The 288,358-nt window shown below is 36.8% G+C and overlaps 2 protein-coding genes and 3 pseudogenes across 12 annotated transcripts in view; 2 read left to right on the forward strand and 3 right to left on the reverse strand.

The window, feature by feature from the left end:
* Window positions 1-4,072: 4,072 nt before the first annotated feature.
* LOC118611014 lies at window positions 4,073-4,191 on the reverse strand (annotated as a pseudogene).
* A 26,178-nt stretch (window positions 4,192-30,369) lies between these two features.
* Window positions 30,370-155,885, forward strand: CTTNBP2 (cortactin binding protein 2). Of its 10 annotated transcripts, none has more exons than XM_036230990.1 (23): window positions 30,371-30,560; window positions 41,996-42,103; window positions 78,972-79,196; window positions 90,488-92,144; window positions 97,908-98,111; window positions 99,469-99,568; window positions 101,552-101,702; window positions 105,692-105,946; window positions 114,295-114,412; window positions 117,540-117,815; window positions 119,522-119,617; window positions 120,784-120,863; window positions 127,143-127,229; window positions 127,311-127,410; window positions 133,719-133,871; window positions 134,053-134,240; window positions 137,560-137,738; window positions 141,081-141,286; window positions 141,617-141,802; window positions 144,745-144,805; window positions 148,961-149,093; window positions 150,208-150,309; window positions 154,741-155,885. In XM_036230990.1, the coding sequence occupies exons 1-23, from the start codon at window positions 30,471-30,473 to the stop codon at window positions 154,984-154,986; spliced, it is 5,001 nt and encodes a 1,666-aa protein (XP_036086883.1). In that variant the 5' UTR covers window positions 30,371-30,470; the 3' UTR covers window positions 154,987-155,885. The 10 variants fall into 10 exon arrangements, 9 of the variants coding, with proteins under 9 accessions (XP_036086887.1, XP_036086888.1, XP_036086886.1 ...); XM_016163266.2 differs by having other exon boundaries at window positions 30,371-30,551; XM_036230997.1 differs by having other exon boundaries at window positions 30,445-30,551; window positions 90,488-91,981.
* On the reverse strand, window positions 109,530-109,646 carry LOC118611127 (annotated as a pseudogene).
* Window positions 155,886-176,048: 20,163 nt separating the features above from the next.
* Window positions 176,049-176,167, forward strand: LOC118611143 (annotated as a pseudogene).
* A 24,843-nt stretch (window positions 176,168-201,010) lies between these two features.
* The window catches only part of CFTR (CF transmembrane conductance regulator), a 150,655-nt gene continuing 63,307 nt past the window's right edge, over window positions 201,011-288,358 (reverse strand). For both annotated transcript variants that reach the window (XM_036230999.1, XM_036230998.1), the window contains exons 12-27: window positions 274,868-274,962; window positions 272,411-272,497; window positions 270,217-270,940; window positions 268,114-268,242; window positions 259,195-259,232; window positions 258,483-258,733; window positions 254,942-255,021; window positions 250,050-250,200; window positions 248,907-249,134; window positions 246,075-246,175; window positions 234,048-234,290; window positions 222,360-222,515; window positions 212,903-212,992; window positions 204,672-204,844; window positions 203,960-204,065; window positions 201,011-202,703 (exon numbers count right to left, since the gene is read on the reverse strand). In XM_036230999.1, coding sequence (XP_036086892.1) covers window positions 202,503-202,703; window positions 203,960-204,065; window positions 204,672-204,844; window positions 212,903-212,992; window positions 222,360-222,515; window positions 234,048-234,290; window positions 246,075-246,175; window positions 248,907-249,134; window positions 250,050-250,200; window positions 254,942-255,021; window positions 258,483-258,733; window positions 259,195-259,232; window positions 268,114-268,242; window positions 270,217-270,940; window positions 272,411-272,497; window positions 274,868-274,962 — 2,853 coding nt within the window. In that variant the 3' untranslated portion in view covers window positions 201,011-202,502. The remainder of the gene's footprint in view (window positions 202,704-203,959; window positions 204,066-204,671; window positions 204,845-212,902; window positions 212,993-222,359; window positions 222,516-234,047; window positions 234,291-246,074; window positions 246,176-248,906; window positions 249,135-250,049; window positions 250,201-254,941; window positions 255,022-258,482; window positions 258,734-259,194; window positions 259,233-268,113; window positions 268,243-270,216; window positions 270,941-272,410; window positions 272,498-274,867; window positions 274,963-288,358) is intronic.

Below are 288,358 nucleotides of genomic sequence, written 5' to 3' on the forward strand. Positions count from 1 at the left end.
GTAGAAAAGTTTTCTCTCTATGCTCTTCATTTTCTCTGGGGCATTTAACCCCTCTGATTTTGTTATCACATCTCATAAACGAATCAGCACCACTAGCTGTAAGCCTACCTACTTTATAAAGTACACGTGAAAGGTGTACTTTATAAACATAATGGGATATATACAATTCTTATTAAGCAGAGTGTGAGGTGGTTTAAAAGGAGCTAGAATAATTTTCCATCTCACAAATTTTAACAATTCTTTGAAAGAGATGGGCCACAATGAGTCACAGGCAAAGGTTTTGAATCAGATCTGAGTTTGAGCCTCGGCCTCGTCAATTACAAACTATGTTACTTGTCCTCTCTGCCTGCATCAGTTTTCTCCTTTGTTACATGGAGAGAATAATAATAGTATCCATCTCATTGGATTGTTAAGAGAATTAAATTCAGTTAAAATGACTGTGCTTAGCTTAGTGTGGGCACATAGTAAGTCATCACATCCTTCCATTGGCAACTTAAGAATGGAATTAAAGAGACAAGGAGGAAATGAATGAAGAAGAGAAGAAAGACAGCATTAAAAACCACCAAAAGAATGAGGGCACGTTCCTGATTTATTACCTTACACTTCAATTTCTAGAGTTAAGAAATAATTCTCTACTTAGAGATAAAAATGCTTCAAATATGATGTATCTTCATATCTCAGATTAGTTTGGAACTTAAAGGTTTGCTTCTTAATTTGAGCAAATGGAATCTGTAGAACCTACAGATGTCTTTCTCACACTCAGGGCTCATTTCAAACTTCACAGATCCTGAATGAGATGTGAGCTCATTCTCAGTGCATGTGTACACATAAGCAATAGCTGATTTCATAAGCTCAGGGAGCATATTTACTTTCAGCAAGAAATGAGCTCTTGCTTGGAAAATTGGTCTGAAAACCCATTACTGCAGTGGATTCATTTTCATTTATTTCCCAACAGGTAATGGCGTTTATTTGGAGTATTGAGAGATAGCGCCTTTCTGAAACTGAGTGTTATCTCATTTACATGCAAATATTTTTATCGTCATCTTAGATAGAACTATAATCATGGTCTATCAGGCTTGCCATGCACCCAGAATTTAATTAATGATATGTCTGCACAGAATCAAGATAAAAAGCTGAAACAGAAAAAAATTTGGCATCATAGAGCTTTCAAGCTCATAGACGTTTTAGTAATTTCACTAATTTATTCACTCAGTTATTCATTGCTTTGACAAATATTTATTGAGTTCCTACTATGTGCTAAACACTTGCATGTGATACAAATATATAAATGGAAACACATAACCTTGACTTCAAGAATGTCACATTTTAAGAGAGAGACAGAGGCCAACAAAGATGATTCTTCAGGTTACGATGAAATCAGGCCTAAGTACAATGGAAGCATGTGTGTCCAGGGAAGAAAAGGTAAGCTTTGCATGAAAAATGTAGCTCTCTGAGCCTCGACAAATAAGCTGACAGATGTGGAAAGTGTGCCATGCAAGAAACAGCTCCAAGTCCAGCAGTATGCAGACCGTGAAATGTTTGGAGAAACTAGAAGTGGCTCAATACTCCTAGAATGTAAGGTGTTAAGTGGTAAGGGGGGCTGAAGGTACGAGGCAGGTGGAAGTGGAGGTTGGACAGGGTCTTGATTGTGGAAAGCTTTGTCAAGCAAAACACTCCAGGTTTTATATGAAGGCAATCAGAAGTCACTGCATAATTTTAGCAATAGAGGGAGGAATCATATTTTCACACTAGAAATGTCACTTCAGTAGCTCTGAAGAATAGTGGGGCAATCACAAAGTGGTCTCTTATGACAAATAGGCAAGTGATGCCTGGGTCATGAACCGTAAGGGTGACTATGGTAACGGAGGTGGGGTACCAAAATGAGAATTATTTAGGAGGCAGGATCAAGGGAACACAGGGATTGACAAGAGGTGGGTTTTAAAGGAGAAATAGTGTTCTAAGATGGGCAGCTAGGTTAATAAAGTGTCATTTAAAAAATTCAGGAGAGGGTTCATGGGAGCAAGGTATAGGATAATTATAGATTGTATAAACAATCTACACCAAGAAAATATATCTAAAATTTTAAATACCATTTCATTTATTTGCTCAATATAGATGTTATACAGACAACCCAACAAAAACACAGATTGTCATATTAAATAAAGGACTGTATGTAGTTTAAAATATTCTTTCTGAGCTTAATATTTCTGTTAATACTTTTCTGCATTAACTGATGCCTTCTAATAGTCATTTTAAAAATAATTCACCATAAATAATGAAATCTGCTTTTATTTAAATCAAGATTAATAAATAATTTCTATTAAAATCCCTTTATATTTATGTTATTTATAGGAAAGTCAATAAAGATTAAGAAGGAGTCCCAAATTGCAAACTACTTGCTATTATATTTCCTGGCAGGAGCAAAAAAGTAAAATATCAGTAAAAGTGAAGATTCTACTATGATTCTTTGTAAGGCTGATAGAATTCCATTTTTAAAAAAATTGAATTTAAGGATATGATGAGAATATGAAATATCCTTTGATATTAAGGCTAGATCCCAAGCCATATATGAATCAAATTTATATGCTAGTTCTATATTTTTGGAGGACAGATAGCATATCTTATTTCAGGAACTAGAAATTCAGAAACAACTTAAATGGCAACTGAAGTTTCATAGTCCTAGGAAAAGTAATTTGAATTGTTCATATCTCTTTTTCTGAAAGCTTGGACATAGAAACAGAAAAATGTATAAAAGGGTCTTTGCTATCTACTTCTGAACATTCTGTGCTGCCTCAATAAATCATATCATTAAGACATTTCTCTTATTCAGATTCTGACACTTTGTGCATGTGGAGAAAATCACTCTAATTAATGGGAAAATTCAGAAAGTCACAATAATATTAAGGGTAAAGATGTAGGTTATGTACGCTTCTGTCTTCTCACAGATTTATCAGACTAAGAAGACAAAGTGAAAAATATTCAATTAGAGCTATGTGTAGCATTTTAATTCTCATCAAAGGTCACTCAACCAGTTTACAACAGCAGCATGTCTTGTCTGCTAGATAGCCAGGCGTATTTCTAGTATGTTAAATGGCCTTCCTGTCCTTTCTTGTTCAATTCAGAGTGTATTGAATGGATAACTTCACGTGCCTCATTTTTCCGTAACATGGATGTTTGCTCTTTTCCCAAACATGCCTGTATGCTCCCTTCCCTCTACAGCTTGTGGACTGTATATTGTAGGCCCATCATTAGAAAATCTCCCTTATCAGACATCAGTATTTCAAGAGCAAGGGGTTCAACCAGAGTACATTGGTTTGATGTGATACACTGACTGAAGCCACCTATCTGATTAAATGTGACCAACTGTAAGTTTTTCTCGGTCTTTAAAAGACTAAGGCTTGAATTTTTAAAAAGGGAGAGAGGGAAGAATAGTAAAAAAGAAAGAAAAAAATGGGAATGAGAGAAAAAATAAAGACAAAAGGAAGGCCACGTGCACAGAGTGTCAATGCTCAAAAGTATTGAACTTGACTTTATAGCATGCACACCTGCAGGCACTATTGTGCACAGCATACATTTTGAATTAGCATATTACTCGTGCCATGTGCAATATTTTGTGCTACATTTAAATTATTTTTAGTAGAAAATTACACAGTTGTCATGGTGTAAGAGAAATGGGCTTCCATATGAATAATCCTGCCCTTTTATAGACAGACATGCCTAATTTGGACTGTGATAGGAAGACCTCGGTTCACCTTGACCAAACCTTTCCCTTGGTCAGCTGTCCAAAATAGCCCCAAATTTTGAAATCGTACATATTTTGCAATTACTTCAAGTAGGTTCATTTTTTTTCATTATACCTAATGTAATTCTGCAATATTACATTAATAACAGTCAGTTGAAAATAATATTAACAATGAGTTAGTTTCTAATGATATCAATTGTTGACAAGATATCTAAAACATCTTTTGAACAAAAAAGTTACCACATTTAAATAGAACAAAAAAGTGGGATGAATACAAATCCGGTGCAGTAATTTTGTTTTTTTTTTTTCATTAATGTCTTTTTGTGTGTGTGCCTACGGCACCTGGTCTTCCTAGGTGGTTTCCCATCCAAGTACTAACTAGGCCTGCCACTGCTTAGCTTCCAAGATCAGACGAGATCAGGCACATTCAGGGTAGCATGGCCATAGAGTGGTTTTTCCCATTAGTGATATTGATAAATTACATTTTTGTAGCTTTTCACAGCTTACAAAGTAATCTCCCATACATAACATCATTTGTGCCTCACAGCAACCCAGTAAGAGAAACATTATGCCCATTTTTCTTATGTATAAATTGAGGTTCAGAAGGATATGCAAGCAGCCCAAGTTCACAGAATTAGTAAGTAAAAAAAACCTAAGCTCAAATCTTCTGCTTACCAATTCCATCCCCAGCCTTTCCTCTTTTCCTTCCCTCCTTCCTTCCTTCCTTCCTTCCTTCCTTCCTTCCTTCCTTCCTTCCTTCCTTCCTTCCCTCCTTTCTTCCCTCCTTCCTGCTTCATTCCCTCCTTCCAGCAGAGCTGGCTCCACTGAATGCTGAAGCCAGACAAATAGGCAGGATTTGGCATGGGTCACATAAGTCCTTGGAGTCACAGGACCATGTTTTGCTTACTTCAGGGACCCTCAGTGTCTAAAAATTGAGACATTGTACTTACAATAACTGTGTCATTCAATATCTTTAAATGTGGAGAGTCCACACCTGGATATCTCTCCACTTTCACAAAAGGTCATTTTTCTCTGGGTCCCTCATTGTGGTATTCTCCTGCTCCATTGTGCAAGTTTACCACAAAGCCGTGGGGCAAAATTTCCCCTTTGGGACACTTCTAGGACCTCACTTGGACTTGACCCGGTTGTTCAAGCCTGTTGTTCTTTGTTGGAAGCTCTGCAGTTTAGAAAACACTCACCTGGGGCAGGATGGGGTCAGGTAAAGAGAGACATTGGAGGTGGATTGTCACAATGCAGCAGCTTGGACCTTCTCCAGAGCTACTGACCTGTGAAGGAATATGAGGAGCGTGGGGGTGGCAGGAGTGTGTGGGAAGCACCGTGTGGAGGAGCAGGGAGCTGCCTACCATACGGATCACATGAAGGGAGCTGCTTTATGATTCCTAACACTCTGTACCATGTGCTGTTTCTGTAAGCTCAGGGCTACACGAACAATGCAGGTCCCTCTAGGATCCCTGACTCCTGACACAATGACAAAAGCACAAACAGCCAGAGCGGCCCATTCTGTCTTAATGCATGTCATTTAACTTTTGCAATTTGACTATCGTAAGTAGATGCCATAAAGGAATTTCGAAGCCATGAGTGGGAGCTGTGAATACTGGAAACTAAAGAATCGACTGACATGCTTAACAATTCTATTCTAAACAACCAAGAAAGTGTTTGAAAAGGAACACATAGCTCTGCTTTTAAATTGCCCAGTTTTCCATAAACATATAATTTTATTAATCGTCCACGTGGCTGGACTATTCTAACAACAATGCCAACCACATGAGGCCTGACTCTGCCCCCTAAATGCACTGTACTCATAGGCACAGAACTTAAAGGAGAAAAAAAAGACTTCTTTGTGACTAAGAACCCTCCAGAAGCTTTATACCCTTTCCAGGAGCCTCTTAGGGACACAGCCTGCAAAATCATCCCAAGACTCCTCGTCTTTTATCAGACAGTATAGCAAAAACTCTGAGCTGGAGGAAAAGAACTAATATATGCAATGCAAAATGAAGGCACTGTTGGTAATCAGTGCTTTTCTAAAAAAACATCAATCAAATATCATATAAAATGAGAAAGAGCGAGACAGAGAGAGAGAGAGAGAGAGAGAGAGAGTGAGCGAGAGAGAGAGAGTGAGCATGCATGTGTTTGTGTACATGCACCAGAAAAATTTAATATTAGAGAGGAAGCTTTGGATAATCTTTTGTTAATACAATGTGTCTTCTCATGGCACATTGGTCTCTTCTGAAAGTTCATATTAATCTGAATCTCTTATTTTTTAGTAGCAAGGTATATTTGCAGTTCTGTATTATCATTTTACAGATAGTAAACCGGAAGGACGAAAAGGTTACTTGGCTTAATTTTAGTTACGTACTAGCAACCTCAGCCCTTAATTTTGATGTCACATGGGGAATTGGTTGGAGGATAGCTGTTTGAGGCTTGCTCCTGTACTTTCTTTCTCATTGGTATGACTTCTGAGTCACAGTTGAAGTAGTGACTCAGAGGCCATGGATATTTTCTCCACATTGGTGAATCTTCTTACTCCTTTAAACCAGGATTGTCACCTCCAGTTCAATTCTGGCTCTATCTTCAAATTTCACAACATGATGAGGCAGCGTGGTGGAGGGGTCATGGGGGAAAGCTCTGGAATTGTGTAGTCCAGGGAAAAAACACCCGGAAGCCACACTCAGCTTCATATCAGTCCTAAAGCCTGCCAAGTCCACTTGCCTTGCAGGACCTTTGAATTTGCTGCTCCCAGTGCCTGGAACTTTCATCCCCTGATGTCTATATGGCTCATCTTCAACTCTTTCTAGGGTCACTGCTCAAATGCTACCTCATCAGAGAATCCTACTGTGGTAGGTAGAATAATGCCTCCACCACCACCACCAAAGACGTTGACATCCTATTCTTTGGAAGCTGTGAATATGTTACATTATATGGCAAAATAGACTTTACAAATGTGATTAAGTTATGGATGTTGTGATGGGGAGAGTATCCTGGACTATCTAGATGGGCCCAAAACAATCACAGGGTTCTTATAAGAAGGAACAGTGAGTAAGAGAGGAGGGAGAAGTTATGCTGATGGTTTTGAATATGGAGGAATGGACCACAGGCCAAGGAATGCAGGAAGCCCCTAGGAGCTGAGAAATGAAAGGAAATGGATCTCCCCCAGAGCAGCTAGAAGGCATGCAGTCCTGCTGATCCATTTTAGACTTCTGACCTCCAGTATTGAAAGATAGTAAATCTGTGTTATTTTACACCACTAAGTTTGTGCTAATTTGTTACAGCAGCAATAGGAAACAAATAGATTTCTATTCAAATTCCCTCTCTCTACATTGAATCACTCACATTTCTGCTTACCCTGTGGGATTTACTTTTGCAGCACTTGATCATCTGACATAGGTTTATTTGTGTTTTCTGTCTCACCGTACTAGAACGTAGCCTTCATGAGACAGGGGTCTTTGTTTCATTCATTGTTTTGCCCTTTAACCTGAGAAGTACCTGGCCCATAGTAGATGCTCAATAATTTTTTTTTTTGTCTGAATAAAGAACATAGCATGGAGTAATCCATCCATGATTGTTGGAAATTGATAACACTTTTGTCAGTGCAGAACCGCTAAGCAGGCTAATGCTACTTCTCAAAGGAGTTCCAGGTGTGCCTGGCATGCTGCTTTCCTGGGCCCTCAAGTCAGCAGGTACAGCAGCCATTTGTATTTGTCCAAGTGTGCCATGTAAGTAATATGGTGTTTTATATGTGGCATAATGGACAAAGATTTTATAAGGTGTGTTTGAGGACATCAACAATGACTACCCTGCAAAATCAAGGCTTCTTTTTTGAGGGCGAGGAATTGCAGAACATAGTTGTAGACTGAACATAAAGCAGTTTTTAGTTTGAAGGTGATGCCAACAGATAGCTTACTTTTAATGTGGAATCCATTTTTAGGTTATGAGTGACTTCCTAGAGTAGAATGCCTACTACTGATAGTAAACATGAACTCAAGAGATAGGACCTCACCCATGGCTTCCACTGGGCTTTCGGGGATCTCTCTGTACCTTTGTACTGGACTTTCTTACCTCTGTCTCCTCACTGTCCACCATATTTCTTGGCTTTCAAGACCCTCTCTTTCACCTATTTTGACCAACTATTTTAAAAAGGTTCCTATTCACTGATATATGAAATTTTCTTCTTTGATTTTTTTTCTTATTACCTCAAGGTTGCAGGATTATCACTCATTAGCCATTTCATTTGTTCTAGTCTTGCTACTGTCACAGGAAGAGCTGACTGCCCTAATAATCAGGGCTGTTCAATCCTGGAATTTGCTGAACCACACATCTATGCTGATGGTGAGCATGCTGTTGGAGAAACAGGGCTCATGACATTTAGTGCTGGCCTTCTATTTTGATTCTATCATCATTCATTGATCTATTAATTCAATAAATAGTTATTAAGAATATACTACATGCTGGGCCCAGGGGATAAATAGAAAACAAAATAAACACTATCCCAGCCATAATGAATGTCACAGCCTACAAAATGAGTTAGACTGACAATGAATGACAAGTATGTTGAGTCTACAAAAGAGAAAATCAGGATTCCAGATGAACAGAAAGCAATTCAATATTCAACAGTTGTTTAATGAGTGGCTACTGTGTATGAAGTATATTTTTTAGGTGCTGGGGATTCTATAGTGAATAAGACCAGCAAAGTCCCTGATCTGATGGGATTTATAGTCTGATAGAGAAAGAGAAACAATAAATAAACAGATAAATAACATAATGTTGAGGAATGATAAATGCTATGAAATAAGAGAGAAGGATGAAGAAAATAAGAAGTCGGTAGTTGTAGAGAACCATTCTGAGAAGATGACATCTGAATTGGCCTCTTATGTAATCACCTCATCTTATTTATCAGGCTTCATGGGAAGCAGCCTTCAGAGTAGGAGGAACATTCAGAGATGTCCCCAGATTTTCTGGTTGACTCGCAGTGCCAGTGCTATCATCGGTTTAAGACAAGTCTGCTTCACAACTTGGAAATACTATTCATGTTCCCATTAGTACTCTCTGGGAGCTTGTGGAGCCCTTTTATGCCCAAACTACTGCAAAGAGCTATGCGACAAGTTTTTAAAAATCAACAGCTATCAAACAAGGGTAGGGAAGTCAATTCACAGGAATAAAATAAGAATTAAATCTAGATATATGGAGGGCTTAAATGAGATACAAAATGTTCAACTATTGGTAACCTTCTAGCCAAAGCAAATTTTTCTCATGCCCATGTGAGGATAATATTGAATGTGTATAATTATAGTAAGAGACGACTATGATAAAGAAGCAGTGGGTTTAAGGCTGACCAAAGAATAGGTATTTATTGAACATCTACTATGTGCACAGCTATAGGTTAGACCACTAGAAACTGGAACCAGGAGGCTTTTTTCCTGTTACTTTTCCCCACTTGAAATGTACTTTTATACCTTGTACCTCTGGCTAGCTCTATTTATGCTTCGAACTCCAAGACAGATATCATCTCTTACATACGCCCTTATTTGAGCAATGACCCTCAGCCAAAATCAGATTCATTACTCTCTCCTACATGGTATATTCTAGGCTTCTATCCACCTGTATTTTTGCTCTTACCAGCATGGATTGTAATTATTTAATTTTGTGTCTTCTTGAGGGAGGGGCTGTGTCTTATTCACTTCTGTATCCTTTGTGTCTTACCCAGTTTTTCCCAAAGTTCTCTGATGATAAGAATTACCTGGGGATACTTGTTTAATTATCTGAATTATGTGACCTCTCCCCAGAAATTCTGATTCACTAGTTCTGGATTAAGACCTACAAATCTATTGGTCTAACAAGCATTCCAGGTGATTCTTATCATCAGGCAAGATTGGGAAATACTAACCCAGGAGGATGTAGTTAACACTAACAAAATGTAATTGAGTGAATTAAAACTGATGTATGAAATTTTCAACTACAGGTGAACAGAACTTTCTCTCCTTTAGATCAGATATAATTATCACATTAATATAGTATTCCAAAAATATTTCTCAGGTTTGGCTCCTAGTGATGCTGAAATTAGGAAAAAGCATAATGAATTGTTTTACCTCCTTGCATATGAGTAGGAAAAATTAAGAAATAAATAATGAAATTGACAGTTGCTGCTGATGACATAGCTATGTATCATTCATTCATACTTGGTACATTAAAAAGTGCTTCTTAACTGGGTAATCTTGCTTCTCCCCCCAGGGAATAAATGTCTGGAGACGTTCAGTTGTCACAACTGAAGAGGTGCTACCAACATCTGGAGGGGAGAGGCTGGGAATACTGCTAAACATTTTATAATGCAGGGGTCCCCAATCTTTGGGCTGTGGACCTATACGGTCTGTGGCCTGTTAGGAACCAGGCCGCACAGCAGGAGGTGAGCGGCAGGCAAGTGCAGAAAGCTTCATTGTTTTTGCAGCTGCTCCCCAGCACTAGCATCACTGCCCAGCTCCACCTCAGCTCATCAGGCATTAGATCATAGGACCACCAGTCCCTAGTGCCAAAAGGTTTAGGGATGCTACTATAATGCACAGGACAGCCCTACTTAACAAGGAATTATTTGTCCCCAAAGTGTCGAGGTTGAGAAACCCTGAGTGAGACTTACCTGGAAGCTTTAAAAAGTCCAGATTCCAAGGCTACTTTCCAGAACTGTCACCTCTGAATTTCTGAAGGTGGGACAGAGGCATCAGCTCTTTTTTCAGCTCTTCCAGGGACCTCAATGTGCAACCAAAGCTGAGAACCATTTCAGAATGTACAGGATACTAGAAAGAGAAGTGGACTCAGAAACCTGGTTTTAAGTCTGTGGTATGCCACATATTAACTGGAAAATTAGGTACAGAACCTCTCAGTTTCTGTTTCTTCATCCATAAAATAACAATAACACCTACATCAGAGGGTTATTATAGGGATTAAAGAGACAATGCAAATGGCAGTGCCCTGTAACTAAATACACAAATGTAAGGTATCATTACTACTCTCTGTTTGGCACTGGTCCAATGGCAGAACTGGGTAAATTACTCGTTTAACACCACAAATACATTCTTGAATGCAAATTCATTCTTGTATTTCTGCCTAAAGTATGTTCTACATATGCCAAAGAAGTCATAAAACTCATGTGCTTAGGTGAGTTTTTTTATGTAATAAACAGACTTTCCCCACTCTCTCTACTTATGCCATTTCATAGTTTGAATTTATATAAGGTTTTAATAAAGCTAGCCCTATGTTTGAAAATAGTACAGTTGAACCCACCTACATCTAGTGACAGACCACAGCTGTAAAGGTCACCATCAATCTTGCAAAGCTAAGGCTGGGGCTTAGAGCTGTAGAAGTTCAGAGACCCCATCTGTGTAAGGAGGATGACGGTCACAGCACTGCTTTGAAGAACAGGTCAAGATTGATGAGTTAAGGCTAAGAGTCCTCATACAGCGGCCCCCAACCTTTTTGGCATCAGGGACCAATGACCCTGTGAAGATCTAATGCCTGATGATCTGAGGTAGAGCTGAGGCGGTGATACTGGCGCTGGATACTGGCTGCAAATGCATGCTGCCCACCTCCTGCTGTGTGGCCTGATTTCTAACAGGCCACGGAATGATACCCTTCTGGGGCCTGGGGCTTAGGGACCCCTGCTCTAGTATGATGTTACTTCCTGGTGTGGTCCATAGACCAGCAGCAACCACAACAACTGGGAGATGGTTAGAAATACAGTCTCGGGACCGATAAAGATGTATTGAATCAATATCTGTATTTTCATTAAGTTCCCCAGGTAATTTGTAGGTACATTATGGTTACAGAAGCATTACTCTAGAAAATTCTGCATAGGAAATTGGACAACTCGGTTCTCCCAAACAACAAGCATGCAGTCATCCTCTGTGAATCCATGTTTATTCTGGTCCCTTGTACTTCTCACGTGTATTCAGAATGCTGCCCAGAGCATACATAGGAATGCTCTCTACTTATTAATTGTTATACCCTTGGCCACCTCCTGGGTTTTTAGCAACAATTTTAAGTTATTTGGTAATGACTTTAGAGTTTCCAGCAAAAGTTTAGCCAGAAGATAATCACTATATATTTTTGCCATCCAATCATTTGAAATATGTTATTTCTTTGTTTTTATTATCCTGAAAAATTGTTTACCTGGCAACAGAGGGTCAATACATGAGCTGCAAAACTGGTTTCTTTTGTGCTCGAGAAAGCTGGCTGGTTCATCCTTCTTGCTGAGAGAGGAGGCTGTTAATCAGTGTATAAAGGCCCGTGACTGATGTGGCGTAACTTCAAAAGGTACATGGTTTATTTCTCAATGTCAGAGACTACTCCCTAAGAAGCAGGCCAAGAGTGTGGCTCCATGAAGGCCACATTGTCTAATCTCTTCTATGGCCTGCCTGGTTCTTTTAATGCCAGATCATCTGTACCTTATAGTCCTACAGCTCCTCTTCACATTCTCAGTGTCCTCTTTAGAGTATGTTTGTGCTGGTGGGCAGTGTGTGCTAAGATGAAGTTGATACCCATTCCAGGCAGATCTTGGAGACACCACAGGTTCAGTTCCAGACCCCCACAAGCGAGTCGTAATCTTTGTGCCGGTGGAAGGTTTTGCCTCATTTTGTAAAAAATGCAACATCTGTCAAGTGCAATAAAGTGAAGCACAATAAAACAAGGTATACCAGTACTTAGACTCACTTTAAATCAGCTAGGAATCCTCTCTATTAATTCCTACTTTACCTTTTTTCCCACAGGTATCCTCAAATTTATAATCATGTGAGTTATTATAAATTCTATGCAGTCATTCAAATCTCTACCTAAGAAATTAAATCAATGTGAAGGAAAGGCATATATTTCACATGAAAAAGCAAATCTAAAAATACTTCATTCAGAAAGGAAAACACAAAGCTTTAAAGAAAAGTGAGGAGAAAAATAAGATTACCTTCTGAGAAATTAGGTGTCAAAACACAGACGAGAGTTTTTTAAAAGTTGCTTAGGGGAACTGGAAAAGGGTTTTTAAATTTGTCCAACCTCTTGAGTTACTTAAGAACCCAAACCCCTGCTTAAATTCCACCTTTTTAGAAAGTTTCGGTAAAGTGGCCTTCTAAGTAATATAGGTGAATTAGAGTTCACATTCACAGTCATATAGGCAAAATAATCAATCATCTTTGTAACAGCCAAAAATTATTTTTTATGATGTAAAAATACATAAAATTTTAAAGTCAATATCTTTATCTTATTAACAATGTTAAATGTACCAATATGTATAAGATATAACCCTAAAGTTGCACTTGTGTTCGATCTAAAAGCTCAGTCTCATTACTGTATAGTCAAAATTCATGTAATAGCATTGAAAAACAATCATTAGTAAAGTCTATGAGGTCCTTTGAAATGTAACCACTAAATAATTCAACAAAGAGTGTATTTTTTTATAGACCATCTACTTTTACCTAAAAGAGACTATCTTTTGTAGGACAGTGGTCCCCAACCTTTTTGGCACCAGGGACCTGCGCTCCTGTGATCTAATTAATGCCTGGTGATCTGAGGTGGAGCTGTGGCAGTGATGCTAGTGCTGGGGACCAGCTGCAAATACAGATGAAACTTCATGTGCTTGCCCGTCACTCACTCCCTACTGTGTGGCCCAGTTTCTAACAGGCCACAGGCCAGTACTGGTCCATGGCCCAGGAGTGGGGGACCCCTATTGTAGGAGATACTGAAGAGAAGATATTGAAGAAAGTCTTGACATCAAGAACTTAAGTATCCTATTAGGAGGAAAACAAGGAACACATGTGACATATGTAGAGCATAGTTTGGTTTTTTAATCCACTTTCTGTTTAGGAAAAAATACTGTAGCTCACTACCAATGTTAGTTTAATTTTACATAAACACACTCTTTGAAGCTGAAGCAAATCTGACTGGTTTTCAGTGTGAAATAAAATATAAAAACTGTTCTTGGAGTTATTTCTAAAGAGAACTTGTCTCTAATCCGAATGTAACAGAAATGTATACATAAATCGGAACCGTCAAATGAATCTCCGGCTAATAACTGTGCAAGAATGATGTTAACATCACGTGTAGGAATACTATGTTTTCTAGAATTTGACATTTTTAGCGATCGAGAATTACTATAATTTGTAAATGGAAATACCACTACTAAAAACAGAAAGCTATAAATAGAATGATGTCATTTGTTTCCAAAGACTATCGCTACACCAGAGCAATGTGAAATAATAAAAGCGAGCTATTTCATGGAAAACTTTGGGGATAAGTTTAGGACCATAATCCACAAGTTATCTTGGAGTAAATGCTACAGCCACAAGTGCCACCAGAGAATATTCTCAGGGCAAATAGGAAATGAATTAAAAACTGAGAGTTTTATGTTTTTGTATATCAAAAACATGTTCAGAGAAAGAAGAGATCTTGCTGGCTGGAAGTTTCAGGGTATACCTAAGGAAGGAGATAGAATGTACAGCTGGACATTGTAAAAGAAAGAAGAGTAGGTTTGGAAAAAGCAGAGATGGAGGGAGCGTTTTTCACAGGGGAAGAACATGGACAAGAACACAGAAGCAGAAATGAGCTTAATGTGTGCACAGCAGACCCTGTTGGATTGCTTCCCCAACACATTTTTTGAGCTCCTGTGTCCTTGTCTGCCTTTACTGATGATCCAGAAAAGCTAAATACTTCCCCAGCTTTCACAGCCATGGATGGTCATATGATCATAAGACTTGGTTCTGGATAATGTCATATGAATAAAATTCTGCTTGGGGTTTCTGGGAGCTTTTGCTTTCTTGATAAAAGGGGCAGCTATGGTTTACATTAACCTTTCCCCCTTTCTCTTTTCTTTCTGCCTTAAATATGAATATGATGACTGATACTGCAGTAGCCACTTTGTGACCATAAGGGAAAGCCTAAAGAATTCAAGAAATACAAGTCATGAATTATTGAATTGCTAGGTGAACATGAGTAGATACTCATCTCCTCATTTCTTAGTGTAAGAGAGGAAAATAACCCTTATTTGCTTTAGCCATTATAGTCAAATTTTCTGTCATTTATAGGTAAATGCTATTCTCCCTGATATGAGGAAAGGAGTAAAAAAAAAAAAAAATGTACCTAAATGACACAAAAAGAATGTTAAGGAGTGGTAGTAAATAAGATTATCTTGAAGAGTCTAGTTAGGTTATGGAGAGAAGAGTCTATTTGATACCATGGGCATTAGAAAGCCATTGAATGTTATAAAAGCAGAGACAATATACAAAAGCTATTTATTGGAAATCTTACCAATAAATAGATTATTCTGACAATAATATATAAGATAATTTGGAAGAAGAATTAAAAGTAACACAACCATATATTGAATATGAATTACACACATGGTAAATTTAAATTACTTTTTACTCTTCTCAGGCAGAATTTGAGATAACCAGACCAGGTGTTGTTATTTCACAACCTGTACATACATCTTAGTTCAGGCTCCTATAACAAAGTACCAAATACTAGGTGACATATAAACCATAGACATTTATTTCTCACATTTCTAGAGGCTGGAGGCCCCAGATCAGGGAGCCAGCATGGCTGGGTTCTTCCTGAGTGCCCTCTTTTTGGTTTACTGATGGCTATCTTCTCTCTGCATCCTCACATGGCAGAAAGAGAGCTAGCTAGCTCTCTGGCCTCTTCTGTTAAGAGATAAGGGTCTCAACCTGAATTTGGGATGGGAAGACATAAACATTCAGTGCATCGCAGCACAATATAAGTACTAAAGACAGTACGTTAAGATGAAATTGCATATAGTTAAAAACACCATAGACAAGGCTCTAAGATCCAAAGGACAAAATTTTTTGAGTTTGTTTTTGCATTTTCGCTGTGGTCTTCCTTTCCCTAGTGTACTGCTCAGCAAACTTTTTCAATAAAGGGCTAGAGAGTAAAGACGTTAGGCTTTGCAGACCATACAATCTCCATCACAACTACTTGATTCAGCTATTAGAGAGCAAAAGCAGCCATAGACTGTATATAAACTAATGACCGTGGCTACGTTCCAGTGAAAGTTCATTTACAAAGAAAGGCAGCAGGCTGGATTTAAGCCGCAAGTCAGTTTGACAGTGCCTGGCCTAGAGTGTTGGAAACCAGACTTTAAAGTGGAGAAGAGCCATGACGTAAACAGGGTGGAGGCTGTATAGCTTAATCTGCATAATATAGGTGTACATGAAAAATCACTCTACTTTTTACAATAAAGACTTTTATGTATTTTCTGTAATTTTTAGGGTCTTACTGATTCATAAAAAGAAATTCTACCTAGGATCAGTAACTTTTTAAACCCAAAGGCATTAAATCTTAAAGATTTACTAAATCGTCTTCAAATCTCTAAAAATGTATTGTTTGTATAATTTTTTAATACAACACTAGGTTGTGATTTTTCATTAATATAGTTCATTACCCCTACCCAGGTAATAAATATCAAAAAATGTCACAAAATTGTATTCCTCTTAAATTATTTTCTAAATCAAACTTTTAATTGTATCTTATTTTTATAACTTTTCCCAATAGTTTAAAGATCAAATTAGTTATTTTCTTTTTTTTTTTTTTTTTTCAATTTTCTTATTTGTCAGGATAAGCTAGAAGATGCTGCGGTAATAAATCACTGCCCACACCTCAGTGGCGTGACACAATGAGCATTGTTTCTCACACCCAGCGGAGGCACCTCTGAGGCCCCTCTCCTCTCATCCAGCTGGTGACTCAGGAACACTACTTTGAAGCTTTGCCATGCGGAACGGATGACTTCTAGATCACTGAGCAAGGGAAAAGAGATCACAGCTGTTCTCTATACTTTGGCCTGGAAGTTATATGTGTCACTTCTGTTTATAGACAAGTTACCAGAACTAGTTACTTGACCCCCAATAGAACTACCTGGTCTACTGAGAAATGCCATCTTCCTGTGTAACCGAATGGGACTTAGTGAACACACAGCCTTGCCTCTGCCACACTTTTATTCTATTGTATAAAAGGTCATAAAAGAACCAATTTATAGTGAGTTGGTTGAGGTTAAAATTTAGGCTAAATATCTAGCAAGCATAACGTATAACAGCACATGGAGACATAATATAAACCCTGTAAAAGACTGAAGGGTATTACCCAGTTTTATTTCCCAGTATAAGTATGTTATAATACCTGGATGAATCATCAAAAGAATTACTTTAGAATTAGGGAATATATAGTGTAGAATGAGAATTCTGTTCAGACGTCATTTTACTTGACAATCACAAATAAAATGTAGCAGGGTACTGATATTTATTCCAGTTCATTCTTTGTAAGGATTTAATGATCATCCTTAGCCAGGCGCAGCTAAGAGAATACCCTTTGTGCTAGGCCATCTATTTGTTTTACCCCTCAATCTCCTTAATCCATCTGGGAGTCTCACACCATTATTGTTTTCACTGATCTTCACTGCAGTGCTGTTTGTTTAGATGAGAGCCTATATTGCTATTTGCTGGATATCCTAAGTCATTGATTACGTGCATGCTCTGAAGTAACTTTAAGCAGCAAATCTTTGTCAGTAGGGAAGCTAAAGATGCTTTACTTCCCTCTAATGAACTATGTGAAATTGGATGTCTGCTTCGTGTACAACTCCAGAAATAACAGAATGTTACCATAATCTGTCCTCTTATCTGAGCTTTGTCACTCTATAAGTGTACCCTGGGTTTTGTACCAAGGTTTGAGCTATATTCAGTACTTTTAGGCACAGTGATTCTCACAGGGAGGCCTAGATTTCTGGGTTTGGAGGTGGAAATTAGAATCTCTGGAGGTATGGGCTGTGTGCGGAGTAAGAAAAAAGCATATTCAGCATAACAATGCAATTCTGTATTTTGTAAAACAATTGTTTTTATGATTCAAACTCCCGAAAGTAAAATTTAACCATCTTCTTGGCTGCTGGAAACATACAAACTAGGTGACTTTCAGCAAGGTTGGGAGGATTCATTTCTGAATCAGCAGGGAATCGGAATTTTACGTTTATTAAAAGGTACATTGGGTTTAAAATGTGGAAAATTTTTTTTGATGATAGAGAAAAGCTAAAATTAGATCCTCCACTGCACAGAAGCAAAAAATATGACATGATTGGATGATCTGAGGGCAAGTGGGTTGAAAGGTAAGTATTCAGAGCAGCAAGGAAGGGACTAGCATAGGGGACTAAAAATACCTCTAAGAAATCCTTAGAAATAAAAAGAAGGGCACTGGACACACCAGGGTTATGTGGCATGACAGCTCACATTATTTGATTCAGATGTTAACAGAAGGCTGATAAAATTGTGATAACTAGAATTGCATTTTTGTTTGAGGCATAACAAGTGACCTCCTGTACGACCTCCTGTATGGCCAAAATCACATGCCCATCTGGGCCTTGGTTTCATCTATAAAGTTAGAGGATAGATCACCACCAAGGTCTCTTCCATTAAAAAATTCTGTCACTTTCTGGGATCCCCCCCACCCCACCCTGCTCCACCCATGAACACACACACAAAATTGAACAATTAGCCAACAGTCAACAAGCAAGCATTCATCAAGGCCATATAATGATCAAAATATTATAGGCCAAAATCCATAGGTGTTGGAAAATAAGATATAGATTTTCCTATCTACAAGGAACTTACAATCTATGTGGGAAGATAGATTTAATTGTAAATAATGCAGAAAGTATGTAAGTTTCTACTAGAACAGGGGTAAGCAAAATATGGCTTGTGAGATAAATCTGGCCCAACACCTACAGCTGCTCTTACATGGCAGAGTTGAGTTGCTGTGACAAACTATATGGCCCACACACCTAAAATATTTACTCCCTGGCATTTTATAGAAAAACTTTGCCAATACTGATATTAAGTAATCAAATAAAGTCACAAGGCAATATAGGATTGATTCCAAGTGGCTAACAGAGAGGACAGAGCTATTGAAATTGAGATAGGAAGCCCAACCTATGAAAGTTTCAGGGGGCTTGGCAGCCTGATCCTTGAGAAGAGAGGAGAGCATCGAGACTCCAGGTAGTTTCTATAAAAAAAAAAAAAAAAATGGTGAAAATGGGGGATCCTTACAATTAGTAGGAAAATGCTCATGTAATTAATTGCACATGGTTTTTATTATATCTTTTTCTTATTTTTTTTACTATGCTAGCCCTCAAAATAATTTAGAGAAACCTAAATCTTTTAAATATTCTTCACAATGTTGTTTAAATATTAACATTAATTAAAAATTCACCACCCCTCTCCTGAGAAGCAGGAACTATTGCTGCATAGATACTTTTAATAATTGAAACTTTGTGATTCCATTTGAAGATAATTAGAGGAATAGATAAATGAATTTCAAGGGAAATTAAGACAGGAAAATTTGGAGTTTCAAATAAAAAATCAATAGTTATTGTATTTTGATTTAGAAGCATCTATTAATATCTGTCCTTAATTCAGAGATCTATTTTATTAACTACCATAATTTTGACAAATAAAAATTCCCAAAGATAAATGTTGATTGCTAAAGATTCAGAGCCTAATTATTTTCCATTGCGTCAAACTTTGCTATTGTGGAAAAATAGTTAAGCTTATTTTGATGGCTTTAAACGTTTCTCAATGTCTCCAAGACATTTAAGTGTTGTGGGGTCATACACTCACCCAGATCTATCCTCCCCAAACAATGCCCTGTTCCAGAATTTGTCTTGCTCTTCTCTCCTGCCCCAATCCAAATTTATTTTCCTATATTTTCTCAGTATCTTATATCTTGGGGGCCTTGCTAACTACTTGAAGACAATTAGATGAAAATGAGTTAATACGGCTTTTGGTAAACATCTACCAGTGTTATGATACAGCACAAGGATATGAAAGAATTTATTCACTTCTAAAACCTGCTGTGCTTGGTAACGTGCCGGGCCTAAGGGAAACAAGGATGGCTATGAGCTTCTGAGTAGCCTGGTACCGCCAACAATGTGCCCCCAAATGTGGCTCCACGGTTATCTCCAGATGCATTTCCCAGCTGCTTATTAAAATATGCCACTGTTTAGGCTGCAAAAGAGGCTTATTCAGTGGTGATACCTGGGGAGGCCACTCAGAATTCACATTTTTAGCATGCTGCCATTTTTCTGTACTTTAAGACCAGGGGGTGGTGATTCGTAGATTCAGGTGAGAACACTGGCAGCCATGGTGAGATTTGACTTACAGATATGTTTTAAAAATTGAAAAATATCATATAGACATTTAATTTCTTCCTTCTCTTGAAAAATTAGAAGTTCTGACATTACTGGATTTATATCCCTTGATTCAATTCAAGAAGTTTTTTCCCTTTTAGTTGGACAGAGCCTGTGCATTCCTCATGACTCAGGTCCCTTTCATGCTCTATGTCTTACACACCTGGCCACCCTTGTTCAGATATCCTACATACTCAGTCCTTGTAATCATTTGACTTCATAACCTATGTTCTAGATTCAAATGGATAATTACATGGTTTAAAAAGTAACTCTGTTAATGTTAACTCAGTTTATCTGTTTCCCAGGTAACATTAGCCAAGGGCTTAATTCTATGTACAATCACTGAAAGACCTTAGAAAGCGGGAGTTTTAGGTTCCAGAGCAGAGAGTGGTCAAGATGTTGGGGGGCAGGTGGTCACTTTCAGTCATCTGACTGACATCGGTTTGGTTTAGGCTGTTGAACATGGGCAGCAGGAAACAATTGAAATCACCTCTTTTCTTTCTGAATCCAGAATTTCTATAGCAATAGTCACCATGGTATCTTGATGTATTCCGACAGGGGAAATTTCACGTATAAAAAAACATGGTAACGAGGGCAAGAGAAACTCCTTCTATGCTTTTACCCTGAAGTCATTTATTTAATGAAGAGTTCAGAATATGTGAGTGTTTAGGACAGCAAGTCCACTATGTTCTGTCCTAACCATGGGCTAGTGGTGTTTCTTACTTATGAGGCTACAGAAGTCCAGCTGCAAGAATCCTTGCTCTCTCAAGGGCCAAGACCAAAGGTCATTAACACTCCTTGTGTAGCTGTTCTCAGCATTCAAGGCGCTTGTGTATGTAGATCTTATTTAATCCTCACAATGACCTTGTGAGGTAAGTACTGAAATGATCATTACAATTTTACAGTGATGAAAAGAGTCACTGAAGATCAGCCACTTACTTCAGGAAAAACAGGTCTAATACCAAACCCCTTGTACTTTAAAGTACAGCTAGTGTATTCAAATCTTATTCGGCCTTCGCAGGCTTCTGTGGAGCATGGGGCTGCCATTTACATAGACTACCAGATGAGTGGAGCCCCCTGAAGTTGTGCAGTATGGGCGGTTCTAAATCCTGGTACATTAATGGAAAAGGTTTGCTTATACACTGCAGTGATAAGTAAAACATATGACAAGCTTTATGCAATTCATAGTGGGCTGGCTGTAAATCTTTCTCAGATTCATTATAGCACATTCAAAATTAATATTCAAAATTAATGAATGAGATGATATAAAAGTGACTTGAGTCTGATCTCATTTTAAGAACCACACACACAAAAGCAAACTTTAATATACCTAATATTAGCAACAAATTGCTTGTGGCAAACTCTGGGATTGCATGTAATAAGCCCATATGTCTAAACACTTGCACTGAGAAGTGACAAGGCACCCCACACTGCCTCAAATCTGTCTATAACTTCTTACCCTAGAGATGTAAAAGTCACTCATGAGAGAGCAGAGAAAGAATCAGTTTATTTAAAACAGATGCTACCTTGTTCGCTAAGGCCGCCATAACAAAGTACCACAGTCTAGGTAGCTCAAACAATAGAAATTCATTTTCTCACAATTTTGGAGGCTAGAAATTCAAGATCAAGGTGTCAGCAGGTTGGCTTCTTCTGAAGTGTCTTTACTTTGTATATGGCTACCTTCTCTTCTCACAGATGGTCCTCCCTCTGTGTGTCCTTAAACTCTTTTCATAAGGACACCAGTCATACTGGATTAGAGACCCCACCTTGATGACCTCATTTTACCTCAACTATCTTTGTAAAGACTCTGTCTCTAAATAGTCACATTCTGAAGTACTGTGGCTTAGGACTTCAAACGTGAATTTCGAGAGGGGCACAATTCAGCTTATAATAGAGGCATATATTGACCTTTTTCAGAGGACTTATGAATTGCCAGCATGCATTTTGATACTTGGAAAGATACCTGACACTTGATAATGGCAAGATATTTGCATCACTAGGACTTAGACATGTTTTAAGTGTAAGTTTCTTTTACTTTTTCTTATTGAAATGAATAAGATGCACTAAACTTTATTGGAATCACATAAACTATAACGTTTTGTATTAAGGATTATGAATTAAAACCCTAAGGAAGACAAACAAGTAATGTATTATGGGAAACACAAAAGTAAAGTAAAATAAAACAGAACAGATGGAAATTCCAGCCAGTAGGAGAGGGCATGCCTCAGCCTCAAAGGGACTCAAGGCAAAGTCAGTAGTATCACCCTTTAAACTTTTGAGAGGTTGGAAAATTGAATTTTTATATGAAATTCCTCGAATTTTAAATGTTGGGAATTTAGTATTCCTTTCTTTAAAAAGAAAACATTGTGAGTCAAATCATGCCTGTATACTTGATTTAGTGCATTGCTTTGAATTAGGCTAGACTTCCATCTAATAACCTGAGCTAGGTCAGAGTTTGTGACCCCAGTCTATATTACCCCTAGTTTTTGAATGAATACTATCTACTATTTAATTAAAATGTATTTCCTCATTTGACAAAAAGAGGTGTGCCCTAAAATTGGCAGCCATCATTTCGATTGAAACTTCTATGACCCATTTCATGTTCTCTATGATTATTGCAAGCACTTACAGACAGTCTTTACGACTTACTCTAAAATCTTAGAATATTTGTTTAAAATAAAAAAAATTATGTAGAACTTTGTTAAGACTTGTGCTGTGTATTGTAGAATAATTTTTATTAAATTCAATAAATTATTTTTCTGAAATTCCATGTATATTAGGGTGACTGTTCATTTTTTAATGGGTGTGTACAGAGCAGAAAAATAGTAGTGATGAGTCAAAATTCATGAGGAATTTACTGAAGGCGAGACACCTGTTTTAAGTGCTTAAAATGAAATAATCGATTTAATCCTCCCTCCAACCTTGTAGAGGCAAGAGCTGTTATGATGGCCACTTAACTGATGAGATAACTGAGAGAAGCACTTTCCCAAGGTCATACTAGCTAGAAAGAGAATCTTAATCATGTAACTCTCTACTTAATCATTACTCTATAGAACGTGACCTGGCCTGTTTCGTTTGGGAGTGAAGAGGAGGCTACATTTGAGAATCTTTAGTTTCTATCTGCATATAGCACATGGCCTATCACATCTAAATTTCAATTCCCCCTCCAAAAATAAATATATATATTTATATATACACATATTTTATGTAAATATATAAAAATATACTATATATTACATATAATTTATATATATTACTAAATGTCTAAAATTTTCATTTTAACAAGTATAAACTCTCCCTAATATAGAGTAAGGTTCTTAAACAATGAAGGTCATGGATAGAATTCCATAGGAAGTGCATGAAAATAAAAATAATTAATTATATTTTTATGTTCAGTAATTCTTGATAGTTAGAATTTACTTTAATTATGAATTTAGGCAACAGACAGCAGAAGATCTGGCAGTACCTGTGACTTTATCGCAATAGAAATCATGTATTTAAAAATCTCAATACAATTGTTGCAGAAACTTCATGGAAACTTCAAAATAATATCAATTATAGGGCCTGCCATTATATTATGTTACTTATTGTGGTAATAAAGAAGTACATCTATTGCTACATTACTAATATGTTTTTTTATATGCAGAATTTTGATCATTGGATTTGAATATAACTGGTTTTATGATCCCACATTTTGTTTTAGGCATTCAATTTTTCTTTTCTGAGAAGTAATCCGTAAGTTTCACTACAACATGAAAGGGGCCAAGGTCACAAAAATAGCGAATAGTAACATTTACTTCACCCATTTATTCATTTATCTTTCCCTCTATCTACCCATCGGTTCCACCGAATTAATTTGATTAAATATTTATTGACTGCTTTGTCATGCACTGGGCTCAGGGTCAGGTATTGCAGACTTGGTTGGAGTTAATGCTCTTATAGGCCCCCAACCTTCATTTGACCTTAAAATCCAGAAAATCTTCCAAAGCTTTCCAGAATGTACTAGAATCTTCACATTTGAGATGGCTTTGTTCTTTGAAAGATATCCATTTAATTATCAGTCTCTTAACTGAGGGAAACTCAAGGCCACACTCAATCTATTTTTCCTTTCCTCCTCTTCTCAACCTCTAACTTTTCTCTCATATTATAAAACCTCTGCAGGCACACCACTCCCTAGAGATAAGAGGAACATCGCTACATCTTTAAGACTGGTAAAAGAGTTTGCACATTATGGCATTATATTCTACTGCTGCAAAGTCATCCTTTATTGCCAAGATGGTTTTTCATGTCTGACTGTAGATGAGTTAGTAGATCAGTGCCTGGATTTTGTTAGTCAATGATAACTGGAGAGTCTAAGCTGGTTTGCCCCATCCCTAGGATGAGAAAACAAATAATATGGTCCTGGCTATAATCCAATTCAACAAGGGGATGTTAGGAAGGTTTGTCAGTAAGAAACACTCTAAAAGCAAGGTTTTTGGTTCTAGTCATGACAGAGTAGCTAGTATTGGGCCAATCCTCCCACTGAAAGAAACAAAATAAGTGAAAGAACATATATGAAACTACTGTTAGAAGGTATAATAAGCAAGCTGTGAACACAGGCAGGACTTGGGGAGAGGAGGGCAAGGATGAGGATGGGGGACAGCTGAGGAATAAAGATGAGTTTACTGGGCTAAGGAGATAGAAGTCAGGACCTGGGGGTTGCCAAAGTGTTTGGGATTCGAAGGACAAAGGGCCAAAGAGGAAGAAATTTATGACATAGAGTCTAAAAACTCGGTATACTATTTCCTCTCAAATTTTAGGCTGAATTCTAAGCCAGGAAGATGCAGGATGAGATTTCAAAAAAGCCAATAGAAAACAGCATCTAGGAAAGTAAGGAGATGAACAAAGACACAAAACACTAACCATACTAGAAAAAGATTGATAAATTGGATTGGATTATAAGAAGTTGTGCCCTGATTTACAGGTTCATGAAAATATTTTCCTTTTAGAGTCTTCATTGCTTTATCACTCACATTTAATTCTATAACTCCATTTTTGTCTCTATAGCTCTAAAAATGATTTCTTCCAGGAAACAGAATCATATGATACGGTATTTATAAACAAGCTGCCTTTACCCATTGCTCAAGCTCAGGAGGTCTTGACCAGATTCGGTTCAATTCCTTCTCTACCACTATCTCAGATTTTAACTTCTGAGAGTGGGGTTCTCACTACCATTCCAACGAGTATCTAAGGCCACATTGGGGGGGGGGGGGTAGGAGGTGAAAGGCTTATCCAAGCAGAAAATGTCAAGCAAAGGTGTCCAATGATCTAGATGGCATCATGGCCTTTGGATGATCCATAGCCTGGAGGTGGAGACTGAAAGTTAACTAAGCGACATCCTTCACAGACACTGAAGGGAGGAAAAAGTAGTGGTAAAATATATCACAACTGAATTGTTTCTTAACAAAGATGTCAGTGCTGAAAGTGATAAATTATGAGCATTAAGTGATGATATAATAATAAAAGGATGTTGACTCCGATAATAATGGCCAGTATGTGGCTATTTCTGTTTTACCATAAAGAAAAAATGCTGTATTGCTAGCATAAAACTATTTCAGTGGTTAAATGTTTCTTTAATTGCCAGAGTAAAACACTGCATTCCATTAAGCCTTAACGCTGATTTGTCTGAATTATTTTCCTTTATTATTCTACAAGTGACTTCGCCTTGCCTAGAATGAAAATAACACCAGTGCTTTTTTTCTCTTTTCAGTTTTTAAATCACAAATACAATTGTCTCCAAGTCTTGCCATGAAATTGTTTTATAAATATTATGAATTAAATTTTGTTTTTAATTTGTTGGTTAATTTAATAATTTCTGTATTTATTTACATTATTTCTTTCCAAATAATGACATCACATTTCCAGGTGATTTTAAATGAGCCCAACTGATATGAATCAATCAAATAAATGTCTTGGTAGACAAACAAACAAACAAACAAGTGTCATCAAGCAAGATTTTGGGTAGTTGTAAGGTAGAATTTATGTCTCAAAATTTCCGAAGATATTTGAAACTACATTAACTTGGTATATGGCTATGATTATGATGGTCTAGGAAATGTTGATGTATTGGTTTATTTCACAATTTTACACAGAAGAAGTTTGCATTTGTGACTTTTCTCCTGCTTTTTCTATCATATATAAATTGTCACTGAACCAATCATAAATGCCATCTACATATTTATTAAAATAGAAGGGTGTCATCTTTAGTTTCCTTATTAATTCTTCAAACACTACATTTCCTTTTGAACTGAACAATATAATACACATAGAGAAAAGAAAATCTCAGCTTTGGTTTATAGCTACCTCTATACTCTTAATCAGAGGAGAAAAGGGTCTGATCTCATAACCTATTTATATAGTTTTAAAACTTTCTAAGAAATATAAAGCTTGCTATAATTAATGCCTAATGCTATAAACACCCCTGCATTAGTGGTTGCCTAGTAACTGCATACTGCAGGCTTGTGGGGTTGTAAAGAGGCTGAATACACAGAAATATTCAGATCCATTTCCAATTCGGGCTGATGAGGGGTAGCAGTGGGCCAGTTTCCTTTGTTAAAATTGGTTTTCCATAATGATTTTGCCCTAAAACATCCTTCTGCACTAAAACTTACTCTTATAAATTACTTCTGCAGATAAGAGTCCAAATCAACAAGTAATGGTTTAAGATTTTAAAAACATTTAATAAAACAGAACCAGCACCGCTTTGTTGTTTTGTATCAGTCCCAGTTTCCATTCTTAGAGGCACTTAGTCTGGAGAATAATGTTCTTACTGTATCTTTAACTCTTTGATAAAATCTTATATTTGGACATTACTTTAGCATTGAATGACCAAATGCAGTTCACAGCTGGAGATGGTGTTAAAAGGAGCTGGGAGTAATTATAATTATAATGACATATTTATGTTTAGCTTTGGCTTGCTTCCTACCTAGCAGACTTAATTTCCTAATTATGTTTTGCTTTAGCTTAGGTAAAATTAGCTTGCATTCCTTTGGCACAAACCAACTGCAGTTGATAGAGGAGGCCTTCCCAAAACATAGGTTGTTGACAAGAGTGGCTAACTAAACTAGGATTAAATTTACTGAGTAAGATCTACAAAGAGCCTAACCACATGTAGATAATGTAGTTAGGTCATAATGAAAACTCGTTTCTGGCAATGTCTTGGTTTCAAAAACATGTGATAGATACAGGGCACTCAAGCTCATCAGTGCTCTCTGTTAGAGTTCCTGATGTCAAGATTTGAAGCTTGCTAAATTGGTCACCACGGTGTAGACAGGGATAAGCATGGTCTGGAATATTTAAATTGTATAACTATAGCCTTGTGGATACAGTCAGATTATTTGCTACTCAGTAATTTTGCCAATTGGCAACACTAAGACATGATAACATATGGTTTGCTCTTTGGAGTTCACATAAATTTTGTCATTTGACTGAAATAAAGAATTCCCTTATTTTAAAAGGGAAACTGTTTTATGATATTCTTTATCTTTTCATACGGGAGGAAGCATCTTGTCGCATCATTATGAATAACTCTGGGTTTTTGGTTTAGTGGGTTGGAGAATGTGGCTGGTGTGGCCAAGGCCATGGTTTAATCAGAAAACCACTTGGCTTCCCCACCGCAGTCTGCATTCCTAGCTGCAGCAACCTATTTCATTGGTCTTAAAAGAGAATCTTGAAAAGCGTGCTATAGCTCAACACAAATACTTTCATTTCAGGGGTCAGAAAATAAAGTGTCTAAATTCGTTTGTCAGGTCATCATCCACTTCATTATGTTCAAAGAAGAAGACAATGTTTTTTCTGCTTGCCATGTACTCATATCTCTCCTTTTTTTTTTTTTGCCAAAGGTAATTTACTAATTAAAAACTATTTTTCATTTTTGTTATAGGGATTTCTTTTTTTCTGTTATACTTTCATCTTCCTCATTTCCTCTGCCTTTCAGAAAATTTCCCTCTAGCTCTGGGTCGTCTTTTTTATTTATTTTTATTTTTTTAAATTTTTTTTTAGCTTTTTAATGAAGCTTCAAAAGATTTAATTTCTGGAGCCATCAAGCCACTACCCTTTCAAATCTATTTGGTTTGACTTTAATAGAGCCTGCCTTTGTTCAAAGAAAGTCTTTCAGAAAGAGTTAATTTGCAATCTCTATCTCAAAGAGGCTAAATCTCAGGAGAGAATTTAAACTAACAAGTGTCCCTAGTTAGAGAGGCAGCCAGGGGGGCCAGGCCAGTGGAGGGAGTTACCTTCCAGTGTGCAACTTCTGAGCAGTAAGGTCCAACACTCCTTTAACCCAGGGTGGGTGGGCACTGGCAGCTTTAAGGCAGAGACAAAATACTGGTTTATTTTTCTTCCCACATCCCGGATTTGGGCAGTTAAAAATGTGCCGTCCTGTGATTTCTTTTCACCTATTTTTCATTTTACAAAAAAAAAAAAAAAAAAAAAAAAGTGAGAGTAAAGAAACCAGAGTCAGATTCCTTTGTGATGTGATTCTGCTTTAATTGTATTTAAACTAATAAAAGCTATTTCTTCTCAACGATGTTCTTTTGATTGTTCTAAAATAATTGGGATTTGCTTCCCAGAAATACCGTCATGTTAAACCCTTGGTTCTTAACCCCCAAGTGAAGTTGTTTTGTTTTGTTTTCCAAAAGTGAGTCAGTTAATTTCTTGGGTAGCAATTCAACAACAGTATCAAGTATCAGAAAATTCATTGCTTTGTGATGTGTGCAAATGCATTTTGGAAAGAACAAGGAAAGCTTTTGGCTCCAACCTTAAATTTTTACTATCAGTTCAGCATCTAAGTTTTACTGTCAAATGCTTTTCTTTCATCTTATAAGGAATCTAGTTATTCTAATATTGAATAATTTCAAAGAGAATGTCGATAAAAGAAAGTGATAGTGATACAATGAACAGGGATGAAAACCATAGAGCTAAGAGAGGGAGTAGCTATCAAAGTCAAAGAAAATAAATCAGTGAGCACCTCAACTTATAGGATACCCCTGAGGCAATTTCTAAACCTGTGACCCTTAACCCCAGGGTTCCAGGTGAAAGTTCTTTCTTGATGTAGACCTCTTTTGGGAAGGAACTTTTTACAATTTATTGATCAACCCTTTCATAGCCTTTGCAGAAAAGATTTTTTTCTGCCCCGGTTTGAGTCATATTTAGATCCATTTGGAAAGTGAAGCAATTAAAGTGCCAAAACCTTTCATTAGGAGTCTGCCATTTAAAAAGAAGAAGAAAAAAAAAGCTTTGATCTGTAACCCTTGGACTGAACATTTCAGTCATTCATCCTCCAGAATTTCAAGTCCAGGATTTGGTTGTGGTTTGATTTTACTTCTTTGAGACATGGCTTGAATGCCTCCATTTGATTTTGTTGATTTGGGAAGGAGGCTTTCAACACATTTTAGGATCTGTTGATTTGGGAAGGCCTATACCATCTGGTCTCGATAAGGTGATAGATTTTCATATCCTGGGAACTGGCAGAAAAGGGTAAGAACTGAATCAGATGTGAGAAGGACAAATTAAGAATTTGGGCCTAACTCAACATGAAACATCTTCTAAGACCTATAATTCCCATGAAATAAATTTTTAGGAAAGTTTTTTTGGGGTGTGTGCGCACGTGTGTGTCTCCGCCACATGGGGGTAATTCTTTTAAGTTCTCTTAAAAGTAGAGAGCCTCCTTTTTACAAGAAATGGCACTTAACATTTCTTGGTTAGCCCTTAAGAAAATACCCTAGACTTGAGGTCACAGGGCGACCTTGCTTCATCTTTGTTGAAATAAAGATCGTATAGAAAGGTATGGCCAGGCGCAGTGTAATAAAAGGTAGCAGGTCACATTTTCATTTGGGAGTTGATGGTTTTTGGAGAAAGACGAGGCAACGACACAATAAAGCAAAGCCAGATATATACACCAACAAGGTAAAAAGGCCCTGGAAGCAGTTTTGGAAAAAACAAACTTAAGAAAAAAGAAAAGGGATGCTTTACATGTTCCTAACGGTGGGATAGAGGGGCGGGGGGCGAAGTGAAGGGTTTTCTTTATTTTACAGAGATGCAGGAGGCCTGGCAATTCCTCCGGTCGGTGTGTGCGCCGCCGGCTTGGTGGGGACCGTGCTGGGCCGACCACCTCGTGGGCTCTTTCCTTTCCTTCACCTCAGGCGCGGGCTGCGGTTCCCGCTCTGCGCGCAGCGCCATTAGCTGGGCCTGGGCGTGCGCCCATTTCCCGTACCTGCCGCGGCCGCGGACGGCCCGCAGCCCGGCGCGGGGCGGGCCCAGGCGGCGCCGTGCGCTCCGGCGCGCAGCGGGTTAAGGCGGCGGGGGCGGCGGCGAGGGGCGGAGGGAGCGCGGCTGCCGCGGCCGGGCTGCCAGCGCCCGCGTCCCCGGACCGCGGCCGGTTGAGCGCCGCCGGCGAGGAGAGGGCTGAGCCGGGAGCCGCCGCTCCGAGCTCGCATTCGGATCCGCTAGCGCAGGAAGATGGCGACGGACGGCGCGAGCTGCGAGCCCGACTTCTCCCGCGCCCCCGAGGACGCGGCGGGGGCCACGGCGGAGGCGGCGGTAACCGAGGTCCCGGCATGGGCGCGGGGAGGGTGTAGACGCGGCCGGCGTCCCAGCCGGACGAGGCTGGCGCCCCGGGGCGCTCCGCCCGCCCGGGCCCCGCGGGGTGCTCCGTCCGCGGGGCGTCCTCGTGGCCGGAGGCCAGGTCCTGGGGGGGAGGCGGCCGCCGGGGTGGGGGCCGCCCCTGTCCTTTCCGAGCTGCGCGGGCTGTGGCCGCGCGGGAACCGGCCCGGCGCGCCGGGTTTCAGGGCTCGCTGCGTGCGTCCCGTGCGCCCCGACTCCCAGCCCCTTGGCCGCGGTCCGCTTCGGCTAGGAGCGAGGGCTGGGGTGTGTTTTCAGGCGAACTTGACCCCCCATTGTTCGCCCTAGCTCGGCGCGTGGATGTGGGCGCGTGTCTCGGGGGCGCCTGGCATCTCTCAGCGGACCCGGGAAAGCAGCGAGAGGGAGGCGGGTCATCGTCGAGCAGGTGTGGGGATGCCCATTGTGTGTGTGTGTGTGTGTGTGGTGTGTGTGTGTGTGTGTGTGTGTGTGTGTGTGTGTTCGTGTGCCTGAGGCCCCTTGGGAAAGGCGCCATGCCCAGCTGTGGGCACTGCTGCCGCTGAGCGCCGGCGCTTTGAGTTCTAGCTGCCCGCGCTGCCCCATCTCCGAGGACGGCGGGGGGTTGGGGGAAGTGCCCTCGTTCTTCCCGAGGAGGCGCCGAGGCGAGGTGAAGGTTCAGCACCTGGTATCAACACATTGTTCTTCGCTGAGGTCTGGAAACCGAATGAGCGTCCACCCATCGCTGGTCCCCACTTTCACCCCCAGAATATCCTCGTGCACAGTCTCAGTGGTGGTTTCCAGCCCCTACCTTGGGGGAAGGCTGGACCCACATTTCCAGGGTTAAAACATTCTCGGGGTTTGGGAAGCAGCCTCGCAGGAGCTGCAAGGATCTGCAAAGAAAGGCAGCTCTGGGAGCGCCTCCTCCCACCTTTCGCGCTTTCCCACTCGCCAGATTCCGGGTGTGATGGAGTGAGAGGAGCATGGACGCCGTTCAGTTCTCCCCGTGACCTGAGCAGAATCGGTGCACGGGCAGCAGAGGGCAGGGCCAGGTGTAAATAGCCAGGGCTGCTTTAACTTCCTCCGTCTCAGTTTGGAGGAAGGGCTTTTCTGGAGCGGGAGAAGGGAGATGTGGAGGAAGCCACTTGGGCGGGAGAGGAGCTGAGCCTGGGAAGGAAGAGGGAGGCAGAGGGAGAGAAGGAAAAACGGAGAAGGGCTGCTGCTTTCCCCCTTGTGAAACGGGCAAGCTGTGATTTGAAACTTTCAGGAAAATTGATTTTTCATTCTTTGCCAGGAAAATAAGAACTTTCTTAAGATTTCAAATGAAACCTGCCGACTTGTGATGCAGTGAATCAGTTCTCTGAAGTACAGTAAGGAAGTGTGCTATTAATACAACAAGCCTCTCTGGGAAGTTGAAATGACTAGGTACCTATCCCCAAGAGATAGATGGTAACGGGAGGAGAGTGAGAGGAAAAAGTGTGTGTGTGTGTGTGTGTGTGTGTGTGTGTGTGTGAAAAAGAGGTAGGGTGTGTGTGTTTTGTTTCCCAGGAAGGTTGAATTTGTTTAATCTACTTAGAATAGGCTTCTTTCTACTACTCTCAATATTTTAATGACTTGACAATTCAGCCAAACAAAAACATCTGATGTATGGTCTGTAAATGACCTATAGTTTTATTTGGTTAGATTGTAAACAGAACCTTGGACGCTAGGCAGATTTTTGTGTTTGCAAGGCCGGTGTTGCCTTTCTGCTGTTGAAAATTTCCAAGAGCCTGCTTTTCATACTGCATATTAGTAGGGTTTTAATCATTTCACCCTTGTTAATGGGAATAGCCTGTGGAAATCTGCAAAAGTGAAATTCGTATTATTTTCATAGAATTCTGGCAAGGGGGAGGGGTTGCAGTAGGATTCTTAATCTAATAGTTTTTTGTTTGTTTTCAAATAACTTGACTTTTTGCTAAATTTCAGTGATGGCATCTATGCAGTAAACTGGACATTTTTTCACTTAATAAGGTGTGGTCCTCCTATGACAGCTACTTGTCCTACGGGATGATTTTTAAATTTAAGAAAAGCAGGTTGAAGAATATTTGTCGTTATAACTGCTCCTTATCTAATGATTAAAAATCAAGCATTTTTATGCATTTTGGGTTAGAGGCAACTGAGGACAATTTTGTTGTTGTTGTTAGTGGATGATTTTTTTTTTTTTCTTTTGCATTTTAGAAACTTATTTCACTTCAAATTGGTTTACATACTATGGATCTTTATGTATACATTTGGCAGTAATGAGCCAATGGAGACTCCAAAGCAGTAGGCTATTTTTGAAAGTGAGTGTTTTCACTAAGTTTTGACTATTTAGATTGTTGCTTAGAGACAAGTTTAATTTATAGTTTTTAGCTTAATATGATTTTCAGTGGAGGGTTTTAAATTTAGTTTGTGATCCTTGCTCTTAGCTGTTTAAATGCTGAAAGCATCTCAAGAGTAAAGCTGGGTAACAGCTACATTATTCAATAGGATCATGTTAATAGTTTTTGCTGTGAACCATGCCGAGAGACCTGGGTTATTTTCAGCACCTTCACCAAATGTGATGACTTTTATAGGCTATATTGCTAGTTCTACTCTGAAAATAACTCCTAATGGATAAGGCATTATGGAAAATAGAGATCTTTCTGCTTTTTATTGTCACCAAAGAATTTAAAAGTGAAAGGAAAAGGGAGATCTTTTTAGAGCTATGTTTGGGAAGTTGACCAACATTCTTGTCATTCTGGGATTTTCTGGAGCAGCTACTATGCACAAAGTAGATATAAATTTTGTTGTCACGGTGATAATGACAACGAAAAACTTCAACTATGATTTTGTTAAAAAAATATATCAGTAATGTTAAACAAATTAACAGCCGGCACCCTGAAATTTTTGTTTCCAGGTGACAGTATTGAATGTAAATGCAACGAAAAGAAATTTAGCCAATTTTGCTTTCTTAAAAAACAAAACAAAACAAAACAAGTTATAGTTATATGGCAGCTATAGAATATTGAAAGTTTCACAGCATCATTTTAAAGTAGATATTAATCTAGATTTAACACATATTACCGAATACTTCCCAAGAAGGAGTCACCATAAGTAACATCTTTGCTGTCCTCAAGTAACACGTTTCAGTGGAAGAAACTGACATATACCAAGGAATTAAATCAAAGATGATGGTGTCATGAGATGCACAAATAGTTTGCATTAGGAGTCTGGGAGGAAGAGTCCTGATGAGGATTACTAGTGTAAAGATTTGGAAATGGCATTTGAGGTGGGTCTTGACGTACAAGGAAAACTTGGACCGGGAGACCGCAGGAAGCTGTGTCTAAATGTGACTGGTTTCTAGGATCCCTTGAGATGTAACCTGGGACACCTGTGAGGGGCTTTCAGTGATGGGCATACAAGTTTCAATTTCAGTCTCACATATGTACTTTAGAAAAATAACCTAGAAGTTTAGGAAATAGAAAAAAAAATCTTTTCTCTTAAATAATAGGCTGTATATTTCTGTTTGTACCTTTTTGGACTTTATTATTGTTGTTGGTATTGTTGTATTTCTCACAGAAGCAATTTTGTTTAGAGAAACATATTTTTCCTCAGATTTAATCCATTCGTAGGCTAGATTGCCAGTTGGTTCTGTCCTATTATGTTTTATGTATAACTTTGTAAGGTGAGGAAATGTTTCATAGACTTAGTCCTTCGTCAGCCATTACATATATCTGCTGTTTATCCTTGCTGGGAGGGAGCAACCGCCTTCATTAAGAATAGCCAGGAGGGTTTTATTTGTAAAAGAAAGGGAAGGTTGCTTTGAACAGTGCCAGGCACATGGGAGGTGATTCACCAATATTTACTGAATGAAGAAAATGAACACTCACCAAGAAGCTGTGTTGTAAAACTTAACATTGATTGGCTAATTGGAAAATTTATTTTTTTGTGTTACCAGGTTGTAATGAAACTATTGGGCTGTGATTTGTAATAATTAACATAGATATCACAGATTTTGTTTCAGAAGGATGACCCTGATTCTTTCGGATTTTCATTTGTATGTTGTCACTTTCCGAGCTGCTTTTCTCAGTGACGTTTCAGATACTTTATAGATTGGAAGAAAATTAATATCCAACACTGTTAATCTTCCCTGTAGGTTTTTTCTCTTCAAAATAATGATTGAGGCTGGGAATGTGATGATGGGATGGCAACCGTACCCCTCCCATCCTGAATTCTTCTAATAATAGAGTCAAGGCCAAGTCACCCACTGGAGTGTGGAGGAGGGGATGATCCCGAGCAGGTCGAGACCAAAATATGGGAAGTTAGGGAACAGGAAAAGAGAATAAAAGATTGGACAGGAAGAAGGAGGTCAGGCAAGGCTTTGGAATTGTCTGCAAACGCCCAGAAATGTGGGACAAGAATTCAACTTTGAATGTGCCTAGAAAGGATGGAGCACTTTGTCTCCTTTCCGCCTTCACATACTTTGCCACCTAAACACATCTGAATATTGCTTTAGAAGATTTTATTTGAATGTACTTGATTGTATTCTCTATTGGAGCTCCTTTGCAAGACTTACATAACATGGAAAAGGAAACTTTTTTCTTTGACAATTAGGTAAAAAAAATAGAGAACAGTTACAAGAAATGATTATGATGGAAATGTTAATAGCAAAGAAGTTTAAATTTTTAGTTTAATCTGTTATAAATTATACAAAAATAATGAGATCATAGTATTAATGCTATGCATAATATGATGCCATCTATGTCAACATCCAGATTTTAGGGAAAAAATGCTGTCTCGGAATAAATTGTTAGTAAATAACCAAATAGGTTGAGGATAAATTTAAAAGGTTATAGTAAGTGCAGTATAACCAAGGCGATGTTGCTATGAGGAATGGATAGTTGTTTGCAAATGATTTGGTTTTGACCTTTTTATATTTCCTTGAAAAGGTAACAAGATGATTCCAAAGGCCCGATCTCTTCCACAGATGGGCTTTGTAACTGTAAGAATATCCTTTAGCCATCCAGGTCTCAGCCTCTTCATTTGAAAAATCAGCATGCCAACATTTGCCACCTACAGATAATTGAGATGATATTCTTCAGTTATATGCTTCTTATAGGACAGTTATTGGATCTGGATGCCGTCTTGCATGTGGAGATGATTTGTGCCCCACATAGGACTGATGTAAGAGTCCTGAGTTAGGATGGAAGTAGGCATTGGTTTTAGCTGAACGGTGGTCTGTTTTTCCCCAAAGAGGAAATGGAGACTGAGAAGACAACTGAAAGGAGGAAAAGGTGGTTGCTATGATTAATTATCAGAGGCTGCCAGCCCTGACTGAGACACTTTTCTGCTTTTCACTCTGGTTTTCTCATACTTAAAATTAGTTGCATCCATTACCAGGTTTCTTTCTGACATTCTTTTTACTTGTCAGTTTTACCTCCTTCCAATATACTGAGTTGCTTGTCTTTCATGAAAAATTCCAGGAAGTGTTGTTGATTTTAGATGCGTGACCTTGGAGAGCTGACCCCACGTTTTCAGTATGTTGCTTTAAAGGTACAGTTCACACCAAGTTGCCCTGTTTAGATTACTCTAAATGGTTTTTGAAACAGTGAATGGAAATGATTGAATTATCAGTTACTTAGTTGCCCCTAGAGTAGACCATATTGTTATATCTTAGTAAGATTGGTCTATTATTTACATGCTTTGTGTTTTTATACTGAGTGAAATAGGTGTTTTATACCAAAAGGAGGGGGGGGGGCATACATGTTAGGTAAAATCATGTAAACATGCAATACTCTTGCTGTCCCAACACATGTAGTAGAGGTGAGAAAATAGAAAGTTAACATAGATAAGTAAGTTTAATATAATGAGAAAATATAGAGGACAGGACATGATTAATTGTCAAATGAAGTATTGAAACAGACTCTATACTAAACCGAGAGAATAAAAGAATCTGGAGCCTGGAAAAACATACAAAAATGGGATTTAAGCTATGTCCTAAGGATGAGTTAGAGGACAAAGGAAGATTAGGAAGAATGAAATCAGAGTTATACAAACCCTGTCAGGAACACACTTTCTTCTGTGTAGAGAGAAATTAGGAGGACTGATCTCAATGTAAGACATAGCTTCAGAGATTTGAAATAGCTTTAGAGCATGAACACATACTTTTCTTCGTGAAAATGTTTATAATTGTCTAAATTCACATTTTCTTAATGTTGTAAATGATCTGTGTACCTGAAAATTGGATTTAATTTTTTCATGCTAATGATGGTCTTCAAATTCTGATTTTCTTCTTGAAATCTCAAGATGACTTTCATTGCTTTTCCCTTCTTTACAGTCATCTTCATCTCCAAAGTATAAATCTTGTGAACATGGAAAGTTCTAAATGCATTATTATTTATTAGTATGAAGTATTAAACTGGGAAGAAAATATATTTCCGTAACTTCTGAGTAAAGAGGCAAAATTAGTTTTCCTCAAATATTTCTCAAAGGTTTGAGGGAGTGACCTAAATTTCCTCGGTCCAGCAAACCTGATGGTATATGAAATCAGGACATTTGGCCACTGAAGAGTTTAAAGATTACTTAATACATTCTCATTTTACCATCGACAAACCTGAGATCCAGAGGGACAGAATAGCGTCTTTGTAGTCCATCTGCCTTCTCAGGGACTCACCTCCCTTCCACATGGTATATTCATTGATAAAAAAAAAAATTAGGCACAGCCCATCAAATCGAGAACTGGAGGAGATTCTCCTGGTGTCTTTGGAAAGAGAGGACGTGTCTAGCTTTGTGTTTGGTCACTAGTTTTTCACCATAACTGATAAGTTTGGGCAAAGAGCTGAGGGACACTCCTTCTGACACTGTGGCGCATAATATTTCCCAAAGGCTTTTTTAGCAAATATCAATGTACTCACTCCATTAATTTTTAAAGAATGCAGGTAAGGGTCTTCAAGCTCTATTGGGCTCTGACTGTTAAATTGCTGGCATAAACCCAGTACTTTTGAATTTTCGGACAGGGAGAGTGGTTGTGGAGGAAACTTGGTATTGACCTATGTTCAGTTCTGGCAATTTAAGGTGACAGTTCAACCAGGTTCTATTTTGTCTTTTCTTTTTTTCTCTTTTTCTGTCTAAGTCTCATTGAGAAAATGTAGAAGAATGCCCAACCCAGGTAATTCAGAACTGTTGAAAACTGCTATATTGAATAAATAGTAAGAGTTTGGGATTGTGTCTCCTGTATATGTATATCTGTTCATGTCCCAAAGAATACTTTCTCTCTACTTGGTGACTAGACTGTGGATTAGCTTAAACTGTCCATGCCAGATTTTTAAAATTCAGCGTTAAGAAACACTTTTCCTGGCAAATATCAAACATGACAGGCAGAAGAGTGGCCTGTGGAGCTGAAATCTACTAGTGTTTTTTTGTTGTTGTTGTTATTTGTTTCTTTTTTTTTTTTTTTTTTTTTTTTTTTAGTGCCTTGCCATTACTAATACTGAGATCTGGATTATCCTTTGTTAATTAGGACAAGCAAGTACAGTAATAAAAGTGCCGTAATGATAAAGCTTAGTCTGCAAACTCATCTATTGTGATTTGTTTTTGAAAGGGTTTGTCGTGTTTTCACAGGTATCCTGATACTGATGCTAATTTTTTATGTGAGCATGGCATTTGGATCTATCCTGACTTGGATCTTTCTTTTGAAAGTTAGGTTACCAAGTTAGTTTTTCAAAATTAAAATTTATCAAAAATAATATGGGAGGAAACTTTTGGAGGTGATGGTTTGTTTATGGCATAGAATGTGGTGATGGTTTCATGGATGGGTATATGCTTATCTCCAAACTCATCAAGTTGTGTGCATTAAAGATGTACAGCATTTTGTATGTCATTCATATGCAAATAAAGTGGTTTAAAAATATTATAAGATTTAGAACAATTATTTTGCTCTTAAACCAAGATATATTAATAATTACTTTCGCTGTATCCAAGTGCTTTTGTACCATATGTGCGTCAGATGAGATAAATGCCACTTATGAAGCAATAATATAGGTTTTTTTATTGGGATTTTTGCTTTGGGGCATCTTTATTTTTCTCAAAATACTAAAAGGCTTTGAATTTACTTGTAAAATACCTGGAATCTTAGAACCTGTGACATGTTTTCATATACTTTCTTTTACTCTGTTTTGACAGAATAGGGAATGAAAGCATCAAGCATTGGAAATGACAATTTGAAAATATTATTATAATATTTTTATTATTGAAAGCCAGGAAGTAGTTGTGTTTTTAGTGAGGAAACAGTAGTGAGAGGGCTGCAGATAGATATAGTCTTTAAAATATTTAAATATTTTTATTTAAATATTTAACACATCGCTTAATACATCGTGATGAGAGACTGTTTTTTTTTTTAACATTCTATATAACAATCTGAGGTTTAGCAAGAACCCATGAAACAGTGTTTTTTATTTTAATGAATTTCCCTTTTTTACTGATGGTGACATAGTAGAAAATAGAAGTATTGGTTGCAAGTCACGTGCTATGATGTTGATGGTGGGGGAACCAGGGCGAGCCCTCCTTACCCTAATGTGAATAAGAACCTTGGCAGTGTCTATCATAATTTATTAGACTTTAAAATGGAGTACTTTGCTTATGAAGCTTCAGGGAAACAAGGACAATAAAATATACAATTAATTAAAATCTTTAGAACAACCAGCAGCAGCATTAATAAAACATTACTCTCTAAAGCACATAAGAATTGCAGCTTATTCTCCCATCTCAGTGGGAAAAACTGGGATGAAAGAGTCCGTCTTTCATCATAGTCAATAAAGTGAGTTTATTGGACTTGGGCTGGTAGGTGTTCAAAGAGATAGGCGTATAGCCAGTATTCCACTCCATCATACATAAAACATCTAGGTGCTCTCAACTTTAATAATAAAAAATCACCCACCTTTATTGATAGCAATCAGCCACCTTTATTTAGCACTTACTTCATTTATATGTTTTTGTTTAACCCTCACAAAAACTTGGCCTGGTAGATGTTAGGTTTTCTATTATGTAGACGAGAAAACAGACTCAGAAGTTATAGAAATGCTTCTCCAAGTATAGTCCTTGGACTAACAACAGAAGCAGGAGCTTGTTAGAAAGGCAAATTCAAGGCCTTGCCTCCAATATACAGAACTAGAAACCTCAGAGGTGGAGCCTAAGCAGTCTGTGTTAACAAGGTCTCCAAGTGATTCTTATCTGTGTATGAATTTGAGAATTATTGGATTATAAGAACTACGAGACACCACTATGTAATGGGAGCCAAATTTGAGTCCTACAATGTCGGATTTTACTATTCATAAAGAATACCTCTAAGTTAACCTTCCAACCAGAACTACCCATGCTTTAAGATTACCATAGCTTTTTCTTTTCTCTTTTTTCATCCTCAGCCCCTGCCTTTCCAAATAACTGCTCTAACATATGTGTAAGAAGAGACAATTTTAAGTTGCAAATCCTTTAAACATTTTCATTTAGAAGATGAACTAGTTCCGATCTCTTTTTCTTAATACTATTATTATAATCTTCCAGAAGTTTCCTTTGAAACTGAGAATTGACCAGTTTCTGGTCACACATGAAAGCCCCTGAAATCATTTACAGGCTTGCCATGTTTACTTCTGTGCCATCACAGGGATAGCATAGGGTCTGGTACATAAGTGCTAAACTAGTTCTTATTAGCCGATTGAGAGAATGGCACTATTTTTCATCTCTAGGATGTTGGCGCTGTGACGGTAAAGTATGTAGACACGTCAAGCACTTGATCACAGTTCTGCCATTTCCTGGTCGCGTGATCTGGGCATATTATCCAACTTCGAATTGTGGTTTTCTCAACCAAAACAGAAATGATATTTTAAAGATTAGGTTTAGTTCTTGGAGAATACTTTGGAAACTGCTGGGTCATATGCGACTGTGAAGTCCTGTTCTGGAATGTCCTGAAGAAAAGCTTCTGAGGTTGGGTGTTGTGAGACATTTGGGGATGAACGTGTGTTTTCCTCCCTTTGATGGTGACTGGGTTTGTCGAACGAGTCTCTCCAAAGAAGGGCACAGCAGAGTGTGGGTCCTGGAGGGAGCTCAGGCTGTGAAGACTCACTAACCAGATTGAGCTGTGAACATGCTGATGGATCCTCTCTCAGCTTTGTTTGGAAGATGGCTGTCAAAAGACCTGTTTGTAACACTTGATGTGAGGGTAGCCGACAGAGGTAGAGACAGAAGGATTAGGAATCAGTGGTAGATCAATGATGAAATTGGAAGCAGTCACTAGGGAAGGAACATGAAGGAGAAGACAGTGGAGCCGGAAGAGTGATGGGTAAGGGTTATGACCCCTGGGGCCTGGTCCCAACGCCTTGTGGCGTAGCTGGGTCTCTGGAAGGCTCATTAGTTCCAGCCTCAGCCTACCTTTGGAATGGCAAGAAGCTACAGGGGCATTGCATGAGAAAGCGTTTGATTATATAGCAGGGGTTTCAGACTCACCTGACCATAGGCCCATATAATGAAATGTAGGTGGTGGACCAGGCCTCTTGAAAGTACATATATGTCTGCCGTGTGTGTGTGTGTGTGTGTGTGTGTGTGTGTGTGTGTGTGTCTGTGTGTAGCAAAGAAAAAAGCATTTTCCTTCTAAAGGGGCTGCTGCCGCCTGGCTCAGCAGATTATTACCCTGTGGGAATGTGAATCTAGGGTTACCCAGTCATCTTAATTTTGGAAAGAAGCCAGAGATCTGGATGTTTTGGTGACATCTTTATTTCATTTTTTTTAATGCTGGCTGAATCAAACACTTTGTGGCCCAAGTTAACTCACATCTGAGGGCCAGATTTGGCTGTAGGCAGCCAGCTAGTGGCCTCTGCTGCAGAGTGTTCTATAAACATGACCTGTTATTATTGGATGTCCTAGAATTTATAATAACCTCCCAGGAGCCTTTACATTGGGGCCCTTCTAGGAATACATTCTCGTGCTTTCTTGGCTACCCTCATAGCTTCTCACCCATATAACACTGGGGCCTATTATGACACAAACTCGAGGGACTTTTTAATTTATGTCACAATTTGAGGAGGTTCTGAATCTAGGTGTGCAGGCAGGTTGGGAAAATAGATCTTCCTAGTGGAGAGATTTATGATTTATGGTGTTATGCTTTTTAGCCCTCCTTCTCAAAGGTCAGGGCATAGATTCTCTGCTGCTGCACAGGGCCCATTGCTTTTTGGGTTTACTGAGCCATTGGAATAAAACGACCTATGGCACACCTGCCCGTGTGTGTGTCCGTACGTGTGTGTGTGGGGGGGGGGGAGCAGAATAAAGACCGTGTTTCTTCTAGAAGGGCTGCATATTTAGACTTGTATACTGTTCCTAGGAAGAGTTTTTTCATTGAGTTTTAAAAATTTGTGTTACAGAAAAGAGAGTTCGATGTGGACACCCTCAGTAAATCGGAGCTTCGGATGCTCCTCAGCGTGATGGAAGGGGAGCTGGAGGCCCGAGACCTTGTCATCGAGGCCCTGCGGGTAAGAGCCTTCTGGGACTGAGTCCTGCTGCTGTGTCATCTTTTTGCAAAGCACCGGTCACCACTTCTTTTTCTTAGTTTTTGAACCATATAGATTTGAAATGTTATATCAGGTTAAAACATGCCCCTCACCTCAAACATCAATCTATAATTTTCAAAAACTCAAAACACTGAAGTTATGGCCAACTTAAGATTTAAGCTGTGTTTGTTCCCAAATCCTTTTATGTTTCATGTATTTATTTGGTTAAAGACATAAGTTTTCAGAAAATTGGTAATTTGGTATCTCACATGTATTTGAGGTCAGTTGAGGAAAAATTAAGAGAATCGTTTATAAAAGATATTACTAATAATACAATCTTTTCCTTCCTATATAAATTACAAATGATTTCTTATTTTCAGAAACTCAAAAGAGTTAAAAACTAAATGTTTATATATGTATTTTCAAATAGTTTTATTAGTTTTCATTCAATCGCATAGTAATTTTGAATTTTTCACAATTTGTGAAGAATTAACTTTAAATACATTACTTAAATACTTCTATAAAATTTGTTGTTTTTAAAAAAATGTTAAGCTTTCTCAATGCATAATTTTTAATTGATTAGTCCCAGTTTTGCACTTGTTTTGGTATGTGAGCTAAATTTGGGGATTTTTTTTCCCTTTCTACTTATACTTTGTATGTAATCAGGTTATTTCCTGGCTTTTGGTCATTTGGTCAAAACAGATATATTTATTATGTATGAAGTATGAATGTCTTTTTTTCACCAGGGACTATTTCTTCAAATTTTGTCTTAGGGAGTTGATTTTAACATATACAAATCTATGGAAAGTCAAAAATTATTGCCTCCAATGGGCACTAATACGGTGGGGAGTAACTAGGGGCGGTCAGGCATTATGGAGAAGGTGGAGTGCTGAGAGTCCAATTGCGCGGGAAGGGGTGATATGGTTCCTGAAACAATGACTGCAGTACATTTTCACAAAATGAAAATTAATACAGTGGGGATATTGATTATTCCTCAGACTGATAACAGAATGATTGCCCCAGAATAATGGGAGTGTAGTGATACCATCTGCAAGCCAGCATTCGTTGAAGGTGTTGCGTTTTCAATAACAAGATTTGCTTAAGTAGACTTGTGAATGGTTCGATTGTGAGAGGTCTTCATCTTGTCCCACATTTGGAACATTAGCATTGCTTGCAAGTGTATATTTTTTTGAATGAACTTTGTGGGAGAAATGCTAAGACAGTTTATCACTCAAGTGTGTGACTCTCAGTTCTACTTTAGGTATTTTCTGTCCCTCTGTATCAGCCTGAAAACATCAGCACAGTGGCATTTCCCACTACTCACACAAAGGTCTAAGAGTCCAGCAGAGTGTGTTTCTGCGTATCACCTCAGCAGCCATGTCTGTTTTTCTCTTTAACTTAACTGCAGTACTTTCAAATGTAAGAGTAAGGGCTTGCTAATGATTCGGGCTTTCCAAACTGAAAGTTTTTCACAGAATCTAGGAACGTTGGAGATGCAGTGAGCTTTACATGATACTCTTGGTCAGCGGTTTGCATCCCTATCAGAGCTAGTGTTTTGTTTTCATAAAATACTTTGTATTATTTTTGTTATCCTTCAATGACATTTATAGAAAATTGTTTGAATAATTAGGTTACATTAAAAATAATCAATACGTTACCCTAATTGTGATATAAAGTAACAGGGAAGCAATTTTTAACAAAACATTGTACATTTCAATATATAAATGCTCAGGTCTGACCCTATGGGAAGTCACAATAAAGTAGGTAGCTGTTTGCACCTCTTCATAGCAGCACAATGAATGTAACCTTTGCAAAAGAATCCTGATCCAGGTGTGTTATATTGTTGACTCAGATACAGTGAGTGGTTTTGCTGTGAGGGAGGTGACTTTTCTGAAATGGCCATAACTATTGGTAAAGTTCCAAACAAAAGTACACATTTATGGGAATTGAATCCTTGGAAAATTCAGTGTTTGTTAAAATTGAAATGTGCAAAAGGGAGTTTGCTCTCTAGGCTCAGATAGTTATACTGAAGAGTTTAATGAAAGGAATGAACAGGACATTTGAGAGTTGTGGGGTACTTGGGACCTTTTTGGGGTGTGTGGCAGACCCCTACCCCTGCCCCCAAAGGGCTAATTACTGTGAAAACTATAAGTACTCTCACCTTTTTCCAAAATGCCTCCTAGGGAACTGCCCCTGTGGAGAATCAGTGGTTGGTACCAGTCTCCTTTGTTTATAGATTAAAATCAAACAAAAAAGAAGCCCCAAGAGATTATAATTTACCTCAGGTCAAAAATGTGGCATGCACAAACTGGATGTGTTTGGAGACTCAAAGCTTATCGTCATTTTTTAAATTGAGAATTGCGATTGATTTATTAGGATGGTTGTATTTTTCAGAGTAGGTAATAACACTATTTTCATATACCTGTCCTGGTCTCACTGTAGTGATTTACTGATTGACTATTCCCTTGGGGGCATTCACTGGAGCTAGTGAAACTAATGAAATATTTAGTTGGGTCCAGATGTGTCATTTAGTTGCCTTTTCCTTTAATAATAGAATATTATTTAGTGACTGGCTAATGCCCCAGAAAGAAATTAGAAGGAGAGAGAATGCAAAACTTATTTCATATTATGAGATAAATTTATTTCTAAGAGTCAAAATCTACTCCATTAGTAGTGAATATGCTGCTGTTCAGTTGGGCGAGAGAAGTGCATTTTGTTTTCTTACAAGAAGGCAAAAGTCATATTTTGCTGAATATAGTAGATATTTTTGAACTTAATATGTAAATTGCGTTTTTTTCAGATACAAAGATACCTAACTTATGCCTTGAACTTTATTAAAAGTTAGAAATGATTCTCTTGTGAGACATTCAGATTTTTTAGAATTTTAAAAAGATATTTCATAGCAAGCTATTTTACTTTTTAAATCATGCTATCTCGATACTTTTGATTTTCAAATTATAAAAAATTGCATAGATCATTGAATTAATGGCAGTTCACTTTTCAGTAAAATTCATAAATATGATTCTGGAAGGAGAGTATTGTGAAATAACAATGTATATCTTGTTACTTTTACTACTTAATATTTGCCAATAAAAGAATGTCCGCGGCTTTATAACAGGTGTAATATTTTAGACATGAATTTTATAGGGGGAATGATATTTTTAAAAGAGCAATATTGATGGAAAATCTGACTTGCATAGGACTGCTTAACTGAAATATATTTTAATTTGATTGTGTAAGAAGTACTTTGTTTCTCAGTAATTCATCCTCGTCGGCACAAAATAGAAGTAAATCTTTGAATAATATATATTGAAAAATATATATGTTCAAGTGGAGTCTAGAGAAAAGTACTGTGGAGTTTAACAGAGAATCTGCTCAAGGAGAAGCAGCTACATTTTCTGAAACCCAAGGTAGACACACAGCCTTCTGAATTAGATTTAATCGAATATTCACAATTTAAAAATACAACTTACTCAGAAATCATTTATCAATGCAGATGTTTAGTTTTTGGAATTTTCTGACCTTTACTACTTTTTCCCTCTTGCTACCAGTATTTTTTGAAACAATGACTTCCTTGGGCAGTTAGTTCTAGATTTCTTGTATCTTTTTTCCATTTAGATTGGACAATTGAGAATTAACATAATTTTAGACACGACACTCCTCCCTCCTAATCTATAGTCACTATACAGAGACTGAATAATCCAGATTTTCAAGTATTATTTGCAGTGAGCTTTTTAAAAATTATGTCAGTTTAACATTTCTTCAGATAGAATGCATTTATAGCACTTGGATTATAGGGGATAACGAATTATAGAATAGCCTTATATAAAGTGGCCACAGCAAAGACATCCACAGTATGTTAGATTAAATAAGAAGTTTTTTTCTCACCATTCTGGAGGTGAGTGATGTCTGCTGGAGTGGCAGCTCTATGCCAAGTGTTCATTCAGCAGCCCAGGTTGTTTCTATCTTACTGTTCTCCTTACAGAATTAGCCTAATCTGCATGGTTGAAGCTGGGGCAATGCCACCTCCACATCCCAAACTCTGGTAAAAGGGGCAAGAGAGGAAGTGAAGGATAAGCATCTTCTAAGCAGTGCACACATGTGCATTGGTGAGAACTTTTGTGGACACCCTAGCTGCGTAGGAGACTGGGAAGTGGCTGTGGCTGGCTGGCTGTGTGCTAGTGCGATGGAGGAAGGGAGGACTTTGGAGGACATCTGCCAAACAACCTAGCGCAGCCCTTTATCTTGGTTTCAGGTCTCTTATCAAGTGTTCTGGAGTATGGTATAAGAAGATAGGTCCCTTCTTCCTCCTGTGAAATTTTGAGTACCTACTATGTACCAGACACACACAAAAAGTTTGCTGTGAATATAAGTGGAGATTTACTATGATGCCAAAATTGTGTCCTTTTAGAAAATTGTATATTTTGACTTTATTATGTATTATATATAACGTATGTAATATTATATATTATATTTACTTCTCTCAGAATGTGACTCAGTATGTTCAGATTTTGCCTAAAATAATCTTCCTTTTTAAAAACGACCTATTCATTGGGTTCAAAACTCACTTTAAAAAAATGTTTGTAACAGTTTTGTTTTAAAGCAGGTTTTCTCAACTTTAGCACTGCCGGCTTTTGGGACCAGATATTTTTTGTCGTTGTGAGGAGGAGCTGTCTTGTGTGTAGGATACTTCCCAGTAGTCTCGTCCTCTGCCTTTATACCCAGTAGGTGCCAGGAGCTCCTCCCAGTTGTAACAGCCAAAAAGTCTCCCCATGGAGTACACAGTAGCCCCACTTGGTAAACACTGACATAAAGTAAAGCGGTCAAGGAAATGCCACTTTTAAAATTCTATTTGCTAAAATAAATGTAAGAAATGAAATATTTTCCCTCAAAGTTAATCTGAAAATACCCATTTTTACAAATTTCACGTGGTTTTCAAAACACACTACATATTATTTACAATTACATACAGCTTTTTAGGCAGAACTTACATGCTTTATTTTTCAAATTAAAAAACCTTGTGATTGTATGGCTCAGTGCTGGAATTTTTACATAGAACGAAGGATATCTATTTAAATAAAATAAAAGCATTAAGTAGAATAATATTTCCACTCCAGTTTTGAAAGCAGCTACTGGCATACTAGAGAGTATTGTGAGAGTATTCCTCATACGACACATCTGCTAAATAATGACGAAATAATATTCTGGTTTCAGCTAAGTAAAACACACAGCCTTTTGTATTTCAAAATTCTATAATTGCAATCGATTGACCAAAACATACCCTTTTTGTGTTTTTCATTTTAATAAATGAATTTGCTGAGCAGAGCTGAACTCATAAAACCATAAATCGTGTCTGTCTCTGTCTACTAAGGTGACAACTTCGTCTTGTGTCTAGAGAAAGGAAGAGGAGTGTTGGTCAGACATTGTGTTGTTTCTGCAAACAGATCAGTTTTTGTGAAATACAAATAGCTGATGATTTTTAGATAGCATTCTATTTTGTCCAGTAGGACAACCACAGGAAATAACAATTTTGATTCTTTACACTGGAGAGGTTTTCCCTGATGAACATTTTCTATTAGTGAAGGAAAAAAATAGACAACACCAGGCAAAATAGTATATTAAGAAGTGAAGGTATTACGCCATGGAAGCAAAATGTTTATCACCACCATCTAGTAAGAAACTGAAGTCACTTGAATGATATCTTCTTGCTGATTTTTATTAATAAATTATCAGGATATCCATGAGAGCAAACTAAAGATGAGGCTTTTTAGGTCAGTGCTGTACAGTTTAATCCACACTTGGTACACGATAGATTCAGGGTTAAAAATAGGATGAAACCAGGAATAGATTTTTGTACACTTTGAAGATTATCATAATTTAGGAGACCTTCAGTTCAATTAACAGTTCCTTTTTAGAGTTAGTTTCTTGTGATCTGAAAACAGGGTGTCCTTTGAGGTGTTCTGATAACATTTTACCTATTTCATCTTAAGACTCCATGGCTAAACTACAAGTCACGGGTTCTTATAAGAATTTCCTTTGTCATGTTGCTGATTAATTGCATGTCTTGATTATAAGAGGAAACAAGGATCTGAAGCAGTGCTCTCAAAAGTCTACCTTTCTTCTTTCAGTTGCAGTCATTTTAGAAAGAAAAATTAAGAGCTTTCAGCTTTCTCATGGATCTGAAAATCTAGTGGGAGAGACAAGCATGAAACTAGTAAACAAAACATCTAAGTTCAAGTTATGATAATGGAGGAAAGGAAAGAATGCTGTGAGAGAGATTAAGGGGGAGTGGTACCTGAGACTGAGCAGAAGAAAGGCTTGTCTGAGGAACTGACACCCGCTGGGAATTGAAGGAGGGATGTTGCGAACACAGTAGGAAAAAGTGCGCAAGCAAAGGGAGCAGCGTCCGCAGAGATCCCGAGAAGAAGGAGTTTGGCAAGATAGGAACTATGAGAAGTCAGAGCAAGAGAGAGAAGGGCATGAGATCAGGTGCTAAGCTAGGCTGGGGCCACACCATTCTGGAGGGCGAAGGCCGTGAGATGATTAGATTTCACCCCGCCTCAGGTGAGTATCCATTGAAGTGCATAAGCTTGAGGATATCAGTCATTTGATAAACATTTTCTAAATTACTCTCATGGTACAATTAGATTGCATTTTATTTTTTTGCATTGAAAGTTTTAATTTATTAAATGTAAATGTTTAAAATTTATCACTGTTTTCAAGGAGAAAAAAGTATAGCAATCACCCTAGCTGCACACAGAAGTTTGCAGGAGAGCCAGAGTGAAGGCAGAATGTCATAGTGATTGTCTAAGAAATGTGAATATCTCAGATGCTTATAATTATTGCCCTTTAAGAAGGCAGGAAAAATGTGCCTCCCCATCACATTGGTCTGTTAGCTGTGAACAGTGTTTTTCTTCAAACTGTTAAGATAAACTGATTATATTTTTGTAGTTAAAGTCTTATGCATCTAATATAAGATTGATAAGGCAAGTTCTCCACTTGAAATTTTTAAAAATTGTATCTTCAGTTTTATCTTTCTAATCCAATTCATCTCAGTTCAGTTTAGATTTTTAAGTTAAATGTTATTGTCAAAAGCCCTCTTATTTTACACCTTAAGATTACTAGATATTTCTAAAGGCATATCTATTTAAAATCAGTTTTTCAAAAACTTTTTTCTTATAGGGTTGGGTGACGTAGAACATTGCTTAACATAGTGCTGAAAGTGACCTGGCAAGAATGTAAAATATATGTCAACAGTGTCCGACTTCGCTCTAATACAGTCGTGTTAGCCTATTTTAAGCAGACAATTGCAGTGCTTATGTTCACATAATTACCCCCTACAAAAATAAGAATGCTAGAGCTGACAAGCTCTTCAACAGCCCTCAACCTTTTTCATGAAATTCCTCTATGGAAAACAGACCATAGATAGAGTCTGGTCTTGGTGTCAGGTGCTGTACTAGGCACCTTACGTGTATCAAAATGGATTGTAGCTCCTAAGAGCATTAGGTTTTAAAGGTTAAAACATTATAGATGGTAAACCCTTGGGAAGCTCTGAATTTATCCATAAAGTATTTGAAGCATGGTTTTGTATATTCAAGTAGTGATTTTTACGCACGGCAGAGGTTGAAACTCATCAAGTTGGGGTAAAGAACCCAGTCATGTACTCATGTCTGGGCATTGCAGCCATCCTGCCTTTACGGTAGCCTTTAAATCCATAGGTAAATGGGGCTTGGGGGATGCTTTAGTGTTTTATCTCTCTGGCCTTAATCCACAGTCATAGTTTTGTTTGAATTATAATGACTAAACAAGACCACATACTGCAGCGCCTAGCCTCGGGTCTGGTATATATTAAGTGCTTGAGAAAATATTTGCAGTTGAAACTCGGTCTGTCTTAGTAGAAAGATTTCCCCTTGAACTTTTCCCCTTCTCCTCACACTTTGAAAGTTATAGAAAGGTCTTGGTCACCTGCTTCCTGTCTCATAAAATAGGCATTGCCTCTGAGGTCGAACTCACACTCAAGTCAGAGAGTGGCAGATAAAAAGTAAGGTTGATCTCTTAATTTATCCTCACAGCAAGCCGAAGGCCAGTGGGAAAATAAGCAGTGACATAAAATCAAATGGATATTTTAGATGATCAGACCATAGAGTGGAAAGAGGTGGACTCAGCATCATTTCTGTGGGCTCACATGGCCACTTTCGGTCCTGAGTAGTTAGTTTTGAGAGGGCATTGGAGAGAGGTGACTCGTCAGGTGCTGTCCAGACAACCATGTTTTCTAAAGCAGGAGGGCTTAGGAATTATGGAAACCTCTAAAGTGTATTGGGAATAGGGTAACATATATTAATTAATTGCTTTAAAAAGTGACTTTTTAAGTGTGTAGGAATGGCATGATAAAAAATAAACCTATGAATTATTATAAACACTTATTCTCAGCTTACCAGTCTATTCTCCATGTCTCTATATTTAGGCAGCATGTTCTTTATTATGTTAAATCTTCGATTTTTGGTGACATTATTTTAAACTTTGCATGAATAATTCTGTTTACAACTACCTCTATGTGGAGCCATCAAAAAGTGAAGAGGAGGGATGTGGTTTCATCTTTTTAAATGAAAACAGTTTCTTTTCCACAACCTCCTTCCTCCACCTCATGATTGTGGGTTGGGCAGTACACAAACCAAAATCAGGAAAAGGGGCTATTCCATTTGGCCCGTGGTGCTCTGGAGTCCTGAGAATTGCTGCTGTTTTCAACAGGCTGCCATTGGAGTAGAACAGGGAGAGGGAACGGGACTTAACACTGGCGGGTTTTTATTATGTGGGTTCTCATGCAGGCCCTCCATATGCATTATCTCCTGGCATCACTAGGAAATCCTTGAGATAAGTGATAGTGCCCCACTTTAGGAATGGAGAAACAAACTCAGAATAAATAAGCCATTTCCTGTCCTACTTCCAGCCTTGGCTCTCACTATACCTCTGCATCAAAGGCTATGTTAATGAAACTAAGCTTTTTCCTAGAGCTGGAGGTTGTCATTCATAGATTTTTTTTTCGTTTTACTTTAAATGCTGTGAATTCCCAGAACATAGCCCACACACCTGTAATTAATTGTAAATATAAAAGCTGCACAGAAATTGAAGCTACACAGAAATCGTTAGACAGTCTTCTGTGTTTAATCATTCATTTGCTGTTCCCTCCCATTGTAATTACAAACAGAAGTAAATCATGAAAGACTTCTAAGATCTTACTGAAAGGCAATTATGATAATGTAGAAGAACATCATTGATTTTTTAATATTTTCTTTTCACTAATTATCATACGGAATACAGAAAAGTTTGTACTTTTCCATAATTCATTTTCTCATCTTATGGATGATAACATGTAGAAGCATGTGTGAATGCCAAATGACCCAGGATTAAGGACATGATGGAGGTTTTTTGAAACCAACAAGGATGCAATAGCTAAGGAACTGCTGTTTCTATCCTGATCATCTTCCCACATTTCAGTCATTATTAAATGTCTTTTATAGTTACATTTCATTTTTTTTTTTTTTTTGTATTTGATCAACTTGCTTTTCTGTTTTCACTTGCATCTGAAGAAATGGCAGGTGGTGAATTGAATCATTAAATAAGAATTTAGTTTGGTTCTCATGAAAGGCTGTCATATTGATTTCCTTCAGTTATATAATCCTTTGCTATTTCCAGTCAATAGAAGTTGCAGGAAATTTGTAAGGGCGGATTATGTAGTCGGGTAATGATAGGTTCACTACTAATGAAGACTTTAATATAATAATTAATACAGTGAAATGCAGATGTATCATTGGTCTTGTTAGAAAGTTTAGGTTTCCTTTCACAAAGGCTAAATCAATAGAATCTAATAGTCTTTGATTAATTTATATAAACCTCCAGATAATCCCTAAAAATTAACTTAGAGCTAACAGTGATTTTCTTGATGGTGCCCTTTCCATGAGTGATTGGGGATAAATCTTTCATAGACACTGAGAAGTGCACTGGGCTTATTTCTTGAGTGTCTTGACAAAACAATGGGACCTCAGTGGTGTAATTGAGGAGAATCCTTCCATCATAGCTCAGCTATGTCAGAATTCTATGCATGTTTGTGCTTGTTTGGGGGATAGGAATATGAGTTTAGTTTGGAGGAATGGTAGAGAGGACACTTAATGGAAGAGCTTTAGAAACCCTTAATGAGAATTGTAATATGTCAAACTATTAATGAATTTAAATTTCAAGCAGTTGACAGTTGAGATTAACTGTGGGCTCGGAGGTGGGAAGGGATATGACAAAAACAGTGTTTAAGGAAGATTATGTTAACCACTTTTGGAAGTAGATTGATAGGAAAAGGGAGAGAAGGGATCTGAGGAAGCAATTACAATTGACATTTATTAAAGTATGGGTTCTATAAAATTCTGAATTCTGGTGATGGTTCTAATTGTAGGTGATACACTATTGGGAGTATAAGGAGGATTTGAATAGATGGAGAGGACATTGTTAATAAAAATAACTCTTCCAGCATGAGTTCATTATTTTCTAACTCATGACAGCAACTAGTTATTTCTAAAACAATATCAGTGTTGGAGTATAAACCTTTTTTTTTTTTTTTTTTAATAAGGATATTGTTTTTCTGCCTCATGTGAATTCATACTGAAATACTCCAGGAATCAATTCCAGTTTTTTCAGTAGCCTTTTTTAGCTCTAGTCATTCAGCATTCACCCAACAAATATTTGTTGAATGTATTCTATTGTGCCAGGTACTAGGCCCTGGGAAGAGAGTGTAAACTAGAGAGTCCCTGTACTCATGGGACTTGTTGTCTAGGGAGAGACTAACCGTGATTAACAAGTCCCATTCGTGATGAGTGCAGCAAAGGAGGTGTCCTGGGCATTAAGAGCATGCACCATAACATAGGTTTCCAAGACCCACTGTAGAGGGCTGTTTAACAATCGGTCAGTGAGAATACGAGTAACTTAGAAAAATATTGACGCTTTTAATATTTTTAATAAAAGGACAATAATCATGTTCCTCTGGTTTAGTCCCTACCTACTATGTGCAAACCACCCTCCCCCCCCCCCCAAAAAAAAAAAAAAGTTTATTCCTTTCGTGTATCTACTGCTGTGCACTGTTCGGCTCTTTCCTTAGATGCAGATGGCGGCTTCATGATTCCTTGCTTTTCAAGATGGGTGTTAGTCTCTGTGTAGCATTCATTTGGTTACTTAACATTACAAAGCTGTACTTCTGTTTTACCACAGACTTTATACGGACTTTTTTAAAAGCTCCATTATGTTTATTGAAGCCTCAATTCCTTAGGGTTCTACCACCACTCTGGTGGGGGTTAGGTGAGATGAGGACTAAGGTGTGTTTTTCTTAGGTTATGATGAATTCTTTCCCAAGGAGTTCTGTGTTTACTCACAGAAAGGGACTCCTGGGAGGATTTTCCCTCTAGAAATGTCTGAATTATACTCTGAACACTCTTTAAGATCCTAACCTGTGTTCCTCTCTGGCAGAAGAAAGAATACAAAGATAATAACATATTCCTGCTTTGTCATCTGTTGCTATGCTACAAACCACCCCAAGACTTAATGGTTTTAAACAACAGCAATTTATTTATTTTGCTTACAACCCTGCAATTCAGGCTGGTTTGATGGGGACAGCTCACGGTCCGCACCCCATGTGGCAATGGGAGTATAGAGAGAGTTGGAGGGTCTACTGCAGGGTGGCTCCCTCACTGCTGGCTGTTTGCTGGGAGGTCAGCGGGGGCTAGGGCTGGGGCTGGGGTGTGGGCTTCCTTGTCACAAAATGGCTGAGATCTATCAATGAGTGTCCCAAGAGACAGGAAATCAAATCTGTCAGTTCTTTAGTCTGGGTCAGAAAGTCACTCTCTGTAATAGTCTATCCATAAGTAGTCATAGGGCTCAGATTCAAGGAGAAGAGAGAGAGAGAGAGACCTGTCCACCTGGAAAGAGTGTCGAAGAATTTGGGAATAACATGTATAAAACTCTAGAAAACTGCTGCTGTTACTTACTGAGCCCTATATGCCAGGAGTGCTATTTAGCACATTATGTGCATTGTCTCATTTAATCCTAGGTCTCCCTTGAAGGAGATACTATAGCTGTCTCACATTAAGGCTCATGGTTTATTAATATGTCCTGTGTCGCATAGCTGACACTTGTGGAGTCAAAACTTGGACCCAGGTCTTTCTGATTCCAAGTGCATTGTCTTAGCCACTTTCCTACATAATCTAGTGGAAAAAGCCATACCAGTTACTTCCTCAGGGAAGGCAAACTTTTGGTACTGTGGTCTACAATTTCTTTGTGCCTGTTCAAATCAGAGATGTTGGGTAATGTGGTCTGACATCGTTTTCAACGGTATCCACATAAAATGGCACAGCTGGATGTAAGGGTACTTTCGCATACCTAATCTGTGGACGTAAAGAGAGGCAATTGCTTAGCTCTGGTAGCTGGGGTGGAAGTGAAAGGGGGTAGGCTGTTGAGGGCTGGGCAAGACAGTGGGGTATTTAGATGCACACAGCTTTCTGATGTCCTGTGAACTAGGCATTCAGTAGACTCCTCTAAACAGATGGGCTCTGTGACCTTCAAACCATTTGCCAGTATGTCACATCGTTTGCTGATGTTCCTTGTTAATCACTTATGTCTGTGTTTTTCAGACTGAACAGTGTGTCATTTATATTCAAATATGATTAGACAAAGCAATAGGTATAAAAATTTGAACATGACACAAAAGCATGGAAACAGTTCTATCAATGTTTCCAAAAGAAAATGAGAATTGATTTGAATTGGCTTATAACACTTTTTCTAAGAATGTATGATGACTGCCTATAACAAATAGTTTTATGTTACAAATTAATATACTTTGCAGTTTAAATACTGTTAGTTACCATTAAACATTTTTTCTATAGCATTGTAATAATTTTGCTAAGTATTTCCTTTAATCAGCTTAGTTCAGTTTGAAAGTTCATCAGTTTAAAAGCTTACCAGTTTTCCACATGCTTGGTTTTGGACTTTTCAACTGTATTATACTTTTCATGCTTTTAAAAACAACTTGTGCCACATTTTTTCTGGCACACCCCAAATAATTTAAAAAGTTACAAGCACCTTGATAACCCTCTAACCTAAAATTTTGTTATTCAATTGTTTCTTCTGCCAGTGAATTGTATATTGATTTTTATGGGGCCCGTTGTTACTTTCACAGGTGTCTCTCACTAGATAATTTGTTTTTAAATCATAACTGGCTAAATATAATTTTTCGGTAAACATTCAGTGCCATTTTTGTTTCATAGCAAGTTAGGCTACCCCTATAAAGTGAGTATGAGTACCTGTTAAAAAAGTCACTGTGTTCAAGAGGCTAGATTTTAAATTTTGATACATTTCACAAAGTGAATATTATGAGATATCAATAATAATGGAGCAGCTTTTTAACATTTTTATTAGTAAAGATAATTATTTATGAGAATAGAAAGTTTATATCAGCTTTGTAAAATGTAACAATTTGCTCTACAGACTGTTTAAATGTCTCTTCATTAATTTTTGTTTTACCTGTATAGATAGCATTGTGTGATATTTTTAAGTTATAGTTCTTTTTTTTGATTTTGTACTTTATCTACAGGACCCCTGCGGGATTAGTCTTTCTTCATGGCTCTAGTTTCCTTACTAATAACTGAGTTTTAATCCTTCATGTATAAGAAAGTTTACTGCTTTTTCTTAATGGAAATATGTATCATTTGATTGTTAAATTACTGACTTAAAAATTCACCCATGATCTTACCACCATAAGATAGCTATAACCAGGTTATTCAACAGTTTTATATTTTCCATTTTTTATTAAGCATTTAAATTATTTTTTTGTGTGTTTCTAGTTTTCATAAATTACAGCCTTCTTGACTACATTGTATTTCATATGGTTGAATTAAAACCCAATTATTCCGCTATATTCAGTCTGCTGTTTTTCTCTTAGGTATGAACAGGGATGATGTTCAAAATATTTAACAGCAGAAACCACATAGATACCAGTGGATCAGAAAGGATGCCTAACTAACCAGTACAGGTGACATCATTACACCATCTTGATACGCACTGGCTGAACGAGAGCCTTTGCTATGGGTGTCTTTTAGAAATGTTTTAGCTTAGAGAGCCATCCAAGGAGATGCACAGTCTAATCAAATCCACTTCCATGTAGAAATCGCTATTGTCTTAATGCACGTTCGTAGCATCTATTACTGACTTTAGGAAGGCCTACTCATACAGATTAAACCTATAATTTAAGTAGCTACATCGTTTACAAGGAATTTTAACAGCAGTGCCGTTTAAAATAACATGTTTTTCTAATTATTAAAGCAATAAACGTTCTTTGTGGACTGTCCCAAAAAGGCACAAAAAGGAAATTTTCCCGTCATTCAGAAGTAATCATTTTTCTCTGCCATGAAGAATATGTATAATGTATTTCTCTCAAAACAGGGTTATGCTCTATATAGTACTTTGTGCAACCTATTCATTTTCTTAATATATCTTGAACATGTCATTAGATATTCTTCAACATTGCAATTTTTTTTTTTATCAGCGCATATCATTTTTTTAGTGAAACCTCAGTTGTCAGAAATCTGCTTCCCCGTCTTAGGTCACATGAGTTATTGTTGCACTTGCTCTCAGTTTGTCCTGTCCACTTGGCAAAACCCTGACGCTTACTGAATTCATCTCTCCACCTCCCTCGTGCCCAAAGCAATGAGGTTGCACAGGCTACAGGAAACCGTCCACCCATGCTGACTGGTCTCACTTTACATTCACAACCATAACCTCTTATTGATCCTTTGTGCTGGTTGACAATTATATCACATTTCTAATGCTTTACTCATCTTTTCCCCCTACATTTTTTTTTTTTTTACACTTTCTTTTCTCTTTTGAGACCTTCCTTCAGGGCTCCTTTCATTTGTTTTACTCATAGCTGTTTTCAGTGTCGCGGAGAGCGTAGAAGCAATATGAAAGCACTTCCGTACTCCTTCACCATCTCATTAACCAATTCGCTGGCATCTGTACCCACATCTTCACCCTTCTTCCCCTCTGTGGGCAGACTGTCTGTGTTCCCGGCTCAGGCTCAGCCGGCCACTGTGCACCAGTTCTTTGCCCTCATGTGTGTTCAGAGGTGCCTCTTCAGCAGTTATCCCCACTGTCTGTGTCATCACATTTCTTCTCAGATTGGCCCCGCCTCCCGCTGTTGCTGCATTTCCTTTTGCCTTGTTATAGCAAGATGCCATGAATAGTTGTCTACCAGCTGATGCCATTCCTCCTCTTCCATTCTCCCTTGGACCTACTCTACTCAGGCTTTTTAAAACACTGGCCCAACCAAAAGTTAATTCATTTTTGTAGTTGCCAGGGAAAAACAAAAAGCAAAATCCTTGGGTCAAGACTCACTTCCTCTTTTTCTCCCACATCTCACATCTAATCTCCAAATCTTTTTGGCTCCAACGTAAGATAAATGCACAATCTGACTCCTCAGCATCTGCACTAGCATTTCTCTATTAATTTTTCTCACAGTTCTATAGGCTGGGAAATCCAAGATCTAGATCAAGATTGTGTCTGGTGAGAGCCTACTTCCTGGTTCATGTCCTTGTATGGTGAAAGTGACAAGGTAACCTCTGGGGTCTTTTTTAAGGACACTAATCCCATTCACATGGGCGCCACCATCCTGACCTAATCACCTCCCAAAGGTGCCGCCTCTGAATGCAATCACATTAGGGATTAAGTTTCAACATATGAATTTTAGCTTATATATATATATAGATATTCAGTCTATAAGGCTGCTCCGCATCTCCTCCTTCCATTAGTCACATCTCTGACGCTTCTCTATCCCTTATAAAGACCCGTATAATTATATTCAGCTCACCCACATCATCTGGGATAATCTTTCCATCTCAAGATCATCGACTCACATCTGCAAAGCCCCTCTTGTCAGGTAAGGTAATGTATTCATAGGTTGCAGAGATCAGAGCATGGATATCTTTGGGGGCAGTTATTCTGCCCATGGAAATTTTCTTAACCAGATTGTTTTAATAGCCTCCTAACTACTCCCCCATTTCTGCAGGTACCTCGCTATAGTCTGCGTTCTCTAGAGCAGCCAGAGTGCTCCTCAGATCATGTCATCCTTTAGTTCACAACTTTTTTTGTGGACATTTCCCAGAGTAAAAGATAAAGGCCTTCCAGTGGCCCCCAGTTTGCATGATCTCCCCTCCTGTCTCTGGGATCACCTCTTAGTTCCTTCTTCTTACTCCCTTGCTGTCCGGCTGGCCCCTTTCAAGGCTTAGGGCTTTTGCATTTGTTTTCTCTACCTGGAAAGCCCTTCTGAGTGGACTTGTGGCTCCCTCCCTCACCTTTGTACATCTTTGCTGAAATGTCATCCTAGTAAGGTTTTCCTAACTATCCCGTTTGAAATTGCTACCCCTGTCCACATCAGATGCAGTCCCCATTCTACTTTCTTGCTTTGTTTAGCTCCATTACACTTATTTGCTATGTTATATATATTTACATGTTTAACATATTTACATGTTTGTTTTCATCTTCCCACTAGAACATAAGCTCCTTGAAGGCAGGTTTTTTAAAATAATTTTTTATTTTTCAGTTGTTGTCAGCATACAATATTATACTAGCTTTAGGTATACAACATAGTGATCGAGTATCTATATAGCTCACAAAGTGGTCACCCCTATAAATCTAGTGCCCCTCTGACACCATACATAGTTATTATAATATTATTAACTATATTCCTCATGCTGTACTTCCCATCTCCATGACTGTTTCGTAACTACCAGTTTGTGACTTCTTAATCCCTTCCGCCTTTTTCACCAATCTCCCAACCCCGCTTCCATCTGGTAGCCCTCAAAACGTTCTCTGTATCTATGAGTTTGTTTCTTGTTTTGTTATTTTATTCTTTAGGTTCCACATATATATGCAGTCATATGGCATTTGTCTTCCTTTATCTGACTTACTCCATATGGCATACTACCCTCTACATCCATCATGAAATATCTTTTCCCATCCCATTATGTTCAGTCTCTGTCTTTTAATCTGAAGTGAGTCTCTTATAGCCAGCATGTGTAAGGGTCTTGTTTTCTTATACATTCAGCCACCCTGTCTTTTGATTAGAGCATTTCATTCTTTTTCATTTGAAGTACTTCTTAATAGATATGTAGTGATTGCCATTCTTTATTTAGACTTTTGATACATATTTTTTTCTTTTTCTTAAAGAAGCCCCTTAAACATTTCCTGCAATGCTGGCTTGGTGCTCATTAACTCCTTTAGCTTTTTCTTGTCTGGGAAGCTTTTTATCTGTCCTTCAATTCTAAATGATAGCTTTGCCGGGTAGAGTAATCTTGGTTGTAGGTCTTGGGTTTTCATCACTTTGAATATTTTGGGCCAGTCCCTTCTGGCCTGCAAAGTTTCTGTTGAGAAATCATCTGGCAGTCTTATGAGTACTCTCTTGTATGTAACTAATTGCTTTTCTCTTCTGTTTTTAAGAGTCTCTCTTTGTATTTAACCTTTGACATTTTAATTATGATGTGTCTTGGTGTGGGCCTCTTTGGATTCTTCTTGTTTGGGACTCTCTGAACTTCCTGGGTTTGTATGTCTTATTTCCTTCACCAGGTTAAGGAAGTTTTCAGTCATTATTTGTTCGAATAAATTTTCAATTCCTTGGTCTCTCTCTCCTCCTTCTGATATCCCTATGACGTGACTGTTGTTAATGCTTGATGTTGTCCTGGAGGCTCCTTAAACTATTTAATTTTTTGTATTCTTTTTTTCTTGTTCTAATTGTGTGCTACCTTTTCTTCTGGGCCGCTGATTCAAGCCTCCATTTCATCCATTCTGTTGATTCCCTTTAATGTACTCTTAATCTCAGATATTATATTCTTTATTTCTGGCTGGCTCCCTATTATGCTGTTCATCTCAATTCTTATGTTTTTTTTTTTTTTTTTATCTCTTTGCTAAAGTTCTCACTGAATTTCTTTACTCTTTCCCTAAGTTTCTTGAGTATCCTTATAACCTATGTTTTTTACTCTGTATCTGGTAGATTGCTTGTCTCCATTTTGGTGAATTTTCTTCTGGAGCTTTGTTCTGTTCTTTCATGTGGAACATGCTTCCTTGTCTCCCCATTTTGGCTGCCTCTTTGCGCCGTCTTCTATGTAGGGCTCCTAAGTTTCCCAATCTTAGTAGAGTGGCTTTTTGTAAGAGGTATGCTGTGGTGCCCAGGGCACCATCCTGGGAGGGGTCCAGCTGCAGGCCAAGTTCACCCACAGCCTGTGCACTTCCAGGGCCATCTGGTAAGAGTCTCCAAGCAATCTGTATATGGCTGCTACCTGGGCTGGGCTTATAGATGCCTTGAGGAGGCAACTCAGAAATGGAGGCTGGTTGCCACTAGTGCGGGGCTTGGGGCTTCTCAGCAAGAGGTACAGGGTACACTGTGTCCAGATGCTGCTGCTTTGGGTTTGTGAGCTGTTTAGAGATTTTGTGAAAGTTCCAAGCAGATGCTAAGACAGCCCATTTGAATGGAATAAATCACTGGAAGCTGCTTAGGTGGACCACAAGTTGGGAGAGGTGGAGTCTCTGGAAATCAGAGGAGCAATCTGTGTCATCCAGGTTGATGGCGCCTGTGTCTACAGGCTGGGAATGGGGAGAGCTCAACAAAGGAACAATGGTTTCTGCCTGCACCTTGAGCCTGGAGCCAGCCACCCCCCAGCGCTGGCTCTGAAGCCAAATAGCTCAGTGCTTTTGCATTCGTCCCTGGTGCCCCGTGAGCAGCTGCCCCGGTGCTGGAGCTCAGAGCCAGTGAGTCCATCGGGGAGTAAGGCCAGGTGTGGCCCTTTCAGAGGAAGTTCTTCGCTTCCCTCAACCCTAGGTCTCACTCAGCAGCAACCTCTGCTGGTTTTCACAGCCAGAAGTTGTGGGGACTTCTCTTCCCAGCACTGGAACCCTGGGCTGGGGAGCCCTGTGTGCCACTGGGACCCCTCGCTCCTCAGGTGCGAGAGGTGGCTCTGCACACAAGATAGCCTCCTGATTCTCGATGGTCACAGGAAGTTGTGAGACCAGACCGTTTCGTGTCTCCGCCCCTTCTCCCATTTTGAGGTGACCTGTTATTTGAGGTGACCTAGTTGTAGGGCTTCTGTTCAGCCAGGCCTCAGGCAACTTCCAGGGGTTTTGTTTTGTTTGCTGCTCTATTGTGCTTAGCTCTATAAATATTTGTTGAGTGAGTGGATTTTGATTGACTCCAAATTTTTCCTGTTAAAAAAAGATACATCTTTATATCAAGGAGGTTAGATTAACGAATATTGTATAGACATAGACATATTGTACTGTATTCTGTTTTTACCTTTTTCATGTTATATGGAAATATCTGTTTTCCGACTTTAGATTATTGCATTTTTTTATATCTGTATTTATTCTCTCCATAGATGATAAAGAGCCAATGGGGAGGATGGTTTTTATGTACTACTTTGTTCTGTTGTGTTACTTATGTCTACATTTCTAGAGAGCCTGGAGTACTTTTCTGTACTTTATTGTGACTTCTTTTTTCTTCACTCTGTGTCATATGGAGATTAGTGGTTAGTGTGGTGCCGTGAAGCCTGGAAAAGTTCTTGAGAAACTGAGGTCCAGCCACATGTCCCTTTTCCCGTATGCTCTTCCCGACACAGGGCAACTGTTGTTTATTTTGTTTCTTCTCCGGCAGTAACATTTCTGCCATTTGCTGTCCTCGTTGTGGATTCTAATGACAACTACTTCTAGTTGTTATTCTGTTTTTTTGTGCTTTCTCTTTGTTCTTTTTTAGTAGCCCATCGTTTTTCAACCATCATGGGGAAAAAAGTGATCTTTTATCTGACCACACCAGTTCGTGTCTCTAACTTTCTGCATGTAGCGTATAATCATATATTCATCAAGCCCCACCTCCGCTTTGCGTTCTTATGCATCTGATTTTTGGTGGGAATAAGGGTTTCCACCCGAAGGCCGTAGCTTTTTATTTGAGACTTTCCTCCTTGAGTGGTGTGGGGCAGACTCAGGAGTACCATTACGTGGACCTTGGTATATGAGACTTGTTCTTTCAGCTTTCTGGCGTAAGTATGTACAGAGCGCTCTTCATTCCCCATAGCAAAACTGATGCATGTCTGAAATGTTCCAGAAGACTTAAAGGGTGGGGATGAAAGGAAAATAGAGACAGTAGTAGAGTCTAGACCAGAAGTGTCCCCAGAATCCCTAAGACCCTTCTAAGTAGCCCAGGAGGTCAAAACAATTTTCCTAATAGTAGACATTATTTTCTTTTTTAACTCTCCTTCTATCATGAGTGCACATTGGAGTTTTTCAGAGGCTGCGTGATATATGATTTTGCAGCAGATCCAGTGAAGAAGCAGATATGAGAGTCTGGCTATTTTCTACTGACCTAGGCAGTAAGGAAATTTGAAGACCTATAAAATAATGGCATTCTTCTTACTTAACTTTGGTTTGGAAAATTTAGTGATTTTTTAAATGTAAAAACGTGTTTGTGTTAACATGCAATGTGTTTATTATAATTTTAAAATAGCAGAGGATTTTACTAACCTACTAGAAGCATTACTTAAGGCAGTTCTGTGGTGCTAATCAGGGCTCTGGGGCCAAATCCAGACTTTGCCTGTATTAGCTGTGTGACTTTAGGAAAATTATTCCTGTACCTTAAATCTCAGTTTTCCATTTTGACAAATGGGGTTTAAATAGCTGTTTTAATGTGGTCATCCGGATTTAATGAGGTTGCATATGCAAACTCTAACAGTAATAGCTAACAGTTTCCTGACCCTTTTGATGTGCCAGATAGGATGATGGGAATAAACTGTGGAAAAAAGTACTAATTGTGACAAGATTAGTACTGAGAGAATAATAGGTAGGTTCTTACTTTAGATAGGGTGGATAGGGAGGCCGTAAAGTGAATTTTAATATTTTTCTCTGGGAAATGACCAAGAACCTGTGGAAATTGTTTTTTGGAGGACATTTTAAAAAGCTTCTATTTGGAACATTCATATACATTATTAAACAAAAATGTGGAAAACACTTTAAAGAAATGAAATTCTAAATAATAGGATGACACAGTGGTTCGCAGATGCTATATAAATGCTTATTATTAAAAAGATTTATAGGAGTAAGCCTAAAGAAACTATTGTAAGTCCTGAAATCTTTTTTCTAGCGCAGGTTTCTTTCAGTCTTTTATGTGCACTGTTTTCATTAACATTTTTTTAAAGGCACAATCAAAGGTGATATGTAAGAGTTGAACCCTCTAAATGAAATAGTAGATTTTGGAGAACTTCTGCCCCGAGTGGTCCACGTTGGATCACCTGTTAGATAGCTGATCATTTGTAAAAAGGACTGATTTCAGATCTGTAAGTCCTTTTAATAGGTGGGATAGTTTTCAAAGATTAGGCCTATAACAGTTGCACAGGTAATATATGTTAAGGAATTATTAAAATTCTTCTTTCTTTTCTTTGTATAATGATTAGTGCACTGTAGTTTTTCTGAGTTATGCCCCCTAAACAAGGCATCAGATACCAGTTTAGACTCTTTAATAGTGTTTGCAGTAGAGAGCATGCTCACATTTTGTGCCATGCATTCTTTATATACATAGTGCTCCATTTTTATAGTGTGAAACTGCAGCTCAGCAGGTAACTCTCCACTGGTATAAGTGGCAGAACTCTGACCTTTGGCCTCAGAGTCTAGTTTTTTTCCATTTCTCCAAGGTGGATTCTAACACCAAGGATGGGCTCCAGTGCTCAGAGCTGTTTGTAGAAAGCATTAAACTATTCAGTGCTATTGAGCATCTTGTTACATGGTACTTACCTCTGCATGGAGTTTTTGTGTCTTCCCTCAGGAGACTGTATCCCTTAGGCCAGAATTTTAGTTATCTCTTGCCATATAAACTATACCAAAATTGTTTGGATTTAAACAATTTGTTCCTGTCATGGTCTTGGTGGGTTGGGTGGACTCAGATGGGCTAGTGTGGGATAGGGTCGTTATAAGTGAGGCTGAGAAGGCAGACAAGGGTCAGATGATGAAGGACCTCGTGCACCACAGCTTCATGTAGATGCCACCTTTCTGGGGCCTCTAGGGAATTCTTTATATACAGGTAGTTGATATTTTCTTCACTCGTAGAGATTGGTTAAGGCAAATGATTGAAAGAATATAAGAGCAAAGAAGGTAGCCAGGTATACCAGGGGAGGAGAAGCAGAAATCAGAAAGACTCCCAAAAGGATGCTATCCATGAGGGTTAGTGGTGACGAAAAGGCAGTTAAAGTTTGTTAGGCTGGTGGATGTTAGCAAGTGAACATTTGTTGTTATTGGTGGTGATGGTGTTACAGACATGTGGAATTCACTATCATGTTATTGAGAAGATTTTTGGTTACCAGTGACAGAAACCAAATACCTCCCAAGAAATGTATTGGTTTATATAACTGAAAAATTGTAGGAGTAAGTCTAGCTTTCAAATGTGGCTGGACACATGGACTCAAATGATGTTAGTGAGAACTCAGTCTCACTCACCAACACTAACCCTGGTTTCTCTAAAAAGTACATTGTTAGAATTGGAGGATGAGGGTATCTTCTATGAGGGTTACATTTATTAGCCTTGTCAGTCAGTATTCTTAAAGACCACTCTTAAGTTTTATAAAGAGAAACGTGAGAGGGAAAAAAAGCATGAAATGATAAAATATTTGGCTGCACTATACACCTATTAGAATGGGCAAAGTCTAAACACCGATAGTGCCAAATACTGGTAAGGATGTGGAGCAAGGGGAATTCTCATTTATTGGTGACAAGAATGCAAAATGGTACAGCCACTTTGGAGGACAATTTGGAGGTTTCTAACAAAACTAAACATACTCTTACCATACAATCCAGCAGTTGTGCTCCTTGGTATTTACCAAAGGAGTTGAAAACTTATATCCACACAAAAACTTGCATATGGATGTTTATAGCAGCTTTTTTCATAATTGCCCAAACTTGGTTGAAACCAACATGTCCCTTAAGTAGGTAAATGGATAAATATACGGGGCTACATCCAGACAATGGAGTATTTTTCAGTGCTGAAAAGAAATGAGCTGTCAAGCCATGAGAAGACATGGAGAGCCCTTAAATGCATATTGATAAGTAAAAGAAGCGAATCTGAAAAGACTGCGTACTACATGATTCCAACTATATGACATTCTGGAAAAGCAAAACAGAGACAGTCACAAGATCAGTCGTTGAGGCAGGAGTGAGGAGCAGAACATGAATAGGTGGAACACAGAGTATTTTCAGGGCAGCAAACCTGCTCTGTGTGGCACTATAAAAATGGGTATGTCATGCATTCGTCTAAACCCATAGTATATACAAGGCCAAGAGTGAACTCTAAGGTAAACTGTGGACTTTGAGTGATGACGACGTGTCAGTGGAGGGTCATCAGTTAGGATAAATGTACTGCTCTGGTGGGGGATGTTGATAATGGGGGAGGCTCTGCATGTGTGGTCTATGGGAAGTCTCTGTACCTTCCTTTCAATTTTAGTGTGAATGTAAAACTGCCCTAAAAAATAGTCCTTAAAAATTTTAAGTAGCAATTCTGAGCTTGCTAATCCGAGAACATTGCTTGTGTTTAAAGTAGCTGGAGGAAGTAGGAACATCAGGCTTGGTAATGAAGCCGCCCATAACCTACCCTCCAGCCCAGACTTAGCCTGGATAGTTTATACATAGTGTACAAATTATCCTCTCTTACTGAGCGTGACAAAACTGAACACTTGTCATTGTGTGAGGCAATAAGTTATGCACTGTACATTAATCATCTCTTTAGGCCTTGTAACAATCCTACGACGTAGGTATTATTATCTCTATTTTACACATGAGAAACTGAGGCTTAGAGTAAGCAACTTGGCAGAGGTCAAAAAGCTAAGAAATTTTGAGCCAAAATTCAGATCAAGGCAGTTGGAAACCAGAACCTTCATTCTGGACTGAATTGTATGGTTTTGCATCTCCAGAATCCAGTCTCTTTCCAGATGCTCAGCCAGACCCTCGAGCTTTAAGCAAGATGAGCGTGTGAGTTAATGTGCCTGTATTTCATGTGGACAAGATACACTGATAACTCAGCAGACTGTCCTTGGGGCTCAGAGAGGATCGCTCTTACACACTTTACAGAGGCAACTTCAGCCATCCCCTGTGGGAAGCTTAGCAGTTAGAGCATCCATCCATGCGTGGCAGCTGGCCTACTTGGGTTCAGAATTCCACATGAACATTATAAGCTGTTTTTCCTTTTATTGATGCTGGCAATTAACTAAAGAGAGTAGGAAAATTGGAACACTGTTGTGTAACTTTGAAGCATTTCCAGGAGCTACCTCTAAATAGACAAGTAAAACCTGAATCTTTTGGTCATGTAACTTTTGAAGGGTTAGAATTATTTTGTTTTGAGAACATAAGTAAACCCAACTTAGCATCTTCCATGTGGACCAAAGAATTAGTCTGAGTATTCCTGTTCTTGTATTTAAAACAAAATAGAACCAATTATAAAAGCTCATCTCTTCTTGAAAGCAATAGGCTGAATGCACTAAATGAGATTTCTCCAAATGTTAAGATGAAGAAATTTATGATCAACACTTTAAAGAGTAATGCTTGTTTATTTTTATAAATGCTAATTTTATTGTAGTTCTATAATAAATTGACATAGGTAAATATTCTTTTCTCAAGCTATGCACTTATCTTGAATTCTTGAAATTTTAAATTGCCTTTTGTGAGGAGGAAGAGAGTTCAGTTTATTTAGATGTGTGCTTTAAATCATTTCCTAAAGAAAATGAATTATAAAAGAGTCTTAAGTAGGGAGATAAAAAGGAAATTAGCATAAGTTCCCAGTTCATAATGTGATTGTCTTTTCTGTATTTTGAAGGTATCGGTATGGTAGATTCTAAGTCTATATCACATTCTATTAGCCAAATATATGCATGAAATACATTCTAAAGTCAATATATTTGACTGACTGAGTCACCATGAAGATGTTCGTTTCTTCTTTCTTTCTGACTGACTGACTAACTGTCTGGCTATCTGTCTATCTGTCTATCTATATCAATCATCTATCTATCATCTATCAACTATCATCTCTCTATCCTCTCTATATACCTATATTTTGGATAATTTAAGTGACTGAAAGTAAGCTGTATCTAAAGTTATTACTTATCAATTTTTTTTCTTCCTGCTGGAAATTCTTAATCAGAAAGCTCTATTTCAAAGCAGCAAGGGTGGTCATTAGCACTATTCAATGCTAACACTGTTGATGTACATTTCAATTAATTTGTAAAGAATTCATTGAGTTTTTATTGTGTACTGGGCTCAGTGCTCATGGTAAACATGTGTATGGCCCAGTCTCTTTCTCATAACGTAAAGCCTGGCTTTGGAGGAGAGAGGAGAGATGGACTTTTATGCAAATAACTACATTGTGGTAGAATAGCAAACATTCAGCCAAAGCTATGTGCAAAATACAGTGATGGCGCAGTGGGAGTGTGTTTGGCAACACGGCGATAAGGCAAGACTTTACAGAGAAAAACTAGAAACTGGGTCTGATACAGTTTACTAGCTGCATATACAGAGGCTTGCAACAGCATGGTGAACTCAGGGCCTTGTAAATGGAATTGTAGTTGAAGCTTGTTTTAAGATGTATCCAGGATTTGTTTTAATCAGATGCGGTAAGGCATACAAACATGGAAATGACTGCTGCAGAGGAAGAAGTTTTTATACTCAGATCCCTAGAAGCAGGAAGTACAGCATTGCCACACAGGGCCACAAGGAGAAGCACCAAGGTCAGTCAAGAGGCTGAAGGAACAGGGGAAAAGCATAGGCACAAGACGCTTGTGGTTTTCCTGTGAAGGAATGGGTAAGGCAAGGTGAGCGGGCTTCGTACTGGCTAGTTTGAATAATTCCAGAAGTCTCCAGGACATAGGGACTGCCCCTGGTTGTCTCATGCTCAGTCCTGGGGTGATCAGGGAAGGAGGATAATAGTTTGATGTGTGAGGGTTTGATAAAGGGAAGCGTGCACTCTAGATGGGGTGGTTTGCATATGAAACTCACATTCCCTGGAGAGTCATTTACTCTCTCTAATCATCAGCTAGCTCTAGGAGGGACAGTCTCTCCCTCGTCAGGGAGGCTTCAATTGCAGAATATCAAGGAAATAAAGCTATGAAGCCTAAGGAGTAAAGAGGAGGAGGGTGGGCGGTAGTATATGAAAATGAAAGTAGAGGTAGCATGAGGGGTCAGTTTGTAGAAGACCTTGATGAGGGTTTGGACTTTTATGTTAAGTAGTAAAGAGCTCTTGGCAGATTGGAGCAGCGCAGTAATACGATAGACCTGCATTCCAGGGTAATCCTTCTTATCGGCCAAGAGGAAGAATGATTTGAGGGGTGTCAGGTCTAGAGACTGTTGCAGGCATTGGCGTGAAGGACGACAAGGGGCGAGCGGAGTAAGACAGCGATGGCCGGGATGGAGAGGAGGGGATATGTATGATCAGTGTTTAGGTCGTAGCCTTGGCTGAGTAGCTGTGGGTATGAGGGGTAAAAGCGATGTGGTGACCACTCAGGTTTCAGGTGAGTTGTAGGCTGGCAGTGCCACAGGCAAGGCAGGGAATATGTGAGGTAAAGGTGTGTGGTGGAGAAGCTGCAGACTTCAGTTTGGTACTTGTATATTTGGACTTGTGGAAACACCCAGGGTAAGTTATTTAGCAGGGAGTTGAATTTGAAGGACTGGGAGAAGTGATTTTCGTCACGAAGTTCTGTTTGTAGCAGCGTAGAGGTAAAGGAAGAGAGAGAAGGTGAGGCATAAATATAAATAATTAACTTTAGAGAGGAGCAAAGAAACAATTTCCTTTAGAAAAGATAATAAGGCAGGGAACAGAATTTTGGGAGTATTGGGGAAAAAATGATTATCAGCATGAGGCGGAAAGGTTGAGTGCTACAAGAAGAATGAGGTTGGATTAGGAGCAAAGAGGTTTGTAATGCCCGCTGTGGAACCAGGGCCATGTGGAAGGATAGGACTCCTTCCAGCCAGTATGAATTCACTGGACCTGTAAGTGTTAGCTCCTTGAGCCCAGATGAGTTTGGAGACTTCACATGAATTGGCTTTACAGTATCTTGCTATGAGCTTTAGCTCTGCTCAGCCCCTGGAGAGAGCACAGATAGCAGATTCCAGATGGACCCAAGCTTACAATATTGAGAAATCATGGTTTGAAGAAATAGAAGCATCTGGAGAAACGTGAACTCTACACTGGATGTGTAGAAAAGGTGGTCAAGTAGGAGATGCACTGGTGAGAAGGAAGGCACTGAGATCTTTGTGTAGCCATGATGAAGTCCAAGGACACAAGCATGTTGAAAGAACATTCTAGTGAAGGCGCTGTTCGAGCCAAGAGTATTAAGCAATTGTGAGCTCTGATCCTTTTGCTTATCCACTTGATTCAGGGCTCCTGGATAGTGGCAAAGTTTTCCGTGAATAATCGGGGAAACTAAAGTCTTAGATAAGCCACTTTTATGTTTTATGTGTGTCCAAGTTTTAAATAGAAAATGAAAGTACAATAACCAATAAATATACCATCTCCAGTTAGAATTATGCCTTACCTTACCTTAAGGTTCATTACTTAAAAAAACAAACAAACAAAAAACTTGTGGAACCATCATTAGATTTTTCTAGCCAATGGGATTCTTTGACCATTTGGTAATCTAGGCTATTCATCCCCAAAGGGTAGTTCAGATATAAATTCCGTTTATGACCTTGTGAAGCAAAAATAATAATTACTTTTTCAGTTAATTCAGACCGAGAGGTGTTTATTTCCTATGAGGAGCAGGAAGCCTCCAAGGTCATATAGCCAAGGAAAAGTGATGTTTGTTCTACAGACGAAGCCTTTGTAACGAAGGGAGAACAGTCCAACACTGCTGCAGAAACCTTCCACTGTTGAGTAGTGACTACGAGGACAACATCCCTCCCAGTTGTATGTTTGGATTTCTTATTCTTTACTCTGGTTTCTAAATCTTATTCCCAAGTCCTTCACACTTGAAGAGTGAGAGGAAAGAATAGGGTTACCATGCATAGGTTGTCGTGACGCATCTCTGGCCCTTTTTCGCGTAGACATGGGCTAATGGGTTTATTAACTGCAGGGTAAATTCTTAGTATATCATGGTGCTGATGACTTTCTTGACCTTAGAGGGTATCTTTGGAGTCTTTGATGTTGGCCTTTCAGTGTGGTTTTGTGACTCAACAGTATCATAGACCATTTTTAGAGGTGCATTTATTTGATTATTATCTTTTATGACATAAAGAGAACTTGATTCCCTGTTGTACACTCTACTGTGCGTGTGTTTTTTAAAAATATGTTTTTTGTTAGGGTCATTTTAACTTTGCGAAATACTAATAAAATTAAGACTAATAAAATTTAGTATTTAATAGTACTAATTTGCCTTCAAAAAGAATTATTTTGGAAATGGGCTATTGAGATTTTCCCTTCCATAATTGATTTTTTGGTCATTTTGGTAGATTCTTCTGTTGATACTGTTATTTATATGTAACAGAGTAGGAATTGTTTCTGTGGGTGCTAGGCTTAATCCCAAGTACATGTTACCCTGTACTTCTCAAACACAGCTGCAAGTATTCGTGTGCCTGGTACCAATATTTAAAAATAGACTGTACAGGCAAAATAGTCTGTGTGTTTACTGCCAAGCATGATGTTATTTTAGAGGGATCTTATAAGTGCATGGCTGTACCAAGTCAGCTCACACAACTCTCATGATGCCTCATCTGTACTCAGACAGCTCCTCTTTTTTAAATTCTGATGTGTAGTTAGGCCCATCCGTCAGTTGAAATGTGGGAATACTATGACCAGGGCTGTGGATGTAATTCCCATTTGGGGCATTTACTATAGCACAGAGGCAGTTAGATTATACCCAGGTCCTTGCCTGCTGGCTAGCTCCATGGGGAGACCGTCATTCACAGGATTGGGTAAACAGGCATGTGTGGAGGCCCTATTCCTAGTCCTGTTGCCCCTAGGGATATGTGTCCTCTGGGAATTTTCATAGCATCATCTGATCTTGTATACAAAGCAGAGGCATTCGGATGGAAAGGAGATGGATTCCTTTAATGTGAATGATAGCATTGTCAACTCTGGCTGAAGGCTTTAGTTCTATGAAACACTTCTTTGTAACCGATCAGAGTTTTAAGAACTGACATGATGCTCTTAGTCCCATCCTAACTAACTCTCACTATCCTTGTGTTCTCCAGGAATATTAACGGGAGATTAAGGATGTTAAAGGACAGAAACAGATGCCTTTAGTAGCTCGCTGTTCCAGGATAGAGGGGGTGGGAATGGCAGGGTCCTGATCTCCTTCCTGCAGCAAATTCCAGTGAGCGCTGTAATGTGCCACCTACACAGGAGACTGGTATCATCTGGCCTGAGGCCGCTGAGGCTTTTAGTGAGAAAGTGGGTGGCATAACTTGAGAGAAAACAGATTCTTACAAGAATAGACTTTAAAAATACAGTTCAGATTTACTCTTCAGAAACTGATCACAGTCAGTCATAAATCATGTTGGAGACTCAGGAAATGATTACCATTTGTCTTGGCCTAAACTCCTTTGCAGGAGACGCCACATTTCACTGTTTCATAATGTGTAGCACATGTTTACAGTATTCTATAATTTATTCTCTATTATAGACTAGTTAAGATATACTGTCCCCCTTCCCATTTGGCCCACTAGTGCCCAGCAGAGTAAAGAAGACAAGGGAGTTGGTTGCTGGAGACAAATGGTCCATGTGTAGACCTCACTTAATTCTCACAGAATGAATGATGTAATGTAAAAAGTTGAGCAGAAACACAGATAGTCGAGCATTTTTACCAATGGAACCAACACAAACAGGCCTGTGATAAATGACTGATTTTATATTAATAATACCACCCAACCTATGCATCACAGTTAATGGTTTATAAAGCATTTTCACAGCTGTTCTTGCATCAAACACAATGAAAGAAGACAAAATTGCATGATCTGAAATAGATACCTACCCTCTTCCTGCAAATAATGCTTGTTCTGATGAGATCTGCCTGTCCCTTGAACAAGATTAGCTCTTCTCTCACCTTTTGCCTGCTGGGTCCCTGTACCTCTGACGTAAGAGCAGCTAGGAGTGTCCACCCACAGTCTGCACATCTGTACCCACCCGAGGGGCACAGATCTTTATTGCAGACGTCTAGTGAAGTCTCCCTCTGAGGACCCAGCTTTCTCCCAGGGTTGCCGCCCTGTTGAAAATCTATGTAGTGATCCTTTTCTGACAGCTGCAGAAGTTTCCTGACTTGCTGTGGCAAGGAGCAGGAGGTATATATTCTTTCAAGGACTGGGAAACATTTAATGATGGTAAAATTACTGGCAGGGTTTGAATAAAGACTACTTTCAAACTGTTAACATTCCTTTTCCCTTGATTGTTGTTGATAGTGAGTCATTTCAGCTGGTAGAAGGTGAGAAAGTTAAAATCTTTCTGTTTATGTTTTCCAGATGCTCAGCAGGTCTTGGGATCGGTGAGTCACTCCTCAGTGACCAAGGGAGGTGGGAGAGGGCGCAGCAGCAAGAGCAAAACCCCTCCATCAATCTCTTTGTGTCCTGGGGCCTTTCATTTTTAACCAAGCCAGCTTAGGTTTCTTGCAGCTATAAAAGGGAGCGTATTTTAAATTTTTAATCACAACCTCTACCCACAGAAATTATCTGTTATGTCATTCCCAGTAGACACTTCCTTATTTTGTTTTTCACTTTTTAAAAACTTTGCGTGGAGAAGCTTATATTAACACTGTTCCCACACCCACTACTGTTTCCACATTTCTTTTCTCAAGTCACAAATTAGTAGATAGTTCCGGAATGATCATATAGGCGAACTACATCGTTCCTGAAATATTGAAACATTTCAAGAAAGCTACCTTGCGTTCTCTTGAGATTTGTTTGTTTGTATATAGCTGCTTGTATGTTCATCTTAGGCATGATGTTTGTTTAATGCTAGGGTGTTTTTTCTTGTTATGAGTCAAAAGTCCTAGATGATTAAAGACAAAAAATCTGTGCAGTCATGATAATGTGAATAACATGCAAGTGGGGGGAAAACTTGTTTGAGGGTTTTTAGAACAGGAATTTGGTTGAACACACTGGAAGGGAGGCGTTCCCGCAGAGTCCTTGCCCAGTGTGCTTGGTACAGGAATATTCAGTCCCCAGAAGCACTAATTGCTTCTCTGGACAATATCAGACTACTCAACAAAAGCCTTATTTTTCAAACACTTGTTTTAAAATTAATGGTCAAGGAAAATTCGGTTCCCTTTTTAATCATTAGGAACATATTTTCTTACAGATGGGCTAAGTCATCTCTTTACCAGGAACTATGAATTTTCTGTTTCACTATATGTCACAAACTTTGACAACTTTTTTGATAGGGCGATTTAACTTGTTGGAAAATTCTACCAATTTACTCAATATCTAGAAGCTTTAGAAAACTTAGCATAAAAACTATGATTTAGAACGTCAGCAAATGAATGGCTTGTGTACATTTGTTACTTTAGGGCTACAGATAGAACATTTACATGTTTATATTTAAATTTACCCTGAACGCTGAAAACCACATCCATTAATAAGGGGAGAGCTTATAAAGGTAATGGCATAACCGCGTCTCCTTTCTCCAAATGTGGTGCTTCAGAACCAGTCATTTGATTTCACGTATTAGAGTGTGGTATTGAAACAGGATTCTGTTATATTTTGTTCTAAGTCTTTGTTTTTTGCTCTGTAATCCTTTAAAAACACTCTCAAAAGAATTTATTATTTATATTTCCTCTGTTTGCGGAGCATCATATTCGTGAATGTTTCTGTAACCGTTAGATGATAATGAGTTCATTTCCATCCACTGTCATGTTGATTCTACTTCACGTGTAGCGTTTCGTGAATGCACCGCTTGGCCTGGTGCATGTACCGAGGGGGCTGTAGAACGATGGACCTTGGAAGCACAGGGCTTTTTCTTTAAAGTGTGTAATGCAATAGAAGAGAATATTTGTAAACGTGTAGACACACACAGAAAAACAATCACCCAGCTTACCATACCTTGATAAACTTCTCCTGGGAGCTTGAACTAACATGGGTATGTTGGCACTGGCATCTGACTCCAAACTTCCTCTTTCTCTAATGAGGTAACATGAAAGGTATAAAAATAGGCAAAATTTACAAGCTAAATGTCTCATTTTATTAAAATGATAGCTATCACTTAATTACATGTTCACGATTGTCTAGGCACCCAGCTAAGTGCCTTACATGCATTATTAATCCTTCAAAACAACAAAACCCTGGGTTAGGTACTCTGTCATCCTCATGGAACTGGTGAAGAGTAAGGTGATCAGCCCAAGTTTACATAACTTGGAGGTGGCAGAATCTATTCAAATCTATTTTGTCTGATCTCTGAGCCTACTCTCTCAACCGTTTTTGCTACCTGTATCCAGAAAAATAAAGGTATATCTTCTAGTTGTAATGTCCAATGACCAGATTGAGGGATAAATGAGAACTGAATTACTCCCTGAGATTCTGTGATGCGCTCTCTAACTTGAAAAGAGCCAGCCAACTCTTGCCTTCCTGGATTTGGAGAGGCAAGGGCCCACTGTGGGATAGATAGAGAGTTGTGGCGTGAAACCCCTTTTATGATTGTGAAGAAGAATCACCAGAGAGCCTGCCTGGGCATCAGGGCCACTCCCTGATACTCTACCAGGACAGAAGATGACACAGATATGTCCTCTACCTAGGGGGCAGACACGGTCGAAGAGATTCCTTGTCCTTAACACACAAGGCATCAGTGGTGGGGGTCCATTTCCTTTGCAGGAGTCCATTTCCTTTGCAAGAGCTGTGGCTCTGACTCCCTTTTGCTCCTCTCAGTGAAAGCAGCACCGTGATGTACATCTGCATCAGTCTGCCCACTGGCTTCCCATATGAGAGAAGCATATTAAGGGCAACCAGCTGATGAGTAAAGCTACTCAGGGAGACCACCTGCCTTGCTTATGGATTAACACCAGATCTGGCTTGACTACTGCTGGTCCAAAGATGGAGTAAACAGAAAAAAGAAAAAGAAAAAAAAAAAAAAGGCCCTCGAAAGACTTTGTAGCATAGAACAAGGAAGGTAATATAACATTTAAAGTGCAAAGAGAGAAACTACATCTGACAAAATTATGAGAAATAAGTAAATTTTAGAAAGTAATTTATAGATAGCATCTGCCTCGTCTCTTAAAATTCAAGAAAACAGGCTTTGGACTGAGACTGAATGGTGGCTAAGCCAGACTGTGATGAGGAAGAGACTGCAAAGCTGAGGAACAGAGCAGAGAGGGGCACAGATCCTGGAGGCAGAGTGCTGGAGTCCGTCCTCGGTCCACCACTTCTAGCTGTACAACCGTGGACAAGCCCCTTGCCCTCTCAGTGCTTCCGTTTTCTCATCTCTAATATGAGGCGAATGGTACCTACCTAGTATGGTTTGTATGAGAATTTAAAATGGACTAGGAGAATTGAAGCATATAATAGTGAAAAAAGACCCCTGTAAAAAAATTGAATCCGTGACAAATTAAAGATCTTCAGAACCAAGAGGAAAAGATTAAAGCGAGAAAGTAGAAAAGAAGATCTATGTATGTGGACAGTAAAGAATGGAGCTACACCAGGAGAGAAATTGATAGTTTTGGAAGCGACTAGGAGAAAATGGAATGAATGCTGCAACCAGAATGTAGCAGAATCTTTAGATTAAAAAGGGCTGCATGCTGGGACAGTACCAGCCAACACGAGGCATAATCTTAAATGTTATATACTGATTTAAGGTTAGAAAAATAATTGATTAAATCATGCAGAAAGGGAAAATTCTGCCTGACCTCAGGCTTGCTCCTGCATACCGAATGCTGAAAGTGATGAAACAAGGTTTCGTGGTAAAGGATACTGCCTAAGAAGACACCCAGACAAGGTGGTCCTGAAAGAAGGAAATAAAAATCGTCTTCAGATTGACAAAGATATAAAATACTCCCATCCAAAAGCTGCTTGAAAAATAAATGATGTTAAGATTTACCTAGTTAGAAGTAAAGGTAAAATAATGGTATAAAAGTGCAAAGGGAAGCAAAAAAATTTACAAGAATCTTGATAGACTTACGGATGGAACGTTGGGCCAAAGCTGAGCGTTTGCAGTTGCACAGATGATTTGGATGAGCAGCCAGGATTGAGAACTGCTGTATCAATTTTAATCAACATAAAATATGCACTGTATACAGATAATTAAGAAAGTGGGATGTTGCCAAAGATATGTGAAAAGTTATTTTTAAATGTATGCTAATTGATTTGAAAATATAAAACTTTTATAAGATAATAATGAAAAGATCATCTTTCAGTGGTAAAACAATTCTATGAAATGTCTTTCCTCAAAAATATGTGTAGAATTTATACATAATTCCCATCAAAATTATAATTACTTTTTAAGAAGTAGATAAAATAAATCTAATGTCATTCTAGAAGAATGAGCTAGTAGCAAAGAAATTTGTAGAAACTGATACTGTGAGTCCTGCCCCATCAAGTTGCTTCTTCCTTCATCTTGAGAAAAGGGCACCAGAGAGAGAGTTTAATGACTTACTAGGTTTCTCCCGAAGGTCTTGGTGGGCTCAGTGGAGGCGGGGATGAAAGCAGGCATCCTGTGGAAATGACAGCATGGTGATAACAGTGGTCATCCTGCACTCTCAGATTTTGTGTAGATGGATATTCGTGAGTGTTTCCTGTAGACTGCATTGGGCCATAGGCATCAGAGTGGGAATGAGATTGATTCAGGTCCTATTTAATAGAGAAGTCTGGAGAACATGGGACCGTAGCCCACAAACACCGGATGCTAGATGCTACATAAAGGAGCATGTGCAAGGCTAGCTTCATGGATGTACAACCTATGCATTTGCAAAGTTCCATGTGCTTAGAAGGGCCCCATGCTTGAGCCCCCATTTTTTTTTTTAACTGGTCTCCATGAATTACGGAGTCCGTCCTAAATGTATGACCTACATTGAGGAAATTATAGAGGAAGGGGCCTCAGCAGTGGGAGAGGGGTGGCCCTCTAAAGTCACCAAGCACTTTATGGGAAAAGATTAGGCTTTGAATACTTGCCACATTCAGTTGGTAAGGCCAGTCTACCAAGCGAATCAGTCAAGTAGAATGTTTCTGCTCCCCTTACCTCCATCATGTATCTCCAGTCTCTTCCATCCCAGGAAGGACCGAAACAGCTTAGGGGGAGAAGATTTGGATAAAAAGAGAGACGTTTTCATAAATACTCCGAGCTTCCCAGGTGCCACATGTTAACCTGCAGCAGGTTGTATAGCTGGGGAAAGTGGAGCTGTCATACTGCTGAGGCTGGGTATTCTGGTGGCCAAATGGAGACCGTTTTATGTCTTAAAAGTGGCTATAAGACTCGTATTCGATAAAAGTAATTAGAAAAACCATGGAGGCTTTCCCAAGGTTTTATCCAGGTGTGGGGGGATGAACTATTACCTTGAATAAAAATTAAGAGAAAAGTGAAAAATAAAATGACATCGCTTTCAAAATTGCATCTGAAGTGATACTTAATCAGTATATTGATTACATAATTGAATTTGAAGACTCTAGAAATATCAAATGTTTTATGACTCACAAACCATGTTAACTTTTAAGTTTCAAATCATGCTTTGAAAACTAGCTTAAATTTAATGGTGAAATTGGACTTTTTGTAAATTGCATTTCTTAATCTAATTTGGTAATAGGAAAAAAAATGTTACTGTTTCCCATTTGTCATTTACACTTGTGTTTAGTGATTGGCTTGCTGTCAGTGTTCTAAAAATGGAAAAGTTTAGTGCAGTTTCTTTTAAAGTGAGAAAATGTATGTAACATATCTTTAGAAAATACACTTAATATTTTGGACAATTAAGTTTGGTTTATTATAAAGCAATTCTATGGCAATGACATAAAGTAATTTTTTTTCTAGTGGCTCTTCCAAATGAGCTAAGTTATGAGTTAGGAAAATGTTGCTAGTTTTCAGTATATTTCTACTGCTCTTTCCTATTTTATGCAAAGTCTGTTTTAGGCTAATTATAGAAAATTGCATTTAGTGCCATGTGGATGTGCAATTAACTTTGATGGTGAAGGACTGACATTTAGAGTAAAATGAGGTTACATTTTTTTCCCTAGGATTCCGTGAACTATATTTTAATGTCCTTCAATGATAAGATATTTGTATCTTCTTAAATTTTCGGGAAGATTTTAGTAGTTGGTCAAACTTCATAATATGTGAATGTTGTAAAATTTTGAGTAAAAAATTTCATGAATTATTTTCTTCTTTATAAAATCTTTCTGGCTATATAAAACATGCAGGAGATTTATATTTTGTGATTAACTTGATAAGTATTATGTGAAATATAAATTCTGTCAACACAATTTTATTTTTGAACTTTTGCTGGAACTTATTTTAATTGTTGATCTTTCTGATTTTCTCTTAAATTAGAAAAGACTACACCTAAAATTCAGATCCTTGAAGGAGTGGGTATCATGGGAAAGAAATATTTGCATTATTTGTCATTTAAAAGGCAATGTTCTTAAAGAAAGCAAATTCGAAAGTAGACAGAATGGCATGCCAGGCTAATCAGGGGTTGGGGTCAGATTGCCCTCACCTCTCACCGCCTGACATCATTCATAAGCCATTACTCAACAACAGTTGTGAAGACCATTTGGAAAAGTAATCGTAAAACTTTCTAATAAATATCTTTCTGTATATTTTCATTTCTGTCTTCAGTACATTCCTCTGATTTTGTTCTAGGCTCGCAGGAAGGAGGTGTTTATCCAGGAACGATATGGAAGATTTAATTTAAACGACCCATTCTTGGCACTGCAGAGAGACTATGAAGCAGGTGCCAGTGAAAAAGAGAAGAAGCCAGTTTGTACCAATCCCCTGTCCATCCTTGAGGCAGTCATGGCCCACTGCAGAAAAATGCAAGAAAGGATGTCCACACAGCTGGCTGCTGCTGAGAGCAGACAAAAGAAGGTATTGAGACTTCAGAACAGTCATTTTTCCCGTAACACAGTGTAGAACACAGAGACCATCTCTTAGGCTGTCCTTTGTTCTTAAATATTGTATTTTCAAGAAGAGTTGGGGTAAGTACTTAGAAATGCAAAATGCCGACAGAATCTGGAGACCCTTTTCAAATGGATAACTCAAAAAAAAGACTAAACTGTAAAGAAAGTATGACAAAATAATTATGTTTCCCATAATGCTGACTTTGATGCTTTCTTTAAAATATATTTTTTTTGTTTGGACTTTCCTTTTCCGGTGATTTAAGGCGTGCTTAACTGCTACGTGGGTGATCCAGTAATGCAACCAGGACTCTGATCATATGGTGGCATCCTCAGCTTACTTTACCCAGCTTCTGTCTCAAGTACTTCTTTGAAATGAAAATTTGTTTAAATTATTTCTTTGGAAAATGAAGATAGCATGAGGAGAATAGAATGAAAGTTTGCATGGTATATGCAATCTCAGTACATGTCATCCCGAAGTCCTGGTTAGTCTCAAACTCGCCTCTGGGGTCTGATAGCTGTCTCAGCTGCAGACCTCCAGGCTCCTGCTCACATGTGTTTCATTTAAACCAACCTCGCTCCGTACTCCTAACCTCCCCTACCAACACACACATATTTATTGCACGTGAGTCCGTACTTGAAAGAGCCCTGAGTGTTAAAAGCTTACTAACATCATCCATGAGGAAATAGAAGTTTAAATTTTGTCCTTCCGATATGCTGCCAAGACTACTGATTCCCTTTTTTAGAAGAGAGTGAGAAAATCAGAGAAGCTAATGATGCCTAGTATAATTAGAATTAAGAGCAATATGTTCTTCTAATCATTATTAAAGCATAAATTAAAATGTTTCTATTTGTCCTTTCCAGGGAACTCATTATAGCTCACATGTAACACCTGCTCAGTTAACCTGAATACACTATACTATAAATATTTGTGATACTGCCTTTTAATGTGTGTGTCTTTTCTCTGTAATTATATCTTTGCATTAACATATGTATGTCAGTGTTCTGGTATGGGTTTTGAATAAAAGCAAATGTATTCATCAGTCTATCACATGGTAGAGAACTAAGCACTGGGTAAACGAGTAAGGAAGAAAAGAATAGAAAGCTTTCCATGAATGTGAGGCAGAATCAAACAGTTTTACTCTGTATATTGCATACTTGCTACAAAGCCCTGTAGACAACCACTGAGGTCTCTGGAGATTGTCAAAAATCCCCATGAACCACATAAGCAAGAGCCAGTGTATTTCAGCTGATGTCACTGAAGCTCATTTGTATTTCTTGGATGAGGCACATTTCAGTTATGTTCTTAACATGACACGTGAGTTATTTCATAATAAAGTATTTCTGCTGGGTTTTATGATGCATTATCACAAATCAAGAAAATATTTTGTTTTCATTGTAGTTTTTATTTAATATATAAAAATGCATACTTTCCTAAAATTTCCTTTAGTTTTGCATTTTATCTATCACTTCTCTTGGAGAAAAAGAAGACACTCATTTTGAGTCAAATCAAAGATTTTATTATCTAGCTGATTTTTTTAAATCAACTTACATCCTGTTTGTTTCTAAATGACTGGATCATTTCCAGCCTGGCTAGGAATGAAAGGAAATTGTTTCTGTCCTATGGGTCCTGAGAGGCTAATACGAAATGAGCTAGTGATCTGTCTCTCACGTATAACGGGCATACAGGAGTCCTTTATGGCCAAATTCTTTGGCTATGTAGTCTTAGTGAAGGGCAGCTCTGATAGGCACTGCTACCTTGTGTCCTTAAAAGTTATTCTGTTTCTGTAGATTGTAGCATGTGATAATAGTTACAGTTTGTTCCCTTATCCTGAATCTTACAAAGAAAACGTCACATCAGCTGGTAAGACCAGAAACACCAAAGTAATTTTTTTTAGCAATAAAATTAACTGTCACCTTTATTCCTGAAAGTAAATATTTTAACCAAACATCTCTAATTCCCTTACATATAGAGTAAATTGGAGTTTTTGAAATCCAAAATCAGTCAAATTAAAAAAAAAAATCCATTAATTTCAATGAGCTCTGTTCTTTAAATCTCTGCCAGAGCAAAAGTCGGGGGAAGCAAAGGCCCCATTATCTACATCCAAGTATTTATTATCTGACACCGGGCACAGCTCTAAGACATTTGGCTTGAATTCTGCTTTGGTTGGCTGCTTCAGGCAGAAGAAGAGGCTCTGTGCTCATTCATTCATTGGTTCCTGCTGAGACTACTAATAGGAGGGTTAACTGGCAGTTTGTGTGCCAGGAAAATTTGGGCATGAGTCAATTTGGCAAATGGACTGAGCCCTTCAAGCCACTTTGAATAAGCTAATGAGTAATCATCATGGGGAACTTTGCCTCCGGCAATCTACACCAGGTTTAGGGCCGGTAACGAAGGGTAGAATGAATGATATTTGGACTTTTATTACTTATCTTGTACATCATCTGTTAATAGAGTTTCTATCCTGATTTATTTTTAGTCATTTTATTCATACTTAGAAAGTATAATTTCTAACCCTGAAATAAAGACGGTCTTTTAATTTAAGCAGAGCCTTAAAAGTAAGAAACCCAGATAATAACTAGGAAATTCAGAAGGGAGCATTTTCTTCTCCCAACAGTGAAAAAACTGAAAGTAGCTCTGTGTATTGGGTATAACTTGTTCTAGGTGGCAGCTAAGCATAATGAGGTCTGTTGCATTGCAATAGACATATCAGGCAGGATTATTAGCTGTGAGGAAGTGAAGCCAGTATTCATGGAGATAAGCAGAAAAGGCATTTATTGCTTGGTTTAAAGAAGGTAGAACATGGCTGGGACAGTCAAGAGAACTAGCTCTTATTAGCCAGCATCACTGACAAATGCTCACTGTAGAAGTAGTCTGTAGTGGGTGATACTTCTGCTCATGAGAGCTGGATACGGCAGCTCGCTGACGCCAGACAGCCCCCTGTCATCGCTGCTCTGGGTCTGGAGTGGTGCCTCTCCTGTCCCTGCTTCTTTGTACCCCTCATTTCCTAGTTTAAGCCTAAGAGCAGGTGCACTTGATTGGCCAAGCTTTGGCCCCACACCCTCCCCTCAGTTACAGGGAAGACCAGGAAAGCTACTGCTGGACATATTTCTCTTCTCTAGAGGAGAACCATAAAGTTAAGTCTAACACGGAGTTTCAGGTGCTAGACAACCAAAGAAATAACAAAGATGCCAGAAAAGAACAATGAAATTTGTTTAATTTATTTCGTATGCTTTTCTATTCCTATTATAGCTAATTGTACTGTTCTGCCATTTGTTATCAGTGCTCTACATTATATGATGGTTACTTTTTAATATATAAGTATAATTTTAGCTGCTTTCTAGACTTTCAAGGATAACATGGTAGAGAACCATCTAAAATAACATTTTTAGGAAGAGTAGGACATTTTGTACACAAATGATTATTTTTAGCTCATTCCTGAGTCTTTTCGTATAATTCATTGTTACATTTCCACATGCATTTTGACTCCCCAGAAGGATTGCAGAGTGAGTGTTAAGGAGAACTGGACAGTGAGGTTTGTGCCAGAGATGTAGAACAGAGGGCAGTTTTCCTTATTCATGTCTTGATTCCCTTTCTTGAAACTCTAGATCAGGAGGAAAAGACAGATGACAACTGCAGAGCCCAAACTGGTAGCTTCAGCCTCTATAAAGAAAAAAATCTTTTAATATATTTTATTATTATCTATTTGTTTACCGGGATTGGGCATGTGGGTGGGGGTGTCCAGGTGAAGAACAAGGAAGCAGCGAGTGTTAGAAAGGGAAGCAATAATGAATATAGTTAAATGGCCTAAGAGTCGTGTGGTTGTGACAGGCATGCACTCTGCTTTCTCATTTTATAAGTGACCGTGATTACTTTTCTCTATTTTCCACATTGAATTAGAACTAATCGCCCTTGCATTGCTCCTCTGCTCCCACCTACACAGTCTTCTCTTTCATTCTGTAAAAACAGTTGTTCGTGCCTTTCCATTCATGGCTCCCAGTCTGGGTGCTATTCTTGGAGCAGCCACCCACTTTCTCAGTGAAGCTCTTCCACACAATCCACTGCTTTTTGCAAAATAGTTTGGTGATACTCTCCATGCAAAATTCTTCCTCAGCCACTACTTGGAAGTGGTTGTAAGTAAAATAAATTGGATAATAATATAAAAAGTCAACTGGAACTCAATACTCCATGTATACAAGGCTGTGATTTCTTTATAATTGTAGTATGTGGTTGAGTTGGGAGTCTTTATACCTATCTCTACCCATCAGGTCCACAGGCCCTGGATCACCGCTCAGAATTGTCCCAGATTGGGCCAGTGAGAGCCCTTTTAAGGTGGCTCTTCTTATAAGTTCTCATCATTTTTTGAGCACTTCCTTACTTTCCTGCAAGGTATGCCAGGCTCATCTTATATTTTTCCCTATACCAACTCCTGGAATTAGTTATTACTCCTAGTTTCCTTTTTAATGGAAAATGGTGCTTAGAAACAAATCTAGAGCTAGGAAATTATGTGTATTTATCATATTCATATATATTTTTATGTACACACCTATATCTATATTTTATCTGTATGTCTCTATCAAACAACAAGTTCATACTGTTTTGACACCTCTGATTCTAATCCAAAACCATAAGGTATATTCTTGTCCTCCCTCTATTTAGAAGTAACTTCTCCAACAGTGAGAAGGCTGGCTCCATTATTCTTCAGTATATTTACTGATTTACTCAGACCTAGAACATACAGAGAGTATTTTCAAACTTGCTAATCCATACCACTGTAAAAAGCAAACATACAAACCTGTAACTCACTATTGTTTATAGCTCTTTAAGAGAACATTTATATGAAGTAAAATTTACACATCTTTGTGTACAAATTGATGAGTTTTAAACAATGTATACGGTTGTGTAGTTGGTACTCCTTACAAGAACAGAAAATATGTCCATCACAGGTCTCATGGAAGGCCTCCCCAACAAATCCCTCTTCCAATTAAAACAACCACTGAACGGCCTTCTGATTTTTCGTCATGGATTAGTCTTACTCGTATACTTGAACTTCAGGTAGATGATGATTCTAGGTAAATAATAAGCCTTGCATGTAGGAGCTATAAGTCTTTCAACTGTGTTTTTCTGTAACAAAATTGTTTTGGCTATTCTAGATACTTTCAATTTTTGTAAAAATTTAAAATCAGTTTGTTGGTTTCTCCAAAAGTTGGCAGGAGTTGAAATTCTATTGACTCTGTAGACTAATTTGTTGAGAATTGACATTTAAACAAAATTGAGCCTTCCAACCCACAATCATCATATATTTATCCATTTTTCAAAGGCTTTATAATTTCTTTTAGCATGTTGTTTTCAGTGTTGTGGTTTAAATATCTTTCATTGGGTTTATTCCTCAGTGTTTTATGTTTTTGATGCAGTTGTAAATCACATCGTTTTTAAACTGCTTCCAAATGTTTGCTGTTAGTATACAGGTATTCAGTTGATTTTTGTATGTTGACATTGTGTCCTGTGATCTTGATAAATATGGTTATATTAGTTTTAGCAATTGTTTTGTATACTGTATATGATTTTGTAGGTAAACATGTTACCTGTGAATAGAGCCCATTTTACTGCTTCCTTTCCAGTTTGGCTGCCTGCCTGCCTTCTTTCCTCCCCCTCCCGCCATCATCACACTGACTGGAGCCTCCAGTACGATACCGAATAGAAGCAATGAGAGCAGACTTCAGTACCTTTGCCTTTTCTTAGGAAGAAAAGTCTATTTCACCATTAATTATGTTAGCTGTGCTTTTTTTTATTGATGCCCTTTATCTCTGAGATTTCATTCTATTTGTTGAGAAGTTCTTATGAATGGGCTTTGAATTTTGTAAAATCATTTCTATACATCTATTGATGTGGTTATGATTTGTCTCTTTTTTCTTTTAATATGATTTTAAGTGTTAAAGCAGCTTGGATTACTGAGGTAAACTTCAGTGGGTCACCTTTTATTACTCTTTATGTATTGCTGGATTCAGTTTGCCTGTATTTCGCTAAGGAATTTTGTGTCTGTGTTCTTAAGTGGTAATTTTTCTGTAAATTAAAAAAATACTTGATTGCTTTGAGTGAAGGTAATTCTAGGTTCATAAAGTAAAAGGTATGTATAAGTTTGGTGTTATTTCTTTAATGTTTGATAGAAGTCTCTCATAAAGCCATATAAGCTAGGAGTTCTCATTGAGGGAAAGTTTTTATTTGAGATTTAATTTCTTTTAGCAATATAAAGCCATTCCATTTTCTATGCCATTTTATATCAATTCTGAAAGTTATGTGTTGCAGAGGAATTTGATTTGTTGAATTTACTAGCACAAAGTTATTCATTATTGTTCTTTTTATATTCATTCTCTAGTGATAATTTGTGTTTTTCTTTATTTCTTAACTTGTTTTTTTTATAAATTTAACAATATTAATCTATTAGGTGAAAAACAATTTTTGGCTTTGTTAATTTTTCTATCATTTGTCTCTTCTATTTTGTTGACTTTTTTTTTTTTACCTTTGTTACTTCTTCTACTTACTTTGTATTTAATTTGCTTAACTTTTCCTAGCTTCATAAGGTAAAACTTAGATGATGGATTTGAGGTAACTCTTCTAATGTAAACAATTAAAGATACCAGTTTCTCTCTCCCTTCTGCTTTAGCTATCTCTAAGTACTCTTCTTTCATTGCATACCACAAATTTTGGTATTTTTTTTTTTTTTTAGTTAGCCCAAAATATATTCTAATTTCCTTTGTGATTTCTTAAACCTTTGTACTATAAAGTACATTATTTTATCTTTGAGTTTTGGGGTGTTCTTAATACTTTATTTTGATTTATTTATATTTTCTAATGTGGTCAGAGAACATATTCTATAAGATTTTAGTCTTCTGTAATTTTAATAGCTCATCAAGTGCGTCTGACAAGACTGCATCTTCTGTTGTCTTGGACTGTTCTGTTCCATAATGTCAACTAGGCCATGGGGTTTTCACAGTGTTTTTAAGATCTATGTTCTCGCTGATTTTTAACCTAGTTTTTTTTATGAGAAAGATTGTTGTTATCATAGAGTTGCATTTCTTCCTTTTTTTCTGTCAGTTTTTGCTTCCTATATTTTAGATATATATTTAGATGAGATAATAAATCAGCTATCATTTATAATGTAGTTTCTCTGTATATAACATATATATTTTTTCCTCAGGCTGTTTGCACTATTTTTTTCTTATCTTTGTTTTTAGCAGTTTTACTATGATGTGCCTCAGTATGATTTTCTTTATATTTATCCTGCTTTGGGATTGCTTAGCTTCCTGGATTTAATAAGTTTATTTTTACCAAATTTGTAAGCTTTTGGCTATTTTTTAAAATAAGTTTTCTTCCTCATTTTCTCTTTTCTATTTTTGAAACTCCACTTTCATGGAATTTAGACCACTTTATATTTACATTCTAATAGGTCACTGAGGTGCCGTTTACTTGTCAATTTTTTTTCTGTTTCTCAAATCGGATACTTCCTTTTGCTCTATTTTCAAATTCATTGTTATTTTTATTCTACTCTCTAAAATCTATTAAGCCTATGCAATGAACTTTTATTTTCATTTTAGATATCATTCTTTTTAGTTCTAGATTTTCCATTTGATTTTTTTTTTTCTAATTTTCATTTCTATGCCAGGATTCCTTTTTTGTTCAATCATTGTGACCATATTTTCTTTGAAAATGACTGCTTTAAGGTCCTTGTCTGCTAATTCCAATATGTATCATCTTGGATCTAGTTTATATTTGAGCATATTTCTCTTGACAGTGGATCACTTTTAAACTTTTTTTGTATGTTTTGTAATTTTTTATTGTATCCCAGACATTATGGATGGTATGGTACAGAGACCCTAAACTTTCATCTTCTGAATGTATTTTGTTGTAGTAAGCAGTTAACCTGGTTGGATTCCTGTTTCACACTCTGTTTCTTTAGAGTTGTCAGTAGCTTAAATATGTGCTCACTTCTCTTAGCCATTCAGCATCCACCTCTGTCATTCTGAATATGTAATTCAAGAGTCAGCCAAAGATGCTGGTGGGGTTAAGTTTGGCAGCCTTAGGTCCGTGCTGACTCCTTAAGCTAGTATAAGAGGTGCTGGATGCTTGAGTTCCCGCTGCTAGGACTTTCAGAACAGAGTTGCCCTCAGTTGAAAAGCTATGCAAGGGCAAATCTCATCCAATGCTGTTGGCTCCTTTAAAATGGCAGGGTACACTCTCTCTTATTTCTGCCACTTTTATTGTTCTGCAGAGCCTTCAAAAAAACCCTTATATTTTTAAAGGTTTACAATTATTATCTGCAGGGGAGATAATGCAATAGAAGTTATTTTATCATTACCAGTAGTGGAACTTTCTCTTACATACCTTGTAACTGTTGAATTATAACTGCTATATGTTATAAAAATAGCCATCTATATGTTTATTGTGGCCAATTCTCCAGATCCTACTTTGCCTATAAATATGTCTTCAGAGGAAAAACATTGTGAAAAAGTGACACATTTTTAAATAGCACAAATAGTTATATTATAAATTAGAAACAAACATTTTTTTTAGTGCCAGGCACAACAGTGCATGCTTTGCATGTATTGCCTCATTTAATTCTATAGAGTAATCATTATTATTGCTTTATTGTGCAGTTAAGGCATCAAACAGAAATGATCTTTAGAGAGAGAACTTACCAAAGTCACACAAGTTTAGGATCAGAACTTAGTACTACATCTCTTTTTTGAACCAGAATGTCTCTGAGCCAGAATGATCAAAGGTTTTTTTTTTTCTTTTTAATATAAAAATTATTTTTTAAAGTCTAGGAATATGTTTCTATACTGATTGGAAGGAGCTGGTAGTGAGGGGGATGTTTAATATTATGAAGAGCACTGTGATAAGTAATGGAGCAAGTCTCAGAGGTGACAGGAGAAAATGAAGTTAATTGCTAAACAAAGTCTCACCTTCAACAGATGGAAACCTTTCTCCCTTAGAGTGATGGGAAGGACATATGGACTGGTGTGGTTATAAAAAAGCTTAACACAGGAGACAGGATGTAGGAGTGAGTCTGTATTGTTAAAAGAGTCTATTAGGATAGGCTGAGGGTCGGTTGAGTGGTCACTGGGTGAAGCTTTGGGGAGAGTGGCAGAGGTTTAAATATCCTCTCAAGTAAATTGTAGAGGAAGTTAAACAAAAGTAGACTGATTGATGATCGGGGCTCAGAGCTCAATTAAAGTTGAAGCCATGTGTTTTTAAGTATATCAATTATGTGGTTTCCTCTGTGCTCTGCTATCTGTGGTGAGATTAAAACGACTCAGGTTAGTCTGAAATGGGATTTACAAAGCATGAGTGATGGAAGGACAGAGATACAATAGAATTATGGGTGCTTTTATAGTAGTACAGTTTTCTATATAAATATCTGAGATTAGTTGGGTCATTTTCCTGTTGGAAGTCTGATTCTGAAGTGTAAGATGAAAGTTATTATTTCAGAAATAAATAAAATATGATGACCCGTAGTGAAGAAATACTATGGACAGGGTGTATGATGGGGTGAGAAAAGCTTGAGACAAGGGGAACCTGAGTCTGTGTGTAGTGGAATTCTAGGCAAAGTGAACAGTGTCATGATTCTGACACTGATTAACTGGATGACATCGGGGAAATCACTGACTTGGTCTCTAGTTAGTTTTGTGAAGTGAAAGTAGCCCTTAAAAGTTCTACAAGCATCTTTTTTCTACCTTGAGAGGTAAATTATACAACTCCTGTTTTTAAAATAAACTGAAAATTGTCCTAGTTTCTGCTTTTTCCTACATTACTATAAGAATTGAGATGCTAATACAAAATATAATTAAAATTTTTTAATTTTAATTTTATGTATGCCTTCTACAGCAACCTACAATTTGATACATTTAGAAGAGTTAAATGTGCTTTAACTATTAATAAGCTAAATTTTCTGTGAGTTACTCAGATAAGTAAAATATACATGTAAATATAGTATATGAAAGCACTGTTGTTCCCCAAATCTCACCTAATCTTCTTATAAAGTCACCCCACAAATTTTCTATAGTAGAATAGAATGTATGTGGGTGAACGATTGATTCTACTTATTCTTGGGCAATTATCTGTATTCCTTTGTTGCCTTTGACTTTGCCTGTAAAGCTCCCCACAGGGAGCCTCTTAGTTTCTGCAGATGCAAAAGGGAATGTCTGTACCAGTGCCTCCTTGGTTAGACCAGGTATTGACAGGCAGGTTTCCCATGGTGACTTGATTGGCTCCTTTTTACCCACTTGTCCCACGCCCAAGTATGAAGAGAATTGAGGAAAATGGACCAAGCACTGGTCATCTACTTATAGGACCCATTGAAGTGCTATTCAACAACTTCTTGAAAGCAGGAAACACCCACGGTATGGAGAATACGCCTGACTCCTCACTGGGCAGTGAGCCATTCTCTTCTCTTGATCACTGCTTAGCACACGAACCCTACGTGAAGGTGTGTGGTGGAATTCTAGGCAGAGTGAACCGCAAGGTCAAAGACTTTGAGGCAGGACCGTGTTCAAAGAATGTTCAAAAAACTCCAGGGAGGCCAGCATAGTGGGAGCTACGTGCACAACTGGGACTGAAGTAGGAGATGAGGTCAGACTTTGGGTTATAACCAACTGACATTGGTTATAGTTCTAATAAGGTATTTCTTTGACTCTTTATAGTTTTCATAGAACTGCACATATAATTTTATGATTTCTACAGCAATCCATTATAAGAAGCTCGAAGTTAAAAAAAAAAAAAAAAAAAAGCTAAGTTATACAATTAGCAAATACAGGAACATAAAATTTAACCGAAGTCTGCTATTCACTGACACTTTCATTGTACTGTGCCTCAAAGATTACTTGATAATTTTAAAGCATTAAACCTCAAAAATATCAGTTCTTTTACAGACCTCTATTTTTACAAAAATAGAACTTTCTGAATTGTGTGCTGTGATTCGAAGCATGAGATTACTGTTCTCCTTTGCTATAGTTAACTTTAATAGATTTTAAAAAATTCTTTATTGATGTAACTTAGATGTTTTTCATAAACCATTTACATCTATTTTCTCATTTTAATGAGTCTAAAATATTATCTTCCTTATCACAACACGTTTTGGAATTTTAGCTAACCTAAACCATGTAATTGTTAGAAAATTAATTTAAAACTCTCCTAAGAAGGACTTTTTTTGGCTAAAAGAATTATTTGCATATTAATAGGGCTGTCCTCTGAATTTCTTTCAGCTGGAGATGGAAAAGCTTCAGCTACAAGCCCTGGAGCAAGAGCACAAGAAGCTGGCCTCCCGCCTGGAGGAAGAGCGTGGCAAGAACAAGCACGTGGTCCTGATGCTGGTCAAGGAGTGCAAGCAGCTCTCGGGCAAAGTCATAGAGGAGGCCCAGAAGCTAGAAGAGGTAATAGCCAAGCTGGACGAGGAAAAGAAAAAGGCGAGTGCATTAGAAGAGGAACTCTCCACCGAGAAACGAAAGAGCACGGAAATGGAAGCTCAGATGGAAAAACAGCTCTCTGAGTTTGACACTGAACGGGAACAACTCCGGGCCAAACTGCACCGAGAAGAGGCGCATACCACTGACCTCAAAGAGGAGATAGACAAGATGAGGAAAATGATCGAGCAGCTGAAAAGGGGAAGTGACAGCAAACCAAGCCTCTCTCTCCCCCGGAAGACAAAAGATAGGCGTTTGGCCTCCATATCTGTGGGAACAGAAGGACCTGCGACAAGATCTGTTGCTTGCCAGACAGACCTAGTGATGGAAAGCACTGACCATGTGAAGAAGTTGCCTTTGACTGTGCCTGTAAAGCCTTCAGCAGGGAGCCCCCTAGTTTCTGCAAATGCAAAAGGGAATGTGTGTACCAATGCCGCCTTGGTCAGACCGGGTATTGACAGGCAGGCTTCCCATGGTGACTTGATTGTCTCCTCTGTGCCTGCTGTCACACCTCCAGGTACAAACAGAATTGAGGAAAATGGACCGAGCACTGGCTCAACGCCGGATTTAACGAGTAGCACACCCCAGCTTCCCAACAACGCTGCCCCACCCGCCGTGCAGACACCAGGCATAGCTCCCCAGAGCTGCTCGCATGCTCCGCCTGTGCACAGTTTACATTCACCATGTGCCAATGCATCTCTGCATCCCAGTCTAAACCCGCGGATCCAAGCAGCCAGATTCAGATTTCAGGGCAATACTAATGACCCAGACCAAAATGGAAATACTACCCAAAGTCCTCCATCAAGAGACGTCTCTCCTACAAGTCGCGACAACCTAGTGGCCAAACAGTTAGCTCGGAATACTGTGACCCAAGCACTGTCAAGATTTACAGGCCCTCAAACGGGACCGCCCCAAAGGCCTGGAGTGTCCCCCACGGGGGACGTTGGCACCTATCCTCCGGTCGGTCGGAGCAGCTTAAAGACTCCCGGTGTAGCACGAGTTGACAGAGGAAACCCTCCTCCTATCCCTCCAAAAAAGCCAGGGCTCTCCCAGGCTCCTTCTCCGCCCCACCCCCAACTCAAGGTTATGATGGATGGCAGCAGGGCCTCCAGTGTGGGGGCCAAAGCGGATAACAAAACTGTGGCTTCACCGCCTTCCAGTTTGCCCCAAGGGAACAGGGTCATAAATGAGGAGAATCTCCCTAAATCATCCTCCCCTCAACTGCCACCAAAACCATCCATAGATTTAACTGTGGCACCGGCAGGCTGTGCCGTTTCAGCCCTGGCCACATCTCAGGTGGGTGCCTGGCCTGCTGAAACCTCTGGACTGAACCAACCTGCATGTTCAGAACGTTCCCTTGTCATTCCCACCACCATTGCCTTTTGCTCTTCCATAAACCCTGTTAGTGCCTCATCCTGTAGAACAGGTGCCTCAGACAGCCTCCTGGTAACAGCATCAGGTAAAGGGATTGTAATATTCTACCCTTTTTAAAGAATGTAGCCTGTCCTCTCACTTGCCTTAATTTTCTTCACGTTGCCTTGAAACTTTTTTTAATTTGATAATTTTTGTTTCTATTTCTTTCCTCTTTTTTTTTTTTTTTTGATATTTTTCTTTAAAGCCTCCAGGGTATGGTGATTCATCTTGCTATATGAATTGCGGTTTTGTTATGCTAAGTGCTTTCTTCTTTTAAAATAACCTGAAAATAGTGGTTTGGAGCACATAGAGACCATTAATTTAGAGAGACGAAAGCATTTCCATGGGAGGAAAGACTGTTCCTTCTTACTAAATATTCATCTCACAAGACTCCAATACCAGTTGGTCATCACCAGGCAGTGTGTGTTCAGTTTTGTCCTAAGATGACATAAAAACAATTCCTTCAAGTACCTATTAACACTACAGACTGCCTTGGATTATTAAATTGATTAGAGTTGTTCTGTAGTTGGTATGTCCTAAGTTATATTTTCAGTTTATTAACTTTTTTAACCTCAAAAATAGTGTGTAGTTTTACAGATCCACTGTTTCAAGGGTAGTTTATTTCAAAAGCAGTTTACTCTTATTTACAGCTATCGTCTTCCAACATTTGAGAGCACAGATGGATAGCACGTGGGCTGTATTAGAGAAGGTGTCCATTGCAGATGTGGTTTATGAAGTCACTGAGTCTGGGACTCTTAAACAAAGAAGGATATAAGACTGGGATTTTTCCCTTTTGTTATACAAAGCTAGAGGAAGCGTTGCTTTTTATTGACATGACTAGATTAGTTCTTCACTGAGTAAGTGAGGCTCTAAGATACAGTTATGTTGCCATAGTTCTGTTGGAACTTTGGTGAGGCCGCTCCTACCACAGGATCTTGGTTTTTAGCAGAGACTATTGGTTCTAATTAGAGGGAACTTTCAAAATTAAAGGAAGATTTGAGTAGTGTTTTATTTAAAATTTAGGGAGAGGAGTGGGAATAAGGAAAACAGGAAGCGCTCTACTCGATATCAGTTAATGAGAACAGAACATCAGGACTTATTCATCTAATTGTAAGCTTGAAATTAAGCTCTTTGAGACGCTATCTTTGTATTTTGAGAGGCAAAATCGGGAAATGGAAATAGCACAGACTTTGAAGTCAGTCAGATCTGTGTTGGAATCTAGGATCTGCCTTTTACAGCTGTCTGTTTTGGATGAATTTTCTTGAACTGAGCAAGTTTTCTCATTCTTAATGTGGAACTTATGCTACTAATGTGGGGGAGAGTGGCCGTTAGAATTTGTTATCATAACATGTGCAGAGAGCATAGAATTGAGCTTGGAGCAGAGTGAGTAATGAATAAATAGAGGTGATATTACTACTTCGATGATATTGTTGCTTAAAGCATTTGTGAAGATTCGCTTCACTGCTTTAGTATTACTTTGTGATGTCTTTCTGGGCATTCAGCATTCCATATTTTTAATCCAAAATGATATTACTGAGTTGGAGAGCCCTTCTCTTGGCCTAACATGTTGGTTGTTTCCCACAAGGGATGAAATTTTGCTACCATTCAGGAGAATGAGAAAATGTGCTGCATGGTCATAAGGCAGTCATAAACAAGTTTCAACAGTGTTTGGAGCTGTGGCGTGTTGTTGACATAAATGCACAGACTTTAAGAAAACACTTTCTGGGATATGTAAATTTCATGAGTTTTTTTAAAAAAAAATACAAAGCCATTTTCATTTTGTACCTTTAAAACCAGGATCCATGACTGAGGAACATTTGTCTGCAGGATTTTAAGTTAACCTTTAAAGACAGAGAATTCCTAGTCCACTATATAATCACCAGAATGATCTGCCTAGGGTACAGTGGAATTGTGGATAAAGGAGCCATCTGAAAAATGCCCTTGGCTTATGTCTAGAGAGCAAATATAATAACTAGTTGAACCAAAGAAATAGCAGCCATTGAAGACATATGAAACTGGTTCCTCATTTTCTGTTCTTTGATTTTATAATTTTCCCAAAATAGTCTTAGAACTGCAGGATTATTTTTGGTGGAGTAACAGGTTTCTTATGTCATTTGATTAGAAGAAGTGACTTAGTAGGGGGAAATTGAGGCAATGGAGGTCATTAGTCATTCAGCAAGCATTTATCGAGCACCCAGTCTATTCAGGAAGTGGAAATGCTACTAGTTATGTATGAGTTACAACTGGAGTGGAGGTCAACTTAAACCTTCCAAACAAGATACGGGATTTCAACTCTTTTCCATTTAGATTCGCTCTATCTTTGCTGCCATGCCCATTGCAACTAAGAAGCACCAGCGTTCTCTCCATCCTACTTTTTAACCTGTCTGTGCCTGGGTGAGCTTGTGCCTCTCCAGATTATAAGCTCATCGAGGGGTGCTAATCTAAACAGCCGCTAATGCCATTGTGGTTGATAAGTGTAGGGTATGGGGACGGAGCACCTCTGACAAATATCTGTTGGATGTCTGCCCTAGTTTCCGTGATGAGCAGAGCACTAGACTGAGTGTAAGAAGGTAGGGTTAGCCCATTCCTGCTCTTATGTGGGTAGCATCTTAAAGAGTAAATTCTCTCTGAGCCAGTAGCTTTTCTGGCTAAAAATGAAAACATTGAACCAAAAAAGTAACAATAGTTCCAAACCAAAAAGATCTATTAAACTTGTTCCTTGAATTTCTCAAACATCAGTTCACTACATCTCATTCCTTGGAGAACCACTAGATCCCATGATCTTTCAAACTCTCAAATTCTGTGTTTCTATGTCTGTTTCTATTATGATAAACAATTATCATAAAGCACCGAGAAGATTGCAGTGACAAAAGATAACATTTAAATGAATTGTGTTGTAAATTACTGCCTTTTAGCAGTTTTTATGGCCAAATGCTAAATTTTAAAATAATATTTAGAATTCTAAATAAATTAGATATTCTTGTTCCTCTTAAACTTGTCAAATAACACATTTTTATTGTTAGAAGAATTGAAGCCTAAACCAGAAATCACCCCAGGCAACTGAGTTTCCATACCCTTGGAAATTTTTTCTGATTTTTTTTTTTTTTGATACATTTTACTTAATTTGGTTCAGACTTTTTTTCTGTATTTAAACATACATTTAAAAAATTATTCTCCATGTATGATTGGCTTAAAAGCTAAATCAGAAAATGAGACTGATCTGAGCTATGACATTAACCTTCTCCACACTCTGAAGCTGATGCCGGAAGCTGTTCTCAACTCTTCCTTCTGCCATTGCATGTTCTGTCTGTTCTCTTCATCATCGCACATTCTGTGAGACGCTCACTTTTACTGTTTGCATATGACACTGCAAAGCTGAATGACCTTTTTCTAACATCATTAAAGAAGCTGTGTGACCACAGGTCTATTCCGTCATTACTTAACATTGCTTAACCAGTCAACTAAATATCATTTTTATCATTGTTGGAAATTTCAAGTGAATAATAGATTCTCATGGTAAAGTTATATTTTATTTTTTTCTGTTCTTGTAGGAGAATTTGTTAAAATAAGTTTGTGCTAGAGAAAATTGGAAATGATAGTAGAGACAAAAAATTTATTGGAACTTTAAGAATATTTGGCATTTATACAGCCTTTTTTCTTTGTAAAGATTTTAAATATATTGCAAACCTCTAAGAAAATGAGAAACTGATGTATGTTTTTCTGTAGTTTTGTGTAACAGAGAATCGTAAGAACTTTTAAGTAGCCTAAAAATTGAGAAAATTTTTTAATAAAACATTTTCTTTTAAATAGGTTTGCGTTAAAAATAGGGTTTCCCAGAAAATTATATCCATAATTGAATATTTCCATATAAAGCAGTTAAAATATATTTAAATTGTCCCTCAAACCTACAATAGTATTGAAAAAAAAGAACACCCAAAAGAAGAGCAAACCATTTTATATATACCTGTTGATATTCTTAAAAGGTTATCAATAACCAACAGCTTTTGGATGAGGTAGAGGGAAATAGAGATGAGGGCGGGGAGGGAGGGAGAGAGGGAGGAAGGAAGTTAGAACTACATTCCCTTCTGTTCCACAGAGGACCACAGTGCATCCCCTTCATGTTGCCTTTGTATTTGCTTTGCAGTCAAGGTTTCATACCTTAGTGTTTATAATTTCTGTTAATCATCCATTTCTGATAAGTACTGATTTAATTTTTGTGGGCTTGTTTTTTGTTTGTTTTTAAGAAAATACAAAAGGTAAAATGTACCAGAGAGGAGCCTTCTTGTAAGTATGAAGTAAAAAATACTACTTTTGTAAGAAGAGCTAAAGAGTATCAACGGGAAAATATCATAAAGTTTAGATAAATATTTAATTTTACAACCATTTAAATTTTGTATGTCATTGCAATCCAACAGGGTAAAAGCAATAAATTATTCATGGACCCAAATAAGTTCATTTATGAAGATATAATAGCCAGCTTTTAGTAAGCAGTTCTAGTTTAATTTGTATAAACTGCTTTCCTTTTTACAAAGAATTTTTAAAATACCGAAAATCTTTTGATATGGACCCTTTTAATACTTATTAAAATAGTTTAAGGCCAATAACTTAAGATTCAATTATAAGAATTGAATATTACATACATATTAATGTAATATCAATATACCTAGAATATTATCCTGATACTAATGTTCAGATAATGTAAAAGATCCATCGATTGTATGTTACTACAGGAAATGTTACCAGATGTATGTAGAAAGTGTACCCCGGGAAGCGATTACGTGTATACGTGCACCCCCATATGCACACTGACATTTCTTGGAGGTATTTGGGATCCCATAAGGAAGAAAATAAAATGAAGTATTTTGCAAGTTAATTGTATTTAAGACTAAAATACACAAAATACCTGTATGTCACATTAAACATTTTTGCTTTACTGTTTTTACAGCTTTTTGATCAAGGAAGAATTCAGAAAGTTTTCCATGCTATATGCAGCCGACTTCACACACTTAACAGATTCTCTTCTAAAGCTGCTAAATACTGATGAGAAAGATCTAACTATGATAACTTATGATTATATATTAAAACTATATGTAGAGCGTCATGTTTTGTTGTCTGATTAAAAGTTTCTGGAACACATGTTGTAAAGATGGCCAGATGATACAGTATTCAAAATTGTGTATTGATTATTTGTGCTGGTATATTTTAGATCCAATTATATATGTTGTGCTTCTATTAGCTCTTGATATTGAATAGTATTTGGCTCCCCCATTATTTTAATTCTCCAATAAGGGAATTCAAGGAATGTAAGCAGATTCTGTGACAGTATTTGGCCCATCTTAATGGTTTATGTAAAGTTCATAATTAAGTACCTTGGACACAATGTTAAAAAAGGAAAATCTCTATTTCTTACAATTATTTCTTATAACTAAAGATATTAGTTCACATTTTCAAATTGTTATCGAAATTGAGGAAATCTATATATAATTTTAGAATTCAAGTTGTTTTCGAAACCCTGTAGAAAAATCGGAACTTTTAAAATGAGACAGCCATCCTAGTTTCTGAAACCAACCCACACTTTAACCCTTATCTGTGCAAGACTGACGACTAAAAATAATTTGTCACCATGTATGTTAATTAGCAAATACAAGGTTAAAATAACAGTCCAGATTTGTGCTAAGTCAATATTAACAGATCAATAATGTTAGAAACTACATAATCTTCTACGTGTCTGTGCGTAATTCAGAAAGGAGTGGATAATGTCTCACTTGTCTTGCTCCTGCTCTCTAACAAGGGTCACTTTAACCCACAGGCTGGTCACCCTCCCTAACCCCTTTGCTAATGAGTGGTGGTCCTGCCCCCCTGGCTGGCAGGCCCACCCTTCTTCAGCAAGCTGCTGCCCAGGGAAATGTCACGTTATTATCAATGCTGCTTAATGAAGAAGGACTGGACATTAATTACTCCTGTGAAGATGGCCATTCTGCCTTGTATTCTGCTGCTAAGAATGGACATACAGGTAAGAATGGTGACAATCTTATCTCATAATACTCCTCTCTTGCAAAAGAATGAGTAGTCAAAAGCACTTGTAATTATCGTCATAAACTAAAGGTTCATTTTGATTTTAATTTTCCCTTACAGGCAGTAGTAGATAATGTTTAAATATGATTTAAAGATTTCATAAACATTTAAAAAATTCCAGATTGTAATAATGTAAAATCATATGACACCTGTAAAAAGTAATCATTTTATATACAATGAAATGTATATGTAGAAATTGTTGGTCTAGTAACTATAAAGCACGAATTAGAATAAAGCCCACCATCCGTAATCACTATGGTTAGGACAAAATGCCCTAATTTGTCTGTTAGAAATATCTGATGTGAGTGAAAGTCAAAGCATCTGAATTTTAGCAGGTGCGACAGAAAGGGAAAGTTTTAGTCGTTAGGAAAAGTCATAGGTCTGAAATTGTTCTGCAGTTGGAACAATTTATGGTGAATTGGAGTTTTTAAAAGAACTAAGAAGTTGTACAACTGTAAACAACATATTTGTGAAGTCTGGAATATTTTTGTTGCTTGAAATGAAAATCCTATAGTCAAATATACCAAAATATAAGGTAGTAAAGAAAGAGGTGACTTGACTACAAATGCAGAGTTAAATAGCATTGCATATGGAAGCTATATGATTGTCAATTAATTTAGATAATGTGGCTTCCTTGAAAGTCTTCAGAGCTTTGCGGTGTTCAAGTGGACTAAATATAAGATTCTAGTGAGCTAAGAAGATAGCTCATTATTTTAAAACAGAATTCTTTACTTCAAAAGCCAATTACTATAGTAATTTTCTTTACTATAGAGAAAAATCTAGTAAATAACATGAGCATAAAGTCTAGTCATCTGCCTGAGTCAGATGACTTTTTATCGGTTCTCCATTACCCTCATTCATGGAGTTAAGTGTAGGATGACAAGTATACAAAATCATTTTAAAGATTAAATAAAACATCTATTTAAATATCAAGAATGGTATTTCAATTTGGTAAATGGATTTGGTTCTCTATCCAGTAACATCTTCTAATATAATCTGGTAGAAAAATCTGATAAAGCATTTTCCGACACATGACAGTTCTTTCACTCATTAGCAACTCTTCCCAAAGCAGCAAAAGAATCATCTTAGATGGTGAATCTGGGGTACTGCAAGCTTCAGGAAAAGAGGCTGCTTTCTCTGTAAAATTGTCCGTGCAATCTCACACTCACCATGATAAAGTTGTCAGTGCATGGGAGAAGTCCTTTGGGTTTAATATCTGTCTACAGCCTGTATAGAATTTGGCTCACCGTAATTCTAAATGGAGAATTAAAATGGCTTTCTATTTAAATCCACAGACTGTGTGAGATTACTGCTGAATGCAGAAGCCCAAGTTGATGCTGCTGATAAAAATGGCTTCACACCCTTGTGTGCTGCAGCTGCTCAGGGACATTTCAAGTAAGTGATGCTCTTAATTTTTTTTTTTTTGTATGAAAAAAGCCTCTTTATATTTTGTGCACATATTTTAGTTCTGCCTGAATGTGTAAACTAGTGCTTAAAATCTACTGGCAAATAAATTCACTAAATATTTTTGAGAATTTAAACACCAAGTAAGATCCTAAATTTGCTCTCCTTAATAATCGGTAAAGAGTTGTATGTGAAGGTAGTGAAAAAGAGAAATTTGCTGTTTCCAAACCTCATTGGATGATCTTGGTTCTGAAGAAAATAATCTTTCCATAGTATGTCAACATATATGTGAGAGATAATGGACTATTTGACTTTATTATTTACTATTTTCTACTACCATAACACAAGGAAACTTTTTTACTTACGATCGCACTAAAAGTAAAGCACAGAATTATATTGCGCAACATCTTAATTTACTAGTGGCAATTTTTTTGGTAGTAAACCCCAATTATTCATCTTGTTTTAATTGAAAAATTAAAGCAGAAACTTTGTATACTGAAACTAGAGCACAAAACCAAAAGAGCCTGCCAATTAAAATAGACATACGTTAGCAATGATTTCTTCTGTACTTTACTAAGGCAGTTGAACACAGTAATGACTTTAAAATTGAGTCATATTTTACTGAAATAGAATGTAGCTAAGTTATTTTCTCTGCCTGTGCTGATAACTCAGGTTGTAGGCATTGCAAGCTGTTTTCAACTTTTATCTAACTTTCTTGATAGAAACGTTCTTTAATAAATTTCAGAATTCTTGAAATATTTGTTTTAAGGTTTACTCTAATCTTATCAATTACAAATGCAAATTTTTAAAAATTCAAATTGCATTCTTAAAGTACAGCATTACCTATTTTTTCCTGCATGTCATCTCCCTGAATTTATTATTGAGGACCATAGACAACTAGTTTTGCTATTATTTTTTGCACGTGTCCTGAGTCCTCAAAGAGGGATTTCTCTTCTGGGCTAGTCTTTTACCTGTACTGTCACCAAGCAATCTGTAGAGCCATTCGCTTGGATAGTATGGGACAGTCATAGGAATGGAGGCATAAATAGCTTTACAAAAAGGAAGAATGCTGGAGGTTGATTAATTTAAATGTATATGTGATACATGCACATATCATATGTAATGCTTTTAAAATACATATAAACAAACCACATGTTGCCAGGGAAAGCCAAGAGAAAATGTGCATCAGAAGGAAAAATGAAGATTATGTTAATTGTTTCATAATTTCATTATGCTCTAGTTCTCTTTTCTAAGTTTGTTCTCATCTAATTCTACAATTTCAAGGTGTCTAGCTAGTTACTAAGTGCTTTAAAATAGAGTTTACCTCATTTCTTTCCGTCTTGATTCTCAGGTCAAAGAGTTTCTGCTTAGCTGTGTCTTTTCCCTTGGAAACTAGAACCCCTTCAAGAGAAAGGACAGCCTCTGCTGTCTTTTCTCCCCAAGCAACCTCTTTCTCTGTCTCCCTGCTGCCTTTTATAGCGGAGGCACATGGTGCCCTGCTGTCTGCACTATTTATACTTATTTTCTCAAGTGAAGAATCTCAGAATGACTCAGCAGCCTGTTTTTTCTCAAGGTTCAAACTATTTTGAACCAGAAATAATATATATGTCAAGCACAGTTAAATCATTCATCCCAATAAGTGAAACATATCCCAAGGACTCCAGTTTTATAAGTTGGTTACAGAGAAGTGTCATAAACCAAGTTTTAGTTATTTTAACTTCATGGAAGTAATTAAATTTGTGATTAAAATATATCGTCTAGCCTTGCTAACAAACAGTACCCATATAAGACCGACAATAACTTTTTTATATATATATATTTTATATATATATAATATATATATATATATATTATATATATATATATATGATGTATATAGAGGTGCGGAATTGCTTTAAGCCTTATTTTCTGGTCAGGTGGTACTTCGGAAATCAAACTCAGTTTTTATGTAATTAATCATAATCTTGTGTTTAGGTGTGTAGAATTATTAATCGCATATAATGCTAACATTAATCACGCTGCTGATGGAGGACAGACACCTCTATACCTGGCCTGTAAAAATGGAAATAAAGAATGTATTAAAGTCTTGCTGGAAACTGGAACTGACCGAAGTGTAAAAACCAGAGTGAGTACCATTTGAGAAGTTTCGTCTTATAATTTACAATGTGTCTACAAATGCTACAGATAGAAAAATATGTTAAAAATAGAGATTGCTTCGTTTTGTTTTGCTTTTAGGATATTGGATAAGGGCAGTGTCTGTCTTCTGTTTAAGTCCTTGCTAAAAGCCTTGCCTGTTAGTCTAACCAGCTCTTTATCCTTAGAACTTCAGATTAGTCACATGTAAAATAGGAAAATGAATACCTGTATGCTGTGCTGACTCTCCAAAATTAGGAGAGATAATGGAGGTTTAAGTTTTTATTCATTCAACGAATATTTCCTGAGTACCAAAGGACTATAGAGACGTGGATCTTATATCTCATTATTGGGGTTGGGGGAGGAGGGACAGTAAACAAATAAATAAATAGCTACTAGTTAGCTCTTTGAGAGCTGGGAGTACCTGGGGCAGGGTTACTTTATAAAAATTGATCAGAAAAGTCTTCAGTAAAAGTGTGACAATTGAGTCAAGACCTGAAGGAAGCGAGGGCCCAGGTCAGGAAGAGACAAGGAGAGCAGTGTGCTAGGCCCAAGACACTGGAAGTGCAGAGGCCTCAGGTGCGGAGGGGCCGTGGTGGCACCCTTTGTGCACCTCAGCGCGGCGGAAGCCAGTATGAGGTAGTGGAGGCCAGCCGTGAAGGGCCTTGTGGGCCATGGCGAGAGCTAGGGGTAAGACGGGGTGCCTTTGGAGGGTTTTGAACAGAACAAGAATATGAAATGATTCACTTTTATAAGAGTCACTCTGGCTACAGGGGTGAAAATAAACAGTAGGTGGGGTGGAAGAGATGCAAGGAGTTCTGTCAGGAATCGTTTTTTAATCCAGAGAAGAAGTAAGAGTTCAGATCAGGGTTGAGGGGTGAGTGAGAAATGATCCAATTCTGGATGTGTTTTCAAGGTACGTTATGTATTTCATAAAAAACTGTAGAAGTAGAAACTGGTAGCAGTATCTATGATGATGATAGGAAGAAAATGTATTACGTAATGGCTGAGAGATTAGGCCCCAAAATCAGACCTGGTGGCTTGAAACTGGCCTTCGCTGTGATGTGTGACCTTGGGCAAATTATCTTATTTCCTTGTGCCTTGATTGACCCCTCTACAAAATGAGGCTTAAAATAGTAGCCACTGTTAGGAGCATTAAAAAAAATGAGCCTATATATAAAAAATAGTTGGTACGGCACCTGGGAATTATAAACAGTCAAGAAATGTTAGCTGGCAGCGTGTATCACAAAGGGAGTTTGTGTAAACAAAGGGAGTTTTCTGATGATTTGGTGCTCATTGCCAGCACTTAGAAGAGAGTGATTGATGCTCACTCTTCCACATAGGACCGATGTTTGTTATTGCTGATAGTGTATGGTACCTCACAGAGTTCAAGGTCACTGTCTAATTTGGCTCAGAACTTGAAAAACTATATGTGGAAATTCACTGTGGAACTAGACACACTGATATAGCTGTTGCCTTCACCCTGCATAGTTTTGATATTTACTGTACCAGCCGCACAGGGAAAGTCAGAGATTTAGAAACTGATGAAGTCTTGGGCCGTACTTCTTGCTTAGCCTCGTAGAAGTGCATTTGAAATAATGCACTTGGATTAACCTTTCCAAATTTGTCTTCATTGACTATTGTGATATGGTCGAAGACGAAGAAATCATCTCTGTGTACACTGACATGCATTTCTCCAATGGGGGCCCATCCTGGGGCTGGAGGAGTGAAGGGTCTTCCACCACGATCCACTCTTCACTGGGTCCCAGCATTATTTTATTTTCGTATGGCAGCTCCCAAGAATGTTAAAGTTGCAATCATAACCAACCTCCAACATATTCCTGATGAAAGACAAGTATAGATGTTTTAGTTTCTGAAGGTTATCTGTACCCGGAATCTCTTCTGTTAATAGAAAATTGACTATACTATGCATCCATTTCACAGAAATCTCCTTAAAATTTCCTATGATAAAACGATGCATTATCTATTTTACAGGTCACTCTTAGGTCCTGGGTTTTCTTAATTTACCAAAGGAGAACTGACAAAGGTGTAACCAGGGATATAATATAAGCTAGGTATAAACATTTTCCATTGAGTCCTATTGCTAGAGCTTTAAAAAACAAACAAATAAAAAAACTTCTTTCTATTTTTTTGAAATATTGAGAAATAGTCATGTTATATTTATTTGTGTTTATATATTTTATCTAAGAAATCTGTGCTGCCACACAGATTTCGTTAAGAAATTCTACCTTACATATGAAAAATTAATTCATCACCAAGGTGAATGAAAAATGGTGCAACATAAAAATTTGTCACGTCTTGTAACTCGAAGAACAGAAATTCATGCTCTCAAGTTAGTTGTTGAGCTGAACAATATCACTAGAAGTACAGAGAAAAAGTGTAATTGATAGAGAATCTTAAGGGAATATTATTACTCGTGACTTTTATTAAGAAATTAGAGGAGAATGGAAGATTCAAAGTTTTTTTTAGGAACACCTCATGACCTTTGTCATATAAATTAGGGAAGGTTAAGAGCACTATATTCTGGTGCCTATGTAAGGCTGGTACCCAAGTAAAGGTGTCAGCCCAACAAAGAACAAACCATGAAATGCTTTATGTGGCTGGAGCTCACCCAAAGACTATGTATACTCCATATGTATATTCTAGTTACTGCCCAACAATGGTCTTGTCTCAGCCAAGTCAACTTCTTTGTTATGAAGTACAGAACCAGAGAAAAAGCCACATTATCCGGGGACAGCTTTAGCAAATGATCAGACGACTCAGTCTAAATGTACATTGTTACCATTTATTGCATAGGTTTCTGCCTGTCTATCCTATTGTTTTTTTTTTAAGTGCTGAAGCTCACTGAAATATATGTAGAATAGCAATTTGAAATACCACCTGGAAGAAAAAAAAACATGCCAAAGGGAAAATAAAGGTAGGAAAATAATATGAAGTCAAAACACAAATCACCAAAATAATGCTCAGTTCTTTTATGAAAGTCTACCTAAGTGGAAGGTAGACAGACCATCTCTACCTAAAAAATGTGAGACTCTAGAGAGGACCAAGATTTTCCTAGAATAGTGCTTGTCAAACATTAGTGCACTAGGATCGCCTGCAAGGCTTGTTAAAACACAGATGCTGGGCCCCACCTATGAGTTTCTGATTCTGTAGGTCTGGAGTGAAGTTCAAGAATTTGCATTTCTAACGCATTCCCTGGTGAAGGTAAAGCTGGTGATCTGGCAACCACTCCTGAGAGCCATTGCCCTAGAAAAGAGTTGAATCTGCTTTAGCAACCAGCTAAGTGGATAATAGAGGCTTCGGGGTAACATATTATAGAGAATGGGCCCAATCATTTTAGTTGGAACATTCTCTAAGCTTGGACGTTTCATTTTCCGCCTACAGTCACAGAACACTCTGTAGAGGCTCTTGGGCGTCCCTTGAAATGACTTTATTTTTCCTGTATGTCAACCTTTTCCCTGTTACCTAGAGTCTATCCATCTGGAATCATCAGTATAAAATTTTAAGATCAGTAGGGTTAGAACTCTGCCCTATCAGTAAAACTGGCTTATAATAGCATTCATTTGGTATATTACTAAAAACACTATAGTTAGATGTACATTTTTTTTTAAAAATCTCTTTATGCTAAAGTTCATTCTCTTTTACAGTGTCAAATTGAGATTTTGTTTTCAATACATAATGCTTGGTAACTGACCTGGGCAATACCTACACACTCCAAATGGTTAACTATTAAGTGGAAATTCTTACAAAATAGTGAATGAGTCATAGTAATGGAAAATACACTAATTGACAGAGGTCAGAGAACTTGACTCAGCTCATTAGTGATATTCAGGACTGGGATGCCTGCTTTTCCCAGCTCAGTGGTCCATGCCCAAGAACATTTAGAGGTGAGCTTTAGGTAACACTGTTCTCAGTATTAAACTTGTAATCAACCATTTCCTTTGGTCATTTTATTTTCAGGATGGCTGGACACCAGTTCACGCAGCTGTGGACACTGGTAATGTAGACAGCCTCAAGCTTCTCATGTACCATAGAGCACCAGATCATAGAAGCTCTTTGCATGAAGGAGAGTCCGGGTCAGACGTCTTTGACTCGGATGGAGGAAAGGAGAGTCCTGAAGGCACAGCCAAGCCTGTCATTCCTGCAGACCTCATTAACCATGCCGACAGAGAAGGCTGGACTGCCGCCCATATTGCTGCTTCAAAGGGTTTTAAGGTGTGTCTAATAGCAGCTGACCTCAGTATGCTGTGCCAGTTCGAAGGGTAGCAAAGATGTCTGCTGTCGACTGAGTATATTTCAGTTGAATAATAGGACACTAATGATGCCATTGCAGAAGATGGTTACCTACCAATATGAACTGGCTTTTTTCTGTCCAGCAGATATTTACGGTCAAGAATATATGAGACTTATGTGGAATCTAAACAAAATAAAAGAACAAACAAAACAGAAACAGACTCATAGACAGAACAAACTGATGGTTGCCAGATAGGGGGGTTGGGAGTCTGGGTGAAAAAGGTGAAAGGATTAAGAAGTACAAATTGGAAGTTTACACAGTAGTCATGGGGATGTAAAGTACAGCATAGGGAATGTAGATCAATAATATTGTAATAACTATGTATAGTGCCAAGTGGGTACTAGTCTAATTGTTGGGGAATCACTTCATAAATTATATAAATATCTACCCACTATACTGTACACCTAAAACTAATATAAAATAATATGATTGTCAGCTGTAATTGAAAAAATATGAGACTTTTCATAAAAAATTATATTTAGAATTTGTTAACAAGAAATGTAGGAGTAATTTTGGACATTTTATCTCATCTAAAATTAGGAAAAAATGTTTGGTTTGATTTAGTCGGCTGGATTGTTTGTTTCAGTACCAAGGCCATGCACTGGTTAGAGGGAGGCCCAGGATCCAGATGCATGCCCTCCCCGGTGGACTGCCTCATGATGCCCTTCCTGCGCTGTCCTACGGGTAAAGGGAGTTTTGGAGTTCGCTTATTTGTTAGAATTGAAAAAATTCTGATTATTAAGGAAATAATACCATGGGCCATTTACTTATGCTTCTTTTTCTATTCCAATCACTTTGGAAATAATATACCTTAGCAAGCTTAGGAAGCTCCTGAGCACAGGGCACTGTGTATGCTAACATTTGCATGGATCAGTTATGCCATTAGGTAAATTCTAGTCCGGTGGCGAGGTTGTGGGGTGCAAGACAACTGGAAGATAAGAAAAGCACAAAAAAAAAAAAAATGAAAGCAAGTGTTATAGGGGTGGTTGGAACAGAATGAAAATGCACATTTTTATTTTTATGGAGAAAAAGGGAGAGAATGCACATATTTTAGAGAGCAGAGTTGGAGGGATGTTGGGCTCAGAAATGGCTCATTGTAGAGGAAATAGAAATAATGTGGTGCCTCATAGAGCGGGTTGGCTTTGCCATCATCTCTGGGAGAAAGCGCAGTTTAGAGGGAGGAAGCAGTAGAAACAGAGTGGAAGGGGCAGGTGGGTGACAGCTCCAACTGCGCCAGTGGCGAGTAGTGAGCGATAAGACGAGACTGGGAGTCTCATAGTGTGGCCTGAGCCTGCAGTGACACAGTCAGCAGTTTGGTCTTTATGTACTAGTGAGAATAAAGCCATTGAAAGGTTTGCACAAAGGAGCAGAGTAATCAGTTCTCAATTTGAATTGATTAAGTTAGCAATAACCTTTAGAAGATTTGGGGTTATGAAAAACCAGGTGTCAGGGAGAGACACTAGGTCAAAGATGATGAGAATGGTAGAAATAATAAGTGTTATTACTGATTAGAAATGTCTGAAGATGGAAGACAGATTAGATATGGGAAATGGGGGAGTTAAGCAGGATAACAGTGATGTTCCCAGATAGAGAAGAGGCGTCATTGTGATCGAGAAGATAGAATGTGGGATTAGACAGGCTGAGTTTAAGTGCTATGATGTGTTCATCCAGATGGAGACATCTGGGAATAGCTAAAAATGTGCATCTGAAGCTCCTGGTTGGGTAACTTCCTGTTATTGTCATCTAGAGCAGAAGCTGTTCATTTTGGATTTTGGTTTGAAAAAAAAAAAGTGAGACTGAGGCACAATTCAGTTTAATGTGGAGGTATTGTTTGTTAGCAATAGTATTTTCCCCCAAGTTTACCCTTTAACAACAACAACTGCAACAACAACAATAAAAAACTACAAAAATTCTGTAAATATGATATATTGTGTATTGATTCGAATGGAATGTAATAGCATTTGACGTAACATTTTTAAGGATACAAAGATGGAAAGTCTGAAAAGTTTAAATTTGAAAATACACAGTTAATCTAAGATGGTGAATCTCGTTTGATGATAGAAAGGGGCATGGAAGGGGTAGTTTTCAACCTGCCTCTACCACCTAAAGAAAGTCTCAGAATATAATGCAAGATGTTACTGACAGGAGTGGGTGCACATGTGCTCAATCTGGAGGCAGAGAGAGAGAGAGACACACACAGAGAGGGAGTGCGAGCGAGCGCAAGAAAGCAAGCGAAACCTGAGCATTACTGATCTGAATATTCAGCTCATGAAGTTCTCCTGAGAGGTAGAGAGAGGAACCTGCTCTGCTCCCCAGGGTGAGTCACCCTGCAGTGTAGGTTGCTTGTGTTGCAGCTCAGCTCCTTAATTACAAACGCCTTGTTAGTCCTGGTGCTTTTTATAATCGTGCATGGCATCTTCACAGGTTCTCAGGTCCCTGGTAAAGATGGATGCTCTCTCATCCATCTTTAAGTAAAGGGAACTGTGATCTTTTTCACATAGAATATGACTTTCCCTGTATTCTCTTACTTTAAGAAGCATGAGATGAATTTTGAGCAAGAAAAGAGTGATTTTAAAAAGTGAGCATGACTGACGATATTCATACACGGCTCAGTAAAATAATAAATTAAAACAATGTCTTTTTTTTAGCCTTGGAGTAGATACTTAATCTTCCAGCCTCACCTCTTCTTTTTATGATTATTATGATTATGAGGGCATTTAAACCCTGGAGGGATTAATGGATAGAAGTTGGGAATGAAGCCCAGGTTGCCTGATTTCATTACTCTTCAACTATACCATGCTGCCTTCCTTCCTAGTCAGAGTTATTGGAAAATGTTTTTGCATCATTTGCCTAATACAATATTTATATTCTGGCCGATATGGTTCTCCAGAGAGGGAATCCATTTACAACTAAGTTGTGAAGACCAGTTTTCTGAAAAAATAAGTGGACTTTTCAGTGTCTTCCACTAACACCTTTCATAGATCTGGGTTTTGATCCTTTCCCCTTCTTACTCTGTACTTTCTTTCTTGGATGATCTTACTGATCCCCAGAATATAATCTACCCAGATTTAAACACTTACCTCTATCCCTGCCTACCCATTTTCCAAATCCATCCAGAAATGTTCCTACAGGAGGCCCATCGCTCACAGGACATCTCTTGGTAACTAGAGGAGCAGACTTCCCAGTCCGCCCACTAAGGCCTTTGTTGATGCCTGTCAGCCCAGTGTAATTATTAACAATGCCCCCTTTTTCCTCGTAAAAAATGTCTCAGTTTAGACAATCATATGGTAACCGTGTTGATGACCGTATTCATTTTTGCTTCCACCAAACAGCTCCAAGTGGGTGCCTCCTTGGGCCCCTATGTTTATGCTTCTTAGCCACCCTGCCATATCTCTAGTTCTTCTCCGAATCCAAAACCATCACCTGGCGTTTGTGTTTACTTGCTCCATCTTCCTAATATAATGAATTAAATTGATTGATAAAACTCCCTCCCTTTGTTCCTTATGCCTACAGCACCTGGTCTTCCTATGTGGTCTCCCATAAGTACTAACCAGGCCCAACCCTGCTTAGCTTCCAAGATCAGACAGGATCAGGCTTGTTTAGGGTAGCATGGCCATAGTCATTTCATCCTTTTATAAATGAATTTTGGATATGATGCCTCCTCCACATCCCAGGAGCACTGTCCTGGGAGAGCCCTCATCATCTGTCTGAACAGGCCCCGCCAGTCTCCTCATTCATTCTCCAGCTCCTCTACCCACCATGAGGGGAGCCTTTCTAACGGGGGACTTGGTCGTGTCATTTACCTGCTTCACGTTTTTGCAAGGCTCTGTCACTTCCACACTAAGTGACTTTGTCGTGACAGACAAGTCCCTTCCCGACCTGGCCTCGGTCTGCATCCACAGGCACACTACCCGTCTTCTTCCATAATGCATTCTGTGCTCTAACCATGCACTGCTGGCTGCCGTGCAGAATCCTACGCTCGCTCTTCTCTCCCTGGCTTTCCATCTGCTGTTCCGATTACCTCAAATGGCCTCTTCTTCTATCCTGACCCTTCCCTGCCTGGAAAACATCTCCGCTTCAGTCTTGGCTTCCAGGAGTTAGATATTCCCAGGGCACCTCTTCACACTTCACTTAGAGAGTTTGTATTTTAAAACTGTAATTGTTTGCATGCCTCTCTCCCTTTCCGCCTCCAAAAAAATCGCTTTTCCATCTTTGTATATGCTGAGCCCAGCAGAGCCTCTGGCCCCAAAATTCTCAACATTTGTTGAATCAGTGAGTACATGGACTATTACCACAGTTCTTTTTAACTGGTCTCCTTCCTGTCACACCCTCTTCCTTTCCAGTACATCTTTTAGTTGCACCAGTCAGTTTTCAGAACTGAGCGTGTTCCTACTGAACATGCCCTCATGCCTGAGAAAAGTGTCCAAACTCCTCAGCTTTCAGCCCTTCAGAGCTGAATCCAGCCATCTGCATTTTTGGTCACTTACCGCTAATGCTCCCTTTTTGCTTACGCCATTATTTCCTGTTTTAACAGTCTGCATCTCGCCTGCCAGTGGGTACATCCGCACCCCAGGTTCCCAACGCCTGCACTGGATCTGACCTCCTGTGCATTCGCAGACTGCTTTCCTTTTGTTCCTTCTGCCTAATCTCAAACTCTCAGCTCTCTGCTTTGACTTTAATTTATCTCTAGGTCTTTGGTTTCTACTTAGTCCTCTTGGCACTGGGACCTTGTTTCTCAGCTCTCCTTAAAGGACCATAGTAGAGTTGGATCCCTCTTTTTGGTGGGGCCCATGACCACCCAGAATAAAGACTTACCTTCTCCATCCTCCATTGCAGTTAACTAAGGCCACCTGCCTTAGTCCTGGCAAATGGGATATGAATGGAAGTGAAAGCTGAAGCCTAAGCCACTGCTTTTTAAGTCTCTTATTACAGAAATATCTGTATGATAAGTGGGAGGACTTTGGCTTGCACTCATTCATATAGACCCTTTACTCTGTATCACTTGGATAGAACATGTGCCCCATTCAGGCCCTTTGGGAACCCACTTCCAGAAGCAGTGACTGGCACTTATTTTCTTCACACAATCCCACGCATCAAGGAGGGAGCTTAGATTCTTTCCTCCACCTCCACATAGTAGAACTTTACTGATGATTTCAACAACCCCCTTTCTGTGCACATTTTCCCCATGTCTAACTCTTCACTACATTTTGCATTTCTCTCTAAGAATCAGAACTGTTACCTTATCCATCAACAACCCTCGGCTCTAACATAGTGCCTGGTACAGAGGTGCTTTGCAGCTCTTTCGTAAAGTTGTGAGGATGGATGAGCACTAGGTACTTGTACAGTGTTGGGACTGTGCCTAGCACTTAGTATGCACTCAAATAATTGCAGCTGCTGTTGTTAAGTGTCAGTTAAAGTTTTCATCTCTCTTCCCCACTGAGCCTGGCATGGCACTGTAGAATCCACAACTGATAGCAGCATTTGGATATGCGTTATCCAGCTTTTCTTCTGACATTTCATGCTTCCTTGGAAAGCTACTGCTGATGTTATTGTCCATTGACCTACCTGAGTGTAATAAAAATTAGATATAGCATACTTTGAGGATCAGAAATTAGAGAATCTTACAGTTTTGGGTTGCATCTTTTGTCATTTCCTGGTTGTAATTTGAAGTAACATCACCTAGAATTTTATTGAGATCAGTGACATTACCACTTAACTGAATATTTAGACTGTCTTTCATTTGATTATGTTGATTATAATAACAGCAGCTAATAAACATTGAGAGTTTAGTAAGTGCCGAGAATATAAGAGCTTTTCATGCATCTTTTCATGTAACATAGATATTTGAAACATAAAGAAACCGAAGCAGAAAAATGGTAAATAATTTACCAAAAGATGTAGATAAAATCATTTATGTTGGCAGGATTGTAATCCAGGTTCGTTTTGGTTCTTCCCTGTTTTTGCTGCAAGTACCAATTAACATAATATATTGTTTTTATCTCTTATCTGGGAATTCACAAAGTTTAATACTCAGACTACATTCTACTTAATACTCTTATTAATCTCTAACTCGACATTTCTGAATTTCTCATGAACTATTTTATGCATTTACTGGTTTTATACAAATTAATAATAACAATTTGATAAGAATTGTTATTTATATATTTGACTTTGTTTTCGGTTAATTTGCTGGCTTCGTGATTTAAATCTGAATCTGAGACCCACGAAAGCCAGACTTTGATTTCAGTATTAGTGGCGACCCCTCTAACGTGAGCAGGGGCGGTGCGCAGCGGCTGTCCTGCCGACTCCCTCTGCAGGCAGGCAGATTTCCTTTCCCAAGGGTTCTCTGTTTCAGGTTCAGCTCCTCCATTGTGTGGGTCGCAAGGCCTGGTCTCCCATCCCCACAGCACCCGAAAGGAGTCTGTATCAACATTGCCCTCAAACCAGCACTGGCTTCCTGTTCAAATTTCCCTTAATCGGTGGTTTCAGCTTACTCCTTGTCTTCCTTTCTGGCCCTTAGGGATTTCCTGTATTTCCTTGTAAACCAATGGTTACATTTAAAGTATGTTTTAAGGACAATTTGAAGCTGGAACTCAGACATTCTCCTGGTGGGAGTGCAGATTGGTATAGTCTCTTTTGAAAGCCCTTTACAGTATATACTGGTAGAACATGTGCACACCCTGGGACCCAGCTGGCCAGCTCTGGTACTTGTACTCAACAAAGTGACTACACATGTACCCCAAAGGACCTGTACCAGAATGCTCGTAATGGAACCCAAATATCTATCAACAAGAGAATAGATAAATAAATTGTGGTGTATTTTACATATGGGATACCCCACAGTAATTTGAAAAAGAACAAACAAAGATGAACTGTGACTGCACCCAACACATGGATAAATTTTATAGACTTTGTGTTTAATGAAAGAAGCCAAATATAAAAGTGTACCTCTGCAGTGTGATTCCATCGATATAAAGTTCTTAAACAGGCTCACCAGTCTCTGATATTAGAAATCAGAGTAGCGCATACTTGTGGGGGAGAAGGGAGGGGTGGTGATAGAATTGGAGGCTTCCAGAGAACTCTTTGCACAACATTCTTCAAGCTGTATACTTGTTGTATACTTTTCTATGTGGATATTATTCTTCGATAAAATATTTACATAAAAAGAAAACAGTATGTTTTGCCAAACAGAAAGAGGATATTTTGTAGCAATGGTGGGGAAGGCTGTCCGACTGCCTAGTTTGCGATGTTGTGAGAAGTGGAGGTCAGCCTAAAGCCTCTGTGTGTGTCTGTGTGTGTGTGTGCGTGTGTGCGTGCGTGCATGTGTTTGTATGTCTTTGGGGAGTTGATGAACAGGACATTGCTTATTTGGATTGTTATAGTTCCTTTGGTTTCTGGTCTCTTCAGTTTTGTGTTTTTTCTTGTGAAAAATCAGTAAACAAATCCTATAGCGGTCAAAGTAGATATAACAAGAGTTCTTCAGTAAATATCCTGATATAATATCATACCGGGCAATTATTTATTAGAAAATGTTTGCCTGTATACTGTTTTATTTCTACTTTGGTTTGAAATCTTTTTGGAAAATAAGACTTTTCAGTTCATAGGTTATTACTTTTTTTTTAAGTGAAGATTTCCTTAAACAGCACAGAAGGATAAAGCTGGAAAAGAGAGAGAACGTAACTCTAATTTATTGGGAATGTTTTTCTAAAAATCAACCCCCCCACATGGTCTTTATATATTTTAAATTAAAAAAAAAAAGAAAACAGGACAGCGTACTATCTCAAGTATAAAAGTGCTTGGGACTTTTTTAACAATTCTGGGACACTATTGTTAAAATATTTTCCTGCATTTTACATGAACAGGAAAGCAGTTCATAGTCTAGAAGACAGCAAGTAACATATACTTGTACAAAAGTCTTATGCTTTATATGCCAGGTTACCATAAAAGAATACTGAAGTCAATTTCTTTCCTAATGTCTGTCACTCTGCAGACTGAGTCCTTAGTAAGCAATATTTTTCTCCTGAAACCTTGGAGGTTGTTCCGTGGAGCAGTTTTGACCCGATGATTTGCATTTAAATGAAGCCCTGTTGGCCTTTCAATTTGAAACATTGTTTAAAATAATCTGTACCTTTGAGTTTCTGGAATTGAAGTAAGATTTCTAGGTGAGAATTCCTGATTTGCTTGCTGCAGGCCACTGACTTTTCCCTTTGGGTTTTAGCTCAAAATTTATTAATTTGGAGGAGAGGTAATACAGCTCTTGTATTTACAGAACTGCCTAGAAATCTTGTGTAGACATGCAGGGCTGGAGCCTGAAAAGAGAGATAAGTGTGATCGGACTGCACATGATGTCGCCACAGACGACTGCAAGCACCTCCTGGAGAATCTGAGTGAGTCCCTTTCACAGTTTGACTGTTCATCCCTCATCTACAATGCATGGGCCTCTGAGACGATGGGGGAAAAAATTTTTTTTCATTTTCATTCTCTTCTTAGCCACCTTGGAATTCTGGCTATTACCAAAACAAAACAAAACAAAACAAACAAATAAAACAATTGATTATAAATCTAGTAATTATTTTTTCCATTTAGAATGGCTTTTTACAGAATTACTGTTCAAATAATTCAAAATCTTCCTTGTATTTTACTGACCTACGATAGCATTCTAAGTAATTATTGCTCTTTTCTTCTGACTTGGGTTGTCTCTGTGGACTTGAGAGTAGCAGGGTATAAGAAGTCACGACTGGATACTTGGCCATTAGCTGATTATAGGAACCTAGGTAGGTCGTTTTTTCCTCTCTGTCTGGTTGCCTGGCTGTCTGTGAAGATAATCAGTTCCTTCTAGTTCTAGGAATATATGCCACTCAGCACATTTTATGAAAGATTCAATTGAGGATTTATGAATATGGGGTGCTAGATTATATAAAATAGTATGACTTCTTATCTCAGGATTATCACCCAATACATTCATTCAGTCAGCCAGCTGTATCAGTAAATTCAACTTTAGTTTATATTCTAATATTGAGACAAAATGAACAATAAACATAAGAAATAATTCATTCCATGGCATGTGAGATGGTAATATGTACTATGGAAAAGACTAAGGGGGATTGGGAGTGGGAATTTTTAAAATAAGTTTAAGAGTTTCTGTTTTTAAAATGACAGACAAAGTAGCCTCACTGATAAGACATCTCAGCAAACCCTTGCCGGAGGTGAGGAGGGCAGCTATGGAGATATCTCAGGTTAGAGCTTTCCAGGCAGAACATTAAGGGGACAGAGGCCCTGAGGCAGGGGCACAGCTGGTGTGTCTGAGGACTTGCAGGGAGGGCAGGGTGACTAGGTTAATGAGTGAGGGGAGAGAAGTAGGAAAACATGTCATAGAAGTTCCAGCATGGGATGTGTAGGCGAACGATCTTGTTGGGATTTGTAGCCATTGGAGGGATTTAGGGGAGCCACGTCAGTGTTTGAGTGGAGGAGAGTGACAGGATCTGTTGTATATTTTAATAGTCTTAGTGGCTGTTTCGTTGAACATAGGCTGTAAGAAGTCACAGGTAGAAGCAGGGGATTTGTTAGGCCATTAATAGAGTAATCCAGGTAAAAGACAATAATATTGGTTGAATCTAGGATTGTAGCCAGTAAAGTAGTGAGGAGTGGTTTCATTCTGGATATAGTTGAAGGTAGAGCCATCAGAATTTCCTGATGGAATGAAAGTGAAGTGTGAAAAAGAGGGGATTCATGGATACCTCCAAGTTTTCAGCCTGAACAACAGGCAGGATGGAGTCGCTGTTATCTGTCAAGGGGAGGGCTGTGGGTAAAGCAGATTTTGCTAGTGAAGATCAGGAGTTCAGTTTTGGGTGTATGAGTTTGAGATGTCTGTTAGGACTATGTGGAGATGTCAAGTCAGCAGAAATTCTTGAGATGAATACGAGCTGCATATGTAAATCTGAGAGTCAGCAGTCTATAGATGATATTTAAAGTCATGACACTAGATGAGATCACTAAGGAAGTGAACACAGATAAAAAGAATAAGAGAAATGAGCTTTGCAACACTTTATTATTAAGAAATCTGGGGAAAATGGAGGGACCAGCAAAGGAACAGCATTGAAGAGTGACCAGTGGGGTATGAGGAAATCCAGGAGGAGTGAAGAGAGCAGAGACATGAGTTGTGCTGGATGCTGGTGATAAGTTAGACGAGGACTGACAATTGACAGGAAATAAAATAATCCACTAGTTAGTTGGGAAATGTTTGTTTAAGAAGGGGATACATAAAAGTATACATTTTTAGACATATTAAAACACAAAGTAATTCTTTCACCCACTTCTAGGTGGAAGACTTCATTTTAGTTTGGTTCTACTGATTAAAGTTCCACATACCATTCCTGTTTGAACAATCTACACCTTTAATGACTTGTGAAATCTATGATTTCTAGTGTTTCAAGATTTAAACATATTCGTGAAGCAAACTAAAGACAGTATCTGTCTAGAGATAATTTTTTCTAATTTTATGTAATAGTCTCATCAGTGCTTCATTAGCAACCCCTTTATTTAATCTCTCTAAAGTGTTCAACATAGTTTTCATAAGAATAGTAACTAATTTCATCAGTTTATAGAATATTTAATTTAATTATAGTAATGAGTTAACAGACATAGAATATTTGGGAATAACCATAAGAGACTCTTGATAAGCATATAATTCAGTTCATAAGAACAGGAGTACATGGGGATACTTCCCATCTCAGTGGGGCATCAGTCATTTGCTGTCACAGACAGGTTGGAAAGATCATTTTACAAGCTTCTACTGCACTGTTCGCCATTTATAAAATTCTTACTAGTACTTACCATGTAACAGTGTGTTAAGTCCATTCCAAACATGAGTTCACTGACTTTTCATAACAACTCGATTGAACATTCTTTCCATTTTATAGAAGAAGTTGGGGTATAGAGGGATCAGAGCAATTTAGCAAGTACTCAGAGGCCTCAGAGCCAGGTTGTGTGACTCTGATACCACTATCATGAGCACACTGACCTATACAGCTATGTGTCTGGTAACCTGCCACTGTGAGTCATGTCCACAGTGTCCTGTCCTCGGCAGCCCTGCCCAGCCCCTGTGGGCTCATGCCTAGGGTTTCTTTTCTATATGTCAAGGTTCTATAATGTGCCTTTTTGTTGACATTATCAATGAAGATGAGGAGAAAGGGCAATATGGAGAATTCAGGGTCTCAGATTTTTTAAAGAACTTGAGAATTTTACTGAAGGGAAAGAGTCAATGAAGTAGAAAAGGCCAAAGATACAAGAAAAGAAACAGTTCAAGCAACATGGTTCTAAAGAAATGTAAGGAAATATAAAGCCAAAGTTTACTGTAGTATAAGAACATTGAATTAAGGTTATTTAAAGAAATATGATAGCCGTCCTTTGAATTGTAAAATGTTCATATATGCTTATTTTATATAATAGTTTTGCTGTTTTTTCTATCAGGATTTTTTTTTTTTTACACTTGTAATTCTCTTATTCTTCCAACAGATGCTCTTAAAATACCCTTAAGGATTTCAGTGGGTGAAATTCAACAAGGCAACTATGGTTCTGATGACTTGGAATGTGAAAACACAATATGTGCTTTAAATATCCGCAAACAGACATCATGGGATGATTTTTCAAAAGCAGTGAGTCAAGCTCTGACGAATCATTTCCAAGCCATCTCTTCTGACGGATGGTGGAGTTTGGAAGATGTGACGTTTAATAACACCACGGACTCCAGCATTGGCCTTGGTGCAAGCAGCGTGCGTTCCATCACGCTAGGTATCAGCAGTCCTGCAATGAAGAGAAAACTAAATTTCTGGGGTTACATTTATGGGCTTTATAACCTGAGACTTAGTTCACTGATTAAACACATTCAAAGCTCACGTGTGGCAGCTGCCGGTTCTGAAAAACTTGCATATTCACAATGCAGTCATTGCATAATGTTGCCTTTTAGTATAAAAATGCTTTTATGCCTCAGATAATACTCAGAGAGTAAAGAACATGAAAGCCCTTGATGAGGCTTTGTGTTTGTGCTTGCTATTCTAGATAAATGCAAGAAACTAACCACACTGCAGCTGCTTGTTAATGCGCAAGTTCTGAACACAGCTCCAAATTTGTACTTGTGCTGTGTGCTTTGAATAGCACCATGTTGCAAAAGCATGGCCCCAGTTACGGAGGGGTGGGCTTTACCGTGCTATTAATATATCGGCTTATGGTAGAGAGTGTTCTCTTCTCTCACATATGCCAGTTCACTTTAAAACATATATTACCACTAGATTTTAAAGCAAATTATTCACGACACCTTAATTTTATAGATCTGTGGCATGATCATTAAAATTACCATATTTATTTTGGAAGAATTATTAGGTAATTGAATAATTTCATTAAGAAAGGAAGTCCTAAATGGCTCTCAGGATCCCATTTTGCCCAGACAATGGAGTGTGGTTCAGGGTGTGGTTCTGCCCGGGATCCGATAAATGAAGTCAGCACAGCCATGTTTTGAAGGACACTCCCCTGCACCATTAGCCCTCTTCCAGCTGGTCTGGAAACTGCCAAATACAAATGGTTATGCACTACCGTAGGCTTTACCTCTGAGGCTTGATGGTTCCAGTGTCCATGCCCATCAACGAGGGTGGGGCACCCTAGTAGCATCTCAGATCTAAAATCATTGAGTTTTTTGGGTACAGGGCTTAGTTTAGTTCCTGCGATAGCCACTTGTTAATCGATAACTATATTATAATTCATTATTACTGTTATTAATGTATGGATAACAAGTGATTTTACTGTATTGATAATCTAGATGAAAAGAACCCAGGCCAGTAGAATACAGAGTTGTAAGTGGAGTGTGCGTACTTGGTGGGGGCATGCGGAGAATAGGTATTTAGGAATTGATCTGTAGAAGGGAAAAGATGAAGATGAGTTTGTATTGCTAACCCCTCCCTAGAGAAGGCAACTTATCAAGTGGAACCCTTCTGAGTAAGAGTGAGCAGAGAGCCCAGACTGCAAAAAATTTGCCTTACCCTGAGCACCTGAAGTTATTATTTTTTTTTTTCTTTTTGTTTTTGTTTTTCTGGAATCGGAATATTTGCTGGAAAGGGAGGCAAAGACCAGATCATAAAGGGCTTGTTGTCTCATCCAAAGTGCTAGGCCTTTGTGAAGTAAGCCCTGCAGGAATCATGGAAGGTTATGATCAGCTTCGCTCTTAAAAACTTAACCTTAGAAATATTTAGTTGTATTTTTACTCTCCAGGCTTCTCTCAGCCCCACCTCAGAACAGCTTTGGAGAAGCCTGTAGTTTGAAGGTCTTCCTCTTGACCTTCAGCAAAAATAGTGAGTTCATCCTGTGTGACCCTTCACAAATTCTGTCTGTGCTTTTGACAGTTTAAGCTCCTTAGAATCTGACAGAGAAGATCATACATTGCCCCTTATAAGAAAAATTACTTTTAATCTTCTCTTGACATTTTTCATTTCATTTTTTTGAACTAGGAAATGTGCCATGGTCCGTAGGTCAGAGCTTCACCCAGTCCCCATGGGACTTTATGAAGAAGAATAAAGCAGAGCAGGTCACTGTTCTTTTGTCAGGTAAAGATATTCCAGACCGAGGTAATGTTGGCAGAGTGTTTGCTTCATGATTGTTTCGAAGTACCATTTCTTAAACCTGTGTGTTTTTGTCCTGCTTCCTCCAGCCACACATATGTGACTCCCATTACTAAATAATTAGGTGTTTGTTGGAACCTTAATTAAGGAGAAGAAATCTCTCAGAAGCTGTGTTTTTGACACCTGTGGAGATGTCTGTCTTGATTGTTGATTCCCGTGATTTTGATTGCATCTCTCATTAGGAACAAATCAGAGGCCAAACTAATGTGCTAATGAGAGAGAGACAGAAATGGTGTTAAAAGAAGTGTCTTTTGTTACTGTCAAGTGTAGTGTATGGTTAATATTGTAATGGTACAAGCTAATGTTTAGTGAGTACTACTGTGTGCTAGTCCCTGTTGTTTACAGCACATTACAAGTATAAATTTATTTAATCCTTATAACAGCCCAATGATTTATGTCATTTTATGTACAGAAAACTAAGGCTCAGGGAGTCTGATTTTTTTTTTTTTTTTTGTCATACAGCTAATTAAGTGCTATAGGAATTCTGTTTCTCAGCCCTTAACTCTAAAAGGCTACTGATTTCATCATGTATTTCCCATACTTAGGAATGGAATCTTAAAAAAAAAAAAAAAAAAATTGAGACCATCCTAGAAAATTCCTTTTGGTTCAAACAATGTATTGAAAGTATAGCAGAATTTGGGTGGATGGGGGAGTTGGGGAATGGACCTAAAGGGAGAACCCAGACCTTGATTGCATTGATGATGGCCAAGGCTAAAACTTTCTGAGGATTGGAACTATCTTCGATAATGTTTTCTTATAAACAGTAAAATGTTGAATCCAGTGACAGAGCAGATGCCAGCTACCATGTTGGAGCCGAGATCTGGAGACCTGGATGACTGACAGGATATGGGTGGGCTGCCCCAGGGAGAGAGGGGCAGCTGTGGAGCTCTTGGGAGGCCAGGAGCAGTGGCTCTTTACCAGCCAGTACAGCATATTGCAATATTTTCACTATGGTAAAGGCACACGGGGGCTTCTTGACCAAATGTCAGATCTGCCTATATAGTTCGACAAACACCTTGTATCTTTTATGATAGATACAGTTGTGTTTTGATCATTTATGTTTTTACCTTCTGTGTGTTTCTTTCCTCCAGGTCCTCAAGAAGGCTGCCTCAGTAGTGTGACTTACGCATCTATGATCCCCCTCCAGATGCTGCAGAACTACCTCAGGCTGGTAGGTGGACGCTGGGAGTGGAGTGTGACATTCCCGTCCCTGGTCCCTGGCACATCGGGCGGCCCATTGTTAGGTTGAGAGGAGCGCGAGTCTCCGCCCACCCCCTGCTCTCACCCCATTACCTTCTCCAGCAGTCTCCTCCCCTGCCCCCCTGGAAGGCTGCCGCTCACTTAGTTCTAGATTTCTGTCACTGTTATCCTGGTGTCCACTGCTTGGACCCGGAGACCACCTGTAACTTTGGAGTATTACAGTTTGGGCAAGAGGTGGTGGTCTTCTCCTAACTAGGACTTGACATCAAATAACTGATCAATATGGAGGAAAACAGCTATAAGTATTAAAATGCCTTGCTACAGAGTATTAATTCATTCAATTTAACAGAAACCAAAACATTATATCTTAAACAGCATGGAAGTTATTTTTCTCAAAAATAGAAGCCCCAGCTGGTGAGAGAGCCATGGAGGGCTACGCAGGCCGCACGGTCTCCCTCAGTGCTCCACTGTTGCCTGGGGTCTTGCTTGTGTGGGCTTGGTCCACATCCAGATTGTAGCCTGAGGGAACAGAGCGTGGAGGGCAAGCCGCTTCCTTACAGGGAAGTCACACACATCATTCTTACCACGTCCCACGGGAATATAGACGCATGTCCACCCATGGCTGGCAAGTGTGGTCTTTTGCCAGGTGACCCTACTATGCTAATACTAGGCAGTTCTGTTACTAAAAGGAAGAAGTGGGGGATATGATTATCAAGAAAAAGTAGCAAATTCTCAGTACAAAATGGATTAAAGTAATGCTTTACATTTGTCCAGTCCTTACACATGCCAGGCTATAAGCAAAGTGTTTGTGCATGTCTTATTTATTCCTCAAAATATGCCCGTAAGGTAGACAGTATCTCCTGTTTTATAAATGAGGAAACAGAGAGAAAATAGCTGCAAGCCTACATAGTTAGTGAATGATAAAGCCAGGATTGTGTATTCCCTGATACCCGTGTGTGTGTCTGTGTGTGTGAGACCTATCTAAAATTAATGCTGATGGTGTGAAATATTAAGTAAACAGTCATTTAGCTTGCTGCCTTAATTTGGATAATTTTTAAAAAAATAAATAGGTTTGACTGTGACCCTTAATGAAAGTAGTTTCCATTAACTATGAATCGATGTCTTTGTCCCTGGTGAAAGGAAGTATTGAAAAGCCTTCCCCGGGTAGTCTGCCTGGGCTCAAAGTTGGGGTTGACCTGTGTAAAGGCAGCCACAGAAGCATAGAAACATTCAAAGGCCTTACAATTTGGGAGAGATGGTATCTTCTAAATTTGATACTTTTTTTTTTTTTCTTTGCTCTTTGCTCTTTTTTCTTTCATGCATCAGAGTAAGCCTGAGGGTTTTATAAAAAACGGGAAGACCTCATTCCTTTGCTTAAGTGAAGGCTGAAGTTGTGTGACCAACTGGTTTTTAGGAATGTGAGCCTCAGGCTCTCAGTAGAGTCACTTTCTGAAACCACTTTCTTCCCTTCCTCCCCCTTCTCAGTTTCTCTGTACCAGGCAAGGTTCTGGCTGAGAGCTTATCATTCACCAGTTTAGAGGATAAAATATATAAAGGTATCACAACCAAATAACAACTGTATATTAGCCTTTGCTGAGTAGATTTATCAAATGAAATGTCTGCTAGTCACATTATATATAGAATATACCAAGTGCACTTATGTGTGTGCCTTCTAAGGCACAAGACATAGTTTGACTACCGGTGACCAACATACCAGAGATTAAATGAACATTGGTGTTAGCCCTAGTCCCAATGTAATGAGTGTACACAAAGGGCTTTTTTAATCCAACAATTAGCTTTTGAGTGAAGAAAAAATTATCACTCATTTTAGCAATCACTTCAAAATTTAGAGTGACTAAGGTAATAATATTTTATAATGGTTATTGATGTTTCTTCTTCCATACAAGATTATAAACCCCTTAAGGATATAGACCAGGTATTATGCATTTGTGTATCTTGTTTAGTTATTTAATTTAGTTTTTTGACCACTGTTTATTGACGGCCTCTTATATGCAGGTAGTTTTAGGAATGTAGGGTATAGCTATGTATAAATAAGATGTACTCCCTAAATGTGTGGCGCTTTTATTCTAGCGGGGAAGACAGATGAAAATGAAATGAATAAATACATGTAATGTGAGGCCGGCACTAAGTTTAAGTATCACAAAGAATAAAGCAGGTAAGGAGAGAAAGAGCTAGTGGAAGGGACGGCAGAAAGAGCGTTTGGATGGAGCCGGTAGAGAAGAACTTTCTGTGGTGACGTGTGAACAGAAAATGAAGTGAAGCGAAGGCAGTATCCTTATGGAGGGTATTTAAAGCAGAGAGAATGGCAGGTACCAGACTGGCACCGATGTCCGAGAGATGACCAGAAACTAGATCACGCAGGACCATGGCAAGGGCTTTGAATTTTATTCCAGGTACAATAGGAAGCCACTGGTAGGATTTGGCCAGAGAGTGACATATGTACTTAGTGCCACAGTAATTATAGGCATGCTGATGTGTTTTTGAATTGTTGACAATCTATGGAATATATGCAAACCTACTAATATCTGACTTTTATTGAGTATTTATTATATGCCAAGCTCTGCTTTTAGAGATTTTGTCATTTAATCATTCTATGAGGTAGATACTTAACCAGTTACTCCCATGTTACAGGTGAATAAACCAAGACTCAATAGTAATTTTCCCAAGGTCCTTGGCAAGTAAGTGATGGAAGCTAGAGTTGAACCTAGGCTGTGTTCCATTTTCATGCATGTAATCAGTTTATACTAGTTATTAACCTACTGGTTAACAAAGAATTGCAGTAATCAGTTTTTACTGTGTGCAAATGTGTTGTATAAATACATGTATTAAAGCCCTTAAAACCACATAGAATGAAGACTTTAAATCGGGCTTTTTAAAAATAATGTAACTTTTAAATACCCTCATTGAATAGTTAAAATAATACAAGTAAAATTTAAATCTCCATCCTTCAGTTAATAAGGAAGCATTTAACTTAAGTTTGAGTTTTCAGTCACTAATAACATTACAATAGTTGAACGTTTTGCATTAACTTTTCTCAGTCAGTTTTCAGTTTTTATTAGCTTATTCATAACTTTATTTTAATAATTCAGTGACTATGAATATTATTTTAGAAAAATACTTAAACAGGTTGCCCTAATCTGAGCCCTATTTTAAAATATAGTACTCTGAATCCCCCAGGATATCATTCTTGAGATTCTTCTGTCTGTTGTCTGTCCACTCTGATATGTGCCATGCTAATCATAGAAATCCTTGCTAGGAGATTTTTCTTATTCTTTATATATTCCCAAAATAAATCTGCTACGTTCCCATAAAAATGTCGTAAATGATGGCTATGTATCTAAGACAGCCCACCAGAACTCCATTAGCTTCTTTAGCAGATGACCAGGTACAGCCCGATCTTTTTCAAAGGGTGGAAGAGCGAGGCTGGGGAAGGTCTCAGTGGAAGGAGGAGGCGGGTTCCCTGGTATGAGGAAGAGGGGCTCCAATGCCAGTGGACCCTTCGGCTCCTCTGGCTGCAGTAGAAGAAGAACCTAGCCAGTAGGACATGCTTTAGCCCCGAGGAGGTCTGGAGCAGCGAGAGTTCATCAGTGCAAGAGGCTGGGTGACAAGGTGGGTGGTATGTCCCAAAGTTATATCTTACAGTTTAATTTTTTTAATAGCTATAATACCCGCATTATTATGTCTGTATAATGAATGAAGGCCTACCTTTATTTGAAGTTAGTAACCACGTCTGATCTTGGCTTTTACAGTTTCAGTAAGGTGATTTTTAAAAACAGTGTGTGTGTCTTTCTCTGTATGTGACCTGTAATTCCTCTTGAGTTTTATTATTATACCTATCCATTAAGAGAGACCTTGTTAAAACCCTTTTTAACATGAAGGACTCCAGTTTTATGTCTCCCCTGATGCTGGACGTGCCAGTGTTGTTTGTGGGATTTTGTGTGAAAAAATTGACAGTAACTATTATCTGTGCCTCTAAAGTCACATATAAATTAGTACTTTAAAATTGAATGTCAGAAGATGTCACAATGAAAGTCCTTGCTATAAAACATGACACTTTAAGCTATAGCCATCCCAATTTTACTGGCTTGGTAAAAGCCTTTTATGTTTCATTCTTTTTTGAGTTCGTCATCTCAGTACAACCTGGCCTAAAACTCTCAGGATAGTAGAAGCTTTTCCTCAGACTCTTGACAAATGAAACTCCAAATAAAAGGTGAAGTTTATTGCTTTAAAATAATGCCACAAGTCTGAAAACTCATTACAGGTGCCACATTGACCATAGTGAAGACGACAGCTCCTCTCAAACTCCATTCTGCAGGAAAACACTGTGGAGGGGAAAAAATTAAGGGATAGCTGGGCCTTAGTTGAGGTCATTGTTCCCTTTGAATCCTGAATTCATTTGCCTCACAAAGCACTAATTGACATGTGATAAGAGCATCCTAAATAGGCTCTGAAGACACAGGAATAAAAGGGATTGGTACCAGTTGTGATAATAAGGCCAGTGTCCCTCTACTAGTAAGCAAAAATATCACACTGTAAGTGTGCACTTAGAGGATAATTCTGACAACTACAATCACCTTTTAGAAGTTGTTTGATTTCCTTTCTCAAAGAACAGATTTCCTTTTAACACACTTAAAATATTTACCTCCGGCCCTAAAACTCTGCTTACCTGTCTGTATGTCCATCTCTACCTATCTATGTATCTAACTTTAGAGCCCTCTGCTGGAAGCATGGAGCATGTATATTTATTATGCCTCAGATCTTGTGTATTTGGAGAAATGTAATATGATAACGCTGGAATAGATAAATATATATATATATTTTTGCATAACTTTGCATGTTTGCCAGTCTCAGCCGAGCAACAGGCTCCAAATAATTAATTTTTTTTGATTCAGAACTTAAATGGTAACTAACACAACTATATCATTTGGCTAGATAGAACAAAGTACCATAAACAAAAATTGATAATATCTGAAATGAAGAGAAACCTACTAATAGAATGAGCGCATTAGAATGTATGAATAGTCTGAAAATCTATACGTTTGTTTTCCTCTTTATTTACTATTTAGTTCACTTACATATATATTACCTTTTTCCACAAAAGATATTAGACTATGTGAACACAAAATGCTTACTGCTAGTGAATGGCCTTTTTTTCAATGAAATTTTAAATTGAACATGTCCTGCCTGTGTTTTGTAAGAACCTACAATCTGAGAACAAATGGGGTGTTGAAATTGAAGATAGCTCATCTATGAAACTGGTCTCTTACTGTTATATGATTTCAAAATCAATCTTAAGAAAACATAGCCAGTTTGACAGGGTGGCTGTAAAGAATAGCACTTTTGTTTTCAGAAGTGAGACAAGATTAAATAGCAGTGCTACTTGAAAATCTCATGGGTAGAATATTTAATAAATCTTGAAAATTTGTATTCTGTTTCACTGGCGTGAAACAATCCATTCCTTGTTAGAGAGTTTCTACCAGTAAATCATGGCAGTTTGGGATTAATTTGGAGATCTCAAAATTTCTGGTTTAAAATTGCACCAGGCTAGCAGTACCTAACACACAATTTCCCACTGAAGTACTTTTGAAAAGTAAGAAAACTTCACAATAACAGAGAAAAGTAGAACTGACGTGTCCCTTTGGTAAGAATCTAGAAAAAAATTCCACTGCATTTTGGGGCAAGAGAGTCTTAGACCCACTTATTTGAGGCTTGCCAGAAATTAAATAGGAAAATACTTTACTTATCCTTTTTATTATCATCTTACTAATACTCAAAAAAGAAAGATTTACACCAATTAGAAAATTTAGCATATGTTCTTTACTGCGTAGACTCTGCTCTTTGCAGCACCATGATATTCTCCTCCACCCCCTGTTAATACAGGTCCTTCCGCGGCCATTCAGAGATGAAAGCTCCGGAAATACCTGGGCAGGAAGTTGATGGGCTTTGGTGAAGGAGTATGCTTTTTCATAAAATGCCATCTCTTGCTATAAATGTATAAATACTATAAAAAATACTATGTGAAATATAAATGCAACATTTGCCAGTGTTTCACATTAAAATGAAAGACTCAACATGCCCAATGAATAAAGCTAATTCCTAAAATAGTATCTTTAATCTTGTGAAAGGCTGAGGACAATCAGAAAGGGAATGTCACACTTGTGTACCACTTTTTTTTTCCTCTTCTGAACTTGGTATTTTCACCCACGGTCTCTTCTTGGTTTATCAATAGGTGGAGCAATATCATAATGTCATTTTCCACGGCCCAGAAGGAAGCTTGCAAGACTACATAGCACATCAGCTTGCACTCTGCATGAAGGTATTGATCGCTCGCATACCCTCTCCTTTTCTTTAATAACTCGAACGCATATAGAACTAACCAGTCTGTTTCCTGTCATAGCACAGACAAATGGCTGCAGGATTCTCCTGTGAAATAGTAAGAGCCAAAGTAGATGCTGATTTCTCCAAGGAACAGCTGGTAGACCTGTTCATTACTAATGGTAAGACCATTTCAAATGCAGAGTGAATTGTGATAACCAAAAGGCTTGCTCTTCAGTTATGCTATTAAAAGAAAATAAAATTCGTTGCTTAAGGATAAATTTAAGTCATCTTTTCAATTATTCAGCAACTACGGGATGAAAATCGGGAACCCAGATGAACACTTGCAAAAAATTATTTCCATGGCTTCTTGAACTATATACAAGATTTCAAATGTGTGTTTGGTTATGGCAGTATTCTGTGGTTGCTTTCTCTAATATTCCAAATCTCAAAAACTCTCTCAAGATTTTAATTGACTTTTATCACCCCCATCTCATTCACATACTGTGCAGGATGTACAGTTTAAGTACAATGCATTTTCTTCTTTTTCCATCTTTTGTTTATAACTCATTATCCATTGTGAGCACACTGTAACCGGCAGCAGAGGTAGGTATGCCACAGGAGAAGATGGTGGGAGCAGTCTGCCCTAGATGGGCTCAGTGCCACTTCACTGATGCTGTTTAGAATTGCATGGTGATAATAAAAAGCAGATCGGTTATAGTAAATTTTAATATTATTCATAAATTCTCTACAACCAAAGTACCCCTTATTGCTGAACCTGGGGTAACTATGTTCTTCACCTCACCCTTAGTATGCCATTGACTGGCACTTCACTAAACACGTTATATGCATTAACTCATTTAATCTCCATGACAGCACTATGCAAGTAGGTATCATTGTATGAAAGGCGAGGAAACAGGCACAGAGATATTTAATAACTTGTCACAACTACATAGCGGCAGAACCAGGATTAAATATGTTTGTTAATATAATATTTTCATGACTTTTCTATCTTAAGCTTTAGAGCTTAAGACCTCAAGCTTCCCCACAAGTAGAATTAGCGTGACTCTGCACAGCATAGCATGACTAGTGACTGTGACACCGAACTGAAATGGACCAGACTCTAGTCTCCAAGGACTTGGAGCCAGCGAGCCCCAGACAGCATGTGAAGGAGGCAGGTGATTGCAAGATCCATGGAGGATGATTTGAAAAGCAAATTCAAGTCTCCCTTTTAGCGGGAGGGGTACCTCTCATCTTTGGAGCCATGATGAAACATGACATCTAGTGATTAAAGCAACTGTTGACCAGGCTGAGGAAGAAGGAAATGACCAGCAGTTCCTAGGTCAAGAAATAAAATTAAGAGGCAGGTTTGGGGAGAAACTGAGAAGCATATTTTGGGTATAGAACAGTCCCACTGGAATCAATGTTGCTGTAGTACCCAGGCCAGCTTTTGGCTCAAAACTAGTGAAAGTTAGCTACAGAAAGTTGTTTTCTCTGAAGATGTTAGTGATAATAGCTAATGTTTATTAAGCTCCTACTCCGGTAGGCCCTGTTCTACACACCCTGCTGTACAAACATAAAACACTTGAGACAAGAGGTGAAGTACTTTGCCCAAAGATCCCACAGCTAGGACACAGTAGGAGTGGGTCTCAAACCCCAGCTCCTGACCCTGACCTTCATCACTGCCAGCCACTGCTTAAAACCTCACCTGTGCCAAAATTCCTGTTTCCCCCTTAGTTATATAACAAAAGCCCCGGCATTCTTTTCAACTTGGTCTTTTTTTTTTTATCTCAAAGCGAGAAGCTAAAATATTTTATTTTCTCCCTATCAGGTGAGTAGCACCTACAGACTGAATTCCATCCTCTGAAGCTTAGAGAGCTAAGATCGGAGAGCTGTGAATTAGATCATGAGGGATGCAAGGTGGATGACTCAGCACTTCTGAATCTATGGGGAGAGTTTTCTTAAAAAGAGCTCCTCTTCTGGTTTCCAGATTCAGTGAGCGGCACAAGCCTTTTGGTCCCTCACACTTGAAACTCAGGTCTTGTTGACAAGCTTGAAAACCTAAATGGCCGCAAGTGCCAACAAGTCACATTAAGTGGTAGTCCGGGCTGGACAGGGTTAGAGGGGCGGGGAGAGGAGGCACATCTCCGTCTACCTGAGGGCAGCTCTCAGCTCCAGCACTTCGTTGCTGGCAGAAGTGAAGATTCAGTGTCATAAGGTCTTGTGACTATTAGGAAGAAGCCAGAAATTCAGGTTTTATGTGAAAAATTAGGGTTTTGTTTTCTCAGTATTAGCTTTCAATTTTTAAAGCAATATGAAGACCACACAGAACCCTGCGGCCCTCTTATTCATGGACCCCTCACTGCTGTTGCTTAGCCGGTCCATGGTCATGTCCTGCCAGGTTGGTCTCCGTGTGCCTTTTTCATCCATCCGCATCGGCACCATGTTACTTTATGCCCCCTTTTCCTGTATCTCTCTCCTTTCCTGTAAATGGCTGTTTTGCCTGCTGCTTCTCCCTGGCCACCAGACTCTTAATAAAAGCTCTCAGTGATTCCTGCCCCCACATCCCTTTATTGCCCACTGAACTAAGTTGGTGTCATTCAAGGCCTTTTATTCTAGGACACTGATCACCTGATTTGTTTATCTGACCCCTTCTTATTTTTTTTTAATTGAAATATAACATTGTGTATGGTTGTAGTGTGTAACGTATTGATTTGATACACTTAAACATTGCAAAATGACTACTGCCATAGCAGTAACTACTACTGCCATCACCTCTTGTAATTACTGTTTCTTTTTTGTGGTGAGAATATTTAAGTTCTACTCTCTTTCAAATGTATGTTAATGTATTGTTAACTATACTCACCATGCTTTACATTAGATCCCTAAAACATATTCACTTTACAATTGAAAGTTTGTACCCTTTGACCAGCATCTCATTCCCCCCTCCCCTACTAACCACCATTCCACTTTCTGTTTCTATGAGTTCAGCTTTTTTTAGATTTCACATATAAGCGCAATTTTACAGTATTTGTCTTTCTTCATCTGACTTATCTTACTTAGCATAATTCCCTCAAGGTCCATCATGTTGCTGCAAATAGCAAGAGTTTCTTCTTTCTTATGGCTAAATAATAATTTGTTGTATATGTGTACCACATTTTCTTTATTCATTTATCTGATGATGGACACTTAGGTTGCTACCATGTCTTGGCTATTGTAAATAATGCTGAAATGATCAGGGGGGTGCTTATGGCTTTTAGAGACAGTGATTTCCTTTCCTTTGGATATATATTCAGAAGCAGAATTTCTGGGTCGTATGGTAGTTCCATTTTGAACTTTTTAAGGACCTGCCACACTGTTTTCCTTAGTAGCTGCACCAGTTCCAGCCACCAGTGCACATGGGTTCCCTTTTGTCCACATCCTTGCCTACACTTATCTCTTGTCTTTTTGATGATAGCCATTCTAACAGGCACGAGCCGATGCCTCATTTGGATTTCGACTTGCATTTCCTTAAAGATTAATGATATCAAGCATCTTTCTCATGTACCTGTTAGCCATTTCTAAGTCTCCTTTGAAATATCTGCTTCTTTGTTTAATAGATGTCTGTGCTCCAGCAAGATTTGGTATTTCTTCCTTACGTGTCCTTTGTTTTTCTGCTCTCCATGTTTTTGTTCGTGCCGTAGCTTTCTTCTGTGATTACAGAATAAATACACAGACTCTTAGTACACACACTACCACGACCACATGGCAGGTATTGTGCAAAGTACTACATTATACAGTACTGATTAAAATAGAGATGGTCTCTGCCCTTCTGGAAATGACAGGAAAAGTCCCTGTTAAGATGCTCTAAAGACTCCTCAAATGAAAGCTTCTCTGATCTCTCTGGATACAACTCCCTTTAATGAATAGCAGTAGACCGTTCAAGCTAGTGAGGGTATTATTTGAGCGTGGTATTATAGGTCAAGCCAGTGAGGGTATTATTTGAGCTTTGCCTTGGCCCACACACGTGTTGTATTGTGACCTCCCTGGAGGCTAGTAGTATATAGCTTATTTTTTTACTTCATGTGCACACTGATTGCCAGTGATTATTTGTTGAATAAATTGGTGAATTTCCGGATACAGGAAATAGCATGAGCAAAAAAAAAAAAGGAGATGCTTGTCATATTTAAGTGTCAGCAAGTAGAAGAACTTGTTTGGAGTGGAAGCAGAAAGAAGTAAGATTAGAAAGGGTAGTCGTCAATAAGGGAGTAGTTGATGATAGAAGATAAAGACAATTTTTTCAATGAACTATTTTTTAAATTTTTAATATATAACATATTTCAGGTATACAACATGATTCAATATTTGTATATATTGCAAAATGATAGCCACAGTAAGTCTAGTTAATATCCATCACCATACATTTAAAAAAAAATTCCACTGATGCGGCTCCACCCAAGCCCCAGCCAGTCCGGACTGGAGGGAGGTACGAGCTTTAAGGTCACCGTTGTGCGTACCACTCTTGCAGCTATTCTGACTTTTCTAGGACTAATTCCTTCCCAGCCTCCATTCTCTGCCTGGCCATTTGTTACCCATAGAAAGCCTTCTGCTAACCTGTCGACCTATTAAGATGCCACTTCTCGTAATAGGTCCAGTGTAAAAAGCCACATCCCCCCAAATAGAATCGGTCACCTCCAGTATGCCGTAGCACTGAGCACAGGACATCCAGCAAAGGGGCACTGGAGAAGCACATACCTACAGACAGATGCTGGCTGGACACAGGAGCTTCACAACCACTGGAGTAGCCAGACAGTTAACACAACTCAAGGAAAAACTGTAGATTTTAAGTCCTTAGTTTCAGGAAAGCAGATACATAAACTGTTCAACCTGGTCTATTTTTTATTACTGGTTTGTTTATCATCATTTTAACAAACTATAGATTTATCATACTTCTGTAATAAACATTTCTGAAAGAATATTTGAACCCTGAGAAACATAGTATTTTAGCACTTTTTACTGGAAACTGTGTTAAAGTGGATTCAGTACACACCAGACACTAGTGTAACTGCCCATACAGATGCATCCAAGTTGAGAGATGGATGTTATTGTTTCTAGTCTTCTGAATTTTAAAGCTTCATAACATCTAGAAGAGCTACTTTAGTCCCAGAAGAGATTCATTTACATTGTTCAAGGCATTCTTTTGAAAGTGAAAATGCATTGTGCATGTAGTAACAAGGAGGAATGGAGTATAGTATACTATCATGAGTATTTATGAAAAGTGGAATGCTTGACAAAATTACCCAACTATTTTAAATTGATCGTTTTCTTAAGGTTAAATTGTCTACGACTGGGGCCCTTAGAATCTTCTAAAAATTAAAAAGAATTTTTAAGTTTTTATTAATTTATTGAGAATATAATAAGTAAAATACTATGTACATTTTAACTGCAACATTAAAACATTTGAGTACTTACTAAATGTGAGGAGGCACTGTTGCAGGTACACTTACTTCCCATCTTTCATTTGGGGTTGGTATGCCATTCAGTCTGGCCATCTTTAGTGAAGATCACTAAAATAAGACTCAGAAGTCTAGATTTTAATCCTTTGTTACCACTGTCCTGAAACCTTAGTCATATCACTGTAACCTCTCTGAAATCTGTAAAAGGAAAGGAGGGGTCTGCTTATCTCTCTGAGGTACTGTCTCCATAATTATATGAATGTTTTATCATTTATGTGTAATTTAAAGTTCACTTCAGGGGTTTTGACTTTTTGTATTTGAAATATACATCTATAAAATACTACGTACATATTTACAGATCAATGAATACGTTTAAAATACAACAATCATTTAACCACTGAAGAGGCAGAGAACTAGAATGTTCACAGCTTCCAAATGTGCCCACGTGCCCTTGTCCCTGTCCACAAACCCTTCCTGACACAGTTAACCGATAGACTGTCTTTTGTGATAATCATTCCTTTGCTTTTCTTTGTAGCTTTACTACCAGTGTATTAATCCTTAAAATTATACTTGCCTGAGTACAATTTATGTATAAATGATATACATAATGTTATACATGTTTGAACCTTACATGATTAAATCATTGTATGCATCCTTTTGTAATTTGCTTCTTTATTTATTGTCATGAAAGTCCTTCATGTTGTTGCTTATGGTTGTCATTTGTTCACTTTCATATCCATTACATGAAAATACTATTTATTCTATCGTTGGTAGATAGTTGGGTCAATTCTGTTTTAGATCTTTTGTGGAACTACTACTAGTGGATGGTGTGTGTGTGTGTGTGTGTGTGTGTGTGTGTGTGTGTGTGTCTTCAACTGTATTAAATAGTGCCAAACTGTTTGCCAGAGTGCTTATATTCCCCCCAGCAATTTAAGAGCATCTTCATTGTATCACACATTTGCTAATACTTTGTATCTTCAGACTTTGTAATTTTTTGCCAATTCATATAAGTTTTTATAACTGCTTTAATCATGGAATTTCCTTTCTGACCACAGCTTGTCTGATCCCAGTGAAACAATCTCCTGTTAACAAGAAAATCATCATCATCTTAGAGAATTTGGAAAAATCTTCATTGTCTGAGTTGTTGGGGGACTTTTTGGCACCTCTGGAAAATCGCAGCACTGAAAGCCCCTGTACTTTTCAAAAAGGTAAGGACAGGGGCAAGACCAGACCGTGCTGACAAGCAGGGGGTCCTGTGAGGTCATTCTGTTCTTGCTCTTCCCCAGAGTACACGTTGTACTTCATATTCTTTCTTCGACTTATTTTAATTCTCATTTGTCTCATAATATGGCTCGCTGAGGTCAAACTTTTGCTTATGGTTTGTTTTAGGAAATGGAACATCGGAATATTACTACTTTCATGAAAACTGCTTTCTGATGGGCACCATAGCCAAGGCCTGCCTCCAGGGCTCCGACCTGCTGGTGCAGCAGCATTTTCGCTGGGTGCAGCTGCGGTGGGACGGCGAGCCCATGCAGGGCCTGCTGCAAAGGTCGTTAAGACGGAAGGTTGTAAATAAGGTAGCTGCCTGCAGCTGCAGCCTGCTGTTGGGAGAGGGGCTTTGGTGTCAGGAGACCTGACTGACTTTTACTGTTTACTGTGTGGCCTCGTACAAGTGCGATGTTTGGATATTCAAGGGTTAAATAAGATAATGCATGTAAAACCCGTGACAGTTTCTGGACTATATCGATAATGTAAAACCCTTAGCAGATTCTGGATTATACTAAGTTTTTTTTAAAAAAGCAAACAGGTTTTATCATTATAAACTGTTCTCAAGGAGTCTCACCAAGTCCTAAATACTATAGAAAGCTGGATTAGGAAATTAATCACTCTTCTTAAGGATGAGCCACTGCTGCGGGAGGCTTTCCGGACACTGTCCAACCCATCCACTCGAGCTGGTTTTACTATATGACTGCTACACTGGCTATAGTAAATATTAAAAAGTCACATGAAAAATTAGAATTCTCTATCTTTTGACACATTTTTAAGAGAAGTAATATAACTCAGTGATTTTTTTCAGAATAGTAAATACTCTATATTCTCACAAATAACAACAATTAACTTAAGGCTGACCAAATCTACTACATTACTATTTAAATATTCTTAAGTTGGAACAGCAGCAGAGTGTCAGGGTGGATTTGAAGTAAGAGTGTGATTTAGCACGAGTTTTTTCATTTAATCCTGCACAATCAGCTCACTTGTAGGGCAGTACCTTCATTGCTTCACGCAGTATTTTAAGCTGTAAATAACAGTACTCCACTGCTAGCTGCTTCACTAAAAGAGGCTTTTTTCCCATCCCATAACCAAGTGGCATGAGGTAGGTGCTGGTAGGGACCAGTGGCGTCCGTTTAGCGCCTCTTCAATGTCAGGTCCTGGGTTTAGGGGCGTCTCCTGACCTCTCTTCAGGTATGCAGGATCTGTCTGTAAGTGTGTCAGGCACTACTCCCTCACACAAACCTGTTCAGAGGCGGGAAGGAAGCAGGGTACTTTGGGGGGCTAAAGAGCTTTGGCAGTCTCTTGCTCAGAGGAAAGAATCTTTTTCTGAAATTCACAGAAACATACGCCTTCCTCTTAACGTTTCATTCACCAGAATTGGTTTCATACCCACCCCTTCACCGCAGTCTGTGGCCAGCCCTACCTTTCCAAGGTCAAAGCTCTCCCCCAAGTACCTGAACCGAATTCTGTGTCTGTTGTGTTATATTGAGCTCGTGCATATGCATGCATTTGCAGGCGGGGATCACAGGAGGTGTGAGGAGGAAGAAGTGTGGTGTGGGAATGTCTCTGGTAATTTTGTGAACAGTGCCTGTCACTCATGATTTGAATTAGTATCTGAAATTCCTAATTTATGCAGAGAAATCTTCTACCCCAAGTGACATTACAGTCAGTTGGCTGGTCATAAATATATGCTTTTGACCAAACCACAGCCCTCATGTGATCTTAAGCAGTAAGAGAAAAGGTGAGGTAAAGACAATTATAGGTCTGTAGCTTTTCAAATTCTATTAACTTAATCATTATTAATACTTAAATTTCTTTGCCAAGAAAACACATAAATAATCGTAAGATATCAGTTTTTTTCTTAAAGTTTATTTTAGAGCAGTTTTAGGTTTGCAGTAAAATAGAGAGGAATGTACAGAGATTTCTCATATACCCTCTGCCCCATGCTTGAATGGCCTTTCTCATTATCAACACCGCTCACAGTTTTTAATAGGGATGAACCTACCTTGACACATCACAATCCTAAAGTCCATAGTTTACCTAAGAAAAAATAAGAAACGCTTCACGAATTTGTGTGTCATCATTGTTCAGGAGACATGCTAACCTTTGGAAGGTACCAGCCTCCATAGGCATGGCACTATTTCAGGTAAAAGATATTTCCCCTCTTCCCACTCCAGCTCTCTGGTAATCATAGTTTGAAAAAGATCGATTTTACTTATTTTCAAAGGAAAGTTCCAAGCTTGAGGCTCACCTCTCTTCTCTATTGTGTTTGAGAATGGGAATGTAGGGTGTGCTGTGAAGAACAGAAAGGGCAGAAAAGGGTAATGTATTTATTTCATTTACCAAGAATCACTTCAAGTGGGCTAGCAAAAGGGATCCCTGGGGTAAGTGTACAATGAGAATGAATGACTTATGCAAACATCAGAAATTGTGTGAATGCAGAACAGAACCAAATCTGTGGGGACGTTTAGCAGCACCCTGGCACTCGATCACAGTTTCTTCTTCCAATTATTAAAGGGTTGTAAGTAAACAGACGTTTAAGGACAATTCCAGGCTTCCTATTAATATTTTTAATATATTTTTATTAGTAGAAAATAAATATTCAACCATCATGAATTGTAATACATGATCTCATTCTTGCTGGACAAATATCAGGAAAAAAAAGAGAAATACGATTGTTCTCGTTTTTAGAAGGGAGATGTAATGACAGATCCCAAAGCCTCATGGAACACTGATACTTTAACAGCGCTGCTAGTGTTACTGAGCCACTCTTTCTTTTTTTACTTGACCAAATTATATCCATTCATGTAGGACATACCAACATTCATAGATTGTCTCCAGTTTTAATATCATAAAGCAAAGATTGACGTGACTTTCTTATAGATACAGAGTTCATTGCTATATCTAACTTCTAAAGAATTGAGGGACATTTGTCCTCATAGTAAATATATCTTTATCCTTGCCTGAACCCTCTGTACTACCAAAAAGGACTTGATTTTATAAAATAAAATTATAAAAATAATTGCTCTAATCAAACCATGTGTTACACAGTATTGAAAACTTGCACATCTTAAAATTTGAAAACAAATTTCTTTATGCCAGCAAAGCTCTGTACATTTTGATGAAAATAGCATTTTAGCTTGGACCTTTCTTCTAGGAAAATTAAAATTAATAGAAGGTGAACTTTCCACAGATCAAGATGTACCATGTGCCATCTTATCACCCAAAATATTCAAATATTTAATGTTTTTTATTTCATTAATTCAAAATCCTTAAACACCTACGAAGGCCCTGTGAGGTCTTCTATATACATGTAAATGACTTCTCCCAGAATTGATGTTTAAGAATTCATCTAAAGTTTCTCCTTAGTCTACTTATTGATCCGTTGTGTCCCAACTCTTTGGTTTCATGTAGCAAGCTACAGACTATGCTAACACATGAAATAGTGTGTGTTATTAGCTATCCCACCTTCAGCCACCCCAAGTGAAGATAAAATCAGATTTAGCTACATTTTTGTTTATAGTTTTAAATGTATATATTTTTAATTTCGGACTATTAAAAACAAAAGGAAAAGAAGCACTGTTCTAAGTCAAGCCCCTGTGTTTCGCCTCCCTGTTTCTCTAGTTGAAAGGTCAGGTGCCATCCCCCTGTGATCCTGTGTGCAGGACAGTCGACTGGGCTCTGGCCGTCTGGCGCCAGCTCAACACCTGCCTGGCCCGCTTGGGCACACCTGAAGCACTTCTTGGGCCTAAATACTTCCTGTCTTGCCCTGTAGTCCCAGGGCATGCCCAAGCAACAGTGAAGTAAGTGTTATTTCTTCTGATTTGCCTGTTTAAAGCAGCCATGGCTAGTTTGGGATGCTTGCAAGTAAGAATGCTGAAGGGGCTACCTGGCGCCACCTTCTGTCATCAACGTGGAGTGTCAAACGTCTGTGCTTCTATCAGAAGATGACTGACTTGTCTGATGGGTAGCTTTAAAGGAATCTCTTTTTACTAAGAACTAGAGAGCGGTTTCTCTATTGTAAAACTCTCATCAAAGTCATGTGTGACCTACTGTGCTCTGTCTCCTGGGGAAGGCTCCTTTGAGAAATTCAGTCAACCTGTAACCAAACGAAGCCAAGGTCTTACATTTTATTGATGAATTAAAAGCTTCCTCTTTTATTAATGAGACTTACATACTTACTATGTTTTCCTGTGGAGCAGCTTATACGAACAGACCCATATAAACAATAAGGTTAATGAAATAGAAAATCAGGAGGAAATTGAAAGGAGGAAATATTTGTCACAGTCCAGGTTAGTAAGGGCTCTGCCATTAGCTGTTAGCTCTGATTCTGCGATTTCTTGGCATCCTGATACTTGGGTAAACATTTTAACAGTCTTAAAAGTCTTATGCCATTATCTGATAGCTTTGAAAACTTTCCTATTCTAGGAGATAGTCTTTTTTAATATTTTTTTATTTTTTAATTACAGTTGGCATACAATATTATATTAGTTTCAAGTGTACAGAAATCCATTTTGGTAAGCCGGGGATGCACGCTATATATCTTCTCTATTGTAAGACAGACTGTTAATAACAGCTGATCTAGGGAAAGGAACTGTGTTAAAATAGACACAGGATTCTCTTACTAAAGAGCAGAAACACATTTATTCATATAATTATCCCCTTTTTCATTAGTATCACAAGTAAGTTTACCTTTCATATCCAGAGTCTCAATATCCTTAGGAGCCGGTTTTGGCCTTGCCTGTCTGGAGCACATTCACTGTCGAGAACTGTAGAGGCTCTGATATTTTTACTCCATTTGCAAGCTAACAAGTTAGTCTGCCACAGGTTCAGGATGATGGGTCAGTGGCCAAGGACTTCATCACTGACAGCACAGTCTCAGCCCGTGCTTCCCATCTGCACTGGTTTCCACGTGATAGACAGCGGCCCAGGTGGATGCCATCTTTACATCACAGCTTGGAACTCCAAGTTGGGAATCTCCTAGTCTTCTAAAGTGGCTGCGGTCAGATCTGCCTGCCTTTTGTTCTGGAAGGAGACATTACTTTCTTTATCCTGGTCAGAAAACAAATCAGCCCTCTACTCCAGACGGAGTCACTGTCTCTGTCTTCCAAGGCTATTCGCTCTACGAATATCCTTGAAAAGTTAGTCCAGAACAAAAGCTGATACAGAACATGCAGAAATGTCATGGAGAATAGTCTTCTAACAGCCATATTAAGGAACTGCTATTTTTTTTTTTTAAACAAAGCTCATCACCTCTACTCATTTAGCACTTTTAGCATAGAAGTAACTATGCAAGTCTGACTCCTACTGTAGCATACCAGATATTTTTCTGTATTCTCTATTGTTGTTGTTTTTTTTTCTTGAATTATGTATCACTGGACAGTAATAGAGAAACTTAAAATAAATAGATGTTTGATACTTGGGTTAATGTGTTAACAGTCTTAAAAGTCTTATGCCATTATCTGATAGCTTTGAAAACTTTCCTATTCTAGGAGATAGTCTTTTTAAATAATTTTTTATTTTTTAATTACAGTTGGCATACAATATTTTATTAGTTTCAAGTGTACAACATAATAATTAGACATTTATATAACTTACAAAGTGATCACCTTGATAAATCTAGTACTCATCTGACACTATACATAGTTATTGCAATATTATTGACTATATTCTTTATGCTATACTTTATATCCCCATGACTATTTTGTAACTACCAATCTGTACTTCTTAATCTGTTCCCTTTTTTCACCCACTCCCTCAACTCACCTCCCTTTTGGCAACCATCAAAATGTTCTCTGTATCTATGACTTTGTTTCTGTTTTGTTCCTTTGTTTTGTTCTCTGGATTCCACATGTAAATGGAATCATGTGGCATTTGACTTTGTCTGACTCCACTTAGCACAATACCCATATAGTTGCAGATGGCAAAATTTCATTCTTTTTTATGGCTGAGTAATATTGCATTGTAAATATGTACCACCTCTTCTTTATCCATTCATCCATTGATGGACACCCAGGTGGCTTCCATATCTTGACTATTGTAATAATGCTGCAATGAACATATGGATTCACATATTTTCTTTCAAAGTAGTGTTTTGGGTTTCTTCGGATACTCAGAAGTAAAATTACTGAGTCCTTCTTTGTCTCTTGTTATAGCCTTTGTTTTAAAGTCTATTTTGTTGGGTATAAATATTGCTACCCCAGCTTTTTTTTAATTTCCATTTTCATGAAATACCTTATTATACCCTTTTACTTTGAGTCTCTATGTCTTTTGATCTGAAGTGAGTCTCCTGTAGGCAGCATATCTGAGGATATTGCTTTCTTACCAATGTTCTGATTGGAACATTTACTCCTTTTATATTTAAAGTAATTGTTGATAGATATGTAGTTATTGCCATTTTCTTATTCTTATTTTTGATCTTTTTTTTTCTTTTTTTCTTTTTCTTAAAGAAGTTCTTTCAGCATTTCCTATAATACTGGCTTGGTTCTATAGAGGCTATCTTTATAGCTTTAATTCTACAACAAAATGTAATCTTTTTGAAAGAATTTTAATGGGTATTAGTTACTCCAAAGTTGAGCTGAATTCTCGCTGCTACAGCTATTAATGCAGGGTCCATCAGAGGTGACAGCTGGTTGACGCAGTCCCCTCTCTACAAGTCTAAGCCCTCCTACGTGCAGACACTGAGCCCTTGCCTTGGGGCGGGCAGATTTAATTTGCCAAAGATTATTAGATACATCCCATTTTCAGAAATATTAACATATATGGGAAATATGGCAAATAAGTTTAAGCTATTTAAACATAGACTCATAGGAAATCTGTTTTCCAGACTTCTGTCTGTAAATTTTCCTTCCTTTCCATGTATTTTATCATACATTCATCCAACACACGCTCTGCTCTTAAGGAGCTTACAAAGTAAAAGGAGAGGGACATGTAAATAGTTTCATTTGAAACCCCCTGCATTTTCAGGGAATGTCAAAGAATTTTAGGGTTGGATAATTTCACTTGTTGCAAAACTACCTGGGAAAGGTAGCATATCTATAAGAACACTTGTGCTTTTTCCATGGTCTTCAGACTATCTGTTGTAGAGTGGTGTGTAATTCGTGAGAGGCCTGGTGCTAACTGTGAGTCCGCCCCTCTCTTGTAAGGTGGATGTCTAAGCTGTGGAATGCTGTCATTGCACCCAGAGTTCAAGAAGCAATACTGTTAAGGGCCTCTGTGAAAAGACAACCTAGCCTTGCGCAAACAACTGCTAAGAAGCACCCTAGCCAAGGACAGCAAGCTGTGGTTAAAGCCGCTCTCAGCATCTTGCTCAATAAAGCTGTTCTGCATGGCTGTCCCCTCCAGAGAGCAGGTATGTGGGTTTGTGCTGGGAGAAGAAGAAATTCATGCTCTTATGTAATATTTGTTTGAATTTGTTATTAGGGAGCTCTCTTTTCTCTGTTTGTAACTAGAGCAGTTAGCTTGACTCAGTGCACATTTCACACCGTTGCTGTAAAACTGTCTCTTGTTGAAATTTTAGACCTCCAAGTATTAAGCATTAAGTATTAAGTATTAAGCATGCCTGTCATTTTGAATTGAAGAGTCTTATTTCTTTTGAGAGTGCCAGATATATTTTGCTTGGTTCTGTGAAACTATTATCACTGCCTTCCTTTTTGGCAAAACCTGATTTGTGTTGTTTCAGAGCTAGACCAGCATTCAACTGATTTCAAAGGAGGAGATTTCCCTTTGTCTATAGTTTCAAGTTATAACAGTTGTAGCAAGAAGAAAGGAGAGAGTGGTGCCTGGAGAAAGGCAAGCACCAGTCCTCGCAAGAAGTCTGGCCGTTTCTCTTCACCCACCTGGAATAAGCTGGACCTGAATGAGGAAGGTAAGAGGGGCAGGCATGCCACCTAGAGGTATGTGGACACTCAGGGTCTAGTTTCTGAATGCCCGTGTGCTTTTATTTTTATCACTGTGCATTCAACAAAATTCTGAGGTTTTCAGAGCACATTTTCATGAAATAAAAGTATATAGTAGATATACTTCCAAAAAATATTCTGAAGCCCCCTATCTAAAAATAATTTTTTATACTAGAATTTTGAAATTAAATAGATCTTTACCATGTTAATAATGACCTTTTTATTAGATTTTGTGGTGTTTACAGTTAAATTTACATAATACAGTAATTGAACTTTGGCATATTTCTCCCTTTTAATGTGTCATCCCTAAGCCAACCTTAATGTTTTTAAGTATGTGTACAGATATATTCCATACCAGTTAAGGCCTTTAGGGGTGAATCAGTTTTACATATTTCTTTTTCATGTATGGTATGTAACATGTACCAGGTTCTATTCTAGGCAGTGGAAATAGAGCAGTGAAAACAGTAAAAATTCCTGCTCTTACAGAGTTTACATTCTAATAAAGCATTAAACAGATTCTATATAATGGAACATCATTTCTAAAAAAGGAACATGCAAGTTTTCATTCTAACAAAGAAGACATACTACATCTATGTCTGGTGTTAGATCTATTCCTTTAGGTTTTAATAATAGGATATCAAAAATTAAATTATAAATGTCCTCCCTAAGGGAAATCTATGTTTGAACAAGAATAAATAGATGTTCCAACCTCATATTCATTGTGGATTTCTGATATATGTAATCAATTTTAGGTTTTCAGGAGCCCCTCCAACCCCCAGTTTATTGTTTTATGTAATTTTATGCCAACTCTATAGCTGTGGGGTTGCTAAATAAGAAAGTATGATGCCTAAAATCTTAAAACATAAAAAATTGATTTTTTAAGGTAAGTGTTATTTATTTTTAATGGGATATATTCTGACCCCAAGAGCTTGCCATTATTTCCCAAGGTTAGATTCAGAGAATATCATTAGATTTCAGCCCCCAGTATAGCATAGAGTCTCCCCAGGTGACTTTCTGTAGCAAGGATTATACCTCTCACTTGTTAATCTCATTAGAGTATGCAGAAGAGATCTAAGATGAGGATTATCATCTCCATTTACAGACAACAACACTGAGGTTCAGGAACCCTGGGCTACCTGCAATCCATGTTTTTGTTTCTTGGAAGTCCAATGCTGCTTTCTTCGGTCCATGCTACTCTAATCCTGTAGCCCATGTAATAATGCACAAGCACCCCTATAAATGGACACTATCAAATCCAAGTTTATTACAATTTCTATAGGGTTTAGGACCAACTTCTTCCTTGAGCCAAATAATTACCTAAACAATAAGCATTGTCAATATATACTTCAGAATTGACAAAATCAGTAAATCTCAGAAAACTGTATTAGTTAAAATATCAAAAAATAAAAGAAAAATTGAATTATAAATGACTTTAAATGTACTTATATTTTCAGTAATTCAGTTTTAGAGCTATTTGATATAATATCAAATATGACATTCTTTGAAACATGAAACCTTATTCAAAAGATTAATAAAATTGTGTGCAGACATAGATTACACTGACTAAAACATTAAGATTTAAAAAATCTAAAAACTAGTTTTACAAAATAAAATTCATAGGCCATGAATTTTAACCACACATCACGGTTAGGTGAATGAACCCCTGATCGGTCAAGAACCAAAGATTTACATACCTCTCTGAGTGTTATATTTTTATAATATTAAAATTTTTTCATTAATTGCAATTAATATCAGATTATTACAATGTTTGGGTTGATTTGGTTTTTTTTTTTTTTTTGAAACCTTTGTTTAAAAATATATCAAAATAGGAGCCCCTTTGCATTCCATGTAGGTCACTGTGGCAGGTCATGAAGTTTGGTGAAGACATAGCCTCTTCCTTTCCTGATCTCAAACACGAAAGTGTAATATCAGGTTACAGGCCTGGGCACTTCTGGTAAATTGGAAAAGCCACTAGTCAATACTTTCTGACAATAATGAGAAAAGTATGGGTAAAGAAACTAATACAGAGATTGTCTCTGATGATCTGCTTTTAGCGAGAAGATCTTAAAGTCAATTTACTTTTCAAAATCATTCTCTAGAGAGAATTTGTATTAGCAGTATGCATACAATTTTAGAATTCACTCAGAAGCAACTAAATATTTTAATGAGCTTATAAAATTTAGTTTTTATTATAAAGACATTTTTGAGAGTCTGAAATGGTTTATTAGCAGTGTTCTCTTAAACATTTTTGACTATACCCTGTAACGAGAAATATACTTTGCATTGTGACCGGTACACACAAACCTGTGCATTTGTGTGTATATATTACTGATACAAATTAAAATATTTACTGCAAGCGGTGTAATTTGACATTTTTTGTTCTCTATCATTTTGTTTTTTGTTCACATTTTCTATTCGGTATGGTGCGAAGCAATTAAAAGTTAAATTTCTACAGGTACACTACTAATGCCACACACACTGTGATTCCTTATGGGGCCACACATCAAAAACGACACCTGATCTACACAGTCAGTGCTGGATGGAAAAGGTAGAAAAAGGCAGGTATTAAACTCCTCTTAAGGTGCTTTGAGAGCAAAAGCTTTGGACGTAGGGACTTGATTGACTGACTACTGAGAAGAGGGGCCATTGCTAGAAGCAAAATTCAGGATTCTGAATTAAGCCTTGGGTGGTGTCCGTCGTAAATACATGAGAGACCTTCTCACAATGGCTGTGCAGGGAATTACATCCACATCCACTGCCCTGAAGAGAAATCCCTCGAGATGGATTCAGTCTAAAAGTAATATGAAACTACAGCAGAGCCCATGGTCTGTTTCTTTTACAGAGTTCAAGTTCAAGATGCATAGGCTCAGTGATTCATTCTATTTAAATGATTGCATTTTTCCTTAAACAGGTATCAATAATATGACTACATCACAGCTGAATTTTAACAGGAATTCTTTGTCAAAACAAAAGTAAGTTCTTCTTTCAGATTAACTGTGAGCAAACAATACATGTTCTGATTATTAGTTTGTGCAACTATTATGCTGGGTTTTTTTTCAAGTTACAGTTGGCATACAACAGTATGTTAGTTTCAGGTGTACCAGATAGTGAATAGACATTTATATGCCCTACAAAGTGATCATCCTGATAAATCTAATACCATCTGACACCATACATAGTTATTACAATATCATTAACTATATTCCTTAGGCTATAGTTCACATTCCCATGACTCTCATAACTACCAGTCTGAACTTCTAAATCTCTTCCCTTTTTTATCCCCCCAAAACTCCTCTCATCTGGCCACCATCAAAATGTTCTCTGTATCTATGGCTTTGTTTCTGTTTTGTTTGTTTATTTCGTTCTTTAGATTCCACATGTAAGTGGAATCATATGGCATTTGTCTTTCTCGGTCTGATTTCCTCCACTCAGCACAATACCTTCTAGGTCTATCCATTGTTGTAGATGGCAAAATTTTATTCTTTTTTATGGCTGAGTAATATGCCATTGTATATATGTACCACCTCTTTATTCGTTCATTTATTGATGGGCACCCAGGTTGCCTCCGATTTTGACTTTTGTAAATAGTGCTGCACTGAACATTTGGATTCACATATGTGTCTTCAAAGTAGTGTTTTGGATTTTTTCAGATAAATACCCAGAAGTGGAATTACGGAGTCTCTTGTTATAACCTTTGTTTTAAAGTCTGTTTTGTCTGGTATAAGTATTGCCTCTGCTTTTTTTTTTTTTTAATTTCCATTTCATGAAATATCTTATTACATTCCTTTACTTTGAGTCTATGTGTCTTTTGAAGTGAGTCTCTTATACACAGCATATATGGGGGTCTTGTTTTCTTATCCATTCAACCATCTTGTCTTTTGATTGGAACATATAATCCATTTACATTTAAAATAATTGTTAATAGACATGCAGTTATTGCTATTCTCTTATTTTTATTTTTAATTGTTTGTTTTTCTTTTTAAGTCTCTCCAACATTTCCTGTAATACTGGCTTGGTGGTGATGAACTCTTTTAGCTTTTGCCTGTCTGGGAAGCTACTTGTCTGTCCCTCAATTCTAAGTGATAGCTTTGCTGGGTTGTAATCTTGGTTCTAAGTCCTTGCTTTTTATCACTTTGAATATTTTATGACAATCTTTTTTAGCCTACAAAGTTTCTGTTGAGAAATCAACTGACAGGCTTATGGGAACTCCCTTGTTGGTAACAAATTGCTTTTCTCTTGCTGCTTTTAAGATTCTCTCTGTCTTTAACCTTTAGCATTTTAATTATGTCGTGTCTTGATGTAGGCCTCTTTGGGTTCATCATGTTTGGGACTCTTTGTGCTTCCTGGGCTTGTATGTCTATTTTCTTCACTGGGTTAGGGAAGCTTTCCATTATTACTTTTTCAAATAGTTTTTCAATTCTTTGCTCTCTTCTCCTTATGGTACCCTATAAAGCAGATGTTGGTACACTTGATGTTGTCCCAGAGGCCCCTTAAATTATTCCCATTTTTTAAAATTCTTTTTTGTTGTTGTTGCTATTCTGTTTGTATGTTTTCTGCTACCTTATCGTCTAAATTACTGATTTGATTGTCTGCTTCATCTAATCTACTGTTGATTCCCTCTAATGTATTCTTAATTTCAGTTACTGTATTCTTGGTTTCTGACTGGTTGTTTTTAATGTTTTCAATCTCCATTTTAATGTTTTCTATCTCTTTGTTAAAGTTCTCACCTAGTTTCTCTACTTTCTCCCTAAGTTTGAGCATCCTTATAACCAGTATTTTGAACGTCTGCATCTGGCAGATTGCTTGTCTCCATTTTGTCTAGTTCTTCTTCTGGAGTAGGATTTGCTTTAGTAGTGCTCTGGTGTCTTGCTTGTCTGTCCTTTGGGCGTGTTGTTCACAATGCCGCCCTGATGGTGCTCTGGCTCACTACAAAGCTGGCTACTGGAAATGCAGAACCCTCCTGGAAGGATCCTCACCACATTCAAGTTAAGCCATAGCTTGTGCCCTGCCCAGGGCCACCTGGCATGAGCTACCAAACAGTCCATAGTTGGCCAACATACTCACTGGCTTTGGATGTACCTCAAGAAGCCAAGCCATGAACCGAGGCTGGCTACTGCTAGTGCCAGTCTTGGGGCTGCTCAGCAAGAGGTACAGGGCATGCCAAAGCCAGATGCTGCTTGTCTGGATTTTGTGAACCTTTGAGATTTTTGGGAGAATTCTGTAGCATGAGCCAAGACAGGGCATTTCTATGGAAAGCCAGTGGAAGTGGATTATGTGGGTCCATATGTTGGGAAAGGTGGGGTCTCAGGGAATCACTAGGGCAGGGATATTAATGTCAGCCAGGTTGATGGAAACTCATGTTTGGTGACCACCTAGGCTGTAAACCACAATAGGGGAATCTCAACAAAGAAACAGTGGATTCTGCCAGCACTTCCATCTGGGAGAAGGCTGTCCTCTCCAGCCCTGAAGCCAAATAGTTCAATTCATTTCCATATGTCCCTGTCACATTTCAAGCAGTTGCAACAGTGCTGGGCCTCAGAGCGAGCGAGTCCCTCAGTGAGTAAGTCTGTGCACGGGCCCTTTAAGAGAAGTTGGCAATTCCCTTAGCCCCCATCTCACTCAGCCAAAATCTCCACTGATTTTCACAGCCAGAAGTTGTGGGGACTTCTCTTCATGGCACTGGAACCCTGGGCTGAGGAACCTAGTGTGGGGCTGGTACCCTTCACTCCTCCAGCGGGACCTTTGCATCCAAGATATCCCTTCTAGTCCTTAACCACCACATGTGAGTGTGGGACCAGCCTGTTTCTCATGTCTGCCCCTCCTACCAGTCTCAAGGTGGTTTTCCTCTGTATGTCCTTACTTGTAGAACTTCTGTTCAGCTAGACTTCAAGTGATTCTGAGTGATGGTTGTTCTATAGTTTAGTTGTAATTTTGACATGGCCATGAGAAGAGACAAGCAGTGTTTACCTACTTGGCTATCTTTATTGCAAAATCTATTATACCATTAATATAATTTAAAAAAAGCAATAGAAGTCTTTCAAATGCTAGTATTAAACTGAAATCTAATAAGTGAATGAAATATTTTTAAAAATGTTTCTTAAGTTTAATATAAAGCCTATTTTACTTTTAGTTTATTGAAATGGTTAGAAATATTGGCTTTGGTTTTAATCAAACTTGATTATTATTAATGCACTTGACACAAATATTGTAGATATGGTGAAATCCTGCATTTGCCCATTTTAAACAGACTTTAGATGACTGATGTTTTTTAATGCTAGATTTACAGAAACGGCATGACATTTGCTTTTAGGTGCTAAATATTTTAACAGATAATTTTATTATGTTGCTTGTAGGGAATTGTTGATTATTTCAGCTTACAAATTTTGAGGTATTAGGAATGATTTGGTTAATCATAGACAAGAAGTGTTTGAACCGTTTGTAAATACTCCCCATTGTAACCCAATATATTGTGTGCCCTATCACTTGACAAGTAACATTTAGGATCCTGCCCCCTGGTTCGCAGAATTACAGAAGCAGGGAGGGTGGAGAGAGAGAAGGCAGATAAGGAGACAGCATCTCATGCCTCTTTCTGCCAGTCTCACTGCCAGATCCATTGTGTACAACAGCCTATATAATGTTCCCAGTAACTCTATAATGTAGGTGTAAGGAATCCAACCCAGAAACTGAGGTGTTAAGGAGGCAAAAAAAAGAAAAAAGAAAAATAAAAAAAGTAAACCTGACTCATGACCATATTACTAGTAAGTGGTAGAGCCAGGTTTGAAATTTGTATTTGTTCCCTTATATCACACCACAGGTGTTTAGTGTGTTAGCTTTATCTGGCCTTGCAGACGGAGAAGAGGGAAGAATAAGGAGACTGGAATGTTGTAAGTCAAAGTGGATTTATTTGTGAATAAAATTTTATCCTATTGAGAATTTTGAGTAGGAGTTATCAAAATCCGATGTGAGTGGGTTGTGCATTGAATGACATTTTGAACTCATTTAAACGATTTTAAAAACAATTTTCTACCCTACACCAAATCCAAAGATGAGGTACAGTGTCTAGATTTACATATTAGGAACTGAATTGTGGTTCTCACTTTGAAAAACTCTTCTGAATTTTGTGTTAGGTCTTTAGAGAATGATCTGTCATCGACATTGAATTTGGATCAAAGGCTCTATCTGGGTTCGGATGATGAAGCAGACCTTGTCAAGGAACTTCAGAGTATGTGTTCCAGCAAATCTGAATCCGATATAAGCAAGGTAAGCAGTACAACTGGGAGGACATTGAATGGCTCCACCCAACAGCAGAGAGACTTCTTGGAGCCACATCCTAACTCATTCCCTGAAAGTGCCTTGTAGAATAGTATGGTTAATGCTACAGATCAGAATAGCCCTTACTTGCTTAGAAAAACCCTTTCTAAGAAGATATCATTTATACAACAAGGGTGTTCTATTTAAGACAGCTTGCTTTTCCAAACTCGTCTGAAAAACATTAAGTTAAAATTGTGTATGTTAATTATATTAGCACAAATTGCACTAACACATTTGAATAGCATTTATAACCCTGAGTTTAAGTTTCCTCAGGCTTTTTTTTTCTTTTCATATTCTTAACTTTGGCCATAAGTCATCTATCAGTAAGAGCATCACAGCAGACTCATGATATGTACAGAGCAACAGCAACAACTTTTTTAAAAATAGGAAAAGTTTGGGGCTGTATAATGCATATGGTCACAGTCTTTACACTGTGAAAATTGAGATCCAAATATGGAAATCAGTGACCTTAAGTCTCAAAAAACCATTAACAGAATCAAGTTCAACCAGTTTCAATGCTGTGATATCTGCAGGAAATTGGGCCAGACTTCCTTGATAAATGCTTTTTACTTGAAAGGGAGCATAAGAAATAGTTACAATGTGTGCAGTTTCCACTGTATGACTCAACCGTTACATTTTACTAGTTGTGATCTCTAGGACAAAGTAAAATTAGCCATCTTATTTAACCTTGCTGGAAATGAACTGAAACATCCAATGGGACAATACTGTAATGATCAAAATTTTGCAATTTTTATATTCTTTATTTTCTTGCCAAGTGATTTATTTTTCTATAGGGCTCATCTTCTTTTGACTTTTTAAAATAGACTCTTTTCCCTTAGAGACTGTTCATCATGCACTTGCTGGTAGTTCCCATGAAGGCCTCAAGCCTATCATGTGACCAGCACAGGAACGAAGGGGACATTCTGTAGAGCTTCTGCGGGTCGGGAAAGAAGAGCAAGATAACACTTCTGCTGTGGATTTTCCACAGTGACTTTCAGTTGTGCCTTGTGTGTGGCACAGTGTCACTGTGAACACATGACTTGATGAATTGTATATTTTCCAGATTGCAGATTCCAGGAATGATTTAAGGATGTTTGATAATTCGAGAAACAACTCTACATTTTCAGCAACTGTTAGTAATCTAACAATGCCAGTGTCACAAAAGGTAAGTGCCCATTTCTCCCCAAAATGAGACAAAGAAGGATCGCTTTGGAATTGACTTCATAAATCTTTCAGCGTGAATCACACAGTTATTCTTAAACCACAGTAATGAAGTGAGAAATAGGATAAAGGTAAATGTGTTCATTAGTTAATCAAGATTAGAAAAATTACTGTTTGAATGATAACTTGAAAGAATGAAACAGAAAAACATTACTTTTTTTTCTTCTGTTTGATACCTAAAATTTTATTTCAAAATTTTAGGCATCTTTTGAGAAAATCTTCATTTGTTTTCATTCATGTACAGAAAAACTGGAAATAACGTAATGTCTATCTTCTTGGTTGTTCCCTTTAAAATGTATTGTTTTTCATTTAAGAACTTTTAAGATTTCCTGCATCTTGAAATTTTGAAGTTAATTACAGCAAAGGGCCAAGTGATAACATAAAGATCTTTTACATGTTAAAAAAAAAAATCTCATTTTTAATTTCGTTTCTTAACTTGCCCTAATATGCATTATGTTTCAGTGAGAGATAGCCCTTTAAAAACAAGTCAGAATGTCAGATGGCAGCCAGGACTCCAAAAGACTTCATCATTATCCTCGTGCTATAACTTTACCATTGGTTAACAAATGGCAAGAGATGGTCCAGCATGGTGCTCCCGGGTGAACAGAAACGATAAAACTACTTCCTACCCAGTAGTTTTTTTGTGAGGATGCAGATTTTGTAGAGGCATTTAGTAATATGTGCTTTGTTCACCAAGCTATGTCAACTGTGGTTCACATTCTGTTCTTATGCACTCCCCTGGTACTTAAAAAAAACCTGTATGGGGGAGTGCAGAGAGAAAGATTATAAAGTGAGCGTGGTGAGACTATTAAATTATTAATCCTTATCTGATCACCTGACAGCCCTGAGCTCCTCAGCCCCTGCTTTCTCACTGCTTCATTAGGTGTCAGTCCTCATTAGTTATATGTGAAACTGTGAGCTTTATGTGTTGGGGGCGGAGGAGGGGGCGAGATGGGGGGCGAGGAGGTATTGGCAAGGCTGTTACATATTTTACTGTATAACATGATGATCGTCGAAGGCGAGCATGACCTTTCTGGCTCACTCCATCATATGTCTGCTTTTTTTTCTTCAATTTAGAATAGGTTAGAAGCACAGTAAAAGCATAATTTTGAGAGTATGTAAGGGAAGATGACTTAAGGAGGTGACCTGGAATCATGACTGAGAATTCTGGCTGGAAAATATTTTATTCAAGGGCTATCCGTGGGCTTTGGGTCAAAGCACATTTCTTGGGCCTCCAGGACCACTCTTTAGGATTTCTCGTGAAACAGTCAGTAGAAGGGGCCATGATGGTCTAGGAAGAGGAACAATGAGCCACCATTTCTCCACAGGGCCATATCACTTTTCCTATATAAAAATATTGACTGGTAATGACTAGCTGCCTTTGTTTAAATGTCTAATGGAGACAGTGTTGCACCCCTACCCCTGTGTCACATGATTATATTACATCGCTACAGTAAGGTACTGTCCATAAAAATAGTACTGAACATGCAATGAGCCCCTGGCAGCTTGGGACAGCTTTGTTTTAAAAGGAGCCTTTAAAAAAATGGATTCTTTTATACTTTCTGGGCTCTTACAAAAGAACTATGTGGTTGTTTAAATGGGTGATTCCATGTGGGTATCAGGACAGCTGCTCCTGCTCTTTTTCTTTGCCCCACTGATCGCTTTTAGGGGGACTTTCCTCAAATGCTAGATGTTTTTCTCAGAACCTGCCAGCAGAGGGCAAAGTAACACTCATTTGGCAACCTAAAAGCTTGGCAGGCTCATTCCTTTTCTATCCTGGTAAACACAGCTAGCATTTCTTGGTTAGGTGCCCAGTTTCTTCTGTTATCAGGAAGTTATTCTCTTTAGAAGAGCTCACTGGCTTAGTCAAAATCACTTTCTCCTGTGTGGCTATAGAAGGGCCTGGCAGTCACCATTCTCCATTGGAAGGATCAGAAACTATCCTTCACCTCATTTGCCACAATAACTCCTTATGCTCCAACAGTAAAGGAATGTAGCGGGGTTTATTAATCGGGTGGCATGTTAGCCAACCTTCTAAATTAAAAAAAAAAAAGTACACACACATATTTAAATCATCGATAGAAAAAGTAGATACTAATAAATAAGTTTTCGTCTCATGAAATTCAAATTAATCCCCTAAAGCAAAAGTTCTCACCTTTGGTTGCATAATTAAATCCACTTCAGGATTTTTTTTTTTTTTTTTTTTTTTACTCCTTGATGCCTCAGCTTGGTCCCTAGAGGTTTTAATGTAATTGGTCTGAAGTGCGACCTGGGCACTGAGGTTTTTACATGTCCCTGGCGAGTCTCACGTGCAGCTGGGGCTTGGACCCACGGCTCTAAAACATAGCTCTTCTATCACCCTTCTTATTTTCCACCCCATTGCTTTCTTTCCAAATATATCTTAAGAGGGGTTTGTATACCTTCACGCAACTTGTTTTTGTGTGGACTTTATTATTCTCACACCACACCCTACACCTCCCCATGTATGTCTTCACCCTTTCTCCTACTTATGAAACCCATTCTCTCGTCACCTGTCACAGTCCTATATGTCCTTGAAGAGCCATCTTCCCTACAGTGTTTTCCTTTACTTTCTGCCCCCCTACTTTCCCATCTCGAGAGCAGGGATTATAGTATCCCATTAGCTTCCAGGAGATGCTCAGTATTGAATGAGAGAATGAAGGAATGAATGGATGGATGGGTGGATGGATGACTCTGACTTAATATTTCTTCAAGGCTATTTACAGGCAATGTCTTTCTATACAAACTGAAGATTTTCTTTAGCTTAATATGGACAACACCGATAGTAACCTTATATGTTTAATAGATAACTTGGGTTTTAGCTCAGGAAGCATTAAACACTCTTAACTCTCCTAGTCTAGGGCTCTGGTACTTCTTAGTTTGGGGAAAACATCTCAAAACCTATGCTTGGCTGCCAGTGTGTCAGGAACATCTCTCTCTCTGTGTCATTCACTTGCCCGATTCTCACACTCCCAGCCTTGAATGGAATCGTTAGCCTCACTAAGCCAGTGATTCTCCACACTCTCATCACACCTTCTCCTCCTCCACCCTCACACCTCCACGGACTGATTCAGCCTCACGGATCCATGCACAGCCTCAACACCCCAACATTTTTAGCTATTATGATGCTTTCTGGTACTTCATTTCATGTGAGTACTTGGACCATAAAGATGGACACCACTTGCCTTCGTGATGCACACCACTAGCAAACAACATGTTATTTGTTGCCTTCTCTCTGGGCCTTGGCACTCACTGCCCCTGTGGATTTCTATAGGAAGGTCAAAGATTATGGCAAAATTATAGTTAACATCCACCTCCTCTCTTCATAAATTCTATCATTCAATTAGCTGTTATCCTTATAATGCGCCATGTCTTCTGAATACTATATGTGTTGAATTTGCTGGTGTTTTAGACTAAATTGCCAGTGGAGTTGGCCTTACTAGGCCCATGACTATCACATTTTTACAGATTTAAGAAGATACCCAGGAGAGTCCACCTTCCAGCTCAAGCCAGTTACTTTCCATTTAAAACCATATTAAGTATTTTGCCTGTTAAATTCCGATTTTACATTTTAAATCTTGTAATCAGTGTCCACTGCTTCAGAGGCATTTGGGGCAGCTCACTTAGTAGGCTTCACTTAATGTTTGTTGGTTGCCAGAATTTAGTGCAATATAGGGGATCTTATCTGTCCAGCTCTCAGTTTCTTCTGGGCAGAATAAAAGACATGGAACAGGTGATCATAAAAGTTTTGAAACAAATACTGAAAAATGAGAGCATGCGCTTTCCAGTCAAGGAAGATCCTCAGCCATCTAATTATAGAATTGCTATGCAGAAGCCTTGAATCACTATGTATGGAGCAAGGATGTTTCTCTTTTATGTTTTCTCCGATATGCCAGGCACCTAGTACAGTGTTCATCTTATAATTAAATGCTCAAAAATATTTGTTGATTGTTGAGTAATAATCCAAATTTCAGTGTACAGATTTGAAAACAGAAGTTAGGTGACTCACACAGGTGATACAGTTGATTTGTACAGCTGCTCACAAGTAGTCCAATTTGATGATTCCCATGTAGCTCTTCTTGGTGAGAAGATACCAGACTCTTTGGCACTTGAGTCACTGACCCCTGTATCTTGCACTTTTGTGTCACCACGAAGGGCTTAATGAAAATCAGGAAGTGGGTCTATAGGGAGTTAATTATTCAGCTTCTTCTCTCCATTGTCTTGTCTTTTTTCATGAGAACTTTGCTTATGGAGAAACTCCTACATGCATGCTCTGAGACAGAGAGGAGGAAGAGTTAGGGCTGACAGTGGAAGTTGGTAAGAGTGTCAAATAGGACAAATTTTTCTTCTCTTGCAGGATGTCAGTCCTCTCAGCAGCCATCAAACTACCGAATGCAGCAACAGTAAATCAAAGACTGAGTCGGGTGTTTCAAGAGTTAAATCTTTTCTTCCTGTTCCTAGAAGTAAAGTCACCCAGTGTTCCCAGAACACCAAAAGAAGCAGCAGCAGCAGTAATACAAGGCAAATAGAAATAAACAACAACTCAAAAGAAGAGATTTGGAACTTACACAAAAATGAACAAGTAGAAAAACCTTACAAATAGGCCTGCCTACAATATTCTCACTCTTAACTTCTGTATATTTCACACAGAAACCAAGGATGACAAGATGTAAATCCTTTAAATGAATAAAATGTTTTCACTGTAATATAAAGTATGAGTGCGGGACCACTATTCAACTTTTTGTAAAGAATGTATTTATAACCAACGTTTTGGGTTTTTTTTTTTTTTTCAATTCTGTAGGATTAAACTTCAATACCAAGAAATGATGCCAACTTTTCAAGTAGTTTTATAATAGAAATATTGTACTAGTTTTAATCAACATGTTCAGGGGTGTTAAAACAAATGTCTGTGTACTGTATATCTATATATATATGTACATATGTTTATATTTAAGAAAGGTCATACATCATATTGCATACTACATGTTACAAAATGTGTATACAACATTGGCTTAAAGTGTACCATTTTAAATGGAGATCATAATTTTATGTTCACTTGAGGAGTGACTAGAACGGGGCAATAACTAATCATTTTTAAATAGTTATTTTCCATTAAAAGCCATATTAAGTATTTTGCCTGTTAGATTCCAGTTTTACATTTAAAATCTTTTAATGGTTACTTTGCTGATTGGTTGCATCATGTATATTTATGCTTCTGAGTTTGCATTATGACTGTAAAACATAAAATTATATAATGCAATAAAAATGTTATCTTTTTACAAGAAATTTGTACCTAAGTGTATATAAAAAATAACTGTGTAAATGCTTCAGTAAATTAATTCAGAGTTAACTCCCTCTTTGATTTAATTCTAGTGCACAACTAACTGATAATAAATTGATATTTTCTAGAACTGTTTCTTCTAAAATTACTGAGATTACCCTTACTTATACAACTCAAAGTTAAGATGATTTGACATTGAATAAAATATTGAATTAGTGAAATAATGTTGCCGTAGTACTTTATCCCTACAACGAATATTTGTGTCCAATTTAGGGAAATTTATAAATTGTGTCCTACGTGTTGGTATTTCACTAGCTGTTCACAGAAAGACCCACCCTTGTTAGATAGTTGGTTTAAATAAAAGTAAACATTTAAGTGGAACTCTAGAATTAAAGGTCCTCACTGAACAAATCCCTTTTTTTTCCATAGATATCCCTCAAAAGGTACAATCATTCACTTGGCTAAGAGTATTAAAAGCCCTTTCTTGATCAGAATGGTTTATATTGAAGTGTGCATTGATACTAATTAAACTTTACAAGATTGCCTGAGTAGCTTTAAAAAATTGTGTTGTCAAGATGATGCCACAGGGGGTGAAGTACAGAAAGGTCTGTCACGGTAGAACTGGATTCTAACACGGCCAGCGATCTGCCTGGGCTTTGTCTCTGCAGGGAAATCCTGGGGGTGTACAGCTCTGACCTCGTGTACAGGAAAGTGTGTGGTGGGATGGGGCTGATGGGGACTAGAGCAGGGGACAAGGTGGGTGGGCCGGTGCAAGAAGCCAGAGGAAACAGTCTTAGAATTGAACACTAACCCCTTTGAGCTGGAACCAAATTCTTGGTGCCCTAGAGATAGTTGACACTCAAGTATTTTCACAAAAAGGCACTAATCTTAGGAACAAAACTGTTCAAAATCGTAGACCAATATTCCTAGATTCTGGTGGCTCTACTGTGTGTTTCCTCCTGCTTATATACCTGCTTAGATGATATCATTTTTTTTGTAGTGATTAGACATCGTGTTTTAGCAGCTTTTCAAAAGAAAGATCCCATTAGTGTACCAAAGACCAAGAAAAAATTGGAATACATTATTCAAAGGACCTACAGTAGCTGATTTATATAGCTTTGATTCTTCAATAAAGTTCACTGTGTGCACATTTTATAATTGGCAGACTGCAAAATGTCTAAAGTGGGCATTTAGATCAGGGGCTTTCAAAATACAGGTAGAGATCTGTTAATTCATATATGAATTAATGAGTCAAAACTAGCAGTTTTTAACAAATACAACGGAGTACATCACAGTATTACAGTAAAGGAAAAGCTTGTGAAGTTTTTGTTTCCATCGTGTAGTTACATGCATACATATACTTCTTTGTGATGTAAAGCAAAACATTTTCTGTGGGTCATGGCCAAAACTCTTTGAAAGTCAGTATCTTATAAGGGAACCTAGTGGGGGGGTGGTGAGAGTGTTTAGGGCTTAAAAAGGTCTTTGGTGTTAGCCTTGGGGCTGAATTGAGCACTGCCATATATTAGATGTGTGATCTAAGACAAATTACTCTCTAATCAAGTTTTCTCAGTAGTAAAATAGGATCATGACAACCTTACAAGTTGTCCGTGAGCATTAAATGAGGTAACACAATAAAATGTTCCTCGTTGCCTTCTTCACTGATAAAAAGTAATGAATTTATCTCAGAATTCGTTGTGGCATTCCAACATCTTTTCGAGGTAAAGATTCACAAATAATACTGGTAGCTATAAGCATCGTATCTTAAATTATAGCTACATGGAACAACTTATTGATAAAAATGTTGAATTGGAAATTAACTATAACACACATTAGCTAAAAGAAAAAAAACCATTTTCCTTTTAGCTTGAAGATGAGTGTCTCCAAAATAGACAAATACATTTTGCAGTTGCTTGTGTAAAAGAGAAAACAGAGATGTCATCAAATCTGACTATGAGGAAAATTATCCAAGTTTTATAGGCAAGGTCAAATTTTCACAAATACAATATTTTTCCTAGGCAGTTAATGATAATTAAATTCAATAGGCTAGCTATGGCCACCACCTGATTTAGGCACAAGTAGTTAATGACTATCACCCATTACAGAAAAGTCACTCTCTGGAGTTATGTGATGCTTTCTGAATTCTATCTCATCCCTTTTGCAAGATCATTTTTCTCAGAGACCATCCCACATCCCACAGGTATCAAAGGTGTAAATAAGTGCATAGGTATACTCTCTTAGTTTATGATGATGATGATGACACAGGTATCAAAGGTGTAAATAAGTGCATAGGTATACTCTCTTAGTTTATGATGATGATGATGATGATGATGATGATGAATAAATATGTTTAGTTGTGGACCAAGGTACCTATTAAGTGTTAAATTGAGAGAGAGGACTTGGGAAAAATTGAGAAGGGATATGTAGAGTTATATACCATACCTATTCTGTCTAAGAGTCAAGCTAACACTTAAATATCAAGAGTCAGGAGCTCAAATTCTGACCACAAAGCTAAGATGATACTTAATATCTCTGAGCTTCAATATCCTCAGTAGAAATACTATTTTTCTTAGGAGGAAGAACAAAACAGAAAATGAGAAATACTGATAGTTGTTCCTATACATTCTCATACCTTATGAGAGTATTAACTAAACATACCATAAAAGTTATTTGGGTTGTATTTTTTTAAAAATTAAGAATACGATTCTCCTGAGATAATTCAAAAGTTTACATCTGTTCAGAGTGGCTTCAGATCCTATTCATTCAGTGAAGTAATTCTGAGCTAGCGACGGGATAAAGTGTTAGAGCTCTCCAGGTGCCTCCCATCTTGGAGCTTTTAGCCTATTAGTGTGAGACAGTGAGTAAATGAATAAACCGCAAAAATAATTTTATGTTCTACATGTTCTATGAAAGAAATCAGTAGAGTGATAGGCTAGAGAGCACTTGGTAAAGCCCATGGAGGAAGGAATACTTTGGGGCAAAATGGTTCATGGAAAGGTCTCCAAGGTCCTAACATTCACTTCTATACCTGAAAGATGAAAGAGATTAAGGTATGGAGAAGCCAGTGGGAAGTAGCACTGGAAACTGCCCTAAAAGAGTAATGAATAGGAAGGAGGCCTGTGGACTTGGAGCACATTCAGCCAGGAGAAGAACTAAGAGAGAGAGATGAAGGTAGATGGTTTGACAGAGATTGGAGTCTGGTTGTAGGCTCTGGTAAGAATCTACACCACAATGAGAAGTCACTGGAAGCATTTAAGCAACTGTTAGGCATTCACTTGTTTTTAAAAGACTGTTTAGAGAGATCAGTGCTGTCTGTAAGAAATGTAATATTAGCCAAAAATGTGAGCCACGTATATATTTTTAAATTTTCTAGTAGCCACATTTTTAAAAAGATGAAGTTAATTATAATAATATATTTTATTTAACCTACTATATCCAAAATATTATCATTTCGAAAAGTAATATAAAAAAGTATTGTGGCATCTTAAATTATTTTTTCACACTAAGTCTTTGAAATCACACTAAATTTTACAGCAAAAAAAAATGAAGACAATTTTTTTAGAAGAATAGAAGTTTGCTCTCATCAACAGATCTTTCCTATAAGAGATAGCAAAGGAAGTTCTTCAGATGAAATAATAGATATCTGATGAAAACTTGGACTTTACCCCCCTCCTCCAAAAAAAAATGAGTGTTGCCAGAAACGATACATATGTGAGTAAAGTTAACTGAAAGATAATTATTTAAAAGAAAAAAGTAACAAGCAATGAATTATGGAACTTACGACATTTAAATAAAAGTAAAATGTATGACAACAATAGCACAAGGGATGGGATAAGATGGAAAGAAATGGTAATAATAGTGGCAAGGTTCTTACATTATATGTGAAGGGTTGAAGGTACAAGGTAATAAATAGACACATTGTCAATCCAAGAAAAACTCTAAAGTTAAACCTAAAATATATAACTAGCATATCAACAGCATAGGAAAAAATGAAACAATAAAAAATAACCAATTAATTAAAAATAGGAACCAAAGAAACACACTACAAGAAAGGAAAACTATAGACCAATAATCCTCATAAACAGAAATGCAAACATCTTTAACAAAATGTTAGCAACTAGAATCCAGCAACATACGTAAAAGATACATTATAACCAACTGAGGTTTGTATCAGGAAATGTAAGTTTTGATAAGCATTCAAAAATCAATCAGCACATTAAAAGGATCATAATCAAGTGTGGATTTGGCCCTGCTACATAAGAATAGTTCAACATATGCAAATCAATAAATGTGATAAATCACAACATAATGAAAATTAAAAATAATATGACCATCTAATAGGTATAGAAAAAGCATCTGATAAAATTCAACATCTATTCATGATAAAAATGCTCAACAAATTAGGTATAGAGGAAATGTGTCTCAACATAATAAAGCCTATATATGACAAGGCCACAGCTAATATACTCAATGGTAAAAGGTTGAAAGCTTTTCCTCTAAGACCAGAAATAAGACAAGGGTGCCCACTCTCATCAGTCCTTTTCAATATAGTACCAGAAGTATTCGACAGAACAGTCAGGCAAGAAAAAGAATAAAATTCGTCAATATCAAAAAAAAAAAGGAGTAAAATTGTCTCTGTTTGCAGATGACAAAAACTAACATACAGAAAATCCTAAAAAAAACTCCATCTATAAATTGTTAGATCTAATCAACAAATTCAGTAAACTTACAAGATACAAAATCAACATTCAAAAACCAGTAGCAGTTCTATACACTAAGAATGAATTATCTGAAAAAGAAATGAAACAATTCCATTTACAATAGCATCAAAAATAATGAAATACTTAGGAATAAATTTAACCAAGGAAGTAAAAAATTTGTACACTGAAAACGATAAGACATTGATGAAAGAAATTGAAGATATAAATAAATATGAAAGACATGAATAAATATGAAAGACATAAACAAACAAACAAATAAATGGAAGATATCCTGTGGTTTGTGAATTGGAATAATTAATATTCAAACTCCCCAAAGCCATTTATAGATTTAATAGACTCCCTAACAAGATTCCAGTGGTACTTTTTTACAGAAATATTTTAAAATTTGTATGGAATCACAAAAGACTCCTAATAGCCAAAGCAATTCTGAAAAAGGAAAACAAAGCCGAGGCTTCAGATTTCCTGATTTCAAACATATTACAAAGCTGTAACCATCCTTTTGGTCTCTATTTCCATGAGTCTATTTTGCTGTTTTTTTGTTCCTTTTTTTGTTTGGTTTTTGTTTTGTTTTGTTTTGTTTTTAGATATCACACATAAATGAAACTCTATGGTATTTGTCTTAATGGCTGATCAATATTTCATTGTACATATGTATGACTTCTGGTTTAACCATTCATCTTTGATAGACACGTAGGTTGCTTTCATAGCTTGGCTATTGTAAATAATGCTTCGATAAAGACACAGAGAATGGATTGGTGGTTACCAGATATGGGGACATGTTGGGTGGCAAAAATGAGCGAAGGGAATCAAAAGGTACAAATTTCCCGTTATAAAATAGGTTATTAATGGAGATGTAATGCATACCATGGAAACTATAATTAATAATACTGTATTTGCAAGTTGCTAAAAGAATAAGTTTTAAGAGTAGTCATCACAAGAAAAATTCTGTAACTATATATAGTAACAGATGTTAACTAGACTTATTTTGGTGATCATTTTTGCAATATATGTAAATTTTAAAATATTATGTTGTATACTTGAAACTAATATAATATCATATGTCAATTATACCTTATTAAAAAAAATGTACAATACTGGCATACAAACAGACATATAGACCAATGGAACACAATTGAGAGCCCAGGCATAAACCCATGCATATATGGTAAACTAATATTTGACAAGAGAACCCAAAATACTCAATGGAGAAAAGACACTTTCTTCAATAAATGGTACTGGAAAAGTACATATTGACATGTATATGGTGAAAGAATGAAACTATACCCGTATATTATATCATTCACAAAAATTAACTTAAAATGGGTTAAAAGCTTAAATGACAAGATCCAAAACAATAAATCACCTGGAAGAAAACAAATGAAAAATTCTTTTTGGGCTTTGGCAATAATTTTTTGGATATGACACCTAAAGCACAAGCAACAAAATAAAAAAAATAAGCAAGTGGGATGACATCAAACTAAACACTTCTGCATAACAAAAAAGAAAAATGAGACAAAACGAAAAGACAACCTACTGAATTGGAAAAAATATTTGCAAATCATGTATCTGGTTACTACCGAAAGTATACATGGAGATCATACAACTCAATTGCAAAATAAAAAAAAATCCAAATTAAAAATGGAATTGAACAGACATTTTCCAAAAGGACATACAAATGGCCAACACATACATAAAAAGATGTTCGATGTCATTAATTATCAGGGAATTGCAAATCAAAACCTCAATGAGATATTACCTAATGCCTAGTAGAAACGCTATGATCAAAAACATAAGAGATACCAAATATTGGTGAGGATGTAGAGAAAAGGGACCTCTTCTGCACTGTTAGTGAGAATGTAAACTGGTGTAGCCACTGTGGAAAACAGTATGGAGGTTTCTCAAAAAAATATGAGCAATTCCACTTCTGGGTGGAATTATCCCAAAAGAAAGAAAATCACTATTTCAAAGAGATATCTGCACCCCAATGATCATTTGCAGCATTATTCACAATAACCAAGACATGGAAATAGCCTAAGTGCCATTGATGGATGAATGGATAAAGAAAATGAGATTATCTATCTATCTATCTATCTATCTATCATCTATCTATCATCTATCTATCATCTATCTATCATCTATCAATCTATCTAATCTACATATGTATATATACATATATGTTTATATATGTGACTATATCTGTATCTATTTATACATAAAAGAGAATGTTATTCAGTCATAAAAAAAAAAAGAAGGAAATCCTGCCATTTATGACAACGCGGATGAACCTTAAGGGCATTATGCTAAGTAAAATAAGTCAGACAGAAAAAGAGAGTATTATGCACTCTCATTTGCGGAATCTAAAAGAAAAACCAAACTCATAGAAACAGATCAGATTTGTGGTTGCCAGTGGTGGGGGTGGGAGTGAAGCTGGTGGAAACAGGGGAAGTGGTTAAAAAGTACAAACTTCCAATTATGAGACAGTTAAGTTGTGGGGATGTAATACACAGCATGGTGACTATAATTAACAATACGATGTTGTATATTTAAAAGTTGTGAAGGAAGTAGATCTTTAAAGTTATCACACACACAGAAATTAACACTATGTGAGGTGATGGATGTGTTAAACTTATTCTGGTAATCATTTTCAATAAATAGATATATCAAACCTTTGTGTTGTACACCTTTGACTTGTACAGTTACATATCAATTATATCTCGATAAAGCTGGGGAAAAATCAAATATATAAAATATTTAGGACTAAATATAATAAAACAAGTGCAAGACCTATAAACTGAATACAAATATTGCTGGAAATTAAAGAAGATCTATATAAATGTTAAGGTATAGCATGTTAGTGACTAGGAAGATTCAATACTGAGTCAATATTTCCTAAATCTACAGATTTAAAGCAATCCTAAGAAAAACTCCAACAAGCTCTCTAAACACATCACTTTCCTTTTAATCCAAAAAGTTCTGGTGTATCTGCTTTGTCCTCTAAACAAAAAACAGTACACAGATATTTAAATCACTCTGCCTTAAGCTGAGTTATTTCCATGATGGTCACACATTGATCTGGGGACTTTTCTTCACTTTAGAAAGAAAAAAAAGACTGATCAAATTAATTTTTTTCTGTGCATCTGTGCCAAGGGGTCTAACCAATCATCAATAGTCTATTTCTTTCTGACAAATTCTTCAACTGTGTTTAAGTCCAAATATAATAATATTTTCAGTAAAATATTTTTTAAAAGCAAAAGCAGCATGACTTGGTTTTGTCAAACCTGTTTGTTATTTAGATCTTTCTGACAATTTACTGTGGCATTTTCAAGACTGTCCTTGTGAATAATGAAATAGAAACTAGTGTAATATATAACACCTGTGTGGTGTAATTTGAGTGATGAGCCGAGATGCTCCTGCCCCTCTCTTCCTCATTTCTGAACTGTCTTATTAAAATGTGATACATTGTGGTATTTTGTGTGATTTGCATCAGTGAGCTTGTGATGCTTTACTTTTGTGAGCTTAGGTTTTTAATTTGGAGCAAAAGTACCTTCTAACTACAGAATCTTTCCTCCCATAATTTATCAAGTACCTCAATCTCAGATTAGTATTTTTTTTTCCCTCTAAGATGAACACTGAGAAATGGAATCAGAATCTCTACATTTAGTTATAAGGAAGTAATCATCTACAATAAGGGAAGGGATGTTCTTCACATTAAGAGATGCCCCAGGTGCTGGGATGGGAGCAATGAAAGACAACTTGCTGGAATAGGGAGTGAGTGAGGAGCAACAGAGCCACAGGGAAAATGGACCAAAGGCTAGAAAAGTGAATAAGACAAAAAGGAAACACAGGCTGAAGATTGTAGTTTTGGTGAAGAAACATTTCATCCAGCTAATTCTAACTGAGTCCAGTAACTTTGAGGGGGAAAAAATATTGTGCCAAATATTTACAATCAACCAAGCAGAAGGTACTCTATTAGCTACTTGAAGGCAAATGCCATTTGTGCATTACTCATCTCTTTTCATCTCCAATTACTAGTACCAATATACAGTAGTACTATAATATATATAAATATTTGACGAGAACGAGTAAAAATGAAATGATAATGATATTATGGGGGTGTCCTACTCTAAGAAGGAACCCTGGTTAAGTTCAAATTCTTCTCAAGAAAAGCTATAAGATCTTACCACCACCACCATGATCACCACTAAAATTGTTATCTACATATCTTTCATTTAAAATTTTAGAACTCCTGGAGTCATTAATATGGAGTAGGTTGGTAATAGGAGAGCACTCCCACCACCATTGAAAAATAATAATAACTGGCACTTCGGAAAGTGGGGGTCATCGTGGGGTGAACACAACACCATCTTCTTTCCTTTCAAGGTGCTAAATATAAATTTATACCTCACTTAATCCTTTAAATATTAATGTATAAATCCTTTATACATTAAATACTTTAACTTTAAACCTAATATTTATCCAGTGTACTTGAAGAGCATTGCTGTACCAACTAATCATTTATAAACTGTTCTCCCTGGCAGTCATGTCAGTCATGGACGTCTTGTGGTATTTACATGTTTATTTCAGTGTAAGCCTACACTCTGTAAAGTTCTCATCTTACCCATTCATTGGAACATTTGCATTGCCAAGATGGATCATTATTTTGTTCTTTCTCACACCTTCCTTGACTGATGTACTTCATAATCACTTTAGACTTTCCAAAAATAAGCCTCAGATTCATGGTGGCATATAGTACTTTGGGGTAGAACTGAGATCAAATGCCTGCTTTTTAACTTCAAATCAAGCTCCATTTCCCTTTGGGAATAGCCAATCTGCATATTGTGGAGTCTAGCCAGTGTCTTTAAAGAAACATCAACAGACTTATGCTTCAGGGCACACCATTTATATATCATTCCATGTAAATGGTGCTTGCCCTGCATTGTAAGAAAACGTCCACCTGCCTAGAGTACTTGCAATTCATGTCCAAGTTGAGAAAGAGCCTGCCCTAAATTCAAGAGGTGTTGCTTTGAAACCCTAGAGGAGTGACTCATCTATATATACCAAAGTCAAAAACCAAGATATACATTGCCAATATTATAGACAGAAGAAGCATACAAGTTTTGATGGTGCTTCTAAAAAATTCATAATTCTTGATTTTTAATTAACATTTAAGTCTCAGTAATCTATGGGGCACACAGATACTTGCATTTTGATTGAAAATTTGTTAAAATGAAAGGCTTTTACTACTCAAAGCAAGAATCTCGAATTGAGAAAAGTCATGTGTCATATCAAAACATTAAGAATTTTTCTCCTCTCCATCAAGGTTCTTCCCAGTTGTTCTCAATCACGCCATGAGCTAGCCTAGTTGCCTACGTTGATTACTAGTCATGGCACTAATTAAATATCTCAAGACCTTTCTTTTGGGCTCAATCTTTGCTTCAGCTCAGTTGATGAATGTGATGATAGCTCCTTTCTTTTTTTAGCAGCATATCAGAAGGGTCGTTAATGCTAGCAACCTGATTCTGCCTCATTTTTCCTAATTGATCCCCGCTACTTCCAAGGATTCATTGATTCTCTAAGTAACACCACAAGGGTAGATATAAACATAAAGTGCTGAAAGCAACCTTATAGCCAGCATGGCTTCTTCTAAAAAAATAAGTATTTAAATTCAGACTGAAAAGTTCAAAAATGAGTTAGAAACCTCTCATTCTTCTCGTCAACACTCAATATCAAAGACAACACACGACCTTATTACTCCAGACAGAACTAGATTTGCCGTAGGACACATTGCTATTCCATGAAAGTTATTGTACTGATTTTATCAAGGAAAATTGGATTGATAGCAAAACATCTAGCCAATTTATTACTGAATTAGAATTTTAGACTAACAGAGAACTTTGAGTACTTTTTCTGCAGGTATGTAATTTTACAGAATGAAAAATCTAGGCCTATAGAGATTAAGTGTTTTGCTTCAGGTAATACAACCACTTAGTACAAATTAGACTAAAGCCCAGGTTTCATGAGTCATGCTGACACACTCTTTAATCATGATCCTTTGTTTTTACCTGCTCCCACTTGACCCCCTTCACCACACCTGATTTTCTTTGGGAACCAATTCCTTCCCTGCTGTCAAGAGGACCAGGCAGAGCTGACTCGCTCTCCAGCTCCAAGAATTAGCCTGTGACTCAGTCCAGATCATTCCCCCTACTACCAATGTTGTTGAGAGGATAGACTAAGTCTGGAGCTGTTGGCAGCCATTGCCACCTCAAGGAGCAAGCCTGCCTTAGAAGGGAGTCCAACACAAAAAAAGGCAGATGAGAAAACACCGAATCTTGATAATAGGGTTTGAGTATCTAGATTTGGCACTACCTAAGGAACGCTGGGTTCACATAAGTTAATAAGTTATCCTTTTTTCTTAAGCCAGTGTGAGTCAGACGCCTATCTCTTGTGATTGTAAGTCCTAAGTAATATACCTTTCTACCATATCACACACCATGAAGGATCTATTTTTGTAAAAAAGAAAGAAAACCTATCTAAAAGCAAAGACTTTCTTTAATCATAATGTAGATATCTTTTCCTTTTCAATGGCATGCTTTGATATAATGATATAAAGTCTTAGAAAATTCTACTTGGTTCTGCCTTAATTTTGAAGTAAATAGTGTGGTTAGTTATGTGTGCTAGGCCAACTGGAGTGCTGAGAACAGGATCCAGTGTCTTTTTATCCACACCAAGTAATCGAAGTGGGAAAATCCAAGCCACAGAATATATTAAAAAATTTGTTTTAAATTGTCCCATAGAACACTCTAAATTTCTTTTTAAAAACTTATAACTATGTAGAGACAGAAAGTAGATTTGTGGTTGGTTAGGGTGGGGAAATAGAGGGGTTGAGGGAAGTGATAAAAGGTATGGAGGTTTCATTTCAAGATAATAAAAATCTCTTAAATTGATTGTGGAGATGATTGCACAACTCTGTGAATATACTAAAACGCATTGAATAGTAATGGTTTTAAATGGAAGAATTGTATGATGTCCTGTCTATATGTGAATTATATTTCAGTAAAATCTTTACCAAAACAATGGCAATGACAACAAAAAGTTTCAATCTAAGGATTGTACTCTTTCATGGACCATATATAAATTGTTGTCCTTTTCACATAGCAATGGTATTGTAAAACTTTCTACAGAAAAAATAGAAAGATAATTGAGTCTTGACTCTAACAGAGTTGCTCAGAATTTATTTTGATTTATTAATAGTATAGACAAAAAAAATTTTTAGTTTCATTTTTTAATGCCACATTTGCATATTTCTTACTACGATGGTGCTTCTGGTTGTGGGCAGAGTAGGCTAGGTGACCATGTAGGCCAAGCCATGGTGGTCTGGATTGGAGAGCAAAGCAGTGACTCACACAGCTTCTTCTCTTTGGAGCAGTAAATAGAATTTGATCCTGGATAAGGTCTACCAGGATTGTTTTAAAGGTGTACAGATAGGACCGGCCTGGGACCATCAGGGCTTCTGGGAAAGTGTCCTATATCTGTAACACATGCTCTGGCAAATATTTTATCCTGCAGCTGCTGAGGAAAATATTTGGAGGCTTGTAAAAGTGAACGTCCAAGAACTTAAGCTTTATTAGCATCATAGTAAATTCCTTTGGTAAATTCCTAACCTTAAGCCTGAGAACTGGTCATTGATCTAAATTAATTGCAAAAGTCTCTAAGAGTGAGTCAGAAGGGAAGGGATGAGGAAAAGGATCCAGCTATCATGGCTCATACCATGAGGAAGTTCAGGACTGAACTTGGACATGATCAGCCAATGTGCTTCAGTGGTCTATAAACTGGTCAGTCGAGACACTGATCAAGTAACCCTTTTATCACATTTTGTAGGTGAGAACAAAGAAGCCTAAAGATAGGATGTCAGAGCAACGTTACCAGCAACCTAGTAGTTACAAGCAATCTTGAAAAGTGGTTGACTATTAGGTGAGCGTCCTACAACCATGGGTCAGTTAGTTATATCTTAGATGCTTTCTTACCAAGGTAGCATGGAAAGTGTTTGACAATGTTTACTCACCTGGAATTTACCTATGAACAGGATGACTGTAAGTATTGTTTGAAAAAGATTTTGATAAGGATATAAATCCTGGTTGGAAAGGGTTATTGGATCAAAGATGAGATTGCTTTTTGCAGTGGAGCTCTGAATGGCCTCAGACAGCCAGACACTCAGCTAATTGTAAGCTAAAAAGCAAGAACCTTAAATCGAAAGAAGGCCAGCTCACCTCTCCAGCCCTCAAATAATAAAACAAAGTGCAAAGAAAAAGGTACAGAGAATGAAAACAGAGTTTTCACATGGGGTTGAGAGGAATCTCTCATGAGTTTCCACATCTGAGTGAGAAGAGCGAACCTCCCTCAGAGCCCTTTCATTAGCTGCTCTAAGGTACTGTCCATTCACATCTTTCTTTCCTTCATAATGTTAAGTTTTCAGCCTCTCCTTCAACACTTACACTCAACTTTTTTTTTTTTTTTTTTTTTGTTAGTGGCAACAGCCCAGCTTGCTGCTTGGGAGGAAAAAAATGCATCTTAATGATCTTAAAAGTAAATACTGTTACTACAAAAGGATTATTAAAATAAATTCATTCTGTGTTCTGTTGACCTTCTCAGATGAAAAGGAACCTTTATAGACTAATGGTATCTACAGAACAGGCAGAGATTAGAGCTGAAATCTGTTTTCAAAGTTTATGTCTAAGCGGAGAATAAAATATGAATCTTTAGATGCAAAATCACAATTATGAAATATCTTAGCATTAGCTGCTAGTAAACTTCATCAGAAAAGTCTCTTGGAAGGCCTCATTATGATGGATAAGGGTTCCAGGACACAAATTTCATTCACAACTATTTACTAATACCTCTGTATGAATTATGAAGCCTGGAGTGAATCAATCAAATGTGAAAGGTCTTAAACATGCTTTCTTGACTGGAGTCCACAGTGTAGCATTAACAGTGAAGACAGTGAGGGTAAGCATAGCTAGTTGATGAATTGTATTAATCTTTACCTGAAGAATTTAGCAATAGCATTGAATAGCCTCCATACTGTACAATAAGGACATTTCCCAGAAAAAGTGGCACATCGTTTTTACTTTATAAGGTGAAGCTTTGACTGTACAGTGTTAGGCTTCTTGTATCTTTCAGTGGTTTTTATTCCATGTTAGTTGAAAGGCAGAAGAAGAACTTATAGGTTTATTACTGCGAGTGAAGTTTTCATTCAAATAATCCCACATATTATGAATAGTTGGAGTCCCAATGCTTTGAAAACCAACACAAAGATCCAAGTGAAATGCTATAGACTGAATGATTGTGTCCCTTCAAAACTTGTACGTTTAAATTTTGCCCCCAATGTGATGGTATTAGGAGGTGGGGCCTTAGGGAGGAATCAGGTCAGGAGACTGGAGCCCTCCTGAGATTAGTTCCTTTATAAAAGAGACCCCGGAGAGCACCCTTGTCCCTTCTGCCACATGAGGACACAGGAAAAATAAAGTTGTCTGTGAACCAGGAAGCAGGTCCTCACTTGACACTGATTCTGCCCATGTCTTGATCTTGAACTTCCCAGCCTCAGAACAATGAGAAAAAAATTTCTGTTGTTTATAAATCACCTCGTCTATGGTATCTAGCATCTCAAACAGAGTAAAACAAGAATGAACAATTAAGATTAGCTTGTTTACCTTGATTGTGGTTTACAGGCTCATTAGCAAGTAAGAAAACTAAGCAAGTAACTAAGATCCTACACCAACACTACTACATACCAAGTGTGTGTAGTTTTGTGCCCACAAAGTTATTACCATCTAGCAGAGGGGAGTGCCTTAGTACATACAATCAGATACTTTGCAAATGTACAAAAAAATGCAAAATGCAGTAGCATCAATTATGCTTGGGAAATAAGAGAGAGGCCCCCAAAGCTACTGGACAACATATATGGACACCATACTTACCCAATTGTGTTAGAAATTGAGCATATGAGACCATAGAGAGTGACTGAGCAATTGATTAGCAATCCAGGCATGAGGTGGTCATGATCCAGCCCAGATCAAGGCCCTGAATAGGAAGATTTACAAAGTGGAGAAGAAAGATTGGTGCCCGGTACATACTAAACATTGAAAGTAATAAGACTGTCACAATTATATTCACTCTAGGAGTCCCAACCCAAAGCCACCACCACAGTGGCTTAATGGATACACCCCTATCCCGCTTCATGAGCTCACGTGGCTCTATATGCCTTTTAGAAGTTCCACAGACTTTGTTAGTGCCTCTCATACCTGTTTTCATAGTCTCCCTTGCATCCTAGGCCTTGCTATTATTAAGTTACACATTCTCTGAGGACAAAAACCCATTTTATATCTCTGTGGGTTCTTTATATATATCAAATGCTCAACTAATCTATATTTTTTGCATTTAATAAAATGAAAAATCCAAACTGATAGCCTACTAATAACTTAAGAAGTTTAACCCTAAGGCAGTCTGGGAACTGGTGGTGGTGGCGTTAACAGCAAAGAGATCGGTAATAAAATCTGCTTTCTCTGTTCTTACCACACCCCTCTGGAGGAAAACACATTTATGCCTTGTTAGTGCCACTGTACACACAGTTCATCACAGTTTTCATTCTTAATGAGACTTCGTGTGGCACAAAATTATTTATCTTCTTTCTCTTTCTGTTATTCCAAACCTTCGTCACACGAATCCCTTCCCCAGTTCTGTTCTCTTTTCTCATTCTAGCCAAACTAAACCATGATGCTTCTTACTTAAAAGAGAAACGAGGCCACCAGCTAGAAATTTCCTTATCTTCTTGTTCTCTTCTTTTCTTGACATCCAAAACCAGCCACAAATATATCAATGTTTTACCACGAAAATGCACTGTCCAGATTTCCTGATGCAGCAAGCATAATGGCTGATGACTCAGCTGCTGTCCCTGGGGGTCCATGCCTGCATTTGTTTTGAAGCCAGGTTCCCCACATGCCACCCCCAGCCAGTGACTGGGCATTGGAGGGATACTGACAGGCCCATTCTAGTGAGACATGGGACTTTTTAAACCAAAGACTTTGGCATTCCAAAGGCATGGCCAAAATTTCCTTGGAACTGTCCTACAGCTGAGATATTACCTGCTTAATTTCCTTTTGTCCCCTTTCTTTCACAGATGTCAGACCTCCACTGAGTTGCGAAGCATCTTCTCGCTCTCTCTTGCTCCTTCCTCCTCATCCTTCACAACTGCCCCTACCCTGCACCTCAGATCTCTTACACATCTAATCATATGTTGGTGTCTGCTTCTTAGACAACCCAAACTAAGACACTTCTTATTATAAGGGATGAAGTTATCCCTTTCACCTATACAGTGACCCCAGGACCTCATTCCTTCAATAACCTACTTGATCTGCTTTATCTTCTCTCATTTTCTTTCCTTAAGCCAGCAGGTAACTTCAAAAAGCCCCCATTAAAAAATAAAAAGGACTACCTTCTAACAACTGACATCTCTTTCCACGTCTTCTCATTCAGCTTTTTACTCCCATCCCTTATTTTTAACCAACTAAAATGTGCTCTGTACTTATTCTATTAGTGAAACTGCTATTCCTCAAGTCACCAGTGAATTAGAAAATTCCCAGAACCAATGGGAAGTTTTTAAGCCTTAAATTATTACACTTCCGTGCTGTATTAGGCACACTGACCAGCCCACCACACAGCCTTTCTTCGCCCTCTGCCTCCAGGACACCAAGCTCTTTCAGTCCTCTTTCTCCTTGCTGGTGGTTGTTTCTCAGGCTCCTTCACTGGACCCGCTGTATCTGTTCACCTATAAAGTTCAAGCACAATCTACCTTTGTACTTGTTTTTCTACTAACTGTACTTTTCCTGAAGAATCTCATCCACTCCCATGGTTTTAACAACCTCTATGCTGATGTATACCAAAAATAAATATCTATATGATAGGTCGTAAATACTTGAATCTAATTGACTCAGATGGATGTCAGACAATTTCCTGAAAGTCAACATGTTCACACCTAAACCTATTCCTTCTCCTTTACCTTTATGAACCCTTAACCTTGGTTTCTTATCTCAGTTGTCAGGAACACGAAGACATAAAGCCTGCAAGCCTTTAATTTTTCTTTTCGGTTTATGGTCCTACGAGAGACTCTCAATAAGTATTTGTAAAATGAATACAAATGTGGTACTGGTGCAGCTTTGGATATGGCAGTGATTATTCAGTACCAGTATAGGCATTTGTTTGAATCATATTTAGTTTTGTTTAAAAGAATTTAGAGGAATATCTTTAAGACTACCTATACTGAGTTTAATAATATCCCCTCAAAATTCATCTCCATTGAAACTTGTGAGTGTGACCTTATTTGGGAACAGGGTTTTGCAGATATGATCACATTAAGTTGAGGACGGAGGTGGGCCTTTATCCACTGACTATTATGCTTATAAGGAAAGGGAAATTCCAACACCCAGAAACAAAAGCAGAGATTGGAGTGACAATTTACAGGCCAAGGAACATCAAGGACTGGTGGTAATTACCACAAGCTAGGGAAAAGCAAGGAGGATTCTAACCTAGAGACTTCAGAAAGAACATAGCCCTGCCAACACTTTGACTTTAAACTTCTAGAACTTTCAGAACTATGGGAGAATAACTACTGTTGTTTTAATCTACCCAGTTTGTGGTCTTTGTTACAACATCCCTAGGGAACTTATAAAATACCACTTCTTTTTTTTTTTTTCAAAAAAACCACTCTTAATCAAAAGATATTCTGAAGTCGATATAGAAAAAAATGTTGAAAAGAGTTCAACAGTACTCTGAAAGTTCCTCCATTTCAAATGTTGGAGATTCCTCAGAAGGCAAGATTATTCTAGGTGAGGAACTAACTGTGAACTGGTCTGGTCTGTTGGACATTTATCTGAAGCTATTTCCCCATGCCAAGGAATAAGTACTCAGTTTAATAGCAGGTACAATGAGCAAGCACACATTGCTATTACCTGTACTGACAGAAAGCCAAGCACATAGATGTATGAGTCATATAAATACAAGACAGCCTCTAGGAAAGCCAAAATGTATGTAAGTGCAACACAGAACACACCTTGATAGGCCTAACACTCATTAAACTGCAGTATTATATAAGAACGATGCTTGCTTGTCCTACCCTCATGCAGACACAGCCAACCTGAAATAATCAGTTGAGGTTATAGATATGTATTGTTAACAATATCTGAAAGAGTTTTTATATGCAAAGCATTAGAAAATAAGAATTGAGAATAACTAAATCAACCCTATGGAAAAATAATTTTATACATGTGGAAAAAAACATTCCCTCATCTGCACCACCCCTGCCCCAGTAAACACAGGTGAGAAAGTTGAGGCCAGTGGGGATGGAGAAGCCTGGACTTTTCAGGAGAGAGCAAGTATACTGTTGAGGTTTCATGGAACACTTCAAGATATTTTGTGATCCCGAAGAAGAATGGGGGAGAAGAAAACATTTCCTGCCTGTTTTAGGGGCAGAGCGAGTTTTATTTTGTACTGGGAATATCTGCTCAAGCATGGCAGAAAGAAAAAAATGGAAAAAGCCATGGTCCCCCTTAGAGAAGTTGTTGATTCTATTATGTTGAATATTATGAAATTATTCCTTTGGTTGGGCAAACGTGGTCAACATCAGCAACTTCATATGGTTTGGCCTAGCTCACTGTGCCTGGCCTTTCTGCAGAGATAGCTCCCTTCTCTGCCCGTTTTGGTGGGAGGGAGGGGTAACTCTCACACTGGGTGGAAAGTGAGTGGTTTCCCAGTGTGCCTACCACTATTAAACAAATTCCCTGAGGCAGAGCCTGGGGGGTTAACTCTTTTACCTTTCTAGCCGAGCTCATTAATCTTTAATTTAAGAATAAGAATGTTTAAATCAAACCTAGAAGATGGCATTTTAAAAATATTTTTCTCTAATTTGTATATCACTTTGTTTTGAATATAAATTGTCAGTTTAGTGTATTTTTAAATTAAGATGACGCTTTCACAGTTTTAAAAAGATAAGAAAACAGATTCTTTGTTCTCTCCAAATTTTTCTCCAACAAAAGAAAGCCTGAAGAGGGATCACTGACTGCCTGGGACTGCACTCCTAACATAGACAGCCTGCCTAGGGAGAGCTCACGGTCTGATACACTCTGTCAGCCACAATAACCTAATGCTATGATTCACAGTCACCAATGGCCATACTGTCCATGAGAGGAAATAAAACTGGTCACTGAAATAAGATGTGGTTGGCATAGCTGGTTTTATTGTTTTTGTCTTCATAGCAAAAAGCCTGAAAGCAATTACCCATTTGTCTTGAAGGAGAAAGGGGTAACTTCCTGGGCTTCCTGAGATACTCAACAGCACCAGACAGAAATCATAAGGATAAATACCACCCAAGGACTACCTGCAGGAGAGCTGCATATTTTACTTTTATTGATAATATCCTGCTGGCCGCTCAGCTTGGTATCAGTTCTTGAGGCATAACTACTTTACAAAGCTACTTCAAAGAAAAATCTGTTCATTATGAGAGATTCAGGCTCTTCTCCCTGCTATTTTCCCAGAGGCAGAGATCGCACAGGATCCAGGGCAATCATGTTTCAAAAAGATTCAGCACACATTCCTTTGGGACCTCTAGGTTTGCCATGGGTTCTTACAACACAGCCCCAAAAAGCCATGAAAAGAAAGTTTGGTGGGAGCTGACAAGATAATTTAATGAAAGTTCTTCCAACAAATAGAATGTGTGTGCAAATAAAATAAAAAGAACCAAGCTCTCTGAAAACCAAATGAACCATAATACAAAAGGCAAGGTCAGAAGCAGAGCCAAAAAAGTTTTAAAAAAAATGCTGAGAAGATAAACATAATGCCAGCTGGTTGTGTTGACTTGTCTTTCTTCAGAGGGACTTTGTTTCAATTTAAGCATTGTTCCAGTCCCTTCCAACTGCAAAGAGCAAAGTAAAATGTAATCATCATGCTTTAAATGCCTTTCCCAGAATCTATTATTTATACGAAAGCTTTATTCAAAATTTATTTAGAACATGTTATTGAAATATGGGCTTTTTATCAACCTTAAAGGATAGAATATTATAATAAAAGATCTGGTATTGAAAAACAAAAATCTCCTAAAACAAAGGCAGAAAATATAAGTGAAAGTATTAAATTCATTTTTTAATGAAATGGACATTTATTCCCTTTTAAATAAGAGTTCCACTTTCTCAAAGAATGAAAATTAAGAGTATTTCTTACAAATTACATTGATCTTCCCTAGGAAGATTGTGCAAAAATTGTAAGTGATCCTTGATGCCGATGGAGTTGAATAGAACAGTGATCATCCTTTGTCCCAACAGATGTGTTTTAAAAAATTGTAAGACCTTTATGATATATTCATATTATCACCTTTTTAATGTCATTGAGCTAAAGGACATAAATCAAAATAAATTTTGTTTCCTGGCTTTGGTTAGCTTTGCTGCTGGTGGTTGGTTCATTCACTCATAGCGTTAATGACATCAGGTTGAACATGTGCATCACATATTACTTGGCTCCAGAACCAACAGCATCCAAATCTCCCCTCCATTTTCTCTAACTCAGTACCCAGGCAGACTCCAGGCTTTAAAAGTGACTGATTATATTAAGAAGTAGGAGGATCTAGTCTACAGCCATACCACCCTGAACAAGCCCGATCCCGTCTGATCTTAGAAGCTAAGCAGAGTTGGGCCTGATTAGTACTTGAATGGAAGATGACCTAGGAAGGCCAGGTGCCGTAGGCATGAAAAGTAAAAAATAAAAGATTGTACGCTGACAAGGTCTTTGCAATCTGTGAGGTCAACCAAGGGTTGCCTCGCAAAAAAAAAAAAAAAAAAAAAGAGGAAGAAGAAGAAGTAAGAGGATCTGTCTTAAAAAAACTGACTAAAAAAGCAACAAAAATTCATGTCACCCATTTCATCTTTGTGACTGAAGAACAGTGTTTGGACTTTCTTCTTAAACTTGATGTTCATTTGCTTTGAAACTGTTGTTGACTGGGTCTGAGTCAACATCAGAAATACTAAAAACCATTCTGGTTACTTCTGCACAGAGACAGGGGCCATAAAATGCACATATAGACAGGCCCTCCTCATTCAGGCATATAATTACAGAGGTTAGTAGATCTCCAAAGCCTCTGGTCAAAAATCTCGGATACTAGAGAAGCTGACTATTAAAGAGGTAAATTGTTAGGAACCATTTCTAGTCAGAGAGCTCCACAGTGAGAAGCCCAAGGTGACGCAGTCAAACACTCTGCTGTGTGAGGGGAAACAAAGATAAGACATTACCTCTCTGCCCTTTGATCATTAGGTAAGAAGTTTGCTACTGATCATCTCAGCTCTGAAGCCCAGAAACAAGGAAGAGTTGTGCAGCTGAGGAGGAAATTTCCCATCCAATCCCAAGTTCTCACATATTCTGACAATAAAATGCCATCATTGAAAGTGATGTGTATAGAACTTCTTTTTGTGACCTTGAAAAGCCCAAGTAATACAACCACCAAGATCTGAGATGGGATGTCCCGCTGGGATTACTCAGCTCCCTCCTGGAAAGCTGGCCTTCCTCTTCCCTGTTTCCTGTAGTTTCACAGCAAAGACGGCACCACCCCACATACCAGCCCTCATCCTAGATACTATCTTTATTGCAGACACCTCTTGTTTTCCTCTTATTGTGGGTATGGAAGTAGGTAGTGTCCGGGCAATTGAAGTCTAAAATGAGTAATCTGGAAACTTGGAAAACAAGTGTAAAAAGGGTTGCTCAATAAAAGGCCGTGAGGGTGGGGAATTGCATCTCAATTAGAACTTGGATAAGCTCCTAGAATTTTCTAGCTGTCCTTCAATGCAGTGTTTTCGAAAAGGATATTCATCAAGATGAGTCACAACCAAAGTAACATAGGTCACAGGAAATAGAAATACCAATGGAGATTTGTAAAGGTCAGGGCTGAAGAGCACTAAGGACAACAGCACTCCCACCCTGCTGCACACACCAGTATCCGTACACACTGGCACACACCCGACCTCGCAGCCAGAGCAAAGGCTCACGCCCCGCTACGCAAGATTTAGACGGAATGAGGTCTGCTTAGGATTTAGATTGATGTTCACATTGGAAAGAGATTCAATAAGGAGGCTTTAAGAAGAGAATCTTAAAGAAAATGGATAATCATTTTTCTCAGATGAATTATCTTAAGGCAGGGGATTAGACAAAATTCTCTAATATCTCATTTCTGGAATTGGTAATTTTGAGGAAATTTTCAAGAAAGGGTAAGGGAAGGGCAAACAGTTTTCTTAGCTAGATTATGAGGAAAATATTTTCCGTCTTCAAAAAAGAAAAATGTTTTCTAAAAACTGATTTTAGGTAACCTGTAGTTGCTTAGACATAAAACTGAACTACTGAGCTGTTTCTTCACCAGTAACCATAAAATTAGCAGTAATAGTAACAAGAAGCTCACCGCTTCAAGCTAGGCCTTGAACTCTCATATCCTATGACTCCACATATTTTCTAATCTTATCCTATTTCTCAGACCTTCAAAACTCCCTCAAATCTTCCCATTGTGTCCTCTGGAATCATGGCCCTCTCAGCAGAATTCCCTGCATCTTCGAACACTTGGCCAACTATTTTCTTCACTACATTATTCTAATGAAAGCATGGCTGCCTCTGGGCTCACTCTTCTTCCTGGGGCCCTATCAAGCAGGCCACTTTCTTTCTCATGTATCCTGTGACACCAGACCTGGCCTTGGAAGATAATGTCCTCCTTGACTGTCCCATCTACAGGTTGTATCTCCCATCTCCGCAAATGCTCTTCTCCAAAATTCTGACATCAGACGCTGCCACCTGACTCTACTAGCCCTTCTTATAGTCATGTATATTCTTTGTGGTTACTCTCCCTCATTTTTTGAAGATTTTATTTCCAGATTCATTGTTATCCTCGTCTGGCATAATTTTTGATGGTTTTACTATCAATGTAAATAATTGCTTTGATACCCTACCTCTCAGTTCACCAACCTCTTTTCCTGTAACTTACCTTAGCTACCCACTCCCATGCAGTACCCTGACTTTGTCATTACCAATACCTGCATCCCATCATGATCTCAATTTCAAGCATTCTATTCTCTGATGATCTCCCTCCACCTCCAAAAACATTGAGATCATACAAAATTCACAGTCCATTAAACCATCTACTTTTTCAATATTCCTCACCCACGCTGTGTCCTAATTTCTCTCCTCACCTAGTTTGTATTACCTGGTCCATAATTAGTCATTCTTTTGCACCTCTCCCCAACTCCCTCATCTCCTCCCATTCTGTCGTACTTGCTTGGTATAATGCCAAACCTAGTTAAATCCAGTTCTTTACCTATTGCAGTCACCTGTATGACTATACCTATGTAGCTGAAGATGGTTAAAAAACACACAACCATCCTGACTAGTCTCTCTTTAAATTCATAAACTTCACTGCACATGAATTCTTTCATGACATCTGGCTATATTTTTTATTTTCTCTGACCATTTCTTGTATTCTACTCCAAGGCCATGTGTCAAACAGAACCAGAATGACAGAAGTTATTACTTTCTTTAGCTATCTGGGCATCTAGGTAGCACTCCTGGCAACTAGGACCCTTGTGCCAGTTGCCTCTTGCCTGAATTAATGCCTTCTTAATTATCCAAGTGTGCCACCTAAATATTCTCCTTTTAAAAATGTATGCCATGACTTCAAAAGATTTGGGGGAAACTATCTTAGATGACAATTCATATTTTCTTCTCCAAATCCCCAATATTTCCTTTCTCATCATGCTCATGGCTCAATTTATAACTTTCTTCCTATTTAATTGATAAAAAGAGTCAGTCAAAAGAAAAGTTTCATATTTTCCCACCCTCACATTTATCAACCTTCATTCTTTCCTGTGCCTATGAATAGTGTCCATCATTCTCACTAAAAGTGATCCCTTATCTTGTACCTTAAATCCCTTCCTTCTCACCTATTCAAGGTACTCTGGGACAACTCTCAACTCTTCCCTCAACTTCACCAAATTTCCCCTCTCCTTAGTTAATTATCTTCATATCTAGTACACCAAAAGGATGTTATTTCTCTCACTTCACAAACAGACAAGACTTCACTTTCCCATCCACCTACCAACCATTCCTCTCCTTTAAGCAAAATTCATAAAAGTCTATACTCACTGTCTCTAATTTTTCTCTTCCCAATCTCTTGACGTTCACTAAAATGCTCTTTATAGAAGGCAACAACGGCATTTATAATGCTAAATCCAGGGGTCAATTTTCATTCCTCATCTTAACTGCAACATTTGACTAAGTTCATCACTCCCTTCTTCTCGAAACATTTCAAACTTGGATTCAAACACCATTTTTTTTTTTTGGCATTCTCCACCCCTATGTCATCTGTCTCTGTCTCTTTTTCATAATCTCCAAAGTCAGATTGTCTCAGGCCCGTAGTTCCTCCATTTCATATTCACTCAGACCCTAGATCATCTAATCGGAGAGTATCCTTAAGCTTTAAAGTACCTACGGATCACCTGGGGATCATGATAAAATGCCAAAACTGATTCAGTTGTTCTGTGGTAGGGCCCGGGATTATGCACTTATAACAAGCTCTCAGGTGATGTTAGTGCTGTAGCAGCAAGATCTAGTTCACTATCATGGTGCAAACACAATCAACATTTAGATGACTTTTATATTTCTCTCTTTACTCTGGACCTCTCTCCTGAACTCTCCCTCATATATTCAACAGTTCATTTGATATTCTATGTGGATGTTTCAAACTTAACATCTAAGTGTCCTGAATCCTGAGCATGTATTCAGTCTCGCCTCTGCACTCCAACCAGCTTCTCCTTCTGTCTCTCCAATCTCAGTAAATAACAATTTCATCCTGAAAACTTCTCAGATCAAAAACTTTAGCATCATCCTTGGATCTTCTCCTTCTTTCCACCCTATATTCAACTCATCATCAAATGTTGTTGCTTCTATCTTTAAGATACATGCAGAATCCAACAATATCCCAGCTATACCACATTGGTCCAAGCTGTTGTGGTCTCTCACTAGGACTGTTGCAATAGAGTCCTAACTGGTCTCCTAACTGCTTTTACAGTCCTAACACAGCATAATGACCCTGCTAGAATATAACTCCAATTACTTCTCACGTAAAACACTCCAACAGTTTCTTTTATCGCTTAGAGCAAAAGTCAGTATTCTTACAGAGGACCATATCATCTGCCCATCTCCCGCCCCACCCACTGTGATTCTATCTCCTTCTCTAATCTAAATGCAACATGTCCTCACTGTTCCTCTAACATATCAAGCATGATTCTGCCTTTGCTTTTGCTCTTGCATTAGTTTGAAATACTCTTCAAAACACCCAGTTGGCTTTCTTCCTCACTTCATTCAAGTCTCTGCTCAATTGTCACCTTACTATGAGGACTCTTCTGACTATGCTATGTAAAATGACCCCTCTAAATCTCTGCCTTATTTTTATTCTTAATTACCATGTGTCATATTAATAGTTTAATCATTTATTTGTTTTTCTGTCCCCACCACTAGAAGGTAAGCCTCATGAGACTGAGGACTTTGCCTTTTTTGTTCACTGTTGTATTCCTAGCACATAGAACACACAGATGCACTCAATAAGGTGTCGAACATTTCATTAAGGATTCTCACTTGATGTTACCATCACTTTTTAAATACTTGCCTCTATATTAGCCTCAAGTGCCAGGTACCACTCGCTGTTCTTGTTCTCAGTTGACCAGCTTCACCCTCTCTGCTGTGCTCCACCGGTTTTCCGAGCATCAGAGCTCTTTCAGCCCTTTCTGTATGGTCCTCAGCTGGCTGCACATTAGAATCACCTGGGAAGCCTTTTAAGCTATCAATGACCTAACCTCATTCTCCCAAGATTCTTCTTTAACTGGTTCGAGATGAGGCCTTGTTTCAGTGGTTTTCTCAAGTTCTCCAGATTTTCCTAATGTTCATCCAAGTTTCACAACTACTGCTCTGATGATTATTACTATTTTAGTTCAGGGCTATTACAAGAAAATACCACCAACTAGGTGGTTTAAACAACAGACATTTATTTTTTACATTTCTGGAGGCTGGAAGTCTAAGATCAAGGTGCTCGCAGATCTGGTGTCTGGAGAGAGCTGTCTTCTTTCTGCAACCTCACAAAAATAGGCCAGAGAGCATACTGGGATCTCTTTTATAAGAGCACTAATTCCACTCAGGAAGGCCCCCACCCTCATCACCTAATCACCTCCTAAAGGCTCCACCTTTGAATACCATCACATTGGCATAAATTTTCTTTTGGAGTTGGGGGATGTAAATGTTCCATCCATAGCAATCATGGTGACCTCAAATGTATAGTCCAGGTCTGTGAGTTTTTTAAACTTTAATGTGAATGAGAAGCACTTGGAGGATTTGTTAAAATGGATACCTGGGAAAATCCTTAGTCATTCTAATTTGGTTGGTTGGGGGTGAGGAGCATGAGTTTTTATTTCTAACAAGCTCATAGGTAATGCATAATGCTGGGGCCACACTCTGAGAATCAGTGGTGCAGTTTTTTTGAGGTTGATTAGTATCACTGTGGAGGAATCTCTCAATATCTTTCCAGAGCCTGGGTTTAGGAGCTCTAAATGGGATAGCACCTCCTGCAATCCTGGGTACACCCTCCAGGCATCTACACCTGGGGATCCAGCAACAGAGGCTCTTTCATTCTCCCTCTCCTCAGAATAAGTCCCTTCCCCAACAATGAGGACACAGCTAATTTTCCTTTTTTTGGAAAGCTTGACTCTGAATTGAGCACCAATTTAGTATTTATTTGAAGTATTTATATAAGTGTTTATTGAACTCTTATTATGCACAAGGTACCATGCTGACACTGGAGAAAATAACGATGTGTTCTTGCCAAAGCAAAGTTAACCACCTGTCTCAAAGTGTTTTTATAAATTTCTCCCAAGGATCAACAACCAGCCTGTAGGATTATTCCAGAGTTCTCCCAACAGGAATGGAGATTCGGCCTCAAAGGAAAACTGGGTGTTCTCTCATAGACTCTTACAGCTACTGAACAGTTTGTCCATGAGCTCTTCCTTTAAGAGACAAAAAGTAGGTACTGTCTTCCATAAACACACCCTAAAGGTGGCAGGTAGAAGCAATGTTGACATGCAAATATTTTCCAGCCAATGGTAAAGACTTCTCATGCCCTCTCCTGCCAAATAAATGTGTTAGGCCAACCTTCCCAAAGACACAAAATGTAAGTGGCACAAGGAAATGTAGGATTGCATGGCCAAATAAACTGAGAAACATTCCATATGACATTCTACTCTTAGTCAAAAATATACCTTCGCATATTAAAGGCTCTGAGACATCCTGCAGTAGCCTATGGCATCCAATTAAACATACTGAGAAACAACTGATACAGGTCAATCTAAGCCTTTTACACCTATTGCACCTTTACAGACTTTGAGCTCTATTAGGCAGAATTGCTTGGACATTAGCAAAGGCTATTAGAAATCGAAGACAGAGCCGCAAGCCTAAATCTGGGTAGTACCTCAGCTTTAAAACCTTGTGGTGAGAGTTTTGCTTTTCTGAGGAGATTTTCTGTAGTTTGAGACTCAAGGGAGGGTAGAGCAGGGTTTGTAGGCTCTAAAGAGTAAAGCACAACTAGGAAGTTGTTCTCTGATCCCTGTGAGGTAAACTATCAGATGACTTCCCTCTGATTAGAAGTGAGTCTGAACTTTCCAATGGCTCAAAATCCAGAAGTGAGATATGATTTCTGGAAAGACCTGTAATCTCTCTGAGCCTCATAGTTCTTAGAACTTCCTTCACAGAGACTCTATGAGGAACAAAAATGAGAATTATATATAAAAAGCACCTGGTCCACAGTCAGTGGGGAAAAAAAAGAGTTTATTCAAAGAATCACCTGGAGGTGAAAAGTCAGAAAAAGTGAAAACCACAGGAGTTGGTATAAGATGGACAATTTCCAGAATAGCAAAGTGAGGCACTCTGTGGACCCACTCCCAGGTGAAGCCACCATTACTAGTAAACTTATTAAACAACCATTAAACTCTCTGGAAATTGTTCTAATGACATACAGCAATGAAGAAACATCTATTCAGGAAAATATAGTAAATCTTAATAGGAACAGCAAAAGTCCTCTAGCTTTAAAAGTTGCTAAAAATCACTTGAGCCACAACCTGCTCCCTTTTTCCTTCCATACCTCTACTGGGTAGGGGTTATGGCCAGAAAGTTGGGATTCCCTCTTTCTCCAGTTCACAGTCTAAGACACAGTATCTCCCTTCAGGGACTGGGCGACAGCGCTTCTCATTCCCTCCCCTGTAGCTCGGTGTTGCAGAGGTTAAATTCCAGATGAATGAAATATAAGAGGCTCCCGTCCTCCTCTCAGTCCCTGTTTCAGGGCAGAAGATCATCCCAGGGGTTGCAGGCTAATATCGGGGAGCCAATTGCCTTACCCAGCTCATCCATAGGGTGGAAGCTCTGTACCAGGAAAGGTGAGCTTAGAAGACCAGAGTCTACTACCCCCACCCAGCATCTTGCTACTTTAGTGACCAAATTTTGGTCTTCAAATACCATTTGAACCAGGAACCAGGGCTCCTTGAAGAACTGGTTAATTTCGTGTCTACAAGTAAGCTAAGAATATGTACATGTAAAGTCAGAATATTTCATCATACCCAAATGCAAGGAAACCATCAAAACCTGTTAAGGTGTTTTAATGGTTTCAGAAGCCAACTAGAGGAAGCCTTTGGGTTTAACTGCCAGTTCATATGAAATATGGAGGATAGAAACTATTAAACAACAGCATGGAGACAGAAATAGCAAAATCCAAACTGTGGAAAACTGCAAAGGATAAACAACCAAGTTTCTTCAGTCAGAAAATTTCGTGGAGAAAAAGAAAGAAAATGGAAGGAGAATATATAAAGGGACTTAAGAGAGAGATAAACCAATTGCAATAGTGAAACTTAATTGGATCTTGATTCAAGGACATGTAGGCTTCCTTTTTTGTACTGTTCAGATATAAATGAATTTCTGGTACTATGGTTTAGCTAAATAATACCAGTCCCTCAGCAAATGATTCAAATTTCAGCTATCACAGTATATTAACTGTGAATAATTGTATAAAGTGCAAATATCACAACTAGCTCTTTAGTCCACAAATCACTATAGATATAACAGTTTACATCATGCTCAGTGACTAATCTGTCACTTCTTTCAAAGTCCGTGGGTGACCAGTCACTGAGCAACTGTTATCCAGTACACTCACAAGCAGCAAAGTGTGGGGAGTGTGTGGTGGTGTTGCCTCCTCGTCTCTCCATGATAAACCCACATGAAATTTAAAAAAAATAGAGAATCAAAAGAGGGCATTGGCCAACAAAAATGAAAATGCAGCAAAGAAACAAAAAGTGATAAAGCTGGAAGTAAAATTCAAATTGAATGTAAAAGTAATTATAGAAGAAGTAGCTAACTGTTGACACTGTGGCCATTCAAGAGACTAGATATGCTGCCAGAGGAACTTAGTGAAGGCAAACTTAGTGATATAAATGAGGAAAGTGGTTGTGACAAAAAGCAAAGATGTCCCAGAAGAAGTGACATCGGCAAAAATCTTTACATTGAACAAACTACTCTCCAAGAATATTTTGACATTGGAGGCAAAAGGGTAAAATGTTGGAAGCTGATAAAAATTTAGGAGTATGAAAACTTGCCAATACATAGAAAGGATGCTCTCTTCATATTGTAAATTACACAACCAAAAGAGGACAAGTATTGTTCAAACTATTCTTTTTTAAAAAATTTATTTATTTTAATTAGTTTCAAGTATACAGCACATTGGTTAAACATCTATATAGTTTGTAAAATGATCCCTCCATTTGCTTCCTCCCTCCCCTCCCCTCCACCTAGACAATGTATTAATGCTGACTGTCGTGCTCCCCATCCCTGTGACCATCCATCAGCTACTGATTTGTACTTCTTTAACCCTTCATTCCATTCTCCCACCCCCAAACCGCTTTCCCCTCAGTCCTTCACCCAATTGTCTATTATATTTGTGAGTCTGTTTTTGATTAGTTTGTTCTTTTTCTTCCTTAGATTCTGCATATAAGTGAAGTCATATAGTGTTTATTTTTCTTTGTCTGACTTAAATACCTGCTGGGTCCATCAAAGCAATATCTTTTTCCATCCCCTTCCTTTTAGTCTGTGTGTGTCTTTTAATCTAAAGTGAGTTTCTCGTAGGCAGCATATGTGGAGGTCTTGTTTTCTTATCCTTTCAGCCACTCTATCTTTTGGTTGAAGCACTTAAGTCTTTTCCATTTCAGGTATTTTTTGAGAGGAATGTAATTGTTACTATTCTTTATACATGTTTTTGATACATGCTTTTTCTTCTAAAGAAGTCCTTCCAACATTTCCTGTAATATTGGCTTGGTGGTGGTAAATTCCTTTAGCTTATTTTTGTTTGGGAAGCTCTTTATCTGTCCTTCAACTCTAAATGATAACTTTGCTAGATAAAGTATTCTTGGTTATAGATCCTGGGTCTTCATCCTGTTGATAATATTTTTTTAATTAAGTTTTTTAAGGGTAACATTGCTTAAAACAATTATATAATTTTCAGTTGTACATTATAGTTTGACATCTGTAGTCAAATAGAATTACTGTGTGTTTACCACCCAAAGTCCAGTTTCCTTCAGCTACCATATATTTGATTCCCTTTACCCACTTCACCCTCTCCCTACTCCCCTACATTTGATGCTCTTTACCCCATCTACCTACCTCCTCCTCCTCTACCCCATACCCTCTGGAAACCACTAGTCTATAACTCATGTCCATGAGCCTCTGTTTGTTTATCATGTTCATTTGCTGCTTTTAGGTTTATGTCTCACATATATAGCGATATCATGTGATTTTCAACGTTTTCTGTTTGGCTTATTTTGCTTAGCATGATTATCTCGAGGTCCATCTGTGTTGTTGCAAATGGCAGTATTTCATTTCTTCTTAGGGCTGAGTAATATTCCATTGTATATATATATATACCATAGGTTCTTTAGCCAATCATCTATTGTAGGACACTTTGGTTGCTTCATGTCCTGGCCACTGTGAATACTGCTGCTATGAACATCAGTGTGCAAATATCTTTTTGGATATGGGTTTTCAAGTCTTTGCGGTAAATACCCAGTAGAGGGATTACTGGATCATATAGTAGATCAATTCTTAGTTTTTTGAGGAATCTTTATACTGTTTTCCATAGTGGCTGTACCAATTTTCAGTCCCACCAGCAGTGTATGAGGGGTCCTTTTTCTCCACGTCCTCTCCAACATTTGTTATTACTTGCCCTGTTGATTATAGCGATTCTAACAGGTGTGAGATGGTATCTCATTGTGGTTTTGATTTGCATTTCCCCAATAGCTAGCGATGTTGAACATCTTTTCAAATATTTATTGGCCATTTGTATGTCCTCTAGGGAGAAGTGTCTGTTCAGGTCCTCTGCCCATTTTTTTGATTGGATCACTTGCTTTTTTGTTGTTATTGAGTTGTATGAGTTCTTTGTATATTTTGGAGATTAGGCCCTTATCAGAGGTGGTGCTTGCAAATATATTTTCACATTTGGATGGTTGTCTCTTTACCTTGTTGTTGATTTCTTTTTCTGAGTAGAAGCTTTTTAGTTTGAAGTAGTCCCATTCATTTGTTTTAGCATTTACTTCCCTTGCTTTTGAGGTCAAATTCTTAAAATCCTCTTTAAGTCCAAGGTCCTTGAGTTTAGTTCCTATGGTTTCTTCTATGTATTTTATTGTTTCAGGTCTTATATTCAGGTCCTTAATCCATTGTGAGTTAATTTTGGTGTATGGTAATAGACAACAGTCTAGTTTCATTCTTTTGCAGGTGGCCTTCCAGTTTTCTCAGCACCATTTACTGAAGACGCTTTTCTTTATCTGATGTTTGTTTTTGGCTTTTTTATCAAAAAGTATTTGTCCATATAAATATGGGTTTACTTCTGGACTCTTGATTTTGTTCCACTGGTCCATGTATCTTTTGCTGTCAATACCATGCCATTTTGATTACTGTCACTTTGTAGTATAATTTGAAGTTGGGGAGAGTGATGCCTCGAGCCTCATTCTTTTTTCTCAGGATGGCTTTGGCAATTTGGGATCTTTTGTGCTTCTGTACAAATCTGATGCTTTTTGATCTATTTCTTTAAAAAATGCAGATGAGATTTTGATGGGGATTATATTAAATCTGTATAAGGCTTTAGGTAATATGGTCATTTTAACTATATTGATTCCTCCAATCCAAGAACACGGACTGTCTTTCCATTTCTTTGTATCTTCTTCGATTTCTTTTAATAGGGTCTTCTAGTTTTCATTATATAGGTCCTTCACTTGTTTCTTTAGATTTATTCTTAGGTATTTTATTCTTTTTGTTGCAACTGCAAAAGAAATTATTTTTCCACTTCTTTTTCTGACATTTCATTATTAGAGTATAGGAACGCGATGAATTTTTGAACATTAATTTTGTATCCAGAAACTGTACTGTATTTGCTTATTCTTTCTACTAGTGTTCTTGTGGAGTCTTTAGTGTTTTCTATATAGAGAATCATGTCATCCACAAATAGTGACAGTTTGACTTCTTCGTTTCCTATTTGGATGCCTTTTATATCTTTCCCTTCTATGCTTGCACTCACTAGGACCTCCAATGTTATATTGAATAAGAGTAGCGATAGTGGACAGCCTTGCCTTGTTTCTGATCTTAAAAGAAGGTTTTCAGTTTTTCACCATTAAGCATAATGTTGGCTGAGGGCTTGTCATATATGGCTTTTATTATGTTAAGGTACTTTCCTTCTATATCGATTTTGTTAAGTGTTTTGTTCATAAATGAATGTATCTTGCTGAAGGCTTTTTCTGCATTTATTGATATGATCATATGATTCTTATTTGTTAATTTGTTTATGTGGTGTATCACATTAATCAATTTACATATGTTGAACCTCCCTGTGCCATTGGGATAAAGCCCAACTGATCATGGTGTATAATCTTTTTAATATGTTGCTGTTTTAGGTTTGCTAGTATCTTATATAGGATTTGTGTATCTGTGTTCATGAGAGATATTGGTCTGTAGTTTTCTTTTTTGTGTGTTATCCTTGCCAGATTTTGGTATTAGGGTAATATTGGCCTCATAAAATGAGTTGGAAAGTGTTGCCTCCTCTTCAATTTTTTGGAAGAGTTTGAGGAGAATAGGTATTAAATCTTTGAATGTTTGGTGGAATTCACTGGTGAAGCCATCTGGTCCTGGAGTTTTGCTTTTTGGTAGGTTTTGATGATTGTTTCAATTTCCATACTGCTGATTGGTCTATTTAGATTTTCCATTTCCTCTTGATTCAGTCTAGGAAGGTTGTATTTTTCTAAGTACTGGTCCATTTCTTCTAGGTTATTGAATTTGGTGTTATATACTTTTTCATAGTATTCTTATATGATCCTTTATATTTCTGCACTGTCTGTTGTAATTTCCCTTCTTTCATCCCGATTTTGTTTATGTCCTTACTTGTTTTTCTTTAGTGAATCTGGCTAGGAGTTTGTCAATTTTATTAACCTCCTCAAAGAACAAGCTCTTTGTTGTATTTATATTTTCTATTGTTTTTGTTTGTTTGTTTGTTTTGTTTTCAATTTCATTTATTTCTGCTGTTATTTTGATTATTTCTTTCCTTCTGCTGACTTTGGCTTCATTTGTTCTTCCTAGTTTTCTAGTTTTTTAAGATGAAGTGTTCAGTTTTTTCTTTGGGCTCATTTTTGTTTTTTGAGATAGGCCTGTAATGATATGAACTTTCCTCTTGTGATTGCTTTTGCCGTGTCCCAAAAGTTTTGATGGGTTGTACTATCACTATCATTTGTTTCTATGTATCTCTTGATCTCTCTTTTTATTTCTTCTCTGACCCAGTTATTCTTCAGTAGTATGTTGTTTAACCTCCATATAGTTGTGGTTCTTCCTGCTTTCTTTTTGCAATTGATCTCTAGTTTCAAAGCATTACGATCAGAGAATATGGTTGGTATGATTTCAACCCTCTTATATTTGTTGAGCTATCTCCGTGTCGCAGTATGTGGTTGATCCTTGAGAATGTTCCATGTACACTAGAAGAGAATGTATAAGCAGCTGTTTGGGATGGAAGGCTCCGTAAGTGTCAATTATGTCTAGTTGGTGTAATGTGTCATTTAAGCATGTTATTTCCGTATTGATTTTCTGTTTGGATATTATGTCCATATCTGACAATGGGTTATTCAGGTTACCTACTACAATAGTATTTTGGTCCATTTCTCCCTAATTCTATTAGTAATTGCTTTACATATTTCAGGTCTCCTGATTAGGAGCATAGATATTAATAGGTGTTATGTCTTCTCAGTGCATGATTCCCTTTATCATTATGAAGTGTCCCTCAGTATCTTTCTTTACCTTTTTGATTTTGAAGTCTATTTTGTCCAATATTAGTACCACTACTCCTGCTTTTCTCTGAATGCCATTTGCTTGAAACATCATTTTCCATCCTTTCACTTTGAGTCTATATTTATCTTTGGAGCTGAGATGTGTCTCCTGGAGGCAGCGTATGGTCAAGGTTTGTTTTTTGATTCATTCTGCAACTCTGTGCCTTTTTATTGGTGAGTTCAGTCCATTTACTTTTAGGGTTATTATTGAAACGCAAGGTCTTCTTACAGCCATTTTATCTTTTGCTCTCTGGTAGCTCAGTGTTTCCATTGATTCCTTATCTTTATGTTTATGTTTTCTTTATTTTGAGTGGCTTTTGTGGTTTTACCCTCTGGTTCTTCTTGTTTTATATTATATACTTCAGTTCTGAATCTTGGTGTGGTTACCATTATGAATATGTAAAGGATAGTTATATATACACAGTTGTCCATTTTCCTCTGCGTGCCTTATCTCTAATCCCCTTTGTGAATTTGAATCTTTGAATCTTCCCCTTTTCAGTCATTATTATTTCAATTTGTCCCTATGTATGCTAAATATTCATTACTATCTTGCTATAGCATTTCTCTTCTTATTATTTAAGCTTATAATGCCCTATTCTTAGTAAGGGTTACACACTCCTCTGCTTCTATTTGCATGATAGTCACTTTACTCCTAATTATGTATTTTTTTTTTGTCATTTTGTTTTAGGCGAGCTGACCCTTTTCAGTATTGCCTGTAGTGCAGGCCTCATAGTGGAGAATTCTGTCAATTTTTGTATGTCTGGAAAGGTCTTAAATACTCCTTCATATCTAAAGAAGAGCTTAGCTGGATACATTATTCTAGGCTGGTAGTTCCTTTCATTTGATAGTGTAAATATTCGATTACATTCCTTTCTGGCTTGTAAGGTCTGTGCTGAGAAGTCTCAGGATAATCTAATGGATTTTCCTTTATAAGTTACCATTTTCTTTTCCTTGGCTACCCTGAAAATTCTGTCTTTGTTGTTGATTTTTGATAATTTTAATACAATGTTTTTTGGTGAAGGCCTTTTTGGGTTGAGGTATTGGGTGTTCTGTTGAATTCTTGGATTCCAAGCTCCACCTTATTCCTTAGATTTGAGAAATTCTTGTCAACGTATTTGTCTGAAAATGCTTTCTAGTCCCTGCTCCTTTTCCTCATCTTTGATAATGTCCATTATTCTTATGTTTCCTCTCCTGATAGTATCAGCTAGTGCTTCTATTTTCTTTCATTATTTTTCATTTTTTTGTTTCTCTCTTCTTCCTTCTGATTTATTTCTAGATTTCTGTCTTCAATATCACTGATCATTTCCTCTATTTGGTCAACTCTATTTCTCAAGCTTGCTATTTCCTTTTTCAACCCTTGTAGTGCTCCCCCTCACACCCCGCCCCTCCGGAAGTTCTATTTGGTTCTTTTTGAGGGTTTCCATCTCCTTGCTCTGTTCATCTAGCTGTTTTTTCAATTCCTGAAATTACTGATATGACTTGTTTTGGAACTCACTGAGTTTTTTCTGAAGCACCATTCTGAATTCTCTGTCATTTAAGTTGCATATTTCTATGTCCGTAAGCTTATTTTCTGGAGATGTTTTTCTTTCTGAGATGCCTTGTCACCTTGGTTGTTCATGGTGGTTAATGGACTATTTCTCTGTCTAGGCATCAATGGAAATGTATTCTGCTTTTTTTCCAGAAAGATTTATTACATAAAGGTCTGCTGCAAAGAAAGTACTTTTCTTTTGGTTTTCAGTAGGTGGATCCCTGCTTTATATTAAGTCTTAATAATACCTTTATATAATTCATTTTCTTGTAGATATTTAAACATGCTCACTACCCTCAGTTTCAGTCCTCCTCAGTATTAGCAACAGTTTCAGAACTGCTCAGATTCCCCTAGGGCTCTGCGGTAATCAGTCTTGGAGAGCATGGGGGGAGGGACCCCTTGGTTGGGGAATGGGGTCTACAGCTCAACCTCAGTTTTGCAACCACGGCCAGTAAAAATCAGCTGTTGTTTCTCTGCCATCTGCTTCTCTGCTTTCTGCCCTGATAACTGTGCCCTGCTGCTGCTGCGTGGAACTCACAAATTCTCCCAGGCAGGGTTATTCAGGGTACTCACCGCACCTTCTCCTCTCCCTCTCCCCTTCCCTCTACAGGGAGCTTTCAGCAGCTGTGAGAGGCAGCTTCTTTATTTCTCCCAGTCCACCACCCGACACCCGGGTTTCTCTTTATTTCTCCCAGTCCACCACCCGACACCTGTGGTAGCTCTTAGGTGCAGATCCTGTGCTCTGAAGTGCTGGTCTGCAGTTTGGGTGTTTTTTGTTGAGTTTTAGATGTTCAGCTTATTGTTGTTTCACGAGGAGAGATCTGGGGCTGTCTCACACTCTGCCATATTTCCTTCGAATATTTTTTGCCAAGCCCTTCTGTCCTGCAAGTTTCTTTTGAAAAATCAGCTGCCAGTCTTATGGGTGTTCTCTTATAGGTAACTATCTGTTTTTCTCTTACTGCTTTTAATATTCTTTCTTCGTATTTAAATGTTGGCATTTTAATTATGATGTGTCTTGGTGTGAGCCTCTTTGGATCCCTGATTTTTGGAATTCTCTGAGCTTCCTGGGGTTTTATCTCCATTTCCTTCACCGGGTTAGGAAAGTTTTCCATCATTATTTCTCCAAATAGCTGTTCAATATCTTGATTTTCTTCAGGTATGCCAATCAAATGGATATTTGAACCCTTAATAGTGTCCCATATGCTCCTTAAATTATTTTTATACTCTTGGCATCTTATCTCTTGCCATTCTGATTGAGTGTCCTTAGCGTTCCCATTCTCTAGATAGGGCATTTATTCACTTTGTTTATTTCATTTAATATATTTCTCATCTCAGATAATGTATTCTTCATTTCAGACTGGTTCCCTTTTATAATTTCCATTTCCATTTTTATTTTTTTGATCTCTTTGTTGAAGTTCTCACTGAATTTATCTACACTTTCCAAAAGTGCATTGAGCACTTTTATAATCAGTGTTTTGAACTCTGCATCTGTTAGATTACTTGACTCCATTATATCTCGCTCTCTGTTCTGTTCTCTCATATTGTTTCTGCTTCTTTGTCTTCCCATTTTGGTTGCCTTTCTGTGTCTGTTTCTATGTACTAAGCAAAGCTCCTAAGTTTCCTGGTCTTATTAGTGTGTAAAGTAGGTGTCCAGTGGCACAGTCCTGAGAGGGATTCAGCTACAGGCCAAATTTAGCCCAAGCCTCTGCCTCTCTGGGGCTACCTGTTAAGATTCAGCAAGTAGCCCACAGATGCTGTGCTTATAGTTGCCTCAAAAGGCCACACAAGAAAGAGAGGCCAGCTGCCTCCAGTGAATCTAGGCTGCTCCCTGAGGATATACCTGGGTGTGGCTTGGGTGAGGCCGGGAGTTGGGGGAGGCAGGATTTCAGGGACTCCTCTGGGCAGAGCGACCTTTGATATCCAGTTTAATGACATCACAGCTATGGCTGAGCTGTGTCCATATACTGGGACAGGGGAGAGCTCAACTGGAAACAATGGATATCATTGGCACTTCTGTACAGAACGAGTCTTGCCTCGGCCCTCACACCTGGGCCCACACTCTGACAATGTTTCCCTGTTAAGTCCCTGGTGCCCCCAGAGAGCAGCCGAATTGGCACTGGTGCTCAGAGCAAGCATGTCAGTCACCATGAAAATCCGCTCATGGACACGGCCCCTTTAAGAGGCTTCTGCCACTGCCCCTAACTCCATCTCACTCAGCTGCTTGAGGCTAGGCAGCCTCGCGTCTTCGCAGCGTCCTACTTTCTGCTGTTGCAGGGTAATTTCTTGGATTTCCCTCTAGTTATATGGCTTATTCATCAAGATCCCAGAAGATTTTTCCTTGCTGCTTGCAACTTATTTCCGTCACAACTTTAATTTGGTTGCCAGAGGGATGAACAGAGCCTCTATCATATACTCCATTTTTTCTCCAACTCCTGTTCAAACTATTCTTGATAAGTAATTTACAAAGAAATAAGACACTTTAATGCTCACTGTTTCTAATGTTTTAAATTACAGCATCCTAAATAGTTTTGCTAGAGTTTTTATTTTCTTACATATTTATAACCAACAGTCCAAGGGGTTTTAATGTTCAATTATTTAATATTTTTAATAGTCATGGAATAATCATAATTTTCCCTATTAATTACTTAAATTATTTTTGCATGGGCATTTTTATAGTTCTACATTACTGTGTAAAGTGAGGATTACTTATATTTGAAAAAAATGAGACAATGACATTTGCACATTGAGTAGATATTTGAGGTTACTAAGGACTTTTTTCTTTACTTGTGGCAATGGCAATGTGGATGTGTTTTTAAAAAGGATAAAAGTCCTTGTCTTTTAGAGATACATACAGCTAAAGCTATATGATTTTTCAAAATAATGTACTAGGGAGGTACAAGGGAGCATAGATAAGATTAGCCATGAGTTGATAACTATTGAATGTGAAGTTGATTATACTATACGTGTAGTTTGTATAGATATCAAAATTTCCAAAATAAATTTTAAATGGTTTAATTGACCAGAAATGTAAAATAATTTAATAATTATCCAATGTTTAATGGCAATATTTATTTACGTCTGTGGCTCCCTGGCTACAGAATAGCCTGGCAACGTTGCTCGGTTCAAGTGCAAGCGCCTGCTGTGGACTCCCAGTAGGAAGGAGGCCGCATCTGTGCGGGGGCGCTCTGGCTCCTGCTGTGCCTCCTCGAGGACACAGGAGTATCCAACATGAATGAGAGATAAGGGAAAGTAAAATTAAAAATTTCATTCTCCCAATAAAATTGTCTATGATGACAAATTTGTTTCACAACAACTTTTTCTTTAAAATATATATTAATAAGCCCCTTGTATCTGCTGCCAGGGAAGAGGCAAAGGGGAAGAGAAGTGGTTAATTGGAAAATAGTCCTATTTTTATTAGCTTATAGAACTCTGATAAAAATTATGGCCAAGCAATCAACTGTGTCCAAATAATTGTTTCTTTCTCTTACCATTTTGTTTATTTTTCAGTTTTATTGAAATATAATTGACATCCAACACTGTGTAAGTTTTAAGGTGTACGTTTTAACGCACTTATATACTGCAAAATGATTCCTACTGCAGCATTAGTTAACACCTCCATCATATCACATAATTCCCATTGCTTTTTTGTGATGAGAACATAATTAAGTTTACTCTCTTAGTGACTTTCAAGTGTATTATACAGCATTAACTATATCTACTACACTGTACATTAGATCTCCAAAACTTATTCACTGTACAACTGGAAGTTTGTGTCCTTTGACATCTCCCCCCAACCACTAGTAACCACCATTTCACTCTCTGTATTAATTGTTTTCCTTTGAATAAAACATAGAAATCTTATTTTAAAATAATTTTTGGTAAATTACAACTTTAATTTCATAGGTGTTAATTGTAATGTAGATTTTTTTTAGCATGTATGCCTATACTTGTCAATCAAAATATAATTCAATTTAGTTGCATTTGTCAGCACATGTCATTGATGACAGAAATCGTCCCTTGTATTACTCTGTTAGTGTCAAAGGTGAATGAGAAAGAATATAGATAAAGAGCTGTTTTTACCCCAGAACTGTTCACGCTTACTTTCTAATATTCACAATGAAGAGTCATTTAAGTTGATATGTGAGTCTCTACACTCATTTCCATGGTTGGCATATGTTAGGATAAATTGGTTATCCTAACAATAGAACAAAATCTCCACAAGGGGGCAGTTGTGGAAGGTCAATCTGTACTTTCTGTACAGATTTTGTAATTTGTTGGATGAAAGATGTACTGTAAGTCATCTTAACTTTTTATCCAAATAATTTTTCAGCATTATTGCTGCACTAGTTCATTTTGCTATGTGAAATTAAAGGCCAGCATTAGCATATTCATTTAAATACAAAATTGTGACCACCTTTCCCATTGCACTTTATCCTTTTACAGCTAGAGACAGAATTATTAAAAAGCAAGTGAATGTTCTTACTCTACTGAATTAAGGAATGAACCTAAACTTCTACCAAAACTTCTCCCTTCCCTGAGAAAGTACGTATATAATGATACCCAAGTTCCCTGTCTTACAAACTCTCAGAGAGTGATTAGGGTCTCTTGCTCTACACACTGGGAGAGCTCAGCTCCCACTATATCGGTTTGAGGTTTTCATGCTCCAGTGCATTTGTCTGGAATTTATAGGTTTTTCTCATTGTATATTTTAATAGGGAATTGTGATTATCCACACCTGCTTTAACAGGTCAAACAGGTTTTTATATTGAGTTCTTAAAACCTCATTCTAAATTGTCTTCTGCATAGTATTTGAGGTTCTTTCTTTAAGCAAACTCCTAAAATATTTACATTGGGGGTTTTATTAGCCTTTCACTCTAATATGTAGCAATTTCCTAATCTTGGAAGGTCCCCAGTTACTGGAAGGAAATGTACCTGTTTTAAGCTTTAGTTTTTTTTTTTTTTTTCTCATAATGAGGAAGAACAAAGTGAAAGGTCTGAGAAATCAATGAAGAAATTGTGTGTCAGGTGGGAGTGGGCAGAAATTGAGAGAAGTAGCCCCCAAAACTCAAGACTTGCAGATGAAAACAGGAAGTCTGTGGGCAAAATAGTTTTTTTTTTTTTTTTTTTAAAGAGAAAAGGTGAAAATCTGATAAGAGGAAAAGCCAAGTGTTAGCATGAGCAATGAAGCTTGGGTGACCAACACTGACTCTCTCTTCTTGTTCCAAATGATTTTCTCCTTAAAGCAGGCTTTCAGAACTAGGGCTTATTTTGTCACATTTGATTTGCATGGGACTCCTTCCACATTTCACAGTTCATTTTTATTTCATTCAAAATGAACTAAAAGGATTTCTGGTTTCTAATCTGGTATGTAAGGAGCTTAGAAGTCACCACTCTAACCAAACAATAAGTAAAAAGCTGAGCAAACTGAAAAATTAACAATTCTTCTTAGACCCATAAGTACAGGGCAAACTGTTGCCCCCCCAAAACTAGAGAGACAGACAGGTGGATACAGAAAAATCACAACTTACCTGAGTAGAAGCCACCAAGCAGAAACCTCCTTAGGAACAAGTGCTGGGGTAGGAAAATCTGAACTGTGACTGATGAATTGCTAGAGGCTCAATGTAGAAAAGCCTAAGAGACAAGGGAACCTAGTCATCAGGGAGGGGGACCCATACTTTCATGAGCTTTACCTCCAAGAGCTCTAACAGCTATTCACAGTAAAGATCAGTGAAAATTTTCTCATGGTTCCAGCTGGGGAGGGGGAAAATAACCATTTTGAAATATGCCTCAGGACACCAAACACTACCCTCAGGAGAAACTATTTTCTGGGTGCTAAAGTACCTAGGTAAAGGACACTTGCCAACTTCAGGCAACTCTGGCCATCCTGTCCCACCTAAAGAGATGGGAAAAAGCTAAGAAGCACTGTTCAAGTTCATAGCCCAGGTGCACAGGCTCACCGAAAGACTGAGACCTAATCATAGGCCTGCAGAATGCTTGTCTCTCCCCACCCCAACACACATTACTACCATATAACTAAAGGCCTGTTAAACAGGTCATTTTTCCAGTATGCCACACACACCTTTTAATGAAAAATTATAAGGTATACAAAAAGGCAAAAAACACAGTTTGAAGAGACTAAACAAGCATCAGAACCAGACTCAGATATGCCAGGAATGTTGGGACTATCAGACCACAAATACATAAAAACTATGATTAATACCCTAAGGGCTATATTAGAAAAGGTAGACAATATAAAATAATAGATGGATAATATAAGCAGAGAAATGGAAATTCTAAAAAAAAATTTTTCTAGTGATCAAAAACACTGTAACAGAAATGAAGAATGCTTTGATAGGCTCATTAGTAGACCGAACATGATGGAAGAAAGAATCTCTGAGCTTGAAGATTTGACAATAGAAACCTCCAAAACTGAAAAGGAAAAAAGACTTAAAAAACCACCTGATTATTCAAGAATTGTGGAACAACCACAAAGGTATGAGATACCTGTAATGAGAATAACAGAAGAAGACAGAGAAAAGAAACAAAAGAAATATTTGAAGCAATGGTGATAGAATTTTCCCAAATTAATGTTGGACACCAAACTACAGATCCAGGAAGATCGGAGAACACCAAGCAGGATAAATAAAAACAAAATAAAACAAACACAAACTATACCTAAGCATATCACAGAAAATTAAATAAAATGAAAAAAAAATGAAATAAACCAGAGGGAAAAAATACCTTACCTACCGAGAAGAAAATATAAGAATTATATCTAACTGAAGCCATGCAGGCAAGAAGAATGGAGTGAAACATTTAAAGTGTTAAGAGAAAAAAATCTACCAACCTATAACTCAGTATCCTGTGAAATTATCCTACAAAACTGAAGGAGAAATAAAGACAATCTTAGGCAAACAAGGATTGAGTGAAATTGTTGCCAGAAGACCTACCTAGCAAGAAATGTTAAAAGAATTTTAGAGAGAAGGAAAATTAGTCAGGTTGGTAACATAGATCTATATAAAGAAAGGAAAAGCATCAGAGGATGAATAGATCAAGGTAAAATTAAAACTTTTATTTTTTTATTCTCAATTAACCTAATAAAGTTTGTTCAATAAATAACAGCAACAGTGTATTTGATTATGTATATTATATATATAAATAATTTTACATATGATTATGTATAAATGAAATGAATGACATCAATAACACCAGGGACAGAAGGGAGAAATTGGGAATCTGTTATTATAAGGTACTTGTAAGATTGTCATTGTAAGGTACCCATGCAGTATTACAATGTTATTTAAAGGGGAGCTGGATTAGTTGTAATGTATTCCAAACTGTAGAGCAACCATTAAGAAAAGTATATTTAAAAAGTATAATTGATATACTAATAAAAAAAGGAGAATAATATAAAATGTTCAATTAAAGCCACAAAAAAGTGTGGCAGATAAAAATAGAAACAAAGATCAAGGGCAACAAATAAAAAACAGTAACAAATATGATAGATATTAAACTACATCAATAATCACTTTAAATTTCAATGATATAAACACCAATTAAAAGACAGATAGTCAGAGAAGGTCAAAAACTAAGACCCAACTATATGTTGTCTACAAGAAACTCACTTTATGATAAAGACACAAAGATTAAAAGTAAACATATGGAGAAAGTTATACCATGTTAATATCAACGCAAAGAAAGATGGAATATCTATATTCAGACAGAGATCATTTCAGAGCAAGGAGAGTTATTAGAGATAAAGATGAACATTATATAATGATAAAGTGGTCAATTCTCCAAGAAGATGTAACAATCTTTTAGGTGCATGTACACACAAAATATAGGAAGATGTCCCTCAGTAGGTGATGAATTAGCTGTGACACATCCACACAATGGAATATTATGCTACACTAAAAAGAAAAGAGATATCGAGCCATGAAAACCCATGGCTTTTATGCCTTAAGAAGGAAACAAATGCAATATTACTATGTAAAAAAAAAGCCAATAGGGAAGTCTTCTTTTACCTAGTAATAAAGTGAAACAATGTAAATCGTGGACTTTGGGTGATAATATGTTGATTGTAGCAAATGTATCACTCTGAAGTGGGGTTTTGACAGTGGGACAGGCTGTGCGTGTGTAGGGCAGGGGCTATATGGGAACTCTTTGTCCTTTTTGCTCAATTTTGCTGTAAACTTAAAAATCTTCTGAAAAAAAATTTTATTAATAATAAAATAGAGCAGGCTCTGAAATTGACCTAAAAAGACAGGATTGGAAGACTTGGTGTTAGTTAGGGATCTAGTATCCATTTAGCTCTGGCATGTGCATCTTTCATGAACTCTGCAAGGAAAAAAGGGGGCCAAAGAAGCCTCATCAACTAAAAACAGGGATTTGGACAAAGAAGAGTCACCCAGATTCTCGTATAGAAATAGTATTTTGCTTGATGAGATTTGCTCACTTATCAAGAGCTATCAGATAGCTATTGCAATTTGTTTATATTGATTTTTATTTTTTTTTAGGCGAGGCAATTCTTGGTTGACTTCACAGATTGCAAGGACCTGACCAGTTTACAATCACTTATCATTTATCTATCTATCTATCTATCTATCTATCTATCTATCTATCTATCTATTTATTTATTTATTTATTTGTGTGCCTGCAGCACCTGGTCTTCTTAGGTGGTCTCCCATCCAAGTACTAACCAGACCCAACCCTGCTTGTTCAGGATGGCATGGCCATAGACTGCTATTGCTATTTGAATAGCTTCAAATAAATAAATAAATGGGCCCTTGTGGAATGTGTGTGTGTGTGTGTGTGTGTGTGTGTGTGTGTGTGTGTACATTCTATAAGTGTTCATTTTAAAACAGAAATAAAAAGCATTCTAACTCATGAAAGCAGAGACACAAAATGATATTTGTACACCTAAGTTCGTGAAAGCATTATTTAATATAGTCAAAAGGTGAAAGCAGCCTGTGTTCATTGACAAGAGAATGGATAGTCGAAATGTGGCATATACATACAATGTCATATTATTCAGTCTTAAAAAGGAAGAAAATCCTGACATATGCCACAACATGGATGACTCTTAAAGATATTAGGCTAAGTGAAATGAACTAGTCATAAAAGGATAAATACTATATGATTCCACTCATATGAAGTGCTTAAAGCAGTCAGATTCATAGATAGAAAGTAGAACGGTCATTGCTAGGGGTTGGGGAAAGGGAGAAATAGGTAGTTTTCCTATTATGGCTACAGAGTTTCAGTTTTGCAAGGTAAGAAAAGCTCTGTGAATGGATGGATGGTGACTATGGTTGTACAACGATGTGAATGTATTTTCAAGGCCACTGAACTATATTCCTAAAAATGGTTATAATGTTAAATTTTAGTATATTTTACCACAATTTAAAAAAAAAGAAATAATTTTTTAAGAATGTTGTAATTTGTGTGGGTTTCTGAGAAGCTGTATCTAAAGGTAGGGCTCATGGTGTGTGTTTCATGATCGTTAGAAACTGAGGTAAGAAATCAATGAGACACGACTAATGAACACATCTGAAAACAGCTAAGTTTTACACAAATATGTGGATTTTATTGACCCATGATCTTTTTTTTACAGTAATAAATAGAATATAATCTTTTGGGTTAGTTTGGAGTTGGAGAGGCAGCAGTCCTTAGTAAGGGTGGTCAGATTTTGTGGTACTATTTTTTTTAGAACTGCATCTAAGAGGGAACCTGTGTGCTGGCCAGGAATCATGCAGGTCTATGCAACATCTGTGTCAGCCCGAATGCTTCCCTCTATACCATCAAGGTAATTCATAGCCCCTGGCCAATATCACCCTAATTCCTGCCCCCCCCCCCAGTTTTAACACGATATGTCATAAAAATAGCTAGTGTCATTAAAAGTCAATATTTCCAATATAAAAAAAAGTTATACAAATATAATTCATGACATAATCATTCTTAAAATACAGTCATTTGTATATGAGTTTGAAACATTATTAAAATAAATATTTCCTAGAGAAAATTTCATTTGCATCACAAAATTATAAAACAGAAGCATATAAAACTAATTTGTGATTGACTCTTCAGTGTGTCTCCCATTCTCTCTCCCACTAAGTAAGTATATATAGTATGACGTGCACATCGCTAGCCTGAAAGCACTATCACCCCACGCACACCCAGACCGTCAGATGTCATGTACGTCACCTGCAGCGCCCAAGGCCTATCTGCCTATGCACTTTCTACCTGGAGCTCCTGTGGTAAGAGTTTTCCAGTACCAATTTGCATTAAAGCATTTTTTCCAGCCTTTCTTCATGTCAGAGGTCTTATGAGCTTATTACTTTCTGATGGCTGGGGAACGGCATGTCAACTTACACATCAAGGGAGCAATCCTGTCTTCTCTACAAGACTGTAACAGCCCTTTTCCCAGATATGGGATGTATTCTGAGTATCTGAATTATTTGGATTTTTGGTAGAGCTGAGTGGTACTAACCCTGATTCTCAGGACTAGGAAGTTCTCAGTCCTGACTGACACCTAGATATTGCATGGTACCTACTTTGACAGGTTGTCATGTGAATCACACAGTATTCTAATACTTGCTTGGAACCAGGACAGTCTGAATGCTCAATATACAATGTAGTTGTGTTTTTAAATATCTTGGAGAGAGTGGAGAAAAAAAAAATAACAAAACTAAAGTTTCCAGTTACCAATACTTAATCATATCGCTAAGTAGCATGATTACATTTCTTCTCTGATAATCCAAATTAGCAAATTTCACAAAGCAATAAATTGAACAATTAAGCTCGCTGACGTTAACAGCCACCTTTCCAATGACTATCAAAGGGAAAAAGTTTTCAGGAAAGTCTGGCTTACAAACGCAAGTGGTAAATCTTCAAGGATTCGAAGTACCTTTCACACAATTTGACCCTTGCCAGGAAGCCGTTTATCCAGACTTCTGTGAACATCCTTAATTCCTCTTACCAAAATGCCTCCTTTTTTAAAAATAATATTATTTATCCTTGTTTTCTGAGGCAGAAACTGTTTTCTCCTCCAACTCCGAGAATGAATGTCTGTGCAGCCATTCATTCTGTTCTCTAAAGCCTGGTGTCCTGTACCTCTTCTTCTGTCTCCTCCTTCAGAGCAGTGATTTTGGATTGAGACTTGTGTTTGCTTGAGTTCCGGTGGGGGAACAGCTTCGACCGGTCCAAGGGGCTGATGGCCTGCTGGAACACGCTCTTCTCGCTCAGCAGCTTCTGGATGGAATCATACTGCCGCACTTTGTTCTCCTCTATGACCTAGGGAAGTGGCCATTAGTGAGATCTTGAGAGGAAGGCAGGTGGATGGACCAGAGCAAGGACAGAAACTGGCATATGCTCAGAAGAAGAAAAAAGCCAAAAAGGAAAACAGTGTCCAAATGCTTGCAGTCTGAACAGGCAGGGATACCTCAGTTCCCTGCTGAGTCCTCTTGTCCTCTTGCTTTACAGAGCTTTTACCATGTGTGAAATTAGCTGTAACTTTCTACTTAGCAGCTGGAAGATTTCTTTTCTTTTCTTTCTTTCTTTCTGTTTTTTTTTTTTAATTAGGATGATACTGAGCAATGTGCTTCTTCAGAGAACTTTAAAAGAACTAAGGATGCTTTGTAAACCAGAATGATTTTTGTTAGATCCCTTATATATTACCTTAAAAGTGAGTGTAAGTCTACAGCATGAAAAAGAATTGAATGAATTCAGCAGGGGACTGAAGCTTAACAATTCCACACTGGTTGGGAATGCCTGAGTTTAACATGCCTCCTTCACATGTTCAAATTGAGCAAACCCAAGGCCAGAGGATAGTAAGGCTTCACCCAATCTCCTGAACCTGACCACAGCAGGATAAGGGGTTATGAGCTGGCCCCTTAATTTGTCACCTGAAGCTCAGTAATAATAATGTTAATAACCATCCTTCAGTAAGGAAAGCATTTGCCTCTAGGAACCTCAAAAGCCTTAACAGAAATGACGTGATACATCATCCTCTGAACTTCCTTGTGACTAAACCCAAGGGAATTTGTAAACATCACTTGAAAGAATCTGTGACAGTTCTGAAAGCACAATGAGAAGGTGGTTGGGAGAGGCACTCACCTGAGCTTCAAACAAGGACTAGAATAAAAGAAATGAGCTTTTCAACTATCACATTAAAACCATACATGAGATTGCAAGACAATCCAGGTCTGCCCTGGACCTCATCCAAAGGAAATTTAGTTATTAAAAGCATCAGGACTTAGTCTTCTTTATGACTTGATCCCCAAATAAGGATTCAAAAAGTATAGATGTTCTAATTTATTAATGTAACAGTGATATGCTGCTATTTTAGATTTACTGAATTCCAACCTCACTTTATAGCTCAGATCAAAGTGAGAAAATTGTGCAGCTATCCTGAGTATAGCTGGATGGCTGTATGGCACGTTTTAAGGAAAAATGTATATATTGCTGTGATTTGTAGGACCTATGGCATAAGACGTTATTATCAAGAATTATAGGAGAAATTAGATCTTAAGTAAATTATAAATGCTCACCAAAAATCGCTGACATTCCAACATTGCTTCTATCCTGTGCTCACTGAGGATCACTGTGCAATCAGCGAATGCTTGTTTTAGAGTTCTTCGAAAGATTTGATATGTTCTAGAAAAGAAAATACCACATATAACATAACATCAATAACCTGCCTTTATTTTTCATAATATAACTATTGTCCTATCAGATTAGTTCTTTAAATTACTAATCTTTCTTTACCTACTTTTAACATAATGGTGATATGGAATCAGCCACATTAGCTTCCCAATCATGGGGTAGATTCTAAATTTCCATCAATAAATAGGACATATATTTGAAAAAAATTATACAGAGGAACAATTTTTTTCATTATGTAGAATCACTAATAGTCCTTTTGTGCTATAAATATTTCCAATCATATAAATGAAATAGAAAGGAAAATCATAAGGATCAGAGTATGCCTATGTGTTAAATAATTCATTATGTGTTGACAAGGGGGAGTTTGTACAAAATTCCAAAATTATACTCAGAAGAGAACATAGGGCTCTTATACTATGAAATAAGGATTTGTATTCATCACATGGTGACTTTTCCACTGGGCACTTATTTCATATCTAAAGGGGGTTTCCCCACTTGCAGACACTACAGTCTAATGGGAATCTATGTCAGCATGAAATAGGCCTCAATGATTCTACTCCCGCTGTGCTATTAAATAGCAAGACTTCTGAAACTCACATTGGATCCAAATGAGCACTGGGCTCATCGAGCAGTAAGATTTTTGCCTTACTGAGAACAGATCTGGCCAAGCACATCAGCTGCTTGTGGCCATGGCTTAGGACAAAACCCCCATCCACAAGGACAAAATCAAGCTTCCCAGGAAATTGCTCTATCACAGATCTGAGTCCAACCTGCAGGGAAAAAAAAAAGGGGGGGAGGAGGGGAACGCTGTGCTTAGAAAGGGTAGTTCAGATACCACGAGGTTATAAACACTCAAGATGTTAGCAATCTAAAAAGACACAAAGGAGTTTGAATGGTTTAAATATTCCATCCCTCTATCACTATTTATTTGGATTTGATTGAACAAAGGCTATGTATAATCTTGGCAGCTCTAAAGGATGCGTCTAAGACTTATTTCAGCTCTGTGCTTCATTCATTCAGAAAATTTTCCATGACATCCTAATATGTGCCCAGTATTCCAATAAGGACTGAAGAAATGATAAATGGCACATGACCCCTGCAAGGATCAGGGCATATAAAGATGCACACATTAATTCCAAGACAATTGAACACATGCTAGATAAGAAAATACGTAGAGAAATACAGTCATTTACACTATCATGACCTTTTTTGCTACCTTCCATCCTCTACTGTCGTAATAAAGCATGAAGAGTATCATAAAAGAATCAAGGGGAGCTTTTAAAAGCTACATATGGCAAGTTGCTACTCATCCCTTTCCTTCATAAAAACTGATTTTAAGAAATTGATGAAACTATGAAATAAAAATCCTGGAGTTAAAATAGTGGCATATTACCAGGAGATTTAAAAGTGTTTAGATACTGAGGCAGAATATAAGAGTTGTCTTAGAGTCAATGGCTTGTTTTCTTAAGGTAGATAGGAGAAAAAAAAGGTTGAAATGCCAACAAGATATAATAACCCATTTTTTCAAAATAAGACAAAAATGACTGAAGTCTTAGCTCTTATAATGTGAATTAGTTTACTTATTGCTGTGTTGGGGAGCTAAAAAGATATATAGATGATCTTGTCTTCTGCCCTTAGGAAGTCTGGGATTTAGTATGGAGAGGTTAGATGTTAATACTAACTGTAATACAGGCAGAATGAGATAATGGCTTAAGAAAGTTCATGAGTTCAGTGATGGATTCAGAGATGGCCTGCATCACCATGTTCAGCAGGCATTAACTGTGTGCCTGTGATACATACTGCAGAAGGCACTCCTTTCCTTGGCTGGGTTCTCATTAAAGCAATCTCGCTATGTACTACAGCTATCTCCCTGTGATGGTAGGGAATGCGAACATACTAATTAGCCAGGAGGATTACTCTTTTGTATTCCAGAAGACTCAAACATAAAACTACTTTCAGATGCAAGTAGCTGGGAATGTGAATAAAGACACTGGGTGGGGAATTCTTTCTGTCTTCAACTTTTTGATTTTTTATTGGCTTCAATCTGTGAACTTGCTGCTATAGTTTCTCCTATCTTAAAACAGAAATAAAACCTCACTTGCCTCCAGGTTCTCCTTTAGCTGTTATTCAATATCTAGCCCCTCTGTCATCTAGAAATCACAAAATACTAGTGTGCGTCTGTTGTCCTCACTGCCTCATGCCTCAGAACATGTTTTCCTTCTTCAAACATCTATGCCTCAGCGTATGAGAAACCACCAAATCTTTGACGATTTCTTCCTATTATCATGCATGGGCAACTCTCCCTCTCCCTGTCTCTTGAATATTATTAGTCTTCTTCACTCCCAGCTTTCTAAATTCTCCTCAGATCTCATTCACTCTTAGGGTATTGATTACCACAGGCAAGCTAATGATTTTTCAGATCTTTATCTCCAGCCCCAGACGTCTTCCAAATATTTCTTAAATCCTTCTCCTCTTTGCTAACCCCATTTTAGCAACTGTAAGCCAGGCCATGATTATTTCTTAGGCACCAAACTATAAATCCTAAGTTGTCAATTTGCCAATTCACCACCCAAACACCCCAGGGATCCTTCTAAAATACAGGTTAGACCACCTATTTCTCTGTTTTAAATCTCATACTGACAGAATAAAATTTCTAAATTCTCTTCATGAGCTCTCTCATGTGACATTTAAGGTCTCCAGAATCATGTCCTGCCCATTTTTACTTCTAGTAGCACCAAATAGCTTGCAGTTCCCTACACACCTTGACATACCCTTCCGAATACCTCTGATCATCCGTTAGGGCAGTCAGGCCCCTAGGCACGCTGCTATTTGTGCAAGTTTCCCCCTGTTAGACTGTTAGTTTCTTGAGGGTAAAGACATGTGCTTTTAAGCTCTGTGTTCCCAGGGCTAATATTGGACACATTGTCAGCTTAAACTCATTTGTTCAACAAATATGTACTGAGTTCCTAGGATCCCGGCCAAACAAAATAAACACAGTTCAGATGAATGACAAACGAATCCCAACCTAAGGAAGAATGACAAATGATAAATGAATGAGTGCTGGCTTTAACTCTGCCAATATAGAATGTGATCTAAGACAAGTGTTCATTTGTCTATTTCCTCATCTTTAAGACTACAAAATCCCCTAAAAGTACAGTATAAAATTAGATGTTCTTTACCATTGATAGGTATTTCAGTATTTTATTTCAGATCGATCAGGAGTATTTGAGGATTTTTTAAATCAAATTAACCATCAAAAAAAGTACAGATTAGATGGATTTTAACTAGACTTATTGTGGTGATTATTTTGTCACATATATGATTATCAAATTACTATGTCGTACACTTCAAACTAGTTTAATGGTCAGTATATATGTCAATTACACTTCAATAAAAAAGTAAAGCACTGTACTGATCAAAGACTAGCTCTCTGAAACCAAACAGGGGTGGCTTTGAATCTGCACTCCATCACTCGTTTGCCAATGACGTCAAGTTTGTTGCTTTAAGTCTTATTTACCTCACTGGAAAAAAATGGGGAAAGATTTGCATAGACTTCAAAGGCTTGCAATGAGGATTAAATAAGACAATTTATAGAAGTGTGACACATGACAAGCACCTAATCTCTGGTAACTATTACGATACTATTGCTGGAGCCTGGGAAATCCCAAGGACATGAGTCTGGTCATTGAAACACTACCCTGGTATGACAATAAGAGTTCTTAAGATTTTACCTTTATAAGTGGCCTAGGGAGGTAAGTTAGCAGAAAATGCTACAATACTATTAATTTATATCGCACTCCTAGTAACAGGTTGAGATTTTGGTAATAATGCAGTAGCATGTATTCCCCCTTCAGATTCACACCAATCGTACACTAATTCCCAAGGCCCAAGTAGGAAAGACATTTCACTGTGTTATACTTTGCACTGCTCTGCGATAAAGAACTGAGCAAAGTATGTGTTTTCCCCAAATGAAACTATTTCTTTACTATAAGTAAATAAGTACTTAAATATTTATCACTGTCAATGTTTAGAGAACAAAATTTTTTAAAATGACAGTCAGACAGACAAATCTAGGGTATATTTTGCAACATTTCTATCTCACTGTTCTACTCACTATTAAGTATAGTAAAAATACTTTAAGATCATATTCACTAGAGAAAGTTAGTAAAACTTTAAATTTTGAAATCAATGAATATTTAACAAATTTATTTAATTCCTTTATGCCATATATTGTGATAGGCTTTGGAGAGAAAATGAGAAGCAAGATAGACTAGTAATTGTTTTTAAAAAGATATAAAGTTATTGTTGCCTACTCTATATGGTGATAATAGATTAAATTAGCTAACTGATTGTTTGGATGTAAAAGACTGCTCAGTTATGCATTTCTTTCTAGACTTAGCAAAAATTGATTAAATTCTAGGAACTATGGCAAACCTTGGGATTCAAAGATGAATAACCCTAGGCCCTGCCTTGAAAGAACTTGTAGTCCAGATGAGGAGAAAAATAATAAGTGGGAAATTACTGTTCCAAGAGATAAATGCTATAGAAAAAAAGACATATGGAAACTGCTATAAAGATCACCTAATTTAGTAATCTTTAGTGGCACAATCCTTTAAATAAAAATATATACACACATATATTCCCAATATAATGTTATCTATATTACTGTCATAATTCATTTTTAAATAGATTAAAAATAAAAACAAACTTTAGCTTAGCTCTGTCCAAACTAAGGTGAATTAAAAATTACTGGAATCTGAACATTCCTAATTATTTTTATTCTAACTTAGCATTAACAATAAATAAAAGCATCAACAATTTGTGGAGAAAAAAGAATGCCAGTTTTACACCACTGACTAATAAATAATACGTACTTTGCAAACTGCTATTTAGAAAGAAGAAATTTTGTTTTATGACGTATCAAACTAAAAAATATTTAAGTCTGTAGAGGACTGGGCCTTTTCTTCAAAATGTTGACTTTTGCTATTGCTGTACTCTGGAATGTTATTGTGGAGCAAAAGAGTTTGCTCTTGTGACAAGGAAACACACACACACACACACACACACACACACACACACACACGCACCACCCCCCACCCCAGAAAAGCAAATTGTGATTGGATTGAATAGTCCATTGGCAGGTAGTTATAAACACAGACACTCTCAATTCCTTTACACTCTCATTTTGCTACTCTACAGGTTCTCTAGGCCAAATTTTCAACTTAAAAGGCCACTATTTCTGCTACATAGCTAGATCTCTAAAATAATTTACCTGACTATCAATGTGTAAGGGAGGAAAATATTTTATAAGTAATCTAAAAAGCCAGCAATTACCAGAAAGAAAAAAAAAAGGCTTTATTCTAAAACCAACAGACCTGCTGCTTAGATTATGGATAACACTGAGGCAGGTCGCTGTGGTGAAACCCTTTGAACCAAAAGTCAAGGGGTACAGCTGGTCCTGCATCCACAAATGACCTCAGCCCAGGCCCTGAGTCTTCTGAAGATGCAGTATCTTCACTGTTAATGGTAACATCTGTTGTGTATTAACCACAAAGCTATTTTCACAATATATCACACACAAACCCTTTATCCATTTAAATAAATGAATTAACTTTCATTTATTCATTCAATCAATTAATATTTACTGAACACCATTCTATGCACTGGAAATATCTCAGTGAATAGAAATCATCCCTGCCCTCAAGGAACCTACAAGCTGGTAGCAGACACGGACAAGTTAAAAGGTAAACGTCTGTGTAAATTCTGTGTGAAGAATGCTGTGAAAGGGAAAGAGGAATGGGGTACACCTAAGAGGGGCTCCTCTCTCAGACTTGGAGCATTATGGCAGATTTCTGGAAAGAAGCGATGTGTAAGGAGAGGCCTGAATGATGAGTGGGAGCAGGCAGTGAGGGGTTGGCAGGGTTTCCCAGGTACGGAGAAGAGCATGTGAAAAAGCTTCTGGACAACAGAGGACTCTCGTTGTCTTAGAGAAACCAAAGAAATCCAATACAATCCTGAATTATGGTTAAGTGGGGAAGGTTGGAGCCTGAGTTTAGAGAGGCAGGCGAAGAACAAATCACAAAGGACCTAGTGGACTTTGTTCAAAGTGCAATAAGGAGTCATAGGAAGGGGAGAAACAAGAGATCACATGCAGGGTTTAGAACGATCACCAGCCCTGCAAAGAGCCGAGTGAACTGCAGGGAGCCAACGACAGGGAAACCAGCCAGGAGACTCTTTCAAAAATCCACATGAGAATTATAGTGGTGTCAGATGGAGATGAAAGCACGTGAATATATTCTGATATTTGTCGGAGACAGCCTTGACAGGACTTGAATATGTGGAGACAAGTGGATAAATTAAGAGTCAAGAATGGAAACATGATTAAATAGCTAACATGTACTTATCATCTACTATTTGCTTTAGAATAAAGCCTTTTTTTTTTTTTTTTTTTTTTTTTTTTTTACCAGGATGGGCCCATTATATGTATAAGCCCCAAAAGTTACAACGGTGTTACTAACTTATTGGGCCACAATGCTAGGGGTCTTTTTTCACCCTTGGGATTCAGTCTCTTTTGAGATTCTCTTGGTCTATATAGCTGGTAAAGTCGGTGCTCCTAGGGAGAAGCTATCTGGCCCTGAGTTGTTTGGGGATGGGGAAATTAGACCATCTCAGCTCACACAGCACCAAGATGAAGGTGGGGACCTAGGGCACAAAGAAACAGGGAGCTGTTGGGTTAGTTTTGCTTTCAAACCTTAGAGCTAGTAACTGGGCATGATACTCATGGCTTCACATGATCTCGTCCAGATAAGTAAGGACAAGGTTTCACACTAGAGTTTGGGTCTAGATCCAAGCTAGGAGTAAAGTGTTCCATGACCTGGTGTTGTCATTGCAAGTACTTTTGATTTCATTTGGGGCAAAGGAGAATTATGAAGGAGGTACTGTTGGAATAAGATTCAGGAGTCTGGCTACCGGCCATTACTCTGTTTATTTTCCTCTAGAGACACAAGTTACATCAAGGTCACAGAGATGACCCAATGAGATGACATATATCCTAGTTTGCCCCATGATATTTTGGTTTACACCTTCTGTCCCAGTATCCTGTCCAGTTTAGAAACTGAAATGCTCCCCAAATATTCCTGTTTAGATATGTTATATGTTCACTCATTTAGAACCAAAGCTCAGCCCTATCACTTTTTAACCAATGCCTTTTCTGCTTCTCTCAGCAGTTGCTTATCTGTTTGTATGCTATTTTGAGGCCTCAGCAACAAAAACATATTGCTGCTGTTCAAAGCACATAATATGAATGTACAGACAGCATCAACATCTCCATTTATTCATAGCAAATTATTAAAAAGAAGATCAGTAAGAAGATATACCTAAATACATTTGGTCAAATAAAAATCTAAATAGGTGAAATTCTGTATTATATTGATATTTAAAATCTTAACAATGTCTTCTAAAATGTTAGCTGTTTCTATTATCTTGATTTTCCTGTACTTTTTATTGTGACTGGAAATGTGTGCAGATTTTATTTTATAAAGTCTACTATCTTCCTTCCCAAGTTTCTCTCCCATCACATCGTGTTCCTATAGTTCATTCTCTGAAGTCACATCAAAGGTCTTAAAATGTGTCGCTTGCAATTTGGTTAATGTTTTCTTTAAAACCTCTGCTTGTTGGGTAATAAGGAAACTTTGATACTGAGAATAATTAATCTGAGTGCATTTTATTACGGGCATGTTAAGGCTGGGCGCTCGATAGGTAGGTGTTTAACACTCACAGGCATTTCAAAGCTCCTGGCAAGATCTGCTCTGAGGGAGGCAGAAAAGGAAAAAACATTTGGAATAAACAGAACTGGGCTATGGCAAGGACCCAAAATGCAGGAAATTGTGGGATAATGCTGTTCTTTAAGGAGACTTTTGAATCGCAACTTTCTTAGGTGCCACAGTTGTAGTCTGTCACCATCCAAAGCTTTGGACTTAAACCTTAAGTTAATGAAATAGGATGATTTATGTTCTCCCTTTCTTTAATATAATGTCTATATTTTAAGACTTGTCAGTTTATAACTACAGTGTTCTGTTAAGGAAACCAAGAATTTCACTCTAGTACTCTCCCCTCCCCCAAATTCCTCTGTATAATGCCTTCAATTATAATAAATCACCTATTGAGTAAAGAATGTTGTTTAGGAATTTCGATTTTGTTTAAATCAATATATGTACTACAGAGTGTCCTATGACTTCAAGGAATGGACTGTGCCACATCTAAGTCATGTGACATTGTGCCTAGAAGCACTTGCAGCCACCACATTCCCTAAAGGCAGTTGACTCCTGGTGAAGACAGTAGTCATCTGCAGGTGCTCTAGAATGATCATCATCCCTCTGTGCTAAACTCATGCTTCCCAGAGTACATCATATCAAAGCAAAGCCTCCTCTTTTTGCTGGAGAAACTTCAGAACCCTGACAGGGAGTAGATGAGAAAGTACAGAAGGAGGTTCTTTGTATCAGGAATAATCCTGGTGCAGGTGCGGTACACGAGTCTCTCCTGGTTCATGTCTCTTTGATGCACATTGATAGAGAAGAGGGCCAAAGTAATGTTATCTCTGGGGCCTGATAGTTGATGACTAAACACTGAGGATAGGGGGAGATCTAGTCCAAAGTGCTGGGTGCTCCAGGTGTGTTAGAGTGCTCCGTTTTAAAGTTGTACACACACACACACACACACACACACACACACACACACTTACGCATGCACTAAGTTATGTAAAAGTATCTCAGCTATGCCAACCACTTGTATGTGTACTTTTTAAAAAATATTTCAGTTAGCATTCTTACCTCTTCTGCGACTTTCCATATTTCTTGGTCATTCCACTGTTCGTAGGGATCCAAGTTTTTTCTAAATGTTCCAGAAAAGATGAATACTTTCTATAGCAACAGAAGAAAAATAGAAAAATATGAATAAACTAAACATATTTTTTATTTTTCTTCTATTTTATTGTAAAATATTTCAAGCAGAAAAAAACATTTTAAAATAATGTAACACCTACCTATGTACTTACCATTTTGTTTTCTTAAATTTTGAAAATTTTATTCTATTTGCTTTGTATTTATTTATTTTATTTTAATTATTTTAGTATTTATTTATTTTTAACGTTTTATTTTTTATTATTTTAAAAAAAATTTTCCCCTCTCTTGTGGTGACCGCTAGTCCACTGTCCATGTCCATGAGTCTCTGTTTGTGCTTTGTATTATTTTAAAAAAATACAAATTGAAACATATTGTGAATATGTTTCAAATTCCAATATCCTTAGGATAAAGAAATTAAGATCATTGTAAGTTGTGGCAAATTACATTTTTTTATTCCTAAAAATTAAATAGTTAAAAATTATAAGATTATGAATCACAATTGTTAGAACAAATTTCTACTTCATTCATGTCTTTTCCTTGGATTTCTTTTATAAACTCAGCTTCCTATGGGACTTTGAAATTGTTTAAATTTAAGACACTTCTTTAAAGACACATGTTCATCTCATCTATAAACCAAGGAATACCTATACTTCCAAAACTGGACACTCACAGAGGAGGGCCATGACTTGGAAATCAGTGAAAGAATGGAAATCAAATATTTGTTTAACTGAATGCATGTTATAGAGGGAACAGAGGCAGATGAGATTGATCCTGCTAAGGTAACACAATGACAATCTAATCCCCTTCAAAGAGCACAGAGCAGCTATCACCCTGAGACACTCTACTTGTCACATCACAGTCTACTAAGGTCAACCTATATGATTAAAAAATGTTTTTTTAAAAAATCCCTATCTCACTGAGAAATGCTGATGTAATGATAATAATATTTAGTTCTCTCTTTGTGCCTATGGATGAACTGAAACATATTTTTGATGTTAATGTTCAGAATATTTTTTTTTCTTAGTTTTTGGTTAGTAACATCCAGTAAGGAGAAGAACTGAATTTCTTTAAGACTAATTTTCACAAATTGCCTCAGACTAAGAAACAATGCTCAAGTCCCTTCAGATCTGTAAGGAAACGTGCAAAGCAAATCCGCCTCAGATTAACGGGTGTCTGTGCCTCTCGGGCATAATGACAGTGTCCTCACCATGGCAACCAAGTTCAAGGGTCACATTAAAGACCTCCTTCCCCAGGGCATTAATTTATGGCTTAAAGAACAAAGTTGTTGCCAAATATCTCAGGAACTCTCTGGAGAGGGCAACAAGAAGCCTTAGGCTGATCTTACTCAACCTGCATCAAAACTATCTTAAGAGGTGCCTACATTGCTTTTGTAGATATAAGTGATAAGTAGATGACTCTTAAGTTCATAAGATGTAGATGGGTATATTCATACATGCTCCTCCAAGTTTCCAAGTAAATGAAAGTAATGTCCAAATAAGTTAGAGAGCAGACAAAGGGCATTATCAGGGAATTCTGATAAACTAAAGAGAATTAAACAGGAAGTGGTTCTGAGAACTTGAGTTAATTCATTATTTAAATAATTGGACTTATTTAGTATCTAAAGTTCGAAGACTTGCCAATGGAATTTTGCCATTTACTATTTTTTACATTGTTTTTCATTGAATCAAAGATTTCTAGCATTATTGAGAAGGACAGAAATGGACAACTGTGAGGCATTATCAAGTATCAGATAACGTATTATGTGCTTCAGAAAAGTTATCTCAGCTGGAACACAGAGCTCTGGTTTATGACAGGCTTATCATGTGCCAGGTAAGGCTTTTACATCTCTTCATCTTCATATCAACCTAATGAAATAGGTTGCGCATGAAGAAATCATAGCTGGGAGAAGTTAAATGACTTTCGCAAGGTCACTTAGCTAATAGAACCCAAAGGTGTTTGTTTTCAAATCTGTGCTCCCCATCACCATAGCAAAATGCTTCAAGTCCTGTGTGGACCAAGTTTCTTCTCTGATCTGGAGCTCAGGAAACATTAAAGCTTGGGCAGGATCAACCCTGTGGGTCCATAAAGAGCCCATCAGTGCTCAGTAACATGCTCTTGTTTAAAGCACTGCTATCTATCCCATGGCCACAGCTCAGTTCCTGCACTATTGATGGAGAGGTTAGCTTCCTCTTTCCATGCAGGACCTGAGTTGAAGGATTCTATATGGGCTACAGTGTCTTTGTAAGTTTCAAGAAGACTTACATATCCAATAAAATGAACAAAAGAAATATTTACCTCAGCGCAATGGAATAGTGTCATTATTCTGGAGGACTGCGGTAGAGGCCAAAGGTATCATAACATCAAAACAGACACAGAGTTTATTAAAGGTAATGTGGCTTGCAAAGATGGTATAGTGATGCAGCTCAGGCCTAGTAGACACACCTATGAACAAGAACCCAACCTCTTTGAGTCTCAGTGTTCTCATTGTAAAGTGGAGAAATGCCACCTTTTTCTCACATCTACTCTACCTCAAGGCTTTCCATTTTGATATATGGCTCCTTCATCGCCTCAACGCAGAAACTTGAGAGTCATCCACAACTTATCTTTCTCCCTGATCCTCACAAACACAGAATCAATCATTAGTCCCATGGATTATTTTCCCAAAATATATCTCAAACCCATTTATTTCTTTATTTCTAATGCTACCGCATTGTTAAAGCCATCAATGTCTTTCTCTGGAATACTGTAAGAACTTTCTAGTTGACTTCTTTTCTTTCATTCTTGCGTCCCTTCCAGTCTACTCTCATTTAGCAACCAAAGTAGTCACTTCGAGTATAAACTGGATCATGTCATTAACCTTTTAAAAAACCTTCAGTGGCTTTCCACTGCATTCAGGGCAAAACGTAAAATCCTTGATGGTCTACAGATCCTACATGATTTAGCATCTTCTGCTTCTGACTCATTTAATGCCCTTCTTCACGCCTCTCTCTTTTTTCTTCTGGTCACATGGCTTTCCTTTTTTCCCTCAGTTTCTTCACACATTCTTTTCTCCCTTACTAAGACTCTCATTCCCTATGATGTTCCCAAGGCCAACTACATCCTTCAAGTTTCAAATTAGATGTCACTCCCTATAATTGTCATCTTTCAAATCCTCAAAATCAAATAAAGACTCTTTATATGTGGTCTCATAATACCTGGACTTAACTTTCATAGCTTATAATGAATATTGAAATAATATATAAATTTGTGAGCATTTTTATAACATTCATTCTTCTTCTACATCATAACTTTCCTATGTACTCATTAACACAAAGGCTTTGTACATAGTATATGCTCAACAAATGTTTCCTTAATTAATGTAAATGGGCTGATGTGAAAAGAAAAATATAAAAATATCATAGAGTTCAGCACAATTATTTTACTTCTTTCTATAAGAATAGCTACTACAACCCATAGTCTTTAAAGGAATAATACTAACTCATTTAAACTTTGATCTCTCTATATAATTGCTTGGGAAATGGTATGTCTAACTTTTTCTAATAGTCTAATAATTTATACATAATATTTATTAAATGTATACCAATATATCATATATTAACTAATTTTATTTTAAATGGATATATATTCAAAATTATGAAGGAAGAAAACTGTTAAAATTAGACGTTCAAAAGTTTTAGATGTAGTGAATTTGATACCATTTAGAAATTCTGTAGGTCTTTTGTTTACAGTTTATTGTCTAACATTAACATAAAGGTTTAATTTTAATTTTTTTTAAAAAAATAACTAAATAAACTGGGTCAGTTAGAATTCAATTTCATACAATTAATCAAACATTCCATCTCTGTCTTACAAATAGTATCTGGCACTCGCTTGCTTCCAGGGGTGCCAGCAAGTGTCTTAGTCCTGTTTTCTAAACTGTTTGAAGTTTTCACAAACTCATCTCTAAAGCTGAGAGATCCTTGGAGGTCACCTATGTCCTTTGCCCTGGCTTACAAATGAAACAGCCAAGGCCTTGAGAAGTTACATAGCTTGGCCAAGGTGACACACTCAGATTGATTGCACAGCAAAAAACAGACCTAAAACTATAAATCACAATGACCTTCTATCTCTCTTTTAAGAAACTGTTCACCAATAGGAAAATTAGGATGTGCGAATATTTGATATTTATTTAATGTCATGTATGTATGGTATAAAGAGTAATTCTTAGGATTCAAGGAAGCATAAAGCATCATTGTTCATTGCCTGACTAGTCTCTTTCCTGAAGCTGACTCCTCAGGTCAGTGAAGACAGCAAGACCTATATGGAGTGCTCAAAGATGGTCACATGTCGCTGTGATGGGCAGTATGCTTTTTAGCCTTGCGTATCAGATGAAAAACAAAAAAGCAATCTGGATTTTGTGGCAACCAAACATAGAATAAATTAAATGAATGGGAAAAATGATTCCTATCCATAAGAATACAGTGCTTTTTTGTTTGGGCTCAGAAGGGAAATATATATACATATGTGCCATTCTATTAAAATGTGGTCCAAAAGCTGTTAAGCATTGTAAGGACTATGATCTTGCCTTTTGGAAATGTCTAAAAAATTTTATTATAAGTTGAATCTGTACAATAGAGATCTGTCCAATTTGAACAAATCGAGAATGTAAAGTTGAATGTTTAAAAATAAATGTTGCTTTGCTTTTAAGACCATCTATTAATAAGAACAAGGTGAATAAAATATCCGTTAGTTAAAAATATTTAAGGTTTATAACAAATAGAAGATAATTTTGTAAGGGTAATGTACATACTACTTATTTATATGTAATGATTACATGTAAGATATTCAAATTACTGTTTCCTGTAAAGTCGTTTAATATTTCTCAACTTTTTATATAACAACTTTATAGTATACATTTTTTCAGCGACAGCGTAAAAAAATGTTTTCTAGGTCTGACCAAATTATCAAAGATGTCACATTTTTAGGATGAGAATACTAAGGTCGTATTGCACTAATATCTATACCAGCTATTTTTCTCTTCTCCCTTGAATTTGGCACACTACCCCATTGTCCTTCTCATTGCTCTTACCGCGGTACGGATAGAGGGTTTCTTAGGCCATTTCTCTGCTCTGGATTCTGCCTACATGATGTCCATTGTCCACATGCTGCCAGCAGCAGGATACTTTTATGTCACTCTTTCATCATCCCTTCCTAGTTCAAAAGAGTCAACCCATTCCTCCTCACTGGGCCATTTCAGTACTTGTCAAGTCTTTCCCTCTTTCTCCTAATGCTTCCTAACACATGGCTTCCTCTGTCTTTTGCTCCCCAACTTTTTCTAGCTCCTATCTCTGTATTTGTTCATAATATATCTGCCTGGAATGCTGGAATATTCTGTCCACAACTCCCTGCCTAGAACCTTGCTAAAACTTACAAACTTTACGATCCTTCATGGCCCACATTATCACTTCGTTTGTGAAAATGTTCGCATTCATTTGTTCATTTCTACAAAATATACCTCCAATTCAATACAAAGATGAAAGGGACGTGATTCTTTGTTCTTAAGAAATTATAAATGATAAAACCATCATAACTGAATGTATTGTATTTATTACACCCCAGGGAGCAGACTAAGTACTTTTACTTATTACCTTACTTAATCTTCACAGAAACTTAATGGAGTTACTACCAATATACCCATTTTAAAGACAAGGAAACCAAGGCTCAGAGAAATGAAATAACTTGCCTAAGATTACACAGCTAGTAAAACTCAGATACTAGTAGAACCATAATCTTTTGTAAAAGAGATCGGGCATTTAGTGACCTAGCACAAAAAAATGTATACTGAATTTCTACCATGTAAACTATTTTGTTCTGTGCTATATAAGAGATTGAATAATTAACAACAAAAGTAAATCTGTTTTATTTAGTATTTCTATTATATATATATATATATATTTTTGCTAGTCTTCTTTGACTGATGATAATTTTGTGTTTAAATCCTGCGTCCTTAACTAGAATGTCTGCAAAGTGCTCACAACACTGAGTGGACATTAAAGAACACACAGGTAATTTTCATACAAGACATAGAGAAGTTCCAGTAGAGATTTATTAACACAGTTCTAGATCCCATCTGGGGCTGGGACGTGGAGGTGCAGAGGTGGGGTCAGAGTCAGGGTTCACCAGGGGAAGGAAGGGCCGGCCATCTGGTAGTTTAACATTTGTAATGACAAAGTGACTAGGGTGAAGGAAGATTGTCTCAGACAGAGGAAATGAGAGAGAAAAGTGGGGCATCTTTTATGGAACAGTAAGGCCAGCTTAACTGAAACTTAAAAGTGCCCAGATGTTAAGAGTGGTGGATCTGAATGTTGGGTCGGGACCTGACTGTCAGGACCTAAACCATAAATGGAAAAATCTAGACCTTATTCGGTGAAGGAAGGAGTGCACAAAAAAGGTTTTTGACTTGGAAAATTACAAAATTGGAATGTTGCTTTAAAAATCTTAATTTGTGTGCGACATATAATGGAGAGATGAGAAGATAATGAAGAAAAACACAGCAATGAGAGTAGAAAAGAAGGAAGGCGACAGTGACTCCGGGGAAGCAGCGACGACAGGGCTGGGAGCTGGATCCTCTCCCATAATCTCCCCAGACACTCCCTGACTAGCCTGTGCCTTGACCCATGACTACACTTAATTACCTATATTTATCGTTTTCGTTTCTTCCTTTGATCTCTGATTTACAGCAATGAATGTAATTTTGAGCTTCTTGTTGGAAGCTCATACGTTGGATTAGGACCTCAAAATTGTTTATGTAACTATAGAATCTATACTTGTCATTTTAAGCATATAGAGCTAATGATTAAATTATTCATTATTGTTAAACTGAATGAGGGCTGCTACACTCCCAATGTTGAGAGCTACAGACAAATGTTTTGGCCCCATCTGATATCTCTCACAGCAAAAGATGTTCTAACTCTGTGGTGGAAGTCACACATGGACATGGATTAGTTTCAGATCATAAAGTCTCCTTGCAAGAATAGGCCTAGTCATTCCTACAGAATAACTTGCAGCCTTTCAAACTTGTATTAAAACTTTAAAGATAAATTTCAAAATTATTTTTCTGGGTTCAAGGCTAATGAGCAATTTTAAGTCTCAGTGTTCAAATTGCAGAAGCTGATGGGGCTCCAACCCTAGGCCTTACTGTCTCCTCTCCATGTACTTAGAGCTTACAGGTTAAGTAGAACAAAATAAAGAAGGCTTCACCTTGAAATGTACACAATACCTTGTTTTCCAGGCCAGTCTAGCTACAGGAGAGAAGAACAGGGGGAAAAAAAAAAAAAAAACTGCAAGAACTTGCCAAAACTAATGACACCTTGTGATTCCACAGCTGATGTTTCGGGATCACTGAGGGAAAGGGAAAATTTCTTGTTCAAAGTACCTGTTTCATGTGTCTGAGAACAAGTGACTAATTGACCCAGAGATCTCTGATGTCTCAGTGTCAGAGATCTTGGAGGGAACTACACCTCTGCAAGGTCAGAAAGATGGAAGGAAGAAAAAAATAGAAAAGCTAACAAAAATAGTTCTTTTAGCGTTTTTAAAATTCCTTTTTCCTTATTTTTTTTCTTTTTAAAATCAAACTCCAGGAAAGGGAAAAAATCATGTAATTCGAACTTTCAAAGAAAAGTTTAGAAAATAAAAGCATCTCTTGGTTTGGATGTTAAAAAGGTTATAAGGAATTTGCCCTCATTCTCTCTTTCTCAGGTATTCACTTAATGTTCTCAAGATGTCACTGTAGAAGAAATAGTACATTCTGTCTATAGACATCCTTGTGATACTAGGAGACAATCCCAGAAACCAGGGCCATAAACATGTACAATGAGAAGCTTTACCATTAGCATGATCATGCATTTTTAAAGGTATATCTCGAAGTATTTATTGTTTAGTTTATAAAAAGGTTAAAACCATAGAAGAGAGAAAATTAAAGTTTGGAAGATTCATTTTGGCAGAAAGGCAAGATAAAGAATTTTCACAACTTGGGCTCACTGGGTTTTCCCCTAGGTCTTGCACATTTATGTCCCTAAATAGAACACACAATAAAAGCACACAAATAAACAAAAAAAACCCACTCTCTATCGCATGGAAAATTGATTAAAGGATTCTCAGCAAAATTTAAATTATATTTTTAGAGTTTTACTTATTTAATGGGCAGTTTTTGTGAATAATAATAACAAGAAAACAAAAGCTTAATTAGTGAAGACTTAGAGTTAACTGAACAGCAAGGCTTCCAGGACAACCAGATTCTATTCTGTGTTCCTCACCATTGTTATCTTGCCTAATGCTATCACCTCGGGATACTTGTATTCCCACTGTTTATCTTTAGATCATCTGACAATCCCTTTTATTTTTTCCTGAAGAAACAATAGTTTTTCAAAGGTTCAACCAAGATTAAGCAACTGGCAACATGGTACAGTCCAGACAGATGAATTAAACGCATCAGTCTAACAGTTACGATATTTACTGCCTCATTAGTTGAAAGAAGCAAATGTTCCACAAAGATAATCTATCAAATAACACAAGCTTTATTCTTAGGTTAGATTTATAGTCAATCTACCTGGAGACACTCCTAGCATTTTAATTTTGTGTTAAAAGTAGAGAATTGTTAGTACCATGGTAGTGGAATGGATTCAGTGCCATTAGAACAAAGAGAGCAAAGTGACCATTAAAACCAACTACATCCATAGAGATGAAAGCAAATACTAGTATATACCGCACATGCCTTTCAGATCCGTCCCAGTAAAAACGATCCTTGGTTTCCATTTAGATCATTTTAAAATGGAACTGTTGATATTTCTCTCACATGTAAAAAGTTCTCTTGCACAATAACACAGAATGATACTAAGCAGTGAGGCTAGACATCCTTTGTGACACAAGTCAAAGACTGACATTAAAAAAAAAAATAGCTACAGATTAATCTGACATGGTTCATTCTTATCCAAAGAACAAAAAACAATCATTACTTTTATTTTCAATTCCACTATCTCATGTTTCCAAGTATTTGTTATTTCAGCAGCATCTTTTATATCTTGCAAAGCAATTCTCAACCTGCTGTGATTGCTAACTTAGAGCTCAAACCATTGAAGTAGGAAAAAAAAAGTTAACAAAAACAAAAGCCCCATGCTCTTACTGCACATTGTGTCTTCTGGGAAAGGCTATCAAACCATTAATATTTCGATAACTGGATGTCAGAGACTTCCACACTTCTAGAGATAGTTTTTCTCTCTATGAAAAGACTACACTGCATGAAAAAAAAGGCAGAAATATAAAATAAATATATTTTCCTGAGCACAAGTGTCAAATGGGGGTAAAAATGTATTGTCACTTTTTTTCTAGCTAAGTCTTTCCAGCTTACCTGTGGTATCACTCCAAAGGCTTTCCGCCACTGTTGCAAAGTTATTGAATTCCAAGACACGCCATCTATTTGGATTTCTCCTTCGGTGTTCAGTAGTCTCAAAAAAGCTGATAACAAAGTACTCTTCCCTGATCCAGTTCTTCCCAAGAGGCCCACCTAGAATATAAGTGATAGAATTACTCCTGTGGCATACAGATACCCTGCCTTAAATGGAATCTGGTATTATACTTCAAAATAAACCCTTATGGAACTAGGGTTTGTTTGTTTGTTTTCAATCATCACCAGGGGCAGATTTTCACTTATTCCAACCTTTTAGTATACCCCCAGTTCTGACCAATATTGATCTGGAGCAAAAGAACCCCGGAACAGAAACTGGCTATAAGGAATTGGACTCCTGATGCTGGCTTCACTTATTACTGACCTTCATTAATGGCGAAAAGGTTGAAAATACTCATTTTGTATCAAGGAAAAGCAAAGACACAGTGTCTTAATGCATATCATTTCTAAGGGTGGGCTCAAGCCAGAAGCAGATACAATAGCTTGATCTAGTTCCGAACATGAATAGAAGTTCAAAAATTAATAAATCTGAAAAAGTCCTAACACTTAGATATTGTCCTTAATAAATTAAGCAAGCATCAAGTTCAGGCATGACAATAAACCAGACTAAGTTCAGCGAACTCAACATTTCCAAAGAAGGCCAGCTGGACCTTACTGCTCCTTCCAAATAAGCACTGGGACAGTTGTAAAATCAAATTCTTATATCTATGCTGATGGACAAGAAGAGGATTTGGGGAAGAAAAAAAAAGGTATTAAGAAAAAGAAAAAACTACTGTTGTTACCTAAAGACCATGAGAGGGTAGTAGGGACATGGGAACTCCATGAATTGCAGGAGAAGAGCAGGTGCAGCAGGTGACTCACAGAGAGCCTGACTCTGTTCTCATGTCAGCTCAGATCCAGCACATGGAGGAAGGTGCTTTGAGTGGAACCAAATATCCCTGCAGTCATTAACTGAATACTGAATACACTGATCAACATTTAGTGGTGCTAAGTAGATGTTCATTTTTTTCCTCTTAACAGCATTCCTATTTCTTTATCATTTAACCTTTTTTACAGGAGAGCTGAGCAAATGGTCTTTTAGAATAGCGCTTTTCACACTATCTGTGGTAAAGGACAGTTAATTATTTATTTAGTTAGTTTCCAATCCCCTGCAAATCAGTATTTTAAAAAATAGATAATAAAAATGAATTTCTAAATGCTTACTCTTAATTTTCATACTTATGTCATCACAAACCAGTAACAGTTTGTAAACCAGAATCAGTTTATGGGCCACAATAAATACTTTAGAGCATACAACTAATAATAATAATAATAATAATAATAATTTATTAAACACGTATTAGGAACCTAGTAATAAACTAGGCTTTTGGGACAAATTAGTAAACAATAATGACACAATTGTCTTTCTTCCATAGGAGCTTTCTAATGGGACTTTCACAAATGTTTGTTCTCTGAGACAACTAAGAAAATCAGACAAACCAAATGTTACACAAAACACCCTTTTGAGGTTCTTCACAGTACTAACCACAATCAGTAATTATTTTATTAACTCTTTCCTTGATTATTGCTTGTCTTAATCCAAGAATATAAGTTCTTCAAGGGTAGGGATTGAGAGGCAATTTGTAAATCTTTTGTTCAGCTTTAAAGTTTTTAGCTATTGCTCTGGTTTCTCTCTATTATTAAACTGCTGGTATTACAGTATGTTTGACATGTTTTTCAATAGCAAAGAATCTTATTGGTTCGTACCTAACAAAGTCTTCTTGTTGTTTATATAATTGGCACCTAATGATTCTTTTCCGGGGTTTGTTTTTCCAGGCTTCTCAGTGATCTGTTGCATAACCCAGAGTACTTCCCGCAAATAAGCTTTTAAGATCTACCCTATTCCAAGTCAGTGTTTTCTAGTAACTTCAATGTGCCTCCTCTCTGAGAATTTTGGATCAAGATAAGTCAAAATATTATGTGGAGAGTTAAACAGTGTTAGATTTGGTGCTAGCATTGTACCATGAATAGAACACTCACAGTACATTCTTTTCAGAGTACCCGATTCATCATTTTAATACCGCAACAGATTGAAACCTGTTGTAGTTATTTTTCATCTCCTGTTGTCTCTAGAAATCAAGATGCCAAATCAAATGAAATTTAGATCTCGAAAGTGATAATAACTGTACCTTATATATATATATGTTGACATCTCTTTTATTAACATAATTCTTAATATAAATTCTTGAGAATATGTTCCTCAGGAAGCCAGAATTATAAGTTACTGAATAACTCAGCCACTTCATACCCATTTTTATCAAGACAAAAAATTCTATAAGTATTTAACAAATCAAGTAGGCACTTAGGCGCTCATGCTGCTATGATCTGAACCTTTAATATTGTTTGAATTATCTCTGGCTTCTCGGTATTGTGAAGATATTATAAATGGAAAAGGCAGGTAAGCTCACCTCAAAAAATAGATCTTGAAGTACTGTTAAATATTCATTTAATCAGAGGACTGTTCAGTACTGTGATATATACAGTATAATATCTGAGGCATTTTGATAAGTCCAGGTTTCTCATGAAAGAGCTGGCTCCAAATTAAAATGTCTGCCTGCATTTTGTGAGGAAAAGTAAAGGAAAAAAGGAAGAGATAGTCTAGTTGGGGGAAGATGACCTGGATATTAAAATTTAGCTAAATAAATAAATAAATAAACAAACTATTTGAGATTGGAAAAGAATAGTTTTTTAAAGTACAAATTGTAAATATTTGCTACATTTCTCATGCATTGAAAATAAAATTTAAAGTGCAGTTTCTATGAACTAAAGGCCTAAATTAAGAGCAAAGAAACTAATAGAATATCTTTTCCCTAAGGCAATTGCTATGGACATAGTGTTTTAATATGAAAATTTAATAATGCTACTGTATAAAATATTATTTTCATCTTTGCACCATGCATGAGTTGAATATTTGTGTCTCTCCTAAATTCACAGTTGAAATCCTAACCCTAATGTGATGGTATTAGGCAGTAGGGTCTTTGGGAGGTATTTAGGTCATAAGAGTGGAGCCCTTATAAATGGAATTAGTGACCTTATTAAGAGGTCCCAGAAAAGTCCCTCACCTCTTCCACCATGTGAGATTACAGTGAGAAGACAGAGGTCTATGAGAAATCTGCCAGTGCCATGATCTCAGCCTTACTAGTTTTCAGAATAATGAGAAATGAGTTTATTATTTATAAGCTACCCAGCCCATGATATCTTGTTATAGCAGCCTGAATGGACTTCGACACATCATATAACTAATAACACTGAAATCCATTAAAAATCAGACAAAAATGACCATTTAAGTCCTTTTCAAAATTTTTTTTTTCAAGAAGATGAATTAGACTACTGCTGAGCATTCAGGATTTCTGGATAATCAATATAGTATACTAAATTTAAGTCTACTTCTTAATTCTGCATGCAAGAAGTATGTCTGGGGCATCCTGTTCCAGTTTGCAAGATGATGCTACTAGTTTTAAGGGCAAGGGAGAGAAATGACATTCTTAAGAGAGCCGCTCAGAGAAACATTTTAAGAATCAATTGCTCCTCTAATCAATCATCTGACCTAGATGTAGTTATGTCATTCATTGATTCATGAATTTAACATATAGTAAGCTTGGCAATGTGCTAAGCAAAGGGATAAAAAGATAAAAAATAGGACTTTTAGTTTCTGGTCTGGCATGTAAGGAACTTGGATGTTATCACTCCATCATAATAACAAGTTAAAAGCTGAGAAAACTGAAAAAATCAAAATGCTTCTTACATCTGTCAGAGAGCAAATTCACAAGGCAAATCACTGCCATGAAAAAAGGAAAGACAGACATGGATACAGATAATCACAACTTAAGGAAGTAGAAACCCACAATCAGAAAACTCCACAGGAACGAGGGTAGAAAATCCTAACCTGTAACTGACACATTGTTGGAGGCTCAGTGTGGACAAGTCTGAGAGTAAAAAACATCGAGGAAACCATGCAGTGGGGGGCCCACACTTTTTTGAGTATTACCTTCAGGAGCCTAAAAAGGTTCATCATGTCACAATGAAGAACACAGAAACATTGCTTTGTGCATCCAGCAGGAGGAGGGGGAAAGCAATAATTCTGCAATACCCCAGAGCATTCTGTTCTTCTTAACAAGGACTCCCTCAAGAGAAACAATTTTAGCAGAACCTAACAAATTTTAGAACCTAAGGAAGGGAAATACCCAAGTTCAGGCCACACTAGCCATCCTGTTACACCTAAGGGGGACAAAAATCTGAGAGTACTTGGGAAGTTCACCACTCAAGGTCATAGGCTTACTAAAAGACCAAGACTTAATCTTGGAACTATAGTACACTACCCTTTCTCCCAAAATTTATACCACTAAAGGCCTAATTGTTAGAGTTCTTTTTATCCAGTAAATCGTGTCCACCTTTTAACAAAAAAATTATAAAATATACTAAAAAGGCAAAAAACACAGTTGGAAGAGACAGAACAAGCATCAGAACCAGATTGTGTTAAAAATAAAATAATAATAATAACAACGTATACAGATACGCCAGAAATGTTGGAATTATCAATCTGGGAATTTAAAACAACTATGAATAATATGCTAAGGGATCTAATGGAAAAAGTGGAAATCATATGAGAACAGATGGATAATATAAGAAGAAAAATGGATATTCTAATGAAGAATCAAAAACAAATGCTAGAGATTTAAAAAAAAATACAAACCACTCTCACAGAAATGAAGAATGCCTTTGATGGCTTCATTAGTAGACTGAACATGCCTGAGGAAAGAATCTCAGCTTGAAGATAATTAAAACCTCCAAACAAAAAAGCAAAGACAAAAAATACTTAAAAAAAATTAATGGATATCTGAGAATTGTAGAATAACACAAAAAGTATGATATCTGTAATGAGAATATCAGAAGCAGAAGAAAGAGAGAGAGAAATGAAATAAATATTTTGAGAAATAATGACTGAGAACTTTCCCAAAATTAATGTTAAAAACTACCACAGGCATAGGAAGCTCAGAGTACACCAAGCACAACAAATGCCTCAAAACTACTTGTAGTCATATCATAGTCGAATTACAGAAAATCAGAGAAGGAAAAATTCTTGAAGGAAGCCAAAGGGGAAAAACATCTTACCTACAGAAAAACAAAGATAAAAATTAAATCCAACTATTCTTCATAAAATATGCAGGCAAAAAGAGTGGAGTGAAATATTTACAGTGTTCAGAGAAAAAAAATCCACCAACCTAGAATTCTGTTCCCTGTGAAAATATCCTTCTAAAGTAAAGAAGAAATAGAGACTTCCTTAAACAAATATTGAGGGATTTTGATGCCAGTAAACCAGCTTTGCAAAATATGTTTTAAAAAGTTCTTTCGAGAGAAGAAAAATGATTTAAGTCAGAAACTCAGATATACATAAAGAAAGGAAAAATATCAGAGAATAAATAAGTGAAGGTAAAATAAAATAATAAAATAAATTACTTTTCTTAATCGATCAGACAGATAATAGTGTGTTCAAAATTATAGTAATAATGTATTCAATTATATATGTTTATATATATATGCTTCTGTATAAGTAAAATGAATGGCAGCAACAATGCAAAAAAACAAGAGGGAGGAACTGGGAATATTTTGTTATAATGACATGAAGTAACTGGGAAGCATTATAAGGTTATTTAAAGGTGACGTGAATTAGTTAAAAATGTTTATTACAAATTCTGGATCAACCACAAAAATTTTTTTTAAAGAAGTATAATTTATATGATAAGGGAGAAGAGAAAATGGAGTCATACAATGTTCAATTAACATTGCAAAAAGGAGAGAAGTGCATAGAGATTATAAAACACATATAGATTAAAAGTATGGGATAGAGAAAGATATACCATGTTAACACTAATCAAAGAAAGCTAAGGCAGCTAAATTAATTTCACATAGAGCAGACATCAAAGCAAGAAAAATTATCAGGGATAAAGAGGAGTATTACATAATGCAAAGGGGATCAATCCTCCAAGACATACTAATCCTTAATGTGTAACTGCCTAACAACAGGGTGTCAAAATACATGAGGCAAAACCTGACAGAACTGCAAAGAAAAATAGATGAATCCACGAGTATAATTGGAGACTTCAATACTCCTCTATCAAAAATAGATACAACAGTCAGAAAATCAGCAAGAATGTAGTTGAACTCTCCAGAATGATTAATCAGCTGGATATAATTGACAAGTATAGACTACTTTATCCAATGCCAACAAAATACACATTATTCTCAAGCTCACAGAGAACATTCACCAAAATAGATCACATTATGGACTATAAAACTCACCTTAACAAATTTAAAAGAGTAGAAATCTTACAATGTCTTCCCTCAGACCATAAAGGAATTAAACTAGAAATCAGTAATAGAAAGATAGCTGGAAAATCCAAATACTTGGAGATTAAAACAACACATGGTCAAAGAAGAAAACAAGAGAAATTTAACATTTCAAAAAATAGAAATTAAAATATAATTTATCAAACTTTGTGGCATGCAGAAAAAGCAGCACATAAATTTACGGCATTAAATGCATAAATTAGAAAAGAAGAAATGTCTAAAATTGTCTAAGTTTCTGTCTTAGAAAACTAGAAAAAGAATAGCAAATTAATTCTAAATGATGAAGAGAAATAATAAAAATTATTATTAGAATCAACTAATTTAATTGAAAACAAGAAATCATTGGAGAAGAATCAATGACACCAAATGCTGATGCTTTGAAAAGATCAATAAAATCAATAAGCTTCTAGTCAGGCTAACTAAGTAAGAGAGTGACACAGATTACTAACATAAGAAATGAAAGAGAGAACATCATTACATATCTCATGGTTGAAAGAATAATAAATATTATGAACAACTCTATGTCTACTACTTTGATAATCTAGATGAAATGGACCAATTCCTTGAACAACACAATCTGCCAAAAGTCACACAAGAAACAGACAATCTGAATAGGCATATATCTTTTAAATAAATTGAATCAATAATTAATACCTTCCAAATCAGAAATTCTCACTGGTGAATTCTTCCAAACATTTAAAGTAGAATTTCTATCAATTCACTATACTACAGTTTCTCTCAGATAAAAGCAGTGGGAATGCTTCTTAACTCATTCCATGAGGCTAGCATTGACATGAAACCAAAACCAAAGACATTAGAGACCAGTACTTCTCATGGACATAGAACCTAAAACCTGAAAAATGTTACTATATAGATTCTAACAACATATAAAGAGAATTATATTCCACAACCAAGTGGGATTTATCCTAGATATGCAAGGTTGGTTCAAAATTTTAAAACCAATTAATATAATCTATCACATCAATGAGATCAATAAGAAAATCACAGGATCATATCAATAGATGCAGAATTCATTTGATAAAATCCAATGTCAATTCCTGATAAAAACTCTCAGTAAACTCCAAATAGAGAAGGACTTTCTCAACTTGATAAAAACATCTACAAAATCCTATAGCTAACACCATACTTAAGGGTGAGAAACACCAAGCTTTCTTGTTAAGATCAGGAACAAGGGAAGGAGGTCCCCTCTTATCATTCCTTTTCAACATTATACTGAAAGTCCTAGATAATGCAATAAGAAAAATAAAAGGAAATAAAGACATATATATTGGAAGGAAGAAATATAGCTGCCTTTATGCACATATAACATTACTGTCTATGTGCAAAATATAGAAGAATCAACAATAAAACTCTTGGAAATAAGTGATTAAGCAAAGTTGCAGAATACAAGGTTAACATACAAAAATTAGTTTTTTTCTACACACCAGCAATGAACAAGAATTTGAAATTCAAAACACATTACCATTTACGTTAGCATCCCCCCAAATGAAATACTTTGATATAAATCTAAGAAAATATATACAAGATTTAGATGAGAAAAACTACAAAGTTCTGACAAATCAAAGAAAAATGAAATAAATGGAAAGATATTTCATGTTCACAGATAGGGAGATTCAATACTGTTAAAGATGTTAGTTCTTTCCAACTTTATAGATCCAATGCCATCCCAATCAAAATCCCAGAAAGTAATTTTGTAGATCTGACAAACCGATTTTGAAGTCTATTTGGAGATGCAGAAGACCCCGAATAGTCAACACAATATCGAAGGAGAAGAGCGAAGTTGAAGGACTGACAGCACTCAACCTCCATGACTTTGATTATAGTTTACTTAAAAGATTAAGGGTATATAACACAAACACAGTTTTACAATTCTTTGCTCAACGGTCCTAACTCTACTTCTCTCTTTTCCTCCTGTCTTGAACGAAAACATATTCCTTTAGAGTAAAAAGGCAAATTTCTCCATGTAGCCATCCTCTTAGACGGGTATTCTTCCTTTTTATTTTCCACCACAGACATTGGTTTTCTAGATAGCTTCTCACTTCAGTACTCACCCCTTCAATAACCCTTTGCTATTGAACTTCTACATTCATTCCTCTACACTAAATGACACTCTTAAGGATTCTCACCCTTGGGCGGGACACACACCAATTCTACCTGGAAGGTGTGATAAAGAAAGACCACTGTCCCCACATCCAAAGTTTTTTTTTTTTTCAATAGGGTTGGGTGGGGCTCAATAATATGCATTTCTTACAAATTTTCAAAGGATGCAGATGCTGGTCCGGGGAACACGCTTTAAGAACCATTGCTCTTCAAGATGATCAAAGACCAGTTAGTAGCAAAATCTATTAGGATTTTGAGCTGTTAACCTCCTTTATTGCTTTGATGCTTAAGCTTTATAATCTCCATCACCTTGTCCATCCTTGTTTCTCATTCATTATATCCTTTATGCACCCCCCCAACCTGACTGAAACAGTAACTGTTTTCTGTACATGTTCCATGTCTCCTGATATTACTCTCTGCCTATAGCGCTTTTCTTCATCCTCCTTTACTTGTTCAAATACACAATTAAAGTCTCAGTCTCATTTCAAATGCCACTTCCTGTGGGAAACTTTCCCTGAATAGCCCAATTACCAGCCAACTGATACTAACCGCTTCCTCCTCTGAATCACCTTAGCATTTTATCTGTATATCTTTTATTGAAAGGTATAATGAAAGTCTTTTCGGAGCCTAAAGCTTATATAGTTTAGAAGGGGAGCTTTTTTTTCTGAAATAAAGATTAAAATCATAAGTACGAAATTAGGCACAAGGCCTTGGAAGGGGTTCAGACTAGTAAAGTTCCCTGAAACTTATGCTTTGTCTTCACAATGAATCTGTCGCAGCTCTTACTGGATCTCACACTTCTCTTTTTAGACTGTCATCTTCTAAAACAGATTCATTCTCTCTCTCTCTCTCTCTCTCTCTCTCTCTCTCTCTCTCTCTCTCTCTCTCTCTCTCTCTCTCCCCCTCCTCCTCCCTCCCTCCCTCCCTCCCTCCCTCTCCCCCTCTCTCTCCTCTCACCCCCCTACCTTATTCTGCTCTTTATTTTTCTACTTTTAAGAAAAGCAGTGGCAACTTGTGGAGGCGAGGGGGGATCTTACCCAGGTTTAAGATCCCAGCTACTTCACTCACTTAATCGAACTTAAGCTTCTTCCACTGGGCACAAAAAGGGTAATAATATCTACTTTTGCAGTTATAATAAGATCAAATGTGACAGCAAATAAAGGTCTTGATACAGTGTTTATGTCATGACAAGCACTCAATAAACATTAGTTTCCCTCTTTGAATGGCATGATCCGTAGTTTTATGCAATTTTTAACTCCTCAGAAGCACCCAGAAAGTGTCTTGCAAAGAATAGTTACTGAATACTCATGGCCTGTTTTCTAGAAATACGTTCAGAGAAAATTAAATGCCTGAGTGTACTGTTTCTTCCTCATTTTATAGTGTCTCTGATTTCTGCTCTTACATCAGGGGAATGAGGACTCTGCAAACTCTGTCACTCTACCAGGATTTGGCTGAATTTAATTGCATGGGCAAGTGAACATTGGTAAAGCTAAGTAAGGGATGGAAGGATGTCAGGAGGTAGGAAAGCAAATCATTTACCATAGCTTTTCACTCTAGTTTATACCAGTCTATTTGTTTCTATTGTTTATAACTTGAAGACAGCACTTTAGGAATCCATTCTGGTGACCCCAGGGTGGCATTTACTGATGTGTAAAGCAAAAGAGAATAATTAATTATGCTTTTCTCAGCTCAAGGGAGGAGTGAAGGCATTAATTTTACATAGTTCCAAAACAAAAATCTAACATTTCTCTGAGTTCAAAACAAAGCAAAAATGTCAAAAATTTCAGAGATTTCATCAGAGTTAGTGATGTAACACAAACACCCGGGGGCGAGGCAAATTCAACCTAAAAATCCTAATTCTTTCCTTTAATGCCCATTTAAAACTATTTTCTCTCAAAAAAAAAAAAAGAAAGAAAAAGAAAAAAGTCCTATTCTTTATAATGTAATATAAAGAAATACAATAGCTAATTTTAATAATATGTGAATTTATTTATCCTAACTATAAGACTAAAAAGGTGAGTCAAAATTTTTACTGTACCATTTTATGCCTTTTAGCATGGTATGCAGAGACTTTTTGCTCATTCTATACTTTTTTTTTAACAGAACTTTATCCAGTACATTAAATTATCAAATATTCCTAAGCCCATGAGTAAAACCAAGTGATAACAATCTCTTCCTATGCAGTGATAATCATGGTGGCCTAAGAAACTACTGAGCATTATCTCAATAGTTAAAAGATCTCTATTTAAAATTAAAACACAAAGATGGGATGTTTTTACATTCAGGTTTCATAAGAAATGGCTCTCTTGTATACTTTTAATTTTTGTTAAATTTTGTATTTTATCTCAATTAAAAAAAAACAATCAAAACAATATAATACACCTGTGTAGATTTATAGAATGGCCCAGAATATGGGATTTGAAGATAATATTAAGCCACATTTATAGAGCATAATGTGGGGAGAATGACCATCTCTTTCTCCATGAATCAGTTCCAGAATCAGTATATTTGAGTACGTTCTAGGTGTTCATTCCAGTGTTGGGATCTATAAGGAATGCTTCAAAATAATGCAGAGTTATTTTTGTTTATTAAATAATAATTTTGCTAAGTAAATTATTTGCTAAGTAAAAATAATAAAATTTTTATAAGTAAAACATTTTGCTAAGTAAATTAATTAAAATATCTCGATGAAAATTCCAACTAAACAAACGAGCTGAAAAAATGCTAAGAAAAAATTACCACTTCTTTTACAGAGAGTAAATTATGTAAAATTTAAGAAGACATTACATGGAGTCAGTGACAAAAATATTCCTCTTAACTGAAATGAAGGATAGTTTTAAGATGTGAAATCTAAAACATGTTTTAATTTTGGTTTATTTAATGGCTTCTTTAGTTAGTATTCTGCAAGTGGAATGACATTTAAGCCTATTATATAGATTCAGGGCTCTGCAAAATAAATCTCATATAAAAAAAATGACTACATGACAACTTGAAATTTGTATGTTCAATATGGATTGTACTCTACAATAAAAGTATTGCAAATGGATTCTACTTACACGCTATGCCACTGAGATTCACTAACTGAACAGAGGTCAAACAAGGCAAGAGATATTTAAAACTCACCCTCTGGCCAGGACTTAATGAGAATGAAATGTTCTCTAATATGGCATTTCCACCATCTACATATTTTGCTGTGAGGTCTTTGACAGTCATTTGACCCCCCGAGGGCCAGATGTCATCTTGTTGATTCTCAATAATGGTAACTTTAGAGAGCTGGCCATCCTTGGATGGTTTGATTGACTTGGTGGATTTACTTTCTTCAGCTGGCATGTCAATAAACTTAAAGACTCGGCTCACAGATCGCATCTGAAATAAAAATAACAGTATTTTATTTTTGTTTAAGAGCTGCAGGCAATGTCATAATTAGTTTCATGTTTCCTAAGGAAGAACTTGTAGGATATGACGCTGGCTCGTCATCATTTGGTTATTTGTCAGAAGGTTTTTCAATGAACTAACAGGAAATAAATTGGATATAATTAAAAGCTTAACCAAAGGGAACTAGGACTTATATAAATGGGCTTTGGATAGACCTGTTTATTTTTGTGATCACTTAATTCTTAGTTATGCAAGCCACACATAAATAGCCAAACTATATTCAAGGGAATAGATGATGTCAAGGGAAAAATTTTTTTTCTACCTTGAGCAGCAATGCACAATGTTGTATTAGTTTATTATAATAAAATGATCTACATCTCAAAACTGCTATGGAAGATTCTTGCCTTCCTCTTGAACTGCCTGAATACACGTTTATAATTCTAGATGTGTGCTGGGTAGTAAGTGGATTATTGATATTTAGTAAATTTTGTATAACTTCACAATAATCTTCAAGCAAATTTAAATCGTTGACATATATCCGTGCTTAAATAATTACATTTTAATCTAAATTACTTAAAGATCGATTTCCATTGCTGAGCAAAATGTGATTGCATAAAAGGGTTGCATTTGAAATTAAATATGTATCTCCTTATAAACTTATTTATGTAACATTTAATAAAGAACATCTTTAATGTATTCTACAGAAATAAAAGAGTTCAACTATATTTCTCTGAATAATTACATTACTTATTGGAATTTGAAATATGATTTTTAAAAATAGCCTGGCATACAAGCACCCAATAAATATTTTTGAAAAATTAATTAATGAATAAAGAATGAATATGCAAGTGATTAAATATATATGAACAAATTAAAAAAAAAAGTTTAAACTTAGAATTCACTCAATTTCTATTTTTAAAAGACATCATTTTTGATCTCGTGACTCAATTCTTCCCAGGTATTAACAGCTTACTGGACAGAAAGTTACTGCTTTTTTTTTTTTTTGTCTTAAAAGTGATTGTTGAGTCTAGCTTTACTCAGTAAAGAATTTATCTTTCTCCTTTACAATGTTAATGTATAATTTTATTTTTAGTTAAGGTTTTGGTTATAAATGATCATTTTTTTTTTTTTATAAAAGCACAGGTGTGAAGAAATATATTTGGGGCATTTGCTTCTATTATTTCTATTTTTCATTATCAAAAGTTAAATGGGAAAAATTATTTATCTTTAGCATAATATGATTGGTAGATGAAGGTGAGGAATTTAGATATTAATTCTTAATTGAACATTAAAAGTTCCAGCTTAGCACATCTAATTGTATTGCCTATTTTCACATGCCATTGATCAAATTTGCTGTTTGTGAAGTTTTCCTCTATGTGGTAAATTTGTGTGTCAGGATCCTCCATCTTGGAAATATCTTGGAATTATCTTCAATAATTATTCGAGATTCAAGAAAATAATCCTTTTAAGTCAAACCCACTGTTAATGGAAGTGAAAAGTATGCAAAGCCCACATCTATCATAAATAACTCTAGGAGAAGTGAAAGACATATAATCACTATTGCTCCCACACATAATATTTTAAGCTCCAAATATTGGATGACTTTTGGGGGTTGTTAAATCCTGATTCAGCAATTTTATCCTAACTTTGAATTAAAGTACAGTCTTGCACTAAAGTATAGTCTTTGACTGTCATTAATTTTCACAAAATGCTGCTAGTCTATATAAGGTCTAGAAGAAAAATTAGAGTTGTAACTACTACTGATGTGGAACTGCCAGAGAAAGAGCTCAAATGTATTTAAAATCTCTTATTGTATTCATCCTTCATAGGACTATCACTCTCTTAAAATGAGAAATCAAGAAATATACAGAAATGTAGCTTAACTTTATCAAATGCAGTTGGGACTGTTGACATTTTTGCATGTCATGCTATGAAGAATTCCAAACTCGTCTTTGTTAAGAGCTTTAGAATGTCAATAAAGACACTATGGAACAAAAATTCTTCATTTTTTAATACATTCAAACAATAAAACAATTAAGTATTGCTTTCTAAATTACCCAAAATTATATACAATGTTATTAGAAAATGACATTAAAAACCACAATTTTGGCAGCACTGAAATGTAGTATATAAATTTTTGTGTAAGAATTTATGTTTGAGCACAGCAAATTATATCCTCCATCTGTAAGGCTAATTTGTCTCTAAGGGTGAGTCCAGAACTTCTAATGTTAATATGGCAATTGGAATATACCTATCAAATTTAGAAAATGAAATTTTATCTTTTTTTAAATGAAAAGAAATTTATTATTTTCAGGTATACAGTACATTGGTTAGACATTTATATAGTTTATGAAATAATCCCCCTGATTACTCTACCTCCCACCTGGCTTTACATGTAGAGAAAATGAAATTTTCAACTCATCATCTTTCAGACAGTCTAGTTGCTTAAAATGACCCATGACAGACTATTACAGTTACTTAGAGCATGGCCAGGTTACCCTGACCAAAAACAAGTTCACCTGAACAATGGGGACTCATCCACAGCATATGAGCAGACATTCATTTAATTCAATGGGTTAGAACATTTTCTGATGGGAAGAAAAGGTGGCTAGGGCAGACACCTGTATTATGGTCAGCTTTGCAGCCACTAAAATGTCATGAATGAACAGATGATGTGGCCAGATCATATTATGAAACTAACTAATACCTTGTACCTCATAAGCTCTCCAATTTGCACATTCTACTTCCACTGACTCTTAAAGGAGTAGCTACATCAGAACCAGAGCACAGAAAAACACATTCTGTCTTTCACATTTTAAAAATTGGCTTTTGGAGTCAAAGATTAATAGTTTGAAAATTTTAAGCCACATGAATATTGGCTTTTAAGCTTCAAAAGCCAAAGCCTGAAGGATCAAAGCACAGTGTTAATACAAAAACGGTAGCCAGAGATGAACTTACATGGATGAGAAATAGCTCTTCTCCTCACTCCACATTCTGACTCATAAATGGGGGTAACAAAAGGGCCAAGACACCAGTTCCTCTAAAAAGAAGTCCTGCCTTGAAACCAAATACTGGTTTTATCCTCAAGTAGATTTGGGATTTTAGAACACAGGAGGCCTGTGCCTCACTTCTAAGGTGGAGCCCAGGAAGCAGGCATGCCTTAGAGAAGCTTCCAGTGCCTGGCGTAGCATGGGAGCAGTGGAGTGGGCACAGTTGCTTGGCATGCTTAGACATGGATAACATAGCTCCAGATTTCTCTGTATTTCCACAGTGGGCTGAAGAAAAAGCAAATAATTACAGTCTTTTGAGCCCTCAGGGTCTTCTATCACTCAGGAGCATGGAAGGACCTGAGAGAGAATTCATCAAAGGAGAACTCACAATCAGGACAAGGACAAAGACTCGATGTACACCTCTAGGTCAGATAGGAACTGCAATGCCTCAGAGACAGTAAGCATGACAAGCCTAACATAGGACCAGATGCTCCCTCTCCCTAGTATCTTGCATTCGGAAGACTCCACTCAGAACTTCAATTCACTTGGGCAATATCTCTGATTGTTCCCTCCACTCAGTAGAACACGTGTTCAAATGGAAAATAAATTCAACAACAGCAAAAGCAAAGACATATTTTTTGAACACTTGATTTCATAGCCAAAGATTCATATCTGTGACCAGGGTGGGCCCAGATTTTGTGGAACTTGAAACTCAAGTAATTTAGGGAATTCTCCTTAAGAAAATGATTCAAAATTATGCATCTATAAGGAAGTATATAGCCTTTGAAGTGAGAGGTCCTGTAGCTTACGTCTCATGGGCTTCATGTTAAGCTCACTGTGCCTATGACAATAATCTTATTCAAAGCATTCCTTGTTATATCCTCCCTATCTAGTGCTTAGCTTAAAAAATCTTTGTTAATTATGAATGAGTCCATTGTTCCACCTCCCATGCAGAAAGCAGTGTCTGTGCAGGGAGAATGGCAGTGCTGTGAGCAGTTAGCACGTAATCCAGGCTGCAATTGTACCCCTGAGCTTTTTTGCCTGAAAATATACATTGCTATTTGGATTAGAAGGAAGTTGCTACACACCAAACTATTTCTAGTTTCATTTGTTTGTTTTCATTGAGCCTTTTAACCTAAGTTAATCCTTTCTCTAAATTAGAAGGTCTACTAAACATTTTCAGATGCCATGTTAAAAACTGCTGTCTAGGTTGAGTTGGATGGAAATTCAGATTTGGAAATTATCAGAATGACTGTAAACTGATAAACTTCTAACCTTAAGCTGCTGTTTCCTGTGCATAGAAAAGAGTTATGGGAGGAGGAATGACAGGGCAGCTCTGTCTGGCCCACTGACAGCAAAGTCTTATTGCAGCCATCCTCAGCTTAGGTGGGAGCACTTCTCTTCGATTATGAGAAGTAAACGATGAAACCAAAACAAGACTTAAGCACTGAGACATTGAACCCATTCTTCAGGTGAAGAGGAAAACTTGATATAATCTGTACACATTTCTACTATAAAATTGGAGTATAGCCAAAATATGGTGGAATATTTTCTTGAGAATCATCTGCTTTAAATTTATGGTTTCATTATTCAAATTTATTATGCTCCGAAAATTCTCATTTTCATAATAATATCTGAAGTTACTAATCTAAGTATCAGTAGAAAAAAAGTCTTTTGTGAGTGTGGTGGGAATGTAACAAAAAGATGGCTCTATGGTTTCATTGTAGCCTTACTTTATAGGGATGTATTTAAGTAAAAAAAAAAATGATTCCTGGTTTTCCTTTTTAATTTTGTTGACAAAGAGGGACAAGGAAGTTTTCAAGACCTTTTTTTCCAGAATACGTCAAGAAGTCAAACTATTTTATAAAACTATTTGTTCTATTTCCTTTTATCTTTTTGGTTGTTTAGAAACCAGTATCAAATCTACTCATTAACACCAAAATTACATGCTATAATACCCCCAAAAACATGATAAGAGAAAATATTTTATAAGTCTGAGCACTGACTGGTAGCACTGTAACAAGATTTCATAACTGATTGTTACAGGAAGATCACAAGAACTGTGAAGAGAGGCATCCAGAAAACTGACACAATGTGAAAAACATCACATTTCCAAGAGAAATTTTCAAAATGTTAAATATATAAAAGGATGGATAAAAATGTTTTAAATCATAGATCCTTCCTGGTAGGCCCAAACTAATTGCCTTTCAGCACTCACTAAAACAGACCCAAAACCAAAGGCCTTATTAGAGTCATTGGCATCATCTTTAGGCTATACATAGAGATAAGAAATAATGGCTATCATGAAAACAGGCTCTGTTCAAAATATATTCTTAAAACTCTACCTTTTTGTGTTTATCATTTGTGCTTCTAGAGCACATAAAAAGTCAGGTCACACATTGCTATAAATTATTAACATTAACAGCATAAGTGATATACTTATAGTATACTATAAACTCTAACTCTTAGTAAATTATTGTAGCTTGCTATCTGTGTAAATGGTTTACATGCTCTGATCTGTGGCAAATCACATGGCAAGTCATTGTCACTTTTTCTGGCTGAAAGAATTTACAGAGATAGGTAGTGTTCTTGACATAAGAGAAAGACAATCCATTACAACTAACGAAAAGACTTGTCCTAAGTAAACAAAGAGGTATCAAATATGTTGATGCTTATTTTCAATAATTAAGAACTTTAATAATCATGGTACTAAGTGCGCCAACAAGCAAAGGCAGAGTCAAATTTACCCTTTTCTGTGAAAAGTCTGACATCGCTAAGTGAATGTACTATTCAAATTGGAGCTTACTTACACTCGTATCTTGTGTTATTTTTTTAAAAAGCACATGACAGGCCATCATTAAGCAATTCCAAAGTAAACTCTATCCCATAGACCAGAAGTTAGCAAAACTGTGGCTCTGTGGCCAAATCTGGCCATAACCATTTGTTAACATTTGCTTTGCTTTACAACGGCAGAGTTGAGTAGTTGACATAAAGACCACATAGCCCACAAAACTAAAAATAGTTACTATCTGAACCTTTTTGGAAAATGTTTGCTGATACCCTGCCATGACTCACAGAAAATCAGGGCTAAAATGAATCTTAGAGATTATCTATTCCAGTGATTCACAAGTCTGGATATGTATTAGAATAACCTGAAACACTTAACAAAAAATAGATATCATGGCCAGATACCCTGCCCCTGACCAAGAGAACTGATTTAATTGGTCTTAGAGGATTTTGAGTAATCTATAATTTTATAGTTCTTCACATGCTGCCAGGTTGAGAATCCCTGATCTAATACATTCCTTCTTGGTATAAACAAGAAAATATAAACTCAGGTAGTTAAAGTGACAAGCATGAAACCCAATAAATTTTCCATACTTTTCAGCACTCCAGCAATCACTTAGGGTTCTCATAAGCTCTCCTACTAATTCAAGACTCAAGAACATCTTAATGGCACTTTCTTTCTCTTGATTGGTTCTAGAAACACACTGGTTCAGAGTTGTTTGATCTGCTCTGACAACTTCAGTGGTGAGTAACAACCACTGGATTTCAGCACTCAAGGAGAGCAGCAGATATGCGTGATTCCTGTGGGTATATTGAATAATGCCTGACACATGACAAACAAGATGGATGAATGGATAAAGAAAAGCTGGTATCTATATATAATGGAATACTATTTATCCCTAAAAAGAATGAAATCTCGCCATCTGTAACAAGAAGAATGAACCCCAGAGGGCATTGTACTGAGTGGAGTAAGACAGAGAAAGACAAATATAATATAATTTCACTTATATATGGAATCTAGAAAACAGAATAAATGAACAATCAAAACAGAAACAAGCTCATGAATACAGAGGTTGCAGGATTTGGGAGGGATTGAGCAGAAGGTGATGGTATTAAGAGGTATAAATTGGTAGTTACAAAATAATGATAAGGATGTAGAGTATAGCATGGGGAATATAGTCACTAGTATTGTAATAACTATGTATGGTGTCAGATGGGTACTGAGTTTATCGGGGTGATCACTTCATAAATCATACAAATGTCTAATCACTGTGTTGTACGCCTAAAACTAATATAATATTATATGTCAATTGTAATTTTTTAAAAAATATTTAAGCAAAAGAGTTGAAATCTTTCATATGAAAAAGGTTCAGAACAGAGGGAATGTCAGAACTGACAGGAACCTTAGAAAATTCCTAACCAAACTTTTTCATTTTACAAATGGTAAGGCCAGAGTGGAATGCAGAGTAGAAAACCATTCTGCAGGATGGAAAAAGAATAGTTATATGGAAAGAAATCTTGGGACAGATGTCACGAGAGGAAAATACACCACAAGTACTCATGAGAACTGAAAAAAAAAAAAAAGATATTATCAAGAAGCCATTAAAAGGAAGCAAACAATTAGAAGAAATGAATCCTCCCCTCGGATTTTTATAGCAGAAATTATTTTTAACATAAGAGAATTAGGCATCAGAAGCAGTGAAGAAAACCCACGTTTGCCCTTTTCTCTTTCCATCAGGTTTCTTTTTGGTCATTGTACAGTCAGTCACTTGATCTTCACTGGAACCCAAAATAAACACAAGGCAATCAAAGGACAAAGGAGAAACAGAGAGAGTTTCTATTGACAGAAAACTCTTCTCAGATTGCATCAATCTTGCAAGAACTTTCTGGAGCTCCATCAACTGAACTCTAAACATGAGCCCTGCAAATGCACTATCTTCCCTGCTCATCTGGTGGCTTCCCTCCTTTTGAGTAATCAGGAACACACAATACAACAGGGACAGTTTATCTCCTGATGCTGTTGGAGAATTAAGGAAGCAGGATAATATTCACATGCTCAGATCTTTTAGTCAAGTTCACTATATGGTAGACAGCCCTGAAAAGACATAAACCGTCAACTGCCTCATTCAAACAATGCAACTATGAGTGTGGGCAAGGTGTCAATCACCAGGAGGCTTGATACTGCTAATCTGAATCATCACCTTTAAACTCTTTAGCTCTTATTTGTTTATTTAAATTCCATTCATTCCTTGAGGCAGAAATCTTGGTGTTAAAAGAACCTAACACTTATCTTTTCAAACCATTTACAGAATGATATGAGATATACAACTGAAATGAATAGAGAGACATATATACAATTCATGTTAAAACAAAGAATGAATTAGAAATAACAGTTTTTAAAATATTGTGATATCAATTGAACTAACTGGAAATTGGGACTTATAGTGGGAATTATTAAATTAGAGTCTATGATAATTTTACTATTTTTTAATAATTTCTGAGGTAATTCGCAATCTATTAAACTACAGTAAGTCTTCACTTAACATCATCATTAGTTCTATAACTTTAAACGAATGATGTATAATGAAACCAATTTTACCATAGGCTAATTAATATAAACAAGAGTTTAAGTTCCTACGGCACCTCATTAATGTTATAACAAAATGATATTAAATGAATATTAAATGAAATAATGTTATTTGAGAACCTGCTGTATATTATTCATAAGGTGACAATGTTCAGATGATTTTTTTCCAACTTGCTACATAAAGTTAGACAAATTAGTAGATATCAAGAGACCATTAGTAGATATCAAGAGACCATTAATAGATATCAAGAGAACTTTTAATGGTCTCTTGATATCTCAGCTGTATTTTGAAGAGATTCTGGACAAGAACTTATGGCCTAAAATGCCAAGTATACAGGAAGACATTCTGTCACTGTGTTTTATGAATACATGGAGGTGTCAAATTAGTAGTTATATATGTGTTTAGAGAGCTGGAGAGTGGTCTAAACTACAGATATGGATGTGTGGTTCATTAAGAGATGGTTTTTGAAACAGTGAGTTAGATAAAAACAGCTAGAGAGAGTGTAGATAGAATAGGGCTGGGATGTAGCTGAAAGGTAGAGATCTGTAAAAAGAACCAGGACCAGAAAGAGGAGTAAGGTAGAACCAGAAAAGTAGCAGGAAAACCAGGTGGAAGTAGTGTCATGAAAATGAGAGAAATATCCCAAGAAGAAAGATTTGTTCATGGCATACATATTGCTGAGAGATTGAGGGAGACAGTGACATTGGCTCTCTGGCAAGATATTGGTAATGAGTTATGGGGGGCGATGGAGATAAAATGAAGTAGGCTATGGAAGAAATGAGGAAGAGAAAATGGAAACAGGTACTCTTTTGAGAAATTTTGCTGTAAACAGATCAATGAAATAGGATAAAAGCTAGAGATCAAGAGATGGTAGCTTTAAGCTAGAGAGAAAGATCCCACAAAGACGGGTTAATTGCATATTACTGGCCTTTTTATAAGAGCAAAGACACAGAGGAAAGACACAGAGAAGCATATGAGTAGAGATGCAGTAGGGTGGTACAACTGGTGGAGAGAAATGAAGGAATTATTTCTGGTTGCATCTTTTTTTTTTTTTTTCCTATGAAGTGTGTAGCTGAAAGTGCAGGAAGTGGAATTATTGGAGGACCTGAGAAGAGACAAAAGGTGGGAAAGAACTCTCTCAGGGAATAAGGTGAAGAATTTATTAGGAAAATATAATAAAAGCTTTGTTGGCTAGTTTCAAGTGCTAGAGGTAGCAATGAGAAAGTGTTATCATTCAAATATTACCTTTACTGGTTGAAAGCTAATGAAAGCCAGGCACCTGGGTATAAGCGATGGATGAGCAGTAAAAGTCAAAGTGCCATTTTTAAAATTTCATAGTTCTGTTGACATTTGACTCTTGTCCATGTCTGATCTAGGCTGCTTAGGGAAATGAAATTTCTTTCCAAGTTTAACGATTTTTTAAAATCAGTAGCCCAGCACTGAAAAACTAAAAGCATGTGTCAAACAAAACACTGTTTACTGCATCTTAAACTCAGGTCTAAATTCAGTTAACAAATCAGAAAAGTAAAATGAGAACATGTTGAGTTTTTACTTCAGAGGTCAAAAGGAGCTTTATTGTTAAAATCATTCGAATGTGAAATTTTAGGACAGAGCTATCTCTCCTCCTACTTTCAACATATGCTAGGTGAAAATTTAAAAATTACTCTACAACTTTAGCAATTGCATGGATGAAAGCAATATGATGGAATTAATACCTACATAAATGCTTAAAAAGGCCCAGAAAAGACCACTGTGTTATTTGGCAGGGAAATGAAAGCTAACATGATCATTTTGATATTCAAACAAAAGAACATGACTTTTCAAAATGAGATCAAATGCAAATATTGACACTTTTCATAGACTACATTATAACATAATAGTTATTTACAAAGATCCTTTTATATCAGAGGATGAAAGATACAATGTCAAAGCACAGGTCACCAAGCCCAGGATGCCCATGTGAAAAAACTAGAGAAATAGAAATACCTTATGGAAATATATGGTTAAATAACATATTAGGACATGAGCAAAAGAGGGCCTTAAAAGGTTTAGGTGTTTTTTCTTAGAGGTATTTTTATAATGATATTTGTTTTAACAGGAATTGATTACACAAATGCCACCACTAATGAATGTGTGTGGTTTGAGAATGTGTGTGTTCTCTCAGAGAACGGGAAAAGGAACTTGGGCTGGAATAATACAGTCATTCTCAACATGAATTTCTCGACCCTCCACCAGTACAATAATGGATGACTAATTTCAAATATAGTTCTCGAGATAGACCAATAAAAGTTGATTATTAAGCCATCCAGACAGACTACATAGTCTGATTGAAAATTATGTATTTGTTTTTTAAATAAAAATGGGAAATCTGCATTGGTTCTTTTATCTCTTCCTTTATCTGCCATGGGATTTGTGCCCCTGACACAATGTTAAGCTCATAAACATGACTGAAGGCATCACATTCTAGGGAAACAAGAGAAACAAAAAAACAAAATATGGTCTTTGTATACACCAATAAATACACAAATGTGTGTCAATACTGATCAAGGAAAAAGAGAGAAAGCAATGATAAATACTTTAAGAATGAGAAAGGATCTATCACTAAAGATTGTGGAAATTCTAAAAATAAGAATATTAAAAATGTAATGCTTATAAATTTGAAAACCCAAGATAGAGAAGAATTTCTTAAATAAGATACAAAAGGCATGAAACCTAAAAATATTAATAAATTTTACTTCATTGAATTTAAAATCTTTTCATTAAAAGCCAAGCCACTGACTGGGACACTATGTTTGAAATTTATAGAACTGACAACTGATACAGAATTCATAAACTCCTACAAATCAATTAAGACAAAACCCTAGTCTATTTAAAAATGGGCAATCAACATGAATAAGCAATTAACAGAAGGGTAAACTCAAAGGCCAATAAATATGTATTAAGCTGCCCTATCTCCTAAGTAATCACTTCACATCTATCAGATTGCCAAAATTAAAAAGCCTAACAATATCAAGTGTTGCATATCATAGCTATGAAGCTATGAGAATTCTTATACTCTCTTGATGGGAATATAAATTGATACAAGAGATTTACGAACATCTAGTAAAGCTGAACATGTGAATTCTATGACCCAGCAATATCACTCTTGAATATCTGTCCTAGAAAAATCCTGGACAAGGAGAATGTGCAAGGATGTTCACTGTAGCACTAGATCTTGACTGTGGCTAGCTATGAGAAGGAGAGAAGAGATAAGAGTTTAATGAGAAATGCATAGTAGCCTTCATTTTATCTGAAATGTTTTATTTCTTAAGCTGAGGGTTGGATACCTAGTTATCCTTTATGTTATTACCTATACTTTCTGATTTGTCTAAATTTTTTCATAAAATTTTTTAAAAATAATAATTACTTACCAAGCTATCCACATCTATGCTGGAATTTACAGCCCATTGCAATGTACTCATGATATTCATGGCTAAAGTTAGAATAATACCAACTGTTCCTTCTCCTTCACCTATAGGTGGAAAAGAGATATAAACAATAAACAAACTTTGTTATTTCTCTCTTCTGTGAATCCCTTGATTTATACCTCTCCTGGGGCATATGTCATTTAAAGTTACATTTCAACTTTGTGTCAGTTTTAACCATCCTTTATCAGTTCACCATAGTATCTACTACTGGTAATAATGCCCTGAATATAGTAAGTATTCAACTAATGTTTTAAATCAAAGAGTGATTGAAGATTAGGAAAGAGTTGCCCTTTTTCAAATGCTTGAGGTTTTGAAGGGGCTGTTGGTATTGGGTAGATACCACGTTTATCTACTATTATTCTGTAAGTAATAATAATACCCTCAAAGACTACAATAGACAATGGGGAAAAAGCCCTGTGTATTGATGAGCTCCTCTATGAAGTCAAAAGCGGAGAAAAGGTGTAAGCAGCACCCCAAGATGTTTAGATGTGCTTCATGCCTTTATGAAGAGGACTATTTCTGCTCATCAGATGCTGTTGGGAAGAAAGTGGACTTCAGAGTTTCACGGGGAAGTCAAAACTTATGGGTCTGCCATTTGGAAAGAAAAGTCTACCATTTTCTGTTAAAACAACAATAACAACAACAACAACAAAATAGAAAACACTAGGTCACCCAGGAAGAACAATACTAAGTGTTTAATTAGAATAAGTAGTTTTTCAGGGCTGGAGAGAACCACTCATTAAAATTCATAAATATTCAGTATTTATGGCCATAAAATTTTCTCATAAAAATTTTCTTAAATTTTTATAATTTTAGGTTATCAAGTCTCAATTGAGAGTCAGTCCTTAAATCTATTATGCATGATAAAATTGTCATAGGGTTCCAAAATTGGAAGAAATAATTGACCTATTACTTCCAAGAAATAATTGACCTATTTGCTTCCACGTTTCCCTAACAGAAGATAAACCATAATCCGTATGTGCTTTTAGCACTAAATCATTTATTTTAAATAGGCAAGATTTATTCAGGGTCCTAAGACATTACTCATTCTGAAGATTAAGAGAAGAGTAAGGTAAAGCTTAACAGCAATAACAACAATAGTCAGTGTAAGCCTTCTGTGTATTTATTATGGACCAGGTACTACACTATAAGTGTTTTACACAAATTATCACATTTAATACTCACCACAAACCTATGGGATAGGTACTATTATTATGTCTATTTACACATGGGGAAAATGAGAGCCTCAGAGAAGTTAATGTATACAAGTTAATATAGCTGATGATCTTGATATCAGCTGTACGGCTAACATCCACTCTGGCTACGCATCTGATTTGATTGATAGATCCCAAACTATACTGATTGTTAAATGCTTTGACTATCAACCTTGGTAAACCAGGCCTCAATCAGATCCTTAACCATTATGGTATAGTTTATGATATATTGGTTTGAATTAATTATTAACAAATATTTAATCATGTAATCCAGCCCTCTTTGATTCTGTTTCAAATAACTTAAAGGAAAAAAAATTTAAATTCTGGACCTAAAAAGAAATTTTATTTTTAAAAAACGTTGCCTAAAAATTACTTACTGTACTGCTAAGGGTTCACTCACCTGCTCACTTAGATTCCTTATATAGAGACATTTTTCACTGCCATAGATGAGAACAACGAGCGTGGGAAACCTACAACCCTCACTGCAGCTGTACGGACTGTAAGTGGACCTCTGAGCCCAAATTAGCCTATCTTCTGTTCTCCCCGGGATGTTGTAACTGGACGAAGAAACTCTGCTGTTAATTCAGTGGGACTGAATGGAGAGGACACAAAACCACTGTGGCACAGCCCTCGTACAGCAGGAAAACCAGTCTTCAAAGAGAGAAATGAATGAAGCAGCTATAGAGAGAAAAGAACCAAGGCCAGCCAGCATCTGGCCTCAAGGCCTATTCCACTTGGTCTAGAGGCCCAGCGTGGGCTCCTAAGGGCACTCCTGTAACTCTCCAACTTGTGCCTCATTTTGATTCGATGGGACTCTGTTCTTATGACCAAACAATCCAGACTGGCATTTGCTGGGCCCTTTTCCATTGTCACATATGCAGTTCATCACTTCATGTAGTTCAGTAATTCAAAATCTTAAAATAGAAGAGCTCATTTATCTATACAGATTTTTATTTTACTTATGAAGAAATATTTTGTGTTTTTACCCAAGGGCCTAAATTCAGCACATTTGTATTTGAAAAATATAGCACTTTTACCTAACATTTCACATCTATGGCAGTTTTTTGTCATGCAAAATTCTAGGATAACAGGTTTTACCAATTGGTAGTGAATTAAAAGAACAAAACTTAACAGTGAATTTTGTATTTGTCTGTGTGTAAATGCAAATATTTCTTTTCCCCGCTTCAGAGAGCTCGTTATTAGAAAGACCGATTATTTTTTAATTCTTTACCAATATGAGTCAAAAGATGATTTTTTTTTTCAATCACAGTATTGGTATCTTACCTGACATTCCATTTGTCTGTTTTTTAAACCGTAAAGCAGGGATAATACTATAGACTGCTCTAATTCAAATAAATCATTAGTTCAACAATAAAACAATAGAAATAAAATTCAAGGAAATTATTAGTTCAACAATGAAACAACAAATGTTTAATAACAAACTCTCCCCAAATCTGTTTAAAGATAGCTAAAATTTTTAATCTATAAGAATGTAGCGTTTTATTGGTTGACAGAATTTTAAATGAAATGTTTAGATAAATAGTTAACAAGTTCATAGTACCTGTTGTTAAAATGGAAATGAAGGTAACAGCAATGAAGAAGATGACAAAAATTATTTCGATTCTCATTTGGAACCAGCGCAGTGTTGACAGGTACAAGAACCAGTTGGCTGTATGTAAATTCAGAGCTTTGTGGAACAGAGTTTCAAAGTAAGGCTGACGTCCAAAGGCACGAAGTGTCCACAGTCCTTTTAAGCTTGTAACCAGATGAGTGAAAATTGGACTCCTGCCTGTGAAATATTCCCACAGAAAACAATGCAAATCATATAAATATACAGCACAAATTCTTATTACTGAGTATCTGATAAAGATTAGCTTAAAGGAGTAATCAAACAGCCATAAATGTCATTAGTTAAGGAGGTTTTCATTCTGGTGCCATACTTGAAAGAGATGCAATTTGTCATTTTTTAAATGAGTTATCCTCCTTTTTTACTTGGCTGCTGTGGATGGGAACTTATTATAAAATCACTGCCATTATTTATTCATGTTTCTTGGCTACCACTGGGCATTGTTTTTCTGGCTACTCCTAAATGAATCACTGCTGAGACAACTTATTAAAGGCTTCTATTAAGAAAGTTTACATGACTTAATTTAGCAAGTAACCTTCAAAGAAACACATGGGAAATTTATCCCCTGAAAATGTACCCCCGCCAAGGCGGTTACTGAAAAGCGTGCTTCCCAAACAGCTAACGTAGCGTTCGAAGCACAAAAAGGAAGGCCAGAGGAGAGACAGGTAGGGCGTCTGAAACAAGCCTGAGGGAAGAATTTTGTCCAGTATTGTTTGGGAACCCAGACAAACCTTTAGTAATTGCAGCACTATTATTTTAAAATTTAATTAATATAAGTAAATTATAAATGAATATCCTATATACAAACCCTGGTAAGACTCTATACAGTTGTTTTAAAACCAAAATGAACTCAGATGGTCTTAATTAACAAAAACAATCTGTGAGTACTTTGTAATTTGCTTTTTCATATATATATATACATACACACACACACACACTTTTTAAAAGTTACTGTTATATAATGGAAAAGTTTAAAAGCAAGAAAAAAAATTTTGGAAAAATAGATTAACAATGGAGAATCACAAATAGTTCTTGTGGATATTTTCCAAGGTGATCATTGCACAGTCAGCATCGCACCTTCAGATTCCAGTTGTTTGAGTTGCTGGGAGGTGTGGAGGAAGTAGCCTCTCAATAGGATAAAAGCAGCAATCACTGGCACTGTTGCTAGGAAGATGTAGGGCTGTAAAACCGAGACCACTGCTATAGCTCCAATCACAATTAATACCAACTGTAGAATCAAAGAGAATATATTGATGAGTAAACATTTTCACATTGCAAAGTGGACAAGGTATGTCAGCAATATATTTCTAAGTAAGCTCTTTACGCTCTATTCAATTCTCAATAGGCGGCAAGTACCTTCCTACTAGAAAGTCTGTCACTTCAAAGTACATTTTTTATAAGTTCTATGAACATACAAAAAATTGTTTAGTGCCCTCTTAATAACACTTTGAAGTTTTGAAAACATGGTGATCTTGGATCTCAGAATATTCTCCTTTCCCATGCACTTCAAAGTGTTGAATGACAAATAAATTTTAAAGGGTGAAATTTTTTCTAGTCTGGTCCTCTTTTAAAATAAACTTTTATCACAATTTTAATATGAATGTAAAATTTTAGCATTTATTTTGCTTAGACAGTTTCTGAAAATTGTGCATTCATCTTTGAGTTTTTTGAATCAGAAAGATCTGGTTTGAAGGTAGTCTTGGCCATTTGAGCAAGCTATTTAACTTCTCTGAACCTAATTTCCTCATGTTTAAGGTGCTAAAAAAATTATATTTAATAAATATTATGCTCCTTCCCCTAAATTCTGTTCCTGTCCCTTAAAAAATAACTGGAGATAACCTCGAGAGGTTTAAAAACCATTTGGGGGGTATGGCTGATTTAATTTGAAATTAGACATTTTTTTCTCTCATGTTGTCAAAAAGAATGTTGTACTTCAGTCCAGACTATCCATTAGAGATATCACTTCACATTATCCACCAAAAAACCAGAGCCCTGTTGGCAGGCACAGAAACGAGCTCACCACTTATCTGTTCTTCAGGATCAAGTTAAAAGGCTTAAAGTCTATATTTCCACATGACACTAAATCCACATTTTAAAAAGAAAAAAAAAGTCTGCTAACAATTGCTCCACAACAACCCATTTAAATAAACCAGAAATAAACTGTCACAGCAAGAGTTAAAAATAAATATATTATAATATCCAATATAATAATCGGTAAGTCAATTCTCCACCAATTTCTATGGTGACACGTTCATTTTCCAGAGGATGAAGTGACATACAGAATGTTTTGGCAGATGAGAGAGAAGCTGGGGGTGTAGATAAGAGCTCATACATCTTCTTTAAATAGGTTGTTATTTTCATCTAATACTTCACATGATAATATCTCAATGACACTTTTCTAAGGAACCCATCTCTACACCTCCAATCATCATTCTGCACTACCAGCCCCTCTGTCATACAACAAATATTCAGATAGACCTTTACAGTGCCAGACACTGGATTAGGTACATATGTGATTTGATAATCTAAGGAAAGTCTTCCCTATTCCGTCCTTGCCCTAAAAGTGCCACCAGTACAATGAGAAAGTCCTGAATGTCCACGAAGAGACTTTATTAATGGGAAACTATAGTTTTTTAACCAAGGATATATTTTTTTATTTAGGGAAAAAAGAGAAAAATTGAGCTATAAGCATGATTAACTAGGTAACATGATTTAATTTAAATGGGTCATCATACTATAAATACCAGTATGTCTGAAAGGCAAATGCTGTTGTATTGGTAACACAGAAACGTTCCACTGCTCCATTAGGAATGGGACCTTTGTTTGCTGTTGACACCTGTAAACGGTACTGTGTTCATTCGATTTCTGCTATTTTTATTACAGATTTGAGTAGTCAACTATCCAGATATCACACTGGGTCAGAGGAGAATGGAGAAGGTGGGTACATCTGGAAGTAACGAAACATTCACAAAAATAATCATCTAGAACATAGCCCAAACTGGAAAATAAGTGAAAAACAAGCCTCAGTACTGAGGAAAATAACTCTTTTTGTTCCATAAAAGGCCATCTGTAGGCACTGAAGTCAGAAGCTAATAATTTAGCACTGTGTGCAAAACTAAAGGTACTAGTTTAATATATCTGATATTTTAATTACACACACACATACACACACAAAACCCTTAAATTCTGTCCTAGTTCCTAATTTATGATGGGTAAGAAACAAGTCATTTCAGGCCAAGCATATTAGTGAGAGGACAACGAAATAACTAGAGGGACTTCAGTACAAAGTGAAAATGTGAGCACAGATTTCTAACTCCCATTCTTACTTACACAAATCTTAAACTTCATCAGGAGAAAAACAAATTGACAGATTACAAAACCTATAAGGCACCATCCTCTTTTGCCCCTAGAAAGTAGGCAGCACATTTCCCCCACCAAAAGCAGCGCAAAAGCATTCCTGGTTCTGAAGGTCATATAGCGCTGCCTGTGAAACCAGAGCTAACTATAAGAATAAAGGATCACTTTGAAATCGGTAAGTTAATTAATTTATTAATAGATAAATAAATTAATACCTATTTAAAACCATACAATGAATACCAGATTTGGAATTCATAAATGATAGTTGAGTCCTTGAGAATTTTAAGCAAGGGATTAATGGGATTAATAGAAATAATAGGGACAAAAAGACACAGTAGAGATCAAAGTAGCAGGACTCAATGTGTAACTGTATATTTGGAGAATACAGAAAAAAATCAAAAAAGACCTAAGATATTGAGGCTTGAGAGATTTCAGTATTTTAGATATGTAGGCTTCCATTTCATGAAAAAAATAAAATAAAAAATCATTCACCCAAACACAGAGTTAAGTAGGAGCTAGAACACAGTTTTTCTCTGTTTTGCTTTAAGTTCAAATTTGTTATGTATGGTTCACTTCCAGTATGCCAAACAAATAACTTTAATACCGAAAGTGACCATAGTCAGATTTATCTTCTTCATTTTACAGATTAGAAAACTAAGACCCTCAGGGATTCAGTATCTTGTTAAAGTAAAATAGTAGTGGTATCTATAGAATAGTACCTGAATCTTTCATTTTTATTATGTGACATTTCAAACCAGTAAGGAAATTTGCCAGGACATCATCAAATGTTAGAAAACAGAGTAAATAGAAATTAATTTTTTGAAAAGAAATTTATAGGTATGCTTTACTATGTATAGAAATTCTTTCCTGAAATGTTGTGATTAGAATTAAACTCCATTAAGCAGAACGTAACTAAGTATAACAGAGGAGCTCACAGTTTAAAGAAGCACCTGTGATGAATTTTGAATAAATTGAAATTAATCAGACTTTTACTTTATTTGATTGTTATATATTATGCTTCCTTATGGTGGGACCCTCCTAGAAATAAAATCGGGAAATTAAAAGACCCCTGCCCAAACACTTATGGAGCAGTAACTAATGAACTCCCCAAATATTAGAACTTGAGTAGAAACTATTCAAATTGCCATGAGAGAAAGGATTTGAGAGCCATCACATGGGTCAAAAAGTGTTAATTTATAAAATAAATATTTAAAAATCAACTCTCCCAGGAAATTTTTTAAATGAGCCTTACACTGATTCAGAAAATACTCAGTAGACGACCAAAGTAAAATAAATAAAAAAAAAATGATCATGAATCCTTTTGCAGTCATGTCAAGATATCCATGCTCCAGTTTGTACCTGATCTAATAACATTATATTTGAGACCAGTCCTTTGCACTGCTGGAAAGAGGAACAAATGTCCAGCATTTAAAGAAAGATATGAGAAATACTCCTTCAAATGCATGAACTCAAAGCATTGGTTACAGAATCCCAGCAGCTGTTGCTGAGTTATATCCCTAAACAGAACAACTGAAGGAAATCAAGAATGCTACAGTTCACTTGGAACAGTTAATACAGTTGATTGTGCCAATCATTTCAGATGAGGCAAACTGACAGTCTGGTTTTTCTGCACCTGACAAAATCAGTTGTGTATACACACAAATGTAGTAGGCCTTATTTTGTTGCATAGGTTCTTTCAAAGTATTGCTATTGGGGATAGTATTGCTATTGGGTGTGAAAGTAGGTGGGAGAACAGAATGACTCATCCTAAGATGGACTGCATTCTGTTCCAACCATCTCTCCAAGGAGATCATTGAGACTGTGGCATTTGCTCTTTGGGGCTTGACCTAGCCAGACAGGAAGCTGTTTTCAAACCTAGTCCAATAGCCAAAGAGATTAATTCACATTACTCCTTAAGTTCTGTCATTTATGGAGTCCTAATGCAGTGTTCCCTAGCTCACCTTCACCTCCATGACCTCCTTTTCTTCTTCACTCTCACCACCAGTCCATCCTGCCCCAGAGACACATGCTCAGAGCCAGGCTGCCCTAGAGACCTCTTCAGATCTATCACCCAGGAATAGTCCTCTCTAGTCTTGAATTTTTCTTCCCCTCTTACTTTCATGAAAACTTATTTGCACTTCTGTCCTTCGTTATGGTCCTTACCGTAAGGTTGCTAGAAAATGAGTATCAAAGTGTTCATATGGAAATGTAGTGCACCAAGGATCAATCTTCATTTTAACATGGGCCCTTGGAGGTAGGTGACTTCCATCAAATCATGATGCCAATGTCAAAAATGTCATACTTTGTGGACAGTAATTTGGAGGAAGATGATCTGTTAAACCTCTCAAATCACTCCCAAGTAGATAGTTATTATATCTAAATATGGAATTGCCTTGGGTTTGGATGAGGTAAAGGGCTCTCACTTATCGCTAAATTTACTAAAATCATGTCTTCTTTGAAGACTTTGATATTAACAAAATTCATACAATAGGATAGCATTTCAACTCTCAATCAAATAAAAAATAAGCAAAAACTCATTTATTTCTATTTTCAATTATTCTTTAAAGTATAAACAAATGCAAAGATACTTAATAATACTTATTTTTACAAACCTGAATGAAGTCAAATATGGTAAGAGGCAGCAGATCATCCAAAATTGCTATATCTTTGGAAAATCTATTAAGAATTCCACCTATAATATAAAAGAAGATAAACTCCTCAGAAACTAGTAATCTTAAAAAGACATACCAATATTTGATATATTTGAATCACAGCAGAAGCATTCATAACTCAAACAAGAATTAGCAAATAATCAGATAAATAAGGACTTACAAAATTTTAGCATTGTACAAAGATTCTAAGTAACTGTGTTCGAGTTACCATCTCCCACTTTTAAACTTTTGTAAAATATTGTAAGATTCAGGCAAAAACTAATGTTTTTAAAAGAGCCCCTACCACAAATTATGTCAGAAACAGGCACTCATCCTATTAGTCTCACACCTGCAAGTCTGAGTTTAATAATTTACTGGGTGGGCTCTCATCATTCCCTTCACCTGCTGTCCACACAGAGTAGCTCTCCCTCTCCTTCTCTGACCTCCACACCTGTCTGACATTCCTCCGCAGAACCTGTGGCTGTCCCCACTCCCTACTGGCCAGTATATGAACCTCCTTTGCCATGTTTTCTTTTTCTGCCCTCTTCATTGGCAATCTAAGCTTTATCCTGTCTTCTAAAGTCCAGACTCACATTTATAGGTCTTATCATTTTTTCCTTCAATGAAAAAGAGTTATATATGAAGTGTCCACTATGTGCCAGGCACAATGCTAGGCACTGAAATAACAGAGGTGAAATAGGCCATGCCCCCTGCTCTAAAGGAATTCATTGTCTGGGGGTAGTGAAACATATAATCAGATATAATGTACAAACAACGTGATATTGAATCTTATCATTTACCTCCCCCCTTCTGCCCCCCATTAACTGAAGGATAAAGTCCAAAATTCTTAGTTTAATATTTAATTCCTTACATGATTTGGCCTTAAGCCACCCACCTAATACAAGCTTCCTCTACTCAAACATTCTGCTTCAGTCAAATTGGTTTAGTCTTTTTTTAAAACTTATTTTTAATTATAGTTGACATACAATAGTAATTTCAAGTATACAACAGTGATTAGACATTTATATATTTTACAAAGTGATCACAATCATACTAGTACCCATTTGACATCATACATAGTTATTACAATATTGTTGACTATATCCCCCGTGTTGTACTTTACATCCCCGTGACTAATTTTGTAACTAAATTCCCTTCTTGGTTTACTCTTTAAATACACTCTACACTCTCCTACCTCCCTGCCTTTCCCATGTGGTTCCCTCTGCATGAAAACCCTTTCCCCTCATCTCTACTTGTCAACATCTAGTCTCCTTCCTGGCCCAACTCAAATGCCTCTCCTGCAAGAAAGTCTCAAAGTCTGCACCAGCTCAGATTAATCCCTTCCTCCTCTGGACACACTTAATACCCCTTATACATCTTGTCAGCACCTCTTGTGTTTTAATGACTATATCCATGTCTTATATCACAGTCGCTTGAATACATGTCACATCTCTTTTGCTAGATTGTAAACTGCTGGAGCTCAGTAGGACCATGCCACATTTATTTTTTCACTCATAGCCCTCAGTAAAAAGCATTATATGTAGAAATCATTCAATGAAGATTTATTAAGATTACTATCTCTTAATCTTAATCAATAATATTTCCTTTAGCACATTTAAACGAACCTGTATATCTTTCCATAAATTAACCAAAAATGGAAAAAATTTACCTATGGTATTTATACTGTTCAGAAAACAAAAGTTCACTTTGGCAAAAAAAAAAAAATATCATTCTGGTGGTACTTATTACATTTTAAATAGTAGTGTCCTCTTAAAATATGCACTCACATTTTAATTCATTCAAAATACTTTACTGAGCACCACTATGTGTCTGTGTGCCTTAAGGTTATTTAAATAGCAAAATTAGAGAAAATCAAAGTCAATAAACAATTGCAGAAGGGCACATCTGAAACTAAAGAATACACAAGGCAAAGAAACACTGGTTGCTACCAAGTACAGCAGAGAATATGTAGTCAACATAATGAAAACAAATGAATCATAAATCAGTAATAGCAATGGTTTTTAAAAGAAAACATCATTTTTACATACAGAAATTGGGGATGCAGGTAGGGGTAGGAAAAGGACATCTAGATATTATAAGATCATCTCGCTATTTCAGTTCTCAGGAGGATAAATAAGGAGAAATGTAAAATCAAATGTTTTAGAATCATCCTACAAAGTGGGTTAAAGTTTGGAAAGTAAGATGACTGAGAAAATGAAATGAATGGTAACCATTTAAATGTGGAAGAGAGAAGGTTCAGAACCAAGTGTGAGCAGCACTTAAGGGAGAGGAGCTCCGAATGTAAAGATGAGAATGGCAAGTATGCCACGGTGGGAACGGTGCCCTTTAAGAGGGAGTGACAGCGGGGAACTGACATCTATTTCATGTTGTTTATGTAATGGGCAAGTAGATTGCCTTGTTCTGTCCTCACAATGACCCACTGAGATCCCTATTTTTCAGGGCTCAGACCCATAACTTGCCCATGATCATCACTCTATGGGGACAAGCCAGGCCTCAAACAATGCCCATGTTTTTTCCATTATGCCTTATTGCCCATTTCTGATGGCTGGAAACTTGGACAAATCCTCTACCTTCTCTGGGTCTCAGTTTTTCCATAAAAAATGAAATCATTGGATCAAGGTAATCTGACATTCCCTTTTAGGTCTAAAATTTCTTAGCTCTATAACAGATAGTGGTGATGAGTACATTCAAATGAGACAAGGCTTTAGTGACACACAAGGGCTTCAGAATAATTTTATAGATCTTCCTGAATACTAACACTGAAATTTTGTTAGCCAGAAAAAATTGATGGATATTTCATATCTTGAGATTTATAGATACAAATCATCTAAAAATCTCAATCTTGAAATTTATTCTTTGCTTTATAATCAAATGCTTCTGGGTCTAACACCTCTCCCTTGTCTGCGAGTTCTTCTAGGAAGAAAACTGTGTCTCATTCACCTTTTCATACCAGCCCTTGGCTTAGTGCTACACAAAGTAAGTGCTTGGCAGACTCCTCTAAGAATAGAACTTGGGAGAATTCCTTATTAAACTTCAAATTTGAATTTATCTAAAGAGGTGGTAATGAAATTGATTACTTTCAATGTACCTTATGGTCCTTAGTTTTTTTAAATGTTTGATCCCTTTATTTCACTATTCATACTTTTTGTGACTTTATTTTTATTGATGTATAACTGACAAAAAAATTGTAAAATGTTTAAAGTGAACAATGTGATTATTTGATATATGTATTGTATAAGTATTCTTCCCATCGAGTTAACACATCCATCACCTCTCATATCTACCTTTTCTCTTCTTCTTTTTTTTTTTTGATAACATTTAAGCATATTGAATTACATTACAATAGAGTGTTGTCAATTACAGTGACATGTTACATATTTAATCCTTAGGCCTCATTCATCTTACAACTGAAAGCCTGTACCCTTTATCAACCCTTTGGATGGTGGATCAGCAGTTTCACTTTGTTTACCCAATCAGGTACCTGCTTTCAATGTGTTGAGAGTTGACATAGGTGCATGAAGAACAGAATGTAACATCTTGTGATGTAAAATTTTCGATACTGTGATCAGAGTATGCACCAGTGGTAAACCTCGGAAGACTCCCAGGACCAGCAAAGTGTCGGCTACTCCTACATAAATGTAAAAAACATAATAGGAGCTGGTGCTGGTGATGATCACTGCGTAGCTGTTACTTGTACTCTTAGTGCTATTCCCTTTGTCTTGAAGAGGTGTTCTGTAAAGCAAAGGGAAATTGTTATTTAGCCACCAAACTTTCCAACTGAATTTTCAATATATGTAAATGAAACTGAAGTTGTGTCTAAAGAAACACAACGTATTTCATTAGTAGACCTTATGTTTTTAACCTCAAGGATTTACTACTGCAAGAAAGCAGATTCAAATTTTCACCACTAAAAGAGATAAAAATGAACTTTATTAAGTACTCAGAAAAAATACTAATGTATAATGTTGTTTTAAATATTTTTCATTAGATTTATGGAAACTAAGCACAACTAAATCCTTTAGAAACTAGCAAAGAGCTGCAGGAACTGCACATGCTTCCAAGTTTAAACAAAATAATTTAATTTTCCACTACTATAATATTGTGAGGAAATGAAAGGCAGTGGATGTTACAATAAGACCCACATAATCAACAGAAAACAAAATACAATCCACAATAGGACATGGAATACTCACCCTCTAAGTAGCCACAACACAACCAAAGAAACCGCCACCTGGAATGGAACAATACACACTTGATTTTTTTCCAGCTTTTTTACCTGTTCTTTCCACACCCTCCTCTAATTCTACCATAACCAACATCAAAATATACACAATTTTCTTTCCTTTTTTTTTGCTTCCCTGGGTCCAGCAGCTGCAATAAAAGTTTTAAGAACCATTATTTGTGGTGAGAACATGTTAAGTTAATGGAATTTAAATTTCACTGAATTGAATACTTTGTTATTTATTTTCTTCATTCAACAGAAACTATTCATTAAACCCCACAAGAGAACTAAGATTATACTTAAATGTTTGAAATAAACTTTGTTTCTTATGATGAGATGAAAATCAGCCTGTTGGCAGATAACTTTCCTTGTCATGCAATGATTATGAGGGACTAATATCTATGAGACCAACTAATTATTGGAAGAGATGAGGTTAATATTTATGAAAATCAGTTAAAAGTCTTCACAGGACAAAACTTCAGTTTATGAATAAAGATAAGGTGCACTCAAGTTAAAACATACACTATTGGTACTATTTGGGCTTTCTCAGGTAGAAACTTTTGGCTGAGGAACAAATGTCTTACATCATAACTATACAAAACATTTTTTTTAACTATCATGATTTTTTTTTAGTTCCTTTGATATTTAAATGATCTGTACTCTATTCTATTTCAATTTGGCTTTCTAGTCTTCTAAACCCTGTGGTGAAACAATATTCTGTTGATGCCATCAAAATTATAACAGAGAAATAATTGAAATTACACATTTTTCCCAATAATAACTGTATCAAAAATTCAAATAGGAAAAAAAAACAAAACAAGAAATCGTGAGTAAAATAATTTGAAAATTAACACATGACAAAAATAAATAGGGAAGAAACAAATATGCTTGGCATAAGAAATCTATGTCTTAACTCATATTCAAATTTATCTTAAGTATTTAATAGCAGTATATAAAAACATATTACGAACATTTAACATTAATTGGGAAATTACATTATGAAGTCTTATACTTTACTTGAAAGAGGTATATCAATTTTAGTTAAATTCACATATAGATAGGAGTATAAAGATGAAAAATCTAACGGTATCATTCTTACTTTCCTACTTTTCTTCATTGTATACATAGCCTTCATGCACCATATTAGTAAAAAACAAACAAAGTCTCCTTGTTTCCTTAAAATTCAAGTAAATTCAAAATGACAAGAAACTAGGCAATAATCTATGTCAAAAGTCTTTGTTCCTGTACAAATGTTTTCCTATTTCCTAAGACTAATCAAATTACTCAAGAACCTAGATATGAGTGTATTTCTGAGTCACTCTTTGGCCACTATTGTCACACTTTGTTCTAATTAAAAGAGCATGAACAACGCTGTCACCACCAACATAATCTAGATGTGAATAAATCCCCAAAATATATATTTTATAATATTTACTAAGGAACAATAACCAAAGCAGTTTTCCAAAGAACTTGTCTAATCCATGTAATATAAAGTTATGTCCTGGCGCTAGTGGATAGAGACTATTTGTAGACGAAGACATGAAACTTCCAATCCAAACTGCTTTTATCAAGTGAAACAAAAACTATGCAAGCGTTCACACAATGCCTTTAGTAAAATTCCTTGGGGCATATAGAAACATTGAGTAAGCAAGTTCCATCATTTCATTTCCTAAATGTTTTCAAGTTATAAAGTTCATGCAGTTTATGATGGAGTGACAGTTCTGAATGAGTAAAGGTTAAAAGCAAAAAGGTCATTATTTTAAGATTTTGGGGGTTTAAAAGATTTTTTCATATCACGTAGAAAACAGTACAGTCTAAATCAGCACTGTCCAATAGAAATGTCTAAAATTTCTTATCACATGTAGCACTTGATCACTCGATATGTGGCTAGTCTGTGTGACTGAAGAACTAAATTTTAAATTTTATGTCATTTTAATTAATTTCATTTACTTAATATAGTCATATGTGGCTGGTGGTTCCAGTATTGGACAGTGCGTGCATAGATTGTAATAACTATTAGTTATGGAAGGCTGTAGACAGAGGACTTATTATATATCCATGTCAGACATCAGGAACCTACTGATAGCATTCTTTAAGGATAGATCCATGATTGGCCAAGGTGATAATTCAAGAACTTTGCAAACAGCCCCAAGATGAAAAAGAAGTAACTAGTATTTAGAAATTAGGTCAGCATTCAAATTATGTTAGTAATTTGTCTACATGACTGAAAAAAGTAGAGTGTGGGTGTAGGCTGTCATAGTATACACATATGGAAGGAGAAGACAAGTGTCTGTATTTGAAAGACTTATTTGCTAAGTGAACTATTAAACATCTCAGGAGATGTGATAGATGAAAGGTGATCATATATGTAGCAAAACTCTAACAGTTTGGTGTCAAAAGTTATATCTGGAACCCTGGCCAGATATAATTCTGGTATTCATAACTAAAGAAATTAGGTGTGAAAGAGAAGAAAACTGTCAAAGGCAATATAGTAAGTCCAAGTACATAAAAGGCTCAAAAACATGAGTATAAGCAAACATGAAGAACTTTAATAGGCTACAGAGAAGACATGTCTAAATATTCACTGTGGAATATCTGCAGAGGCCTGTAAATATGGCTAATGGTTCTCAGTGCTCTGGATGCTAAGTCTACTCAATAGCAATCCATTCCTGTCATAACAGATATCCCTGCCTCTACTCACGCCCCATCCAATCCATTTTATATACAGCCGACAGAGTGGCTAGAAATGATCATAGCGTATCCTGCCTGAAGCCCTTCAAAGGCTTACCATTCTATTTATTTATTTATTTATTTATTTATGTATGTATGTATGTATGTATGTATGTATGTATGTATTTATTTATTTATTATTTATATGATGGAACATTTGACTTTGGGTGGTGAACATACAATGCAATATATAGATGATGTATTATTGAATTGTATACTTAAACCCATATGATTTTATTAATCAATGTCACCTCAATAAACTAAATTTAAAAAAAATTTAAAACGTTGCATTTAAAATAAAATCTGAGCTCTTTAAGAGAGCCCGCGGTCCTGGGAGTCTGGATCTTGCCTGCTTTTCCAACATCACCACATACCACTCACTTTATCTCCCACCTCTCAATTATATTGGCCTTCTCTCAATTTCCCTTAATTTGCAAAATCTTCCAGGACCTTTGCATTTGCCCTAATCCTTTGCATGTCTGACTTCTTATCCTCTGGGTGTCCGTAAATATCGTTCCCTAGAAAGGCCTCTAGGTCCACTCTCCTTTTCCCACCTTTATCTTAATGCAGTTTATTTCTTCTGGTACTCATCATGTTCTCTAATTATTTCCATCAAAATGTATTTATTATCTGTCTTTTCCCTCAGAATGTGCTTTATAAGAGCAAAGAGCAGTCATTTGTCCTCCTTCCCACTGTATCCTCAGTGTCGGGCACAAAACCTGGTAAACATTTGGCATTTAGTATATTTGTGCTTAATAAATAAAGGAATGGATAGATAAGAGTTTACTTAAATAAAAATACATTTACAAATATCAACAGAGGGAAAAGTATGCAATGATCATATAGAAAACGCACTTTAAAAAGCAATTGACATGTTATGTAGGGTAAAAATGAAGAGCCAAAACCAATTTATGCTGCAAGCTTTGTATATTTACAGAATTCAGAACTACCTCCTAAGTCACAAAATGAGATCTGTGTTACATGAATACCTACTAAAACACTATTGATATTTTGAGTTTTACAAAGGAGCACAACATTATAAATATTCTGTTAACATTATAAACATAAATACTTTAATGTATTCTAACTGTACATTCGATTTTGTTCTTTTCTGTGCACACAATACACAGAATTGCACCTGGCATATTGAAGGAAGTCAAAAAAGTTGTTGAATGAGTAAATGGATGAAAAAATGACAGGCATGAATAGTAAAGTGACACCTTCTCATGACTTAATACATGATTTCAATACTTCACAGGTCGAATCACCCGAAAACTTAGATCCATGCTAGGTAAAGCTGCCTTAAAACTATTACTGTCAATCAATAGCAGCAGTAGTGTTATGGGAGTATATTAACATGCCCATTTTACTAACAATGTAAAGCCACAAGAGATTCCTCATTAACATACTGAAGGGAAATCATAAAAGAATAAGATACAGTTCTGATACATTTCTTAAAAATCATGGAATAAAAGCACTAAACAGCATTTTTTTGATACTCCAGTCAATAATAATATTGTCTGGTTGCTATAAAAGGAATCAGGAAACTGTCTCCTAATCTATTGTTTGTATTTTTTTTCTCTATCTAGTCAATAATGCACTAACAAGCAAGAGCACTAGAAAAATCAACATAATAAAAATTTTTTAGCCTATATCCCTGCTAATATTTAAGAACTTCCTGAAGATATTGGCCTATAGTATAGAAAATAGTATTTAAAAAATGGTAGACTGAAGCCCTTTTATCAAAACGACACATTAATGATACATGCTAACAAAGTGAATAGACCAAACTAAATTTTTCAGTTTAGCACTTTGAAAAAATTAAAAGGCTATGTATTTCACCCTATAAAGAGAAGCTTATTGAATCTATTTTATGCAATCATAAACTCTAAATTGAAGTACAGCCTCTATGAAAACTAAAAATGGATAAATCACTTTCATCAAGAAACAAATGTATCTTAACCTTTCTTTAGGTTCTCTGATCAAGATGAGTATGAGGTTTTAAGCAAGATTTAAAAGAACTAAACAGTTTCCCTGATACAGGATGCAATGTGAGATGCACCTGTACCATGATGCAAAGCACTGATGCAATATTTCAATGAGAATGAGAAAGGGGTATGATGCTATTAAGAAAGGAACTTAATCAAAAATAAAAATTATATACATTTTGATTAAAAGGCAACAGAAGTGTGAACATCAATGAATGAGTTGTTTAGCTGGATAACTGTGTATATAATTAAAACAATTACTATTTTTCCACTACCACCAAGTTTTTGTTACTCAAAATTTTGAGAGCCAGTTAATTGGCAATTCCTCCAGGATATTGGCCAGCAAGGTTCATCATTTCCTATCTTATTTTTTCCTAGCAAATGGCATTATCGATTGTTTTGTCTATTGGAAATGGCAATTTTTTGTGATATGTGAGAGCTCAACTAATGATAGATAGTTATGCAGCATTTATATCCTCTATTGTAATTTAGTTTCTAGCCTGAAGACAAAGGACCAATGTCTTTTCAATTAAGTGAGCTAATAATTTAAGCGAGCTAATGTACATGTGTAGTTCAATGTTCAATTATTAGTTAATTAACTAATTATACACAATTTTGAAAGAAACTTAAGTTCAACTCTATAAAGTTGCATGGGACAAAGGTCCTGTAAATTAATATAAATCGCCACCATATTCAGATAGAACCATTTTTTTTTAATGTAACATGATAAACTGAAGATAATAAAATGTGATCTTTCAATGTAAAGGTTCAAAACATTAACAATTATAAAGGGCTGGTTTGAGATTAAATGTGGCACAGGACTGGAATTTGTTCACATTAATGTTGGTCATTTGGCTTGACCAGCAAAGATTAATGAGGTAAATTTAAAATACACTTCAATACAATTATTATTACTCATGTAAGACTGCCAAATTATCCCACCCCATACTTTTGTCAAAGGGCAAAAAGAGTTATTGAAACTGTCATTATACCTGTGCTATGAACTTGTTCACTATCTTGAGCTTTACAATGATGATATGACTTTAAGGACATTAATGAAAACAGCAACTAGCATGGCTCATTATGAGCCAAGTACTACATTAAGTGCTTTATAATCATATTTCTTAATGCACAAAATGGCCTATGAAACTGGTACTATTAAAGTCTCCATTCTATAGATAAGAAAACTGATTATCAGGGAGGTTAACTAACTTGTTCAATTTCATGGTGTTAATGAGACAGAATTAGAATTCACAGCCAGATCAGTCTGATTCCAGAGTTGGCACTATGGTATTCTTCATCTCACATCAAGTCTCCATTTGGTTTACTAATTTAAAATATCAAACTATAATGCAAGGCTATAGTAATCAAAACAGCATGGTACTGGCATAAAAACAGACACATAGACTAATAATGGAACAAAATGGAGAACACAGAAATAAACCCAAACCTATATGGTCAATTAATCTGTGCAATGAAGGCAAGAATATACAATGGGGTAAAGATAGTCTATTCAATAAATGGTGTTGGGAAAACTAAACAGATAAATGAAAAAAAATAAAATGGCCACTTTCTTATACCTATAAAAGAATAAATTCAAAATGAATTAAAGACAAATATAAGACCTAAAACCACAAAACTCCTAGAAGAAAACACAGGCAGTAAACTCTGACATTGTTCTTAGTAATATTTTTTGGATATATCCCCTTGGGTAAAGGAAACAAAATAAAAAATAAACAAATGGGACTATATCGAACTAAAAAAATTTTACACAGCAAAGGAAATCATACACAAAATGAAAACACAACCTAGTGAATGGAAGATGATATTCACCAATGATACATCCAACAAGGAGTTAATAGCCAAACTGTATAAAGAACTCATACATTTCAACACCAAAAATACAAACAATCCAATCAAAAATTGGGCAAAAGACCTGAATAGACACTTCTCTAAAGAGGACATTCAGATGGCCAACAGACATATAAAAAGATACTCAACATCACTAATCATCAGAGAAATGCAAATTAAAACCACAATGAGATATCACTTCACACCTGTCAGAATGGCGATCATCAATAAATCAGCAAACAAAAAGTGTTGGTGAGGGTGTGAAGAAAAGGGAACTCTCTGTACACTGTGGAACTGCAAATTAATGCAACCCCTGTGGAAAATAGTATAGTGGTTTCTCAAAAAATTAAAAATAGAACTACCTTATGACCTAGCAATGCCACTTCTGGGTATTTATCTGAAGAAATCCAAAGCACTATTTTGAAAAGATATTTGCATACCTATGTTCATTGCATCAATTACAGTAGCTAAGACATGGAAGCAATCTAAATGTCCATTGATAGAAGACTGGATAAAGAAGTAGCACATATATACGATGGAATATTACTCAGTCATAAATAAAAAGAATGAAATCTTACCATTTGCAAAGGTATTATAAGTGAAATAAGTCAGACAGAGAAAGACAAATACCATATGATCTCACTTACATGTAGAATCTAAAGAACAAAATAAACAAACAAAATAGAAACAGACTCATAGATACAGAGAACAAACTGATGGTTGCCAGATAGGAAGGCTTTTGTGGGGGCTGGGTGAAAAAGGTGAAGGGATTAAGAAGTACAAATTGGCAGTTACAAAACAGTCACAGGGATGTAAAGTACAGCATAGAGAATATAGTTGATAATGTTATAATAACTGTATTGTATATGTTGCCACTTGGGTACCAGATTAATCAGAGGGATGGATCACTTTGTAAATTATATATAATTTATAACTAATATAAAATAATATTGAATGTCAATTGTAACCAGTTTTTTTTTAATTAAAAAAAAACGAAATTAAATTGTAGTATGGCAAAAGAGAGATATCATCAGAACCCACAGGTCAAATGGAAACCAATGGTTTAGAGGTAAAATAGTATGTTCAAGTTTTGGGGACATCTCTATAGATATTAAATACTAACAGTCAATGAGGAGTGATAATATTTTATGTAGACTTCTTAATTGAGGTTAGAAACAGCAGAACAATAAGAAAAAGTCATCGGTTTGGTTTCAGTTATGTATACGTTCATACAGCCTCAGGAGAGGCAGTTCTGCTGCCTCCTTTCTTCTCTAAGTGTGGGCCTGCATATTAGATTTCAGGTGTATATTAGGACACATCCAGCCATGTCCTCTGGAATAAATATCTAGAATAAGTAGTCATTCAAAAGATCACAGGCTGAATCCAACCCACAGGTGTGTTTTGTTATGCTCCTATAGTGTTTGTTGTTTTTATTTAAATGACTACCTACATTTAAAAATTAGGAAAACTTTACAGAAAAATCTGGATTTCCATCTTATTTTGATAAATAAAAAGATTTAACAAAACTGATCCCAAGTTCCATCATGGCAAGTCCTTTGCTTGTTCTGAGTTACAGCTGCCTCCTTTAGACAACTGGAGATCAAAGCTCTCCACTCAGCCTCAAAGTCATTTCACCTGCAGACATTCTCCACCAGGCCCTTTTTGGCATTTAGGTGGCTGCTACTGAGCTAGATAAAACCCTCGTCCATCAATTAGCTTCAGGAACCTCTTATGTTGATGTGAAACCAATCCTGTGGCTTACTATGCTGTTTGTACCTCCCCCCGCCCCCCCAACCCCGCTTTTTTTAAACTGGCGATGTGAAGGACAGCAGGGGCATAGAACACAAAAAAACTCTGCGTGCAAGTGGGTGATTCAAATCGCAGAAAGGATTATTTACAATGATTACTAAGTCACTAACATGTCTATTTCATTTTGTGAAGAAACAATCACTTAAAGGTGGTGATTTATCACTTCCATACTTAATAATGCAATACACAAAGCCAAATGAATTTAAAATTTAGTACAGAATGATTTTCAGTGTTTAATTTCAATCCATATGAAGGCATTATACTTGGAGGTTTTGACTATCTGTTAAAAACTCTTCATGTGTGTGCCTATTTTATATGCTATGTATGAAATAAAATAGCAACAGAACTATATGAGACTATACATACTATTATACAGTGTAAAGTTATATATATACTTATATTTATGTTTATATATGCATTTATAAATATGTACACACATATGCATACATTCTTCCAACTATTCTTAATTTAACTTTAAATCACAGTAATATTTTATAACAGAAAATTCTTACCTCAGCCAGAAAAATAACTAAGCACCAAATAAGCAAAAAAATTAAGCTCTTGTGGATAGTAACATATCTAAGGTATGTATTCCATGTAGTCACTGCTGGTATGTTCTCCTTGTCATCAAAAAAGCACTCCTGAAAAAAAAATCATGATTATGATTATTACAATAAGACTATACAGTTTCACACCACCATCATGGTTTTATTTTGAATGTGTGGAAAGAAGGAAATATTACTATTTGAAGCTAAGTGAATCTCAAGTGTAAACTAAATGAAAGATGTATGGTGTTACTCCACAGTCAATATAATGGCCATTGGAACAATATAGCTTTTTGAAAAATGAGAAACACTGTAATTCTCCAAAATTCTGAACATATATCACTGATTACATAACTATTATTTTTGGACAATTACACCATTTTAATGCTTACCAGTGTCACGCCTCTTATCAAGTAAATGGTACTATCAACCTGAAGCTTCCCAGAACTCCCCTTGATTTAACTTATTTCTTCAGGGGTCCATGGACAAATACAGTTTGGAATTTTGCTAGCTGTAGAAATCTCCCAATAGACCTGAAGGCCAACTGATGTTTGTACATTCCTCAGTAGCCTAGGATTCTCTCTTGCCAGCTATGATTTATTATGTAATTCTAATCCTCAGTATATTCCCCTAAAATTTTCTATTTGTCCTGTGGTAGATTTATTTGTCCTGTATACTCGACAATTTAAAAAAAGAATAATTATAGATAGTCCAAAGGAAAAAGACACTTTTATTTCTTATGAAGTCAATAAATTCACAGAAGAAGCACTGGAACTTGAAAGAAAGAGTCCTATGACATTGGTTAGGTAAAAAATTTTGGAGTCAAATAAACCTGGCTTTGAATCTGGACTCCACCGTTGACTTCCTAGGTGCTGCTTGAATTTGGGCCTTTGAACTTTTCCTAGTTTCCTTATCTGTAGATGAGGATAATGATAAGTACCTACTAGGATAGTAATGGGAACTAAGTATATGCTACTAGGCACTAGAAGCAATCAATAAATAGTTAACTACTATTAGTCCAAGAAAATATTCTACTTAACTAAATTTAAAGGCTCAGGTTTGAGAAATTCATTCAGATTGATATTAAAACCACAAAGATAAATTATCCTTTAGGAAATCTTTTCAAAATTATAAGACACTGAAAGTATTTCTTTTAGAGATAATTTATTTTGTTCCTTCATTTTACAAAGAAGAAAACAATGGTCTGAAAATGTTAAATGACTTGTGATTGCCAAAGGTAAAATGACTCTTAATTGATCCATGCTATTAAACATGTCAATTCATTTAAACGATGCCTGTTTCAGCCAAAGAACTTTAAAAACTTTTCCAATAAAAAACTAACAAACAATATCTCTCCTCATATATTGCTTTATATTTTAACAATTCAAGTATTTTATTCTTTAAAATAATATTTAAAAAACTTTCTATCTGAAGGTTAGCACCAGTCTATGTTGTTTCACACACCTTCTTTAAATGAAACCTGTCCCGAAGTCCCATGTATAAAGCAAAATTGAAAGATAAAGAAATGCACACTAATTAAATTCTAGTAAGACTGATATATAAACCAGAATGTAAAACCAGAATGTAAGTTGGTCCTGTTGAGAGACTAGATGCTTGTACAGGCTCTCTCTATACAAAAATATTACTAGGTCTCTAAATAACTGAAGCTATTATTTTCTGTTTATTTATTTATATGCCACCTCTTTCCACAGAGTTTTGAAGTGATAATAAAGCAGATTTATAATAATTTTTCACAATTTGTAATTTTTCTAATTTATGATAATGATTATCACTGGCCTAGTAAACCTAACAGTCCTTGCTTTGACTTACAATACATTTTATGGAAAGAGATGTGTCCACTGGAGGAAAAAAAAATTGTTGATTCCTTTACATATTAAAGTTGCTTACATCATTATGGATTTTGCGTTTTTGGAATTTTAAGATAAACTTCATGCTAAACCCATAACTTGAGTAAATTTTGTTACATACTATTGGTTGCATTCCATTCAGTTGCACTCTGCAGCAAAAACAAACGAACAAACAAAAAACATGCTAATAATCTATACACACCTTTAAGTCTTCTTCATTAATTTCTTCACTTATTTCCAAGCCACTATCCTGAGATAATCGTCTTGAATATATATCCATTTCAGTTAAGTTCGCCTGAGGGGCCAGTGACATTTTCCTTGTGGATGCTGCTGTCTTTCGGTGAATGATCTGACCTTGGTTCACTGAGTGTGTCATCAGGTTCAGAACAGACTGCCTCCTTCTCCCCTGAAATGTGGGGCCAGTGTTAATCACATTGCTTCGAGGCAGGATAGTCTCCCCTTGCTCAGAATCTGGAACTAAGGACAGCCTTCTCTCCGGAGGCTCTTCAGAATCTTCTTCAATGCCATTCATTTGTAATGGAGTCTTCTGTACCACTGAAAATTTTTTTATAGAGTTGATTGAATTGAGAATAGAGTTCTTCCTTTTTTCACCAAACTCTCCAGTCTGTTTAAAAGACTGTTTTTTTGTTTCATTCCAGGGGACAGCAGCATCTCCTTCTAATGAGAAACGCCGCAAAGTGTCAGTTAGGATTGAACTTCTTCTTTCTGCACTAAAGTGGTCAAAAGATTCATATCCCATGAGCTTCGAGCTGAAGTCAGGCCGTAGATTTTGTAATTCAGAAAATGTCCCATAAAAATAGCTGCTACCTTCATGTAAAATTAATATTTTGTCAGCTTTCTTTAAATGTTCCATTTTAGAAGTGACCAAAATCCTAGTTTTGTTAGCCATCAATTTACAGACACAGCTTTAGGAATATAAAAATATATAAATAAGACATCAATTTTATAAACACTTTATTACAATACTATATGTATTGCATTTTAACATTTTATTAAGGTACTCTTCTATAAAACCTCTATGATACAATGTTGTTATTATACTTAAAATTATAGCATTAAATACTATATAATTGAATTATTATAGTACGCTATATTGTAAGGTTGAGTGTTAACAGACCTAGAATGAAACTAAATAAATACCTATATTAAATAAATGTTTGACTTTGAGCAAATTGATCTGGGTCTTGGTTTATTCATCTAGGAAATGAGAGAATTGTTAGATGAACTTTAAGATTCCTGGGGGGCAGGAATATATACTTTCGAAAACATCAGAGCTTTTTTGGTTCTGTTAATTAATTCTCTGTTAATGTCCTTTTATATTTTAAGGTGACCTCCAATTTACTTCTCAAGAACTTATATTAAGACTAATTTAATTTGTTAAAATGATAACAACAACAATCCTGAGAAATAAATAAGTTGACCCCCCTCTAATAACATTTCCCTCCAGTCTAGAACTAAATCCTAATTAGAACCATCTAAGAAAGACAAATTTCTTTTAGGCATTAAAACATTATGTATCATATAGAAAGAGTCATCATTCTAGATTGTACTCGAATATACTAACATAGCGAGCAAAGTTTATATTGGTAAAAAGTTACTTATCACAGTCATAGTATTGTAAAAATAGTATCTTAGCTATAAAATTTAACTAAATTCTAGGAAAGGTGCTTCCAGAAATAATACCATCATTTTATACAAATGTACATCTACATCCTTATTGTTTAAAATCTTTATTTCTAGAAGAGCATTATGATAATTCTCCTAAAAACTACTTTATAGTCTATGAAGTAATTTTGAAACTTTAAAATTAAGTCATATAGTTAACTAACTATTCCACTTAGGAACTTATACTTTGGCCTCTATTGAAGTTTCAATGAAATGTAAATCCTCAGCTCTGTGAGCCTGAGGATGAGTTTCTGAAGGAGGTACTAAGATAGATGAATAGTCTGAGCGTTCACTTACATTAAACATTGAAACAGCCAGCTTATTTAATTCCTTAAAAGGTTTACTATCTAAGGAAAAGAGAGATTAAAATACTAAAACAAAAAAAAGCAAATGAAATTTAAGTAAAATAAGTAATTAAAACAAAATGACACAAGGCAATAATATTATAAAAACTGTATAGACAGTGATTGCTTTAACAAGCAATAGCAATGGAAGAAATTAGTTTAGCATGAGGTAGTAAGAACTTTTCATGGAACTAATCTTGAATCAACTGTGAAGGGAAAATCGGATTTAAGTAAGTGTTATGTTACATTCTTTCATACTGAGTCACAAAACTTGACATATCTCTCAAGGGGTAATATGCAGTCTCTGATGGAATAGTCATTCCCTGTCTTTTTGCATGAGCATAACAAGTTATTCAAAGAACATACCTTTCAAAAATTTCTTTTTCTGTTAAAACATCTAGGTATCCAAAAGGAGAGTCTAATAGATATAAATCAGCATCTTTGTATACTGCTCTAAAAAGAAAATGAAAATTAAATGAAATTTCTTCATATTTCCCATGTAATTTGGTATAGATGTTTTAAATGAAGACCAATAAGGTAAGTCACATATGAATTTTATGGCTTTTCACAACACTGCAAGAACTGCTGAGGTGGTTTTGCTAAATGTAAGTGACAAAAACTAGCAAAAGTTACAAACTGAATAACATCATAGCATACAATGTAAAACACTACCTTTAACAGAAAGAAAACGAAAAAGAAACTCTCTTAACAATAGTATCTATTTAGAGCCAAGCACCATTCTATGTTCCCAGGAATATGGTGGTAAATTTGGGTGGGGAAACAAAAGAATAAAATAAACTGCTTCAATCCTATAAAATATCAGATGCTGCAACTAAACTGCAACACTAATGTGAAATTATTTTTACTGTCAACCTAGCAGGTTGACAGTAGCATTACTGTGGCTGTATAATTGAAATGCTTTTTGCTGCTTATAGTCTTAGTCTCTGTACCATATCCATAAAAATTCCAAACAAGGATAAATAACTCACAGTAAAAATGTGTACTCATATTATTTTACTTTTAAGTTAAAAAAAATAAAATTTTATGAGCAAGTAAATCTTCATGAAGTTGATCTTAGAACAGTAATGAGATGAAGATATAGTCCCATATTAATGGAAAGGAGATAATGTCTTCACAACAAATTTTTGAAGGTATGATTGTCAGTAAGCTTACTTCTATTCCTACCCAACCACATAGGATTTAGTGTTTATGAATAATTCTTAGTATTTCCTATAAAAAGAAGATTGTGTTCAATCAGCAGGTACCTAAGAGAAAACACAGAAGTGGCAAAAAGTCAAAGTCTAAAAGGACTTTGCAGTGTAAATTATTTTTGAAGACAAGATGCAAAAGCTAGATAAAAAAATATCCATCAAAATATATCCTCAAGGTCTTCCTTTCCCCAACTCAGTTCATACTTATCTCTCTCCACATCTATGACCACAATTTCTCAAGAGATTAGAAATAATATTTTCATAGCTTAAAACTGGACAACAGATGACACATTCTGATCAGAATAAAAATAATCATTTTCTGTAGTACTTCGAACTGTGTGCACCTTACAATAAAACCAAATCTTAAACTAGAAAATACAAACTCAATTGTGTGTTTAATGTTCAGAAGCCATATTGCATATCTTAACCTAAATTTGAAGTGGAATGTTTAAGGTAAGTCTTACTTTGGCTCACAGGTTAATTAATCAACTTCCATGTACTTAGAAGTTATTATCTTGTCTGTGAATTACCCATATCTGTTGATTTATTACCTCATATTGTAATCCCAAAATCAAGGCAAGGTTTAATGTAGAGTCATGAGGACCTGGTTCAAACTATAATTCTACCATTTCTCGGTGTGACTTTTGGCAAATTAAGATCTAACAATGTCAATTATTTCATGACTTCTTCCATTAAGTGGGAGAACAATACTATCTTTACAGGGCGATATGGGGATTAAGTAAAATCACACACAGACACACACATACGCACACCCACAGAGACATATCACTGGACAATTGCAGGAGCTCAGTGAATTAGTTTTCTGTCTTAGTATTTAAAAGCAGGAAAAAGTAAGAGAAAGAAGCCAAAATATCAGTTAAGTCAATGTGATTTCTTACTAACAACTCTGCAACCCAGTAAGAAGTTTGTTCGAATAAAACTAGAGGGATATCTGACATCCCATATCACCAGTAATGTTTTAAACTAAACAGTTACAGTTTAACCACAAAGTTTTCTTCTTGACAGAAATTAAGTACTTCTCTCTTTGATAGTTCAAAATGCCTAGAATAAGAATGTCTCTACCAGTGGGACTACCTACCCACCCCAATGTTAGATGTGCTTGTACTATTTATTTGTTTTTAAAGATAACAGACCCTAAGCCAAGTGACATCATTTGCCTTGCTATTCTTGTTATGAATTATGTTGAAATTTTTGAAAATGTATGTTTATCTAAACCAAGAAACATAAACAAAAGCCTAGAGCGGCTAGAACTGTATGATAGATTTAACAAAAATGTATGTCTTATCTTTCCTTGCATTATGCAGAATCCCAGTGTTTTCCTTTGTAGTAAAACATACCATAAGGCAAACAAATATACACACACCAAAATAAGAACATGCTTTTTGAAAAAGTCATCTTAATGAGATTACCAGATATAAAAACTATGTCATAATCTATAATCATTAAAGGTGATTCTTAATCAGCTAGTCATAGGACCCCAGGCCCCTTTCGATTCCAAAACAAAATATAAAGAAATAGAGAAATGTCTGTGGTGTTTTATATGTATGATATTTACGGCAAATGCTCACTAGACCAATAATCAGATACTCACCTTGCTAAAGAAATTCTTGCTCGCTGCCCTCCACTCAGTGTGATTCCACCTTCTCCAAGAACTATATTGTCTTTCTCGGCAAACTTGGAAATGTCCTGTTATCGAAAACAGAAATATAGAAATTGTTAGTATGTTGGATCGGAATTTGACAGGTATATTTTCCTTCAAACATCATCATATATCAGACTGTTTTTTTTTTTTTCCGGTTTTATTGAAATATAATAGACAATTAGTTACTTGTATTTACATTGTACAATAAGGTGTTTTTTTTTCATTTGTAGTTGACACACAATAATATATTAGTTTCAGTGGTACAGCATAGTGTTAGAGATCTATATAACTCACAAATTGATCACGCCACTAAATCTAATGCCCTTCTTCCCTCAACATATTTATTACATTGTTGACTATTTTCCTTATGCTACACTATATCTCCATGTCTATTTTGTAACTATCCATTTGTACTTCTTAATCCCTTTGCCCTTTTTCACCATCCACCCCAAACCCCCTCCCACTTAGTAGTTTTTAAAATATTCCCTGTATCTGAGTTTGTTTCCATTTTTGTTGTTGTTGTCTTGTTTTTTAGATTCCACATGTACATAAAATCATGTGGTGTTTGTCTTTCTCTGACTAATTTCATTCAGTGCAATACCCTTTAGGCCCATCAAGGCAATATCTTTTTCCATCCCTTTCCTTTTAGTCTGTGTGCATCTTTTAATCTAAAGTGAGTCTCTTTGTAGGCAGCATATGGAGGGGTCTTATTTTCTTATCCATTCATCCACTCTATCTTTTGGTTGGGGCACTTAATTCTTTTCCATTTGAATTACTTGTTGATAGAAATGCAGTTATTATCATTCTTTATTCCTGTTTCTGATCTTTTTTTCTTCTTAAAAAAGTCCGTCCAACATTTCCTCTAATACTGGCTTGATGGTAATAAACTCCTTTAGCTTATTTTTGCCTGGGAGGCTCTTTATCTGTCCTTCGACTCTAAATGATAGCTTTGCTGGATAAAGAATTCTTGGTTGTAGATCTTGTTTTTTGTTTTTTATCACTTTGAATATTCTGTGCCAAGTCCTTCTGTTCTGCAGTTTCTTTTGAGAAATCAGCTGCCAGTCTTATAGGGGTTCCTTTGTTGGTAACTATCTGCTTTTCTCTTGCTGCTTTTAAGATTCTCTTTGTATTTAACCTTTGTCATTTTAATTATAACGTGTCTTGGTGTGGGCCTCTTTGGGTTTATCTTTTTTAGGACTCGCTGAGCTCCCTGGGGTTGTATGTCTATTTCCTTCAACAGGTTAGGGAAGTTTTCCATCATTTCTTCAAATAGGTCTTGAACTTCTTGTTCCCCTTCAGGTATGCCTATGACCCAGATGTTTTTACATTTAATTTTGTCCCATAGGCTCCTTAAATTGTTACTATAGTCTTGTTTTTTTTTTTTTCTTGTCATTCTGATTGGGTGTTCTTGGCTTCCTCATCCTCTATATCAGTGATTCAATCCTCTGTTTATTCCATTTAATACTTCTCATCTATGTTCTTCGTTTCTGACTGGTTCCCTTTTATAATTCCATTTCCATTTTTGTTTTGTTTATCTCTTTGTTAAAGTTCTCACTGAATTCATCTACACTTCCCTAAGTTCATTGAGCATCTTTTTTCTTTTACATTTTTTAAAAATAAATTTATTTATTTAAATTAGTTTCAAGTATACATTACATTGGTTAGACATCTATATTGTTCATGAAACAATTCCCCCAATTGCTCCCTCCTTCCCTGGCCTTCCACTTAGCCATCATATTAATGCTAACTGCATTCCCTGTGCCATCGTTGAGCATCTTTATATCCAATGCTTTGAACTCCGCATCTGTTAGATTGCTTGACTCCATTATTCCTAGACCTCTGTTCTGCTCTCTCATATGGTTTCCACTTCTTTGTCTTCCAATAGTGGCTGCCTTTCTGTGTCTGTTTCTGTGTATTAAGCAAAGCTCCTAAGTCTCCCGATCTTACTAGCATGGCTTTGTAGGTGTCCAGTGGCACAGTCCTAAGACGGGTTCAGCTGCAGGTTAAGTTTAGCCCCAGCCTGTGCCTCTGAGGCCACCTGTTAAGATTGAGCAAGTAATCCACAGAAGCTGTGCTTATAGTTGCCTCAAGAGGCCATACCAGAAATGGAGGCCAGCTGCCACCAGTGTTGGGGCTGGCTCAGAAAGGAGCACCGAACTCATCCAAGATACAACTAGATGTGACTTGGATGGGACCATGAGTTGGGATAGATGGAGTATCAGGGAATCCTCTGGGCTTAGCGACCTCTGTTATCCAGTTTGTAGATGTCTCAGCAATGGTGGAGCAGCATCTGCACACTGATAGGTGGGAGGGCTCAACAGGGGAACAATGGATACCGCCGGCACTTCTGCCTGGGGGAAAGCCTCACCTCCAGCCCTTACTCTGATAACTCAGTGCCCCCTGTTAGTCCCTGGTGTGCCCCCCCAACCCCACCCCATGCAGCCAATCTGGCACTGGTGCTCAGAGCAAGCAGGTCCGTCACTGCAGACATGGTCCCTTAAAGAGGTGTCTGCAGCTACCAGCTGCGGCTGCCACATCCTCTCTCCCACTCAGCTGCTCAGGACCAGGTAGCCTTGTGTCTTCGCCCCCTCCTACCTCCTATTGTTTCAGATTAATTATTTCTCTATTTTTAGTGCTTCTGTTCATCTAGATCCCAGGCAACTTGGCTTGCTGTTTGCTTCATGTTTCCTTTCCAACTTCGATGTGGTTGCAAGAAGGATAAACAAAGCCTCTCTCATCTATGTCATTTTTAGGTGCCTCTCTGAGACTACTGTTTTAACGGCTAAATTTTGAATACTGTATCTCAATTATTTCAAATCCACTTCAATTGTTCAAAACATTGCTGAAACTTAGAAATAAATTTTTCTTTTCTTTTTAAAATATCATTAATGATCATCAAATAAAAATTGGGAAATATCAAAAAAGTAATGCCTATGTATATGTGTATGTGTGTATGTAAATATGTGTGACTATCACCCATAGATATTAACATGCTCAAGTGTACTCCCTTCTGATTTAAACTCGCTTTTAAAAGGAAATCTCCTAAAAAGAATAAACCTCTCAGAGAATCTAAAAGAATGCTACTTACACTCCCCTGCGGTACCTAAACATATTTAGTGGGTGGCCATGGGTACAAGGCAACTCCTTTCCATACTTCTTTCACCCACCCACCCCCAACACGGCCTTCTTCATCATCCATCCTCACACCTCATTTCTGTCCTTTCCCCACCCACTCTGCCTCTCTTATTACCTCCCTTGCACACAAGTTGTGTCATCCTTTCTCCATAGTTAACAAATTTTCTGTGGCAACAACCATGCTAGGCATTGTAAAAGAAGCTTAGAATTTATCAGAAACAGTCTGTGATTTCCAGCCATTCTAAATCTAATTTGGAAGATAAGCCATAATCCTGCTAAATAATGTCCCAAGGATTTCATTAAGCATTGTAGACAGGTCATAAAATAGTGCACAAATGGAAAATTAATTGTATGGGTAACAAAAGTATCTGTACAATAGATAGAAAATGCTAGAAGGCTTTCTGAGAGAGATGGTGTTTGGCCTGGGATTTGAAGAATGAGAAGAGTTAGATAGGTAATATGCTCTCTTTACTTCAAAAAAAGTTCTCTTTTTTTCCCCATCCCCAAACATCTGTCCTTGTCTTTTGTTACCATATTTTTCTCTCTCCCTCCACTAAAAACACATTTCCATACTATCCTTCCTTTTTCTTTCAAAATCTGGAAGCAATCTATCATCTTTCCTTGAGTTGCTACCTACAATATCTATATGTAAATTGTCACATGGTTACTTCTGTTAATTCCATTTATGAATAGAACTTCATATACAAACCTATAAACTAACAAGGGAGGTAAACTGACAAGTGATCATTTATATTAAAAACTATTTGGCAGCTCCTCTAGGCTGGAACCATGCTAACCACTCCCCACAAGGCACTGTTACTGTCGATACTCCTGACCTAAGATGACCAAAAGCTTCAGATAAAAATTGCTGATATGTTGGAGAGGATGCAGTAGGACACCCCCTACTCTGGCAACCATCAATCTGTTCTCTGTATCTATGAGATAGGAGTTTTAAGAATCCACATATAAGTGAGATCATCCAGTATTTGTTTTAGTCTGATTCATCTCATTTATATAATGCCCTCGATTATTGTTGCAAATGGTAAGGTTTCCTTCTTTTATATGGCTGAATAATATTCAAAAGTGTGTGTGTGTGTGTGTGTGTGTGTGTGTGTGTGTGTGTGTGTGTATCACATTTTCTTTATCCATCTTCTGTTGAGGGACACTTAGGTTGCTTCCATGTCTTAGCTATTGTAAATAATGCTGCAATGAACATGGGGAGGCAGATACCTTTTCGAGGTGGTGATTTCATTTCTTTCAGGTAAGTAATCAGAAGTAGAACTGCTGGGTCATGTGGTACTTTTATTTTTAATTTTTGAGGGGACTCCATACTGTTTTCCAAAGTAGTTGCATCAATTTATACTCCAACCAATATCTTTAAGTATTTTATAATTTTCTACTATTGTAAATTAAATCTCTTTCTATTTATACTTCTAGATTGTTGTTGCTAGTATACAGAAAAGCCAATTATTTTTGTATGCTTATCTACTATCCAGCCATCTTATCATATTCCCTTATTAATTCTAGTAGACTTTTGTTTTCTGTTTGTTTGCTTTTTGCTAGAGTTACTTCAGTTTTTCAGGTGAACAAATTTTTCATAAACATTTAATATTATTCTTGTTTAAAAGCAAATGGCATTAATTTTTCACCACTTAAAATAATGTTTACTTTGGGATGTTTGGTTAAAAAATTACTGTACTTACGAAGTTTCCTTCAATTTTTACTTTGAATAGTTATCAAAAGTGACTGGTAAATTATATATAAGACTCTTTTAGCATCTATTGACACAATATTTGGTCAATATAACATATTATATAACATAACAGATGTCAATATAACTTTATATTTTATTCTATTAAAGCATTCCAATCATAAATTTTGTTTGGTCATATTTTATTATTTTTATACTATGTTGGATTCTATTTATTAATATTTTCTTTATATAATGTTTTATTTGAATATCTATATAATAAGAATGACTAACTATAGTTTTATTATTATTTTATTTTCAGATTTCAGTACTAAGACTATTCTGGCTTTAGAAAATTAATTGAAGAGCTTTCAACTTTTTTCTATAGTTTGGTATAGTTTAAATAACATAGGAAATGTTATTTAAATTCAGCTACAAAAGCATCTAGGGATAATGCCTTTTTAAAGTAGATAACACTCTCCTTTAGATATGAAGGAGAAATTAAGACCTTTCCAGACATACAAAGCTTGAGGGAATTCCCCACTATGAGGCCAGCACTACAGGAAATACTGAAAGGGGTCAGCTCACCTAAAACAAAACGACAAAAAATAAAAACTAAAAATATATAATTAGAAGTAAAGGGACTATCAAGCAAATAGAAGCAGAAGAGTGCAACCCTTACTAAGAACAGAGAGTTATAAGCTTAAACATTAAGAAGAGAATCATTATAATAAGATAGTAACATACATAGGAACAAACTGAGATAATAATGACTGAAAAGGGGAGGATTCAAAGATCCAAATTCACAAAGGGGAATGGAGATAAGCCACGTGCAGAAGAAAATGGACAACTGTATACTGTGTGTGTGTGTGCGTGTGTGTGCATATGTGTGTGTGTGTGTTTGTATTTGTAATGGTAACCACACACCAAAGATTCAGAACTGAAGTATACAACATAAAAAAAGAACCAGAGGGAAAACCCACAAAAGCCAACCAAAATAAAGAAAACAGAAACACAATTACAGGAAGCAATGGAAACACTAAGCTGCCAGAAAGCAAAAAATAAAATGGCTATAAGAAGACCTCATATTCCAAGAATCACTCTAAATGTAATGGACTGAACTCACCAATAAAAAGTCACAGAGTTGCAGATTGGATCAAAAAACAAAACCTAACCATATACTGCCTCCAGTAGACATGTCTCAGCTCCAAAGACAAATATAGACTCAAAGTGAAAGGATGGAAAATGATATTTCAAGCAAATGTCATACAGAGAAAAGCGGGAGTAGCGGTACTAATATCAGATGAAATAGACTTCAAAATCAAAAAAGTAAAGAAAGATACTGAGGGACACTTCATAATGATAAAGGGAATCATGCAATCAAGAAGACATAACACTTATGAATATCTATGCTCCCAATCACGGAGCCCCAAAATATATAAAGCAATTACTAACAGAACTAATGGGAGAAACAGACCAAAATACTATCATAATAAGGGACCTAAATACCCCACTGTCAGATATGGACAAATCATCCAAACAGAAAATCAGTAAGGAAATAACATGCTTAAATGACACATTACACCAACTGGACATAATTGACACTTACAGAGCCTTCAATCCCAAAACAGCTGCTTATACATTCTTCTCTAGTGCACATGGAACATTCTTAAGGATTGACCACATACTGGGACACAGAGATAGCCTCAGCAAATATAAGAGGGTTGAAATCATACCAACTATACTCTCTGATCATGATGCTTTGAAACTAGAGATCAACTGAAAAAAAGAAAGCAGAAATAACCACAAATACATAGAGATTAAACAACACGCTACTGAAGAATAATTGGGTCAAGGAAGAAATAAAAGCAGAGATCAAGAGATACATAGAAATAAACGATAATGATAGTACAACATATCAAAACTTTAAGGACATGGCAAAAGCAGTCGTAAGAGGAAAGTTTATATCATTACTGCCCTACTTCTAAAAACAAGAATGAGCCAAAAGAAACAACTGACTGCTTCATTAAAAAAAAAAAAAAACTAGCAAAGGAAGAACAAATGAAGCCTAAAGTCAGCAGAAGGAAAGAAATAATCAAAATTAGAGCAAAAATAAATGAAATTGAAAACAAAACAAAAAATAAAAAAAATAAATGCAACAAAGAGCTTATTCTTTGAGAAGGTTAATAAAATTGACCACTGGATAGCAAGTGCAATCAGACAAGAGAAAGATATAAAAGGCATCCAAATAGGAAACAAAGAAGTCAAAACTGTCACTATTTGTGGATGACATGATTCTCCATATAGAATACCCTAAAGACTCCACAAGAACACTACTAGAAGCAATAAGCAAATACAGTAAAGTCTCTGGAAACAAAATCAACATTCAAAAATCCATAGAGTTCCTATACTTTAATAATGAAGTGTCAGAAAAAGAAGTGGAAAAAATAATTACTTTTGCAATTGCAACAAAAAGAATAAAATACCTCAGAATAAATCTAATGAAACATGTGAAGGACCTAAATGAAAACTACAAGACCCTATTAAAAGAAATCAAAGACGATACAAAGAAATGGAAAGATATTCTGTGTTCTTGGATTGGAGAAGCAACATAGTTAAAATGACCATATTACCTAAAGCATTATAGAGATTAATGCAATCCCCATCAAATCCCATCGGCATTTTTTTAAAGAAATAGAACAACAAAAAAAAAATCATAAGATTTGTATGGAAGCACAAAAGATCCCAAATTGCCAAAGCCATCCTGAGAAAACAGAACGAGGCTGGAAGCATCACTCTGTCTGACTTCAAATTATACAACAAAGCAACAGTAATCAAAACGGCATGGTATTCGCAGCAAAACAGACACACAGACCAGAGGAACAAAATCAAGAGCCCAGAAGTAAACCTATGTTTATATGGGCAAATAATTTTCGACAAAAAAGCCAAAAACATATAGTGGAGACAGAAAAGCCTCTTCAATAAATCGTGCTGAGAAAACTGGAAAGCCACCTGCAAAAAAATGAAACTAGACTGTTGTCTATCATCGCACACAAAAATTAACTCAAAATGGATTAAGGACCTGAATATAAAACCTGAAACAATAAAATGCATAGAAAAAACCATAGGAACTAAACTCAAGGACCTTGGACTTAAAAGAGGATTTTATGAATTTGACCTCAAAAGCAAGGGAAGTAAATGCTAAAATAAATGAATGGGACTATATCAAACTAAAAAGCTTGCTCAGCAAAAGAAATTGTCAATAAGGTAAAGAGACAACCATCTGAATGGGAAAATATATTTGCAACAACACCTCCAATAAGGGCCTAATATCCAAAATAAACAAAGGACTCATATAGCTTAATAACAAAAAAAACAAATGATCCAATCAAAAAATGGGCAGAGGACCTGAATAGACTCTCCCTAGAGAACATACAAATGGCCGACAAATATATGAAAAGATGTTCAATATTGCTAGCTATTAGGGAAATGTAAATCAAAACCACGATGAGATACCATCTCACACCTGTTAGAATAGCTATAATCAACAGGACAAGTAATAACAAATGTTGGAGAGGATGCGGAGAAAAAGGACCCCTCATACACTTCTAGTGGGACTGCAAATCAGTACAGCCACTATGGAAAACAGTATGGAGGTTCCTCGAAAACTAAGAATTGATCTACTATGTGATCCATCAACCCCTCCACTGGGTATTTAACCTAAAGACTTGAAAACCCATATTCAAAAAGATAATTTACACACTGATGTTCATAGCATTATTCACAGTGGCCAGGACGTGGAAGTAACCGAAGTATCCTATGATAGATGATTGGCTGAAGAATCTGTGGTACATATATACAATGGAATATTATTCAACCATAAAAAGAAATGAAATATTGACATTTGTGAGGACGTGGATGGACCTTGAGATAATCATGCTAAGTGAAATAAGCCAAATAGAAAAAGTTGAAAACCACATGATATCACATAAATGTGGGATATAAACCTAAAAGCAACAAATAAACAGGACAAACAAACAGAAACTCATGCACATGAACTATAGACTAGTGGTTATCAGAGGGTAGCCGGTGGGGAAGAAGGGATAGGTAGATGGTTAAAGGGGGTCAAATAGAGGAGGATTGGGGAGAGTGAAGTGAGTAAATGGGATCAAATATATGATAGCTGAAGAGATGTGGACTTTGGGTGGTAAACACACAATAGCATATATAGATGTCAAATTATAATGTACACCTGAAAATTATATGATTGTATTAATCAATGTTACTCCAATAAACAAAAAAATCTTTTAAAAAATTATCTTATATGTACTATATGTGCATAAAGTTCTTGGAACATTCCTAAAAGTTGCTTTACTTCACTAACACTTTTTTTCTAAATGAATTATTCATGATTATCAAAGAATAAAAGACACCTAAAGTTTGTTAGCAGAGCCCCAAGATATGTTATTTATCATTTAAATATCACAGCAAACCTCTAAATAAAATATTATTCAGAAAAAAAAATCAAGAAATTTTATCTGTTGCTGCCTCCACAAAAAGATCACATAATACATTTGAAACATAGATATACTTTTGTGATTATTTAGCCATTTATACTTTCTGATTATCTTCTGTTATGAATAATCAAGAACTTGTCCAGGGATGTAAAGTACAGCATAGGGAATATTGTCAATAATGTTGTATATATGATATCAGTGGGGTATAGACTAATTGGGCAGGTCACTTTGTAAATCATGTAAATATCTAACCACTATGCTGTACACTTGAAACTAATATAGAATAATATTGAAAGTGAAGTCCAATTGAAAAATTAAAATTAAAAAAAGAATAAAGAAAAAATAATAAAGTAGTTGACAATCACCTACACAATGGTAATGTGTCTTATTTGACTTTTTTATGTTTCTTTCTTCAATTTTAGTCATTTGTATTTTGCTGGTAAATTATCTAGTTCATCTAGCTTTTTGTTTTTTAGGTTTTTAATTTTGGATAGCAGTTGTGATAAACTCTGGTTAGATTGGAAAATAAAGCAATATTTTACAACCATTAAAATATTATTGAGGAAAGTATTATTAAAGGATAAAGTCTTATTATTTAAAACAGCTTCAACTTCCTATCAACTTAGATCTTTTTCAAGTAATTCTGAAGAAATCTCCTTTTAAGCTAAGATAGTATTAAACATGAAATGACTTTATTAGGGGAATATTTGTGTAAAAAAAAAGTAGGGAAGGAGGCAGGGTAGGCTGGGAGAGTGGTCAGACTTCAATGCAAGACCAGCCCTGAGTAAAGGATAGTAGGGCAGAAAGCTAGATGGAAAGACAACAGACCATTTTGCAGTCTAAGCCCAAGCGAGTTTTAGAAAGCCATCTGCGAGTCTCTGAATGAAAATTAGTTAATAAATAAGTCCTGTGTCTTCCAAACACAAATCTGTATCCCTGCCACACTCAGTCATTTATGGGAAGCAGCCTATGGAAGGAGCCATCTCAAGACAAACTCAGTGAGTAAAGGATTTCAACACATAGTAACTGGGGCTCTTGTTCAGTTGCAATCTCTACAACAGGGTCTATAAGACAGCTTACAGCCACCACAATACCTCACCACCTCCACCACCAAAATTGGTAAAGGATATGAAGTCAGAATGGCTAACAAACATGAAAATATGTATAATCTCACCAGCAATCAGGGAAATGCAAATTAGAAAAATAGAGATGGCTTTTAATAAGTCAGAACGGCAAAAATTAAAGTCTCTGTCAACAACAAGAGCTTTCAAAAAATGTGAGTCAATGGGAACTGTCATACGTGGCTGGTGATAGTGTAAATCAGTATAACTACCTTAAAGTACAATTTGATAGTGTGTCGTAAAATTGGAAATGTGCATATATATCCTAAGGTAGCACAATTCAACTGCTAGATATCTACATCAGAGACACTCTTACATATGTGCAAGGAGAAACAGTCAAAGATATTCATTGTAGTATTGAGTAAAATCTTAGAACAATCTAAATGTATATCAGTAGCAAAATGAGTAAATAGAATGACATTTAAGTACAATACAGAAGTTTTAAAAATGAAATAAATTTCTGCATGCAGCTAGCATAGCTAGGCCTCCGAAAGGTAATAGGAGCAAAGAAAGCAAGTTGAAGAATGATATGTATAAAATATACAGTTATGTACATTTTAAAGCCATTACCATTAAATATTGTTTATAGATAAGTATATGTATATATAGGTGTAAGTTCATTTAAGTGGATTGGAAAAGTACATGATCACATAGTGATTGCCTGAAGCTTGGTGTTTTGTGGAAGAATGATGGTGAGAAGGATTTGGTGAAATGTTCTTAAAATTTGTCTGAGTCCTTAACAATGCAGTTAAGAAAGTTCCTATGTAGAATAGACACTAGTGAGACAGATTACCTTTAAAAAAGCATGAAAATAAAAAATTCCTGCATCTGAAAAGACTTGATATTCTGAGCCAATGTATTTGGTCTCCTGTTCCGGACTGAAACCATTTAAGAAAAACAATGTGCAAATTTGGATAATTTACAAGTGTCTCAAAGACTGTAATTAATAGAGAGAGAGCTGCTGAGACTGAAATGAAATAAAATAGTGGGGGTAGATGAAGAGAATTGTGAATAAGCCCATTATTTTAAGATCAAATGCATTAGTAATACCAATATCCTACTGCTAATATGAGCAATTGCTCTGATTACCTAGTTTATTGTGCATTTACAGATTTCTTTATTAGTGTTTGGCTTTTCCTATTTGACTTAACATAAAACACTTTGTATTGTATACACTGTTAAACATTTATCTTTGCTGATTACTAAGGGCACTCAAATCTGGTAATGTATTTACCTTAAGGGTGTTGGTTTTCAGCCTTCACAGCAGATTTTTCCTTCTGTGAAAATTATAACTTAAAACAAAATTATACCATTTGGTGCTATGAGTTTAAAAAGCAGCCTAAGAGGATGAGCTGCTTAGAGAAGTCTTGCACACAGAGATAAATTCTATTTCTCCTCCCTCATACTGCAACTTCTTGTGAGTTCCTTGGAGTCATTCATAAAAATTGTTGGGAGAAATCATTCAGTGGAATTAAGATGGTGGGCATGAATTGATATTTTACATAAAAATTAACTACTGAGGTTTTTTCTTAAAGCCTAAGTCTTATATCGTGGTGATCATTTCACATCTGGAAGGATAACGTTATATGTCAATTATACCTCAATAAAAACAAAAACAAAAACAAACCTGGCTTAAAATAAATCAAATATAAACTTATAAAAATTGTGACCAACTAATTTTCTTGTTGAAGGAGACCCTGAAAAACTTTTCTTTGAAATCGTTCTACACTGCCATTTCAATTTTTAATAATTTTCTTAGCACAGTTTATCTACGGATAAAATCACGTTATCTGGATCATTGGTTCTCAAAGTGTAGTCCCTGGACCAATTATTTCAATTATTTCACATGGGGTGTGTGTTAAAAAATGCCCTATCTATTCTTACTTGAAAGAACTAGGGCAGAGCTCAGGAATCTGCATTTTAACTTGTGATTATTATGCCCACTCAGACTTGTTCTTTAGCTAACTTTCCTTATAACATGCTGGTGAGAAAGGCAAATGTTAACTTTGAAAGATTCTGTGCATACAATACATTACGTCTATTTGAGATTGTAAAGCACTTGAAAATACTTAGATAAAGAGTACTAGAGAGGGTCAAAGTAATATTATAAAAAGTGTGCAATAAAGATTAACTTATTTTATTAAGAAATGTATAATATACCCATGCAATGTACATACTTTTTGCACAAATGTTTATCATTTTACTTTTTTAAAATGCACCTAACTTCATCACCCTGATATTGTTCAACATAGTAAGGCAGACAAACAGGGGTTGTTAAAGAGTAATTGCTAATATAAAGTCATTAATTTGGACTTGAACATACAACAAAAGAATGATATAAGGTACTATTATGTTGAGAGAACTTTAAAGGGTGGAGTGTTACATTTAATGGTTCTGTGTAATTTTGCAATATTTGCCAATTACATTTGAGCTTTCTGTGACTTTGTAGATAGGAAAATGCCATAAACCTTGTTTTATGGCTGCCTTATCACTCTTGGGGACAACCTTGACAATATAGCTGCTTGTGGTAAGAGAGGAGAGTAAGATGCTTGGGCTGAGGTGAGGTGAACTTTAGAGGTAATGCCATTGAATAAAGCATATTTTTACCAGTGGGTCATTGGACAGTTAGAGCCATTGTTATTAAGTTTAATAATTACTAAACACTTGTATTGTGCTTTATGCACAAGGAAAATGGCCAAGAGGGAGGGAAGAGAAAAGACATATTGCTGTAACAGAGGGAAGGGGTAGGGAGAAAAAAGGAAAGAAAGGAGAGAATATGAGAAAGCCAAGAGAATACTGAGAAGAGAGAGAAAGAATGAATTAGCCATTTTTTGGACATAGCTGTTGTAAATGTGGGTGTGTTATCTTGAAAGTGCTGTATACATCTTTATGATATATATCAACAGAGGTTAAATTCTACAGCAGAAAAGAAACATGAATAAATTCATAAATTAAAAATTCAAGCTCTGTTTATTCA

This window comes from Rousettus aegyptiacus, unplaced genomic scaffold (assembly GCF_014176215.1).
Source record: "Rousettus aegyptiacus isolate mRouAeg1 unplaced genomic scaffold, mRouAeg1.p scaffold_m13_p_13, whole genome shotgun sequence".
Lineage (NCBI taxonomy): Eukaryota > Metazoa > Chordata > Mammalia > Chiroptera > Pteropodidae > Rousettus > Rousettus aegyptiacus.

What these genes read in the sequence shown, in the direction of transcription:
- CTTNBP2 (XM_036230990.1), top strand. Translation starts at nt 30,471, where the DNA reads ATGGCGACGGACGGCGCGAGCTGCGAGCCCGACTTCTCCCGCGCCCCC. An exon ending in CGTGCGTTCCATCACGCTAG is followed by an intron (nt 117,816 to 119,521) that starts GTATCAGCAGTC and finishes TTTTTGAACTAG; the next exon opens with GAAATGTGCCATGGTCCGTA. An exon ending in CAATGCCAGTGTCACAAAAG is followed by an intron (nt 150,310 to 154,740) that starts GTAAGTGCCCAT and finishes CTTCTCTTGCAG; the next exon opens with GATGTCAGTCCTCTCAGCAG.